The sequence below is a fragment of the Hakea prostrata genome, chromosome 1, assembly GCF_041222555.1.
Source record: "Hakea prostrata isolate BN-2017 chromosome 1, UWA_Hpros_2, whole genome shotgun sequence".
Taxonomy (NCBI): Eukaryota; Viridiplantae; Streptophyta; class Magnoliopsida; order Proteales; family Proteaceae; genus Hakea; species Hakea prostrata.
Genome location: NC_142600.1, coordinates 20,859,439 through 21,081,233, shown reverse-complemented (window position 1 = coordinate 21,081,233; position 221,795 = coordinate 20,859,439). Strand labels below are relative to the sequence as shown.

Sequence of the window (221,795 nt, the reverse complement as noted above, 5' to 3'; positions counted from 1 at the left end):
TAGGTCATTTGGGGACTAAATTTGGTGTCTAGCTTAATTTGATGACAATATATGATAAATTTGAATTATTTCCTATAAATTCTTTGATGTAAATTTTCATTTCTAGTCATATTTAACATGTTACTTTCTGAGGCCTAAATCATTTAGACATAATTGAAAAAAATTACCCATTAACCTTGAAGATTCCATTACAGAATCCCTTCATAATTTAAATTGTTTCCATAAATTTTTTCATTTATATACTCTTCCCTAATCTCATTTGGCATATTGACTTTTGAGGCTTAAAGCATTGGAACATAGTTGGTAAGATTGTTCATTGATTTTGAAGATTTTGCTATAAAATGTCTTCCTAATTTGAATTATTTACAGAAATTATTTTATGTAGATTCTCCTCCCTAATCACATTTGGCACATTGTCTTTTGTAGCTTGAATCATTGGATAGAATTGGCGAGATTATCCATTGACCTTGAAAATTTTGTTATAGAATCGTGAAAGAAATCGCCTAAAAATTGCGAAAGATTGTCAAAATAGAGCAAAAAATCTAGATTTTGACGATATATCTGTCTCTTAGGTGATATATCGCGAAATATCGGTCATATTTCAGCGATTATCGGACCGTTTCAGTTTTAGCCCCTAAAAATCTTTTGCCGAACCAGCCGGAATTCGGCAATAAGTTGTGCCATCAGTATAATTCTGAACAGGAAAAATAAAGAGAACATTAATGAAATGGTCTTGCATGTTTATGCTTGCCACAGATTCTTTAAGATACCTCTAATCTTAACTGGTTTTTTTGAATAAGAACTTCCCCTATTTAAATTGATTATAAAAAAATCAAAATTTTAATTTAGAATGAGCACACGTCACACAACCAGATGTGAGGATTAAAATTTTTTCCAACCGCCATGTAGGTGGAAGATCCAATTACTCCCTTGAAAATGGTGTTAAAAAACAATAAAAATAAAAATAAACAGTTAGAAATTTTAGAGTTTTGGCCGCTCTGATACCAAGATGAGAATTGGAGTTCTTGGGAACGATTGGAGTGGATTCTAAAAATTAATGTGAGAGGAAAAAAATTCTAGAGATCTGGGCATCTGGCTTTATTTGCTTTTGAGAATAAGATTTTTAGGGAATGAATGGATTTCTTAATTATTTACCAATGTTAAGTGGCAAATTAACCCAGCATGCATTGTTATCTTCCATGCACACACACCTAGATTATTAGAGAATGCATGGTTGGATTTCATCGATTCTCTCTACTGTTGTGATCTCCCATGAATGCAGACCTGGATTATTAGAAAATCCATGAATGGATTTCATCGACTCTCTCTACCCTTATGATCTCCCATGCATGCTGATCACCTAGATTATTAGAGAATCCATTGAGATCTCCCATGCAGATCGGCCAAGATAGTCTATATAAGCCATGGCGATCGAATAATGAACATGCATCTTCTTGCTCTTGGCTATCACTTGCTATCATTATTCACCTATCAACATCGAGCTATCACCATACATTAACATGGCAGGGTTCAACTGGAAACCTTCAGGTCTTTTCTTAATGCTTCTCCTTGCAATGCTGCTTGCTCTTCACCTTGGCACCTGCAATGCAAGCAATGCTATTGAAGAGAACAACCCTTATTGGCACTCGAGGAAGATTGGCACCAACGAAGGAGATGCTAAGGCAGTTAACCATCCATGCTACAGCACAAAGTTTTGTACTGGGCAATTATGTTGGTGTTGCATAAATTATAAATATCAAGGTTGTTATCATACATTCCAGGAGTGTGCCGCTAAATGTCCACCAATTTTTCCATCCTCTGCAACTGGGGGAAACCCATCCGGTGAATCACCATAATTGAGAGGATTGGTAATAAAACAATTAGCTTGGCCATAAAATTTCTATATATATATGTAACCAAGACTTTTATTAGTAAATAAAAGATGGTTGATATATAATGTATATGTCATAGCATACGTTTTCTTTTATTTTTGGTATTTATTGTTAACAGGAGATTGATGATAGATAGAGGTGTTGGATACTCACGTACAATTGAGCAAGTTCTAAGCCATCTCCTTCAAATTGAATGAGAAATTGGATGAAGAGATGCTTCTTTCCATGTTGTTTTAATTATGACAAGTTTCGCAACACCCATATATCTAAGGCATGATTCAATACCTTATTTGTAGAGAACCTTTACTCTAATTCTATAATATATTAATGCAGAAGAATCTGTATTTTTCTTATATGATATTAACTTAATGTCAGTTTCTTCTTCTTCTTGTCCAGAAATAAGCGAGTTATTACCTTGAAAAAGTGATATTCTTAAGAACTAAGCACAAAATACTTCTGCTGCTGATGCTGGAACATTAGCAATCACACCTTAGTTTTTCGAAATTGCTTGGATCATACGCATTAACATGAGTTCAGATCCTCATCCCATCGGGGGAGTACAGACTATTCCCCGACGGCTTCCCAACCACACAAATACGTGGGGCCCACAGGTGAAAAACACTTTTTGAACAAAATAAAAAAAAAAATCAAAATTTCACCTATGGGCCCCATGTATTTGTGTGGTTGGGAAGCCGTCGGGGAGCAGTCTGTGTTCCCCCGACGGGGTGAGGATCCGGACTCCATTAACGTCAAGTCGAGATTTCGGACCATCAGATTCAAAATTTCGATCGAAATTAAATATCGATCGTTGAATTTCAATGGTCGAGATCGAAATTTTGATTTGACAGTTCATGCCCAAGACCCAAACAAAGTCCTTAATTTTTTAGTTTCTAGTATAGTATTTGCTGACCCTGACGAGATAAGCTGATTCTATTTTTTTCACTTAAAGTTTATTTATAAAAAAATACAAATTTTGGATTAGAATGGGACCACAGTCCTCAATCACAAGGAATCAAAGAGCAATCAGCTGCTCTTCCAAAAAAACAAAACAACAATTCTACCCAAAAAAAAAGAAGAAAAGAAAAGAAAAAACACAACAACATCTGAAGGAAGACCCATTGCATTCTTATGAAACTCCATTTGAATCGCATTAAGCCACAATATACTGCAACTTGACACCCGATTTTTTTTTCTTACTGCATAGAAGGCCTCGACTCCAATTTTGCTTGATTTCCTGAAAGGAAGAAGAAAGCGGAAGTGGGAGAGAGAGAGACAATGGTAGGACCGCCGAGACCACTTTTTGTGCTGTTTGGTTCTTCCATCGTTCAGTACAGCTACGCTGATGATGGTTGGGGCGCTACTCTTGCTGACATCTATTCTCGTAAAGTATACTCTCTCTTTCTCTGACTTTCGCAGCTGATGATCGCTGGATGTCTCTACTTTGTTGCTTCTTTTCTGTATTTCTATGTCGAGATCATGATGTACTGGACCATGCGAGACGCAGTTCAATTTTAGTGTTGAAGCTATATTATTGGTTGATCACTTATAACGTTTGAAAACTCTTTGCTTTGCTTTGATTTGTGGTGGGTGAGCTTTCACATTCCACATGACTTCTCACAATACATGCCCTTTCTTAGAAAATTGCCGACTCTTTCCAAATTTGAAGAGCGCACCAAACCTTCCGCCGCCTTCGACCCCAACTCATAAACCCAACTGAAAAGGATTTTTCTGGGCAAGGGGCTGGGGCGAGGCTTGCAGTTGAACTATGGTAAAGTTTGGAATGATGAATTTTGAATGAGATATGGGTTTTCTATTTACTGTTGTGAAGATCACTTACTAAAATTTCACCAGGAAGAATGAGCGCCTAATTGAATGTTATTCATATTGAGAACATGTTGAAACAGCATTTTGACAGTGAACATCTCTAAGCTGTTATAAAAGGATAAAATTTGATTGATTCGAATTGTTTTAGATACGAATTTCAATTTGAACAGAGTTTGAGCAGGTCTAGTGTTTATCCTTAACAACATGTGTAAATTAACAGAAGTTTGTCACTTTTTGCCATCATGGTGACATCCTCTGATGTTTTCAAATTTGATTGTTTGAATAAAAGCCCCCATCCAGCAGCTTTTCGCTGGTTATTGGAAGCTTTACACTAATATGTTAATGGTATTCTGAACCATGGTAGGTTAAAGATGAGGTTTTTTTAATGTGTTCTGTTTGGTTTTTTCTGACTGGCGGATATTTGGAGATGCAAGATAAGGGTTTCTTTCTAGAAGATTTTTTATGCTTCTTTTGCTTCTCCTTCCCCCACCCAGCAGTTTGCATAATAGGAAACATAGCTTTGGTGTAAAAGAAGACCAACCCTATGATACAGAATTCAACTACTCTCCAAGGCATAGACATCTGGCACTGGAGTTGGACTCTTGGCTAAGCTAATCATCTTTTAACGTTTCAGATTGAAAGAAAACCAAGTAGTCATGCAGTGGTGTTAATCACTCTTCTAGTCTTAAGAAGGGATCTTGACTCTACCTGCATATTCTAGAGATGTTCGTACATAGAATTTGATTTACATCTCATTTTCTGTGTCAAAATAAGCTTGCACTGCTTTCTCTTTTTGCATTGTTCTTGTTTTTGGAGGTAGCGTCAAATGAGCACTTGTTTGCTAGATAGTGGGGTATTTCATCGGCACTTAAAAATCTCATTGGATTGAACTAGAAATATTCCTTAAGAAGTTGGTTTTCAAAACCCCTGAGATCGAAGCAGTGTTTACTTTGTTGAGTGTTATTTTTAGTTTTGTGGAAGAAGGAAGCAATTGGTCACGTTGAATAATCTGATCCTTCCTGATTGCTGATCACATGATTCATTCCATTGCAACTTACTTTTCTATCTTCATCTGTGCCGTTTACTCTTCTGATATTACATTTTGTTTCTATCTTACCCTTACTGAATTTCCAGGGTTCTTCACGTTTACACCTATTTCTCAACTAACTGCCAGAGTCTGTATTATTCAACTCAACCAAGCCCTGCCTCAAGATATTTTTAGTTTAGCAATTCAAATCCTAACCCCTAATTTCAATCTATCTAGCTCCAAATCTTCTATTAGAGCATGGCTCTTCACACCATTTCTCATTACCTTGACCAATGATCTTTCAAGTCTTCCCTGTGTTTTTAGAGCATGGATCTTCACACACTCCAAATCTTCAATTGCCCTCATTGGGCTTATGGCCTTTGATATCAAAGCATCTCAGTAACTCCCAAACTGTTATGTACTTGATGCTACTAGGCTACAGCAAATACTCCCCCACCACCCCACCCCCACCCCCCTAATTTTTTTTTTTAATCTTCTCTGGTCTTGCAACTCATTGGCCTTTTACATCCTCGTTTCAGCTTGATTACTTCTTTGGACTTATTTCTTGATTTCTTGGTATCTTTTTCTAAAAATGATTGCTAATATGCTGCCTTTGTAATATCATTCACTTAATTTTCAGACATTCTGTGCATTGCCTTCATGCCTACTCCCCACCGCTGTTCCCACCAGTTAACATTCCTCCCGCATTGTAAATTTGTGTAACTTTGATCTAAAGTGTTAAACCCTTCTTCCAATTTCCATTATTTCACTTCTCTATGGATCCTCCTAATATGTCATGCTCTTTGACCACATCACATTCCACATGTAAGCTCCAATTTCATTAATCATTATCCTTAATAGAAATCACCTTATATTTCATAATGCTATCTGTTACTTGATGCATTAAAATCTTCCATGATTCCAAATATTTCTTGTAGCAGGTTTTCATTTCCAAGGCTCACTTAGATCCCTATCCAAAGAACGGCTAATTGTGAACTGACCAAGAGAATTCCTTAGGAAAACTCTAGATTGAAATGCATATAAGATGAAGAATGAATTAAGTGGCTTTTGTGGTGTCAGTTCGGAGCTGGTCCTTAGCCAATGCTTAAAAATTAATTACAGGCAGGTGGGAAGAACTTATCACATCAGCCACTGACTGAATAATACCTTCATCATTGAAATATCTAACACAAGCACCTGCTTCTTTCCTACAGTTCTATTTACATTTCAAAATGACTTGCTTTTACTTGTGCTGTGGTATAGGCAGACATATTGTTGCGAGGATATAGTGGCTGGAATTCGAGGCGTGCTCTCCAGGTTGTCAATCAAGTTTTCCCAAAGGTATGTATCTGTGTATCTTATAATTATTTCATTAATTGGACCAAACATCCATCTCCATCTCGAAGATCACCAACAATGATGTATTGCCAACACAAAGTTGCTCTGATGGTAAGATCAACACCTCTTAGTGAAGAGGTCGTGGGTTCAACTCTCACCAATGTCGTAGATTATGTAATACTCCCATCCCCAATATATATAAATTCGCCTGTTACCCCCCCCCCCCCACACACACACACAAAAAAGAAGAAGAAGAATGATGTATTGGGAATGGTTTGCTATTGATATGATCATATGAGAATAACCCAGAAACAGGCTTCTCTGAACAAAATAGCCTACTGTTATTGGTGTTTCCTCATGGACTTATGTATATGAGATAGACTTTACATGCACTTCATGTCAAAATAACTCAAATGAGTGAAGATAGTTCTTGGAGTAATTAGTTGGACAGTATACTGAGTTACAACCCATGCTACTGATTATCATCTTCTCCATGTGTTTAAGCGCAATTTTTAAGCCTGAACTCAGGATCAAATAACAAAGGGGTTTGGTTCTAGTTAATCCCAGATCTGATTGACCAAAGTGCAGTTCTGAAAAATAATGAAATTACAAAAAAATTAGGAAAACAAATAGAAAAAGGAAAACCCTTTCAATATGCCTGCACACTTTAATTCGAGTTTTTAGCTAGGCAGTTGTGTGCTAGACAGTTCTTGTTGACAACTAGGTCAGTTCAGTTGGAAAACTATGTTTTGAACTTCTAGAAGGTAGATGCAATTCGAAAGATTTTTTGAACTTGGAACTTAAATAAAATTGTATTGTGGATGCTATGGTTTTAGTAGAATTCTTAGGCATCAAAGAGTCAAGTGTAGAGAATGATATATGGAGGTAGTGGGTTGAATTTGGATGGATTCTAATTGTCGATTTGGACTTTGGGAAGGTTTTATTAAGCCAGAGTTTCCAAAAACAAAAAATAACAGAAGAAGGAAACTAGAGATTAGGGCATTAGAAGGTTAGGAACAGAATTAAGGGTCTGGGCAATGCATTTAACTCACCATTGTACTGAATTAGCTCCTCAGCAGCCTGTTGATGGCTCAAACTGATGAGGAATCAATCTGATCCTTGATTCTTGAATATATTATTCTGCCTAGTTGAAAGGGGAATCAAACACCAAGCCTGCTGAAGTTTATCTTACTTAACTTGATCCTGAAGCAAATCAACTTGTTCTTTCAGTCAACTTGATTCTGAAACATATTCTTTAGCTCACTTAACTTGTTTCACTTAACCGTCTAGGAGTTAAATGAAACCAATTTCTTCATTTAACTTGTTTCTGAAGCATATGGACTAGGCCATTTGCTCAGGCTTCAGGTACTCCTTTTATTCACTGCTTGGTTGTGGTTTTTGTTGTAGGATGCTTCTGTACAGCCTTCATTGGTGATAGTTTACTTTGGGGGAAATGATTCAATGGGCCCTCACCCATCTGGCTTGGGACCTCATGTACCGCTTCCAGAATATATCGAAAACATGAGAAAGATTGCAATTTATCTTAAGGTATTCTTTTGCATTATGGCAATGTAACCTGGTCATACCTCTGCAAGCCTGAATTCAAAAAGCAATCTTATGGACATTAGAGAGGAGCTTAATGACTGTCAGATTCTAGTATTCTTCTCATAAAAACTTAATGCATGTGGTGATTTCCTTATTAAATGCCTTGTCTTCTTCTCCATGGCACCTCTTTTTCTTCACCCGGCTACCTAGTGATGCTTATAACATTTATTCTGATTCTGCAATTGTTCTGTTCCCAAACACGCTTTAAGCTTTATATGTAGAATAGCGCTTTTCTCCTTCCTGAATTTGATTTTTATTCCCTTTTTGCTGATCAGAGCCTGTCAGAGAAAACACACATTATTTTTCTTAGTTGTCCCCCCATAAATGAGGAGATGATCCATAACAGACGTTTAAGGTATATTGATTCTCATTTTGCATTTCTTGTTCCTTAATTTTTCTGGAGCATTGATCTGAGTCTGTTCTAGTTTTTCTGAAGCATTAATTTGAGTCCGTTCCTTTTCTGTTTGACCTTAAACCGGTTACAGTGGCATATTTAGCCATTTAGATCGAACAAATGAAGCCTGCCGAAGGTACTCGGAGGCTTGTTTAGAGCTTTGTAGGGAGATCGGTGTGAAGGCTATTGATCTATGGTCTGCAATTCAAAAAAGGGATGACTGGATGACTTCTTGCTTTACGTAAGTTTCTTATCTTATTTATACTAGAGCCTGTATTCTGTCTAACCAGCGTATCGTCTGTCTTATGAGCATCTACACATCAAAGATGATCTGCTGCCATATATATTCCAGGTTAAATACATACAAGGTGATAGTCAATCACCAATTGCTTCTCTAGTGGTTTTATATGCCAAAAATAGACATTGATTCTGTACCCTTCCCTTGGTTAGATTTATCTGATGGAAGGTCTAGGTTGAATCCTGTGATGAGCTTAATCTGCAAAAATATATCTCTATGCTACTAAACTATTCATAAGCCTTATGTTTACCTTAGATTTCCTGATGAACCTCTAATTCCAAAGCAGTCACAATTAAACCCCAAAGGATCCATGTGATCTACAGCAGGTAGAGCATCTCATGAAGCAATCTTACCTAGGTTTGAATCCCCTTGGTATCAACCTTGGGGCCACTCACCTTCTTCACAGCATCTGTCTTTGAATAAGATATTGATCCAATCTGTTAAAAGATAAGCTGGTCCAGCAGTCCAAATGAAACAAAGAAGAAAACCGCATTCATTGACCAAAATATGGAGAAAATTTTAACATTGTGTAAATATTGGGAAAATTTTAGACATATATACGATACTCCAATGCCTTCATATTGCAGAACAAATCTGCACGTCTTACAAAATTTTGGTGGATCTATGAGTTTGGGATCAAACCTATTAGTACTATCCATATCAGAATGTATATGGGTCTCCTACTGGGGTTTAGTGTTCTTGCAGGCAAGGCAAGCACAAGTCTTCTATCTATTCTCTATTGCTGATATTACATGACCTTGTTTGAAGGATTTATCAAGCTGGAAAATTGACCAGTAGGAAAGAGACCCACAGGTTTTTGGTTCACTTATTTTTCCCAGGAAAAAGGTGAAAAGAAGGTGCCAGTGAGGTTGAAAATTTTCTGACACTTGAATTGGATGGATTACAGACTCAAAGACAACCGATCAGTGAACTAGATAGTCTTAGTTGAGATTAGTTAGGCTGTCCTTACTAATGAATATGGGAAATATGCTGATCTTCAAATATTATTTTGCTGAACTATTAACACCAAAGGTCCTTGAAGGATCACTAAAAATCTAATGGATTTAGAAGCACATTTAGCAAGGAATTTAGAGAGATGGAACTGTGATGCTGGGATGTTGGGCTGAAGTGGTTGACCTCTTATTTGGTTGGTCAGTCCTGTGGTTAGAAAGTCATCATGTTGGTTAAGGATGTAGATGATATCCTAGTTGGGACCATCATACCAAGTTCCTATCTAGTTTGGATCATGGAGATCATCATATGGTTGTTTTTCCATAACAATCGGAATCTTTACTTCATTCAATTGACCAATTTAGTTGTGTCGTCATGATTCCATTCAAGTTAAATAGTTCTCTTTTTGGTTTGGGGTTTGGGGGTTGGGGGTGACTGGTTGTGGTTAGATCAAACCTCATATGCTGGATAATTTTAATGTCTATTTCATCATAAAGATGCAAACTCTACTTGATTCTGATAAACTTGTCATTGTAGTCTGAAGAATCTTTCCGATTTGCCTTATATCATGTAACTGTGTGCTATCCTTTTCTTCAGAGATGGCATTCATCTTTCTTTTGAAGGAAGCAAAATAGTTGTGGAAGAAATACTTAAGGTCCTCAAGGAAGCCGAGGGGGAACCATGTTTACACTGGAAGTCTTTGCCAACTGAATTTGCTGAGGACTCACCTTGTGATCCTGTTGCATCTGATGGCAACAATACGATAAACTTATCAGAGTTAGCTATTCATCGGAAGATTCAATGGGATTAAATCCAGGAAATATATTTGCATGAGTGATCTTGAGGAAGCAAAGTCGAAGGAAGAAGGGGGGGGGGGGAATTGCAACCCTTTTTTCTACTGCATTCAAGGCATATAAGAAGAAAAAGTGTACCAGGATTTGGAATTACATTTAAAAATTGTATGTAAATTATTACCATCCTTAGCCGGAGAGGAGTAAGTGATGGGTCATTTGTGGTGCAATATTTTGTGATGACACGAATTTGAATTGACATTCAAGCTACATGCTTCTGTGATATGATTGTGTTGCCAGTAAACAGATATTGCAACATCCAACCAAATTCCAGAGCCATTTTTTGACAATGGGTTTTATATGCATCTTTTGTCATTGGCATGCAAGTTCTTCAGGTTGCCATGTCAAAACCTGAAGAACGCATCAAAGTTACTGAGTAATTACACCTGTACGTTGAGGCTAAATTGAATGGGTCATAGCCCAAAACGATGTCCTGACTAGTGTACCTGCATGACCCCTGGTGTCCTTTAAATTAATGGAACTTCTATAGTCTAAAGGGGTCTCTGATCCCCGGACCACAACTATTTCAAAACTTGTCAAATATTTGCTAAGAAATGTAACTCGATGCATATCCAGTATGTACATATACAAGAACAAACTGATCCATTATCAGACAGGAAAACAAAATTGTTCCTTAAGTCTAAATTACAAAAGTGACTAACTCAGCCAACTCCAGCTGGCCATGCGCATCTCAAATTACAATGTAACCACCACAAGCACCTTTCCATTCATAAGATGAATCAACCGTGGAATAAAAATATATAGAAAAAGGTAGATGAGAGAGAGAAGAAAGAAATGTAGCACTGAAAGCCACAGATGCTACCAACAACAGTGGCACCAGCAGAAGATGCTATTCACTTATTCAGAACCACAGACTGAGACATACTGAAACAATCCCTGGCCTTACACATCCAACCCTGAAAAATACTTCAAGAAGAATCATGGACTTTGAGAACATAGGACTCAGGCAGCTCAATGCTCTTCCAACTTCCAAGCACTAGTTAAGCTGAAAGCTGGAATCTGCCAGTTGGTCTTCTCTTTCTCCAACCCTGCAAAAATTCCAAGACAATAAGTACATCCTAATTCCTGCTGAGAAGAGGATCTTAAGAGTATGTAGTACTTACAACGGCAGCATAATATACTAATGTGAGGCCTGCTAGGACAATAAATGCAATTTGGAATACGTTGTACCTGGAGAACAGAGATGGGGGAGGAAGATGATGTTTAAACCAGTAATAAAAGCATTAACTATCATAAAAGAGTTGGCTCACAGGTCGACTATAACTGACTTGTAGAGGTATTTAATTCCACGAAGAGACTGCAATGTGTGACCAAATATTTCTTGAGCAGCAGTTGCTTGGGCATAGTAACCAAAAGCTGTGGCACAGAACTGAATCACACTGCAATAGGAATAAGATAATGATGGCATTAACATGAGGGAAACCACAAGAGACCTTAATAAAATGGAAATTTATGAATTATCAAGCTATTGGCATATTGTGGGAAAACAGGAAAGAAGGAAAAAAGTCCCAGAAAGCAATATAAAGGAGATCTATTGATGGTGTGGTTACATCCAGACCCATCATACAACAGTCCCTAAAAACTCACAAAAGTAGGCATATCAAGTGGTAATACAGGCTCCAATGCTTCAATACATTGGATCACAGTCTTTAAGTTATAATCTATACAAGGCAACAAAAGATAACAGCTGAAACACAGGTCACAACTGTAAACTGTGCTGGAACCCAGTACAGCATTAAGATTTGGGGCTTTCCACCTGCCAGCATATTTCCTTTTAGAAACTTTATTCCATGTTTTCCTTTTCTTTGTTCTTTCCATTTGCAGTGTGTTTCCATTTACAAACTGCCATTCATGTCTTTATTCTCTCCAGTTTGGTTACAACAGCTTGCTTCACAGACAAGTCCTAATTCAATTTGATAGTCAATAAACTGTATCAATTTCAATATCCTAATGAAAATTAGGATGCAAACAAGGAAGCACCTGATGGAGCAAAGAAGAATTAGTCCCACATTGAACAAGAACGAATTCATTAAAGTCGCACCCCACCTGGAAAAGAAATGGTCAAAGTGAGGGTAACAAATAACTAAATATGCCAACCAATGATAGCAATAAGATATGTAGCAAATGATTGAGAAAGGAGTTTTTACTTCATGGGGTGAATAGTTATGAATACTAATCTCAGACCAAGCATCATTGCCCCAGCAATAACTGCCACTAGAAGGTAGAAGCAGAAGAAGGCAAATGCAGCAGTACCTAGAAGGCCTGGTAATGTACCCAAAATCTATGTTAGGCCAAGATTCTCAATAAAGAATAGCCTGCCAGGTGGGATGCAAAGGCTTCCTCACAACTTACCCCAGACATTGTCCAGCTTGATGAAAACTTCATTAAGGAAAGGAGAGACTGGTGGATCAATTAAGAGATAGATTACAATATGTGCCACCCAAGCCACTGATACAATCAACCTGAAAAGCAACACATACCATAGGCCAAGGTTATACCAAACTTAAAGTCTTGAAGAACAATTCAAGAGAAAACATAGATAAAACTAAATCAGCAGCAAAGACTTCGATAGCTAAATAGTCATTATTCCAGACCATGAAGACTGGAATTTGAAGTTCAGGCCACTACTGCAGAGAGTGCTCACCTCATTACCATCATCAATTACTGCCAAATAAGAGAGACAATATTTGCCTAAGGGTTTCATGTGAACTGAATATGATAAGTTAAGAAGTGCCATATTGGGAAGCTAAGAGCAGCAAAGATGAGGATGTTAAGATCGATGTGAGGAAAACTAGGAAGGATACAGGACTAAGTGAATTAGAGAGGACTTGGCAAAAGCTCCTATCAACGAAAAGCTCTTAAAGAGTCTTTTGAAGTGGTATTGTCCTGATCATGATTTAGGGAGCCAAAAGACCTACAAGCAGTTCTAAAATGACCATAAAAGAAGTTTTGAGTAATAACATACATAGTCTAGGTCTCTCTCTCTTCTTCTTCTTCTTCTTCTTCTTTTTTTTTTAAAATTTGAACCCAAGAAGCTGACCCCATTAAGTTGAGATAAGCCTGAGGTTGTTGTTATTATGGAACTTAAGAACCCTCCAAAATAAAAAATCATTGCCTTCTAGCAGGAGGGAATCAAAACAGCATCTAGCCGGATGTGTTTCTGTGCTTTTTATTCCTTAGGTACAGTAATAGAAATAAAAAATAAAAAAATCTTTGATAATGCCAGTTTATTTCTTAGTTCTTTTTAGAAATCGAAAGATTCGGAACAGAACAGTTGAGAGACAGTGCAACAAATTTACTGCATCAGTCGTCTTTTTCTGAGTACAAACTGGATGCTCAATGAAAAAAAAGGCGCCCAGGCGGCCCCCCTGTGGGGCGGGGGGACTCGGCGCCCCCGCTTTTTCTGAGTACAAACTGGATGCTCAATGATTCTCTAAAAATAGGAACAAGGGATTTATTTTCCTAAGTTTTAAGGCATCAAGGGTCTTAGGTTAGATTAGACCATAGAGAAGGAAATTCTGGGATGGAGGAAGTTTTATTAAGTGGGGAAAAAGACAATACAGCAGAGAAAGGAAATCTGGACCAAAGGTATTCTCTTTGCCCACCCCACAACCCCATAATTTTGTACTTTCACATTTGATTGTGATGAAGGATTCCGAAAAAGCTGGCTAGCAATATGAGATTAGTGTCCAAGACAAAAATCAGGTTTTGCCGTTGGGATTTGTGTCCAAATATTCTCCTGCGGTAAGGCAAAATTTCTTGTCCCTGTTATTAGATATTCCAATTCCCGAGGCTGTCCTTTTGAGATGATGATTGCTCAGCAAGGAGACCATTTGTGTTTGCAGTTTGTTCACATTCTCCATGGAGTTTTGATTGGTTGATTCACACAACTGCATCAATATCTAGTTGCAGCAATGTTCTGCAAATAATGCTGCACTGGGGAGAAGTTGTGTTTACTAACTGTGGAATCTGGAGTATGAATGTTAGTCGGGAGCAATGAATTTCAGTAAATGAATTGTATAACAAGTGTTATGACATGAATAAACTCTACAACCTGTGAACTTGGAATTAGATAGTCATAGTTGTATACTTGTATTTAATTCTAATAAAGTTTCCAATAATTTGCTATCTGATGACTGTGATAGTATGTCTTATATTCTAATCCATATTCCCCAACTGGTTTGAGTGTGGTTCTGCTACTATTCTTCAAATTTAATGCTTCTAGTCAATCGTAATAGATAGTTATTACTAGTACTTTACCCTTTATGTTGTTTTCACTGAAATCGTGTGGAACAAACTGTGTGTTTATTCTGCAATCATATGTGATACTGTGATACTTAGATCTTGTGCTTTTGCTAGAAGTTGATTGCACATTTTGAGTACAATTTCTTTGGTACTGAATAGTAGATTGTGGTGGATAAGTTGGCCTGCTTTTAAGCTTACAGTGCTATTAAAATTGGTGTAACTATTGTGCTTTCACTTGCTTTCAGAGCATTGGGCAGATGCATGGTGTTTCTCTTTTAATTTCAGACTCTTAGAAGGGACTGTAGTTCTGTTTACTACATACATAGCCCATTGCCTCTATTTTAATTCAAAACAGTGATGAAATTAAAATACCCCGTGCAATATTTACACTAGTAGTATGATAATTTTGGAAGGCTGCATAAACTTGATCCTCCCTAGACCAGCAAAATGCAGGAACCTTGTGCACTGGTTTGGCCCTTCTTTTTTTTAATGGCTTGGAAAAAATTGCTACCAGCTCACAACTCGACTAAGAATGCAAAAGTGCCCTCCATTAGCAGTTCTTTCCAGGCAAACCAGGATTTCAACATTGCATTCTGATCTCTCAAATTTGGCACTATTACTCTACAGGAACTGAGAGAAAATATAGATTCCGTTTCCATCTTGCGGAGTACAACAACATTATATAAATTTCTTAACAAAATCCCTCCACCGTCTTTCTTCCTCAAAATTTCTTATGTTAAATAAGAAGATGAGACAAAAGAGAAAAAGGCTAAGAAGGGCTTTTAAAAAATAAGGAAGAAATTCTATTTGTCAGGAGGAAAATTCTCGAACTCTCACCTTTCGGTGAGTGTGCTGAATGGTGGTGGGAACTCTCCAGTGTCAGGCACAGCACTTGTGATGTAGATGGAGCATTGAAGCTGTCCACGGCCACAAGTCCTGGCTTAAAGTGATATCTGAAACACCTCCATACAGATTGAGAACAGTTGAAGTGAGAACAGGTTCAAGAGAGGGGCAGTGAGAGAGTTGAAAGAGGTTGGAGGTCAGAGATTGTAGCTGTGGATATCACTTATCCCTGAACTGTGTGTCATGGACCCGTTAAAGTTAGGCTTGGTAGTTCACCTTTGTGCAAGGGTTTGTCCATCTAGCACTGTTATACTTGTAGACTCACCAACAAGCAGATGGTGAACTCATGGAAGACTTGAATGAAGCTATCGCTGATTCTAATGGGATCCTATGGGCTAACCAAGTGTTCTTTGGCTTTTCTTACTAGCATTTCTCTCTTTTCTGATTCTTGGTTTCTTTTTGTGTGTAGTTGTGTGATTATAGGTGCTACTGGTGATAGTCATGGATGGATTTATTCCAGGTCTAAAAGTGGAAGATTCGGCCCTGTCATTTGTTTCTGCTCTGCTGCTCGTAGTGGGTCTGATTATCTTCACCTTAGCAGATACTCATACTTCTCCAAGTTCAGCATAATCAGCATTATAATAGTGACAGGTGCTTTGGTCATGGATCCTTTATGGGTAATTTCCAGGAAATAATATTTACCATCTACCTCGAAACCACTCAGCTGGTCCATGTTCCCTTCCTAATTGCAGCCTAAATTGTTCTAAAGTTGAAGCAAACTCACCCAGGGGCATTTTGAGAGAGATCTGAAAGAGGGGTCATAAGAGATTTGACAGAGGTTGGAGGTTGCAGAGGTGGAGGTGGTGGTTAGAGCTAGAGGTTGCAGCAATGGAAGTGTGGAACAGAAATGAAGGGTTATACGGCCATTTATGAATTTTTTGCTTCAATTTAACAGATGGGGCTTTACCTAAGCTCCATAACGATCCAGCTGTCCAGGGGAGGTCCATGCAAGTGTGAAAACGCCTGTGGATGTTCAAATACAATAGGAGGCACATGTAGCTTACTCCTTCATTCATACACAGCTTATTTATCCGTTAGGATCTGTGCAGTTCACAATAGAACCAATGGAGTGCATACCTAGTTTTGCCATGGCCCTCAGATAAATGTCTTCAGCCAAGTGTCAAATCTTAGACTCAACTATCCAATATATCATCCCATGTTTTTATATCTATTTGATAATCCAAGTACTGGCATGCACCCCTCCCAGTGCCAGCAATCATGGAGTTGAGACGCTTACTTGCCAGTTGGCCAACTCTTTTTGGGCTGAAACTTCACAAGCTACCAGGGAACCTTAAAGGGTCTCAACTGTCCAAAAATCTCTACTCCATAACCATACTTAACCTCTTCAAATATTTGAACAAGCCCCACGCTCAATCTTTTTTTTCCATTCCAGAGAAATTATGAATTATACAATCAACCATGCGAAGAAACAGTATAAAAATAGCTAGAAATATAACCAGGAAATAGGTGCTTGTCCCAGCTTCATAACCACTTAGAAATAGAACATGAACTTTTCTCTTTATTCTATGATTCTATCCCTTTCCTGAAGTAAAAAAATAAAATAATATATATATGGGATAATTACTGTTGCCCCCTTGTACTCTGATTTTATTACTACTTTATCCCCTTTACTTTTTAAAATTGCTAATCCAACCTTTAACTTTGTCTAAAATTACTAATGCCCCCTTCCGTTAAGCTCGGTTAGTTTACTAATGATGTGGCATCTATATATTTTTTCAAAAACCCAAAAATAACCCTACAATTATCTCTTTACTTATTTACTCTTTTGCAAGTTATAATATTATCCTTATAATATGGAGAAAAATTAACTTTAAATTAAATTTTCTTTTCTAAAAATAAACTACCGAATAAAGAAAAGACTTGATTTTTCTTCTCTAAAAAGAAATCGCCGAATAAAGGAAATATGTGATTAAATAAAACTAAAAATAGAAACTATGATGAAATAGGAATTGAAGTGTTTTATTCTTGTGTGTATTATTCAGAACTTTACAATCAATATATACATAGCTGCTATCTATGAAATAGGAAAGAATATCCTACCTAGAAGATTAGAATAAATGAGAAATCTACCTAGAATAGAAAAATACCTGTAATAGAATATTACAATCTGATCTACTTAGATTAAAGATACTAATAAAATATTATGATATGATTCTAAGATTTTCCACACTCCCCCTCAAGCTGGTGAATAGGCATTCTCCATTCCCAGCTTGGATATGCATTTTTGAAAGGCTGAGCTGCTCAATCCTTTAGTAAGTACATCAGCAAGTTGACTATGTGTAGACACATACGACGTACAAATCCATCCGCTATCCAGCTTCTCTTTGATGAAGTGTCTGTCAATCTCAATGTGCTTGGTTCGGTCATGTTGAACAGGGTTATGTGCTATACTGATTGCTGATTTGTTGTCACAGTAGAGTCTCATTGGTCCATCCCATTCAACCTTTAGGTCTTCTAAGATAATCTTCAACCAAAGATATTCACATATTCCTTAAGCCATTGCACGAAATTCGGCTTCTACACTTGACCGGGCCACAACATTCTGCTTCTTGCTCCTCCATGTCACAAGATTGCCACCAAGAAAGGTGCAATATCCTGTGGTTGACCTTCTATCTACTGCTGACCCTGCATAATCAGCATCAGTGTCTGCTTCTAGTATCATTCCTTTATTCCTTCTAAATAAAAGGCCTCTCCATGGCGTCCCTTTTAAATATTGTAGCACACGGTGAGCTGCAAGCAAGTGAATTTCCTTTGAACTATGCATGAATTGGTTGATTACACTAACTACATATGCTATGTCGGGCCTTGTGTGAGACAAGTAGATTAGTCTTCCTACTAGTCTTTGATACATCTCTCGGTCCACAACAACATCTTCTTCTGCATTCCCAAGTTTACTGTTGGGATCTATTGGAGTGCTTGTTGGTTTACACGCGGCCATTCCCTGTTTCTTTAAGGAGATCAGTGATATACTTTTGTTGAGAGATGAAAATGCCTTGTTGAGAGTGAGCAACTTCAATGCCAATGAGGTATTTTAATCTTCCTAAAGCCTTGATCTCAAATTCCTTAGCCAAGCATTGAGTCAAATTTTGTTTCTCTTTTTCTTCATTTCCTGTCACTATTATGTCATCAACATACACAAGTAGTGCCGTGACTCCCCCTGATGATGAGTGCTTGATGAACAATGTATGGTCTCCTTGACTTTGCTTGTAACCCATACTAATCATGACTTTAGTAAATCTGCCAAACCATGCCTGCGGTGACTGTTTGAGTCCATATAAGGCATTTTTTAACTTGCATACAGTATTAGCAGCTAAATCATTCTCATAACCCGGTGGAACCTCCATGTAAATTTCTTCCTTTAGTTCACCATGCAAGAATGCATTTTTCACATCAAACTGTTGCAAGTCCCAACCATAATTTGCCGCCAAGGATAGTAAGATTCTGACAGTATTCATTTTTGCAACTGGAGCAAATGTTTCAAGGTAGTCAATCCCGTAAGTTTGGGTGTAGCCCTTGGCTACCAACCTTGCTTTGTACCTTTCTAAAGATCCATCTGCTCAATACTTCAATGTATAGACCCATTTGCACCCCACAGGTTTCTTCCCTTTCGTAACCTTACAAGTTCCCGTGTTCCATTGCTTTCTAATGCTTCCATCTCCACATTCATAGCTTGCTTCCACTACTTATTGGATAAAGCCTCAGATAAGTTGTTAGGAATGGCAATGGTGTTAAACTTACCAGAAAGGCTCTATGAGATGGGGAAAAATGTTTAAAGGACAAGAATTGGGCAAGAGGGTACATGGGTTTCGTTGTGCATTCTCTAGTGCCTTTCCTAATGGCAATAGGAAGGTCTAGTTCATTACTATCGTGGGCACATCAAAGGAGGCTACCGGGGCCATCAGATTCGGTTTGTAGTGAAGGATTAGTCATTTGTACCTCACTTCCAGAATTTGGATTGGAGTCTTGAACTTGCACTAATTCTGGAACAAGATTCTTCTTCCTTGAGAACACCTTTCCTTTGCCAAATCTCACATGCTCAATATCAGAAGTAGGCTCTTTCATCAAGGATTCATTTCAAAGTTTGACATATGTTCATGTTGTTCACAGTTTGACACAGGTGAGTCTGACACAAATTTAGGTTGTTCACAGTTTGACTCAGGTGACATAGTGAAGTATTTGGGAGTGAACTCTAAGTCAAGTAAGGAATTCCCATTCTTATCTTCCATTATTGAATGCTCCCCCTGAAGATGAGATGTGGAAAAATAAGACTTATGTTCATGAAAAGTGACATCAATGGAAACATAGAACCTTTTTGAAGGAGGGTGATAGCACTTATAGCCCTTTTGAATGGAGGAATATCCTATAAATAAACATTTGAGTGCTCTAGGATCTAATTTACCCCCATGTGGTCCATGAATATGAACAAATGAGACACACCCAAAAATTCGAGGAACAAGGTTATTTGTCGTTTGTAGGTTTGGGTAGAACTAGGAAAGAACATCCATTGGACTCTTGAATCCTAAGACTCTCGAAGGCAGCCGATTTATGAGATGAGTTGCTGTGAGGACTGCTTCCCCCCAAAATGACTTAGGCACATTGTGTTGGAATAGGGAGGCTCTAGTTACATCAAGAAGGTGGCCATTTTTCCGTTCAGCTACTCCGTTTTGTTGTGGGGTATTAACACACGATGACTCATGTATAATTCCCTCCCTTTGAAAGAATGGAGTTAGAATTTGATTGAAATAGTCTCTAGCATTATCAGATCTAAATCTTTTTATACTAACTCCAAATTGGTTTTTAACCATGGAATGGAAGTTGGGAAGAACACAACTAACGTCGGATTTGTTTTTGAGTAGAAAAATCCATGAGACACGAGTGCAATCATCAATGAATGACACAAACCACCTAGCCCCAGACACATTAGGAACTCTAGAAGGACCCCAAATATCACTATGAATGAGATAAAAGGGGATTGAACTTTTTTTCTTGCTTAAAGGAAGTGGTACACACTTGTGTTTAGCAAGCTCACACACATCACAATGAGACTCATCAACATGTATGCCTTGAAACAAAGAAGGAAACAAAAGACTAATTACCCTAAAGGAAGGATGTCCAAGTCTATGATGATAAAGCCAGATTTTTTCTTTATTGGTTTGAGAAGGACTACCATTAGTAGCATGTGATTGGCTTGGTGCCTCAAGGTAGTAGAGTCCATCCCTTTCTCTAGCATGTCCAATTGTCCTCCCCGAATCCTTGTCCTGAAATACACAATGACTATGGTGAAAGACTACATTACAATGTAAATCTTGCGTGAGTTTCTTCACAGAAACGAGATTTGTAGATAGTCTAGGAACATGTAGGACATTTTTCAAGGTGAGGGAGGAGTTGAACTCAATATTTCCAGTTCCAACCACAGTAGTTAATGAGCCATTAGCAGTAGCTATCTTCCTACTACTTGGACAGGGAGAATATGTGGTGAAAAGATTTGGTGAGTGTGTCATGTGATTAGTTGCACCTGAATCTATGATCCAGGGGCTTGAAAGAGAATTACTAAAGACATTTAATCCAATAGAAAGTGGAAACTCACCTGAATATGCCAAAGAACATGTACTTGGTTTTTTGTTAAGGTTGCTCAAAAGAGTATCACTGATTTTTGGAATCATAGAATTCCACATGCATGCCATAATCATAGAATCTTCTTCGTCCCATGCTTCATATTTTGGATCTCCTGGTTTCAGTCCATCTCCAATCAGGTGGCTCATCTTTCCTTTGCCCTTCAGAATGGTCCAAATGAGTTGAGACCATTTTAAATAATTTCTTCCATCGAGCCTGTAGGCAGATTGAATATTCTGCAATTCTCCATTCTCTCGAGTTTTGATTGTCTGATCAAATGCAGTCCCGGAAGTAACCTCTCTTGGTTCTAACATACTTTTTGTAGGTGCTTAAAAATAGTATGTGAAATAGTAACCAAAGATGCAGTAGAACGACAGACAAGACGAAGAAAGAAAAAAATTTGTTTTTCAGGTAAGGAACAAAAAAAACAGAATAGAGCTGAATAAAGAATGGCGATAAAAGCCAAAGGAAGAATAATCTCTGTGTGGCGGAAACACCAGAGATTAAAGGCAATGAAGGCTTGAAAGATGAACAGCAATCCCAAGATTGGTTGGCTCTATGCCATGATGAAATAGGAATTGAAGTGTTTTATTCTTGTGTGTATTATTCAAAACTTTACAATCAATATATACACAGCTGCTATCTATGAAATAGGAAAGAATATCCTACCTAGAAGATTAGAATAAATGAGAAATCTACCTAGAATAGAAGATTACAATAAATGAGAAATCTACCTAGAATAGAAGATTGCAATAAATGAGTAATCTACCTAGAATAGAAAAATACATGTAATAGAATATTACAATCTGATCTACTTAGATTAAAGATACTAATAAAATATTATGATATGATTCTAAGATTTTCCACAAACTAAAATATTAGGAAATATCAAATGTAATTCAAAGTTGGAAATTGAAAATCTCCTAATATATGCTAACCATTGTACAAAGTGTGTGGTCCCACCAAAGCCAAAATTTATTGTAAAATATAAGATTTTAAGGATATAATTGACATTCAATATAATTTCTAAAAATGAGGTAATGTCATATTTTTTAACTTCTTAATTTTAATGAAGGGCAAAATAGACATTACATATTTGATGTTAACAACCACTTAACATCGTTAGAAGTGAGGGGGGCAACAGTAATTTCATAAAGAAAGAGGTTTGATTAGTAATAAAACCAAAGTACAAGGGGGCAATAGTAATTATCCTATATATATATATATATATATATATATATATATATATATATATATATATATATATAGATATATATATAGAGAGAGAGAGAGAGAGAGAGAGAAATACTAGCTGAATAACATTTATTTGTTTGCCATTAGTCGCAGTGGTACCAATTTGAGTTTATAAACATAGTAGACAATAGATAGAGAAGCACTGAAGTGAATGAACAAACAAAATCATTTTGAGAGTCAAATTTTGAGTCATCAACATAGTAATGAGATCACATGTGTGGGCAGACCACTCACCCTAGAACACCCAATACAAATTTTGCCAGATAGCCAACAACAGTTAAAGCCCAAGTAGTCTCTGCCTGGATAAAAGCAGGTATAAAAATGAGATGCAGAAGAAATACCACCATAACAACATAATCAGGACAGAATATAGCCTGACCTTCTCTCCTTGAGGATACATCTCATCTAAAGCTTTGGCATCTTCTTCCAAAAGAAGCAACTCCTGCAAGGTTACGCCGACATGGAATGAACTCTATATTCAGTCAAGCAAGAAAATCATGCCTCCACTTAAATTACTGACCCCCATCTGAAAAAATTATGCTTCAGCCTCTAAGAAGCATATCACTCAAACTAAGAAATTAAAATTCATAAAGACAATCCACTGCCTAAACCAGAAACCGCAGAACAAGATAAGAATAATAAGTCCAAAGAATAATGTAGGAGGCACATGAGAGAGATTATCATAACATAAGTAACAAAGAAACATGATGCAATCAAATTTAAATATTGTCACCCTAACACAAGAGTAAACACCTTTTCAACTGCCTTTACATTTTTACGCCATTTCCTCCCTTTAGAACCACTTCTCTCCTCTTCATGAAGTGCATCAGCAGCTTTTTTTAATTCTCTTGCTTTTTTCCCCAATTCAGTTGCTTCCTACAGGATATTAATGCCAACCTCCAAAATAAGTTCTCAATGTCAATAAATATCCAAAAACAATTTCAGGCAAGAAAGTAATCTCAAAGGATGCAATCAGAACCTTGATATACTGTGAATGGGTAATAACAGCCTTTGGACGCCGAATAAATGAAAATATAAGCCCCAAAGGTAGGCAAGCAATACCAACACCACCAAATAACTGCAATGAAGATTTTTATTAGTAACAGAGACTATTCTACAAGGTGTAAAACCACCCCCCCCCCCCCCCAAAAAAAAAAAAAAAAAAAAAAAAAAGAAGAAGAAAAATCAAAATCCCAGTAGGGCTATTATAAATGAAAACTGTACGTCAGATATTACATTAGAAGTGTTAAAGGCCAAACGAGGAAAGAACTCAATCAAGAGCAGCACTGTGGCACTGGCCTTGGGAGTCTGAACAGAAATAGGACCTTAAGTCCCATGAAATTAGATTGTTCCCTGGGCCAACCTAATCTGGTTTAAAAGTAACATTCCCTGCTAGTCTGTCACCGCCTGGAGAGCCCTATCCTATTGTCTTCCTACCCCAAACCTTCCTAAACCACTGCCGTATATATGTTCCGCCTTCCTGTATCATTTGTCCTCTGAGTGAGGAGGACATACCCCACCTTTTCATCTCTTGCCCCTTCACCTTGCTTATTTGGTTCATTGCCCTTGCTTCTATCTGGCCACACTCCCATAGAGCCCAGCCCTTCTCCCGCAAGAGCATCTAGTTGAGCTTCACTTTTAGAGCCTCCTCAATTTACTATATCATCGGCAAGCTAGTTTTCATAATCGGATCATAGATGGTAAACCAAATTTCAATCCATTGATCAGATTTGGCAAACCATCTCTAAGGATGTTAGCTCCAAACTGTACCTCCTCCCCCTGTACCTTTCTGTGACTCCTCAAGGAACAGACATATTTATTTTTTGGGTGAATAATATATTAAATAACTGAAAAAGAACAAGAGAGCATATACAAATGGGGGAAAGAAGGGGGGGAGAGACCAGTCAAATAGGAGACTGTGGAGGAGAAGAAAGGCTCCAAGAACTAACAATCAGCCTATTTCTTGGAGAATCAGCAATAGGGGGATGGGGTAGAGAGCGAAGTCTCGTCAAAACATCAAAATAGATGGCATTCCAAATCAAATCTCGGGATCGGGATTTGGAGGTCCATCTTCTCAGATTACGCTCCCACCAAAGATGGTGGATAGTGGCTGCAAAGACAAGCTTACCCACATGGTCACAGATAGCGGCACCGGCAAAGTTTTTCAAGATCCATTTCCATTCAAAGCCAAAAGGACGTCGCGATTTGGGCCAAATAGTGGCAAGGGCTAGGGTCCAAACAGAGCGGGAGAGCAGGCAACCAAAGAAGAGATGGTCCAAGTCCTCTGAACAATTCCAGCAAGTGGCACAATTGGGGCTAACAGGAATGTAGCGGCTAATAAGAAAAGCTTGGGTAGGTAGAGCTAGGTTACGGGCTCTCCAAAGGGTGAGGGAGTGGCGAGGGATGTGGCCTTTAAACCAAACAAGTTGACACTATGGGACCGGGGGTGAGGGGGTTCTAAGGAGATTCCAGGCCGAGGCAGTGGTGAAAGGGTTAGAGGGGGAGTGAAGCCAGGTGATGCGGTCCTCAGTGAAGGAGAGGAGGGGGGGGGGAGGGGGTCCAAACCTGTGTGAGACAAGGGTGAGGGATGGAAGTCCAAGACCCAAAAGAAATAAAGGTGGAGAGGGGGGTGGATTTTGGGATACGAGAGTTGTACACAATTCTGGGGCCAAGAAGAGTGAACAAGATACCCATCGGATGACAAGGGTCAAGCCAGAAATAGGTGGAGACACAAGTAGAAACCTGGATAGAAATTGCGGAGATAGCGCGACTTGGAGAAGCAGGAGGTTCCTCCAGATCCAGGAGGGGTTGGTAGGGAGGGAGACAGTCCAAAGGGAGTCATTCTTAAGAAGGTAGGAATAGACCCAAGAGACCCAAATGGAGTCATGTTTGGAGGCAATCTTCCAAATGAGTTTCATAAGGCACACCATATTCATGTCAGAAATACGACGGATTCCCAGACCTCCTTCAGATTTGGGCAAGCAAATAGCTTTCCAAGGTATGGGATGGAGGAAGCGGGAGATCTCTGCGCCTTCCATTATTGTTACATGAGATTGGATAATTCTCTTTTGTCTCCCTCTTTTTTCAGCGCTTGCAGCTTTTATATACTTATCATTCACCCAGAAAAAAGTTAGATTGGAGCTAGGAAGTCTTAAGTCTAGTTGGTCTCCGATTTTATTGTACTTTTTTTGGGGGTTATAAATAGAAATATTATGCTTTGGAGTCTTCACCATTTTCAGAAGTGGAGCTCCTGGTGAAATCATGCTCTCCTCTCTTTCTTCTTCTTTTCTTCCCTGTTGCTCTTTATAGTTGAGCTGCTACAAGAGCTGACTCATTAGGCATCGTTTGTTTGAAGAATTTGAATTGGGGTGGAAAAAAGTAAACTTTACATGAATCCCAAAGCATGGTTTGTTTGGTTCAATGGGGTGGGAAAGTGGGTAAACAAGGTTCCTTAAATTAAGGAAGCATGTTTGCTGAGTGTTGATATGGCATCCCACTTTTCCCACCCCACCTCATTGAAAAGTCCCACATACTTAGTAGGCCATTGTGGAAAAGTGATGGATATAATAAAAGTGGGACCCATGTTTGCAACTGTTCCACAAAAATCATTTATTTTCCTTTCCTTTCCTATTCCCCCACCCTACTACAAGTGGGTCCCACGTGTTTGTTTTTCCCACCCCATGTTATTTAGCAAACAAACGACGCCTTAGAGAGTGCACTAAAAGGTCTCCATCATGGTTCTCTCCAAATTCTTCCTTCCTTCCTTGTAACTTGTAAGCCACTGCCATGGCTCTTTTGATAATTCTATGTTCTATAGGTTAGGGTACAGTACCCCATTGCTGCTGTTTTTCATCGAAGGCTTTATATCAAGTGAATAAGAAGACTAGGACCTCCGTGCAAGGGTTTGAGGCATCTATAAATCCCTAATTTCAGGTATTTTAGTGCAGAATTGTTGTGAATTTGTGATTCAGTAGGGAATCACTTTGATGGACTATTCTCTGTTTGTTGAGAGTTTCTGTTTCTGGATTCTCTATTTTGGTAGTCCTGGTTCTGGGGAAAATATAGCTATGTAAACTGTTGAGTTATTGCTGCTCATTCTGATTTTTTTATCTGTTTGATTTGATAGATGATTTCTTGGATTCTCTTCTGTTACAGTTACTTTTAAGGAACAATATCTGTGTGGTTGACTGGTGATTTGTGTTTTTTGAAGAATTTTGTAGATTCTTTTTGTGTGTAGGTGATTTTTTCAGTGGGAGAACTGTCATCTAATGATCCTGGCCTATTATGAATGAGGTGATAAAATCTACAGATCTTGGGAAGACCCAATTACTTCTTGGGAAGAAAAGTTGCTCAATCCACACAAAAATAGGTATCTTTTTGTCACAAAGAAGAATGTTATTGATTTGTTGTCTGAAAGAGGGATGTTGGGTCTGAACCTCCAGAGACTCGTATGGACCCAGATTTGAAACTTAAGCCAGATGATGGAGATATTATTTATGACTCAGAGAAGTATCACAGATTGTGGGCAAATTAAACTATCTAATAGTAACTAGACATGCGGGCAAATTAAAATATCTAATAGAAACTAGACCTAACATTGCCTTTCCTTTTAGTGTTATAAGTCATGTCTACTGTCTACTCCTATGGCATCTCATTGGGACGTGAGAATTTAAGGTATCTAAAGAGTGGTACACATAGACGTTGATTGCTATATTCAGATCATGGTCATGTGTGTGAAAGTTTCTCAGATGTTGATTGGGTTATATTCAGATCATGGTCACATGCGTCAAGGAGAGAGTCAACCTCAAGCAACCCGATCGAGGATGTCGGTTGCCCGAACGCAATCCAGAAGAGAAGACACCGCTAAATCCAATGGGGATGGAGCAAGGCAGAACCGCCTTCGGAGGAGGATGGCGGAGGTCGAGCGCAAATTGGAAGATCGGGATCATGATGAAGATCTGGACGTAGTTGATCGGGAACCTTTCTCAGATGAAATCATGAATATGCCTCTTTCTCAAAATTTCATCATGCCAACTTTCACCCCGTTCGAAGGAAAGACAAACCCGAAAGAACATTTTAGTTACTTCAAATCGGTAATGACTGTCCTTGGACGAGAAGATGAATTACTTTGCAGAACATTCCCGGCCTCACTGAAGGGACCAACCATTAAGTGGTTCAGCAGCTTGCAGCCGGGATCCATCCATAACTTCAGGGAACTTGCCCGGAAGTTCATAGCCCGATTCAGAAGCATGATCGGGAGCAAGAAAACGTCTGACAGCCTATTTGCTATAAGGCAAGGACGAAGCGAGTCTATTCGGGATTTCTCGAAGAGCTTTGATGAAGTAGCCATTGAGATCGAGGATCTAGATGACCAAGTCGCATACAACGCACTTTGGAGTGGCATTACTCACCAAAGACTTTTGGAAGTCCTGTTGACGGACAAACCCAAGACATACGAGACACTGTTACGAAAGTGTCAAAAGCAAACTAGCGTTTATGAAGTAATAAATGCTCGGGTGAAAGCTGATAGAGATAGAAGGCCCGATCGGGAAACCGAAAAGAATTCTTCGAACGATCGGAATCAAGGATCAAAGAATAGATAGAAGCGTGACCAAAGACGCGAAAGACACCCCCCTCAATGCCAAACCATCGGAAATTCTGATGAATATTCGGGATAAGAAATCCTTAAAGTGGCCCCGAAAACTACATTCTCTTCCAGAAGATCGGGATGTGACAAAATATTGTCGCTTCCACAAAGATTATGGACATCACACGGACAACTGTCGAATCCTCAAATCAGAGATCGAGAAATTAATCCAAGAAGGCAAACTTGGCCAGTATGTTCGAAGATCTGGAAAGCCTCGGGAAATCTCACCCGAACAAAGAAAAAGGGCCCAATCGTCTAGTCCGAAAGAAGCCACCAAAAAGGCTGACAAAGGAAAAGAAAAGGAGGATCAGGAGGAGACACCGGTCTATGTTATAATGGGTGGCCCGACCGTGGAGTCAAAAAGGAAGGCAAAACAGAAAGCACGGTTCGTGGGAGCTGTACACTTGCCAAAAAAGAGGCAAAATCCAGTATGCATGGAACCCATAACATTCACGGATGATGATTTGAGCGGGATTATGGTGCCTCACGACGATGTGATTATCATTAAAGTAAAGATTGCCAACCAAGAAGTCCACCGGGTCCTGATTGATACAGGCTCATCAGTTGATCTGTTGTCCTATGAGGCTTTCAAAAGACTCAAGATAACTGATGACTTACTCACCCCGTCCGCAACTCCTCTTTATGGCTTTGCAAAATCTTCAGCAATAGTAGAAGGAACAATCCACTTGGATTTAAGGATTAGGACCTCACCTCGGGACACACTTGTACGGGTCAACTTCATGGTTGTAAAAGACCTATCTGCGTATAATGTGATTCTGGGACAACCAACCCTCAATGCACTCGAGGCAGTCGTATCTCCCCGACACATGAAGCTTAAGTTCCCGACGGATGCTGGGGTGGGTGAATGCAACTCGATCAATCCACCTCTCGACAATGTTATGTGAATTATCTAAAGCAAAAACGAAGATCAGAAAGCTCGGGAAGCACCTTGACCATTGAAGTCCGTGACGATCGGGATGAAGAAAATATGCAAAGAGCAAAACCAGTCGAGAAACTAGAGAGAATTCAACTAAGCCAATCTCTACCCGACCGTGGGACATTTATCGGGTCCAAACAATCCGAAGAATTCAAAAGGGAGCTAATCACATTCTTATGTGACAACGCCAACATCTTCGCATGGTCGCAAAACGACATGCCCGGGATAGACAGACGGATAGCAGAGCATAAGCTTTGGATTCAAAAGGATGCTATCCCAGTCATCCAAAGGAGAAGAAATTTTGCAAATGAAAAACATGAGGCCATTAGAGTAGAAACTGAGAAACTTGAAAAATCAAGTTTTATTGAACCGATCGAGTGCCCAACCTGGTTGGCAAATGTTGTAATGGTCAAAAAGGTGAACGGGAAGTGGAGAATGTGTACCGACTACACTGACCTAAACAAGGCTTGCCCGAAGGATTGCTATCCGTTACCCAGGATTGACCTGTTGATTGATGCAATAGCCAAGCATGAAGTTCTCAACTTTATGGACACTTACTCGGGATACAATCAGATCCTAATGAGTTAAGAGGATGAGAAGCATACATCCTTTATGACCGATCGGGAGAGTCACTATCACCGAGTGATGCCATTCGGTTTAAAAAATGCAGGTGCCACGTATCAAAGAGCCGTCAACAAAATATTCCAAGACCAGATCAAGAGGAACATGGAAGTATACATCGATGATATGCTTGTAAAAAGCCTAGCTCGGCCTCAACACTTGCAGACCTAGAAGAAAGGTTTGATGTTTTGAGAACTTATCAGATGCGCCTAAATCCCGAGAAATGTGCCTTTGGGGTTTCCTTCGGGAAATTCCTCGACTTCATGGTTTCTCAGAGAGGAATTGAGGCCAATCCCGAGAACATTCAGGCCTTGATTGAAATGCAACCTCCCAGAACAGTAAAAGAAATTCAATGCTTAACGGGAAGGGTAGCAGCTCTAAATCGGTTCATATCCCGAAGCGGGAGAAAAATGCAATTCTTTTTTCAAAGCATTGAAGGCCACACCAAGCTTGGGAGAAATCACGTGGAAGGAAGAATGTCAGAAGGCATTCGAACAATTAAAAGTGTCACTCGGGACAACGCCCGTTTTAGCTCAACCAGTAACCAGGGAGAGTTTAATTGTCTACCTTGCCATTTCACCAACTGCAATAAGTGTTGTATTGGAAAAAGTAGAGACAACTCAAAACCTGGTCTACTATGTGAGTCACGTGCTCATTGATGTGGAAACAAGATACAGGGACATTGATAAGCAGGCTATGGCACTTTTGGTGGCCTTATGAAAGCTAAGGCCTTACTTTCAAGACTCACCCAATAGTTGTCCCGACCAACTTTCCACTCAAGAAAATCCTTCAAAAACCCGATGTAGCAGGAAGAATGGTCGGGTGGGCAGTGGAGCTGAGTGAGTACCAAATCGAATCCAAACCAAGAACGGCCATAAAAGCCTAGATTTTAGTTGACTTTATTGTGGAAAACAGCTTACCACAAGATAAAGACCACGAGGCAGCAACTGAGACATCAGACCTATGGATTTTACATGTAGATGGCTCAAGTAGTACCTCTGGCTCGGGATCTGGATTGACTCTCCAAAGTCCTGAGGATTTCATAATCAGCTATGCACTAAGATTGAATTTCCCGGCCTCAAATAATGAAGCCGAATACGAGGCGGTTATAGCAAGTTTGAAGGTGGCCCGAGCGCTCAGAGTCCAGGAGCTAGAAGTGAGAAGTGATTCTCACTCGTAATAAATCAGATCAAGGGAGAATACAATGCGAAGGATGAGTGAATGGCAAAGTACTTGGCCTAAGTCGAACAACTTTAAACACTTTCTAATCAGGTAACTTTCCATCAGATACCCAGAAAGGAGAATGAGAAGGTAGATGAACTCTCCCGGCTATCTCTAGCCCATAGTTGTCACGGCGACGAGGCGATGCAAGGCGGTTTTAGCTAGTTGGGGCGATGAGTCGATGAGGCACCCTCTGAGGCACTTTTGAGGCGGTCGAGGCGTTTTAAGTGAAATTTTTACTTTTTAGTGTACATCTCAAACACTAATTCATTATAAACCTATCTTATATATAATAAAAAGACTAATATTAGCCATTTAGCCTACCTCAAGTCATCCAACATACTACAAACCACACATAGTACGTCCTAATTCCTAAATAAATTCTAGCCATTTAGCCTACCTCAAGTCATCCAACATGCTACAAACCACACATAGTAAGTCCTAAATAAATTCCAAGTATCATACTATCATTAACAAGAATCAAGATATGATAAAAAATCTAACAACAAAAGAATTCAGGTGCTGAACTTATGCAAGTAAAGTTTTCATCGGCTGGACCCAAAGTACCAAGTTGCTGAACTACCAACTATCAGAAAAAATCAAACAACAAAAGAAAAACAGAGACACACGTACACCAGATAAGAAAATAATCATTACAATGTATCCAAGCAGATGAAACAGAGATGGAACAAATTCAATGAAGAAGAATCGTTACAAATAAAATAAAATAAAATAAAACACAGAAACACCAAATAGCAGGTTCAGAGTATGCAATCAGGTGCAATTTGCAAGTCACGGACTCACAGAGATGGTGAACAAAGTTACCGATGACATAAGTATATAACATAGCTACATCGCAAAAAAAAAGAAAAGAAAAAAAAAAATTCTGGCGACATACCGTCGCTTGAGATGGTGACCAAAGTTACCGGAAGCCGTTGCAACTTGGTCGCTCACTCACTGCAAGCCTACAACCACAACACAGCAACAGTGAGTCCCACCTCGCACGGTGAACAAAATCGATTTAGGGGGAAAAAAACAGAAGAAAGAGAGTCGCACACTCACGCTCCTGCTCTTGAGGTTGCTGCGCCGGAGGTTGGCCGCTGCAAGCCTGCCACTGATATGATGGAATATTGGTTGATGCAAAAACAAAAATCGAGTCTAGACTCCAGAGATGTTGTCGCTGGCTGTCGCCGGTGACGCTAGTTGTAGCCGGTGATGACGCTGGTTGTCACCGGTGTCATTGATGGTCGGAGTCGGAGACGAAGACAGTAGCAGAGGGAGAGGCAGAGAGAACTCAAAGAAGAGGTAAGGTTAGGGCTCGATTGACTCTCGAATGGATTTCATCTCGTTTTTTTTTTTTTTTTTTTTATAATTTAATGTTACAATAACACCTATATAACCATTCACCCATTAGATTCTTTCCGATTGGAATCTACTTTTCAAATCGTTTTTGGCCTTTGATTTGGAATAAAATAAATTTACAATTTTTAACACCCAATAAGGCGGTCGCCTAGTGGTATATTGCGTCCGAGGCGACGACTCGAAGACGCCTCATAGTCTGAGGCGCCCGCCTTATTGACTTCTCCTGAGGCGGGCTTCGCCTCAAGCCCTATGTTTCCACCAGGATGCCAAGGCGTCGCCTAGGTGACGCCTAGGCAACGCCTTGACAACTATGCTCTAGCCAATTACAAGAATTTGGATTCGGCAGTCTACATTGAAGAATTAAACTGCCCAAGCACACAGGAGCAGGAAACCTTTGAAATCAGTAGTGGGGATCCCGATTGGACAACACCCTTGATTACTTATCTACAGGATAATATGCTCCCGACCGACCTAAGAGAGGCCAAAAGAGTTAAGAATCAAGCTGCTCGATTCACCATCATAGATGAACAATTGTACAGGAGATCCTTCACTGAGCCTCTTCTGAGATGCGTCAGACCTTCCCAAGCCACTTATGCCTTAGCAGAAATCTACGAATTTGTGGCGCACACATGGGTGGAAAGGCTTTGGCACAAAAAATACTGCGTTCGGGGATATACTGGCCAACTATACAAAAGGACGCTCTTGAGTATGTTCGCAAATGTGAACGTCCAGAAGTATGCAACTATCCCAAAAGTAACTACAGTACCACTGACACCCATTTCTAGCCCGACCCCTTTCGCAATGTGGGGAATGGATTTGATCGGGAAGCTACCAAAAGCTTCAAGGAACCGGGAGTATATTGTGGTTGCCATCGATTATTTTACGAAATGGGTCGAGGCGGAACCTCTGGCTTCCATCGCGGAAAAACAAATGGAGAAGTTCTTCGAAGAGAAGATTATCTACAGGTTTGGAATACCTCGGGTCCTCATAACAAATAATGGAAAGCAATATGAAGGATCGGGATTCAAAGCTTTATGTGAAAGGTACCACATCGAACATCGATTTGCTTCCATAGCTTACCCACAAAGCAATGGACAAGTTGAAGTCACAAATAGAATGTTGCTAGACGGGATCAAGAAAAGATTAGAAGATAGTTGGGCACTTTGGGTTGAAGAACTCCCGAGTGTACTATGGTCATACTGAACCACAGCCCGAACCCCCACAGGAGAAACACCTTTTTGCCTTGCATATGGTACTGAAGCTTTGGCTCCCATAGAAGTTTTGGCCGAGTCGTTCCGCTACAACACCTTCAGTGAAAAGCAAAATGACCAGGGTTTAAGGGAAAACCTGGACTTCTTACAGGAAACCCCTCGAGAAAGGGCTCAACATAGCAATCAATCGTACCAGAAAAGGATTGCTCGGTACTACAACTCCCGAGTTAAACACCGAAGGTACCGATTGGGAGATTTGGTGCTAAGGAGAACCGGGGCTTCCGACCCAAGAAATCAAGGAAAGTTAACTTCAACTTGGGAAGGGCCTTATATCATCGACAAAGAAACAAAACCGGGAGCATGCCGACTGAAAGATCCAGTAACTGGAAAGCCGATCGATCGATCATGGAACTCCACTAACCTGAGAAGGTTCTATCAGTAGTTTTGTATTTTTTCCAAAATGAATAAAAGGATTCGGGTCCATCCCGGTCACCTTGCACCTTTCTTAAGGACTTAGCACTTTTTTAAGGCAATAAAAGAATTCGAGTCCATCCCGGTCACCTTGCACCTTTCTTAAGGACTTAGCACTTTTTTAAGGCAATAAAAGGATTCGGGTCCATCCCGGTCACCTTGCACCTTTCTTAAGGACTAACACTTTTTTAAGGCAATAAAAGGATTCGGGTCAACCCCGGTCATCTTGCACCTTTCTTAAAGACTTAGCACTTTTTTAAGGCAATAAAAGGATTCGGGTCAATCCCGATCATCTCGCACCTTTCCTAAGGACAGCACTTTTATAAGGCAATAAAAAGATTCGGGTCCATCCCGGTCATCTTGCACCTTTCCTAAGGACAACACTTTTTTAAGGCAATAAAAAGATTCGGGTCCATCCCGGTCATCTTGCACCTTTCTTAAGGACATGGCACTTTTTTAGGCAATAAAAGGATTCGAGTCCATCCCAATCACCTTACATCTTCATTAAGGACTTAACGTTTGAATAATAAAATACCAAAAGTTAAAGGCACAACAATTCAAAACACTTGGCCAAATTTCATTCAAAATAAAGAGGAGTTACATGGCTCGGGATAAGCTAATTACATGACTCGGGAACAAAGAGTTAGATGACTCGGGAACAAAGAGTTACGTGACTCGGGAACAAAGAGTTACGTGACTCGGGAACAAAGAGTTACATGGCTCAGATATAATTAATTACATGACTTGGGAACGAGGAGTTACATGCCTCGAGACATAAGAACTTCAAGATCACACCGGCAAAAAGATGTTTCATAATGATTGATATACTGAAGCGTCTTTGAACTCTTTGCAGTCACCGAGAGCAAGATTCATGTGCCAATTGAAAGCCATGAACTTACCAACAAGTTGACGGCCGTTTTGAATTGTCACTCGCATTCTGTCCCAGACGGCTCAGTCATCCTTGGCGGAAGGGATTGAGGCTTCAAAAATGAAACAAAGCCCATCTCTTGTTCCCTCCCGCCTCAACAGCAGAGCTAGGTGCAGATACAGATCGTCATGCGAGATGATCCCGAACCGATTTCATAACCACCATCCATCACCAATCACATTCCACATCCCACTTCCTCCCTCGGTCGCCTCGGGTAGGCGGTCATTCCGGCCTTGAGAGCGGGTGAGCCGGGTCGGAAGGAACAAGCAACGGCCAACGACAACTAAGCAAGTCCTTCCGCGAAGAAGTGCCGTCCTAAGCGATAGCTGATCATCTCAAATAAATGGGCTATCTATCTATAAAGAAGCAACTATGAGCCCCTATTTGAGCACGTCAGACGGAATATCTATAAAGAAGCAACGGTGGTCCCTAACGATTCAAGGCGGCTTTACTCCGCCACCGAGTATTCAATAACGTTAGCCATTCGATTCGGTGGGGGGCGCGCATTCGTTTTTCAGTGGGTGAGCCAATAGCGAATAACCTTTTCTCGGCAATTCATCCGGCGACCTTCACTCCCATCCTGCCGCGAGGCAATGCCGGCATTGTATCGTTCCACACTGTGGCAAATCGATACAAGTAGCCTAAAGAGCTTGCTATACAAAGGCATCTCCGGCCGAACGGTTAGGCAAGCCGGAGCGCCCGGGTCAAAATCCCGTTTATCAAAGAAGACGTCGAGAGTGTCCTTAACCATTCCCCTCCTGCTGCCAAAGTGATAGCGGCTGTAGCATCCACCGGAAATGTGTGGAAGAGGGTAAGCTTTCTATATGGATAGGACGTATCAACACCTTTTGCATCTTTTAAAGGATTCATAGTTGTGTTGGGTCCTGAGGGTCCGAAGGAGAAGATCAAAACCGGGCATGTGCCAGGGGTTGATCATCGAAGCCAGGGCAATAAGGATTCATGAATTTTTCTCCGAGGCTTTCTTCGAGATCCGTTTGATTCATTTCCAACTCGAAGAAAGCCTCGGAGAAAACAAAAAGTCAACTAAGCCCTCACTTATTTCGTTTCGGGGATCAAGAAGAGAATCACCCTCACCCCGCCCGCTACAAGCAACTCAAATCAACACGAAAACTCTTTGTTTTGGCATTCATTCCCCTTGCTTTGTGTCAATTCCCTGCCAAGGGCCCCTCTTGCACTCAGGGGAGTAGCCGTGACATTCTCTACCGCCCGCATGCGAGGACCTAGGAACGTCGTTCTGGTTAGGTCTTCGTTTTTGGGTTCCATGGTTCACGAAATACTTGGTCTAGTTCGTGGGAGCGGCTTTCGCACCTTCCCCACTCCTTGTCTCTTCCTTCTTCTTGGCTTAACATAACACCAAGCAAGATATTGTTACACCTTGCCTTGCCTCTATGGGGGCTCGCTCGGTGATTCTCCCGCCCAAGACACTTCGATCCCGCAAACATAGGCTTTCAACCAGAAACTACGGCAGAGTGTGGTCTACGATCACCAGATGAAGAAGGCGCGAAGATAGCAGAGATTGAGGAAGGAAGCATTGCAAGAGTAATCCCTTCTCGCTCCCTTTAATCTTAAAATATATGTGAGAAGGAAGCTACCGAAGGCTTGTTGTGTCCACTTCTTTCCAGCTTCCTTCTGGAATTCGATTTGGCGCCTAGTAAGGAAGAGCTAATCTTTCTACTCTACCTGTTTTATGAAAGAAAGGCTTACCCGCTAATTCATCTGCATAGCGCTTATTCACCATCAGGAAATCAAGTAAATGAACCAAAGTCGAGATTGGAAGGGTCAGGTAAGAGCCAAGGCTGTTAGCATCTTAGTTAAGCCTTAGTCATCTATTCGATGAATGCGGCCGCCGGACTGTTCTTTAATCCATTATTAGATTTGGCGCCCAAACTAAAGGGGGTCACTTTGAGTCTGAAAGGTATGCTACTAGCTTGCAAGCTCTCTCGAGGGAATCACTTTTAGCAAGCTTTGGAGAAGGTTTAGATCCCATCCGTCGCGTTAGAGTTTCTTCTGTCCTATTCAGGCTGATTGGATCACTGAACTTGGTTCACTTCGGCTAGCTACCAGGTTTCGAGACAAGAATCACTTGCTTTCCTGTAAACAACAGGAAAAAAGTCCTCCCCTCGACAAACTACTTGACCAAACCTTCATTTGACACGTTTGTGTCAACAATGGTGTCGGTCGGGGATCCTCCAGTCTCATCTCCATCTTGAGAATCCTCGTCATCCTCGGCCTCATCCTCAGCTTCATCCTCAGTCTCATCCTCAGGCTGCTTCTCAGGAAGAGGATCAATATAGTTCATAGGGTCAAGATACGAGAGGTCAAGAATCTCGGGAAGATCCTTTGGACGGGGAAGACGGAGTTCGTCATACAACTTCGGATCCCGGATTTTCTTCAACTTTTCGGGCTCCGGAAGTAACGTCTGCTCAACGGTGAACCTGAAGGCCTGTCTCAGTCCTTTCTTGAAGGCGGGAGTAGAAAGAGCCAACGTTAAAGCCTTGAACTCTTTAGTCATAAAATACTCCTCCAGCACCTCCCTCCTAGAGTCTCGGGACACACTAGCCCTCAGTTCCTCGACCGTCTTCCTTAGTTCGGCATTCTTCTCCTCCTCCTCACCCAAAAGAGTCTTGGCACTCTCCAAATCGTCAGTAGCCTTCCCGAGTTTCTCTTGAAGTGACCCGACCTTCCCTTTGTATTTCCCTTTTACTCTTGGAAAGGTCGATCTTCTCCTTCTTCGGCTTGGCAACAATTTGATCCCGAGCCGCATTAAGCTCTTTTCTAACTTCAGCAGAGTTATTGTTAGCCTTTTGATGAAGCTGCTCAGCAAGCTTCAACTGCTCTGACTGTTCGCGAGCCCGACTCAGAGCCTCGGCAAAGATATGAGCCGTCCCGGCCAGATACTTGAAGAAAAAGTATTAAACAAATGGCTAAAAAGCGAAAAAATAAACTAAGACGAGAAGAAAGATTACCTGTATCCATCTGCAAAGAATTCCTTATTTGGGAGATTCTTCGAATACTCCCGATCAGAGTGGAGTGTGGCACCCTCAACCCAACGTTCAGCAACGGTCGGATCACCAAAAACCGAGTCAAGCTCGGTTAAATCAGAAATGGTGGAGGGCCCGACAAGAGACTGGAGCTCAAAAATTCGAACCCTTTTGGCCGGGGGAGGACGAGGGATCTCTGTCGGGACCCTTTTTTCTCCTCTAGAAGCAAGAGGGACTTTCCTCTTTGGACTTTTTTCAGTCCCAGCTACAGCAGCAGAGGTTTGGCCTGTGGCCACAGGAGGCTTGGCTGTAACAACCCGTGGGGCAGGAGGCTTAACCAGGGCAGCACCCAAAGCTGAAGGCTTCGGCTTGGAGACAGGTTTTCTTCTCCGGGCATTCTCCACGGACCTGGTTGCCATGGCCAGAAGATCCTCAGTCGGGACATCCATAGATACTGCACAACAAAGGAAATATAATCAGGTCAGAACACAAAGTACAAAGTCATAACCATTGAAACAAAAACTCACCCGGAGAAAAGCCCCACAATTGAAGAACGGGTTCATATTCCATGGAATAACCATAGACTGCACAATCATCTCCCTCAACCTGGTTAATAATCCCGACTTTCTCTTCCTCGCCGGAATCCAGGTCGACAGGAGCATTCAAGAGATCTATGTCATCTTTAGACCTCTCCTGGAACTCTGTGAGAAATGATTCGGGAGAAGGAGGACTAAAGAATAAGAAGAACTCCCTCCATTTTTTGGTTGTGGTCGGGAGAGAATCTTTCTCGATGAAATTACCTTGAAAAGAAAAAGACACCCTTTTTGCTAGGTAAAACTAGCCACGCTGAGTATGAGGGTGTAGAGAATAATAATGGTGGAATAAACCAAAGGTCGGGAAAATACCTAAGGTGTGACAAAAACCGACAAAGCCAATTATAATATGCCAACTATTCGGGCTCAAGTTGGCCGGGCTGATGTCGTAATGATTCAGAAGGTCGATAAAAAGATAATGCAGAGGTAGACGAAGCCCCCCGATAAAGGCATCATAGTACATAGGATAAAATCCCTCCAGGGGACTAGTCACTCTTTTGTTATCCCTTGGGAGGACAACTATATACCCCTCGGGTAAATTGAAGCTGAAGAAATCTTTCCAAGTCATCAGAAGAAAGAGAACAAGAATAAAATTCAGGTCCCGAAGAAGATTGGACATAATCAACATGCCAGGGGGTTAAAGGTTGTGATTTCGCCAAGGCCAAGGCATCCTCATCTAAGGTTCTCTTATCTGGCTTACGAGGAATAGCCCCCCGAAAACCACTAGGACGCTGGAAAGGCGGACGGGGTAGACCCTTCGTTCGGGAAAGAACGACCTGAGAAGTAGCTGAAGTTTCTGGCCTCGAAAAAACTCGAGAGGATAAGGCAGAGGGATCACGGGAAGTAGCCATAGATTCCGGCTTTAGAGCACTCTGGGAAGGAGTGGCAAAATCATCAGGAGTGGCAGAATTAGAAGCAATGGCAGACTCAGAGGCGTCCCGAAGCTTAACACTTGGAACATCCTCAACTGAAGCCCGAGCAACTTGTTCCTGAGCTTCCCGATCCCTACGGCTCATCTCAACTATTTCCTCATATACCCTAAGATCGTCATCAGGAGAACTCTCGCTCAAGTCATGAGTACGCTCATCATCCGAAGACTGCTCATGCAAATCCTTCAGACGGTCCCCAGTCAAATTAACTCCCTTTGTTTGATCACTGTCACCCTCACTCGCATAACCCTCATCCCGACGATGTCTCTTTTCACAATGGACCGAGGACAGGAACACGAGGTTGAAACCTAAAACCTCTCAAACTCGGCCTTGGTTTCTTCAGAGCCATGATCGGGAGAAAAAGAACTTATTGTTTAAAGGTTGAAGGATCTCGAAGCTTAGTCGGGAGCAATTCTTGATCAAGAACAACGAAAACAGTAGATTGAAACAAAGAAAGAAAGGGGTATTTATACTACCGGAAGAGGCATTACTACCATTGTCGGACGGTTATGACGTTTCAAGATCGACGGTTCAAGTAAGAAGACGTTTCGTCTTCCCAAGGTAGCCATAATGACTATAAACTCAGCCATTTGACGTGGCAAAGTTGGGTTGGACATGAACTCTAAGAAAACCGTTAGCGTAACAGCTAGTCACTTCACACGAGAGCATTAAATGCACCCGACGGTGTGACTCCCATACTATCCCACACGACGTAAACAACATCCGAGATAAGGGCTTGTGTGTTACGAGAGTTTCCTACCCACCTGCCACAAGCCCGGGCTAGGCTTAACAGGCAACTTGGTCAGGACATATACTATGAGACGACACACGATTCCCAACCATGGACAGATACATCTCACTGTTAACCTAGCTCTCTCTACATTTCATATGACCTTCCTCAAGGTTTCCATCTTCAGTTTCTTCAGTCATGGATAGCCAGTACTCTCTCAAAAACTTGGCAGGTTATGAAATGATATCGTATGAAGAAGATCCAATCAAAGAAGTAAAGGGAATATTAAATCCACCCAACGGTGTGACTCCCTTACTATCTCGCACAATGTAAACAACATCCGGGATAGGGGGCTTGTGATACGGGAGTTTCCTACTCGACCCGTTCAGACCCGGGCGGGGCTGAACATGTCGTACAGTCGAGATGGTTACCGACCAACTGAATCAAGGCGTGACATACGCTGGACTCATATGGCAACCACCCTTAATATGGAAGGTCAACTCAGCAGCCAATTGAGCGGGACCAACGACGAGGAGGCATAATCCCAGGAGAAACAACAGCCCTCGTTGGGTAAACTTACCAAATACAGAAAAGGTAACACTTACAGTATAAAAGCAAGGACTCGCCCCTCCGGTAAGCATCCAATACGTCATGAACATAATCTTGTGTAGCTTTTGTACGGGATCTTAATATGTTCACTGTCTGACTAAACCATCGGAGGCGGCTGCCCGATACACAAGCCGGCCCGCGTCTAACCTTTCTTGCAGGATTCATGATTCATCGTCCCGAGAACGAGAGGAGGTTTAGTCGGGAGCAGCAATATAACTGTGACATATCAATAGTTGATAGAAGATCTAATACAGGATAGTGCAACTATGTTGGAGGAAATTTAGTGTCTTGGAAATGCAATAGGCAAACTGTGGTTGCTCAATCAAGTGCAAAGACGGAATATCCAGCAATGGCACATGTTACCTGTAACCTGATGTGAATTAGAAAACTACTCAAAGAACTTGAATTGTTGTTGATTCTCCTATGTCATTAAGGTGTGATAACCAAGCAGCTAATCACATAGCATCAACCCCTGTTTCCATGAGCTTTACAAAGCACATTGACGTCTATTGTCATTTTGTTTATGAGAAGCTACTAGAAGGATTAATATCTCCTAGCCATATCTGTACATGAGAGAAACTAGTAAATCTGTTCATCAAGGCATTAGGGGTTGGCTACATTTGAAACAAGCTAGGCATGAGTAATATATATGCTCCAGCTTGAGAAGTAATGTAGTACTGTATTAGAGTAATCAAAACAGTAGCCAATCAAGATCTTTTCACAGAGAATGAATTCCAGATTTCTACATTTAAAGGTTAACTATAGTACAGAATCAGATGTCAAAGAAAACTAAAACCTAAAGTAATATCATGATGGGAACTCTAGGATAACATTATAACAACAAGGACAAAATTGTAATTCAAAGTAGGGGCAAAACTGTACATCAAAATTGAGCTAGGATGAAGTATAAATTACCCAATAGAAATGAGAAAGATACCCTAAAAATCTGATATCAAACTGATGGACAAATCTGATTAGTATCCAATACAAAAGACTAATGACTGAAGTAGACTTGTTAATAGATAAAAAAGAAAAGGAACAAGTTAATAGATAAAAAAAGAAATGGAACAATATGAGAGAAGCGAGACAACAATAAGACAACAAAGTAACACCACGGCTTCACACTGCTAGGTGGTAGATCAAACACCCACCTATCTTGATCAAACACAAGGTTTCTCCATGAAAAAGAATGACTTACAAAAGCACTTATTGATTTCAATTCATGAGTGAGGTGGCCAACTCCTTTACATGAGTCGCTTTATATAGGCGATCTAAGGGCAAAAATATCAAATGCATCAACCAACCATTAGCTAAGAGCCTAAGACCAACCAAGAAGAATATTAACTCAAACCTAACAATGATTCAACTACTGCCCAACTCTCGACAAAAGAAAGCTCATTTGACAATGAAGTTTCTTATTTTTACACTTAATGGCTCTATTTGACTATGAGACATTTCTCAAAAATCTAACTATATTAGATTAGACTTGGTCTTTGGTCTAGCCCATGAAGGCCATAAAAAATGAGCTGATTCTAACCCACTTGACTGATGCTGGCCCATGAAACCCATGGGTTGATTTGGGTCATACCCCTAGGCATTATTAAAGAGTGTCTTCATTTGAGAATATGTCTTCAGCCCTGCATCAAAGAGTGTTAAAGGGCAAAGAAGGAAGAGTTCCATCGAGAATTAGCGCCTCGGCATTGGCCTTGGAGGTTGAATGGAAATATAATTTTGAGTCCTACAAAGTTAGATTAGAACTAAGAAGCCTTAAGTCTAGTTGGTCTCTAATTTTATTATATTCTGAAGGTTATAAATGGAAGTATCATGCGTTGGAGTCTTCACAATTTTCAGAAGTGAAGCTCCTAGTGAAATCGAGCTCTCCTCTCTTCTTTTCTTCTCTGTTTTCCGTTATAGTTGACAAGAACAAAAGCAGAAAGACCTCCTAGTTAATAACCTACTCAATTTCAAGATCGAAAACCATTGGTGTTATTAGCAGGTGAAGTTACTATACACTTTTCCCCAACAAAAAGTTACAAAAAGGAGGGGGAAATTGCCACCGTTGACGTTGAGAAGCATGGTTGTCTAGGGGTGCAAGTTTGGCCCTGGCGGCCCTGACCCGCCCTAAGCCCGCCTTGAGCCCGAATAGGGCTTGGGCTAAAGATTTTGGCCCTAAGGGCGGGTTAGGGCCAAAATATTCTGGCCCTGAACTAGGGCCAAGGGCGGGCCTGGGATTACTCTCTGGCCTGCCCAGCCCATCCCGGCTCATCCCTGATTTTTGGCCCTAACCCAGGCCCTGATTTTGGCCATGATCTTGGCCGCCGCCCCGACCTGCCCCGATTTTGCCCCGACCTGCCCCCGATTTTGGCCCCGATCATAGCCCTGATTTTGGCCCTGATCCTGGCCCTGATCTTGGCCCTGATATTAGCCCTGATCCTGACCCTGATCCTGGCCTTGATTTGAGTCTAAAGACTCTGGACCCTCCACCCACATGGAGAGGAATTAATTGTAATATATATGGGTGGATACTTGACACGTGTCAAATTTTAGAAACATGATCATGTTTTGTAGAAAATTAATAAAAATAAATTATAACCTCATTACCAATGTAATAAGCATCTATTTGATTTTGGCCCTGATCCTGACCCTAATTTTGGCTCTAATCTTAATATTAATTTGACGATGGTCATGTACTACAGTACTAGATTTTTACCCTGATCTTCATACTAACATTGATATGAGTCTTGATTTTGACATTTAGTCACTTTGATCATATTAGACTATTAATTCACTTTTTATATTATTTTAAGGTAATTTTTATTTTTCCAACAAAGTCATTTTTAGTTCAATAAAATATTGATTTTGTTTTTTGACTAAGGCGAGATAATATATTATAAATAATAAAAACTATTACATAAAGAATTAATATCTAACAAATCTATACCCCAACTTCTCATCATGAATATCTAACAAATCTACTGTGATATTTCAAAAAATTTATTAACAACATATAGCTATGTTTGTAACTAAAACATCATTTTTTTTTGAATACTAAATTATTGTCGATTTACTTGTTAACAAGGTTATGAATATGAATTTTTTTGTATTGAATAAAGATATCAATTTATTTAACAGTTGTGAATGAAAACATACCTACCTACGGCTTAAGTTCTTGACTTTGAACATAAAATTTTCATTTATCAGATTCCTTTTGAATTCTGAATCTCTGATGTTTCTAAGTTTACAAAAAGAGTTTGTGTGACATTCTCTATAATTTACTTGACTTTCAATTATGCCTAAATTTAATTACAATTCTTCTCTCTACTTATTTTATTTCATAAATAATTTTAACTCTTTACTGCTGGAGAAAAACCAAAGGAAAAAAAAGAATAAGAGAGAGAGAGAGAGAGAGAGAGAGAGAGAGAGAGAAACTTGAGGGAAAGACAAATTGGAAATTTGGAATGAAGTTTGACCATTGTCTTAGAAGTTAGAAATTAATTGAGAATTGAGATAAATCTTTTTCTTTTTCCCTTCGAGCTTACATATAATAACCATAATTTTCATCGAATAGCAAATAAAAAAACCCTAGAAATTTGGATTTCTCTATTTCTCTAAAATCTAAATGGGTATAAATAGTTAAATACATATTGAATATAAGTTTTGGATTATTTGTTGACATCTTTACTATTTTATTTTCGAGAACTGAGGTTGGAATTTAAGAATTTAATTACTTTAATATGTATTTTAATTACTACCTATCTTACATTTGATATTTACGACCAAAGATATGGCCAATTAAAGCTAGGGACAAGGCCAATTAGGGCCTGGGCCAATCAGAGCCAGGGATAGGGCCAATCAGGGCCAGGGATAGGGCCAATCAGGGATAGGGCCAATTAGGGCCGGGGGCGGGGCCAGTTGGGGCCGGGGCGTGGGCCAATCGGGGCCAATCGGGACGGGGCCAATCGGGGTCGGGGCCAGTCGGGGACAAGGCCAATCGGGGCCGGGGCCAATCGGGGCCGGGGACGGGGGCCAATCGGCCGGGGGCGGGGGCCAATCGGGGCTGATCGGGGCCAACCCATCCCGCCCGGCCCAATTAGGGCCAATTAGGGCGGGAATGGGCTTGGCTTGGCCCTGTAGGGCCAGGTACAGTAATCATTGGCCCTGAACTAGGGCCAGGGCGGGAATGGGCTCAAATTATACCATATAGGGCTGGGCTTGGGATTGCAACCGCCCCCCCCGGCCCGGCGCGGCCCCCTGGTTGTCGGGCCGGCGACCAAAGCGATTGAGGCTCCACCTAGGTGATTAGGTCACAAAGTAGCGTCTAGGCAGCAATAAGGCGATTAAAGCAGTTGGGTCAAAATTTTTCAATACAATTACTTTCTACAATGAGCTAAACAAATATTCAATAGTCACATTCATCCCAAAAATACAAGCATTCAAGAATCATAATTATGAAAAATTATTCAAAAAAAGAACACAAACATAAGTTCATCTCATCAAACTATGGTTGTCAAAGCGTCCACCTAGGCATTTACTGATTCATTGATTCTTGATGTTAAGCATGGCTCATGCTTCACAATATGTTGCCAACGGGCACGGGAGTGTGGGGGCAGCGCCCCTAGAGCGAAAAATAGGTCCTACGTCACTCTGGGCCTTGGAGTTCCTTTGCAATTTGGGCATCAATTAAGCAGTTCAAAACAAGGCAGTTGAAAAACCGCCATGCCGCATAGGCGGACACTTTGACAACCATGTTGAGAAGTGTACAATACTTCTCCTGCTCATAAACTTTAACATGTTTCTACCACAGCCCAAGTGAGCAGGAACCTTTCAAACATAACTCTAAAGACTGCAGATCCATAGTTTCAAATGATAGATATTATGGAATGTCTTTACTGGATCAGTCTACATATGCACCTACGTTCAAAGGTGTAGTATAAATATATAACTATTCAAGACATGAAACCTCATTGTAATAAATTTAAATAGAATTATACAAGAAATGAAGCCACACTCTGATAAATTTAAGTTTAGAAACATACAGAAAAAAGAACTGATCCAATGATGGTGGCGAGAGCAACAACGTATTCTGGAAAAGTGGTACGCATAGTCCAAGTTTTCTCTGATGAAGCACCAGCTGAGAATTCAGAGCACTGCTTTGGGTGGGTTTTTTTTTTCCAGGGGGGGGGATAGGTGGTGTTAGAACTTAGATATCTTCACCATGTGCAAGAAAAATACTAGACCAACTCAAACCTCCCATCCACCAAAGCAACTGGTAATCAAGAGAGAAACACTTTGTGATAGGTATCACTAGTTTCTGCTTTTGTTTACCATCAACAATTGAACATTATCCACAGACACTATTAGAGGTACAACCTCACACTGTCCAACTCAAAATGGAACTAAGTAACCAAAACGAAATTAGAACTAATGCAAAAAGGACAGCGACCTGATGAAAGGATGCACCACCAATACATGGCTGGCTACTAGTGAAATCCCACGAAGTTGGGAAATTAGTCGTTGGTGAAGAAAGATGTCTAACAGTGAAGTCCACCTTTCCAACTAGACCTGTGCTATCAAACAGGAAAAAAAAGGCCAGGTAAGTACAGACATAACTAAATGGAAACTGAAACATAAGACATGCTACTAGAAACAATGTCGAAATATCTTTATAGGTTATAAACACGAAGTTACAACGATACAGGAGTATTCATGTGAAGTTATGTGGTATGATTTGCATTTATTAGCTGTTAGCCCCTGAACTGATATAACCAGAAAGGAAATGCTTACATAAATACTGGCTTGAGCAGTTGAGTTGATTGCATCGCTTTTTATTAGAAGTCGTGCTATGTAAAGGGGTACATGACCAAGTGTACCGTGGGCGTGGGATACGCTTAGTCATGTACGCATGCTGACTGCATTTACTAGCTTACCTCATACCCCTTTGCTTGGCTGACAAGCAATATCATAAATAGGATCCTACTAGGTCAACCAATATTATATCCAGGAAGACTTCCTTTTCAAAAAGTTTCTCAGCACATCCAGGTCTAGATATTGATCGGGATGGAGAGGAAGAAAGCGCCTCTTCGTGCTGTATGTTGAGGACCTGAATCCACCAACATCAATGACATAGGTCACATCCAGTCAAGTAGGAGTCAGTAGGCATAGAAGCAGTAGCAGTAGAAGGAATTCATTTTTGCAGACAATGTTTACTTTATATTTTTCTGTAACCAGTTTAGGTAAGATATTCTAAACTGATCTTTGACGAAATACTATAAAAAAGTGAGAGAGGGGAGTCTTGCATACACAAATCTCTCCTTCCTTCTCTCCACAGTCTCCTACCCATCATCTCTCTCATTCCTCTCTTCTCTTTTCTCTGCTTCTGGGTTTCTAAACTGCTGCACTGTAACAGCTTTTAACTAAAACTTGGAAAGCAGTGGATCATATGTTCCATCCTATTTTCTTATTGAACATATAGTTTTTGGCCAACTTTAGCTGGCTATGTTGATTGTGTTGTTTGAGCCGGAAGATTTGTTATTGTCTTTTCAAATCAAAGTTATTCTTTGTGCAGATCCATACTAACTTCTTTGTTAGGCTATTATTATTTTAAAAAATTATAAAGGAGGCCATCAAAGCAGCAAGCATTGTCCTTAGGGAGGTCTGGATGTGTGAATGGAGTCCCAACCCCACTCCGATAAGACAGTGTGCTGATGCCATCATCATACTTGAGCAGAATCCTGCAATTTTCAAACCACAGACTAGTAGGCAACGAAAGCTCAAGCAAGTGAGGTCAGATCGGAAAGATAAGGTGGGAGATGCAGGGTTAATGTTCCTAGAACATGCTACTGACATATCCTGCTATCAGAATATGCTAGATATTGTAGTTGTAGGGAAGTTTGGGGAGGGAGTGAAAGGCCCACTGCTTATGAGTTGATGAATATGTATTTGCCCCAACAGAGGAAGGAATTAGAGGAGTACATTGAAACCCTCAAGGGTATATGGTCAAATTATTGAATGTTCTGTGCTGTCTTCTTCCATGATGCTGGAATGCCGAGACATAAATCCCTCATGGGAGACCAGTGCTACTGGTGGGAAGGTAGAATGGCCCAGGTGCATCGCTTTAGCCATATCTTTTCTTTTGTTTAATTTTAAATTTCTAGTATCAATTTTGCAAATCTAACTGTACTGATCTTTGGTGTGATTTTATTAGTCAGAAGTCTGAAAAGTGCAGATGATATATATCCTGCTGCATTACATTTCTCCATTACATCCGTGTTTTTTGGTTTCAAGGATACACTACTTTTGTCATCTGTAGCATGCAATCCATACCAACATCTGTCCACCAGATTGTGATGAATGTTTATAGTCCTTTTTGCCGATAGTTCTTCCTGTCCTTAGAAGTATTGGAGTCTTCTGCCTGGAGGATTGGTGAATTCTGTGGTTTTGAAATCTGATTTTAAGCTACTATTTTGATGTGCAACTGATATGGTTTAGCCATTAAAATGAGCTGATGTTAGGCGTAATGTTTTATCCACTGAATAGTGAATCAGTTTCCCTAGTTATGCTGTTCTGTTGCACTGATGTGAAGTAACAGCCGTGTTTGTAATTCTGGAACTAGTTGGCTTTTTCTTTCTTCTGTCGAAAACATTGAGTCCAAATACTATATCTTCAACAAACTTTTGAGTCTTGAAGCTCTAACAATTAACAATACATTGTTGGAGTTTGGTGTTTGGAGTTGTTCAAAATTTTAACATGGGAGATATAAAATTTTAGCAGCTGGTGCTCCTAAAGTTCTGTAGTGGGCAAGATTTGGAACCTAAACTGTGCTAGTTCTTAATCAATCAGTACTTTCCTTAATGACAATGTCCCATGTCTTAGTTATTGGTCAAACAATATGACACGTTAACCATAGTCAGGGCTGTTTGGGCAATTAATCAAACCCCAGGCAGAAAATTTCATAGAACGTTAACAACCTTAATGATGAAGGTTTTCTACACTTGAATTCTTTTTTTTTTTTTTTCTACACTTGAATTCCATCCTAATGCAAGAAGGTTCCTTATCTTCAAAAACAACTATTGATATCTATAATTATTTAAAATTGATTTTATTTCCTCCGGAGGAAAATACAGATTGTATTGTGCTCGGTGGAGACACCAACCAGAACTGTATGGTTCTCGAAGTGCCAAAGCTCACCATGGAGCTTGTCAAAATATTCAAAGTGATCTCTACAGGTATTTTAAGTCAAGCTTGTCAGACCTCTAAAATAGGATAATATACACTCTCGTGCGCTACCAAATATTTATGGCTTCTTTATGCATGATAGAGATAACAACCTTCAGAGAAAAGGGGGCAGAACTAGGTGTAGGAAGGGGAAAATTAAGGTTCTCTAAGCATATAAAATGACGGGAACTTGGGAGGACAGAGATTCAACCACTACATAACATTAATAGCAGATATGACTTGTCCCTGGAAACTCCACATGCCGTAGATCTGCATTCATGTCCTTCAAATGTTTTGCTCGACTCAGAAAATGTCTTGAAGTTATACACAACGTGACATGGCAGCAGCCATAATATCACAACTAATTAAAATTGATTTTGTTATCTTTAATGTCTAAACTATGTGAGGACTACTAATGCATCACTCAGACAGGAATTAACCTGTTCTCTTCATTTCAACGGTATTACTTCAAACATCACAGTTGGCCTCTAAACTGTTAGCAGGTTTTTTCCCTATTTTCTGAACAAATTTTTTTTTTTCTTTTTCATTTTTCTTCAAGCGTTTAAACACATCCAAACAATCGAAAAGGGAAGGGAAAAAAAAATGAAAAGCATCCAACTAACCGTATAAAATGCCAAGCACTAGAGCGCAAACAATGGCTGTTGCCGCTACCCACAGCAATGCACTTTTTATTCGTTTCCCTATGCTCCTGCACACCCACCACCGCCGCCAACAACAACAACAACAAACCATGGTCACTAGGTTCCCGGCTCTGAACAAGAAAACTGGAATGAAAATTCTATAAATACCCACTTGTCCTGGTCGCCTTCGTAGTAGAACATTGCGAAAGGGATAATGAAGAAGACGAGGACGGCATCAACAATGTAGACGATAATCCAAAGTGTCTTCATTGGCAGTGTGAGATTACAGGCACCATTGTAGATAGCGTGTTGACAAGCCGCACGGTTAGCGACATCCGCTGGAAGCATGAGTATAGAAATAGCAGCAACGGAAAGACCCAAAACAACGACGAACTTGGGAAAATAAGCTTGGTTTGCATCGTCAGGGTGCTGGTAGTTGACGAGAAGATAGACATTGAAGATGAAAACAAGAACACAGACTACTATAGCAACGATGACTAAAGCAAGATTAAAATCCCCCATCTCTCAAAGCTCTCCAGATCCAGTCGATCCAACAACCCTCGCCCAACAGGTCGAGGGACAAGGGACTTGAAGTTCCCATTGCTTTTCAGTGCTGTTGATATACAGAGGACAATAATCATCATTGGATTCCTCTTTTTCTACAGATCCTTCTTTACGATCCAAAAAATAAAATCCTTCTTTACCAACGAAGGTAAAATAGTTTTTAAAACGAATTTTTTACAGAACCACGGTTGTTTTTGCCCGACTTTGGATGAATTTACTCGATCAGAGACCAAAATTATGAATCTTCTTCCGATCATGAAATTTCTTAGCTGGACAATTAGGTCAAATTCACTTCCCCTTGATGATGTCATCAATCCCCAGACCATACATTTAGAGAGGAGTTTATTCTTTGGTTAAAGAGATAAGCCTCCTACAGTCCTTCTTGACTCTGTGACTGTAGAAGAGCTAAGATAGTGCTGCCAAGGGGAGTAATTATACAAGATTCCTTGAAACCAGCTTTGCAACTGAGATTTAAAACCTTCCTATGAAAATATTAGATTGTATTTCACACACAGAGCAGGAAATATATTTCTGCCCAAAATAGAATGTTTATGTACTTTAATTTGTGGTCTTTGTACTAGTAATATCACTTTTATATATACTTATGGTACAAAATTTGCATTGTAATACAAGTTACAAAATTGTACAACAAGTAGTGGGAAAGGCGATGGCGTAAGTCATCCAAGATGAACATGATGACTAGGAGAAAAATACGCGACAAATCACAACGGAAGCTCACCATTGTAAACAATTCAACAACTAAACTTTTGGGTGTATCATCCCTTTATCCCTTAGCTTCAATGGGAGCTCGCCACTGTCTACAATAATAATTTTGCTTTTGGGAATGCCCCTCAATCCCTCAGCTTCAATTTTGTGCACTACATCCATCCCATTAATCACCTTACCAAACACAACATGTTTGCCATCCAACCTGTTACAGATAGGGGTAAAAAAGGTAAATCATTTAAATCAATGTATAAAGAAATTAGCTTGAGTTGAGACTATCTTATTGGTCGATCAACCCACATTGGATTTTTCAACCACTAAACAAAGAGTAGATTGGCAAGTGTTTTTTTATATTAGAATTATCTGTGGGATCGATGTTGATCTTACAGTCATTTTCTATAAGCTTCTACTTCATACAAATGAAACAAAGTGAAGCAGTACAGCGAGTGATGGTATACACCTCAGCTTCACATGGGTTTGCCATCTGAATGTAATTGAGCTCAGTGTGTTGTGTGAACTATTATTTTAACCCTAGTAATTACACCCCCATGGTCCCACCTATTACATTTATAATATATACAAAGAATGAATAGCAAAACAAAATACCCAGAGTTAAAAAATGGCAAAGCTGTGATGGTGACCAAAAAGAAAAAGGAAAGCCAAAATAAGACAAGTATTCACCCACTTACCAGCTAGTTGAGACTAGAGTGATGAAGAACTGGGAACCGCTGCTCCTATTTTTACCAGCATTTACCATTGAAAGAATCCCTGCTCCACTGTGCTTCAGTTTGAAGTTCTCATGGGCGAAATCTTCTCCATAGATTGATTCTCCTCCGCTTCCATCTCCATTGGTAAAATCACCACCCAGAATCATACGCCCGGGGTTAATCTTGTGGAATCTACTCCCCTTGAAGTGAAGTTGTTTCCCGCTCTTAATACCAATACCGTACTCCCCTGCAACAAAGAAGAAAAAACTTCTAATACAAGATTCAAGCACAGAACCATCTTGGACTACAAGCACTGAGGAACACACAGCTGGATAGATGGGATACCTGTACAAAGCCCTCGGAAATTCTCTGCTCATCACAGAAAGAATATTTGAAAAGATTAGTTTCTGTTCATGCATTGTATTGCAGTAATTATAATAAGAACCCAAAAAGGATAGCAGCATGTAATCTGTTGTTTTCAGATTTTAGTATTTCAACATATATACATGATCAGACAAACATACCTGCGGTTTCAGGTACTATTTTCCCAAAGAGACCCATGACAATACGACCTGAAATCAGAAAAACCATCATGGCATCCTATCAGCAACTAATTCACCAATCGCATTTAACCAAAAAGAGATAACAAGAAAACAGAAAAACATATATACCAGCAGGCTTTCCATTAATCTCAACATCAAAGTATACATTGTTAGTTATTTCCGCAAAGATTTCATCCTTTGGCTTTGTTCTCGGGAAATAGAGATTATGTAGTCCTAACTCCTGTAGCCAAGTATAGTCAATCCGATGAATCCATTAGTAGAATCTAGTTTAACGGACAGTTCAGGTCAAACCAGGCACAGAGCATTACATGGGAGACAAAAGATTATCAATCTCTAACTAGGATTTCCTTTTTCTTTTCTCTCAAGATAAAGCAAGAACACATCATCAGCCATGACCAAGCTTGGAAGATAGAAGAAATCTTGAAATCATGGGACTCAAACTCGTATCAAATTAAGAGATACTAGAAAGAATAGCAAAAGCGAAACCGTATAGAACCATTTCCTCACCTTATTGAATGTACCATCAGTCACACCTAGTTTGGACAGAATTCCAGCACTTCCTATGTCAATCTGCGATAGAATGAATCCCGATAAAGAAGGGAAAAGAAATCTTGCTGAAGAAAGCAGATAAAGAATCGAATTTAGACTGAGCTTTTTCAAGTTCCAACAGGAAGAACTATGAAGGTTCTTCGTGCGGGAGAGATGAACGGAGACAGAGTTAACTGTTAAATCACATATCTGCTGAAAGTAAAGCCTACTTATCTAATGTGTGATAGAACTGAAAAAGTAAGAAAGCAAAGCAGGGAATGGGAAGGGAAGGGAAGGGAAGAGAACCTCAAGTACAGCTGAGAATCCGAAAATGAGCACAACCCATATAATCAAGAAGACGATCCACTGAGTAATGGAAATGGTTACCATCTTCCCTCCTCTGAGCAACGTGTCGTGTAAACTCCTCACACTCTCGATCAAGTCTTGATATGAAGCAAACGAAAACAAGATCAAACATGAGAGCGTAACGCAGTAAACATCGATTACATCAATTTATCTTATATTACCCCATTAATGTAAACGAGGTCATATCAACCAATGGCCAACCGTACAACTGTACAAACAGAATCAGTTAAAAGAGTCTCCTACTCACTGTCAACTATAATTTCTCATTCATAAAATTTTTCATTCTTTGATAGGCTTTTTCAATAATAATAGAGAACTACTTCTTATTTGATTTAAAATAATAGAGAGAGAGACAACCCATATAAATTATGGAGAAAAACAACAATTCTACGTTGATGTTTACGAGGCCATGTGTTTTTATGGAACCTTTTGGTTCTTTAAGATTAATGGGAAGTTGCAGATAACACCTTATGTGGTTCCATTACAATCTTTTTCTTGTCTCTGAGATCATTTAATTGAGTTTTTCTTTTATTTGGTTGATTCAATCATAAAACAGCCTAATAAATAAAAATTGAGGAGCAAGCTTGGTCACTCTTTGGGATTTTTCTTTTCCGAAATTGCAGTGTAAGCAATTTTTCCTTTGTTCTTCGGGCTTTTCTTTAATTACCTTGTTAATGGCATTTATGAGGAATACAATTACAATCATATATCTCTTGTTTGGAATTTTGTTCTAGTCAATATTTTACCTTTGAACATTCTTATATTTACAGTTTTTGTGAGTGCATGTGTGAACATTCATAGGGTTTCACCACTAAATAATCCCTTAGATCCTTTAAAATAGCTTTATATAAGTAGAGTATGAGCCTTCTTCTCCATCTAAAAGAGATGTGAACTCTTTGTTTTTTTGTTATTGTCAAACCAATCACATAAAGTAGGGGCTCATAGGCCCAAGAGACCATGGGGGTCAGTGCTTTTATCCTTCACTGTATTCACTAGAGTTTGAGTATGAATCGAGTAGAGGATTGCACATTCACTGCACATTAAGGGTGAGACTCCCTCTAAGTACAAACAAATTAATAAAATGAACCGAAGGTAGGACCCCAATGGGTTATCCATGGGCCCCGTACCTAATATATATGTGTTGGAGAGGTGTGAACAGCACAAAGGGGATAGAGGAATTCCAATTCAATCTGAGTTTGAGTTGCCTTCAGATACTCTATCCCCAACTGACCATAGCTCAATGCTCCCACACTCAAATATTTGTGGGTCCACATGGCCCAACCTAACAAGAACAGAGTTGACATAGTGGGGATCCCACACTCATGTGAAGGTGGAGACATGTGGGCAAGAAATCTCAATCTAAGTTTGAGCCATTAGATTGCAAAGCATTTGAACTCAACTACTGGATGCATTGCTTTTGTTTTTTTGGGGTGAAAGATTGTGATTTGGCTTCAGTGCCTCGAAGGATTCACATCCTCTGTAATTCCTTTCCCTACAATTCCCTACAATTCCCTCATAGGATTGTGCCATGTGGCGTTAAGTAATCTAACGGTCACCCAATTCAAACTAAATTTGAATTTTATTTAAACCCACCCAAAATTTTGAATTTTATTTAAACTCTAGTTTGAATTGGGTGACCGTTGGATTACTTAACGTCACATGGCACAATCCTAGGAGGGAATTGTTTTTTAGGTTATGGATTGTTTGGGGTTTTATTCCCAGGGATTTTTTAGGGGGTCCTCCCCCCTTTCCCGGCCCCGTGTTCCGCCCCCCCCTGTCTCCCCCGCGGCCTTCTCCATCTTTGGTCCGGGCCGGGGTGGCCCCTTTTCTCTTTTTTTTTTTTTTCCTCTTTTTTTTTTTTTTTTTTTTTTAATTTTTATTCCATTTTTTTTTTTCTCGCTCGCGGCGCCGGGGCCGCCGCCGCGATGCGCCCCCCTCCCCTGTCGAACCCTCCGCCTTATAGGGAGGGGTACTCGGAGGGTTGTTAATCCCTCGGGCCTCCGGGTTCTCGTCCCCCCGGTCCCTTCCGCCGACTCCTCCGCCCCCCTTTCTCCGCCTCGTCAATTTACCCCCTTTTTTTTCCCGGATTTCGGGGGGGTGCCCCCCTCCTCTCCTCTTCTTCTTTTTTCCTCCCCTCCTTTTTTTTTTTTTTTTTTTTTTTTTATTTTTCATTCTTTTTTTCTTCCTCCGCTGCGGGGGCCGGGTCCCGGTGGGGGAAATTCCCCCCCCATCCTTTTTTGGTTTTTCTCTAACTCCCCCTCTCGATGTCAAGGACTCCTGGTCTGAAACCCATAAAATTTCTATTCTACCAAGCGATCACAAGGCAAGGCCTCACTGCAGTACCAAAAATCAACCAAGCAACCGGCTAGGATTCCTTAGTATTACCTGCTTCACATTCATAACTACTGTTGCTTGTCTAATTTTAACTTTGAACTCAAGCTTTGAATTGTCTAATCTGAAGTGAATTTAATGTTTTCTTTTCCTCTGCAGGCTTGGATATATTACCTGAATGAAGGGTCTGAAATTAATATTTCATACAGCGTGAAATCTGAGAATTCCTCCCCCCTTATCCCTTGTAATTGCCAAAGCTAAGTTTCAAGTAAATCTTATCGATTATTCTTCTTTCTCTGCTCAAACACATTATGTGGTTTGTCTGGTGTGCAAAAGAAGCTACAGATTTGGATAGACAGTGGCTGGTCCATAGCAAGTACAGAAAACGTCTTCTTTTTTTTTTTTTTTTGTTTAAATAAATTCATTCTTGGTAGGAAAACTCTGCTTGGATATGTTTATTTCTACGGGTAATGGTCAGGGATGACGAAGGGCTATGGGCTCTTTGCCTGTTGGTGTATGGTTTTGCAACTTCAGCAATCTTTTCTGCAGAAGAATTCCTTGACGATAGTATGTTATTGGATAATTTTTCCCTTCTTATGGAATCATGATTGCTCCTTTGCTTGAATTTCCAAACTTTTTTGTTACATTCATTTAGTGGTCACGGCAACCCTCGTCACTTCAAAGAGCCAATTTTATTGATGAACCACAAGCCTCTCTTTTTGAGAGAACGAGCACTGAGAAAGGTATTGCATGGCTGTCAATAGAACTAAAAAGTAAGAAGCTTTACTTGGAAAGAGGAACGATAGAAAACAACTGCAACTCAGAATGGTCCAACAGAATAAAGCTAAAAACAGCACAACTCCTGGTAAGTTCATCCTCAGTAACTCTGACAGGGGCTTGATCTCCAACTGAACAAGATCTTCATAGAAGAATATAGGGATGAACTCCTTTGAGGTGAACAGATCTCTACACAGTATTTCTATTTCAAAACATATTTTATCGTGAAATGCACTTGATTTGACAAGAACAAAAGAAATCTAACACTTTTCAAGATGTGGACACAAATGATCCCCAACAAAAGTTACAAAAAGGAGGGGGAAATTGCTCAAATTTATTACAACTACATGTTAGGAATAGCTTTCTTCTATTATATTATGCCAACTAGGCCAAGGGCGGGCCTGCATTACTCTCTGGCCTGCCCAGCCCATCCCGGCTCATCCCTGATTTTTGGCCCTAACCCAGGCCCTGATTTTGGCCATGATCTTGGCCCTGACCCAGGCCCTGATTTTGCCCTGACCCAGACCCTGATTTTGGCCCTGATCATAGCCTTTCCTGATTTTGGCCCTGATCCTGGCCCTGATCTTGGCCCTGATATTAGCCCTGATCCTGACCCTGATCCTGGCCTTGATTTGAGTCTAAAGACTCTGGACCCTCCACCCACATGGAGAGGAATTAATTGTAATACATATGGGTGGATACTACAATGTCAAATTTTCTTTAAAACATGATCATGTTTTGTAGAAAATTAATAAAAATAATTGTTATAACTCATTACCAATGTAATAAGTATCTATTTGATTTTGGCCCTGATCCTGACCCTAATTTTGGCTCTAATCTTAATATTAATTTGAAGATGGTCATGTACTACAGTACTAGATTTTTACCCTGATCTTCATACTAACATTGATATGAGTCTTGATTTTTATTATTTAGCTACTTTAATCATATTAGACTATTAATCAAATTTTTTAGTATTATTTTAAGGTAATTTTTATTTTTCCAACAAAGTCATTTTTAGTTCAATAAAAATATTGATTTTGTTTTTTGACTATGTTTAGATAATATATTATAAATAATAAAACTATTACATAAAGAAATTCACATATCTAACAACGGTACCCCAATCATCATTAATATCCAACAAATTTAGTCGATATTTTTATCAACATATAGCTATGTTTGTAACTAAAACATCATTTTTTTTTTTTGAATGACTAAATTATTGTCATTTACTTGTTAACAAGGTTATGAATATGAATTTTTGTATTGAATAAAGATATCAATTTATTTAACAGGTAGATTGAAAACATACCACCTACGCTTCAGGTTCTTGACTTTGAACATAAAATTTTCACTTATCTTTTTGGATTCCTAATCTACGATGTTTCTAAGTTTAAAAAAGAGTTTGTGTGACATTCTCTAATTTACTTGACTTTCAATTATGCTAAATTTAATTACAATTCTTCTCTCACTTTATTTTATTTCATAAATAATTTTAACTCTTACTGTGGAGAAAAACCAAAGGAAAAAAAGAACAAGAGAGAGAGAGAGAGAGAGAGAGAGAGAGATAGAGGGAGAAACTTGAGGAAGAATGGTGGAAATTTGGGAATGAAGTTTCGACCCATTGTCTTAGAAGTTAGAAATTAATGTAGAATCGAGATAAATCTTTTTTTTTCCCCTTCAAGCTTACATATAATAACCATAATTTTTTCGAATAGCAAATAAAAAACCAGAAACTTCTATTTTTTCTAAAATCTAAATGGGTATAAATAGTTAAATACATATTGAATACAAGTTTTGGATTATTTGTTGACATCTTCTGTATTTATTTTCATTTTAACCTGAGGTTGGAATTTAAGAATTTAATTACTTTAATATGTATTTTAATTACTACCTATCTTCCATTTGATATTTACGACCAAAAAGATATGGCCAATTAAAGCTAGTGACAAGGCCAATTAAGCGTGACAGGGACCCAAAGCCTGATAGGGCCAATCGGGGCGCCAGATAGGGCCAAGGGGTGTATGTCCAATTAGGGCGTGTGACCGTGGCCAATTAGGGCGTTCAGCCGTCGGGGCCAATCGGGGATAAGCGGGCAAACTCGGCCGGATCCATCGGGCATTGCCACCAATCAGCATTGCGCCGTGGCCAGCCAATACCCCCCCCCCCCCCCATCCCCCCCCCCCCCCCCTAGGGGCCAATTAGGGCGGGAATGGGCTTGGGGCTTGGCCCCAGAGGGCCAAAGCATCATTGGCCCCAACTAGGACCTATGAATGTGCAAATTAGGTATACCATATGGGCTTGGGATCAAAAAAAAGCCCCCCCCGCCCAACTCTACGTTCGCCATATTGGTCAAAGAAGGCGACCAAAGCGATGAGGCTCCACCAGGTGATTAGGTCACAAAGTAGGCGTCTCAGCAGCAATAAGGCGATTAAACTTGAAGAGTCAAAATTTTCACCAATTACTTTCTGACAATGAGCTAAACAAATATTCAATAGTCACATTCATCCCAAAAATACAAGCATTCAAGAATCATAATTATGAAAAATTATTCAAAAAAGAACACAAACATAAGTTCATCTCATCAAACTATGGTTGTCCAGACCCACCTGGGCATTCCATTCATTGATTCTTGATGTTAAGCATGGCTATGCTTCAACATGTTGCCAACGAGGCACGGGAGTGTAAGGCCCCCCCCCGTAGGCTTCGAAATAGGTCCTATGCGTCACTCGGGCCTTGGAGTTCCTTTGCAATTTGGGCATCAATTAAAGCGATTCAAAACAAGGGCAGTTGAAAAACGCTTGCATGCTGCATGCAACACTTCACAACCATGTTGAGAAGTACAATACTTCCCCTGCTCTATACTTTAACAATGTTTCTACCACAGCCCAAGTGAGCAGGAACCTTTCAAACATAACTCTAAGACTGCAGATCCATAGTTTCAAATGATAGAGCTATGGAATGTCTTTACTTGGATCAAATCTCCATATACCACGTTCAAAGGGGTGTAGTATAAATATATAACTATTCAAGACATGGAAACCTCATTGTAATAAATTTAAATAGAATTATACAAGAAATGAAGCCACACTCCTGATAAATTTAAGTTTAGAAACATAAGGGAAAAAAGAACTGATCCAATGATGGTGCGAGAAGAGCAACAACGTATTCTGGAAAGGTGGTACGCATAGTCCAAGTTTTCTCTGATGAAGCACCAGCTGAGAATTCAGAGCACTGCTTTGGGTGGGTTTTTTTTTCCAGGGGGGGGATAGGTGGTGTTAGAACTTAGATATCTTCACCATGTGCAAGAAAATACTAGACCAACTCAAACCTCCCATCCACCCAAAGCAAATGGTAATCAAGAGAGAAACACTTTGTGATAGGTATCACTAGTTTCTGCTTTTGTTTACCATCAACAATTGAACATTATCCACAGACACTATTAAAGGTCCACCCTCACACTGTCCAACTCAAAAATGGAACTAAGTAACCAAAACGGAATTAGAACTAATGCAAAATGGACAGCGACCTGATGAAAGGATGCACCACCAATACATGGCTGGCTACTAGTGAAATCCCACGAAGTTGGGAAATTGGTATTCGTTGGTGAAGAAAGATGTCTAACAGTGAAGTCCACCTTTCCAACTAGACCTGTGCTATCAAACAGGAAAAAAAGGCCAGGTAAGTACAGACATAACTAAATGGGAAACTGAAACATAAGACATGCTACTAGAAACAATGTCAAATATCTTTATAGGTTATAAACAATGTTACAACGATACAGGAGTATTCATGTGAAGTTATGTGGTATGATTTGTATTTATTAGCTGTTAGCCCCTGAACTGATATAACCAGAAAGGAAATGCTTACATAAATACTGGCTTGAGCAGTTGAGTTGATTGCACGCTTTTGTTAGAAGTCGTGCTATGTAAAGGGGAACTATGACCAAGTGTACCGTGCGTGGGGGGATACGCTTAGTCATGTACGCATGCTGACTGCATTTACTAGCTTACCTCATACCCCGCTTTGCTTGGATAGCAAGCATATCTATAAATAGGATCCTACTAGGTCAACCAATATTATATCCAGGAAGACTTCCTTTTCAAAAAGTTTCTCAGCACATCCAGGTCTAGATATTGATCGGGATGGAGGGGGAAGAAAGCACCTCTTAATTGCTGTACGTTGAGGACCTGAATCCACCAACATCAATGACATAGGTCACATCCAGTCAAGTAGGAGTCAGTAGGCATAGAAGCAGTAGCAGTAGAAGGAATTCATTTTTGCAGACAATGTTTACTTTATATTTTTCTGTAACCAGTTTAGGTAAGATATTCTAAACTGATCTTTGTCGAAATACTATAAAAAAGTGAGAGAGGGGAGTCTTGCATACACAAATCTCTCCTTCCTTCTCTCCACAGTCTCCTACCCATCATCTCTCTCATTCCTCTCTTCTCTTTCTCTGCTTCTGGGTTTCTAAACTGCTGCACTGTAACAGCTTTTAACTAAAACTTGGAAAGCAGTGGATCATATGTTCCATCCTATTTTCTTATTGAACATATAGTTTTTGGCCAACTTTAGCTGGCTATGTTGATTGTGTTGTTTGAGCCGGAAGATTTGTTATTGTCTTTTCAAATCAAAGTTATTCTTTGTGCAGATCCATACTAACTTCTTTGTTAGGCTATTATTATTTTAAAAAATTATAAAGGGAGGCCATCAAAGCAGCAAGCATTGTCCTTAGGAGGTCTGGATGTGTGAATGGAGTCCCAACCCCACTCCGATAAGACAGTGTGCTGATGCCATCATCATACTTGAGCAGAATCCTGCAATTTTCAAACCACAGACTAGTAGGCAACGAAAGCTCAAGCAAGTGAGGTCAGATCGGAAAGATAAGGTGGGAGATGCAGGGTTAATGTTCCTAGAACATGCTACTGACATATCCTGCTATCAGAATATGCTAGATATTGTAGTTGTAGGGAAGTTTGGGGGAGGGGAGTGAAAGGCCCACTGCTTATGAGTTGATGAATATGTATTTGCCCCAACAGAGGAAGGAATTAGAGGAGTACATTGAAACCCTCAAGGGTATATGGTCAAATTATTGAATGTTCTGTGCTGTCTTCTTCCATGATGCAGGAATGCCGAGACATAAATCCCTCATGGGAGACCAGTGCTACTGGTGGGAAGGTAGAATGGCCCAGGTGCATCGCTTTAGCCATATCTTTTCTTTTGTTTAATTTTAAATTTCTAGTATCAATTTTGCAAATCTAACTGTACTGATCTTTGGTGTGATTTTATTAGTCAGAAGTCTGAAAAGTGCAGATGATATATATCCTGCTGCATTACATTTCTCCATTACATCCGTGTTTTTTGGTTTCAAGGATGTACTACTTTTGTCGTCTGTAGCATGCAATCCATACCAACATCTGTCCACCAGATTGTGATGAATGTTTATAGTCCTTTTTCGATAGTTCTTCCTGTCCTTAGAAAGAAGTATTGGAGTCTTCTGCCTGGAGGATTGGTGAATTCTGTGGTTTTGAAATATGATTTTAAGCTACTATTTTGATGTGCAACTGATATGGTTTAGCCATTAAAATGAGCTGATGTTAGGCGTAATATTTTATCCACTGAATAGTGAATCAGTTTCCCTAGTTATGCTGTTCTGTTGCACTGATGTGAAGTAACAGCCGTGTTTGTAATTCTGGAACTAGTTGGTTTTTTCTTTCTTCTGTCGAAAACATTGAGTCCAACCACTATATCTTCAACAAACTTTTGAGTCTTGAAGCTCTAACAATTAACAATACATTGTTGGAGTTTGGTGTTTGGAGTTGTTCAAAATTTTAACATGGGAGATATAAAATTTTAGCAGCTGGTGCTCCTAAAGTTCTGTAGTGGGCAAGATTTGGAACCTAAACTGTGCTAGTTCTTAATCAATCAGTACTTTCCTTAATGACAATGTCCCATGTCTTAGTTATTGGTCAAACAATATGACACGTTAACCATAGTCAGGGCTGTTTGGGCAATTAATCAAACCCCAGGCAGAAAATTTCAAAGAACGTTAACAACCTTAATGATGAAGGTTTTCTACACTTGACTTCCATCCTAATGCAAGAAGGTTCCTTATCTTCAAAAACAACTATTGATATCTATAATTATTTAAAATTGATTTTATTTCCTCCGGAGGAAAATACAGATTGTATTGTGCTCAGTGGAGACACCAACCAGAACTGTATGGTTCTCAAAGTGCCAAAGCTCACCATGGAGCTTTTCAAAATATTCAAAGTGATCTCTACAGGTATTTTAAGTCAAGCTTGTCAGACCTCTAAAATAGGATAATATACACTCTCGTGCGCTACCAAATATTTATGGCTTCTTTATGCATGATAGAGATAACAACCTTCAGAGAAAAGGGGGCAGAACTAGGTGTAGGAAGGGGAAAATTAAGGTTCTCTAAGCATATAAAATGACGGGAACTTGGGAGGACAGAGATTCAACCACTACATAACATTAATAGCAGATATGACTTGTCCCTGGAAACTCCACATGCCGTAGATCTGCATTCATGTCCTTCAAATGTTTTGCTCGACTCAGAAAATGTCTTGAAGTTATACACAACGTGACATGGCAGCAGCCATAATATCACAACTAATTAAAATTGATTTTGTTATCTTTAATGTCTAAACTATGTGAGGACTACTAATGCATCACTCAGACAGGAATTAACCTGTTCTCTTCATTTCAACGGTATTACTTCAAACATCACAGTTGACCTCTAAACTGTTAGCAGGTTTTTTCCCTATTTTCTGAACATTTCTTTTTCATTTTTTCTTCAAGCGTTTAAACACATCCAAACAATCGAAAAGGGAAGGGGAAAAAAATGAAAAGCATCCAACTAACCGTATAAAATGCCAAGCACTAGAGCGCAAACAATGGCTGTTGCCGCTACCCACAGCAATGCACTTTTTATTCGTTTCCCTATGCTCCTGCACACCCACCGCCGCCGCCAACAATAACAACAACAAACCATGGTCACTAAGTTCCCGGCTCTGAACAAGAAAACTGGAATGAAAATTCTATAAATACCCACTTGTCCTGGTCGCCTTCGTAGTAGAACATTGCGAAAGGGATAATGAAGAAGACGAGGACGGCATCAACAATGTAGACGATAATCCAAAGTGTCTTCATTGGCAGTGTGAGATTACAGGCACCATTGTAGATAGCGTGTTGACAAGCCGCACGGTTAGCGACATCCGCTGGAAGCATGAGTATAGAAATAGCAGCAACGGAAAGACCCAAAACAACGACGAACTTGGGAAAATAAGCTTGGTTTGCATCGTCAGGGTGCTGGTAGTTGACGAGAAGATAGACATTGAAGATGAACACAAGAACACAGACTACTATAGCAACGATGACTAAAGCAAGATTAAAATCCCCCATCTCTCAAAGCTCTCCAGATCCAGTCGATCCAACACCCCTCGCCCAATAGGTCGAGGGACAAGGGACTTGAAGTTCCCATTGCTTTTCAGTGCTGTTGATATACAGAGGACAATAATCATCATTGGATTCCTCTTTTTCTACAGATCCTTCTTTACGATCCAAAAAATAAAATCCTTCTTTACCAACGAAGGTAAAATAGTTTTTAAAACGAATTTTTTACAGAACCACGGTTGTTTTTGCCCGACTTTAGATGAATTTACTCGATTCAGAGACCAAAATTATGAATCTTCTTCCGATCATGAAATTTCTTAGCTGGAAAATTAGGTCAAATTCACTTCCCCTTGATGATGTCATCAATCCCCAGACCATACATTTAGATAGGAGTTTATTCTTTGGTTAAAGAGATAAGCCTCCTACAGTCCTACTTGACTCTGTGACTGTAGAAGAGCTAAGATAGTGCTGCCAAGGGGAGTAATTATACAAGATTCCTTCAAACCAGCTTTGCAACTGAGATTTAAAACCTTCCTATGAAAATATTAGATTGTATTTCACACACAGAGCAGAAAATATATTTCTGCCCAAAATAGAATGTTTATGTACTGTAATTTGTGGTCTTTGTACTAGTAATATCACTTTTATACATAGTTATGGTACAAAATTTGCATTGTAATACAAGTTACAAAATTGTACAACAAGTAGTGGGAAAGGCGATGGCATAAGTCATCCAAGATGAACATGGTGACTAGGAGAAAAATACGCGACAAATCACAACGGAAGCTCACCATTGTAAACAATTCAACAACTAAACTTTTGGGTATATCATCCCTTTATCCCTTAGCTTCAATGGGAGCTCGCCACTGTCTACAATAATAATTTTGCTTTTGGGAATGCCCCTCAATCCCTCAGCTTCAATTTTGTGCACTACATCCATCCCATTAATCACCTTACCAAACACAACATGTTTGCCATCCAACCTGTTACAGATAGGGATAAAAAGGTAAATCATTTAAATCATGTGTAAAGAAATTAGCTTGAGTTGAGACTATCTTATTGGTCGATCAACCCACATTGGATTTTTCAACCCCTAAACAAAGAGTAGATTGGCTAAGTGTTTTTTATATTAGAATTATCTGTGGGATCGATGTTGATCTTACAGCCATTTTCTATAAGCTCTATTTCATACAAATGAAACAAAGTGAAGCAGTACAGCCAGTGATGGCATACACCTCAGCTTCACATGGGTTTGCCTCTGCATGTAATGGAGCTCACAGTGCTGTGTGAACTATTATTTTAACCCTAGTAATTACACCCCCATGGTCCCACCAATTACATTTATAATATATACAAAGAATGAATAGCAAAACAAAATACCCAGAATTAAAAAATGGCAAAGCTGTGATGGTGACCAAAAAGAAAAAGGAAAGCCAAAATAAGACAAGTATTCACCCACTTACCAGCTAGTTGAGACTAGAGTGATGAAGAACTGGGAACCGCTGCTCCTATTTTTACCAGCATTTACCATTGAAAGAATCCCTGCTCCACTGTGCTTCAGTTTGAAGTTCTCATGGGCGAAATCTTCTCCATAGATTGATTCTCCTCCGCTTCCATCTCCATTGGTAAAATCACCACCCAGAATCATACGCCCGGGGTTAATCTTGTGGAATCTACTCCCCTTGAAGTGAAGTTGTTTCCCGCTCTTAATACCAATACCGTACTCCCCTGCAACAAAGAAGAAGAAACTTCTAATACAAGATTCAAGCACAGAAACATCTTGGACTACAAGCACTGAGGAACACACAGCTGGATAGATGGGATACCTGTACAAAGCCCTCGGAAATTCTCTGCTCATCACAGAAAGAATATTTGAAAAGATTAGTTTCTGTTCATGCATTGTATTGCAGTAATTATAATAAGAACCCAAAAAGGATAGCAGCATGTAATCTGTTGTTTTCTGATTTTAGTATTTCAACATATATAGTATATACATGATCAGACAAACATACCTGCGGTTTCAGGTACTATTTTCCCAAAGAGACCCATGACAATACGACCTGAAATCAGAAAAACCATGATGGCATCCTATCAGCAACTAATTCACCAATCGCATTTAACCAAAAAGAGATAACAAGAAAACAGAAAAACATACCAGCAGGCTTTCCATTAATCTCAACATCAAAGTATACATTGTTAGTTATTTCCGCAAAGATTTCATCCTTTGGCTTTGTTCTCGGGAAATAGAGATTATGTAGTCCTAACTCCTGTAGCCAAGTATAGTCAATCCGATGAATCCATTAGTAGAATCTAGTTTAACGGACAGTTCAGGTCAAACCAGGCACAGAGCATTACATGGGAGACAAAAGATTATCAATCTCTAACTAGGATTTCCTTTTTCTTTTCTCTCAAGGTAAAGCAAGAACACATCATCAGCCATGACCAAGCTTGGAAGATAGAAGAAATCTTGAAATCATGGGACTCAAACTTGTATCAAATTAAGAGATACTACAAAGAATAGCAAAAGCGAAACCGTATAGAACCATTTCCTCACCTTATTGAATGTACCATCAGTCACACCTAGTTTGGACAGAATTCCAGCACTTCCTATGTCAATCTGCGATAGAATGAATCCCGATAAAGAAGGGAAAAGAAATCTTGCTGAAGAAAGCAGATAAAGAATCGAATTTAGACTGAGCTTTTTCAAGTTCCAACAGGAAGAACTATGAAGGTTCTTCGTGCGGGAGAGATGAACGGAGACAGAGTTAACTGTTAAATCACATATCTGCTGAAAGTAAAGCCTACTTATCTAATGTGTGATAGAACTGAAAAAGTAAGAAAGCAAAGCAGGGAATGGGAAGGGAAGGGAAGGGAAGAGAACCTCAAGTACAGCTGAGAATCCGAAAATGAGCACAACCCATATAATCAAGAAGACGATCCACTGAGTAATGGAAATGGTTACCATCTTCCCTCCTCTGAGCAACGTGTCGTGTAAACTCCTCACACTCTCGATCAAGTCTTGATATGAAGCAAACGAAAACAAGATCAAACATGAGAGCGTAACGCAGTAAACATCGATTACATCAATTTATCTTATATTACCCCATTAATGTAAACGAGGTCATATCAACCAATGGCCAACCGTACAACTGTACAAACAGAATCAGTTAAAAGAGTCTCCTACTCACTGTCAACTATAATTTCTCATTCATAAAATTTTTCATTCTTTGATAGGCTTTTTCAATAATAATGGAGAACTACTTCTTATTTGATTTAAAATAATAGAGAGAGAGAGACAACCCATATAAATTATGGAGAAAAACAACAATTCTTAACAATTCTACGTTGATGTTTACGTGGCCATGTGTTTTTATGGAACCTTTTGGTTCTTTAAGATTAATGGGAAGTTGCAGATAACACCTTATGTGGTTCCATTACAATCTTTTTCTTGTCTCTGAGATCATTTAATTGAGTTTTTCTTTTATTTGGTTGATTCAATCATAAAACAGCCTAATAAATAAAAATTGAGGAGCAAGCTTGGTCACTCTTTGGGATTTTTCTTTTCCGAAATTGCAGTGTAAGCAATTTTTCCTTTGTTCTTCGGGCTTTTCTTTAATTACCTTGTTAATGGCATTTATGAGGAATACAATTACAATCATATATCTCTTGTTTGGAATTTTGTTCTAGTCAATATTTTACCTTTGAACATTCTTATATTTACAGTTTTTGTGTGCGCATGTGTGAACATTCATAGGGTTTCACCACTAAATAATCCCTTAGATCCTTTAAAATAGCTTTATATGAGTATGAGCCTTCTCCTCCATCTAAAAGAGATGTGAACTCTTTGTTTTTTTGTTATCGTCAAACCAATCACATAAAGTAGGGGCTCATAGGCCCAAGAGACCATGGGGGTCAGTGCTTTTATCCTTCACTGTATTCACTAGAGTTTGAGTATGAATCGAGTAGAGGATTGCACATTCACTGCACATTAAGGGTGAGACTCCCTCTAAGTACAAACAAATTCATAAAATGAACCGAAGGTAGGACCCCAATGGGTTATCCATGGGCCCCGTACCTAATATATATGTTGGAGAGGTGTGAACAGCACAAAAGGGGATAGAGGATTCCAATTCAATCTGAGTTTGAGTTGCCTTCAGATACTCTATCCCCAACTAACCATATCTCAATGCTCCCACACTCAAATATTTGTGGGTCAACATGGCCCAACCTAACAAGGATAGAGTTGACATAGTGGGTATCCCACACTCATGTGAAGGTGGAGACATGTGGGCAAGAAATCTCAATCTAAGTTTGAGCCATTAGATTGCAAAGCATTTGAGCTCAACTACTGGATGCATTGCTTTTGTTTTTTTGGGGTGAAAGATTGTGATTTGGCTTCAGTGCCGCGAAGGATTCACATCCTCTGTAATTCCTTTCCCTACAATTCCCTACAATTCCCTCATAAGATTGTGCCATGTGGCGTTAAGTAATCTAACGGTCACCCAATTCAAACTAAATTTGAATTTTATTTAAACCCACCCAAAATTTTGAATTTTATTTAAACTCTAGTTTGAATTGGGTGACCGTTGGATTACTTAACGCCACATGGCACAATCCTAGGAGGGAATTGTACGGAATTGTAGGGAAAGGAATTACGGAGGATGTGAATCCCCATGGGATTCACAGTGATCATGGGCCTTTACGGTTCCATGAATCTACAACTCGGCCCGAATTACTCCCGACTCGTGCAAGTTAACTCCATCTTTGTGCAGGATATCAAGGTGATGTAGCTGCCTTTTCTCTTCTTCTTATTTCTTACACACTGTGTTTTATTTTTTATTTGTTTTAAATTATAATCCAATATTTTTTTTTCATGCTCTGATGCAGGTGCGGGATGCTGTTGGTGAAAATGCTGGCCCAATCCTGTATGGGTTTTACAAAACTACCCCTCTCGATGTCAAGGACTCCTGGTCTGAAACCCATAAAATTTCTATTCTACCAAGCGATCACAAGGCAAGGCCTCACTGCAGTACCAAAAATCAACCAAGCAACCGGCTGGGATTCCTTAGTATTACCTGCTTCACATTCATAACTACTGTTGCTTGTCTAATTTTAACTTTGAACTCAAGCTTTGAATTGTCTAACGACTCTAACCTGAAGTGAATTTAATGTTTTCTTTTCCTCTGCAGGCTTGGATATATTACCTGAATGAAGGGTCTGAAATTAATATTTCATACAGCGTGAAATCTGAGAATTCCTCCCCCTTATCCCTTGTAATTGCCAAAGCTAAGTTTCAAGTAAATCTTATCGATTATTCTTCTTTCTCTGCTCAAACACATTATGTGGTTTGTCTGGTGTGCAAAAGAAGCTACAGATTTGGATAGACAGTGGCTGGTCCATAGCAAGTACAGAAAACGTCTTCTTTTTTTTTTTTTTTTTTGTTTAAATAAATTCATTCTTGGTAGGAAAACTCTGCTTGGATATGTTTATTTCTACGGGTAATGGTCAGGGATGACGAAGGGCTATGGGCTCTTTGCCTGTTGGTGTATGGTTTTGCAACTTCAGCAATCTTTTCTGCAGAAGAATTCCTTGACAATAGTATGTTATTGGATAATTTTTCCCTTCTTATGGAATCATGATTGCTCCTTTGCTTGAATTTCCAAACTTTTTTGTTACATTCATTTAGTGGTCACGGCAACCCTCGTCACTTCAAAACCAATTTTATTGATGAACCACAAGCCTTCTTTTGAAGAACGAGCATGAGAAAGGTATTGCATGGCTGTCAATAGAACTAAAAGTAAACTTTACTTGGAAAGAGGAACGATAGAAAACAACTGCAACTCAGAATGGTCCAACAGAATAAAGCTAAAAACAGCACAACTTCTGGTAAATTCATCCTCCAGTAACTCTGACAGGGCTTGATCTCCAACTGAACAAGATCTTCATAGAAGAATATAGGGATGAACTCCTTTAAAGGTGAACAGATCTCTACAGTATTCTATTTCCTGTGGAATTATGGCCAGTGACAGAAGAATTGTCCTAATAGAAAATATTTTTTCCTCCCCAAAATAGAATCTCTATATGCTTGAATTCGTCGTCTCTGTAATATCACTTTTATACATGGTACATAATTTGCATTGTAATACAAGTTACAAAATTGTACAAAAAGCAGCAGGAAAGACAATGGTGCAAATCTCTAAGATGAGCATAGTGATTAGGAGAAAGATATGTGACAATCACATGGAAGCTCACCATTGTCAACAATAACAACTAAACTTTTGGGCGTGCCATCCCCTTATCCTTTAGCGTCAATGGGAGCTCGCCACTCTCCACAATTACAATTTTGCTTTTGGGAATGCCAGTCCATCTCCCCTCAGCTTCAATTTTGTGTACTACATCCATCCCATAAATCACCTTACCAAATACAACATGTTTGCCATCCAACCTGTTACAGATAGGGGTAAAAAGGCAGGTAATCATTTAAATCATGTATAAAGATATTAGCTCGAGTTGAAACTATCTTATTGGTCGATCAACATACAGTGGATTTTTCAACCCCTAAACAAAGAGTAGATTGGCAAAGTGTTTTTCATATAAGAATTATCTATGGGCTTGTAGATCTTACACTCATTTTCTATAAGCTCTACTTCATACAAATGAAACAAAGTGAAGCAGTACAGCCAGTGATGGTATACACCAGAGCTTCACATGGGTTTGCCACTGCATGTAATTGAGCTCACAGTGTTGTGTGAACTATTATTTTAATCCCAGGAATTACACCCCCATGATCCCACCTATTACATTTGTCATATACAAAGAAAGAATAGCAAAACAAAAGACCCAGAGTTTAAAAATGGCAAAGCTGCGATGGTGACCAAAAGGTAAAAAGAAAGCCAAAATAAGACAAGTATTCACCCACTTACCAGCTAGTTGAGACTAGAGTGATGAAGAACTGGGAACCGCTGGTATTTTTACCAGCATTTGCCATTGAAAGCATCCCTGCTCCACTGTGCTTCACTTTGAAGTTCTCATCAGCGAAATATTCTCCATAGATTGATTCTCCACCGCTTCCATCTCCATCGGTAAAATCACCACCTATAATCATAACCTTGGGGTAAATCTTGTGGAATATACTCCCCTTGAAGTGAAGATGTTTCCCGCTCTTAATAGCAATACCGTACTCCCCTGCAACAAAGAAGAAAAAACTTCTAATTCAAGATTCAAGCACACAAACATCTTGGCCTACAAGCACTGAGGAACACACAGCTGGATAGATGGGATACCTGTACAAAGACCTCGGAAATTCTCTGCCCATCACAGAATGAATATTTGAAAAGATTAGTTTCTGTTCATGCATTGTATTGCAGTAATTATAATAAGAGCCTAAAAAGGATAGAACCATGTAATCTGTTGTTTCCAGATTTTAGTATTTCAACATATATACATGATCAGACAAACATACCTGCGGTTTTAGGTACTATTTTCCCAAAGAGGCCCATGACAATACGACCTGAAATCAGAAAAACCATGATGGCATTCTATCAGCAACTAATTCACCAATCGCATTTAACCAAAAAGATATTATAGATCTGTTGACAACATGTTATACAACAAGAAAACAGGAAAACTTACCAGCAGGCTTTCCATTAATCTCAACATCAAAGTATACATTGTTAGTTATTTCCGCAAAGATTTTATCCTTTGGCTTTGTTCTCGGGAAATAGAGATCATGTAGTCCTAACTCCTGTAGCCAAGTATAGTCAATCCGATGAATCCATTAGTAGAATCTAGTTTAACGGACAGTTCAGGTCAAACCAGGCACAAAGCTTTACATGGGAGACAAAAGATTATCAATCTCTAACTAGGATTTCCTTTTTCTTTTCTCTCAAGATAAAGCAAGAACACATCATCAGCCATGACCAAGCTTGGAAGATAGAAGAAATCTTGAAATCATGGGACTCAAACTTGTATCAAATTAAGAGATACTAGAAAGAATAGCAAAAGCGAAACCGTATAGAACCATTTCCTCACCTGATTGAATGTACCATCAGTCACACCTAGTTTGGACAGAATTCCAGCACTTTCGTTTTCAATCTGCGATAGAATGAATCCCGATAAAGAAGGGAAAAGAAATCTTGCTGAAGAAAGCAGATAAAGAATCGAATTTAGACTGAGCTTTTTCAAATTCCAACAGGAAGAACTATGAAGGTTCTTCGTGCGGGAGACATGAACGGAGACAGAGTTAACTTTTAAATCACCTATCTGCTGAAAAAGAAAGAAAGCAAAGCAGGGAATGGGAAGAGAACCTCAAGTATAGTTAAGAATCCGGAAATGAGCAGAAGCCCTATGATCATCCACTGAGTAGCGGTTATCATCTTCCCTCCTCTGAGCAACTTGTCGTGTAAACTCCTCACACTCTCGATCGAGTCTTGATATGAAGCCAACGAAAACAAGATCAAACATGAGAGCGTAACGCAGTAAACATGGAGTACATCAACTGATCTTATATTACCCCATAAGTGTAAACGAGATCATATCAAGCAATGGCCAACCGTCCAACTGTACAAACAGAATCAGTTAAAGGAGTCTCCTACTCACTGTCAACTATAATTTTTCATTCTTAAAATTTCTCATTCTTTGATAGGCTTTTCAAGTACTTCTTATTTGAATTAAAATAATAGAGAGAAAGACAACGCATATAAATTATGTAGAAAAACAACAATCCTACGTTAATGTTTACGTGGCCATGTGTTTTTATGGAACCTTTTGGTTCTTTAAGATTCATGGGAAGTTCCAGATAATACCTTATTTGGTTCCAGTAGAATCTTTTTCTTGTCTCTGAGATCATTTAATTGAGTTTTTCTTTTATTTGATTGATTTAATTGTAAAACAGCCTACTAAATAAAAAATGAGGAGCAAGCTTGGTCACCCTTTGGGATTTTTCTTTCTCCAAATTGCAGGGAAAGCAATTTATCCTTTGTTATTGGGGCTTTTCTTCGATTACCTTGTTAATGGCATCTATATATAAAGAATTACGGTCACTCTTTTGAGTTTGGTTTTGTTCAATATTTTACCTCTGTACCTTCTTATATTACAGGGTTTTTTTTTCCGTGTGTGTGTGAACATTCATATGTTTCACCACTAAATAATCCCTTAAATCCTTAGAAATAGCTTTTATATAAGTAGAGTATGAACCTTCACTTCCATCTAAAAGAGAATTAAACTCTTTGTTTTTTGTCATTGTCAAACCAATCACATCAAGTAGGGGCTCATGGACGTAAGACGATAGATGTTCGTGTTTTTTTCCTTCACCAACCCACCAGAGTTTTGAGTATGGATCGAGTAGAGGATTTCACCTTCACCACACATTAAGGTGAGACCCCCTCTAAGTATGGACGAAGTCATAAAATGAACCGAAGGTAGGACGCCAATAGGTTATCCATGGGCTCCATCCCTAATATATGTTGGAGAGGTGTGAATAGAGCACAAAGGGGGTAGAGGACTTAAACTTCAAATGATTGTGGGGCCACATTGCAGTGAAAGCAATTTTTCCTTTGTTATTGGGGCTTTTCTTTGATTACCTTGTTAATGGCATTTATGAGGAGTACAATTACAGTCATATATCTCTTGTTTCGAGTTTGGTTCTGGTCAGTATTATACCTTTGTACATTCTAATATTTACCGTAGTAGTAGTTTTTTTTTTTTTTGGTGTGTGTGTGTCAACATTCTTGAGGTTTCACCATTAAATAATCTCTTAGATCCTTAGAAATAAGTTTTATATAAGTAGAGTATGAACCTTCGCCTCCATCTAAAAGAGATGTAAATTGTTTTTTGTTATCGTCAAACCAAACAAAAAAATGATAGAAAATGTGTAAACTCTTTATGCGTGATAAAGATGACAACCTTCAGAGAAAAAGGGGCAGAACTAGGTGTAGGAAGGGGAAAATTAAGGTTCTCTGAACATAAAAAAAGACGGGAACTTGGGAGGACTGAGATTCAACCGCTACATAATATTAATAGCAGATATGACTCGTCCCTGGAAACTCCACATGCCGTAGATTTGCATTTGATGTCCTCCAAATGTTTTGCTCGATTCATAAAATGTCTTGAAGTTACACACAACATGACATGGCAGCAGCCATAATATCACAACTAATTAAAATTGATTTTGTTATCTTTAATGTCCAAACTATGTGAGACTACTAAAGCATTGACTCAGACAGGAATTAACTTGTTCTCTTCGTTTCAACAATGTTAGTTCAAACATCACAGTTAGCCTCTAAAACTGCGATTTTGCTTGAGTATTTGCTTTAAACAGTCAAGCCAACTGTCCAATCTTGCCAGGCAAGATTGTGACTGTTGGCTTGTTTTTAATATTAGAATAATCCAAATGACTGTAAAGCAATTGGTTTACCTCATCAGTCCACCGAGAACGATCGGTTTAGCGGCTTGATTCAAAAACACAAAACCATTGAAAAAACATAGGATACGATTTGTTGCATCTAAACCTTCTTCAAGAGCCGGATACTTTGATAACCACCTTAAGACTTCTACAGCCGAATAGGAATAGCTGAGATGCCTGCACTCACAAAGAAAACAAGAACGGGCCAGCCAAGTTTTGGTCAAGGAACCGCCTCCGACGCCCAAGTTAGTCTAGGCAACAATAGAAGACCTTGAGAGAGTTCTCAAGGCGTAGTGAATAATCATAAGATGAATCTCGTACCTTTCTCTGTGTTGGATAAATGTTTATATAGAGGATACCTAGAGGCGACGTCTCCTTGTATTTCACCTATTCTGTTGAAGAGTGGGCGAGAGATCTAAGGAAGCACACTCCCTTCTTTGTCGGACCTAGTAGAGCCATTATTCGCTTATCCATCTCCCCAAGTCTGAGAACGGATACGTTGAGTAGTTATCTGTAACTGACCCTTTTGACTTGGTCGTCTTCAACGTCACTCTTGGTACTGAAGGTCTTCTTATCTTCCGTACTCTTCTCAAACACGGCTCCTGAAGGGATAACGCACCTACTCGAGTGGGTATGTGCTCTCTCCTCAAAACGGCTTCCTGGGTCTCTCGAGGAAAGGGAACACACTTACCCGAGTGGGGGGTTTGTCTCTCCCGAGGGGCTTCTCTGAACCTCTTGAGGGAGGGAGACACATCTACCCGAGTGGGTGTGGGTGTCTGTCCTGAGGGGCCCCTCGGGCTATATGTTCTCCACAACACGATTCAAAAACCCTATAAAGCAATACATACGTTTTCAAGAACTACCATACGATTACAAAACACAAGACCGCTCTCTCTGTCTCATTTCGCTCATTTCAAATTTGAAGAGTAGATGTAACAACCCCCGTATTTCTAACCCAAGATCCGTATTGCAAGTCTAAGAACCCGAAGGTCTAGTCGGGTAAGTTTGTGGAGTGTCCGGATAGAAGTCCATGATCCATACCCTGAACCCATGGATCTGGATCCCTTGTCTGAAGAGCCTGCCTTGCTTGGTAGTTGGACTTCTGGAAGTCAAGTGATGTCTGGAGATGTCCGGAATGAAGGTAAGATCTCCCCCATCTCTTCTTTAGGGATAGGTTGTACTTGGATATCAACCCTCTAGCAAAAGCACCCTTGTATGGCAAATTACATGGGGGCGGTTGCTAGTGGCGGTTCGATCAGACCGCCTGTCTGTTTTTGGGGTTTTGCCCTATTTTGCCCCCTGACTTCTATAAAAGGTAACCCTCGTCCAACTTACGAATATTTTATTCGTGGTTACCGTTTTTGGAGGTTAGACGGCTGCGGAGAAGTGCCGAAAGTGAATCTGAAGTGCTGGTAGTGATCTGGAGATCAATCCTTCCCTTTTTCTAGTGTTCTAAAGTGAGGTAATGGATTCACCCTTCATCCTTTATCTCCTTTGTCTTTCAATTTCGTGTTAACCCATCCCCTCATCATGGTGGTTACCCTTTTGATCGATTGTGACTCTCTTTTCAATCTACTTGAGGTGATTCATCCGAAAACGAAACCCTGCTTTCATGAAAAGGATAATCCAATCAAGGGGAGAGTTCTGGGTTATCCAATGATGGTAATTGTTAGGATTCCTTCACCCTTTGGCTATAGGAGTGTTAGATTCGAGATATAGGCCATGATCACTCGAAATCCGGATTGAAAACGGATGATCAGAAGCTTGAGTTTAGGATTGAAACTCTCTGTTTTTGGGGCGGTCACTAGTGGCGGTCGCTCAACATAAGTGACCGGCCCAAGCGACCGGCTAGTAAATAGTGACCAAATGACTTTTGGTTTTGATCCACCTTGATTCAATTAACTTATACATTATTGTAACCCTGTGTTTAGGTATTCTCTGTTTGAAGAGAAAGTCTTGTAATAGTTTGCGGATCTCTTTTTACGGACAATTTACTTATATACAGGTAAGGACATTCAATCCTATCTTTATGAATAGACTTAAACATGCTAGTCCAATGTCTGTTAGCATTAGTCTTTCTTTATATATACTGTTGTAGTCATGTCTTATATATTAATCTTGTTATATTACTGTTGTTTATCTTGTTTACATATATACTTTGTTGGTTATGAATGTGATATACTGATGATGCATAGTATGAGGTTCTGATGGATGAGGTATTCCTTTAGGATATCTTAGCTTGAGATATCGAAGGGCTGTGGAATGGGACACATGCCTACTGATGTTTCCAGCACTGTCATGACTGTTGGATGACATTCTTAAGTAGAGTCTAGAATTGCATGGCTAGGTACCCCACATGTTACTACCCTTTCGGTAGGGGGATTGAAACCGAATGACCCATGATGACAGTGATGTGACGTTGGTCCACTGTTAGTCATATAAATGGTAGGGTTGCATATGTTAGGGTTGGGCTCATGGACGTCCAAGGAACGGACCGAGAGTCGTGAGGAGTCATGAGAGCTTCTGCCCCAATAATATGTGGATGACCATAGGGTTAAGGAGTGGAGTCCAACAAAGGTAGTTAGTCCGTGAGGATTCTCATTCCTAGGTTGCGAAGGATACTGAACCGAGTTGGTTGGTGCCATAGGGGATGTATCTGGACTTCATGTAGACATGTTACCTGTATGACCTTGCATTGGATTAGAAACCCCGACATGTGCCAGTACTCATTACCAATGGTTGTGGTGAGAGAGTGTTGACTTAACCCTAGCCATGGTTTGAGAGCCAGTGTGGACCTTCCATTTTGCCCAGGTTCCCTACAGAGGTAACCAGTCCTTGCCGGATCAGAGTGAATAGACTTACCCAGAGGAGGGCTGGTGTATATTCTAAAGCATGTCAGCTAATAGAGACTTGCATAGTTAGAATCTTAGAATCATTCATACTTTGCACTCATTCATATCATTTATGCATTTATGCTTTGTTGGATAATTGATGGGATGTAATTGTTCTTACTGAGTTCTCCAGAACTCACTCCTTTATTTTGTATATGTTATTAGCCTACACAGATGGAGGAATTATGCCGGAAGATAGACTGGTTTCCTATGAAGGAACCTTCCCGTATGAAGAGGATGTGGCACAGGCAGTGGGAAATGAAGATAGCTTGTGCGGGAGCTCCTGCAAGTGCATGGAGTGCGCTTATCGCTCCTATTGATGGACAGAGACGGAAAGTGGCTAGACAGTTCGCTTAGCGAATGGAGAAGAACTGGAGGATGCCCTTTTTAGAGATTCATGAAAAACACTATTTAGCCTTAGAAAAGGAAACTGGGAAGAAACTGATATAATTCTTTTGATTGCTTCCGCTGAACTCATATTTGTTTTATTCATTATTCTTTCATTTATTATTGTTATTGGAGTATTTGGACTCCTGTAATTCCTTTAATTCATTTATTGAACTATTATTGCTCTTGATTATCTTTATTTGTATTTAATATTGTTGATAGACTAAAACCGTGGATCCTGTGACGGATCACTCCCACGGGTTGTTGGGCGGGTAACCGAGACCGGCGGGTGGGGTGTGACAATAGAGGCTCTGAACTTCAGAAGAAGAAGAAAAAGGTTGAAGAATCGTGATCAATTGAAGAAGAAGGTTGAAGAATCGTGATCGATTGAAGAAGAAGCTTGAAGAATCGTGAGCTGATGTAGAAGAAGCTTGAAGAATCGTGATCAATTCAAGGATTGATTGCTCTCATTTTGATTATTTCAGATATGAAGCAAAATCGATTTTGGGGAAGAAGAAGCTCTGAAGCGCAGAAGAAGAAGAAGAAGAAGAAGAAGAAGATGTAATATTGCACGCTGAAGAAGAAGAAGAAGCTCGATTTTAATGTTCAGGTAACATTTGATGAAAAACACTTTATTGAGTTATTTGAGGGTAGCTGATGCTCATCCATGATCATCTCCAATGCTTTTGATGAATTGCAAGGTTGTCCAATATTAATTTCTATTGAATGTTTTTCTTCTGTGGTATGATATCACCTCGTTGAGATTAAGATTCTTTTTACCATTACAGTGTATATCACAATATATAATGTGATTCTATCCTACATGACTGAAATTTTGTGGCCCTTCAGCTGTCAACTCTAGAAGAATGTTTAATTGCTTGTCATAGTTCTTTATGCCCTTCAACAGTGATTCTACTGGCTTGCTTGGCTGTACCCCTTTTTTCCCAACTTTATCCCCCACCCCTTGTTTTCCCTTGCTTTCTTTGTATTCATCCATGTAGTTTATTGCATTGAGTTTGGATTAGACTGAGCTTGTTCTTTGTTGTTTGGAGAAAAATATTGAAGTAATATGTATGTACATTTGTTGCATATATCCTACTCATTATTGGGAACAACTCCATAAGTAAGTTATGTAGCATGTTTTTTCCTCCATCGGGAAAGGTTGAGATCTCAACAGGAACTTATTTCCTGCATTAACCTTTTGGCCATCTTGGCAGCATCTCTGTTTCTTGGGACCACCACATTTTAATTTTCTTTTGCTGCAAATTCAGAGTATAATTAGGTTTCATTGTTCTTCGTCTTAATTAAAGAATGAATAGGGTTGATATCATATCTTAGAAGGGCAAGGATATTCAATTGTTGTAAGTATGAAGTGTAAAAGTTTCTCTTATTTTATTTAATGGGGTCTTTTTGATTGGATACCTTTCCTTTGTGGTTAAATGCAAGTGTTTGATTATGTTCAGTATACATTGTTGATTCATTGAAGAATTTCCAATATACAACAATTAGAAGATGTGTTAAAAAATAGAATTTGAGACCTCCGCAAAAATGAACCTTGCTTATTGGTTCCATTCTGCTTTGTTTGTTATGCAATAACCTTTCATTCTTTCTGGGTTGTTGTTAGAAGAAGCATTGGAAGGTTTTAATTTGGTTTTCGTTTTGTTCATCTGTTTTCCTGCACTTTTAGATTATGGGTATTTTCGGTTATTCATTTCTCATACTCCTATTATGACAATTGTTTGTGTGGGATCTTGGTCAGCATTAGGCTTTTTTGCCAGAATGATTCAAGATGGATGGATTATTCACTTTTCTATGTAGAAGTTACAAAAAGTCTGAAATTTACCCTCATTATATCGATTCAATACGTAGTCAGTAGCAATGAAAGCAAAATTGAAGATTTGTCATCTAAAACACAGGCACTTTCTCCGATGAACCTTTGGCTACAATGTACAATTTGTAAAAGGAACAAACAACATAACCAACATGTGATAATTTAGTTGGGGATAAAGTAATGGTTCTGTTATCAATATCGTTATGTAATCAAAGGTATAATTTTTAGACCAATTTGATTCAAGAACCAATAAAATGCATTGAGCATTTTTTTTTTAAAAGGGTAAAAAGACTTCAACTAAGGGACAATTGAGAAAACAAGACTTCGGCCCCACAAGTGGTGGCCATCCAATTTAGGTGGATTCCCAAATTTTACATGTAGGTGCAGCAATGATCCAATCTTTGTAGTAATAACAACCCAAACATCACCCAGGTGGTAGTTATAACTGTCTCAGCTGAGTCAGTCTAGGCTTGCAAGTACTGGAAACCAAAATTTCCCCCTGTAAATATTTCTGACCCAAAAATCACCATGTCATTCTCCCCACCTGTCAATCAATAAAATAATGTTATAGGTAGTTAGGTACTAAGAAGGGTATGTTTATTGATGCCACAAGATTGAAGGGTACCTTTAGGGATCAAATAGAAGGAATCCTAGATGTCGAGTTCTTGAGACCAATGCTTATTCCCAAAAAAAATAAAAATCTTGGGACCAACTAGTTGATGGTAATGAAACTAGATTGGAATGTAGGAGGAGGTTATGGAGCAGGTTCGTAGAAGTTAGGGAGGAATCTCATGGTTAGACTGAGAGATATCCTGAGTTCTTGAATTGGTTTCTTGAAATTGGATGTCAAGTGGGAGTGCGACTAATGGGTTTTAGTGAAGGGAATTGGCTGCAAGTTGGATGAAGACAAATGGTGATGGAAAGTGTTTCCAGGGGTTTGACAGGGCCTAGGGTTACTTCTCCAAACACTAGGACCTCTTTTTCAAACTAGGGGTATTTTGGTAATTTTTCCAATTTCATGGTGTTCTTGGTGTCCCATTGAATATCACGATGTGCACCACATTCTTTGGCCCCACCTCCTCCACCACCATCTCCTGCAGAAGCCCATAAATGTACATGTGGTCTCTTCCCTACCTGGATGCATCCACAGATCCTAAGAAGATGATCCTCTTATCACAATACATTAAAAAGTTGATGACAAACTTTTTAGTCGGATCGGCCATCCATCACACATTATTCTAACTCTATACATCTCCTAGAAGGGTCTCATCCCTGCAATGTAAGCCTTTAGTTCCTCCTTTTGCTATGTGAGATACTTGTTCATCACCTCATGAGTTGTGGGGACAGGGTAACCAAGACTTGCCTCTGCGATCGTGTCAGTCATGGACTAATAATAAAGTTCCCATGCTGTGTTGGCTGGATAATGTAGTAGAGCATCCATTTATCCACTGCTTCCTTCACATTTTCCTTCATGTTCTTCCATGCTCTTGAGATCTTGGGCTGCTTTGCCTCCTTCTTGAAACATATGGATTCTGCTCTAGTATCGGATCTTGTCACCATGGAAAATCTGTTGAGGAAGGAGTACCCTTCTAACTTTCTGACCTCCTGAACATGCCAAATACACCACTTGATGCATATGGTTCAGCTTCTACAACTCTAGAGGGACCAGCTCTAAGATCACAAAAATCAGATTTTGGAGCACATGATGGCCAAACAGAGGTTGTGGAGCACATAATCTCTCACTTAGGTGCCCATTCTGTTTCACGCTATGGCAAAACAACAAAACTTCGTGAAATTTCACACTATGGTTGGAAGCAACCTTATACAATTGTGAGAAGAAGAATTTTGAACGCCTTCTTCCGATCATGAAATTTCTTAGCTAGGAAGCTAGGTCTAATTCACTTCCCCCTTGATGGTGTAACAATCCCCAGACCATACATTTAGAGAGGGTTTTATTTTCTTTGGCTAAAGAGATAAGCCTCCTACTTGACTCTTTGACTGTAGATTCGTAGAAGAGCTAAGATAGTGCTGCCCTCAAGGGGAGGTAATTATACAAGATTCCTAGAAACGAGCCTTGCAACTGAGATTTAAAATCTTGCTATGAAAATATTACATTGTATTTTACAGACAAAGCAGAAAATATTTTTCTCCCCAAAATAGAATGTCTATGTACTTGAATTTGTGGTCTCTATACTAGTAATATCACTTTTGTACATGGTACAAAATTTGCATTGTAATACAAGTTACAAAATTGTACAAAAAGCAGCGGGAAAGACATTGGTGTAAGTCATCTAAGATGAGCATAGTGATTAGGAGAAACATATGTGGCAATCACAATGGAAGCTAACCATTGTCAACAATAACAACTAAACTTTTGGGTGTGCCATCCCCTTATCCCTTAGCGTCAATGGGAGCTCGCCACTCTCCACAATTACAATTTTGCTTTTGGGAATGCCAGTCCACCTCCCCTCAGCTTCAATTTTGTGCACCACATCCATCCCATAAATCACCTTACCAAATACAACATGTTTGCCATCCAACCTGTTACAGATTGGGGGTAAAAAGGCAGATAAAAAGGTAAATCATTTAAATCATGTATAAAGAAATTTGCTTGAGTTGAAACTATCTTATTGGTCGATCAACACACTGGATTTTTCAACCCCTAAACAAAGAGTAGTAGATTGGCAAGTGTTTTTCATATAAGAATTATCTATGGGCTGTAGATCTTACACTCATTTTCTATAAGCTCTACTTCATACAAATGAAAAAAAGTGAAGCAGTACAGCCAGTGATGGTATACACCAGAGCTTCACATGGGTTTGCCACTGCATGTAATTGAGCTCACAGTGTTGTGTGAACTATTATTTTAATCCCAGGAATTACACCCCCATGATCCCACCTATTACATTTGTTATATACAAAGAAAGAATAGCAAAACAAATGACCCAGAGTATAAAAACGGCAAAGCTGCGATGGTGACCAAAAGGTAAAAAGAAAGCCAAAATAAGACAAGTATTCACCCACTTACCAGCTAGTTGAGGCTAGAGTGATGAAGAACTTGGAACCGCTGGTATTTTTACCAGCATTTGCCATTGAAAGCATCCCTGCTCCACTGTGCTTCACTTTGAAGTTCTCATCAGCGAAATATTCTCCATAGATTGATTCTCCACCGCTTCCATCTCCATCGGTAAAATCACCACCCTGAATCATAACCTTGGGGTAAATCTTGTGGAATATACTCCCCTTGAAGTGAAGATGTTTCCCGCTCTTGATACTAACACCGTACTCCCCTGCAACAAAGAAGAAAAAACTTCTAATACAAGATTCAAGCACAGAAACATCTTGGACTACAAGCACTGATCAGGAACACACAGCTGGATAGATGGGATACCTGTACAAAGCCCTCGGAAATTCTCTGCCCATCACAGAAAGAATATTTGAAAAGATTAGTTTCTGTTCATGCATTGTATTGCAGTAATTATAATAAGAACCTAAAAAGGATAGCACCATGTAATCTGTTGTTTTCAGATTTTAGTAGTATTTCAACATATATACATGATCAGATCGACAAACATACCTGCGGTTTTAGGTACTATTTTCCCAAAGAGGCCCATGACAATACGACCTGAAATCAGAAAAACCATGATGGCATTCTATCAGCAACTAATTCACCAATCGCATTTAACCAAAAAGATATTATAGATCTGTTGACAACATGTTATATAACAAGAAAACAGGAAAACTTACCAGCAGGCTTTCCATTAATCTCAACATCAAAGTATACATTGTTAGTTATTTTCGCAAAGATTTCATCCTTTGGCTTTGTTCTCGGGAAATAGAGATCATGTAGTACTAACTCCTGTAGCCAAGTATAGTCAATCCGATGAATCCATTAGTAGAATCTAGTTTAACGGACAGTTCATGTCAAACCAGGCAACAGAGCATTACATGGGAGACGAAAGATTATCAATCTTTAACTAGGATTTCCTTTTTCTTTTCTCTCAAGATAAAGCAAGAACACATCATCAGCCATGACCAAGCATGGAGGACAGAAGAAATCTTGAAATCATGGGACTCAAACTTGTATCAAATTAAGATACACTAGAAAGAAAAGCAAAAGCGAAACCGTATAGAACCATTTCCTCACCTTGTTGGATGTACCATCAGTCGCATCTGGTGTGGACAGAATTCCAGCACTTCCTATTTCAATCTGCGATAGAATGAATCCCGATAAAGAAGAAGGGAAAATAAATCTTGCAGAAGAAAGCAGATAAAGAATCGAGTTTCGACTGAGCTTTTTCAAATTCCAACAGGAAGAACTATGAAGGTTCTTCGTGCGGGAGAGATGAACGGAGACAAATGTTAACTGTTAAATCACATATCTGCTGAAAGTAAAGCCTACTTATCTAATGTGTGATAGAACTGAAAAAAGAAAGCAAAGCAAAGCAGGGAATGGGAAGGGAAGGGAAGAGAACCTTAAGTACAGTTAAGTATCCGGAAAGGAGCAGAAGAAAGTAAATTATGACGACGATATACTGATTAAAGGTTACCATCTTCCCTCCTCTGAGCAACGCGTCGTGTAAACTCCTCACACTCTCGATCGAGTCTTGATATGAAGCCAACGAAAACAAGATCAAACATGGAGTACATGCACATCAACTGATCTTATATTACCCCATAAATGTAAACGAGATCATATCAAGTGGGACCACTTGCTCAATCAATGGCCAACCATACAACTGTACAAACAGAATCAGTTACAAGAGTCTCCTTCATTCCTAAAATTTCTCATTCTTTGATAGGCTTTTTCAAGTACTTCTTATTTGATTTAAAATAATACAGGGAAAGACAACCCATATAGATTATGGAGAAAAACAACAATTCTTAACAATTCTACGTTGATGTTTACGTGGCCAATGTGTTTTTATGGAACCTTCTTAAGATTCATGGGAAATTCCAGATAATACCTTATTTGGTTCCAGTAGAATCTTTTTCTTGTCTCTGAGATCATTTAATTGAGTTTTTCTTTTATTTGATTAATTTAATCGTAAAACAGCCTAATAAATAAAAAATGAGGAGCAATCTTGGTCACTCTTTGGGATTTTTCTTTCTCCAAATTGCGGTGAAAGCAAATTTTCCTTTGTTATTGGGGCTTTTCTTTGATTGCCTAGTTAATGGCATCTATACAGAATAGAATTCCATCGACTCTTGTTTCAAGTTTGGTTTCGGTCAATATTTACAGTTTTTCTTTTCGTGTGTGTGTGAACATTCATATGGTTTCAACAGTAAATAATCCCTTAAATCCTTAGAAGTAGCTTTTATATAAGTAGAGTATGAACCTTCCCTTCCATCTAAAAAGAGATTTAAACTCTTTGTTTTTTGTCATTGTCAAACCAATCACATAAAGTAGGGGCTCATAGACGTAAGACGCTAGGGGTTCATGCTTTTTTCCTTCACCATACCCACTAGAGTTTGAGTATGGATCGAGTAAAGGATTGTACATTCATTACACATAAAGGGTGACACCTTCTCTAAGTACAGACGAAGTCATAAAATGAACAGAAGGTAGGACTCCAATGGATCATCCAAGAGCCCTGTCCCTAATATATCTTGGAGAAGTATGAATAGAGCACAAAGGGGATAGAGGATTTTAACTCAATTTGCGTTTGAGTTGCGTTATATCCCCTACCCTCAACTGACCATGCCTCAATGCTCCCACACTCAAATGATTGTGGGGACATGGGGGCAGAAAATCTTAATCCAAGTTTGAGCCATTAGATTGCAAAGCATTTGAGCTCAACCAGTAGATTGCATTGCTTTTATTACCTGAATGAAGGGTCACATTAATAGCACTTACAGGTAATATTTCCGAAAGATTGCATTGCTTTACGTGTTAGCGCAGGAACCACGCCAACAACGGGTCGACTTCCCCGGTCCGAGTCTTCCGATTCCCGAATTTTGAAACCCAGAGTCGATCGAGAGTGAGCAGGGTGACGCAGATTGCAGAGCGCCACCAAACAGAAACAGATGCAGTGGGCCAAGAGCGACGGAAGGCCAACTACCATTCCGAGGAAGAAGAAGGGAGCCATGACTGCTTGGTATTGAGGAAGAAAAATGGGGAAGTCGTGAGTCGTGAGTCGTGACTGCTTGGTGCGCCTCATCTTGTCTCCATTTCCCACAACCTTGCACCTCCTCAATGGCCACGCATCTTCAACTCCCAAATTCCCATGGTTATTCTTATCCAGGGTTTTGGCAAGCTTTGTTTAAGCTTCTGCTCTGGTTAACCTCTTCTGTTTCTCTCTTTCCCTCTTCTCGTTCTCCTCCTCGGTCACCTTTCTATCTGGGTTTATCAGGATGGAAGAACAAGAAGTTGCCCTACCTGTATCTTATTATTCTTCTTCTACCCCCGTCAATGAAGAATCTCGTGGCTCTGCTCCCTCTTCATCATCTCCTTCTTCCTCTGAGCCCGTGCGGCAAGAAGTGAATCGTAATGATCAAGAGCAGCTGCCGGAGTTGCAGCAGCAGCGAACTAGTGTCTCTTATCGAGTGAACATCTCGATATCCGAGGTGACGTCGACCGAGATGAGGGACGAAGCTTGGTCCTTCCTGATGGTGCTCCTCACTTTCTGGTTCTTCTGTAAGCCTTTCTCTCTATCTTTGGTTTCTGTCCTGATGATTGTTCTTTTGTTTTAATTTTCAATATCTGCTTCTTTTTTTCTTTACCTTTTTTCTATTTTTTTATTATTGACTTTTGTTGGGATTTTGTACCTAAGTTTAACTGGTTTTACTGATTTCAAATGTTTATCACCAGCAGCATCCATGACTGTGATCATGGGCTTTTACGGTTCCATGAATCTACAACTCGGCCCGAATTATTCCCGACTCGTGCAAGTTAACTCCATCTTTGTGCTGGATATCAAGGTGATGTAGTTGCCATTTCTCTTCTTCTTATTTCTTACACACTGTGTTTAAATTTTTATTTGTTTTAAATTATAATCCAATTTTTGACATGCTCTGTTGCAGGTGCGGGATGCTATTGGTGAAAATGCTGGCCTAATCCTGTATGGGTTTTACAAAGCTCCCCCTCTCGATGTCAAGGCCTCCTGGTCTGAAACCCATAAAATTTCTATTCTACCAAGCGATCACAAGGCAAGGCCTCACTGCAGTACCAAATATCAACCAAGCAACCGGCTGGGATTCCTTTAGCATTACCTGCTTCACATTCATAACTATTGTTGCTTGTCTAATTTTAACTTTGAACTCAAGTTTTGAATTGTCTAACCTGAAGTGAATTTAATGTTTTCTTTTCCTCTGCAGGTGTGGATATATTACCTGAATGAAGGGTCTGAAATTCATATTTCATACAGCGTGAAATCTGAGAGTTCCTCCCCCTTATCCCTTGTAATTGCCCAAGGTAAGTTTCAAGCAAATCTTATCGATTATTCTTCTTTTCTCTGCTCAAACACATTATGTCGTTTGTCTGGTGTGCAAAAGAAGCTACAGATTTGGGTAGACACAGTGGCTGGTCCATAGCAAGTACAGAAAACGTCTTTTTTTTTTTTAAATAAATTCATTCTTGGTAGGAAAACTCTGCTTGGATATGTTTATTTCTACGGGTAATGGTCAGGGATGACAAAGGGCTATGGGCTCTTTGCCTGTTGGTGTATGCTTTTGCAACTTCAGCAATCTTTTCTTCCTTGACAATAGTATGTTATTGGATAATTTTTCCCTTCTTATGGAATCATGATTGCTCCTTTGCTTGAATTTCCAAACTTTTTTGTTACATTCATTTAGTGGTCACGGCGCCCCTCTTCACTTCAAAACCAATTTTACTGATGAACCACAAGCCTTCTTTTGAAGAATGAGCATGAGAAAGGCATTGCATGGCTGTCAATAGAACTAAAAGTAAACTTTACTTGGAAAGAGGAACGATAGAAAACAAATGCAACCCAGAATGGTCCAACAGAATAAAGCTAAAAACAGCACTAATTTTGGTAAATTCATCCTCCAGTAAGTCTGACAGAGCTTTGTCTCCAACTGAAAGAAGATCTTCATAGAAGAATATAGGGATGTGAACTTCTTTAAAGGTGAACAGATCTCCACAGTATTCTATTTCCTGAGGAATAATTATGGCCAGTGACAGAAGAATTGTCCTAATTTGTAGTTGGTCAGGTTAATGCAGGATAAAAGGAACTTAACTCCAGCTGTAACCTGTAAGTGATAAACCAGGCCTTGATCTAGAACCTGGACAGATTGGAACCAGCCAATGGATGAATCATATAGGACCGATTCAAACCAGCATTGAAGACAGCTGGCCCAACTAGTAGATGGTATTGCTCCGCAATTTTGACCACCCAACTTTGACTGCTGCAATAAGACAAAACAAGAAGAAAGGAGGGCAAAACACCATTCATGTGAATAGTGTGACAACCCCATATTTGGCTTAGGGTAAATATCAAATTGCTGCTAACCCTATTAAATAGCTGTGTCAGGTTGATATATAGTCTTATATGAACGTGAGGTTTGCATCACACTGCGCCAGTGGTCCAAGTGGTCTGTTTTGTCCTTACTGTATACCAAATGTCATCAGAGACAACCGATGAATGAGCGAAGTACTTGAATCATCAACCCTCTTAAAAGTGCAAGGGGCATTGGTAAGTCAAAAAGGTAATAATCTCGTTGTCAATACTAATGAATGAGGTTGAGAAGTAGAAGGTCGCCATTGCACCAAAATTAGTATTCAAGCGGGCTTGTATGAAGTCAAGAATTTGTTTCATGTTAACAGAAGCTTTTCTAGTTGGTTTGCTGTTGCACCAAGGCTAGTGTTCAAATGTATTAGGCTTGTATGAAGTTCAGAATCTATTTCATAGTAATAGAATCTTCTCCACAATCCAGATCTTCCTAATGTCCTTCAACATGAGTTCGATACAATGGGCTGCATAGGGTGTCTGAAAGATATTTTAATCTATAAATTGCATCATCATCTCACCAGCCTTTTTAAAGTTAGAGTAGGTGTATATCACGATTTGCGCCACATTCTTCGGCCCCACCTCCACCACCTCTTCCAAAAGCCCATAAATGTACCTGTGGTCTCTCCCCTGCCTAGATGCATCCACAGATCTTAAGAAGATGGTCCTCTTATCACAATAAACCAAAAAGTTGATGACGGACTTTTTAGTCAGACTGGCCATCCACCACACAGTATGCTGACTCCATACGTCTCCTAGAAGGGTCTCATCCCTACAATGTAAGCCTTTAGTTCCTCCTCCTGCTATGTGAGATACTTGTTCATCACTTCATGAGTGGTGGGGCCAGGGTAACCAAGACTTGCCTTTGTGATCATTTCAATCATGGACTAATAATAAGGCTCCCATGCTGTGTTGGCTGGTTAATGTAGCAGAGCATCCATTTAGCCACTGCTTCCTTCACCTTTCCCTTCATGTTCTTCCATGCTCCTGAGATCTTGGGCTGCTTTGCCTCCTTCCTAAAACATCTGGATTCTGCTCTAGTATCGGATCTTGTCGCCGTGGAAAATCTGTTGAGGAAGAAGGAGTACCCTTCTGACTTTGTGACCTCCTGAACATGCCAAATACACCACTTGACCTAGATGGTTCAGCTTCTACAGCTCTAGAGGGACCAGCTCTAAGATCACCAAAATCAGATTCTAGAGCACATTATTGCCAAACAGAAGCTGTGGAGCACATAATCTCTCACTTTGGTACCCATTCTGTTTCACGCAATGGCAAAACAATGAAATGTCACGAAATTTCATACTACGGTTGGAAGCAACCTTATACAGTTGTGAGAAGAAGAATTTTGTAACCCTGATTTACCCCCCCTCCCTCCCTGGTGTCAACTTGGGAACACCATACCATTATCTTGTTTTGAGTCAAATAGGAAGCTTAGGTAAGTTATACTTCTGTTCTATGTCTTATTTTCTGTTTCACCATACATACAAGGGGCTAGACCTTACCCACGATTTGGAATAATGTACTAGAGTTGCTTTGTTTTTGAAAGCAACTTGTGTGCTCTCTTTCCCCCAATATTTCTCTTTCCTTTCTCTCCCTCTCTCCCCTCTTTATTCTATTATTTTCCATCATGAGCAGATCTGCAACTTGTGTGCTCTCTCTCCCCCAATATTTCTCTTTCCTTTCTCTGTGTGTGTGTGTGTTGCTTGCTCTCCTTCTTATTCTATTCTTTTCCAACATGAGCAGATCCTCCATTATCTGATCTGCAACCACTTGGTATTAAATCCAAACCTGGCCTTAGTTACCATGTATGGATCCTACTGTAAATTTTTGCCATCTGTCAGCAACTTTAACTTGTACAAGAGAACTTGAAAATGGTTCATGCAAATCCTGAAGAAGCTTATTTACAATGCAAAGAATTCAAAAACCAATTGTTGACCATATGATTATATTGTTAATGTAACCCAGGGTTTGGGTTAGATTTCCAGGATCTTCTTAGATAGGAACCTACACTAATTAGGGCCTGAATGGTAGCAGAATTTTAGGGTTTCAGGATCTGGGACCTTTCAACCAAGTGCAGGAACTTCTGATTCTGTTCTGGTTCCCTATTTACTGCCAACTGAAAACTGAATGGGGCGGGAGGGGTTCCTACAGGTCTGAAACAGCAAGGGGAGGGGTTACTAGGGCTTGAGGGGGTGAAAGGATGGTGCTACTGTTATGCGCAGAAGCTGGGAGGAGCTGGGGTAGGGGTGCGATGGCTTAGGGGAGGTGGGAAAGGGGTGGAAACACTTCTGTACTTGTGAACTGTAAAAGCTTGCTGGACTGTGCTTGCATGCTTGAAGGAGAAAAAGAAGAAAGCTAAAATTGCAGAAAACTATCTTAAACCCAGCTGCAGGTCACCCATCTCGAGATCCCACAACTTCTCTCAAGTCCATTCTTCAAATCATAACTTTATTCATTAAATCAATCTGAAAAGTACAACCATTGACTAGGCTATTTATAGCCTTCAAAAGCCAAACTGACTCAACTAAGGATTCCCCAACTAATAGGGATCCAACTACCTCATACCTTGGCTTTAAGTTAACAAATACTTAATAAAGACTATTAATTTCAGAAAAAACCAACTCTAATAGATGAAGTCCTTTAAGATAAGGAGTTAAGGACCTTATCCCAACCAACTAACAACCTTGTCATAACCAACCAATCAACTAACTAACTTCATCTAAAACTCTTAAATATCTCACAATTGGCTGACCAAAATAAAAATATAAAAAAATAAAAAAGAGTAGATCCCTGACCCTGGGATCGAGGGGAGTAAAAATAGATCCATATCCATGCCTAAAAGGGGCTGGAAAATGACCAAAATACCCCTGGGGTAGTTTGGCCAGCTTTAGGAAGCTTCTTGGGTCTGGATTTTTGGGCCCAATTTCTTTTTTTTTTTTTGGGGGGGGGGTTCCAACCCAGGTTGCATCAATTGTATTTTCATCAATAACTGATTTCAGCTTTGTAGCAATGGGCAGAAGAGCAAGAAGACAAGTACCTGACAATTATATGGTTAGTTTAAGTGTTTTTATTTCTAATGAGCTCAATTATAAGGCCCAAATTGTAGGTCCAAGGGGGTTGAGATTAGCATTTTAATTAGTAGATTTTTATTAGTAGTGGGGCTAAAAGCTAGTAGTTAGGAAGTAATGTTCTTAGATAAAGTTTATCCTATTTGTTGAACTTGGTACAATATGACTCCTCTCAGTCCCCCACAATGACTAGAGCATTGTGTGCTGGACCCAAAGTGGCTAGAACGGTGTGCAGTAGATGTGCCTTTTTATTTTTAAAGGTTGTGGAAGATACCATTCATTTTTAACTAGCTTATGACTCTTCCATGTATGGAAGGATTTCTCTATCTATTTAAGTTTGTTATTGCTTTTATTGTTTAACTTAATTATTTTGAGTCAAGTAGGAAGCTAGTGTGTGTTAGGGTTCTTTTTGTACTTATTTTTTATATATACATGTTAAGAGGCCTGATGCAACCCTGAAATTTAGGATCTAGTTTTCAGGATCTTCTAAATAGGTCCAAAACCAAATTAGGGTTTTGGGGGGGGGGGTAAACTAGGGTTTCAGCTAGGGTTTAGGATGGTTGTATGGCTGCTGGTTCTGCAGATCTGAACTACTGTTACTGCTAGATTAGTAGTTTAGAAGAGAGGGGCTAGGCTTTGAAGGTTTTAGGGTTTTCTGAAAATCCAGAATATTCAGCAGCTCCTCTTGAAGAGATGAAGTGCAGAAAATTCTAGGTTGGGGTAAAATAGGGAGGAGACAATTGTCTTAGGGTTTCTACTCTAGGATTAGGTGAGACTCTAGGAAAGGTGTTTTGGGTCTAGAGCGGCTGAGGAGGTAGGGTTTATGAAGATGGATAGTTGCGGCTATCACAAAAACAGGGAGGAAAGGGGCTGAAGTTTGAGTTTTGCAGAGTGGGATAACCTGCTGTATCACACGAAGGCAGAGGGGATGAAGGAGAAGGGCCACATCAGCATATGGTGGCCTAGGTTTGGGCTGTAGTGGGGAAGGCAAGGGAAGGATTTGTGATGGGGCTCCTAAGGTCTGAAAGTGAGGGGATGGGTCTGTGAAGCCTGCAGGGGGAGGGAGGGAGAGAGAGAGAGAGAGGGAGGGAGGGGGAGAGAGAGAGAGAGAGAGAGAGAGTGAGAGAGAGAGTGAGTGGTTTCTTATTTGGGTTTGGGAATGGGGTTTCTTATTTACTTGTGATTGAAGACCTGCAGAAATTCTGTGTTGAATGCTTGAATCAGTGAATGAAGCTGTGAAGAACCCCTGGAGGAGTGGGTGCCTCAACTTCTTCCTTTGTCACTCTAACCTCGACCTCAGTATCCGCTAAGTGTGCATTCTCTGTATTTGTTAGTGCTCTATCTGCAAGAGCTAGAACCTCCACCTGGTTGTCCACGATTTAGGCTTCCTGGTCTCCTTGGGACTCCTCTAGAATTACTTTGGAAATCAGGAGCAGTGTCACTGTATTGGTGGGTAACTCACCGTAACTCCTGTGGGCTATCCACGTGTTCTTCACTATTAGAAAAGTCTTTTAGCTCTGCTTCTAGAGTATCGGTGGGTAACTCACCGTAACTCCTGTGGGCTATCCACGTGTTCTTCACTATTAGAAAAGTCTTTTGGCTCTGCTTCTAGAGGAGGACAATGTACTTCTTCTACAGGAGTTGGCTGGAAGCTTTGGGAGACTGTCTCCCCTTCTTTGAGAACACTGATTGGCTAGGGAGTCTTGTGTGTGGTGACTAGTATTGTTGATCCTCCAACTTTTGGCCAAGTTTGCAAGCCTGAAATTTAGCCTAATTGCTTGAGTGAGTGTCTCTTGCTGGACTTTCAGAATTTTCCCTAGCCATTGGCTTATCTCTCGCTCATCCATAATGGTGCTTACGGCTGGTACCACTGAATACTGATAACCCTAAAATTATGGATAGATTTTCTGGATCTTCTGAAATATGTCCAACACCAAATTAGGGTTTGGGGAGTAAACTAGGGTTTTGGCTAGGGTTTAGGATGGTTGTAGGGCTGCTGGTTCTGCAGATCTGAACTATTGTTGCTGCTAGATTAGTAGATTAAAAGCTGTTTAGAAGAGAAGCGGCTGGGGTTTGAAGATTTTAGGGTTTTATGAAAATCCAGAAAATTCAGCAACTCCTCTTAAAGAGGTGAAGTGCAGAAAATTCCAGGTTAGTGTAAAATAGGTTGGAGAAGACAATTGTCGTAGGGTTTCTACTCTAGGGTTAGGTGCGACTCCAGGAAAGGTGTTCTGGGTTTAGGGGGGCTGAGGAGGTGGGGTTTATGAAGATGGATGGCTGCAGCTATTGCAGAAACAGGGAGGAAAGGGTCTGAAGTTTGAGTTCTGCAGGTGGGATAACCTGCTGTATCGCAGGGAGGCAGGGGAGTGAAGGAGCAGGGCCACAGCAGCTTGAGGTTGCCTAGGTTTGGGCTGTTGCTAAAGGGGAAGGCAGGGGAAGGATTTGCAATGGGGTTAGGGCTGCTTCTAAGGTCTGAAAGTGAGGATATGGGTCTGTGAAGGCTGTGGAGGTTTCTTACTTAACTTGTTACTGAAGCCTTGCAGACATTCTTTGTTGAGTGCTTAATCAGTGAATGAAGCTTTGAAGGTTAAAGAATAGATCACAAAAACCCAGCTGTAGGGTGTGCGCTTGAATCAGTGAATGAAGCTTTGAAGGTTAAAGAATAGATCACACAAACCCAGCTGTAGGGTGTCCCTCAGGATCCCATGACTTCTCAAGTCAATTTCTCAAACTCTGGTTTCATTCAATTAATCAAAATTGCCAATTACAAGACAGACTCAGGCCATTTTATAGCCACCCAACTCTAAATAGACTCAAACTCTTTCCTAATTTGAGACAACTCAAAATAGGACTCTTTTAAAGGATATAGCTTGACTCTTAAGTAAACTGACACTACCATATTTGGACTTTAAGACCAACTCAAACTCCTTAAGATAAAGTTTCCTTGAAATTAGGAATCTTTTCCTAACTGACTAACAACTCCAATTAATAAGGAATTGGACTCAAGGTGGGCCTCCTTTATAGTTTAGGATACTACCACCTTACATGGACTCTTAATTAAAATACTTGCTATTTTAAACAAATAGGGACTCAACTAACCAACTTGGACCAAGTCAAACTCAGTTAACTAATTACTACTTAATACTGAAACTCTTAATAACTCACAATTTACTCTTCAAACTAAAAAAAATTAAGTTAGAACCTTGACCCTGGGATTGTGGGGAGTAAAATAAAACCCATATTGGGGCCCAAAAGGGGGCTTGGAAAATGACCAAAATACCCCTAGGGTATTTAGCCAGCTTTAGGGGCACCTTTTGGGTCTTATTTTTTGCCCAATTTTGGGAGGCCCAACCCAGGATACATCAAGGCTAGACCTCACCCATGATTTAAACTATGAAATAGAGGTGTTTTGTTTTTGAAGGCAAGTTGTGTGCACTCTCTTCTCCCTCCCTCATGATTTTCCTTTCCTTCTTTTTTTTCCCCCTCCTCTTGCTTTCTCTTTCTCTTCACTCTTTATTCTCTTCTTTCCCACCACAATCAAGCCTTCATCATCTGATTTGGCATCATCTCCAGTTAATGCATTTGGTTGAAATATCAATTGGCCTACATGAGAATCAAGTCACTTCAAAAGCGGCTCATAAATTTTGCTTTAAAGGATGAAGCCAACTTCTCAAACTGCTTTGTTGACATTTGTTTTATCAAAAAATAATCTCCAAGCCACCTATGTTGTTACCATTACAGTCGTATTCTTCCATGTTGAAGGGAACATATATCTATCTATATTCAAATCCTGATGTACTTTAAAATAGTGTAGTAATAATATTGCATTGTGGGGCCATTGTATCCATGTACTTCAAGCAGTTCAACCCTTTTGCCCCTATACAACTAGATTGCAATAATATTTGGAGGGGGCCTACTTTTTCCCTTTTCAATAATTATCACATTTATATTCTATTAATCATATACTTTCTTTTACAGTCTTACTTTTAATGTGAACATGCAGGTAAAGAAAGCCTAGTTGAATGGATTGCAGATCCCTCATATCCTAATACGACCTTGTCATGGAACATAATCCATGGTAAGATATATGTTGAAGTACACACACCGGAACAATGGGCTGTTTACTATTCACATGAACAGTATTATGCCAATGATGCTTGTTTCCTGTTTAGATATGCTACTCTACTTTCTATTTCTAACGTAGGAATCTTGCTACACAAGTTTTGGGAGTTTCCATGAAGCATAGTTTTTATTTATTGTTAGTTACTAATTTCAGAACTTTCACTTTTCAGTACTTTCTATTTTGGACAGATTTTAGGAATAAGAAGACTAGAAAATTTCGTCCATAAGTTGTGTTCTTTATTTCCTTTTTTAGAGGGCAAGATGGCTTGCTTCTCAAGTTGTAATTTAGACTTGATATCTATAAATAAGAGGCTGTGATTCCTATCATCACTTCTTCTTTCTTCTTCTCTTCTCTTCTTTTTTTCTTTTTCTCACTTCTTGTTATTGCACTGTTTTGCTTGATTAAAGTTACTTTCTAACAATATAAATTTAGAAACTTGATTTCCATGATCCCCATGCCATTACTATTTAATGGTAAAGCTGTTCTGATGTTGCCAAAATATCTTATCAGGAAATGGTGTGATCCAACAGAAAATTTTCAAATCTGCTGATTACTATGTGGCAGTTGGAAACCTGAATTCTGAGGTGGTTAAGGTAATTGCTAAGCATTTACCATAAATGTGGAATTTCTAGATTTGAGAAATGTCCCAGCATTAAAACGTTGAAAATTTCACTTACACCTAAGATCCAGTTTTTGTTCTTGAACTGTGAGGTTGACTTAAAGTTTCTAAAATAGCCTCGCTGGAAACAGTGGAAACGCTGCATACATTTGACCCCCTTCAGATCTTGCTAAACGCGGGAACCTTGTGCACTAGGTATGGACTTTTTGTAACGACTCATTCATGAGACACCTGGATCATGATTTTGATAATGATGATGCCCAACTCTGTAGCTTACTTCCTGCTCCTCCATTTTACCCACCAAATATGTCATTTTCAACTTGGTGACACCGTCCACAAGCTTCTTGACACCACAGGGGCAAGGAAGGGTCATAATGTACGGAACCTTAGCCTTGCTTTAGCAAGGAAGCTATTCCCAAATCCAACCTTTGGCCACTTGGTTACAATGGAACAACTTTTACCGGTGTACCAAGGCCTACTATCTGTCATTTTCAACGTAAATGCTTTAGTTTTATTTTATTGCCCTCTAGGTGCATTACTATTGTTCCATGTTCAACGTCTTACAATATTGATTGATACGGGCCTTGCACTGCAGGTGCAGTTGAACCTCAGACTACAGGCTGTGCTCTACAATACAACGGAAGCATATTACAAGTGTTCTATTTCTCGCAGTCCGTGTAGTTTGGCGCTGTCCTTTCTGGGTACAAATGTTGCTGTTTTAACTTCTCCTGACTCTGTACAGGTGACGCTCATTTTTTTTTTTGCCAATTGTAATATTTAGTCATTTTGTTCCAACCGGTAGGCTGACTCTTCAGCTCTGAACATTAGAAATCTCAAAAGTTAGGTTTCCCTACTGCAGTTTCCAAATGGTTGATAACATATTCCTCACAGCTGACCAGATGGAAAAAACTAGGAAAGGATCTATCTTTGGGCTATTCATTTTTTTGTCAGGCAGGTTAAACTGGTTATATGATGAGTTAGATTTGGCGGGCTATAAGCAAGTATAAACCTATGTATGGTAAGTTTTACTACCTCACTGCATTAGCATGCTTTGTTGCAGGAGCATGCTTTTAGATTACAGCCACGTCTCTTCTTCTTTTCTTTTCTTATTTGGATATATTGCACATGGTGCTAGAACCTTGTTCGGAGATGCTTTTGCTATATTGACCCAGATTTGGATGCTCGAGCAGAATTTGTAGCATTTGAAAAAGTTGGAGGATAAATTGAGGGTTAAAAATAGTATCTAGAAGACAAGGTAAGTCAAGGGGTTAGCCAGTCCACATTGGACTACTAGGAAGTGTGATTTGACAAGGGATTTTTTCTCAGGTTTGCTTATTCTGTAGTCTGACTAAGATTCAGATAATGGTCAAGAGTTAGACATGTCTTTTTGATTATGATGAGATTCATAACAAAACCAATGTATTTCTGCTTTAAAGTCTCTCATGGATTGGTTCCATCTGGTAGATCTCTGCAGTATGACCTATCAACTGGTGGTTTCTGATCTCTTTTAGGTCTATTTCCAATGAATAGGAAAATTTGTAGGCTTTACCCTTCTGATTTGAATATCCTTTTGTGGGAAGATGGTAATAGAACAACATTGTTGTCTGTGAATTAGCTCCAAATGATTAGATTACACCAGAGGGACTGATGTCGATGTTCAATATAAAATTCCTATGGGTGTTAATATGTATTTAAATCTAATGGTTTGAATATTCTTTTTGGGAACTCAGAGCACTAACGTGTTATCCTCGTCATAGATAAATTTTCACTAATATATGTGCAATTCTGTTGGTCACTTAGGCTACTGATGAGAACTGGTACACCAAGATGTCCTATGGACCAAGATGGATGACGTATTTTGTTGGCTCAGGTACTTCCTTTATTTATTCCCCCCCCCCCCCCCTCTTTTCTTCTGTTCTTTTCGTGTTTTTTTTTTTTTTTTTGGATGAATAATAAATTAAATTACTGAAAGCAAACAAGAGAGCATGTACAAAGGGGGAAAAGAGGGGGGGGGGGGAGAAACCAGTCAAGCAGGAGAGTGGAAAAGAGATGATAGACTCCAAGAACTAACATCTCCAAGAACTAACAATCATTTTTATTTTATTTTTTTCGTGTTTTATATTTGGGCATGATAGAAGTTTCCAATCCCTGTACCTCACTACTTGTGGAGTAAGCTAGATGTCTTCCAACTCTTTTTTATTACGAAGGATTTATCTCTTCACATTTTACTTTTCTTGCGTGTAGCTGGAATGACAATACTGATCCTACTTGCCTATAAGATCTGTAACAAGTTCCAATCCATATCTGAAGATGGAACCCAATTTCAACCACGGGATGTGGCTGAGAGAGCCCCATTGCTTTCACAGAAAGATGACGTTTCAAGTTTGGGTTCTTCTTATGATTCTGTGTCAAACGATGAGGCAGACCTTGAAGAGTGGCTCGTTGCAAGTACACTCGACTCGAAACCTCAAAAAGATGGGGAAAACAGCAACTGTCCAGATCAACTTTGTGGAATTTGCTTTGATTCGCCGAGGGATTGCTTCTTCCTTCCATGTGGCCATTGTGCTGCATGTTTCACATGTGGAACCAGGTGATTACAGTATAATGCACTCTTATCCTCACTCCTTTTGGAAGTGAATGGGTTTGGGATAAATGACATCCGATGAGTAACCTTGCAGGATTCTGGAGGAAGCTGGCACGTGTCCAATTTGTCGCAGGAAAATGAAGAAGGCGAGGAAGATAATCACAATCTAACAGGTGTACAAAGTTAGAGCTCTTTGGTAGTAACTGCCATCAACCAGTTGGTAATTGGGAGACCCAGTCTTTCATTTCGTGTATATACTTGATGAACTTCTAATCAGAAGGTGATTACTATCAGTAGCTTTGATGTAACATGCATTTCCCTTGTATCTGTGGATTTCTCTTGTTTCTGCTGAATCAGCATGATATTGAAGAAAGCATGCTCTGATTCAATGTTGTCTACTTCATCAAGGGAAGGGTTGAGCCATGGTACGTTCAGGGTTGGACTGCCAACTTGTATTTATGTATTTAGGAATTTGATTTGATGCATTAGAGCTAGCGATTGTTTATACTGAACTGTGCCACTAATGTATTCCACATGTTTTTCCCATAGTATGGAATGTCATTCTCCTTCTTCTTCTTCTTCTTCTTCTTCTCTCTCTCTCTCTCTCTTTCTTTTCTTCATGGGTTAATAAAGAAATTCCATTAAAATCGTTTCTGTTATGTTATATATTTCCATATTTTCCTGATCTAAGTATAGGACTTGACAGTCTCTCTGGTCTCTGCAAAGCATAGTCAATGGTAGGTATGTGTGTGTACACATAAATTTGGTAGAGAATTTGGTAAGGTCAATGATATGTATACTGAAGTCCTAATGTCTCTTGCATGAATAATGTCTTTTTTGAGGTTTGCTGTGTTCAAGTTTGGTCTACCACAAAACCATTTGGTCGTGGAGGGTGAGGAGATAAATTTAAGCCGTACAAGAGGCATCGATCTGACACCTCAAACGCGTAGCTCTTCCTGGCTCACTATTTTGTTTTGATAAACTAACAAAATTTATGAAGGAAAACTAAGATCTTCAGGCTTCAGCATTAATGGTAGGCATCGACCATAAACTTTCAGGCTTTAAAAATGCCAATCGTTGAGTAGATGACTCAGTATTGACTCCTTCATCACTGTTCTATGTTGCTCCAACTAAATTGTCAGAAAGATGTAATAGAATAATATTTATATAACAATAATAATGATAAATAGTTTGCACTTTGCACGGCTCTTACATATAATTTTGGAAATGGATAATCGGGCTTTTGACGGCATTTTTAACTTCATGAATTCATTCCTTTATACAAGATATTTTTTTTATCTTACCATCATCTTCTTTGAATGTCAATTTCATCATATCTTTCGTGAAGTTAATTTCGTTGCTAATGTTCTTGCCAAAATGGCCGTTAAATCATCGAACAAGTTCTTTTATATTAATTCACCTCCTCCACTCATTTTTGGGGTTTTACTTTATGAAAATTTGAGATGTAAGATACCAAAAGGATTAGTTATTACTAAATAAATTTTGTTCCTGACCCAAAAAAGAAGAAAAAAAAAAAACCTCTTAATAACAAATAAAAATGAAAACAAATCAAGACGATATCGGATATGGTTTAAACAGTAACACAATAGCCATTTCAACAATGATCAACATCCTTTTACAGGGGGAAATGAGTATTATGGCAAAAGCTGCATTTTTCAACACTTGGGTTTGTGTGCTGGTGAGTAAGGTCGAATATAGCACATACAGAGAAAGTTAGTAGATTTATACATGATGCGGGAAAAAAAACATTTAAAAACTATCTAATGGATCAGGTTCCCATCTTTCGTTGTTTTGGAGGTTCTAATCATGACATTCAAGGTTATGGTGATTCAAATCATTCAAGAGATAGTCGATATAATTAAGAAGCACCACTAAGTGCATTTTGTATTGTAGATGGTAATGTAATTAATTGGATTTAAACCTACGTAAGGCAACTTGCAGGTGTGCATGCATGAAAACATCCTCCATTTTTCTTTTTTCTTTTTTCTTTTTGGGGTGGGGGAGTAAAAACATGAAAACATCAATATGTCCATTTATGTGTAGGCATACTGCACTGGATCTTTCAAGGTTCTTTTCTTCTTCTTCTTCTTCTATTATTTATATCATCAGCTAGAGCAATTGAGCAAACGATGGTTTCAAGGTTTGTTTTCCCATATCATGATCAATATCTAAGAGAACGTTTGCTATGCGCTTTGATGGTGTGTGGAGGAATCTTTATGCTAAACCAATATCCGGTATCTTAAAAAGATACCATTCTAACAGAACTATGCTCATAATAAGAAAAAGAATTAAAGGAAAGAAAAAAAAAAAAAAGGAGAAATTTTAGAGGAAAATTGATATTCTCTGAATGTGTGAATCTTTTCCTCTTAAAAATGTTTACATACAATCATGCATGTGTATAGTTTGTATTAAATATTATTCGATGAGTATAAAATTAATATAGTTCCGAAATGATCATAACACCCTCACATAACACCCCCACCCATTATTTGATTAGTCGACAAGCAATCCCCCAGTGCATGAATCCAGTCATGCATTTTTATAGTTTGTATGAGTATAAATACACATCACAATACCCATCAGCTGTTATATAATCATCTCTTTTTTTTCTTTTTTTTGGGGGGAGGGGTAAAAAAATTATATGTATGATCACTGTTTTGTCTTACTTTGTCACATAGTTAAAACTCAGAGAATATCTTAATTTTTATATGCTTGTTAGTGTCCTTACGTTGCATACGGTTTGGTAAGAAGAGAATCTCAGAGGAAGGCATGAACCTTATTGCCTGGCTCCCCGTACATATCATATCATATATCATATATATTAGTGTTCATATATCATATATTAGTGCTGCTAGCTCTCTCTCCTTGCTTATTCGTTGTCCAGTATTCCCAACTCCAAATTAAGCTTATAGATGGGTAGAGGGCGTGCTCCCTGTTGTGAAAAGGCAGGATTGAAGAAGGGTCCATGGACTCCTGCAGAGGATTTGAGACTCATTGCCTACATTCAGAAGCATGGCCATGGCAATTGGCGTGCTCTCCCCAGACTTGCAGGTATCCCTCTCTCTCTGAGATGAAGCTTTTCAGTTCATCAAGTATCAGAACCTGTTGTTCCCATTGATGATATGTAACTCTTCTTTAATATTACAGGATTGCTGCGTTGTGGAAAGAGTTGTCGACTGAGATGGATTAATTATCTTCGACCAGACCTCAAGAGGGGGAATTTCACCAAGGAAGAAGAGGAAACTATAATTAAATTACACAAACTTCTTGGAAACAAGTAAAATTCCTTCCATGCATGGTTTCATTTGTTCAGTTCAGTAGAGGAGTTTAGTAATTTTTTTCTTGTGGCAGATTCTAATTGTAGGATGTAATGGTGTGCTTCGCAGGTGGTCAAAGATAGCCTCTCATTTGCCAGGGAGAACTGATAATGAGATTAAGAATGTGTGGAATACACACTTAAAGAAGAGACTACCTTTGGAAGGAGAAGACCCTCCTGGAAATGAACACAAACAAGTGTCTATGACTCTCACTACCTCCTCATCATATTCTTCCCTTTCTTCTATGTCAAATGATCATAACTTGCCTGGTTCTGAGAACCCATCTGAGGAATTGGAGAAGAATCATGACTCCCCAGATGATGATGAAGCAACAAAGAAACTGCCCAGACCTCCTTCTTCATCATCATCATCATCATCATCATCATCATCATCTTGTAGTTCATCTATTTTAGACTCAAAACAAGTTGATGGGTTCAATCAAGGTCTCCCAGATCAGATACTTGAAATACCATATGAAGTTGACTTAGACTTATGGGACATGTTAGAAGATGATACCTGCTTTTCTACATCCAGTGCCGAAAGAAAGTTAGATGCAAACCTAAAGGATTCCGAAAGTATGAGTTGGGTAGCAAAGTTAGAAAATGAACTTGGACTTCAGGAAACAATTTGTGATGCAGTTGAGCCATTTGGCTCTAATTTTCCCTCTGAAGAGTTGGTGGTGAAGGAAGAAAGCGATCCAGTTGTAACCTATTTTCAGAGGTGGCCATCTTCACCTCTGAATTTTTATCTGTAAATAGAGGTCAAAAACACACAGCTAGCTAGGTTTTTCTAAGAGTTTCCAAACTAGTCAATCAAATTGGCTGATTAGCTAACAAACACATCAGTTTGTAACAGTTATAAATCTCATTAGGTCTCTATCAAGAATGGGTGACTGGAACTGGGTTTGACTCAGCTTCAAAGTCCCATGGCTGATAGCATGCAGTGGAAAAAAGTGAAGAGGGAAGAATATAAGGTACTTGCTAGAAAACTTCCATTTTCTATTTGTTCGTATCATGAGTGCCTTCTTACTTGCTTTCTTGTTCTCCATATTTCATTTTGTGAAGAAGAATGGGCTGGAATTTTTTTTTTTTTTTAATTCTTTTCTGCAAATCAGCAATGACTTGGTTTTGTAGTCATGCTTGCATTGTAATCCTCTAGTTAATTGGCTTGAATTTCTACTTCAAGTTGGTTTCAAATGTAATTTTATTTCTCTAAAATTTCCACCTGCCTCTTATTATAAAATGAAAATGAAAAAAAAAAATCGCAGCCCAAATTATTTAGTGAGAAGTAACTATAAATACTTAGGCGTGAAAAACATCAGCTTTTTGGATTTTTGTGTGGACCATTCCTGTTTTATAACACTTGTCTGGTGTTCGTGCAGTGGTTTCAATTAATGAATTAGGTTTACTTTTAAATTTAAATATTTTTTAATAATTATAATTACATACATTTAAAGTAAATTCACAAAAGAAGGCTCACAATCCAAGAAACGATTCAAATCGAACTAAACCCTAGCCCAACTATCTTGCTTCCTTCCTTCCATCAGTGAACATTAATTAAAAGATCTTGTTGTCCAATGCAAAAATATCAACCCAAAGATCATGCCTACGAGAACCCATTTCTTCTTTTCCAAAGACGGTGTTCATCTTTTCTGTAAAACCTTCAAATATGCATCCAGCTAACGAAATTCCTCAAAATGCAATTTTATCTACAAAGAAAACGATTAACAAAAACCAGGTTTATAAGAAAAGATTTGACAAGTAGTAACAGTAGGAGAGTAAACGAAAGTTAGAGGATGAAACCTCTAGCCCTGATGGTGCTCATCACCATCAGCTTCTTTTTTTTTTCTTATTTTTGCAAGGGGTTCTTGTCTAACTTTTTGAAAAATCTAGTTTTGAGGGTAAAATACAAGGGTGATCGTTCGTCACCTGGAGAAGAAGTACCTTGAGGTTCACTAAGGAATATGTTGAATTTTTTTCCAAATCAATATGAACAATATCCACGCAGGCATAAACAAAAATTCTAATTTTTTCTCCTATTAAAACTCGTATGCTTTCAACTTGTAATAGCAAATCATCTTGGTGCTATTGTGCAAGAATTCAGTTATCATGAATCCCTCCAAGGATTTCGAAATGCAACATATTTTATGCCAATTCTCTCTTACCCTTCCTCTGAAAGCAATAAGAGGATGCAATCGCAGGCATGTCTTCTTCAAATATGATCAGCTGCTCAAGTGGAACTCTATATGCGACATGGTTCAATTTGGTATACTAACTACAATACTTTTCTATCAAAACACAAAATTAAACAAACACAAATGCAGACTTCAATGAGCATTTAAAAATTAAAGATCAAAGGCTACTTTATTCAGTTTGTATAATATTATGTCTTGTCATGAATGGTCACCTTCATTTGTATATATATACATTTCTTATAGGTAACTAGACATATATTTTGGAGCTGATGCATACTTCACTTAAATCATACATTATTTAGTGTTAAATTTCCAATCATAACCAAATAATTTATCTCCTTTGTCATTTAACACTTCCCACTTGAACCATGCCAGCAACTAGCTACATTATCAAGTCAACTAACTTTGATTCAATATTTTAATTTCTTGTTGCTCTCACCAGGAGTATTGTTTTTGTTGATGCAAAAGCTTATAATATGTCTCACATCAATATCAAGTTAAATCAAATGATAATTATAATAATTGAAGTCTCCGATAAGTGTAATTTGATTTCAAGGACACTCTAATATATGTAGTAAAAGATGTGACAACTTACTAGTTTATAAAATTGGCAAACGGCCTCTTTTATGTTAGAATCATTAAGTCTAAACACAAGAACACCTTTCTATTATTAAATAAGAGAGTTTAGGTGGCCGTTCCCTATGTATTTAAATCCGGATACATTTTAGCTTCTCTTTATCATATTGTGAAGTTGTTTAATATAATATTATTAAATGAATCTCAAAAATGATTCGAAAATAACATAACACTTATGTATTTATCAAAAGAATATTAGGAATGGCCATAAGGCAAGATGTATGTATTCATGACATTTGAAATTATAACCATTGGTTTTATTAGATCAAATCATAGCTGTTGAATTTTTTTTCCACATAATTTATGGATATTGATTACTTCCTCCATTTTTTTGTTAATCGACTTCAAACTTACCTTTTCTCCTACCTTTTCTCCTGCCATTTCTTCTCTACCTTCTCTCTTCTTTTCCCTCTTGTTATCATGCCGTTAGAGGGCTCCTTCGTTCTCTCCTTCCACATTATGTTCTTCACTCGAATAAGTTACCTATTAGGTTTTTATTTAAAATAATAATAATAATAATATATACCTTTATTTTTCCATTTTTGTGATCCTAGTTCTAGTCATTTTTTGTTTCTCCTTGTTTGGATTTTCTTGAAGATCAAAGATGGAGAATATGGATTTTTTTTTTTTTTTTTTTGGTAGAAATGATTTTTATTGAATGATGGGACAAAGCCCAAGGAATACAAATAACACCTTATGCAACCATGGGGAGGAAAGGGGTCACTCAATCCGAGATAACACAATGAGAGCCTTCCTGACAAGGGGTGGGCAAACCCATTATATGCCCTAGATTTAAAAGAGAAAACACACTTTTCAAACTCCTCCATGAGTAACCCAATATCAAAAAAAAAAAAATTGCGCTTTCCCACCCCCTTCCCCCCCCCCCCCAAATGTTTTTTTCATATAGCGGATGTCCGCATTAGACACAAGCGGTTAAAATTTTTTTTTTTTTTTTATTTTTTTAATATTTTTTTTTAAAAAAAAAAAAACACCAAACAAGATACTTGTAATTGAATTTGGAGGGGGGAGGATAGGTCATTAAGGATGTTGACTAAGTTTTCACAATTTGACACAATAGATATTTCCTAAAAACCTTGGTGTTGACACTCGATCATAGTAGCACGAATTGAAAGCGCTTCACCAACCAACGGCTCACCAAAGTGCAAAGGTTCCGAGACTAGATCAAAAATCCATCAAACCATGGATTGAGGCTTAGCCATTTTGTCTTACACACAGATGATGAACTTCAGAGAAAGGTCAATTGTAATGTTCTAAATTCTTAGTTTTTGTGTTTTTTTTTTATATTTTTAAAACCCAAACATTTCAAATCATGTATATCTAATTTTTATTTTTTTATAAAGCAATGCTTTGACACAGCTTTGAGCCTACAAAAAAATGCTTCTCTCAAAAATGTGAAAGGTCATTCTTGTTGTTTCAACATAAAAAAATAAACTCTTATTTTAAATTACTAAAAATTCTAAGTTTATTTTTTATTTTATTTTTTAATATAGCCATACATGACCTTAAAATCGAACCAAACTGACCCATTATAGCCCAAACCAGCCTGAACCGAAGCTTAATGGGCTGAACAACCTCAGCCCGTGTGTGGCCCGCTATCCCGAATCTGAACCAGCTCATTAAACCCGTTATAAATAAATAAAATAAAATAAATTTAAATATAAAAGACAGGAAAACCCCCAAGTATCCATTTGTTTTCATTAATTGTTTTGCTTTGGAATATGCAAACAACAAGTCTGTCAAAGCCTTAGCCATTTAGAAGATGGGCTTAATAAATATTTAGTAAGTATATTATCATTTGAAAATCTTTTAATGTTTTATTTTCATCCATTTTTACAAGTGTAGGAGAATAAGCAGAGACAACCTACTAAAATTCATCAAGATGCTAGCTTTCTTTTTTATATTAGTTCTATAATTTTTACTTCTTTAAAAAAAAAAATTTTGAGTCTTGAACACCCAACACAAAAGACTTGGAAAGAACTTAATGCTTATATGCATTCACATGCTTTTGATAAATTCCACACATCAACAAGGTACTCAAAACATACTGCTAGTAAACCCGAACCCAAACCTAATTCTAAACCGTTAGCCCAAACCGTTAGTCAGCACGAAACCAAATCGCACCGGCCTGAAACCGTTATTTTTTTAATAAACCGTGTTTGGGCTGAATGTTTTTCAGCCCAAAACCGGCATAACCCGAACGGTTGACACCCATTATTTTTTTTGTTAAAGAAATGCTCTTTTTTTTTTTGTTTCTTCTTTTCTTCTATATAATCAAAATGCATGGGCGGAGCTCCCATTTCTTAATTTTTTTTCCCTTTATATAATTGGATTTGGGCCTCTTTCTATTTTTTGGTCTTTTAGCCCTCTTCCCCTTTGAAATATCAGCACTCTCCCATTACCTCCGGGCCTCCCCCACCTCCCAAAAAATAAAATGTTGAATCCTAGCTCCACGCTTCCATACAATATTTAAATACCCTAAGATAGTGAAATTAATTAAAATGTCTAGAAATTCAAAAAAAAAATTCTCTTACATATAAAAACATAATAGAAACATTACCATAGAACTTCTTATAAGTTAGAGAATATTGCCTAATCTCTCTCAAATCAATGGAAATGTATTTAAATGATTCTCTTAAAGGATAAGCATTTAAATTCAAATTCAAATCGACCATAACTAACTCTATCCTCGATTGATCTTATCTCCAACTATCAATAAGAGTTTGAGTTATAGTTAAAATATCAACAAGTTGTAGAATTTGATTGTAATTCAAATAATATTGATATACATCTCTTACTCACAAATTTGAGTGTAGAAGAATTCTCTTTCAAACCAAATTCTCTCACAAATTTTTTCGGTTGATTTTATATATTATTTATTTATTTATTTGCTCTCCCACTCACTCACACTGAGTCACAAGCTAAAAATAGATTTAAAAGGCTGGAGATAAGATCTTGATTTACAAAAGAAGAAAAAAAAAAAAAAAAGACAGATCTTTACAGGCTTTTTCAGCTGAAGCATTCAAATCTCTTCATATTTATCTTTCCCCATTATCGTTATCGAATCTCGCAAGCGTTATTCTCTCTCTCTTTTCTCTGACTCTGTCTCTGTCTCTATCAATTAGTTAGGGTTTCTGAGTACTTATCATATTCCCCCGTCTGTGAGGCTCTTTCCTTCCTCATAAAGTCCTCGGATATGGCCGGAACCGCTGTGGTAACAGTGTACGGCAACGGAGCCATGACAGAAGCCAAGAAATCGCCTTACTCTGTTAAGGTCGGCCTTGCACAGATGCTCCGAGGCGGTGTAATCATGGACGTGGTGAACGTAGAGCAAGCCCGCATCGCCGAAGAGGCCGGGGCTTGTGCGGTTATGGCCTTGGAGCGCGTTCCTGCTGATATTCGAGCCCAAGGTGGCGTCGCTCGGATGAGCGATCCTGGTCTCATCAAGGAGATCAAGCAGGCTGTTACCATCCCCGTCATGGCCAAGGCTCGAATTGGGCATTTCGTTGAAGCCCAGATCCTTGAAGCCATTGGCGTCGATTATGCTGATGAGAGCGAGGTGCTCACCGTTGCCGACGAAGATAATCACATCAACAAGCATAACTTCAGGGTTCCCTTTGTCTGCGGTTGTCGCAACCTTGGCGAAGCTCTTCGTAGGATTCGTGAAGGCGCTGCCATGATTCGCACTAAGGGAGAGGCTGGTACAGGCAATATTATTGAAGCAGTGAGACATGTGAGGTCGGTGATGGGCGCCATCAGGGTCCTGCGTAACATGGATGACGACGAGGTCTTTGCCTTCGCCAAAAATATTTCTGCTCCCTATGATCTTGTCATGCAGACTAAGCAGTTGGGTCGACTCCCTGTGGTCCATTTCGCTGCAGGTGGGGTGGCTACGCCCGCCGATGCTGCTCTGATGATGCAATTGGGTTGCGACGGTGTCTTTGTTGGCTCTGGTGTATTCAAGAGTGGTGACCCTGCCCGTCGAGCTCGAGCGATTGTTCAGGCTGTGGCCCATTACACTGATCCTGAAATTCTTGCCGAGGTGAGCTGTGGGTTGGGTGAGGCCATGGTTGGATTGAATCTCAAGGATGAGAAGGTTGAGAGGTTCGCCGCACGGTCGGAGTAGATGATGGAGGAGGATAAGAGGGTTTGGTGTAGTTGGTCTACTAAACAATGGACGTGTTGATCATCGATGGATCTCTTTTTATTCGTCTGCTGTCCTGCTACTTTCGGGAACTCTTGGTGGGGATTTGCTATTGTTTTTTGCCCTTTTCGCATGCTTTAGTTAGACTATATGATTGATTTCTTCTTTGTTACTGAAGAATTTTTGTTGATCAGAAGTTTATTTCCTGTCCTGTTTAGCATAAATGCATGATTCAACTGTAGAGAAAAAAGAAATATATCTTGGCGTATGGATGTGGTAGAATGGATTGGCTTAATGGTGTGTGGTGAGGTTTTCCTTAATGAAAGGATCTATTTACCCTATGAATTTTTATATTGCAGTGTCCAAAACCATTAGGACTCACTGAAAAATCAGTATGTGAACCATATAGCTTTTCCGTTAGTTTTCTCTAACACAAACTGTAGTTGACTGAAGGATGAAACAGATCACTGGGCAGCCATAGCATATTGCTTTCATGGGGAGTATGTTGTAGCATCCACTAAGAACAATCTATGAGATTGACCATGAGTGGATTGGTTGATGTGTTGTTACAAGAGAGCCTTCTTCTGGAACTGAGCAGGATGGGTGATTACTGACAATATATATCCTCGGGTATAGAATAGAAACTCCACCATCACCTGAAGTTTTTATACCTTTGAGGTTGTGATTTTGAAATTACTTTTCATTGTAATGAGTAATATGGAATCCATATAGCAAAAATAATCACCCAAATGCCAGTGAGGCAATCTGTTCTCTATTTTGGCCATTGCATGTTTCTGAAAATGCAGAGCAGGGAGGCCATGGGGCTTGCTCAAATTGAAAACTACAGACCCTGAGCTATGGTGGTTCTCTGGATGCATTGCATTTGTGCTTTCTACCTAGGAGCTGGTCATTGTGTTTGGTAGACTTATCCATCGAATTCTCTATGCCTAAATTATTCGAGTCACTTGGAATGTTGTTGGTCTAATTCTGTTTTTGCCTTTTCTGGGTCAGCGTTTTGATATTCTCCAGGCCCTCTTTTGTATGGTATGATTAGTGGGTGATAGCTGAAAATGTTTTTTGAAGATCTGTTAGAGGAACTGATTTATTGAAACTGAAAAAGTAACTCTTCATAATCCATTTTCTCTTTTCATTAAAAAGCCTAATTTTAGGATCTTGGGAAGATTTTCCATTTACATTGGTGGATGGTTTGAGTTTTGCATTTCTTTATAGAGTTGATGCTGACTTGTTTATACATAGCAGCTTTCTTCTTCTAGGCTTGCTTATCGGGGATGTGCTCAGCATCTGCCATATCACACATGAAGATGATGACTCTGGATTTTGTTGTTTGTGAAATACCGGGTATTAAAGTATCTGATCTTCTTCTGTATGGCTACATCTCCCTTGGGGCTGTACATAATCTACTGATCTATATACAAATGAGAGGATAGGCTATAGGCAAAAACCAATCCACCCAAACTGCTAGTTTGTTTGTGGATTAGATGGAGATTATGGTTGTCGCCTGGCCCTTTTGGGTTTGATGCTGCCAGTGCAGATCGCTTTTGTCGCAGAACCAAGCAAGCAGAGGTTTTAGAAATCAGAACTGCAAAATTGAGCACGATTGCTCGGTGGTAGAGGGGGCATCAGGAAGGGTTATACTGGGTAGAAGACCCGGATTCATGGTTGGAGCATGGTAAGTAGGTATTATTTGATTCCAAGGGATTAGCTCAGTTGGTAAGACTATCACCTCAGTATGAGGTTTAGAGTTAAGGTTACCATTTTAGGATTAGTTGAGGTGTGCTTAAGCTGCTGCCGGTGAATGCGGAATGGCTATTGTGAGAAGGTGGGTAAGAGCCTGTGAGTTCAAGTTGCAACGGGATATGGTTGAAGTGCACCCGCATTGGCTTCAGGAGAAGTTGTGCTCTTTGGGCTTGAGCTTTCTTATTCTTTGGATATTCTCTAAGAATTCGTAGAACAAATGAAAAAAAAATCCTCTACTGTGCACATAGATAGATGTTAAATAATGGGTAATTTTCATATTTAAAAGGTCATCACCTGACATGGAAACCCTATTGAGATCTAAGTACAGTATTCAACTACAATCTATTCAGTAGCGAAAAGCCAAATTGAAAGAGAACAGAGATAAAAGAAAAGAGAAGGAAAGTGAGTTTTGTATGTGGAATCGAAGTCATAGAGCAAAAGAAATCTGATATTGGTGATTTGGTTTGTTGGCTGTTCACTTGGTTACTAATCTGGGTTTTACTTTGTGCGTTAGCAGGAATGGATGGCTTCCTGTTGTGGGTTTCATCATTCATTCTCTCATTCCTCAACCACAAGGACAGATGCAGTAGTTGGAGAATATCAATTATTGAGAAATCACAATTTGCGCTTTGCAAATAGTCCTCTCGTTGCTCCTTCTTCCTTGTCACCACAAAGAAATCCTCTGTCAAGGGCATTTTCTGAGTCCTTGGCTGCACAAAAATTGATAAACAAACCTTGGAGACTAATCGTTATATTCTATTACAGCTGATAGGATGACTTAATCTCTTAATCTTGATGGGTATTCTTTTGTTTTTCTTTTCTTGATGGATTGTAGTTCTCATTTAGTTGTTTCTGATTTTTCTTTTCTGGGTTGTGGACCACAGATGAGAGGCCAGGTTAGAGCTACCACCCTGGTGGTCGCTGCTGAGTGTGCTTCGAGCTTTAATAAAGGAGTTCCTACTCCAAACAAGATAGAGTAAGGGCTGAGACAAAAATCATGAAGAGTAACTAAGAATAAGAGTATAAGACTAGTGTAGAAAAGTAGATGAGGTCTTTAAAGCATCTTATTGTACAGAAGGGTATAATGGTCTTCAAAAATATATATACCTCAAACATTTCTAATGGAAATACTTTTTTTTTGTGCGAAAAGAAAAACTACCATTAGGTAAGGTTGTTGCAGTTACATCCATCATGGTCCATAGTTTCCACATAAAATAGTCCTATGTATTGTCTAGTTAAGCTGAGAAGCCATAATTTTACTAAGTTCTACTTAAATTACATGTTTTTAGTTTGGTGGTTATAGGTAAAATTTTTGCCAAACATAGGGAATAAAGAGGGGGATAAATTTGGATCTATTTTCCCCTATAACATTCATTCCATCATGTATTTATCACACCAAAGTTGTTGTATTTGGATTTGTTTCAGATTTGCTGACTGTGTTGCTTTCCAAATTGCTTGTAGTTGATCTTCCGTCCTTTGAGTTTTGTTCCTTTAATGATTTCTTGAATTTTTCCTTCCCATAGCACTCCCAGGCTCCACCCTTTCTCCTTCCAGTCCATCAGATAAGCCTGCACACATAACGGAATTACTTATTAAAGGTGAAGTGGATGTCAACATGTCACTATTTAAAGGCTTTAGTTCTGGATAAATTTCTTTCGGTTCTGGGGGTGCTGGAACAATTTGCTCAAAAAAAATGTACATTATTTGAGTAGAGAGACTTTTTTTATTTTTTTCTTTGTGAAACGCATTTTTAATGAATGATTACTCATAAAAGTATGTTTTAAACTTGGCATAATGGCGATTGAATATCTGCCCTTTAGGTGGTAGGACACCATGAAAAGGAGATTGTGCAAAACTATGTGTATTATAGGTATCTCGAATTAATCATAAATAACTAAAAAAGAATGATAAAAGATGATGTTGCTTAAGATTCAAAATAGAATGGATGAAGTAAAAAAAAAAAATTAGGGCTTGGTTACAGAGTCCGGAGATTTCAAACTAGATTTGGTTAATAAAAATTAGATGTTTGGTTGTGGAAGATAAGTGATTCTTCCAAAAACTATTTGACGTGTGATTTTGTGTGGCATGTTAGCTTTTTTGAATCTCGGTTCACCCCTTCCCCCGCCCCTTTGGGGGCCGCTGTCGTTTTCCCCGGGTTCGCCGGTTTGCGCGCCCGCCCTAAGGTTTTGTTATTGATATCTGTTGCCTCTTGCAAACGAAGAAGTAGAGCTTCATTTCTAGGGAGTTGCATGGGAGGCTCACAGTAATAGCTTTTGCGGTCGGATGAAGAAAGAGAAGGTGATGTAAATTAAATTTAAGACAATAAAATGAGGGCCAAGGGGTTTACTTGCACCCTATGGCCCTACCAGCAACCCTAGTAAATCTGTCCAAGTATAGGGGTATGTTGGTATTTTTCCATTATCATGGTGTCTAGGCCTAGGTCCATGAAGTCCAATTTGTTAACTGGACCTTAGATCTATTTTCTTATTTGAGTCAATAATTTGCGAGTTACTGGAGGGTCCTTGTTTATGTTGAATTCCTAGTTGGTGAAGGAGTCCAATACATTCGGCCTATTTTTTACAAAGAAGCAATATATATTAGAATTTGAATTGGAAGTCTTATGGAGTAAGTTTGGAAGGCTCTTTGTGCAAGTTAAAGTCCTAACAATTAGTAGTTTAAAGTTTTGATTGGTTTTTCAACTTTGTGAACGTATAATTTTTTTTGGAGGCTATAGGTAAAGGTTTGAAGCCGAATGACCTATAATAATATTGATGTAATTCTATTTTATCCTTCAATGGTAGCTAGTCCGTGCGGAGACTCAGTGATCCACTGTTGACCATCCAATGATAGGGTTGCATATGTTAAGATTGGACTAATGGGTGTCAAATAAGCGGCTTGGGAGTTGTGAGAGGACATGAAAGCATCCGCCTCAACAATATATGGATGACCATAGGATTAAGGAATGTAGTCCAACAGAGGTAATCAATATATGAGGATTTTCATTCCTAGGTGAAGAATGATACTGAACCGAGTTGGTTGGTGCTATAATGGAGGTATCTGGACCATATGTAGTGTGTTATCATAGGACATTGCATTGGGTTAAAATCCTTGACAAGCGCCAATACTCATGACAATGGATGTGATAAGAGAGTGTGGACCTAAACCTTGGCCATGGTTGATTAACGAGGACTGTACCCCTTTGCTCGAGATCCCAATAGAGGTAGCTAGTCCTTGAGGAATCATAATGGCAAAACCTACCCAAAGTAGGGCTGGTGTTATCTTTTAAAGCATGTCTACTTTATTTGAGACTTGCATGGTTAGTTATTAGATGCATCTATACTATTATATATCTATCTTTTCATTATTATTGAAGCTATGTTTATAATGTTGATGTGCATATGAGATTGTTGCCTTATTGAGTTCGCCGAAATCTAGAATGCTCTTACAATGATAACTCTAGGATAACATCTTAAAAAAAAATGACAGATTTGTACTTCAAGGTAAGGTAGTAATCGAAATAGAATATTAAGAACCAGATGGGTTTATTGCTAGATGGAGGAATGAGGGAATGATATTATGACAGAAATGAGAGAACAATAAGGACAACAAAATAACACATGATCTTTATACCACAAGGTGGATCGATTGGATCGAACACCAACGTACCTTGATCAAACACAAGGCCGCTTCTCCATAGAGAAGAAAAGCTAACATAATAACTTTGATTTCAAATGATGAGTATGTGTTTCACAGTTTCACCCTCTTATACAATCTAGCCATTCTAAAGAGTCATAAACATTAATTGCACCATCCAACTATTAGCTAACACCTAGCTATTAATAACTCAACTACTATCAAACTCTTGATAAAGGAAAACCCATTTTGATAGAAGTTCTTTATTTTCAAACTATAGGTTATTTTATTTACTTTGATGAAAATTCCAAAGACTTAAACTTGGGCTTAGGTTTAGCCCATTGAGGTCATAACATGTGGATTGACTTTAACCCCATTAGAATAGCCCTAGCTCATTTGATTTGGGTCATATCCTTAGAGACCTTTGATGGGTTTGGCCCATTGTGTTTTCTTTTTCTTGTATGTATGTGTCTTCACTTTTGCATCAACTCTCCATGGCTTGAAAATATTCTTATTCGATGAATGGATGGATGACATGGAACGCTCATACAGATCCCATGTTGGATTCTCCTAGTTTCCTTTTCTGACCAAGGTGGGTTGGGCCACTGGCCCTCCTTTGTTTGACTCCGGTCAGCCCGCACAGCTCCACCCGGTTGGACTGATTTACCAATTTGGATGTAACAACTTCTTTTTCTCAATAATGGTTTTTCTTCTATCAAATTCTAGTTGCTTAAAACATGGTTCGATTTATTTTAAAGAAAACCCAATTTTCTTTTTCACTTGAGTCGATTATATGTGCACATGGTTTTTAAGTAGTCACGATTTAATAAAATTCACATGGTATGCATCCAATGATGGATATCACACGCAACACCAGATCCGATGCACCACCTAAGCAAAATCCTAGTTTGGCTCAAATAGTAAAGAATAAAAAAGAGAAATTAATAATTACTAATTAGTTTTTATGCATTTTGCTTAAATTACATTTTGTACTTTACCATACCCTCTCCCAACTTTTCATATCGTAACCCCACTCATTTTGTAATAGTCGATCGTGTCCCCTTCCTCAATATTCAATTATTCATGAATGGTCAAATGTTCTTGGGATGGATTCAAATCTTTTATTTTTATTTTTATGAAAGCATATTGGATTAATAGAGAGAAAATCTGCGAAGAATATTACAACCTAAAGGTCTAGCAGTAAAAAAATACAATACAAAATTGGGAGAAAAGTGCAAGACATCATCTTCAGTTAATGCAGCCTCCTTAGCTAGGGTATCTGTTACAAAATTTGATTCTCGGGTCGTGCTTCAGTGCTGCACATTAAATGCGCAGCACGGTGAAGTGCATGGTCGAGATCGAAATCTCGACCGAAATTTCGATCTCGATCGTCCGTCTCCCTGTCGATACAGACGGTCGAGATTTCGATCTCGACCGTGCGCTGCACATGCTGCGCAGCATGCAAGTCACACTATTCTCTAAATACATGTTGGAACTGAACTGAAGTAGATGCAACCAACCTGTGGATATCATTTAGAATGTGATAGAGTTTCAAAGGGGTTGGTGCTAAGTGACTTACCTTGAAGTAATGTGATTAAGGCTTGATTATCCCTGGCGATTTGGATATGTGAGATATTAACTCTAATACTCCACTGTAGCCCTCTTTTGACAGACAATGCTTCTATAGTGAAAGAATCCTGATCTCCACAACCTTGACCAAAAGCAAAGAGAAACTAACCATAATCATCTCTAGCTATTCCAACAAAACCAAATAGGTCTTGTTCTTTGAAGGAGGAGCCATCAACATTCAGTTTAATGTAGGGCTGATCCGGTAGCTGCCAGTGTATTTGTCTTAAGTGAAGGCCTGTGGTGTGGTACCCCAGTGCTATCTTTAAAAAGGACATCCAACCATTCTCTCCTTATATGCTTAATGACCTGTATAGTAGTTGAAGTCCCTACACCAACATCAATTATGAGGTATGAACTTTCCATATGTGCCACAAATCAATCAACCTATATAAAGAGGAACGGTTTTCAGTTGTAATGAATGAAAAAACTGTCGCACGCTTGCACCACAATTTGCAAATTGAATGTTCAGAGATGTCGGTAAAGACAATTGTAACTAGATCTCCAGGCATATGATATGGACACTCTCAAATCTCACTCTCAACATAAAAATTATTATTTAATTTTATATATTTTACTTAAATTATACTTTTATAGTTGACCAAAGATTGTGGTCTATCTAGAATAGTCGGTTGCTTTGTAGTCTAGTGGGGACCATTGCTCTTTGAATTAAAGACTAAAATTAATTTCTTTCTAAACAAGTGGTATGAGGATTTGCAATTTTGCGAGAAGACTTGTGCAGCACTGTGGGATGGTCGAAATCCGAGATTTTGATATCGACAGTTTATTTTATGAAAATACATATTTTAAAAATAGACGATCGACATCGAAATCTCGGGATCTCGACCATTTGTTGCAGGTGCTGCATATTAATTGTGCGGTTTTCAATAAATTTGACATAGAACACGTCAGGTATTCCTTGCTCGAAGCGGATAACAACGCCCAAGCAATTTCACAATTTCGCACAAGGGCACGTCGGCTATTCCCTGCTCCAAGCGGATAACGAAAAAGACTTGTTTTTCTTTTTTTTCTCTGGTAAAACGTTTTACGTTGTAACGAAAGAGACAATCCATCCCCGGCTTCATAAAGACTATTTGTACCAAAAAAAAAATAGAAAGAGAAAATCCACCATTCCGCGATTAACACACGCAATGGCGCAGTGCACACGCGTACGCGCTATTTTGAAATCTAGTTTGTTAAATGATGGACGAATCCCACGGTGCCAAACTTGCCGGTTTACACCTAATCCAATCTGACGATTGAGATCCTTTCGTACTTAGTGCTTCTTTACGTCATTTTTTTATTGAATTGAACCGTAAAACTATAAAATGATAAGTTGATCAGACTCTGAAACAGAGAGGAAGCGGCCCCAGAACAATAGAAAAGAAAGGAGCAAGGAATTAATAGATGAAACAGATATGTCGACAGTGGGGTAACGAAACCTGAAAAGCTGATTTCGGATCAAAATGGCTCCTACTATTAATGGAATGCAGAGAAGAAGAGAGCTGAGCTGGTTTGTTTGCATCTGATTGTTCTTGAATTTTCGTATATGTAACAGGAGAATCGAAGGAGAAGAGGGATACAGAGATCAGTATAGGAGATGGGGACCTATAAAACGTTATTCGGTTTTACAAGGAAGTTCAAGATCGGCGAGTCTGAGCCTCCGGCGGATGTGATAGAAACCTTCAATACTTACTCCGAACGGGGTAATTATGTTACAGCCGAGCTTCTTCATCGTTTCTTGGTTGAGGTTCAGGGCGAGACCGATGCGACCATCGCAGATGCGGAACGTATCATTCAGCAAGTTGTTCAACAACGACACCACATCACTAAATTCGCCAGGCATACGCTCACTCTAGAAGATTTCTTTTATTTTATCTTCTCTGATGATCTCAATGCCCCCCTTAAAAATGAGGTACTGCTTTTGTTTTTTATTATCTTTTTCTTCCATGTGACTCTTTCAACTTCTCTGATGATCTGAATGTTTTGATGTGTGTTGGTAAATACTGAGAGATTTTGTCCTACTGCCTCTGCTGTGGAGTACATTGTTGTTTTATTCTTAACGAACTTCTGTGTTTTCAGGTTCTGTACATTGTTGTTTTATTCCTAACGAACATCTGTGTTTTCAGGTTCATCATGATATGACTCTTCCGTTGTCCCACTATTTCATATATACAGGCCACAATTCTTATCTGACTGGGAACCAACTTAGTAGTGATTGCAGCGTCGTCCCAATCGCAAACGCACTTAAGAGAGGTGTACGAGTTATTGAACTGGATATATGGCCAAATTCTTCAAAAGACGATGTGCATGTTCTTCATGGAAGGTATTGAATTACATCAAAGAGAATCCAAATTTAGAAATAACAATAGTTCTCTTCTCAATTTGTTCCTTTGTGTGGTTCTGATATATATATTTTTTTCTGGTGAATGTTTGGTTCTGGTATTGTTTCCTCATAAGTTTATATTTTTTTGTTTTTTTGTCACTTTTATTTGGTGAATGTGCGGTTTTGTTTATGCTTTTCTCCGTATCTTCGACATTCTGAGTGGAAATAAAAATAAATTGAAACGTTGACTTTTGGAAAGGAAAGATTTGTCATTTCTGTTGCAAAGTAGAGATTTTTATTATCCTTAAACAAAAATTACTGCCAATTTCCCCCCAAAAGACTCCACCCCTGCTCAATATTCCTAAAGGTAGGTCAGCGAATATGTAACATAATATGGAAGCCCAAGAAACTTTCGTCTCCTTTTCTATCATGACCACCCACAAAGTGGCTTCAGCATGATTGCTTCTTGATGTCAATGAATATTGTTTCAGATGCTGTCCTAAACATGCATTTGCTTGACAGAAGACAAACCGTTTTATGGTAGAATACTATCTTTAACTGATGTCCAAAGGGAATCTGGATTTCGGTGGAAAAAGTTTTATGGATCCTTATAGGAAACCCGTGCATTAGAAGGCACTGAACATTAACTTGGCTGAGAAAACTATTGGACAGTCTCAAAGTCTCCTTTCCGGCTAAGGATTCTGCCTTCCAGATTTGAAGCACCTGAACCATCTGATTTAATCTCCCAATGATTGAGATTAAGACAAAGCAAAGGGAACCCCGTTTAGTGCATCTTCCTGAACAAAATAAGCAACAGGAGCTTCTTTGTTTTGGGTTATTCCAAGATTTGAGGAAAAATGTCACCCAGAGGAATATCAAGACATGATTTGTTCTTCCACATTGCATTTTGCCACGATCTCCTACCTCTAATTACTGACTTGTTTCAAGGCATTGTTAGTTTCTGTGGTGCTTCTCTATAAGTTAGTAATATGCAACTCCTCAAATCTTCCATACTTCGTTTACATGCCAATTCTCCATATTTCTGCGCTTTGTACGCAATGTGATCATCCTTTTCACAAAAGGATAGTTTAGTATGAGTGATATCATTCTATAAGTCCCCCTTGTTTTCCATGGCAGTCCAAAACTCATCCATAGATGGAAACGTTGATTCCCTTTAAAAATCCCAATCAAGAGAGTAAGAACATGAATAGGTATATTGGCTGGTATTGCTCTGATCAAAATTTTCTTGTCCCCTTTTGGATGGGGTACTATTGTTTCCATGCTGTCCCCCCCCCCCTGACTCTGGTTCTCTTGATGATCAAGCTCATTATGCGTTACTATTGTTATATTTCTCTAAAGAAAGTGTGAAATCCTCTCATACATGGCAGGGCAAGGAGAACCTCTCGTCGGTGTCTCTTGGCTTGTAGATCAGCACTTGGGATCCCAACTTTGATCATGAAACCACTTTATGCACCAACCCAAATCACAACTCAAATTTCTTAGCTGACAGTGTGATGGCCCATAGTTTGGTGACTGTTGAACCATCCGCCCCAAAAGCTTAAGCTACTAAGTGGGGAATTGCAATGGTATATGAAGTGGTCCTAGGACCCATCATCAAGAATGAGAAGACATTAAACATTAAGATGTTTAGATGGGAAGCTGACTGTGTGGGTCCTTGCAGGAGTATTAGTGACCGTGAGATGAATTTGGTATTTGGTTGTTTCTAGGGAAGAAATAGTCATTAATTGGACGTCAGGATGGGGGGGGGGGAGAGGAGATGGTTGGGTAGGGGAAGATGAAGAGGAACGAGCAGGTAAGGTGGCTGGAGGAGGGGGGCTGGTGTGGTTTTCATGGAAAATATCCAACGAGGTGAAGAGGGCAGCGCCAGTTGTGGTGGACGATAAGCTGGGGCAGACACTGGTAAAAATTGGAGATTAGGGCTGCTGGTGGATAAAGATAAAGGGATCACCGTAGCCATGGGAAAGAGGTTTCATCATCCACTGGATGACTTCAAAAGATCTGCTCATTAGTAGGGGCAAAACATGTATATGCTTTGTGTTGAGAGCCATACCACCGAACATAACTTAGGATCCGTTTTCCTTTTTCTTGTAGCATCATAAAAATGGGTACCAGGGAAACCCCCCCCCCCAAAAAAAAAAAATTTAAATAAATAAATAACCCTTAAAGGATTATAATCAGGTTTCCTTTTGATATCTTCTAGATATGGATTGAATTGCCTGGAACTTTGGTGGGAGTTGGTTTTTATCATCCACAGAATGAATGTGAGACAACAATTCTTGATATTGGTGCCTTAAAAGCCATCAAAGGGTGGCTTCTCATCAATTTGTTTAGAGCCTCTATGACTAACCTGAAGAAGGGGGACAATGGATAATCTTGTGAAGTCACCTTCAGTTCTTCTAAAACTTAGCTTTAGATTTTCAACATAGCTGCAAGTTTCCCCTTCTGTTGGCACAAACTCTTCTCCTCCCTATCATACACTGGAGGATGTCCCGATTGACATTATTTTTACCCTTCTATTTCATATAACTACAGGAATCCCCTCTTGGCTTATAATCATTGAGAGCATTTGTAATAAGAAACTCATCAGCCCCGTTCTACAAAAGTGAAAGCCCCTTAGTAAGGAGATTCCCCCTGTCAAACATAACCCTATGCTATAAGTATGAAATGCTTCCAGAAGGATTATGTATTGTCATTCAAGCTCATAACTAATTGTCCTCTATCTCCATTTAATCTTTGGGATTAAAGAGATGATCTTGATCATGCTCTAGAAACCCAAGCACTTATTTTTGAAGAAGTTTTTCTAGACATATACCTGATCTTTGCAATGTGTCCAACTTTGAATCACACAGGTGGCTTGTTTTATGTAGTGATGTGAATCCGAGCAGAAGGGTTTGTTTCTAAGGAGATTTTTTGCTGCAAAAAGAATTTTGACCTGTTGTCAATAGTATAGCTAGAACCTTGGTAAAGACTGCGACCCGTAGCCTTCAATCTAGTTGACAAGAACCTTGATATCAATTGTAGGACGCCGCACTCATTCTCAGTGTTTGGGTAATCAGTCAATCAAATGCCCAAAGAACAGTCTTGATAAGTTAGAATAGTCCTTAAAAAGAACCAAAGAGGAAATAAAGCCTCACATGCAGAAAATTTCCTGTCTCCTTACATGGATTTGCTTATCAGCCTTATCTTATATTAGGATGGATCTTAACACAAAAAGTAAGTGCTAAATGGGAAACTTAAAAGAGGAAACACAGAAAAGAAAATGGTACTTCTCTTTCCTAGACAAGGAAACATAAGAAAAAAGGAAACTAATTGTACAGATGGTAGAACCCTTTTCCTAGACAAGGAACGCAAACAAAAAGGACACAAATGGTAATGATTGAATCAGTCTCCATTTGGAATGTAATAGATTCCCTTGATTGTCTTGACCAATCAAGTTGATGATCTTCTTGATTGCTTCTTCTTCCAGCCTTGGATGATGAGACTCATCCCAAACCTCACGAATTAAGGTGGTGAGACCTTCCATAAATTGTTTGGCTCGAGCCCTTGTTATTGGTCCAGCTGGTAGGCTAACTTGTCCTAGCTCCTTCTCCTCTCTTCATCATGGCCTTGGCCAAAATCTCATCATGTAGACTGTATATTATTCAACATGTTGCTGCATTTTTGTATTTTCATAATAAAAAGCAACATAATCATCATATGAATGATCAGAACTTCAGGAGATTAACTGTATGTAGCCTCCAGACTGCCTTGTGGTGAAGGTTGGTGATCTGAGGTCCTATTCATGAAGCAGGCTTGTCTTAGCTAGATATTAATCAAGCACTATTTAAAGTTGGACTTAGCTGTCAACTCAGCTTCTTCCTGAACACTTTTGGCACTATCTCTGAAAGAAAAAGAAAGCTTGTAAAGAGTGTTGAGAACAATTCCATTGGATGTATGAAGCATTGGCTTTTTGTGCTGACTGAATATACAGAATTTTCAGTGGGTTGCTTTTGTTCGACTCTGTTCTGTTGAGCAGTCTGGTACTTCTTAACTGCAGGACCCTGACTACTCCTGTGTCACTCATTCAATGCCTGAGGTCCATTAAAGAGCATGCCTTTTCTACATCACAATACCCTGTCATTATTACACTTGAAGACCACCTTACTCCAGATCTTCAGGCTAAAGTAGCTGAGGTGAGGTTTCATTTTTCTGTGTCATTCTAAGTAAATCCTTGTGAACAGCTTTCTCTTGACCTCAAATTTATTTATTGTCTAGATGGTCACCGAAACATTTGGTGAAATGCTGTTCTACCCTGAGTCAGATTGTTTGGTGGGATTACCCTCACCTGAAGCACTAAAACGTCGGATTATTCTTTCAACCAAACCACCAAAAAAGTACCTTGAGCCCAAGAGTGACCAGGACAAAGAAATTAACCTACAAGATGTGAAAGATTCACCAGATGAAGAAAACTCAGAGGGAAAGAAGCAGTCAGACCAGATGGCTGAAGCTGAATCTGATGATGACAAGGTGTGGCACTGTAAACATATCTTTCATCATTTTTTCTTTATTTTGCATAATAACTGCTGACTTTTATGGCCTGCATTTTTCAAAATTTGCACTCCTTGATTGCAGAGCGACGATGATCCTCAAGATGACGAAGATATGGATGACAGTTCCCGTTATCCACGCCAGTTTGGAGCACCTCAATATAAGCATCTAATTACTATTCCTGCTGGGAAACCTAAAGGGGACTTGGAATTGGCACTGAAAGTGGACCCTGATAAAGTTAGGCGTCTTAGTTTGAATGAACAAGCACTTGAAAAAGCTACTCTATCTCATGGGACTAAGATTGTAAGGTAATTCTTATCCTACTTGTGTGTTATCTTACTTGCCAAAAGCTTTTGTTCTTTTCTGCAATTTTATGTTTCTCCAACTTGTTTGATCATAATGCTAGGCATCTATATTTATAGGTTCACCCAGGAAAATATTCTGAGGATATACCCGAAAGGTACACGTGTTACCTCCTCAAATTACAAGCCAATGATAGGATGGATGCATGGAGCTCAAATGGTTGCATTTAATATGCAGGTTAGGATTAAATCCTAGTATCCAAATTGAAATCTATGCTTTGTCATTGTTTTTTTCCCATTTTGTTCAAGTTCAATGCCAACTGTCTTCATTTCAACCAAGTATGGATAGTTATGCTTCATTTCATTGGAAATATAGTTGAAATCTGGTTTTTTGTGTGCACATTTGCAGTTGGTGTTTTTAGTTGATGTAAGTTAAAATTTCTAAGTTATCTGTTAAAAAGTTGTTTCTTCTGGCTTCTGATTTGTTCAGACTGTAATTAGGACGGTATGATGTAAAATATTTTATGATTGTGGGATTTGATGGCACTGAAAAATCCACTTTGCTTCCTTCAAGGTTATATTAGGAACTTTGACATTTTAGAGTTATAAATATTTGGTATTTTCCTTTTCTTTTTTTTTTTTTGGTGTACTTTCATGTAGAAGCTTACTCTCTTTTCTTTCTGATTGGCCAACTGTGTTCATTGTTGAAATAAAGGAAATGGTACTTTTACGACGGACATGTGGGAAGAGATCGTAGAGGCTATGGAGGCATATGTGGAGGTTATGATTTAGGAGAGAGGAATGATCTCTAGATTTCGTTGTGTCTTATGATTTTCCATCTTAACTTTGAAGTGAGATAGGAATTTAGTTACTTACAAAAATGGGCATTATATTAAGGATGTGTATTTGGGTAGAGCCTGAACAGTTAGATAGGTAGCCATGGATATTTGCCTTAATATGCAGAATCATAAGATAAGGGAGCCTATTTGCCCTCATTTAAGGTGATGGAGCTTAAAGGACTCCCCTTGTATTTATTTACTGATAAAGTTGTCAAAAAAGGAAACCAAGAATTTTAGGGAGATACTAATATGATGTGGAATGAGATGATAACTTGTATTAATATTGTTTCTGAAGAGGTCCTAGGTGAAGCAAAAGGAAATCATCACTCCCCTAGGTAGCTTGGTGGTGTAATGATGAGGTTCAGGCAGCCATTCTAAGAAAACTAGTTTTAAGACATGGCAAAGAACTGAGGTAGGGGGTCAAAAAAATATATAAATCTGTAAAAAAATGAAGTGAGTCTGTATGACCTTGAATAGAGCTGATTGTAGAGTAAGGATCCATGTGACTGACCCTATTTATTTGTGATAAAGGCTATGCTGCCGTTGTTTCTTCTGTTTCCATGCAACACAGCCTCACCCGGATATAAAACGAAAATCTATTTTTATATATAAAACGAAAATCTATTTATATTTTGGCTATTCTTTCTTAAATTACATTTTACTAAAAAATTTCCCATCTACAGGTTTTACCTGGAAAGAAAGAATCTTTTAGGGGTTTTTTATTTTTCTATGCATTGATACAAAACTGCAACTCAAGGCTGGCCTTGGATAATTTATCTGAGATCTTGAACTGGACAGAACATTTTTTGAGTCTCCTAAAGTAGAAAAAGGTATTTGGTGGCCCACCTCCGGAAGGGTACAGGCCACTCATTTTCTGTTTCCACATGTGAAAAGTGATTTGGTAACTCTTGCTGGTACCCCTCTTGTCTACATAATATGATTAGTTGTCATTGTTGATGCTTTGATCAATTGTTGAACCACTTAAAATGTTTTTTTATTTTTTATTTTTATGAATGCCACTTAAAATGTTAATCCTTCAACCACATGCAGTTCTAGTTAGCTATGGTTGCCTGTAGTTTATACCAGTCTACATCGACATGCCAATTTTGAACCACGTTCTACTCTCTCTCTTTAACACACACACAAAATTGCATGTCATTCTGCTTCAACAGAAGAGATTCTCCTTTCATTGAAAATAGTCGTGCTGCAAAGTTTTATTTTTATCTGTGATGATTATGTGCCAAGGCCTGTATCTGGGAATTGTTTGTTGTATGATTATGTGTCAAGGTCAATATATGAGATTTCCTCTGATACAGGGATATGGAAAATCACTCTGGTTGATGCATGGTATGTTCAGATCCAATGGAGGGTGTGGCTATGTTAAAAAGCCTGATTTTCTGACTAGGGTTGGCCCTCATAATGACATTTTCAATCCTAAAGCAACATTGGCAGTTAAGAAAACTTTGAAGGTGAGTTAATTGTGTTGTGATTTAGTGTACTATTAATTCACTTGTTGAAGAGCCTATGGTTGGAGGATCTCTAATGTTGCTGGACAGGTGAGAGTCTACCTGGGGGATGGATGGCGTTCAGATTTCAGTCAGACACATTTCGATGCGTACTCCCCTCCAGACTTCTATACAAGGGTAAAGGCTATTAACTTTAAAACAAACTGTACAGTCTAATTAATTCTATGATTATTCCAGGATTTTTCCATTTTATTTAATTAGATATTATAGACAGCATAACTTTCTGTTAATCTCTCGGTAGATTGGTAAGGCCCCACATTAAGGTAGTTGAATGCTTTGTTGTCTGCTACTGATGGGTTGTAATGGTGTCAAGATATTGCTCAAGTTCATATCGCAAATAAATAACATTCGGGTATTGTTTTGTGGATCAATGTGGGTATAACAAGCCACAAACCTGGCAGTCTGGGAGACAGTCAACTTATCGACAGTCTTAAAGTCTTCAATATAATAAGGATTAAGGGGCCAGAAAGGGAATAGTGGACTAGAGTGGTTATTTGTAATTGTATATTAATTAGCTTGATGCAGACTGAGTATTTAGCTGGATGTAGTTCCTTCTCCTGGGGATCCTCGTCAACCAATTCTGTAGCCTGATGAGTTGGCTTCAGATGGACCAGAACTGGGCCCAGTCATGCCAAACCCGGAGGTCTTCTAGAAGGGTTAGAAAGAGGTCAAAACACTTTTCACGTGAACAATGTACAGCCCTTTTTCAGCCTTTGTGGAATACTATTAGAAAATTTTGTGGATGCCCAAGACCAGATCATGAGAAGGCTTTTAGAAGAACCGAACCTATGAGTTGGGGATTTAGGATATTATTTATTTCTATTTTTTATTGAATGCTAATTGCAAGGTGATACCGGGGGAAAGCTTAACTGCACAACATAGACTTGTGGTCTTGGATATGTGCTTAGTCCCAAGAACACATAAAGGGTCCAAGGTAAACTATCCCAGAATAAGATGGTGGAATTTGAAAGGAGAGTACTCTAAATCCTTCCTTAATGAAGTAGTCAAACAAGGAAAATGAGATTTTAAAGGGGATACCAATGCAATGTGAAATGAGATGGCTGTGTATTAAGAAGGTGGCTAAAGATGTTCTAGGTGAATCAAAAGGAAAGATCCATTCTTATAGAGAGACGTGGTGGTGGGATAGTGAGGTTTAATTTGCCATTAAGAATAAAAAAGCTAGTTTTAAGACATGGCAAAGAACTAAGGATGTTGAGGATCTTCAAAGGTATAGGTTGGATAGAAATGAAGCTAAGAAAATTGTGGGAAAAGCAAGGGAAAGGAAGTATGAAGAGTTATACAATAAGTTGGGCACAAAGGAAGGGGAAAAATCTATTTATAAGATAGCTAAGATGAGGGATAGGAAGAGTAGAGATCTTGACCATGTTAGATGTATTAAAAATGGAGATGATAAAGTATTAGTTTGTGAGGAGGATATTAAGAAAAGATGGGAAACCTATTTCTCTAGTTTACTAAATGAGCATTATTCAAGCACTTATGTTTCGGACGATTGCACTTTTCACCAAGGCACTAGTGTCTGAACCTATATACGTAGAATTTCGATGTCCAAAGTAAAAGAAGCTTTAAGGAGGATGAAACTCGGCAAGACACAAGGTCCTGATGAAATCCCAATTGAAGTATGGAAGAGCTTAGGAACCCATGGACTAGTTTGGTTGACTAAGTTGTTTAATAAGATTATTAGCACAGGGAAAATGCCAGATGATTGGAGGAGAAGTGTTGTGGTTCCAATTTACAAAAATAAAGGAGATATTCAAAGTTGTAATAACTATAGAGGCATTAAATTGATGAGCCATACGATGAAATTATGGGAGGGAATAATTGAAACCCGTTTGAGACACTTAACTACAGTTACGGAGAACCAATTTGGGTTTATGACGGGAAGATCTACAACGGAGGATATTTACTTAATTTGGAGACTTATGGAAAGGTATAGAGAATGTAGGAAAGACCTTCATATTGTATTTATTGACCTAGAAAAAGCTTATGATAGAGTCCCTAGAGCGTTAATTTGGCAAGTACTAGAGAAAAGAAATGTTGCAAGTAAATATGGAGATAGAGTTAAGGATATGTATGATGGTTCGGTGACTAGTGTTAGAATAGTGGGGGGACAAAGTAATGAATTCCCGATAACAGTTGGGCTACATCAAGGGTCAACTTTAAGCCCATATCTATTTGCACTGGTAATGGACGAATTAACCAAAGACATTCAAGATGAGGTCCCCTGGTGTATGCTTTTTGCGGATGATATTGTGTTGATTGATGAGACCCAAGTGGGGATTAATACCAAATTAGAATCATGGAGAGTAGCTTTGGAATCAAAAGGCTTTAAACTTAGTAGATCTAAGATAGAATATCTAGTTTGTAACTTTAGTCATGATCGGGCAGATGATGAGGTGGTGATACTTGACGATAAAGAGATTCCTCATAGTGATTGTTTTAGGTTCCTAGGTTCAATCATAAGTAAAAGAGGTGATTTAGAGGATGAGGTTTTCCAAATAATTAAAATAGGGTGGATGAAGTGGAGAGGTGCGTCCGGGGTCTTATGTGATCGGCGTATTCCATTAAAGCTTAAAGGAAGATTTTATAGGACCGTTGTTTGACCAGCTATGATGTACGGTGCAGAGTGTTGGGCTATTAAAAAGAAATCATATAGATAAACTCAGTGTAGCAGAAATGAGGATGCTAAGATGGATGAATGGCAAAACTAGGACGGATAAGATAAGAAACGATCATATTAGAGTTGGTCTGGGAGTTGCTCCCATAAGTGATAAGCTTAGAGAAAGTCGTTTGAGGTGGCACGGCAACGTTCAACGGAGACCTATAAATGCTCCTGTTCGGAGAAGTGATATAATCCATATTGAAGGAACTAGAAGAGCTAGAGGTTAGACCTAAGATAACCTTAGAAGAAGTGGTGAGAAAGGATATGTATAGCTTAGGCCTTGTATCTAGCATGGCCTCGAACAGAATTGATTGGAGGGCAAGAATCCATGTAGCCGACCCCATTTAGTTGGGACAAGGCTTATTGTTGTTGTTGTATTGAATGCTAATTACTATTAGTTAGTATCTATTTTTAGCATTGAGAACCAGTTCTATTCTCAGCAAACTTACTTTATATTGTTAGGATTAGTAGTAGAGAAGAAAATCCCAACCATAACCCACCCAAGATTTCAGATGTTAATATTGAAGCTTTGCTCTGAGTTTCCTATTGTCTTATCCATGGTTGTGTAATAAGAAGGGTTGAACCTTGTTAAAACTGCTGAACACCTAGGGCTGAAAAAGCCTTGCTGAGAGGGCTAAATCTGCTTATCCCTTAACTTTCTTCTCTTGTCTCAAATATGATGAAGCTGCTCCAAAACTGCTGTTGCTGTTGAGAGTATCAAACTGAAGATACATCATCCCCAACCCACTGTTGTAAGCCTGCTCCTCCTCCTCCTTTCTAACCATGTCTGTGAGTTTAACATTCTTAGTTGATTGGATCCTGCTTCCCTTCATCTCACAAACCCTGTTGGCTTTGTTAGCCTTCCACTCCATCAGTCCATCTCATCTGCACCTTCATTAAATTGAGCTAATCCGTTGGCTGGCTTGCTCTGTAGTACAAGCTTTCTATGTTCTAGAACTCGTTTCGGTTTTGGCGACCATCCTCATATCTCCTGTTTCAACCATTTGATTCATGTAGTAGTAGTTCACCAAAACGCAAGCTTCATTCAAACCAAGGCTGGATGGCTGATCATACTTTGGGTGGCTGGTTTAGTTCAGTTCCTAAGTTACTAATTCCCGTCCTTGTTTTAATTTACTGTCTTGTGAGTTATTTGGGGCTAAGTTACTTCTAATCTTAGCCTTACATTGTTTCCCTTGTAGATATTTTCTTTAGTTCTATGCTATGATGCATCAAACATTGTATGCTGCATAATGACTTTGCAATGAAGTGCGTTTTTTATCAATCCAAAAAAAAAAAAAAAATGGATAAGAAGTAGAAATGTAACTGGACTTAGGGCATCCTATACATGGATGTGCTTGTATGTTCTCCACTTACAGCCCTTACTGATCTTGGTACAATTGGTGAGTACTATTATGTAATGACAGTATTGGGATCCATTGTTGGGTGGTTTGCACTAGGAGACTTAACTGGGATAATAGTGCAATTTTTTTTATCACCCAACCCCCAACAAAATATTTATTGAATGATAAAAAATAATTCAGAGGTTCAAAACCTCTAATATGTAATAGGGTAAGTACTATTCTGTGTGGGAGTGTGGTCTGTACCAGAACTCTCATGCGTCTCTCACCTCAGAACAATGGGGCAGAGGTGTCTTTTCATATGAGGAGGACAGAGATAGACTCATGGGGAGTGCTGGTGAGGCCACAATCCTGGACCATTTGTGTAACATTAATCGAACAGTAATCTTCCATACCTGCTGATTGTTTACACACCTTGATTCTAATGAGCTTGTTACTCTTGGCGAGTTCTTGGGCTGTTTGGGTATGGTTCTGTTCAGGCTATACTTTGTTCACTCATAGATTTGTTAATTGATAAATATGCTCATGGGTTGGTGGTTAAATGATGAGTTTCCATATATGCCTGCTTCACGATTTATGAAGTACCCAAATTTCTTCGGATGGCCCCAACCTGCTTGAGTACATTTGTTAAGTCTCCAGCCTAAATGGAATCACTAGCAAGTAGACGGACATTGAAAAATCTTTGAAAAAGTGACCCATTTCAGCTTAACCATATCTCAGCAATTGGGGTTAAAAACCACTGGAAAGGCGGTATTTAGCAAATCACAGACAATTGAATCAGGTTGAAATGCCAAGAAATTTTTAGAATTGACAAATCTTTTGGCCACGATATTGAAGAATCCAGAAGGCCAGGATCAACTTCTATCTAAGCTATCCCCACTGATAATACCACTGTACAATATGGGAAGCATTTACATTTTTGCTTGGATGAAAATATGTAATATTGACATTATAGTAATTGTGGAATTCATTGTGCAATGTACTGTTCTTCGACAAATCATTGGTTGTGTAGCGTTTGAACGTAAGTCAATGAAAACCCTGCATACTAACTGAACTCAATATTTGGCAGGTCGGCATAGCTGGAGTTCCTGCAGATTCTAAAATGGAGGAAACCAAGGTAATAGATGATACCTGGAATCCTGTTTGGAACGAAGAATTTACTTTCCCACTGACAGTTCCGGAGCTGGCTTTGCTCCGAATTGAAGTGTACGAGCATGACAAGCACGAAAAGGATGACTTTGGTGGACAGACATGTTTGCCTATTTCAGAGTTGAAGACAGGGATCCGTGCAGTTCCACTATCTGACCGCAAGGGTGAGAAGTTCAAGTCGGTGAAGCTTCTTGTGAGGTTTGGATTCGTGTGAAGACTTTCTCTCCTTCCCTTCCTGTCGTGTTAGGTTGGTTCTCGGTGCATTCTTGTAAAATAACACCAAGTCTTCTTGTAATATAAGTTGAGGTCTCCTTGTAACATAAGATCTTGATGTCTGGAAATCGATGCAAGAAACCTTGGATTTACGAAATGAAAATTAGAAAGTTTATCGGTTTAAGAGCTTTCTAAATATTAATGTTAAGTCTATCGGTTTAAGTGAATAGCACCAAATTTAACTTCTGAAGTATTTTGTTTCAGTATCATTTTAGCATTTATTTGCTAGTGGATAAAGCAGATTCACTTAATCATAGCTCTTGCCTGATTGCCCTTGTTTGCCAAGATTTTAATGAATTTTACATCTAACATACACCCAAAGATTTGGAGTAACCACCCTTAGGATTGAATACACTCACGAGGTCCTAGGACTGAATACTTCCTAAACAAGCACATTTCTAGGGTTTGCAAGAATGGACTAATGTAGCCAAAATTGACCCTTGACTTGAACTATAAATCTAGGGGCTTAAAGGGGGTTCTCTGTCAGAAAAGATAAAAAAAAGAGGCATATCAAAATAGACATAACAAACGCCATTCACAGTTCACTGCAAAAAAATTTTGAAATAATGTAGAAAAAGTTGGCATATCTTTTTTTCTTTTGGGTCGGAGGCCACAGATCATCGCTACAAAAAATCTTGAAATGATGTAGAAAAAGTCGGCGCATCTTTTCTTCCTTTGGGTCAGAGGCCACAGATCACTGAAAGCCACTTCAGCAAATACTGCAACTGAAAATGAAAAAAGAATAATAAATAACTTATCCAACTCTGCAATTCCAACAAGATAATGTCAGAAACAAATCAAGCGCAGGCCACTGAATTTTAATCAAAGTGGAATAGATTTATTTATAGACATCGTCATCATCTTGAGAGAGAGACAATGTAGATGAGTTGTTTGATCCTGTCTGTCCGTTTGTTCACCTCTGATGTCATAGTGTCAGATGCGACCGTCACAGACTCACAGGGTCCCATTCCTACGACTTCGAGAACAACAGGATGGTAGGTGGCTTTTGACATGTTGCTTTTAATAATCGTTTTCACTATTGTATGCGATATTGCCAATTATTGGCCGATGAAGAAGAAACAAGTGTCTTAACGTGGTCCTCACCTGAGAGCTGAGACCCAATCCGACCTTGTCTTTGTATGCGCTTCCATTCTGCAACAGAACGGCACTGCTGCTCCACTCTCAGCTGCTGTGCCTGCTGTACTTGCATACTACGATTCACTCTCTCTCTCTCTCTCTCTCTCTGGCATATGAAAGATGTCGAAGCAGACTTATAGGATCTGCCTCTGCTTCCGGCGAAGGTACAGAATCAGAGTAGCCGAAGCTCCTGCGGAGATCAAGTCCCTCTTCGAACGTTACTCTGAGAATGGTACAATGAGCGCTGATCATCTGCAAAGATTCCTCGTGGAGGTTCAGGGAGAAGGTGAGGCCACCAAGGAGAACGCTCAAGCCATAATCGACACCATGAAAGAATTTAAGCACCTCAACATCTTCCACCGTAAAGGCCTCGATCTCGAAGCTTTCTTCCGCTATCTCTTTGGAGACCTTAATCCACCACTCTCGCCTTCCCTTGGGGTACTATTACTCTCTCTCTCTCTCTCTCCTCCCTACGTAAATAACTTAGAGATGTCTGCTTTATAAAGTATTATTCAAAGCGACTGGGAATCTTGGATCCTCTAATGAAAGGATCTAAGCCACTCCAACCATCCATTTTCTTTTCTTGGCTTGGATAGGAGATTCATTTTTCCCTTTTCGTTTCTTACTCCAACCATTCAATACTCGATAAGGCTAATTTAAGGTTATAGTGGTCGGTGAAAAGGCACTACAGATAGCGGCCACTGACCCAGGTTCGGCACGTTTCACGGTGCGTACGGCTCCCTTTTTAGTTCAGTCCTATGTTGGATCACCTCATATATTTGATCTGTACTTCTTTATCACGTTCTGTTTACTTTTGTGGTTGGTGGGGTTTGTTTTTTGATTCTTTTCCTTTTGGACAATCGTTTCATTTTTCCCCGATGGGGCGGCCATGCACCCTTAGTTAGTGGTCGGTGGGCCCTGCGCCGGAAGGCCTCGGGGTTTCAAGAAGCTCAAGCACTACTTGATTGGTGCACCAAACTTATAAAGTCTCATATCCAAGAAGCCATGCAATGATCTCCTCCTTGCTTGAGACCATACATGTTTGATTCGCCCAAAATTTTTCTTCCATATCTTAGGAATGTTGGTCCATTGGTAGAGGTGTCACTGTTGGTAGCAAACATAAATATGTTCATCCAGTCCAACTTGCTCGCGTCTTGATTACATCCTCAGGGAATGCTTGTCGTCGAACCCATGACCTCTTATGATCTAATCACCCTACCAACCTTGCATTGACACCCGAAGTAAATATTGTATTGTATTGAATTAGAAATTATTTTATTAAAAATCATATTACCATTTTTTAAAACCATTTGATATTGTATGGTTTTATACGGTTGGTTTTCAGTTTTGGTATCATATTAACACCCTTAATTTCGAGCCTTATGGTCGGATGAGAGCATCAAAGGACTGGTGTATGGGCTAATTAGACAATGCCATGTGGTCACATTTTGTAGAATAGGGGGGGGGGGGGGGGGGGGGGGGGGGGGGGGGGGGGGGGGGGGGGGGGGGGGGGGGGGGCCCCCCCCCGGCGGAAAAAAAAAAAAAAAACCATCCCAACCAAAAAAAAAAAAAAAAAAGAGACCAAAAAAAAAAAAAAAAAAAAAACATTTTGTAGAATATTCCGATTCTATGCATCTCATTGAACTAGACATTCAAAATTGGTATTAGATTTTTCCTATTGGTGCTTTGAGCATGTATTTATCCCTATGATTCCATGAGAACTTGGGCATGTGTGCACTTCCATTGAGATCCCAGGAGCATATGGATGGTTGAACTTGAAATGGGTGTAACTTCCTCATTCGAGCTTGGATTCGAGTGATTCAAGTTGCAGGTTTTCCAGCAAGGAGAGCTCCATCCTCTAAGAGAGAAAACAAAAAATTTATTTTGAAAATTGCAGATTTCTTGAGTTGAAGCACCTTAGTCTTTGTGAAATGCATCAAATATTGTTACTGTCCGTTAAAAGATACTTTTGGAAGCATTGAAAATTAATGCCCTGGTGAGGCTTATAATAAAATAAGAAATATGCAATGTATATAGGATAAGGCTTCTTTGAAGAAGAAGAGAGAGAGGGTTTTTGATGATGCCCCTAAACACTTGAAATATTAGTTGAAGATTCTTGTGACACCTGGAGATCTCAGCGAAGTCTATCAGAGGAGGCTACATGGGGTAATCCCTAAACTCAGGAGTCCTTATCATGTTCATAGCTTGGAGCGAATGGATTTGATTGAGCTTTGCATGCATGTAAAGGGCAGGCTTTTGTATACATACTGTTTGTTTTGCATGCAGTCTATTTGATTGTAGGCATCTTGCTTTGGTTTATAACGTTATAATTCAATTAAGTGGATGCTTAATTAAAAGTGGGGTAGGTGCCCAAGCTTGAGTGGGTGCTTAGGTGAAAGCAGGTATTGCATCACTTGCATTGTAAGTGAAGTTGAATATGCTTCATATATTGAGTAAATACAAAACCTTGGGTGGGGTCATATATTGAATAAATACAATACCTTGGGTGGGGTATTGCTCTGGGGTTCAACTTCAGTGCTGCACATTTAATGCACAACAGTTGTGATTTCAATCTTGACTGTCTATTTTGGTTTTCACCACCTGCGAAATGCATAATCAAGATTTGATCTCAATTACCAGCGATAGCAGGTGCTATGCATTAAATGTGCAACACTGAAGTTCACTCCATTACTCTATGGATGTAGGCAAGTTATTGGACCACATATATCTTGTGCTCTATTTGTATATTTGCATTGGAAAGCTCAATGACTGGATGTTGTAAGGAAGTTTGTGGCAAATTTGTCAATTTATGTAGACATTTCCATATGATATCCAAATTGTGACTATCAAGTTTTATCCCCATATCTTGTGTCCCAATTCGAATGACCACAAAATCACAAATATTGGGATCTGTGATAGAAACAAAGTAATCAGGTTTGAGTTTGAACCAAAAGGGTGTATACATTTAGTAGAGCCTTGGAGTCTGGCTGAAACGTGTAAGCTTGCGTGCATGCACTGTAGGTACAAGTGTTTGTGCAAACCAATTCAATGATTAGATTGAAGATCCTGATTCATCCCCCTCTCAATGTCAACTTGGGAACAATAGGGAAGGATCAGTTTGTGCATGCACACACCAGACTCAAAGAAAGTGAGCATCAATAGGTTAGTTGATGCTTCCATGGAAAACAGAGTTCCACATGTCCCATATATAAAAGAAAAACATGTAACATAAAACACCCAAAACAACCATTTATGAGACTCAAAATCCAAATCCTTAATAGAATGAACAGCCCAAGAGACATAGAGCAAAAGAATGTAAGAAAGAGGCATTGGAAAGAGAAGCCAAGCCTAGCTCCTACTGCAAAGCCCTAGCTGCTAGTTTAGTAGAAAAAAACTCAAGACTGAGACAATCAACATATTTGCTGATAATTATTATTACAAGTCCCTGCCCTATAAATGAAATTATGTGGAGCAGAAGGAACAGCGAAATGAATGTAAGAATCAGTCCAGAGTTTCTCTGGAGCAATCTGCAACAAAGAGGCATTGGAATCTATGCCAAAAAAGCATGATAAAGAATGGTTGTTAAGCCCAATGACAGAAACCTCAATATCTGGAGTGGTTGCTTTGATTTTTTGTTATGAGCCTCTCTTCCCCTGCTTCTATATATTTCCTTTCCCCTTCTCCCTCTCCTCTTCTCTTCTCTCTTTCTTCTTGTCAAACAGAAAAAGAAAGGTTATTAATCAAAGTTATCCAAGGATCAAACCAAAAGGAAATAGAATTACCTATCCCTAAAACTTATTTGATTAATTTACATTTGTAAGAGTGCAGTTATTCTATTTTCCCGTCCTTTTCTTGCTGCAATTATTGGAAAGTATCTATTTGTATGTGTGCAGAAAGGGCTGAAATCTAAAAATGATCTGTATTTATGGGAAATCTGAAAGCATAATGATGTTAAAATTTTGTGAAAACAAATTCTAACTGCTTCTTATAGTTAGTGCCAAATGAACGAATTCACACACGAATGGCCAAATATTTAAGTATAGCTAAATTCTTGAAGGAAATAATAAAAAAAAAAGAAATATCTCTGAGAGAACTAAATATTTGGATGTAGTACCCATGGGACCCATGAATCAAAAAAATCATGGGTAAGAAATAACTCTGCCCTGCTTTAAATATTTTCATCTCTTTTCCTTTCTTAATATTTGCGATCAACTTCACTAGTCAATGCTATTATGTCCTAGACTTTTGGAGCTTGTGATTAACACTTAAAAGTCATGCTTATGGTAGGTAACCATGCATAACCTCAATGCACTAAACAACTTTTATTTATATGTGAAATGTAGATTTACTAGTTAAAGGAAATGGCTTTAACAAGGGTCTTCTGGCTTTTTTGTTGCTGACAGTATTCTATTGCAGGTGCATCATGATATGACGGCTCCGATATCTCATTATTTTATATATACAGGGCATAATTCCTATGTAACTGGGAATCAGTTTAGCAGCAGTTCTAGTGATGTTCCTATTATCAATGCACTAAATAGAGGTGTAAGGGTAATTGAGCTGGATATGTGGCCAAACTCCAAAAAGGATAACATTGATGTTCGTCATGGAAGGTAAGGATTCAATCTGGAGCCCAATCTCTCTCTGAGCTACTCTTCTGAACTAAAGCTTTTTAAGTTCAGTTGGATAGTTTTCCATTCTGTTTCAGCAAATAAATCTTCCTTCTACACTTTTAAGCTTCAGCTGTTACTGTCTCCTTTGCATCTGCATTTGAAACAAGCTATCTAAGCATTTATATCAAACTTAAAACAACATCACCTTTTATGTCTGAAAGATCAATGTCAGTAGACCATCTCACTTATTTGCATATTATTTAACAAGTCTTTCAAACAAAGCTACTCTAATTTCAGAAACAGTCTCTCCATGAAGCAGGGGTAAGGCTGTGGACATTATGATCCTCTCCAGACACCCCAGTACTGGTGCGAACTTGTGCATTGGGCATGCTCTTTTTTATAGTACATACACCTGCAACCTTGACAGGTCAATACCCATTCAGAGATCAGTTAGAATTTAACCAACAGAATTTTGAAAAGGTATCTCTCTTTTGGTGTCTATGCTGGACTCAAACAATTGATTCATGGTCAGAAGGGAGGTCTGTTTGATACACAGAACTGCTCAGCAAGTGCACACAGATGGCTGTTTGTCCCTCTTTCTTCTCCCGTAGAGAGCATGATGTCGAACAGTATGGCATAATTTTTCAAGATGATGCATTAAATAGGTCAATGGTGTGAGAATTTTCTCCATGCGATTCTTACTAATTACTGAAGCGTTCATCTCTTATAAATTCAGTTTAACAATCTCTGCTTTTTTGCAGAACTACTGTTTACTCATTTTTGAATATTTTGTATTGTTTTCTCTTTGTTTATGTTTATAAACTGTTCTATGCATACAGGACTCTGACACCTCCTGTTGAACTCATCACATGTTTGATGTCTATCAAGAAGCATGCATTTTCCGCATCTTCACATCCAGTTGTATTAACTCTAGAAGATCACCTTACTCCAGATCTTCAAGCAAAAGTAGCTGAGGTAAAAGCTGTTGTTATCTGTGGATCACGGTTGAATCATGATCTTCAGTTACTATCATATGGCTGAATATAAATTAACATATTATTTTCCTTCCTTGTAGATGGTCAAAGAAACATTTGGCGATTTGTTGTATATGTCTGGGCCAGAACGGCTGAGAGAATTCCCTTCACCAGCATCACTGATGAAACGACTTATTATTTCTACAAAACCACCAAAAGAATACCTCGAAAGTAAGATTGTGAAGGAAAAAGAAAATGAATCGCAGAAGGGGAAGGATAAAGCTGAAGAAGATGTTTGGGGGAAGGATGTTCTGGACCTGAAATCTCCTCTTGAAGCTATTGATAAGGTGTTTGGAGAAACAGAGTTTGTTTTATTGCTATGCTGATTCACTTAATAGGTTTCCAGTACATGCCTGCAGGATGAGACAGACGATGGAGAAGAGCATATGGATGGAGGAGATCTTGACGACGAAGATACCAAGTCGCAGCAAATTGCAGCACCTGAGTATTTAGTGCCTGGCTAAGCGTGGACCCAAATGAAGTTAGACGTCTTAGCTTGAGTGAACAAGAATTTGAGAAGGCAACCAAAACTCATGGAGCTGAGATCATCAGGTAAAAATTTCTGCAAGACTGATTTTCAGTTAGATTTTTTCTGTGTGCTCATGCTCCTGCGGTTCAAAATTTCCCAGTAACTCATGCAACTGTGATTGCTAGGCAAAATTTTGCCACACCTATTTTCAGTTAGATCTAGTTTGCATTTTCATGTTTGCGACAGTGAAAAGAAACTGTGTATGAGTATTTTGAACAATAAGACACCACAATTGTGGATACTGTCCGAGGATATTATGAAATAGCTAACAGATTTCTAATGTTCTACCAGAACCACAGTTGGTTGGTGGTGTTCTGCAGGTCCAGGGATCCCAAAGATTAGCAATTGACCCAATTACTTCTGATTGTTATGTCCAACACATTCTTTTTGATTGTTAAGATAACCATTGCTAATGGTTCATGGATGTGAGTCATCATACACACGGTTACCATCTTCTGATCTAGTACACTAGGTGGAACTTCTTCAGGTCAATGTTGCCATCTCCTTGCATGCATGTGCAGTGTACTATTATGCTGTTGTTACCTCATGGTCTACCCTTACCAGTTTGCTACATTGGGTCTTGGACTCTTGGTTTTGTTTGATTTTCATTGCAAATCATTGTCAAACTGATATGGATGCAGTTTTTATGCTTATGCAACTTAAGCATTGCAGTGATTGGCCTGTTCTAGGTTCACCCAGCGGAATCTGCTTAGAATATACCCGAAGATTTTACGTGTTGATTCATCAAATTACAATCCACTAATTGGGTGGATGTATGGGGCTCAAATGGTGGCTCTTAATATGCAGGTTGGATTTTCTTAACTCACATAATCTTCACCATGATCTTTTGTTGCTATTGCATAAATGATTTCAAAATCTCCTTATCCCAGCAGTTCTTTTTTAGTTTGATTCTCCAATCTCAAGATGATACAAAATTATCCTTTTTCTACTATTTTTAGTTCTACTTTTGATGCGATGCTATTGATATTGGTATGCAAACTCCTAAGGTTCATTCCTGGCTAATCTCCTGAGATAATGTTATGCTTATATATTGGGAACCACTAAATGTATGAAGTGTTCCAAATGGTATTGCATAATATAATTTCCTGTGTCAGTTGTTTTTGCTTTCAAGTTCATTTCTGCTTGTCAAATTAATCTTCACTTTTTTTCTTTGTACTGACTAATTTTCTTTTCACACTTATCACAATTCAAGATTATATTACTGCCAATGATCAGTTTCATTGTATCTTGACATTGCCACACCAAAAAAATGAGGGACACACTCAGTGTTTAGGAGTTTAATGAGAATCAGAAACATCTAATCAAGCTTCGGAATTCCAATAAAATATTCTCAGTTCCTGGGCCTCAAAATGAAAATTACACGGGAGCTATAAAGAATACAGTATTTTGTTGAAATAAGCTATAAATGAAATTTATTGAAATTCAGTCAAAGTGGTTGAAATGCTACATTTCTTCACAGAAAAATACTGAACTTCGAGTCAAAATTGCTAGCCTCCTTCATATTTGTTCAAAACTAACGAACTTTTGTAATTCAAACTTCTGGGATAGATTGAGAGGAGATTTGCGGATTTTTGCAGATTCTTAGATTAAATCTTCCAGAAAGAGTTAAAAGTCTGTAAAACTGTTGCGTTGGCTTAATTTGACAAATGTTTGAAGGCTTACATGAGAATTACATCCTACCATAAAACTTTGTTTAAGTTCTGCATACTACCCCCGTAAAAAAATAAAAATAAAAATTACACTGGGCTGGTAAGTTGAGTTTCAATAAACCCCCTCCAAGAAAGGAAAAAAAAGGGAAATGGACATCAATCTCCTGGATTGAAATAAGAGGATCTTTGTTTATTCTTCATCTTTATTACTTTCAGCCAGGATAAATGGTTGTGTTTCTTTATAATTTAGCCCATGTGTGCTTACAAATATGTGGGTTTTCCATGACAGGGATACGGCAGGTCACTCTGGTTGATGCATGGAATGTTTAGAGCCAATGGAGGGTGTGGTTATGTGAAAAAACCAGATTTTCTATTGAAAGCTGATCCAGATCACAAGATCTTTGATCCTAAAGTACGATTGCCAATTAAAAAAACCTTGAAGGTCAGGAAACTTGCTTGAGCATTTGATTTTGTTCCTTTATATTCTTCATCTGAACTGACCTGATTTAAGGGTTGTTGCCCAACAGGTTAAAGTGTACATGGGAGAAGGATGGAATTTGGATTTTCATCGTACACATTTTGATATATATTCACCTCCAGACTTCTATACCAAGGTAAGACCATGTTAAGCGGTTTTGGCTAAAAACTTGACGATAGTGCAAACACTATCACCATCATGCCTGTTCTTTTCTTTCTTCATGACCTCCCATCTAGTATTTGAAATGTATATTTCTTATAACACCAAAACCCCCTTACACTCACCCCAACTGAGAGAGAGAGAGGGAGGAGGGAAAGAAAAAAAAAACACCAAACATACCGTTATCCATTCTAACTTACATTATGATCTTATTCTTTGGGTCCTTTAAACAGGATTAGGTTTTCATCATTGTCCTGTATCCTGTGCTCTGATCCTTTTCTCAATCTTCACCACAAATTTCTCACTTTGCTTTCTCGTTTTCATTACCAAGTTAGTATTTGGCGGTGACAGGGTTTTATGTATTTCTTGATTTATTTATCTAATGTTTACATGGTTCTGATCTTGGTTGCTGAGTTATTTGTTTGGTTTCATCAGTAAGTTTTTAGTGACATATTCTAAGCTGGATCATTACTGGCAGAGACAATACTTTTCTTCCAGGAAGGAGGCTAGGCATTATTAGCAGTGGTTTTGAAAGTAATTGATCCTTAAAGAAGGCTTTGGTGGTGGATCTACTTAGTTTGTTTTCCATCATGTACTCCCATTCTATGTTTCAGCTTGTGCATGTTATAAAGTACTATCATTGCCCTATGTCTTTGGCATCCCTGAGAGGACAGCAGCCAAGTGCTGTCACATGATTAGGCCTTGTCTACGATTATGAGTGCTAACTCAAAGCATGCTTTATCTCTAGAAGAAAAGGGACTGTAACATTCTTTGACATTTTGGCAATTTGTTCTGCCCAGTATTGGGTTTGAGAGAAACTCAAACCATTTCTCAATTGTACCATGGCAGCACAGCCTGCAAAGGTAATATACGGCAAATGATTTGGATGCATCCCCTATCTGTAGGGTTTCAAATAAGATATATTTTGTGCCCAAGATAAAATGAAAGTCTTGACTGATTACTCCATCACATTCCTTAACGTTGTCAGAAAACCTCCGGTAAAAGGTAAGTGACTGTAAATGCCTGAGATAAGCTCAATCTTCTTGACTAGAAAACAATATCATGTGCTATATACTAATACTATGGTGGTTCCCTCAAGTAGTTAAAGTTTTCACTTGAAAGAACTGTCAACCTAGCTTCGTCTTTGAAGATAAACATGGAAGACAATAGGTGGCTAATCATCTGACTGCAGGTTGGAATTGGTGGGGTCCCAGCCGATACAAGAATGGAGCAAACAAGAAAAGTTCAGGACGACTGGACACCAATATGGGATGAAGAGTTTGAATTCCCATTGACTGTTCCAGAGCTAGCTTTGCTACGGATTGAAGTTCATGAGTATGACATGTCTGAGAAAGATGACTTTGGGGGCCAGACATGTTTGCCTGTGTCAGAATTGAGGACAGGGATCCGAGCAGTCCCGCTTCATGATAGCATGGGGAAGACGTACAACAATGTAAAGCTTCTTATGCGTTTTGACTTTGCTTGAGATCTATCTAATGTTTCTAGTGGCTGGGTATCTCGCTTGATGATCTCATGACCATGCTATTGCTGTGTGTGTATTGTACATTCATCATAAAGTTCCCTGTTTGCACTATTACTTAGCAGGTGTTATGTTAATAAAAGAATTTCGTTGTCATTCTAGCTATTAAGTTGGATGCTCTAAAGACCTGTGAGGATTATTATGGAGCCATACTAGAGGCATTTTTTTGACTGCTAAAGATTTAACACTATGTGGTCTGATCTTATGGTCATTTGATTCCTCTATATCATACTCTATAAAAATGGCAGCCGTTGTTTTGCTTCTGTTTACCTTTTCCTTTTCAAGGCATGAGCAGCCCTCGATGGTCTAATGAAGATATTAGGACCCAAAGAACATCCTTGCCTAATGCCCATTAAGTTAGCCAGGTGGAGCTAGAAACCTCCCATCTATGTTTTGCAGATGAAACATTTCTTTTTCGTCTTATTAGTATTGATGATGTTTTTATAGTTAAATCCATTTTAAACCATTTTATTATTTATCTATAGCAGGAAATAAACTTATAATAAACATGGGACTGGTTGGTCAAAATGTCTCTATTGAGATTAGGAATCATTGTGTAGTTTGATGGGTGTCAAAGGGACGTCTATTAATTTCCTCTACTTAGGCATTAAACTTCTTAATCTTTGATCTAACAAGGAACTTGAGTGTCAAGGGTTCAACATAAATAGCCTGCTTGGAAAGCCAATCAACATAAATACAGATTCACTTAATGCTGTCTACAGTCCCCCCCCCCCCCCCCCCCAACAAAAAAAACACCCTGTTGTTTGTACTGAATGTCTAGTTTGTTTTCGATTCCCTTTGAGTGTCTGTTCAAAGTTTGACTCTATTCTAATTTTTAGGATGGAGGTTAGTGGGAAGAAGGTTTATCTTATTCCTTGGGAAAACATGTGTCATCCCCATAGTTGAACTCTAAAGAAGGAAGCGATTGTTTCAAACCCCTCTCCGAAATGAAGACCAAAGCACAGCAAGGAATTTTTCTGGGGTGGGCAAGGTTTGGCATCTCTGATCAATGTGTCATCATAATGCTATATTGATGATCAAGTCAGCTTGGCATCTTTCAACAAAGTGATAAGGTTAGGGCTTTGTCCTAAGAGCTAAATACTTCCCCTTAGGTATCAGCTGATACCCAGTTCCCCAGGCATGGTTACTGGAGTTGGAACAGTATTACTGTCATCCCCAATTTGAAGAAATTTATGTGTGTAGTGCCATTGGTAGAGACCAATATTGAACTAGCCCCTTGACCTCTTCAGTGGATTCACCCCTATCTCATGCAATAGGAAGAATGTGCATAGTTTTGTATTTTTATTGGGATCTCAATCGATTGTTATTCTTATTTACAGTTTGTTTCCTAGTTCTATTTCTTTGGCTATTACTAGAATGACTCTGTTAAGTATGCATGATACTGATTCACTTGTCTACCTATTGTTACACTAAATTTTATCAACAAGACTTGTTGCCTTAAGAACTATCGGTGAGGGTGGCACATGAAACAATATGCAGCTAGTTTGCTACAAGTCAAGGCGTTTCTTTAGGAAACTGTGAATTCAAAGTTAACAAATTTCAGGAGATTGTTTTTCTAATGGGTTACCTACAAAGTGTTGTGGGAAAAAAAAAAAAAACTTGCATGAGGATTTGTTATGTTATACTTGTAAACAAGAGATTGAGTCTAATTGACATTATTTCTGGCATGCTATTTTACCAAAAGAATTTGGGTTTCGGAGGTGTTGTCCATATAGAAGTTTGGTCTAAGAATTCTCAATTTGGTAAATTCAGATCTCTTTTCACTAATGTCTCATTCTGGTACTTTATTTGTGACCAACACAGAATAAAGCTACACTTTGAAATCTCTCACCCAAATCTGTAGTTGTTCTTATGAATTTGGTCTATTTGATCTTATTGATACTTCCTCTTCTACACAATCTGATCTTACCTTTGTTTCAGGTTTCTATCTGGGACATTCCCTCCAATACACCAAATGGGGATTGTTCAAATTTAACATTTTTTTTTTTTTTTTTGGTGTTGGGCTGGGGGCTTAATCCTTTTGATTGGAAGGCAGTTGGGTTTCTCTCACTTGTATTCGGGAATAAATTTTGGTGGTGTAAGAGACAGGGTAGAGAAAAAGGCAAGGGGATTGCTCCGGGGCCTCCAAGGAGCAATATAATTAAAGAGTTTTCGGGGTGAAGTTAACATAAGTGCGGACTTCTTGGCTGGCTTCCTTCGGGTCAGCCATGAAGTTCATTTTTACCTGAAGGACTCCCAATGGAACTCTCCAACCTAAAGTGGAGTGATGCCAATGGGAATTGGGAAGAATTACTTCAGACTTTACAGTGTGATGTAAATCCCATATAATTTATCATATAAAGCAGCTACCTTTTCCAAAAATAAAAATCTCGGAGTGAAAAAAAGCAAGAGATTGAATTCTGCTTTCACCTTATTTGGTTCTTCTTGGTGTCACCGTACATTGAGCTTTTCAGCCCTCTCTGCTCCGTGACCTCCGTCATACTTGTTATAGCTCAACCGACGAAACTGCCTTCTCCTTCTCTTCCTCTTTGGCCTATCCTCTTGCAAAACGAGCCCCTTTTTCCTTCCTCACCCTTTCTTTATCTTATTTCCAGAATTCATCTTGGATGTGAATGTCTTTTGCACCCATTGCTTAGTAGAGGCCTTTTAACTATCAATACTGACTTCAGAACGTAGATAATTTTCTTAACAAACAAATAGGAAGCTACGGATCTGCTTCGGATATGAGCAGGCTTATATAAGCTTTGGCTAAGGTTTACGTACCATTTGAAATTGAACCAGCTTCCAACATTACCAAAACCATGACCTTGCTTAAATCATCTTCACCTTAAAAGGCTTCCATGGTGCACTCCTCAGTATCTTGACCATTTCAATCCCAACGACGTCCCTAATTTCTTCAACCATTTAGTTGCGCAGTACGAATGCGAAACTTCGAGCTCGCAACACATCTCTCTGCTTTCAGAAAACATTTTTAAGAAGTCCATGAAGACAAAAAGAGTTGCAAAGAAATGAACAACAAAAAAAAGAGCAGGGCAGGGGAACGGAGTTGTCGAACGGGTCCCGCCTAGTTTTGTGTAAAGTGAATCGACGGTTCTAAATTCTCCTCATGTTTCTTGAATGCCGAAACTGCCCTTAGCTTCCACAGAACCGTTAACTATTCGGCCGGTCGCGTGAATTACAAATATAATTTTCGGCGGGGAGCTCCTCTCTCTCTATCGTATGAAATTAATTTGTACAGACAAAGCAATTCCTTGATGGCGTCGACGAAGCAACGCGTGTTGCCGGAGCCACCATCGTCGGACTCCGATGCTGATTCTGACAACAGTGTCAAGGGTGCCGACGAGATCAGTCACACCGATCTCTCGGATACTATCTTCAAATCCTATCTCCAGATCACCGGTCGTTCTTCGGCTGATCTCTCCAAGATCCAAGCATTTCTCAACTCTTCTCGCTCCGGAGCACTCTCCTGTCTAATCTGCCTCGAGAGAATCAAGCTTTCGCATCCCACATGGTCATGCAGCTCTGGCTGTTTCGCCGTCTTTCACCTCATCTGCATCCAAAGCTGGGCTCGTCAAGCTTCCGATCTCGCAGCGGAACGTGCCCTCACTCGTCTCTCTCGTGAACACTTCCCTTTAGCTGCAGCCAATGCCTTTGAATCCTCTCTTTGGAATTGCCCTAAATGCAGGGTAGAGTACACTAAATCCCAAATTCCCAAAGCATATTTTTGTTTCTGTGGTAAATTAGAGAATCCCCCTTGCGATCCTTGGATCCTGCCGCATTCGTGCGGTGAGGTATGTGGTAGGCCTCTCAAGTACAATTGCGGCCATGAATGCTTACTGTTGTGTCACCCGGGTCCTTGCCCTTCGTGTCCGAAACTCGTAAAGAGCCGTTGCTTTTGCGGGGCTGTCGAAGATGTTCGGCGATGTGGATTCAAGAATTTTTCGTGTGGTGGCATATGCTCGAACAATCTCGATTGTGGGATTCACAGGTGCTCTGAGGTTTGCCATGAGGGTTCGTGCCCTCCTTGTCGGGCGAGAGGGATCTATCTATGCAGGTGTGGGAAGACGGAGGAGGAGAGGGAGTGCTTCCAGAGAAATTTTAGGTGTGGGAATCCTTGTGAGAAGTTGCTAGGGTGTGGGAAGCATTTCTGTAGTGAGGGATGTCACTCGGGTCCTTGTGGAGCATGCCCTCTCCAGGGGAAGAGAACGTGTCCCTGTGGGAAGAAAGTTTACGAAGGGATGGCTTGTGATGTTGCAGCTCCAACGTGCGGTTCAACCTGCGGTAAGATGCTGGGCTGTGGTCATCATAGATGTCCTGAGAGGTGTCACCGCGGCCCCTGCCTTGAGACATGCAGATCGGTTACCATTAAATCTTGCCGGTGCGGGAGCTTGAAGAAAGAGGTGTGGATTGACATTTTCTTTCTCTTAGTCATGTTATTTATGTTGGGAATATGGTCTGTTTCGGTTTAAAATGCACGACATTAGACTGAATCTAGTTTAGGTACCCTGCTATCAAGATTTGGCTTGTGAAAGGAAATGTCAGAGAGTACGGGATTGTGGGCGCCATGCTTGCAGGCGTCGTTGCTGTGATGGGGACTGCCCACCTTGTTCAGAGGTTTATGTCTTGATTTTCTCAAGGTTCATCTTTTGATAATGTGTTCGAAGCACATTGAAATGAACCTAAGATTTCAAATTTTCAGATTTGTGGCAGGAAGCTGCGATGCAACAACCATAAGTGCCCTTCTCCATGCCATAGGTACTTTTCACCAGTCTATTTTGCTTTTACGTGGTTCCATATATGAATCAAGGTTCCTTTTTGGTCTTGCATTAGCATTAGCTTCCAATCATCCATGAATTTGAGTTCTGTGTAGCCTTTAATTTTTTATTTTTTTTAACTGACTTCATTGATAAGATTCAATCCACCCAGCTAGTGACTCTTAAAATTTCTCCTTTATGCTGTTTTTGGTTGGAAATAGATTGATAGAAAAGAAAAGAAAAGAAAATGGGGTCTTGAATAGTGAAAAGAAAAGAATAGACAGACAAATTATCTTGATGCGTGGTTGTAAATGGAAAAGAAAATATCAGTTTTATTTTTATTCACAAAAAGTTGTACAACCATGACAACGTTTGTTCTATGAACCTCTTTTTCTTTTCCCTCCATCTCTTGACGACTAACATAGCCTCTCTAAACCGAAGTATATAATACAGAACGAAAAAACTGGAAAAAGAAAACAAGAATTCATGCATTTTTCACCCATAACTATCATATGATAACATTCAATTTTATGCATTTTAATCATCTTGGATCTTGAACTTTAAAGTTTGACGAACCTTCATTTTGCCATTTCCTATTGACGTCCATGCTCTACAGCACAAGGCACAGTGTATGTCTGTATGAGGGTACTTGGTGGAGGGATTTTATGCTTTGTTTATATAAATTCACGGTCAATTGCCCTCATTCATTGCTGTAATGCTTCTCCTTTATGGATCTTTGGAAATGACCTGTAAGGTTCTTTTAGAGACAAACCTACCAAATTTTATATTCTTGATTGATCCCCAATTCCCCATAATAGGCATCATCTCTTGATGATCCTGATATTCTATAATGGTAGAGCCTGCTTCTTAAAAGCCTGTGGTTTATAACTAGTTTCCAGTGCTTGGGATACTTCTGAATTTCATCAATATTCTTGTTTATAATTCTTTCCTTCCTAAACCTGGGTCCTTTATGTTAGAGTTTCACATATAGCTGATTCAGGTCCAAAGGCCTATATCCACATTTGGAAGCCCAAGTGAAGCCCTAGGCTTGCTGCCTAGCAGCATTTCGACTTATTGAGTAATTTTTTTTTTCAGACCATCTTCTTTCTGTCTTTTTTTTTTGTTTTTTCAGCAGCGTTAGCAGTTTCAGTTAGGCAGTGGCGTGCAAATACTGCTGACTTAAGTTAGGGACATATCTGTCCTTTCAAGTCCTTTATTCAGTTACATTTCATTTTCTGTTTATCAAGTCATGCAAACTGCCCATGATTAGTCTGGTTAGTCTTATGGGTAGTCCTAATTGAGTCCTAAGGTTAAAGTCCTATGTGCAGTCAATTTTGAGTCACAGTTCCAATAGGACTTAATGTGCAAAGCTATGTATACCCGCTGACTGATGGGAAGAATACAGACTCAATATTTTTATATATAGCTCCATTTTTGCTACCTTTGTATTGTGGGAATTGATGATCAAATTACCAATTAGTGTCTAGCCTTATGACTAACAACCCAGTGATATTTCCTAGGATTCATTTTGAAAAATATCGTTGAAGCAGCTGTGTCTGAGAATTCAACCTCATTGGACCACTCCATCTCCACCACATCGAAGACAAGGCCTCTTGATGTGAACCAGGATCTATTTTTTAATCGATTGAGGAAAAGCCCTAGATCTAGGTCCACCCCAGGATCCCTTCAAGAGAATCAGCAGTCCTCTAGGGTTTACTTTAGAACACCCTATGGTTGAAGGAAATTGGCTACTTAAAGGGTTCTAGGGTTGGGAAAGGGTAGGATTAGGTTCAGCTAGGAACCAAGTCTGAAACCTTGCTGTAATTTTAGTTTCAGAACTGAATTCAAGTCTAGGATCTTGAAAAATTAGGGTTTCTAGGGTTGGGGTTAGGGTCAAGTGTCTATTGGGGTTGAGTGGAGTTAATTCTAGAAGGGCGTAGAGTTTGGATGAATGGTTGAAGAGAATTAGGAATTTGTAATTTTAGAGTTTCTGGTGGAGAAGATGAATTGCAGAATTTTCTAGGATTTAGGTTAGTCAGATTGAGGGAAGATCACCAGGGACAGGGGAATGATGATCCTAACGTTTGGGGCAGATCTACTGGTTAGATTCTTGTAGATCTGACCTTGAATTTTAGGTCTAAGAAAAAGTTCAAAAATTCCAGAAAAAATTCTGGAAAATGAAAAAAGGATATGGGTAAGTGAAGGAATGCCGCCACAAAGTTTAGGGGGAAGGGGAGGGATGATTCTCATGGGGGAAGGAAGCTTGCAGATTTGGAGAGATGAGAGAGGAAGGGTAGGCTCGGAGTGGGAGCTGTCTTGTACTTGGAGAGGAAGAAGGAAGCTGGAATTTCAAAATTCTGCAGAAATTCTTTATTCAATGGCTGCTGCAAGTCTCCCCTCCATAGGAACCCACGAGTTCCCACTCTTGCTCCTTCAATCTCAGCTTTATTTCATTAGTCATAATCTGCCTTTTACAATCTAGAGAGGCTTATTTATAGCTTTTAAGAAGGAATTCACAATACGACTCAACTTTAGAAAAGAAATAAACTAGGATCTAACTTGCAAGACAAACTAAAACTCCTACTTGACTAAAGACTCTTACTCACACAAGGAATCTTCATATCTCACTTTAGAAGAGTCCAACTAGAATTCTAAGAGTAGATATGGGATCCTTGTAAGAAGTATGACAAAACTAGAGAGGCTGGGAGAGTGGTGCTTATTCAATTTGTCCTCCAATCTTCTTATCTTTATTGGAGGATAGGAAAGCTTTTTATCCTTTGCTGGGAGAGTGGTGCTTATTCAATCTGTCCTCCAATCTTCTTATCTTTATTGGAATGGTATCTTTTCTATTCCCAAATCCATTATCCAGTCCATGGAGTCACTCGTCTGTGCTTTCCTTTGGAAAGGTTAAGAAGCCTCTAGATTCCTTCATTCCATCTCTTGGGCCGCGGTTTGCCGAACCAAATTTAAGGGTGGCCTGGGTATCCGTCGCATTCTTGACGTTAACTTGGCCTGCCTCCTTAAGCTCATTTGGAAAATTGCCTCCAAGCACGACTCTATTTGGGTTTCTTGGGTCTATTCTTACCTTCTCAAACATTACTCCATTTGGACAGTTTCTTGCCCCTTTAATCCTTCCTGGATCTAAAAGAAGATCCTCCTCCTTCACCCCCGTGCCCTCTCCGCCATCTCTATCCAAATCTCGCATGGATCCTCCACCCTTTTCTAGCTAAACCACTGGCATCTGTTGGGCATTCTCTTCACCCTTACTGTCTATGAGACCCGCATCCCCAAATCAATCACCCTTGACATCTTCCTCCCCAATGGAACTTGGCCCCCTCTCCCCCACCCTAGCCTTACACATGTTTGAAATGCTCTCCCCCCACCCATAACCTGTCCCCGAGATACTACCAGTTGGTCCCCATTGCCCTCCAAATCCTTCACCACATCCCTTGCCTGGAACCTTCTCCGCTCCCCTCATCCCCCAACCCCCTGGTCTCATTTAGTTTGGTTCAAAGGTCACATTCCCTGTCACACCCTCACCCTTTGGAGAGCCCTCAACCATGCTTTCCCTATCCAATCATTCCTCATTAGCCGCCATATCCCTGTCAACCTTAGCTGCACCCTATGTTGGAGTGGTTCAGAGGACATTGACAATCTTTTTTTCACCTACCCTTTTTCCCGTCCCCTTTGGGACAGAGCCCTTGCTTCCATTTGGCCCCGCTCGAGATGCTCACATGGGTTTGCTCATGATTGGACTTGGATCTTGAGAAACTTGTCGGCCCCTCTATTTGCGACTGCCTAGGCAATCCATGAAACTTGCCCTCCGCCAGTGTTTTGCTGCCGGTCCCAAGCCCGGGTAAAGGAGGAGGGTTGGTGCGTCAGGTCGGCAGCCGGCACCGGAAAAAATCTAGCCAAACCTTTTTTCATGGATTCGACCTTATATGATAAAAGCTATGCTAGGGCGTTCCCCGACAAAAGAAGCGATGCGCTACACTATGGCCCGGGTGTAGTGATAAGTGGGCAAGGGTTAGCTAGGGCGTCCCCTGTAAGCGACGCGTCGCATCGGCGCCCGGATGCGGTGATAAGTAGGCAAGGGTTCCCGCGCCGTGGACGAGTGTGGGTAAAGAAGCTAGTCCATAAGCGTATGATTAGATTGGCATCTTGGAACATAGGATCTCTAACTGATAAGAGCTTAGAATTGATAGATGTTATGAGGAGAAGAAGGATTAATGTAGCTTGCATTCAAGAGACTAGATGGAGGGGTAAAAAAGCCAAAGAGTTGGATGACTTTAAACTTTGGTATACTGGGGATAAAACAAATAAAAATGGAGTGGGTATAATAGTGGATAAAGATTTAAAAAATGATGTGGTGGATGTTATAAAAGTGGGTGATAGGATTATTGCTATCAAGCTTGTAATGGAGAAAGAGTTCGTAAATATAATTTGTGCATATGCACCTCAAGTAGGACTAGATGAAAGTCTAAAGTTAGAATTTTGGGAAAATATGGGTGGGTTACTGCAAGGAATTCGTCAAGGAGAAAAGATTATCATAGGAGGTGATTTAAATGGACATATTGGAAAAGATCAAAGAGGATATGAGAGTGTTCATGGAGGTTATGGTTTTGGAGAAAGGAATGACGATGGGATTTCAATTTTGGATTTTGCTACTGCTTTTGATCTATCTATTATAAATACTTACTTCAAAAAGAGAGATGAGCATTTAATTACTTTCAAAAGTGGACAGCATAGAAGCCAAATAGATTTCTTCCTAACTAGAAGGACTGATAGATTGTTGTGCAAGGATTGCAAGGTGATATCGGGGGAAAGCTTAACTCCACAACATAGACTTGTGGTCTTGGATATGTGCTTAGTCCCAAGAACACATAAAAGGTCCAAGGTAAACTATCCTAGAATAAGATGGTGGAATTTGAAAGGAGAGTTACTCTAAATCCTTCGTTAATGAAGTAGTCAAACAAGGAAAATGGGATTTTAAAGGGGATACCAACGCAATGTGGAATGAGATGGCTATGTGTATTAAGAAGGTGGCTAAAGATGTTCTAGGTGAATCAAAAGGAAAGATCCATTCTTATAGAGAGACGTGGTGGTGGGATAGTGAGGTTCAAGTTGCCATTAAGAATAAAAAAGCTAGTTTTAAAACATGGCAAATAACTAAGGATGTTGAGGATCTTCAAAGGTATAGGTTAGATAGAAATGAAGCTAAGAAAATTGCGGGAAAAGCAAGGGAAAGGAAGTATGAAGAGTTATACAATAAGTTGGGCACAAAGGAAGGGGAAAAATCTATTTATAAGATAGCTAAGATGAGGGATAGGAAGAGTAGAGATCTTGACCATGTTAGATGTATTAAAAATGGAGATGGTAAAGTATTAGTTTGTGAGGAGGATATTAAGAAAAGATGGGAAACCTATTTCTCTAGTTTACTAAATGAGCATTCTTCAAGCACTTATGTTTCGGACGATTACACTTTTCACCAAGGCACTGGTGTCCGAACTTATATACGTAGAATTTCGATGTCCGAAGTAAAAGAAGCTTTAAGGAGGATGAAACTCGGCAAGACACAAGGTCCTGATGAAATCCCAATTGAAGTATGGAAGAGCTTAGGAACCCATGGACTAGTTTGGTTGACTAAGTTGTTTAATAAGATTATGAGCACAGGGAAAATGCCAGATGATTGGAGGAGAAGTGTTGTGGTTCCAATTTACAAAAATAAAGGAGATATTCAAAGTTGTAATAACTATAGAGGCATTAAATTGATGAGCCATACGATGAAATTATGGGAGAGAATAATTGAAACCCGGTTGAGACACTTAACTATAGTTACGGAGAACCAATTTGGGTTTATGCCGGGAAGATCTACAACCGAGGCTATTTATTTAATTAGGAGACTTATGGAAAGGTATAGAGAATGTAGGAAAGACCTTCATATGGTATTTATTGACCTAGAAAAAGCTTATGACAGAGTCCCTAGAGCGTTAATTTGGCAAGTACTAGAGAAAAGAAGTGTTGCAAGTAAATATGTAGATATAGTTAAGGATATGTATGATGGTTCGGTGACTAGTGTTAGAACAATGGGGGGACAAAGTAATGAATTCCCGATAACAGTTGGGCTACATCAAGGGTCAACTTTAAGCCCATATCTATTTGCACTGGTAATGGATGAATTAACCAAAGACATTCAAGATGAGGTCCCCTGGTGTATGCTTTTTGCGGATGATATTGTGTTGATTGATGAGACCCAAGTGGGGATTAATACCAAATTAGAATCATGGAGAGTAGCTTTGGAATCAAAAGGCTTTAAACTTAGTAGATCGAAGACGAATATCTAGTTTGTAACTTTAGTCATGATCGGGCAGATGATGAAGTGGTGATACTTGACGATAAAGAGATTCCTCAGAGTGATTGTTTAGGTACCTAGGTTCAAACATAAGTAAAAGAGGTGATTTAGAAGATGAGGTTTCCCAAAGAATTAAAATAGGGTGGATGAAGTGGAGAGGTGCATCCGGGGTCTTATGTGATCGGCGTATTTCATTAAAGCTTAAAGGAAGATTTTATAGGACCGTTGTCCGACCAGCTATGATGTACGGTGCAGAGTGTTGGGCTGTTAAAAAGAATCATATAGATAAACTCAGTGTAGCAGAAATGAGGATGCTAAGATGGATGAGTGGCAAAACTAGGATGGATAAGATAAGAAACGATCATATTAGAGTTGGTCTGGGAGTTGCTCCCATAAGTGATAAGCTTAGAGAAAGTCGTTTGAGGTGGCACGGCCACGTTCAACGGAGAAGTGATATAATCCATATTGAAGGAACTAGAAGAGCTAGGGGTAGACCTAAGATAACCTTAGGAGAAGTGGTGAGAAAGGATATGTATAGCTTAGGCCTTGTATCTAGCATGGCCTTGAACAGAACCGATTGGAGGGCAAGAATCCATGTAGCCGACCCCATTTAGTTGGGAAAAGGCTTATTGTTGTTGTTGTAGGCAAGCTTGTCTTTGGTGCCTCCATCCATCACATCTGATGGGAGCACAACCTTAGAAGATGGACTCCAAAATCTTGATCCTTAGACCTGATTTGGAAAGCCATCTACTTTGATGTATCTTCTAGATTGCTATCTCTTCCCCACCCCTCTGGTTGCGACAACCCCATAAATAGGTTAATTGTTAGTTTCTGGGGCCTCAGCTGCTCTTTCATCCCCCATTGAGCTTGTGCTCCCCCCCCCCCCATTCGGCTCCTTGGTTTCTTGGTTTCTCCTCTTGTTGTTTGTTGGCTGTCTTTAATAAATTATTTATTCATCCCCCCCCAAAAAAAAAAAAAAAAACTAGAGAGGCTTATTATAGCCTTTAAAAAGGAATTCACAATACGACTCAACTTTAGAAAAGAAATAAAACTAGGATCTAACTTGCAAGACAAGCTAAAACTCCTGCATGACTAAAGACTCTTACTCACACAAGGAACCTTCATACCTCACTTTAGAAGAGTCCAAATAGAATTCTAAGAATAGATATGGGACCCTTGCAAGAAGTAGGACAAAACTAGAGGACTCCTTCAAAACTTAGGAATTCTAACCTAGCAAGGACTCTACAATAACTTAATAAATTTGACTCAAATTCAAAAACAAAAGTAGATCTAGGGTACCATAAACATACTGGACCGAAATAACCTTAATTGGACTTAACTGGAAAAATAGCAAAGTTACCAAAATACCCTTTTGATGTAACCACAATTCTGGGGTAGGGGCAAATTGGTATTTTTCCTAGATTGTGGCTGCCCAGGGATTTCCAGCACTGTAGTAAGGGTTTCCTAGGGTTTTAAAGGGGTTTATTAGCCCTTAGAAACCAACCCCAGATCTGAATTCCAGTTGTAATTGAAATACAGACTTGAAGTTTCAATTCCTAAGCAACTAGGACTGGGATGAGGTTTTGGTTGGGGCTGGGAAAGGGGTTAGGCTTCTGGTTCTGCTTAACAAACTGAATTTTATTAAATCCTCTCAACCAGAAGAAATCTAATTGATAGGAGAACAACAAAGTCTGAATTCTTTAGTTCTAGAAAATCTCAGAAATTCTGCAACTTCTTAGTGAAGAAGATGAAGTGCAGGTTTTTCAAAAATGTAGAACTAGAGCTTGTTGGATCCAACAGAGGTTAGGGATGTGTTCTAAGGGTAGAGGCGACTCAAAAGGAAGGAGAAGGAGGTCTAATAGGGCTGGGTATAGTGGTTTCCCAGTTGAGTTAGGATTCAGAAGTCGTGGGGAGGAGGGGAAAGGAGGGGTTTCGGTTGCTAGGGTAAGGCGCTGGCACAGCAGGGGAATGAAGGGAAGGGGAAGGGAAGACTTGCGATGGGATGGGGTTGGTTTCCAGGCCATACAAGAAGGGGAAGGGGGCTGAGATGGTGCGGTAGCAAGGGGAGGGGTGGAGGAAACCTACAGACAGAGGAGGGAGGGTTGGCGATGATGGGGAGGGGCTGTACTCACTTGGGGAAGGTGAGATGAGACTGGACTATGTGCTGGAATGCTTTGATGATCACTTGAAGCTGCTGTAGTTGAAGAAAATGATGATGAACAGAAGAATATCAAACACAAACACTCTACCAAGACCCACCCAATGAAGGAGACCCTGGTCGACTGGTCCTTACTCAACAATTCAATTAATCATCAAAAACCTAAAATAAATTACAATGATGAGGTCTTTTATAGCCTGAAACAAGGGACTTTGACCGACTCTGAAATTCCCTTAACTGGTGGGAACCTCCTACTTATCATATTGGATTCCTGTCTAATCTAAAAGAGAATCAAATTACTATGCAATCTCAGCCCTTGGATCTCACATCTCACTAGTCTACCTTAAGTTATCTAATTAAGTAAATGCTAATTAAATAACTTAAGACCTAAGCAAAGACTTGACTTGGACTCTTTCAAACATGACTTCAACTTACAATAAAGGACTCGAGACAACTCCAAATCAAACTCAAATTATCAAACTGGACTCAACTAAAAATCTGGAATATTCTAATAATAAGTTCAGAAATAAAATAATAGAAAATATGGACCAAAATGCCCTTCATAAAGGGTTTGGCCAGCACTATTAGGGCTTCTTGGATCCATCCAGGGGTACCTCTTAGGTTTTCTGACAGCGGGGGTCCCTGTGTTCACATCACCATTACTTGGAGTCTTGGACAAAATTGCTTGGGTTGCTGGTAGGGCCACAAGGTACTGGTAAACCCCCGGTGCCCTCTTTGGGTGGTCTTGGATATGGTTTACATCACCTTTCCATCAAGGTAAGCTTGAGGCCAGCAACCCTTCTCTTAAAATAGGCTGTCCAAGAAGAACCAGCCCAAAAAATGCATAACACCCACTGAAACATACCACCAAAATCTGGTAGTCAAGGAGATTTCAGCCAAAATCTCCGTAGCTTGGGGGTCAACCCCACCGAGATACCAAGACGAAACGAGATTTCAAACATTCACATACTAAATGATGAAACAAATAAGATAGATCAAGAGGCTCATACAAGAACAACACATTACATCCTAGGTGAAGGAGGCCTGTAAAGGGAAACTGTAACCCTTGAGCTCTTAAATGTTTCAAACTTTAAGTAAGGTCACAAAGGTTGAAGAACAATCTCCACTTATTGCATAGTATTCTGTATTCGTGAATGTCATCCGTGAGTTTGTGACTACTTTTAGTTAGCCTCAGAAGGGTGAGAGTCCAACCAAGGTATGTCATCACTGACTCCAAGGCCAAAATAGATGCATCAGATTGGGTTTGGTTGGTATGTATGGGAAGCATTTTGGGGTGTGGTCTCAAAGGTGTTGTAGTAGTGTGAGCGATGGAGATGCTAGGGTGCATGGGTTCAACTGTTTTCAGATCAAACAGCTTGGGCTAAGCTTTACTGGCCAATAGGAGGTTTCTTTATATGGGGTTAAAATGAAGTAGCATTTAGAGATGTATTTGGATTCAGAATTGGCTGAAACTTGGAATAAGAGGGGATTTATGCTCTCCAAGTTTGCAAGGATTTGGATGGCTGGTTTTGTAATTATGAAGTTCCTTGATTTTAGGTCAAGAATTTAGGGTCTTATTGAGATTTCATGCTTTCTATCAAGCTAAGGTTTGGATCAAGTACTATTGAGGTTGTGGGGTTGAAGTGTATGGAGTTAAAGATGAGTTGGATGGGTGGTTTAGGAGATCTAGGGCTTCTTGCAAAGGGAGGGATAAGGCAGCCAAGGGGTTTAATGCTCAATACAGAAATCAAATACCCATGGTTTTTTTGGGGTGAGACCACATATCCATGGTTAGTTTGATTAAAAACAACCCACGATGGTTGCTTGGATTTGCACTCAGGCTTGGTTTATGGTGTCATCACCTAGTGTATTTCACATATCTAAACATGCTTGAAGTATATGTTGACATAAATTTACATTTCAATGTATATTTGTTCATCAGTATGCAGTACATCTATCATATACTTCTTTACAACATTGATGTAAGAAAATTGATTTTCTAGATACAACTATTAAAAAATCATGTATATTGCCAAAAAAAAAAAAAAATTTGACACCGTGAATTTGTAGAATTGGCCCACAGTGTTCTCTCTCTCTCTCTATATAAATATTTTTATACACACACACATATATAATCTTCATCATCATTGAATTACTGTTGAACGCAAAATTTCCAAAATAGTAGTTCAAAGAAATGAAGGTCACCTCAAAACTGAAGAAAACACTTTAATCCTGGTATTAGGAGCTTCAGGTCACTGTTTCCACGTGTTTGCCAATGTTTTTTTACAAATACCCTTTATTCAAATTACCTTGTTGTCGAAATCAAGATTTCTATGAGATTTGGTATTTGTCCTTTTTTTTAATCTAGATATAGATAAGCGGCATAAGCCCCTTGAGATACCGAAATCTCAAGACAAGGATTGAAATTTTGGGATTTCATGAATTTTCAGTTGAGATTTTGTTAAAAATGATTTTGACCCCTCGTCTCAGCTGCCCCCGGGGGGGGAGAGGGGGGGAGGGTTGAGATATCTAAAGTTCCCAAGATTTCCTGAGATTTCATTCCATGATTATGATAGGAATGAGATTAAGGAGTTCATATGGTCATTTTCTACACAGGGTTAAGGACACCACAATAAGGATGAGCCATATGATTTTTATTGAAGGAGCTAAAAGAGTTAGGGTAGAAAGACTATAAGAGAATTCGTGAGGAATGGACATGCGTAGTCTAGGTTTTGTTCCTAATTTGACCTAGATAGAGCTTATTTGAGGACAAGGATCCATGTAGCAGACCCCATTTGGTTGCTGGGCTGTGATTCTTTCCTTCTTGATGTAATCCCAGATCAGGGGCCAGTCTTCGAGATCCTCATTTAGAGAATCAGTAGTGATTAGGGCTAAAAAATCTGCTGTTTTAGGTCTGATCTCAGTCAAATTTTAATAGACAACCCTGCAGTTAGGGGTCCTTAGCTCATTAGCTGAATTAGGGTTTGAAAATTCTGTTTTGAGTTTCTGATGTGGACAGCAGTTGTTTTCACTCAGTTATGGTCTGTGACTAAGAGCATTTGAATTCCAAACCTTGGATCTTGGGTTAGGGAAGGTCTAGGGCTAGGTGAGAAGGTTGTTTAGGGTTTGGCCAGGCTTTTGGGGGGCTGAAATAAGAAGATGTAATTCTGTAGGCTTTAAGAATTTTAGGGTTTTGTAATTCCTAGGGTTTCTAGAGTAGGGCTTGGGTCAGGGCTGGGATCGAAGGTAGAGAGGGGGTAGGAGAAGGTTATCCTTAGAGGGTCTGAGTTTTGGGTAAAAAGTTAGGGAGATGGAAATTTGAATGAGTTAGGGTTTCTAATGTTTAGAAGGAAGAAGATGAAAGGTTTTTAGTAAACGTGTGATCCTAAGGAGAGGGTAGTGGGGAGGAAGGGTAGGTGAATGAGGGTTTAATGATGGGCTGGCGCCGCTGCTGCTACATGGAACATGGGAAGGGGAAGGAGTGTTGCGCAAGGGTTTGGGAAGGGAACTAGGGTTGGGTGATGGGTAGGGGGCAGACTGACTTGATGGGAGATGAGAACCCTGGAGTGCTTGAATAAATCCCTGAAGATCCAAGGCTGCCACAAGCTTGAAGATGGAAGGAAGACCAGAATTCTGGAATTTGAAGAAAACTATGAACAATATCAGCCATGGGTTCCCACTGCTTAAGTCTTCCTTCAATTCTATTCTTTATTCATTCAAAAACTGTCTTACTTACATGGGGGTGGCTCTAGTTATGGCCTTACCATTGAAAGAAATCATACTCGAACGCAACAAATGAAAGACTACTTGAAAAGGCAACTAGAAAAGGAATTCTTTTTAAGAACTCCTGGAAAAATCAAACCAAAGAATTCCTAACTTAAGAAGGACCCCGACTTGACATAGGGTTCTAGCTTAGCAACCAAGATAAAGGAGGACTTCTACTGGACTTGGGATTCCCACTCTACTGGGGACTCTCACATATATCTTCCTAGGATGAGTCAATTACAAAATAAGAGTAGATCTGGAATCCTTGTAGGAAGTGGGTTGCAACTAAGGAGATCCCTCTCTAATTGGGCCTCCTAATCAGATTGCCAACTCTTCAGTAACTTGACCAAAACAAAACCAAACTCAAACTCAAAAATGAAAGTAGATGTAGAATCCTAAAAGCATTTTGCATCTAACTAGCCCAACCAGGGCTCCAAAGAGAGTTTAAATGACCAAAATACCCCTGGTTAGATTCAGCCTTCTGTAGGGCTGCAGAGAAGAATGGCAGGTCCTCCCTGGTTACATCACTTCTACTTTCATCTTTCAATTTGTCCACCTATTTCCTATTGTACCTTTCTTCTCCCTTCAACGTCCCCCTTTTATAAGATGGGATAAGGCTGAAAGTTTTTGGCTGTTGTAAACTATAATGATTTGTAAAATTTATTTATTTGTTTTCCTTGGTTGGCATTTCTTGCAGGGGTGCGTGTGCTCCTTGTCCAGTAATGATCACTATTTCATGTTTTTGTGGGGAGACACATTTTGAGGTGAGTTTATGATAGTTGCTTATTTTGGTCATTGTTGCCACATGTGCCAGCTAGGTCTATCTTTCTGTTTTGGGGGCATCATTTGGGGTTTATACTTTTTATTATGTTCTACTTCCCACACCCTGGAAAAAAAAAGGGTTTATATGGTGTCGAGTTATTGGAAGTTTCTCAGTATGTTTCTATTGTAACTGTGGTAATTATCTTTGCAAGGTTCTCAATATAAAGTTAGGTGGCGTTGGTTATGCAGAAATAATGTTGTTTCTTTTTGTTGATAAGAAATAAAGTTGTTATGTACGATTTCTTACTCGACATATCTTGAATGGAAACTTTTAACTTTATGTATGGTCCTCATGTTCCTCTGCCCTTTGTAAGTTCTATCAAATAATGGGAAAGAAATTATGTTGGAGTCACGTATGCTGATAGCTTTGTTGGCTAATTCATAACTGTTCTAAAATCAACCTGTCCTCAACAACTCCCCCCCACCCACCAAAAAAGAAAGAAAAAGAAAGTCATCAGTCTTTTGAGAGAGAGAGAGAGAGAGAGAGAGAGAGAGAGAGAGAGAGAGAGAGAGAGAGAGAGAGAGAGCTTCTTATTACGGATGATTATGCCATGCCACTTCTTTGAGGGGAATGACTTGGCTAATAATTATTGTGATGTACTTATTTGTTTTCTTAGGGAAGATCATGTATGTAGTGCAAAGAAGTGCAATCATGGTCATCAAGGCGAGGCTGGGCAATAGAGGACAACGAAACCAAGGAGACACCAAGTCGCCTTGACCCAAAAATGGGCTTAGGCACCTACGTGGTTGCTTTGACAACCGTGAGTGCAATTCTTGTTGAAATTGTCGTGAAAAGTTGATTTTTACTCGTCATTTTTTCCACTATAGAAGTCTAAGGATGTAGAGGATCTACAAAGGTATAACTTTGCTAGAAATGAAGCAAAAAAAATTGTGGGAAAAGCAATGGAGAAGAAGTACGAAGATTTATATAATGAGCTAGGAATAAAGGAAGGGGAAAAATCTATTTATAAAATAGCTAAAACAAGGGACAAGAAGAATAGAGATCTAGACCATGTTAGATGTATTAAAAATGAAGATAATAAAGATTTAGTACGTAATGAGGACAACAAGAAGAGATGGGAAGCCTATTTCTCTAGTTTGCTAAATGAACATAATTCAATTATCTGTGATTTGGATGACACCATTCGCCATGGCACCAATTTTTGAACATATATACGGAGAATTTTGATGCCCAAAGCAAAGAAGCTCTAAGGAGGATGAAAGAAGGCAAGGCACAAGGTCCCGATGAAATCCCAATAGAAGTCTGGAAGAGCTTAAGAGCTTATGGTTTAACTTGGCAAACCAAGTTGTTTAATAAGATATTGAGCGCAAGGAAAATGCCAGATGAATGTAGGAGAAGCATTGTGGTTCCAATTTATAAAAACAAAGGAGATATTCAATGTTGTAATAACTATATAGGCATTAACCTAATTAATAATGCTACGAAATTATGGTAGAGAGTAACTTAAACCCATTTGAGACAAATAACCACAATTACGGATAACCAATTTGACTTTATTCCAGGAAGATCTACAATGGAAGCTATTTACCTTATTAGGAGCCTTATGGAAAGGTATAGAGAATATAGGAAAGATCTTCATATGGTTTTTATTGACCGCTTATGAAAGAGTCCCTTGAGCGTTAATTTGGTAAATACTAGAGAAAAGAAATGTTGCAAGTAAATATGTTGACATAGTTAAGAATTTGTATAATGGTTCAGTGACAATTGTAAGAACTGTGGGACGACGAGGTGGTGAATTCCCAATTACGGTCGGACTACATCAAGGATCCACTTTAAGCTCGTATTTATTTGCACTTATACTTGATGAATTAGCCAAAAACATTCAAGATGAGGCTCCTTGGTGTATGCTTTTTGTGGATGATATTGTGTTGATAGATGAGACACAAATAGGAACAACTTTGGAATCAAAGGGCTTTAAACTAAATAGAATATTTAGTTTGTAACTTTAGTCTTGATCAGGTGGACAATAAGGTGATGAAATTTGATGAGGAGATTCCTCAAAGCGATTGTTTTAGGTATCTTGGTTCAATCATAATTGAAAAATGTGATATAGAGGATGATGTTTCTCTTAGAACTAAAATAGGGTGGATGAAGTGGAGAGGTGTGTTCAGGGTCTTGTGTGATCGACATATTTTTGTAAAGCTTAAAGGAAGATTCTATAGGACCATTGTATGATCAGCTAGATGTATGGCGCAAAGTGTTGGGCTGTTAAGAAGCATCATATAGACAAACTCTGATTAGCTGAAATCAAGATGCTAACATGGATGAGTAGCAAAACTAGGAAGGATAAGATAATGAATGATCATATCAAAAGAAGTCCAGGAGTAACTCTAATAAATGATAAGCTTCTGCAAAGTCGTTTGAGGTGGCACAATCATGTTCAATGAAGGCCTATAAATGCCCCTATACGGAAAAGTGATCTAATCTAGATTGAAGAAATTAGAAGAGCTGGGGGAAGACCTAAGATGACTTTAGGAGTGCTGATAAAGGATATGCATAGCTTAGGTCTTATATCTAGTATGACCCTAAACACAGGTGATTGGAAGGCATGACCCCCATTTAGTTGGGACAAGGCTTCTTGTTGTTGTATAAGTCATTTAATGGCTAACTACTTGTTTGTGTTGTTGAAGTTTGCCGGGCAGGACCCAAACTTGTTGCTCCATTTTCTGTAACATCTCTTTCTAAAAGGTGAAGAATCACGAGTGTGCATGAAGATGGAAACTTGGAACCTATACTGAACCCAGTTGGATGTACTAACCACATCATAAAATCAACACATGGTCCTCCCGACTGAGGATACAGGGCTTACTGTTGTCACTATGATCCAGGTGTATAACTATGATGAGTAAATTAAATTTATGAAGCAAAACTTCTGCTGACAGCTACGCAAACAAACTGAAAAACCAAAGTGACGTAAACCCAGGTTTAGGGTTGGGGTTTTTGTGAAATTTTCCCTAAAACTAAGGCCTGCCCAGAGTTTTCCAGCAAAGAAAACTAATATTCTAGGATGTTTACGGTGGGTCTTGGGGTTCTCAAGGGTTTGATAGGGGTCTAGGAAGGTTTGGTCAGATTTAGGGTGAAAGGGAAAGGGTTTTAGAACTGCAAACCTTGCCGTAATGCTGATTCCAGATCTGATTTTTAATGGAAGGGTTTAAAAATAGGGTTTTAGGGTTTCAGCTAGGATGGGGAATAGAACTGTTATTGCTGTTTTGTAATTTCAGATTTATTTCTAATGGGTTTAGAGTGTTGGTGAGGGTTTAGGTCTAGAGGCTGAAGATGAATTGCAGAAATTTAAGGAAGAAGATGGAAGTGCAGAGATTTTAGAAGTCTTAGGGTTTTAGGTTTTAGATGGAATTAAGGGTAGGGATGGGGTCAGGAGTGATATGTGATCCAAATAGGAGGGAAAGGGGAGGCAAGGGGGTGGGTTAAGGTACTTAACAGGGGAGGGATACTTCTGCTGCCGCAGAGGAAGAAGAAACAAAGAGAGAGAGCACAGAGAGAGTTGAAGAGATGGGGGGGGGGGCTGCTAGGGCTTGCACACCAGCCGGGGGGTAGAGGGAGCCTGGGGAAGGGTTAGGGTGTCATAGGGATGAGGGGAGGGGGCTTGAATGCCTACAGGGGGTGGGGGAAGCTGCTGCCATGTCACGGCAGCAAGGGGAGCTAGGGTTGCACAGGATCAGGGTAGGGGCTGTGGCTAAAGGGGGGGGGTGCCTTGCATGGTTAGTGAAAAGAGGAGAAGGTGCTGGAGTTGGTTTACTTGATTACTTGAAGAACACTTCCTGAAAATTCTGAATATGCTGAATATTGAAGAAGAACTTTACTAAAATCTGCCGAGGCCCACTCAACAGGAACCGCGGTCCACAAACTCAATAACTTTCATTCAATAACCGGACTTTCCCCCTACAAAGGAAGAATTAGCTTTAATTTATAGCCTACTAAAAAGAACTAGACACTAAGTGGGATTCCTTTACATATTAGAATCCCACCACATTATCTTGACCATTGAAATAAATTCTAAACATCCAAAGGTCCCTAATGGACAAATGTTGAAAAGAAAAGTTTTAATTAACTTAAACTCTAAGAAGCACATGCTTAATTTCTGTTTTTTTGTAAAACTCTAATTGTCACATGTGCTATAGAGTTCAAAAGAACTAAGGACTTAATAACTTACTCAACCACTAACTCAAACAAGAACCTTTAACCAACTTGGACTCTAGAAATTAAACTGGAATTACATTCTAGTAAATAATTAGGGTAGAAAATGTGCAAAATACCCCTCCTAGAGGGTTTGGCCAGCCTAAGGAGGCTTCGTAGACCATTTTGTGGCCCCACTTCAGATTTCAGTTAGGGACTCAGGGGTCCAAATCATGTTCACATTGCGAACTAGGCAAACGAAGACTATAAGTTCATGAGTAATGAGCAAGGTTCAAAGTATCGGTATCGAGTATCGTATCGGTCAAGTGATTTTAAGAGACGTATTGTCCTGTATCGAGTATTATATCGCTCTGGCTAATGTATTTTAGTGTAATTTAATAGAGAGATGTATCGAGATATATCATATCGGTTGGGTCAAATATAGATACGTATCGGCTAGTATCGTATGGTATCGTGGGATACTTTAAACCTTGGTAATGAGGACTCTCTGAACCAATAGTCCATTCCCCCAAACCCTAAGTTCCTCTATCTTAGCCTCCCAACCCCATGCAAGCCTTTCCCCTTTCCTCTAGAACCCTACAGTGGTAAACCCTCCCCTCCCTTTTACCACCCTAACTCCCCACTCCTTTTTCTTCTTCTTTCTCTTCTTTCTCTTCTTCTTCTTCTTCTACTACTACTACTTGCAGCAGCCTAGAAATTCAGAATTTTCCTAAAACCCTAACTCCTTGGATCTCCCAAACACCTTGGTCATACCCTATCCCCTTTTGGTGTCAAATTCCCCCTCCCATTCCCTTCCTTCAGTCCTCTACTTCAGCCCTAACCCTTCACCTAAACCCTCTTAAATCTTATTTTACTGTTTCTCTTAAAACCCTAGAAACCCTAATCTTATTTTCATGGGTAATTTTCATTTGGACCCTCTGAGATTTGATTCAAGTCATTTTTAACCCAAAAAAATTGACAACTTGCATCTGCTTGCCCTGTGGTTTTCGAAAAAACCATTTCCAAGAATCCGCAGTTTCTCCTCATTATTTGTTTCTCCTCTCCCACTGCCCACAACTATTCCACTAAAACCCAACTCTCATTCAGTTACTAAGGATCAGATTGGATCGAATTACGTTAGGAAGCTAGATTTTAACTTGTTATTATCAGCTGTTAACCTTTCGATGAATCTGAGAATCAAACTAGAGCATCATTTCTTGTTTGTATCAATGTCCAGAAGCAGGTCCCCACTCGGAAACCGAGAAGACAACGAAGAAGAAGGCGTAAAGCTAGTTTCAAAAACCCATATGTGCTCTGTCCGATGAAGATGCCAAAGAGGAAGAAGAAAAAATCTATGTCCTTCCTCTCTCGCTGTTTTTTTACTCCATCTTGTGTTGATCTGAGACGTAAACTAAAAATTTAGTGATGTGTCATATATATAGGAAAAAAATTGTATTGGACCCATAGTAGCGAAGCCCGCCTCATTTGCTTTTCATCGGTTTTCACTTGGGCTAATTTTCATAAATCTAAAAACTCACAAGGTAAGTAAATGTAATATTTCAAAATTTTAAGTGTTAATATGAAGAAAATAAATAAAAAAGATGTAAGGGTATTTTTGTCCTAAAATTGACTATTTGTCCTTAAATGGTTTTTCCTGAAACTACAGGGAAAGAAGATGCAAGTTATCAATTTTTTGGGTTAAAAATTACTTGAATCAAACCTCAGGGGGTCCAGATGAAAATTACCCTATTTTCATTCATATTTCACAAACCACTCATCCCACCCCTGTTCTACTTTAGGATTATCCTTTCCCCTACCCTATCGTCAATCCCCACCCTAACCTTAGTTTCTCCCTTAGAAACCCTAGAAGTTCATGAACCTAATTTTTTAACCCCTGGAACCCTCAAACTGTACCTAAACTTTAAAACAACAAATTTCAGATTTCGTTCTATCAAAACCCTAACCCTAAGCCTACTGACTGAACCCCCCCTATAACCCTTCCCCCTCAACCCTAAACCTCTAGAGAACCTAACCGGACGGTTTAGAAGGCAAATCTCTCTAAGTGCAGGTTGGTTAGCCCTGAAACAACTGCTGACTGCCCTAGAAGACCTGATAGCAAGGGGGTTTAAAGCCTTAAAGTATTGCTGAATCCACCCTAAAGATCCGGAAGACTAGCTTAATTTGGGGGTGACATCAACATTTAGATGGATGAGTCATGAGTTTATAAACTACTGAGGACAGATGAAGGAATTGCCATGATAGAGCCTGTAGGAGAGTAGCATTGGTTGAAAATAATATATGAGAAAGTTGTCTGAGGTGGTATTGCCATATTCTTTGTCTTTGGTGAACAAGTTACCAGTAGCAAAGCCCCAAAAAGGGGAAAAGAAGGGTTTGGGGGATGTGAGGGGGGAGGGGCAGCAAATGAACTCCCTGGAGGCAAAAACAAAGAACTAAGACCCAGGTAACAATCTTTTCCCTGTGGAATCAAAATTAGGGGGTGAAGCAACAACTGAAGCCAAGAGGTAACATCAAAACTAATGGCTCTCCAAAATCAAGTCAGTCCTAGAGATGGAGGTCCATCTGCTAAGGTTGCATTTCCACCAAGTAAGTGAAATTGCTGCCCCAAATACCAGCTTGCCAGCAAGATCATGAATAGATTTACCAGATGGGTTGGAGAGTGGCCAAGAAAACAAAATGTTGGTCCTAAGGTATGTGCATATTCAATGGGGCCTTCAGACTCTAGTCCGGTGGAGTAACTTGACTTGATTCAGATTTATGGAACTTAACAGCTAAGGGCATGCCTAAAATGAACCTAGGAGAAGTGGAGTTTACATTTTGTGTCTAGTAGGATATTGGATAGAGCTAAGGGCAAGGATTTTGTGTGGACGCCAGTTAGCTTGTGCAAGACTAATTTGTTGTTGTTGTGTTGTGTTACTTTCTATTTTACCAAGGTTGTCAAAGTGTCCACCTAGGCGGCCGCCTTGTCGCCTTGGCCCATTTTTGGGTAAAGGCGAACTGGTGTCGCCTTTTGCCTTGATTTTTGTTGCCCTCTATCGCTTAGCATTGCCTTGTCGCCTTGACAACCATGTTTTTTACCCTTTTAAAATGTTTTTTCTTTGCAAGGATCATGTGGCTGAGTAGTAGTTGCTTTTTCATTTGTCTTCTGGATTTGTTGGAAGAAAGATCTGTCTTGAGAATTGGTGCAAATATCTATGGTCCTGCTTTACAGCATTATGTGTTTCGGAACTTGCCATAACATGTCATATTTTATTTTAATTCTTAGATGTGTTCATGATGAATATGGAATTTTCCCCCTCTTGAAACTGCGCAGTCACAACTTGTGCATCGAGTATTTCTGAATAGTATTTGTGAACTATGATTTGGCATCCGTAATGCAGGTTCTTTGATAAAAGGGCATTTTTTTTCAAATGCAATTGCTTTTTCATACAAATTTATAGTATAAATTGATGCATTCTCACTTCATCGACAATATTTTCATTTCACTTTTCCTTGAGTTAATTGTGCCTTGCTTTGAAATTTTTTTTTTTTTAATAAATTATCTTGAAATTATTTCATTTGCATTAGTTCAACATAACCATACTTCATGTAGCATTTATGCACAAACATTCATTCCTTGCTAGGTTCCATGTGGGACTGAAGTTGAAAAACCTCCTAGATGTCCAAAGCCATGCTCGATATCTCCTTTGTGCAGGCATAGATCAAATTGCAAGGTAATTGTACTTTTTGTTGATAAGTAATGATTAATTATTTGAAAAGGAATATGAAGACATGATGGATTAGAGTCCTCAAAGAGGGAAATTGTAGATGAAATGTTTGTTCATGTGCATACTTGTGTCAGTATCCAATATGCATGCAAAAGCAAAAACAACCTTTACGGTTTTTACTTTTTAGAGAGATGCTAAATGCGAGAACCTTATGCATTGGGTACAGCTTTTTTTTTTATAGACGGTTAATAATGTGATGCTTTTGAGGTTTGTATTCAGTTCTCCTTTTGATTCTTTGTTTACACATGCTACTAGGTTAGCAATTTTATTTGTTCCTGATCTGTTCTATTAACTGCTTGATTATCTTTTATATCTGAGCTTCTCTTGAATCTAGAATCTGATAGGATTTTTAATATTTTATTGATTCATATTATTGTTTTTGTTTTGCTGATGATGTCAGCCTATGAAATTGTTTTATATTGAAGAAATCAGTCGGTGAATAAGAGGTGCGAGCGTCGGCTGAATGGTTGGTATCGAAACAGCCTCTCAGCAAAAATTGCTGGGTGAGGGTGCATAGGAAAATTACACCAACTCCCCCCCCCCGGCCTGCGGACTCTGTTTGTGTAGAAGCCTCTAGCACCAGCTTGGCGCTTCTTAAATCATTCCATGAAATCATGAAGAACCCACTTCAATTGATAGGATAGGTTTCCTAATAGTAAACAAATACCAATGCACAAGTAGGACTAATGGGCAAGAATGTACTGGCAGTATAGCAACATAAAGCCCTTACCCACGGCAATAACAGAGGTTGGGGTGATGTATCCAGCCTCCAGTCAGCCCCCTCAGCCCCAAAAGAGCCTAGAAGAGGCCCAAGCCCATTCAGCAAAGGGCCCAATCCAGGGGAACCCAAATCTGGCCTAGGGGTAAAATTGTTGTTTGCACCCCTTGGTTCGATTCCACATTAAGCAGGATCAAGTCCAGCTTAATTTTGAAGTTGAAATCTGCTTTAATTTCCTGTTTTAGAGTCCTAATTTAGGTAGTTTGTTTCTTTTTTGGTTTGAGGTTCCAGATAGGCAACAGTCTTGTTGGGTTGTTTTAAATTAGGAAAGGAGTCATTTCCTTTCAAGGAGTCTTATGTTGAGTTGTTTTCAATTAGAAAAGAGTTGTTTCCTTTAAGGAAACTTATTTGGAGTTGTTAATTTAGGAAAGAGTAGTTGAGTCTAGTTGGGTATTGAGTGGCTATAAATAGCCTTGTCCTCTTATGTATTTTGGCAGTCTTGATTATTGAATAAATCAGAGTTTAAAAATTGGCATGTAGAAGTTGTGGGAATCCTGAAGGACAACCTGTGGCTGGGTTTGTGAGTTGTTTCTTCAAAGCTCAAGGCTTCCTTGACTGCTTCTAACATTCAATCACAGGATTTTCTGCAAAGATCTTCATTCTCAAGTGAGTAAGAGACCCCATCCCAAACCCTAACCCTCTCTCTCTCTCTCCCCGCAGCCTTCTTTGCCCCTCCCTTCAGTTACAGACCTTGAAACCCATCACAAATCATCCCCCTCCCTTTCCCTTAGTTCCAGCCTACCCCTAGACCACCCACAAGCTGCTGTGACCCATCCCCTCCATCCCCTTCCTCCCCGTGAAACAACAGGTTTCCCCTCCCTGCAGAATTTAAACCCCAGCCCCTTTCCTTCCCCTTTTCACTCTCTTTGGTTGCCCTTACCAAGAGACTGTAGTCCTAATTCCAATTTCCCAAAAGCAGCCCTATTTCTGAAGTTAGAAATTTCCTGCACTTAATCTTCTTCAAGTGAAGTTGCAGAATTTTTTTGAATTGTCAAAAAACCCTAAAGCATTCATACCCCAGCCCCCTCACCTCTGGACAGCATCTGAATTACTAATTTAGCATTAACAGTAGTTCAGTCGTACAGAGCCAGCAACCCTCACCCCATCCTAAACCCTAGCCAACCCTGAAAACCCTAATTGAGTGCTGGACCCATTCCAGAAGATGCTGGATATCTAACCCTAGAATCCAGGGTTACATCGTTCAAACCTGAAACAAAGTCAACAGCAGCATTGCGATAATAGTGATATACTCCCAAAGTATTGACATGAATCACATGATCCAATGGTTGGACTGGCAACCATAGCAGGTGTTCTTTCCTTTTCTCTTTTCTTTTCTTTTATTTTTTCTATTCTTTCTTTCTTTCTTTTTTGCTCTTCTTTTCTTTCTGTTTGAGATCTGCCACAAGGCATAGAGGGGAGGAAAAGAGAGTCTGTGATTGCTGGAATATGTAGGGAGGGAAAGAGAGGGGAGGGGGCAGGGGAGTGGTTCAGTTTGTCATGGGGGTGAGGGGGGGGGGGCTGCTTAGGCTGCAATGGGGTAGGGAGGTAAGGGAAGGGGTGGGTTGCTGTACTTACTTGATTCTTGACTGCTATAGCCATTAATGGTTCCCAGAATTTGTGAATGCTTTAGAGAATTGGAAGACTTGGAGTAGCTTGAAGAAGGATGTTGCATATTGACAAGAACTTGCTAGAAATCTGCTGATGCCCCCTTAAACAGAAACCCCGGTCCTCGACTCAATAACTTTTTAATTCAATAATCAGATTTAAATAATAGGTTTATTTATAGCTTACTAAAGACTCTTAACACTATGTGGGTTCCTTTAGAGACAAGGATGAAGGATCCCACCACATAATCTGGACTTGAATTGGAATCTAAACAACTAAAGACACATGCTGAAAATAAAAGACTAATTAACTTAAGATTCTATCTAAAGAAGTTTACTTGAAAGAAAAAAATCCCCAAGGACACTCAACCACCAAACAATTTCTAATTAAAAGTAAACTCCTAAAAGATGAGAACCCTCTTTTTACAAGAGTCTATCATATCCACAACCTAGCCAATACAAAAGCAACTCCAATTAAGAAGTAAGAACTGTCTCAAACTTTACAAATTGAGCCGGAAATAATTCCAGCAATAAAAGAGGGCTGAAAATGCCCTAAATACCCCAACTAGGGTGTTCAGCCAGCTCAATGGTGCTTCTTGGAGCGGTCTAGTGGGCCCCACTTAGGCCTTTGGGGGGGGGGTTCCATGTTTACATCAAATCCAAATAGAATCCCTTTGTCAAGCCCAAGCAAGAGTCTTGATGTAAGGCTATAAATAAGCCCACTCATCTGTAACAAATCAAAATTGATGAAATTAATAAAAGGACTGAGTTTGGAGACAGAGTGCGTTGTGGGATCCAAGAAGGGTCCCCACGACTTGAAGTTTTATAACTTTCTACAATTTCCAGCTTCGTTTCTCCTTCAAACTTGTGGCAGCTTTTGAAGACCATCAAATCCAGTAGTTGATCACTTCCAGGCCATCCTTAATCAAGTCCAATATCCAACCCCTTCCTTATCCTAATTCCCTTCCCATTCCCTTGTGCAGACCTCCCTCCCCCTCTGTCTACCTTGCGGCAGCAGTAGGTCCATCCGGACTCTACAACCCTAGTATCCCCCTTCTCCCTTGATCCAATTCCTCCCCCCTCTACCCTAGAACTGCACCACTCCCCTCCACCCAGACCTTCCTTCCAACAACAACACATCCCCTATCCCTCATTAATTTAGAAAAACATGCAATTTCATCTTCTTCAAGCAAACCCTAGAACACCCTAATTCATTCAAATCCCTGTATCTCCATAACCTTTCAACCAACATCCAAACCATTTTAGGATAACCTTCTCCCATTCCCTCCCTACCTTCGACCTTAACCCTAACCCTATCCCTATCCTAGATACCCTAGAAAATACGAACCCTACTTTTAGGAACCCTAACATTGAGGAGCAGTTCTGCTATTAAGAATTATGTTAAAACAGAATTGTTTCTTTAATTTTGAGACCCACTCCTAGGCTGGCCAAACCCTAAAACCTTCCCCCACTTAACCCTAGACCTTCCTATTCATATCTCCAAGGTTTGGAAGTCAAACCAGCCTTAGCCACAAGAGTATTTGGTTTATTGTTAGCTGCTGTCCATTGTGTTTTGACTAGAACAGCAGGGTTTTAAACCCTAAATTGCCTGCTGATTCTTAGAAAAGATCCTATCACTGTCACTCTATTCCTGGGTTACATCACTTCTGTTGAAGTCTTCGCTGTTAATGCTGGCTTACTAGCCATCGATGCCTATTGTGGGTTCGAATCTGTAGCTTCTGTTCAAGTCATTAGTTGGGGAAGATATTTAAGGTGACCATATTCTAACTAAGTCTTGTCTGAAGGCACTTCCACAGGGAGATTAGGAAGAGTAATACACTGTCAAAGTTTGGACACAATCTAATGGTTGGATTCGCAAGCAAAGCAGGCCTACATTGTTTGGTAGCTTGCTGTCAAATTTATAAGCATGTAACTCAAACTGTTGGGGAGGATTCTGGAAAATCAATAGCAATGGTAGGTCTCAGTAACAACATGATCCCCCTTAACAATCCTCCCCAACTGATGACTTGAACAAAAGTTACAGATTAAAGCCCAAAATAGGAACTAATGGCTAAACAATAAGCCTGCAGTGACTGCGGATTGACACCACAGTTGGAGCCAGATTCCTATCCAGGGAAGGGGCCTTTAGTATCTAAAACTTCAGAAAATCAACCACGAGTTGACTGCGGTCATGGTTCGAGAACTAGTCAAAACTGTAATTACTTTGTAGTTTCACCTTTTAGGCCCATAACTTACAATTCACAATATTTTCTGAAACCTTCATCCATCTCCTTTTGATGGTCATATATACTCCAATTAAGCTTTCAACAAAAAGGTTCCACTCTGCTAGAATCCAGTCCATAGTCTTAGTGACTTCTAATCCATCAAGTAATCATATGGATTCTTCAGTGCTCAATAGGCCCGGACTACCCAAAGAGAATCCAATAAATTTCAGCCTTCCCATGCCTTTGGGGTAAGGATGCTGCAATTTGGTATGATATATTGGGTGTGGTTGTCGGTGCGATTGAAGGCCTGCAATCTTGATAAAGAAATTTAACTTGGGTGCCTCTGATATCATGAGTTGCTTCCCTTGAGCTACTTAGGTGCTCATTGTGTGACTACTTGAACCTCTGAAAACTAATCGTGCCAAAAAGTTGACGATGTACATGCTTCTAAGACTCCAAAGCACCAGATTGTTCCAGAGGAACTTCATTTTTCTACTTGAGTTGAGGTCAATAACAAATCAGTTTGTGTTATTTAATGCTATTTGATGTAGTATACAAGGATGGAGAGGGGGGGAAGAGCAAAGAGTTGTGATGGTTGTTCTGACTCTTATTATAAAGCCTAGGTGAACTAACTGTGAGAGTTTTAACAAATTTTCTTGTGTGCATTTGAAGACGGATAAATAGTTGCATCATCATTTACACTTAGCCAAAAAAAAAAAGTGTCTAGTTTCCTATGTTTGGAAGTGCAAAAGTAAATTCAGAACTTATGCTGTATGTGCTTTAAACAGTCTCATCACTTGATAAGGTCTATGTTTCCACCTTAGGGTTCAAGTCTGCATATCTGCAAGTGTGGTGTACAGGTTCATTTCAGAATCATGGCATGAAAATGCTAGTGGGACAAAATTATAATTGTACCTTTTTGGATGTTACTTTTAACAAATGCTTTGTGGAACAAGGCAGATCTGACCACAGGGCTTGGTTTGGCATGATCACTGTCATTTAGCACTAGAAGTGCCAACAGTCGGCAGGTTTCGGTCTTCTTACTCTCTGGACAATAAAAATTTCAAACTGATTATTTTGGTTGAATCTACCATTATCCTCTCTGAAACCTGAGCTTCCTTCTAGTGGTTTTGTGATTTTGTTTGTGTTTGACTCTTCTATCAACGTGATTATAAATTTACAAAATATCATGATGTTTAATGCATAATTTATTGCACACCTTAATGAAAGAAACTCTACCAAATTACCTTTGTTTCCTTTTTCAGCCACATAAATGCCATTATGGACCGTGCCCTCCATGTCGGCTTCTGTGTGAGGAAGAATATCCATGCGGCCATAATTGTAAATTAAGGTTTGGATTGTTGCAAGATTTCCAGCTCATGAATGCCATTCAATGTGCTTGGAGCAGAATTTTATACAGGTGGTGTTACATGGCTTTAATCCAGTAGCTCTCTCTGTGTTCAGGTGCCATGGTCCTAAACCTGCTTCCAACCCAGAATTCACATTAAAACCAAAGAAAAAGAAGTCAAATCAGCAGACTGGAAGCTCCCCTGGGTCACCATGCCCTCCTTGTCCAGAACTCCTATGGAGGCCCTGCCTTGGCCAACACATTGGACAAGAGAAGATGGTTTGCGTTCCTGCAACCTTTCTAGAAAAGCAATCTGGTTCTTTCTTTTGTTTTTGGTTTTTTATTTTTTGGGAGAGGGGACTGTTTCGTGGGACTGGGAGAGAGCTTATTTTCAGAGATTTATTTCAGTTCACTTACTTCCAAAATTAATCTCAGTTGACTTGCAAGTATATTATTGTTTTTTTTTTTCTTTTTCCCTTTCAGATGGTCTGCTCCAATAGAACAATATTTTCCTGTCAAAACTTGTGTGGGAACGTTCTCCACTGTGGCAATCATTATTGCACTAAGACTTGCCATGCTCTGAAGGGCGAACCAATATCTGGTCTGAATGAAAGGGGTGAATCCTGTGAGGAGTGTGATCTTCCTTGTCAAAAGGTTTGATTATATTATTTTATTGATCCTGGCAACGTTTCTGTTGACCCAGCCCCCCAGCCCCTCATGTGATCTCTCTTTCCTCAATATTCTGTTAACCCTCCACCCCTTAACACATAGTTTTTTGTTTCTTTTCTGGTTAGTTCTTACTTTTTGCCATCACCTGGACTGGGATATATTGAGGAATAACTTGAACTTGATACCATTGTTGTTGGACTATATGGAAGTACTATCTTCTGAAATTTGTTAGTTGCAGTTGTAATTTATATTTCTTCTTTCAGGAAAGGAAGCCTGCATGCCCACATCCATGCCCGCTACCATGTCATGTTGGTGATTGTCCCTCTTGTAAAGCACTTATTAAACGATCATGTCACTGTGGTTCCATGGTCCATGTTTTTGAGTGCACATATTATAATAGCTTGTCTCAAAAGGAACAAATGACCATCCGTTCATGTGGTGGGCCCTGCCATAGGTAAGTCATCAATTTTTCTTCTTATATCTGGTACTGCTGATAATCTGGGTGAGCCTTATCGGGGCTTGGGAAGTAATATATCCCATGGTCAGTATAGAACAACATTGGTGTCTTAACGCTCCCTCGTATTACTTGAGGTGCTCTCAGAAGCTGGAATTTCTTTTACTCCATGTTCTGCAAATTATGTTATACGTAACACTGACACAACTAAGGAAAAATGAGGGTTCCCTCTGCATAGACCAAACCAGAAACCTGCATGAAGGTGATCATACAATATCTGCTTGTTTTGTAACCCTGACTAATTCATAATCCAAATGTTTTATATAACAGTAATTGTCAAAATGTGATCCCATCTGGCACTCTGATGATGATCTCTGAAGAAGCCAGAAGGGAACCTAAAATTTGTAAATTTGCTAGAGGCTTTTGAGGGAGCCTTGTGAAAGAGCTTCAGCAAGATTCCCTTTTCAGAAGTTTCAGATCTTGAACAACCTGCAGTACTATGTGGGAGAAGAAGGAAATGAGTGAAGAACCAAAGAATGAAGAGAAAACTAAGCTGCCAATTGGAATAGAATAGCTAAACACCAAATTTGTGGCTGTAGGTAGTAACACCAATACAACAGAAGGGTCAAAAATATACCCATAATTTAAATGACATACAACTAAGACCCTAAGGATTCAAGTTATTCTAGAATTGTCTCCTTTAGCACTTTAGCTCTCCCCTCAAATTAGACCATGAATACCACTCGTGCCCAGCTTGGAACAACCATGGGGAAATACTGATGTAGGTCCCAAGACCTACACCATGCGAAATCTCAAGAACCGGGGAAACCCCTAGGCTTGCTGTGCAACAGTAGGTTAAAACTATTTGATTCTAAGTCTTTTCTTCTCAGATATGTAATTGTCAATTGCGCAGTGGTACTATGGTAATTCTGCCCAGTTTTTATGTCAAGGAGAGAAAGGTAATTTATAGTTTTGTCATTCCTTTATATATGTCTTTCAAATTCAAATTTATTCTTTTATTCCTCTCAAAGCCTGCCAAGATCAGGCTTGTGGAGTCAGTATAGGTTTAATAAGCTTCTGTCCTAGTAGCAGTCGTATTTCAAGTCCTATAGGACTTCAATTGTAAGGTTACAAACAACCCCCTACTTGACGGGTGGAGGTACAGGCTAAAAGTCTAAATGTTTGATATTTCTCTCAGCTTTGTTACAACTCTCTGAGTGTTTATTGATCTTAGTTTTGCTATCAGTTTTAGCTTTGGTAAGGTACCTTTGTAGTGGGTGTGCTTGAAGGGTTCTTGGCGAATACAAGACAGTCAAGGGATCAACATTATTCCAAAGCCATACCTACACAATCACATCCTCACATGTCTACGTCTCATGTGCGGCCACTGCTGTTGCATCCTTCGATTCCTGACTCGGACAATCATCTTTGAGATACTTGGATTTTCCTTGAGCATGGATAAGTGCATACATGGCTTTCGCCCATAGGAAGTAATTTTCAGCACCTTTTAATTTGACGCTGTTCACTTGAAACGAAACATCTTTGGTTAAGAGTTTCGCTGCTTCAGCCATGGCCACCACACAAAAAACACTACACATCACCAAAAAATCTATGTACGGGTTACAATAATAGAAGAGTGTTCAAGCTCTTTTCGTCATCATGTGGATTACTACACACTACCGCAGCATAGGCACAGCTGCCACAACACAGGAAACACGAGAGTTATCAGTAGGATGAACTAGCAAGTTCTTCACGCCTAGTGATGAAGCCGCTCTGGTACCATGTGACTAGTATAGGTTACCAGGTGTGAAAACCTTGCTGGAAAAGGGGTGAGAGAGATGAGAGGAGAAAGGGAAAGAGGAACAGTGGTGGCTCAATGAGAGTTCATACCTCCTATTCACACTAGTCTTTATATAGTTACATACCCTGGTAGAGTTTCCCAATATGTGAGAGCCTCTACCTTCGTAATCAAATTAGACTCCAACTATTGAGCAATAAATAAAAAAAAAAAAAACAAATCTGGATGCCAACTTTGTGCTGATCACTGTTGACTTGGTCACCACTCCACACCGAAAGACCATGTTAGCCTCGCCTGTAGAATCTACAAACTGGTAACAGTGACTGTTGACACCATAGAATAGCATATTGTAGATGAGAACTTTTTCCTCTTTTTTTTTTTTTTTTTTTTAACTCAAGATCTGTTACCATTACTTGAAAAAATGTATCTGTTTTACCAATTTAGCTGTGCACTCATTACATAGCTCTAGGATCATAACTTGTAAAAATGTGTCTGCTCTTGACCTCTGTACATGTGTTTGATTTATAAAGTTCTCGTTCTCATCAAAAAGATCTGTTACCATGGTTAAAAGTAAGCTCCTCAATGCATTTCTCTGTTAGTGCATTGGCCTGACAGCTATGTCAGTTCAAAAGCTTCTATACTCAAAGTTGTTTGATATGTCAAATCCATTCCTCCACAACTTAAGCACATCAAATTCTCGTCAAATTACCAATCTTCCGGTCCTTAAAACTGACATTTTTTCAGAAGAAGCAATAATAATTTATTGATATGAAATGAAGAGATATTGCATACTCTAAAAATGGGTTGACAATCACTTTAGACACCACAGAAAAACATATTCTAGCTAAGAACAGAAAGTAGCATTTTCCCCTTCTTTTAACCTAAGGTCTCTTTCTATGGTTAAGAGTAAGTTCCTCCATGCCCTTTCTGCATATGTTGGTTTCGTAGTTACGGCACTTTGAAGGCTTCTATATCTGAAAAGAGAATGATCTGCAAACCTTTAGAATTTCTAGTGTAATAGGGTCCCCAAACAGGTCTGGCATATAGTTATAACTGTTTATATTTGTGGCAATCTGTTTTGACAGATTTCCCTGTTGCTTGTGAAAGGTAAAACCTTAACAATGGTTATCCTTCTGAATATGCAGGAAGCTACCAAATTGCACGCATCTTTGCCCAGAGACTTGTCATCCTGGTCAATGCCCATCACCTGATAAGTGCTGTAAAAAGGTAATAACTCCATCGAACTTATTTTGTACTAACATTTATTAACTTGACCCACAATTTCTGATAGGCTGGTAATGGGATTAGGTTTATTCACTCGTCTTGTTATAACTTTTGTGTGAGTGAATAATTCTAATTTGGTGTATCAGTATTTCCAGTTTACATAGGTTGCAGTTCCTGCCAATGACAGGATTATATTTGGAAGAAATATGATGTTTATGAAATTATAGAACGTGTTATGGATTTTCATGGACTAACAGTGTTATAGTTCATCCCTCCTTTCTCAGTTTCTTGTTTTGTTTTCCTTTCAGATACAAGAGTGACTTATCGACCCTTAACTTGCTGTCCACCATTAAACCTGCAATTATTCCCTAGAATAGTCAGTAAAACCTCCATTAAAGGATCTTGAACTGAAAGCTGCAACTCACAATTTCGTGGTCTTTTCAGTCTCACATTTCGTGGGCCCATCAACCCTTAGGTTGTCACCATCCCCTACAAGTAGCAGCCCATCCATTGTCTATCCCCTCAACCTTTTGACCTTAAATGTCTACTTTGACTCAACTACCTCCTAAAACTTAGGACTTCCATACTTCACCAAACTTAAATCAATACTTTCTTTTGCTTTATCAAGCAACCCCTTAGCACCACATAGCCATTAGAACCCTAGGAATCCCTAAGAGGCCCCTACAGCCCTTGTTTGAAATTCCCTTTCTTGATTCTGTTTGTTAATTTCCTATCAATTTTGCACTTGTTTGATCACCTCAATCCAAGGTTACACCATTGGGGGGTGTTCTTATGTACGTAGCCTTACCACGCTTTGCAAAGAGGCTGTTCTAATTTGTGTAACAATCTGACTTTATGAATAATTCAATATCATTGATCCATAACAATGCCAGAAATCTGAACTAGGAAAATCTTTCATGAGATTGAAATTTTAGGAAGTCGAATACAGTTAGGATTCTTGACATCAATTGAATGAATACAGTTTTGTTAGCTGTTAAAAAAAATTGGTGGGGGGATATATTGGGGATTCAGAAACTGGACTACAAGGACCAAGGATTAACTGAACATAATTTAACTTGTTGAATTGTATCTAATTTGAACAGACAGAAGCTGAGAGAGGGAAAAACTACCATTTGCAATGTTTAGAAATTTAATATTCTGACTGGATTTGAGATTAAAAAGAAGATAGATAACCAGCAATCCAACTGTTTGAGATCAACAGTCTACTGGATCCCTTGCTGAATAGCCATTACCCACTAGCAATACTCAAGGTTCAGAATCTTGGTTTTGAGGCCTGTTTTTGGCCAGCCAGACACCGTGATCTGGCCAAGATCTCAGGAGACCCGGCCGAAGCCAGGGAATTTCTCCAGCAAATCGGTATATTTTGACTCTATTTGCAGACCCATTAGCCTAAGCTTTGTTATTAGCTTTCGTTGCCGTAAAAACTCTCTCTCCTCTTTCGAATCCCTCATGATAATCTTTGTCGCCCAAGAACCTGCAAATTTCCAATTTGGGCAGGCAAAAAACGAAAGTCTTTCTGATGTACCCATCTGGACCAATGAGAATAAGTTTCACGAAGAGTTCAGGGTGGCAGATGGAGCCAAGGATTCCAATCATGGGGGAGATGGAATGGCCAACGTAGTCGCACCTTTCAATGTGGAAGGCATCAAGGATGTTGAGTAAGTCTTCGATGTCAGGCTTGAGAGACGAGGTCGTACAGTACGATTTTGTAGTATAGGGCTGAAAATGGGGAACAATGCTTCTCGATACTGACTGGTCTGTGCCAAAGCCATGTGTTGGAGTCTTGGCTTCTGTCGAAACCACCGAACTTTGCATATCTCATTGAAAGAAAGACAGTTTATCACTTAAAAGATACTGTTTTGACCAACTCGGCTTGAGTTAATCCATTTCTGTCAAAATTTTGACCCACTTGAACCAAGTGCGGTGACTCATTTTTTCCCCCACAAGTTTTGTCTCGGTTCTGCTGGAAACCAAGATTCCAGCGAAATTTGTGCATGTTTCAACTGAAATCTTTTCCATGGCAATACATGAATGCACAGGTGCATGAAGTCTAATGTCCAGCCTGAAACGGGCTTTTTTTATTCCCTAAGTCATGGGTAGGCATAGGCTACCAACCCTTATCTTCTCTATATGGGATATTCAGACCATTTGTCAAAAAATGGCCATATTAAAAAAAATGACGGTAATGAAACCTGATTTGTTACTAACCAGCAATTAGTTGAGTCCTGGACTGATTTAACCACATTATTAATAAAAAAAAGTAACAATTGAAAGAAAACCCAAGAGAAAGGGTGTCTCCTCCCGGCGAAAAACTGTGGGTAGCTGTCCTAAACAGACCAAGGAACTATATATTCTGAGGCTGTTCCTATAGAGTCCTTGTACAGCCAAACTATAACCACTTAAATAACAAATAAAATGAAGACATTAAGATTCTGAACAAGACCATACATGATTTCTGGGTTCAAGGAGAACCAGAACTCCAATCCGCAGAGCAAGTTGTGGACCAGAAACTGGACCAATTGGTCCTAGTTGAACCCAGAGTATTCTTACACTTCTTCTCTGCCCATTACTGTGATTGCTGAAATTCTGATTCAATATTTTTTATTGGTCTAAGGTTTTCCATGTGACCTACTGTTCTATCTAGGAAGCCTCACAATATTGTGCTACATCAAAGGGTGATTTGGTAATGCTGACTTGTAGATTATCTAGATAGGCCAGTTGTCAAATTTGTGATGATAAGTCATAACTTGATCATTTGCTTTCATGTTGCATTTTCCTCGTAGTTCCTGCCTTTGTTTTTTAGTTTACTTTCTGCAACTTATCATTAATGGATTTTCAGATTCTATTCCATTACATGGCCAAACTCCTTTGGGTCTAAATTTTACCTGCAGATACACGACCGTGTTTTTTACTTTGATTTGGGCCCCATCCTATTTGCTATGTGGCAGAATGTATTAATCCATGCAGGGAGGTTTGCTTGGGCTTTTACCATCTGTTGATAGATAAAATAAGTTCTGTCAATCTTATGAAACTATTTTTAATTTTATTGCTCTGACCACCTTCAAGGTCAAAGTTCAATATTCCAATTTTCACTATATCGCTTTCTTCCAAAAATTTAAATGATTAAACATCCTAAACTCTTTCACCTTATCTTTCAGCTTGGCCTATGAGGATTCTGGGCCAGGCTTGCCTTGACTAATCATAGAAAATCAGTTTACTAAAAAAATAAAGGAAATGCAGCACATCAGTAGATCTCTCACAATGAAGAAATTTTGATCAACAGATTCATCCGTGCCCATTCTGCATCAAATGGATGCTTTCATAGATTCAGTTCCCTAGAAGGTGGGGGCTTTGCTCCTTTTTGTTTATTTTTTTTATTCTTATTACTATTAAGTCATTTAGGATCTTGTCTGAGTGTCAATGCAACTACCATAAACAAATCTTGAAAATGTTGATATGGATGTTCTTTTTAGGGAAATGCACTGATTTTGGTTAAACGAATTGAGATGTGTTTGGGCAAGTGTTGTAATTTGAAAAGAAATATGGCTGCTTTTATCTGTGAGAGAAAAAGGAGATGGATGTAGTTAAAGAATGTGCTTAAGAAGTTAGAACTGTGCCAGAAATTGCTACAGTTTTGTCTCATCTTAATTGCATTTACTATACTGTTTTGCAAGGTTACCGTTCGTTGTGCATGTCAAAACCTGAAAAAGGAGTGGCTATGTCAAGATCTTCAATCTGCTTATCGCAAAAAAGGTCTTGATCCAAATGATATCCCAAAAAACCGGTTTGGGCTTGGACTTCTTCCTTGTGGTCCACAGTGCACTAGTAAATTAAAGGCTATTGAACCAGACTTACAGATCTGTAAAACTAAAGTTCCAGAGGTAAAAAATTTTTGGCAGCTGGAGTGTACTCTTAATTTCGTATTGCTCCATTACTCTAATGGGTCTTTTAGCTTATTGCTTCTGTGCTGTAACTTACCTCCAGACTCCGATGCATGCCACATTTTGATTTACATTTCTAAATACAGCATTTTTGTCTGATGGATAACAACTTTGATTGTCAACATTCCACAGGGAGGTCCATGTCAAAATCAAACTTTCTAGATAGCTTCCTTGAGCAAAATATATTGCTAATAGTATCTACCATCACCCTGGATTATTTTTGTAGCATGTAGTAACTATTTAATAGGTTCCTGTTCTGAAGTAAACGACTAGAAATGTAGCAATTTAAGGAGGCTCCATGAGTGAAGGCTTTATTACCAGTAGAATAGACTGATTGAATGCCCCCAGAAACCTATACCTTGTACATGACTCTATGGGAGATAAGACTACTGTTCTGTGATAGGACCCTCTCAAACTTGAATCTGAGTCCTATCAATGACTTACTGACAACAATGGATGACTACAGATTCAATACAAACAGCAACAACATATAACTCTGTTCTTTCAATATCTCTGATAAACTTCAATAACAGAAACAAATAACACCAGAAACCTATGAATTCAGAACAGCAAAACAACAGAATAAAATTGGAGATATAGTCAATTACATCAAGCTTCCCTGATTGGATATGGCTGCTGAATACAGACTGATTCTACTACTGATAAACACTTCTGAAATTAAGATAAAACCAATTATAACTCTGATAAGCTAGAACAGCCGATGGCTAGCTAATCCCCCCAGAGGTCTTCCCTCTCCCACAAGCACTTGCTTGTAGCATTTCTCCTATCTAGTTCCTTCCCCTCTCTTCAGCCTCCATAACAAAACTCTGACAAACTGTTATGCTCCTATCCAATGTTCCTCTGCCACCTGGACTGTCATTTCTGCTCCTCTGCCCATGGCAGAGTGGTGGTTGCTGTCCAATAAGGGATTGCCATTTGTCCTCTCCCTTTCCCTTGTTGCGAGTGTTGCTGTATTCTCACCTGCACCAGCTGCTGCTGCTGCTGTCTTCCCCTGCTTCTTCTACGTTTTTACACCTTGGTTATTAGGGGCTTAACATTCTGAGAAGAGATGAAGGTGCAGATATGTTCTGGGAAAATTTTGGGCTTTGAAGACCCTTCTATTCTCTCTTTGTCAACAAACCCCAACCCTCCGCATATGGTACTGGGACACACAAACGCACATACACATATACCTTTTTGACTCAAAAAGTCCCATTAATTTCAATTAGCCTGGCATAGCTGTATGAGATGCTAACCATAATCATCATAGATAAGTTTGATGCTTTTATTATCCTTTTCAAGAATAGTGGTACCAATTAATTCCAGGAGAACAAAGTTTCCAAGTTGGAGAGGTGGTCACATGGTCAAACTTGCTAGTGAATTAGAATATATAATTGTGACGCTTTCAACAACTTCTCTAGCTACCTTTTGGTCTCAATATCTGTTGTGCAGATACTTGGAATCTGGTAAGACTTTGGATGAAACTGGCGGGACAATAAAGGGGTTAGTTCACAAGACTTAGATTGTGAAAGGTCACCTTGATTCTAGCTTCTGAGAAATATATTTTTGAACAACATAGAAATCAGGAAACCAGTCCCTACATGAGCAGAGAAAGAAGAAAGAGGGAGAGGAGGAGAAAGCACAATGGAAAGGAACCCTAGAGCGCATGTTAGGATTCTGCAACCTCATACTTCTTTATAAATGTAAAATTACAAATAGGGTGTATAATCTTATGACAACTATTCCCATTCAATAACTAGGACTCAACATAAAACTCCACAGTACATTGTTTCACAATTTCATTCTAATCAATCTTCTAAAGCTTGTGTCCTTTGCCAAGGTATGTCACAGACACAGTCTGGTTGTCGAGACCAGAAATGGACTTCCAATGGCATATGAAGAAAATAGAAGAAGACTTCCAATTTGCTGGGAAGCAGGATATTGCAAATTCTGGGACTTGATAATCAGGAAACCAGTCCCTACTAGCTTAACATTTCTTTCCGGAGATGGAAGGATAATCAGAAATTTAGTGGCTTGATACCCATAGTTGTCAAGGTGCTACCTAGGCAATGCTTTTGCTTGCAGGGAGACTGGTAACGCCTCACGTACTTGAGCAAATATGAATGCTGTGAGGCATTCAGATGGAATCCACTGTCGTACATTCATGTATGTGAAGAATCCCTACATTTGCTTATTGGCATGATTCAAAACTTCTCCAATTTTCAGCCATGTTTTGGGGTTTTGACCTGATTGAAACAGAACACATGGCCGAAGTCTTTTGTACACAGTTTTGAAGGGGCTATTTGTAAAAATCGTGTTTAAGAGCACCATTTCAATGCAATTTTGACAGATCGAGACCGACACTGCAGTGGGCCGATCTACAAATTCAGTGGTGTCAAAATGTTTTTTTCAGCTAAGTGTATTATTTTATTTTTGTATTTAACAAATCTATTTTTCAAATGAAAATTTTTAAAAATATATGTGATATACAACTTGTATGTGATGGAATAAATATATGTTGAACTTCATGGGCCAATCTATGGTCTCACCAAGTCGAAATAGGAAAATATATGGTTTTGAAATATAGAAATTACAAAAAATAGGGGAAAATACTTGTCATGGTTTTGAAAATTATGGAAAAGTGTGAAATGGATTCTATATGTTTTTCAAGTGCTACCTATGTGGTTTCATGCTTGACTTTGCTAGTTCATATTCCGATTTGCTTTAGGCAATCAATTTTATTGCTGGAAATTTTCTAAAATGATTGATTTTATATTTGAAAAACAAATATATGGGCAAGGGGAAAATTACTAAAAGGTAGAACATTGTTTTCTTTCTGTGAAAGAACTTTTTCAATGACTGCAAGCGTTTTATGTATGCAATAGTGATAATGTCAGACTGTATGTGGTTATTGTCATAGAGGCAAGAGGAGGGGAGTTCATATGAGCGGGATGATCAAAGCCAAAGATCATCTAGGGATTCTGGTACGCAAGGTGGAGGTGACATTACATGGTAGTAAGTTACACCTATTGATGAGAATAAGAGAAAAACTGAATGCAATTTCTATCACCAGAAGTTTTTGGGAGGTGGAGCCACTAGACAAAAGCAACATCTAGCTAGCACTTCTAGAGATGTGGTAGCACGCCACATAGTTTCCGTTGATGCAACACTGGTAGTGAAGGATTACATGAAGGGAGGGAACAAGAGGAAGGCAAACAAAGAGAGAGTCAGAGTTGCACTAGAGGTAGGGAGGCCTTCATTCGGAGCTAGGGATGGTGGTGGTGGTGATGATGATGATGATCCTATAATTAAATCTAGTGATGAGAGATAGATGTAACTGCTAGGGACGTGCGTTGGGTGATGAGACAAAGCAAGGCATCATTGGTACCATAGAAGAAAATTTGACCGAAATTCCAATTATTTCGAAAAAGTTACAGATTTCGACTAAAATTTCGGAGATTTCGACCATTTCGAAAGTTTCAACTGAAATTTCGACCATTTCAACATTCCAACTTGTTTTTCCTCATTTTTTGTTGATTTGTATCCCATTTTCACTTAATTTCCACAACCCATTTGCCTTCAAGCACCTCTTTTGCTCATCTTTTGCCTCCAAGCACCTCCTAAGCCACAACAGCTACAAAGGAACTCCGGCAACAATAAAATGTGAAGCATGAGCCATACCCAACAGTTCCAAACTTCCCCTTTTTTATTTTTGTTTTGTTCATGCCTTAAATAATCTTGTGTTGGCTTGAAATTAATATATGTTTAGCCTAGGACTATGATCTTTGTGTTTTGTTAAACTTATTTTTTTATTATTTGCTACCATTTTTTCATTTTCTGATTTTAATAATTGTCCGTTGATTAGCCTACTTCTCTCCGAGGTCTTTATTCTTTTCTTATTATTCTTACTATGCGCCTTGTTTTGACTGTATTGCACTATGTATCATTTGAAAACCCTAGAAATACCTGGCCTTTGATTTGAACCTCATTTCAAATGGAGGAATTACAAGAATATTTCAAAATAGATAGATCTCAGCAGGAGCCCTTGAACCTAGCCCCATCTCGTGGGATATTGGTTCAAATCCAATTCTAAGATGGGAGATTTGATTCATTCTGAATGAATTTAATTTAGTAGGACTATGATCTATGATTGTGTTTTGTTTAACTTTTTTTCTTTTTATTTGCTACCATTTTTTCATTTTCTGATTTTAAAAATTATTTTCTAAAATTATGTATTTTTATTTTATGTATATATGATATATAGGCTTCAACTTAATATATGTGAGGCACCATCACTTGATCTAGTTGGTCATTTTATTTTGTTGACTTGTTGTATATGTAACTATCTACCAAACAATTCATATATGTTGATTCTATGCCTGTATGTAATACAGTTTGTACTTGTCGAAATCAGTCATTTGTTAGTATACTTGAATGATAAATTTTCAATGGTTTTTTTTTTGGGCAAAATGCTAGTTCCATTGTGTTTATTATGCTTTAAATAGGTAAGAGGCAATAAATCAGATGAAATAGATGTCGTATAAGGCCCGAAACCTAAGGTCGAAATTTAAAAAAAAAATCACATGTTTCGACCAAAATTTCGGCCTTTTCTTGGGTCGAAATCTTGGTTTCGACTGAAATTTTTTCCTTGATTAGTACAAGAGTAGGAGAGGGACAAGGGTAATGTAAGAGTCGGTACCTCTAGAGCTGTAGGTGTTGGACCATCTGTGTTTGGTGGTCTACTAAGGAGATCACAGAGTCAAAGAGCTCCACCTTCATCAATGCCAACACCAGAAGATCCTATTCTTGAGTAGGACCCAGAGGTGTTCAAAAAGGAGGCAAAGCATCCCAAGATCAAAGGGGCGTATTAAAGAATTTATTGCAAAGTGGATTCTCTTCAACACCATCCCAGCTAACAACGCACAAGGCTTCTATTACCAAACAATGATTGACACTATTGCACGGGCCAGTCCAGGTTACCATGGCCCCACCCCTTATGAGATCATAAGTGTGTATCTACCACAGCAAAGTGCAAAGATTGATGACTACATTGCAAGGATGGGACCCTTCTAGGAGAGTTATGGGGTAACTATGATGTGTGATGGATGAAATGGCCCGATGAGAAAGTCCATGAAGTTTATGGTATTTTGTGATGGGCAGTCAGTCTTTTAGAGATAAATGGTGCCTCTAAAGAGGTGAAGGATCACAAATTCACAATATATCTATAGGCTCTCAAAGGATGTGGTAGAAGAGGTGGTGGTGAAGAATGTTGTGCAAATTGTCACAGATATTTGTAAGAAACATCAAGAAGGCGTGGAATCGATGATGAGTAACACCAAATACAGCTTTTTTTGGATACTGTGTGCTGCCCACTGCATTGATATCATACCAAAGGATATTGGAAAGATCAAGATTGTGCAGTGTGTAGTTGAGAAGGCAAGGCAGGTCTCCAATTGCAAATACTCCTTTAACATGTTGAGAGAGAAATGCGATGGAGATATAGTTCGACTAGGAATCACCAGCTCTGCGACAAATTACATTGCTTTGTAGAGTACTGAGAGCTCCTTTGTGTGGTTTCCATTACATTCAGAATGGTGGGGGATGTTTTTAATATAATGGATTTGTTTCAGATTTATTTCTTGGAATTAATAAAAGTGCCTTTTTCCTTTATTCTATATTAGGAATGTCTGTATTATTTTAGTCCCACATCAGAAACCAATGATTTAGAACTTGGGTTAATTAATAGGTGCTGCCTATTAACCTTAAAGTATGATAATATGACACATTGATGTACGGTGGTGTACATGCAAGGACAGTTTACCATCCGAACACACATGCACAGCATGGCTGCAGGTTGTTTTAAGCTCTTTTGGCGCACGCACTTAGCACTTAGCATGCTTGCATCGCTATGAGCAAGATCTTACTGGGCCACTTGTTTTGATCAACAGTCGATCAAGATAATGGAGGTAGAACCATCGGATTCTGAGAAGATCCAATGGTTAGAATTTACTCAATTAATCTAACCATTATAAGGATGGATCCTAATCTATATGATTATTTCAATTTGGACCATTGGATTGTGTGGCTGAACAATCCAACTATTCAGATCTGTTTGTGTACGGATGTGCCTATACAGAAAGGTATCTATATATATAGAGTCATGGCTATACTGAAAAAGTACCTCTTTGCTAATGAATATTCCCCCCGGTTTACAAAACGAGTTACTAAATTTCTCATAAACACTCTATGGTTCAGGATTGTCAATGCAGAACAAAACCTGAAAAACAACTAGTGTTGGGCTTCCTTGTATCCTAAGAGACTAGTCGTTGTAACCTTTTGCACATAGTGGGGTGGGGGGGGGGGGGGCATTAAGTCTTAAGGAAAGTGACAATGTAACGCACCCAAGGTGCAAAATACCGGCGAATTTCGCCGTTTTGCCCCTTGGAGAAACTAGCGAAACAGAGAAATTCGCCGATATTTCGTTGTGTTTAAATAGGACTCTGACCCCCAATTTTGGGGGGTATTTTATGTCATTATTTGCCAAAATTAGATATCTTAGCTTAATTTGAAGCCAATAAACATACTAGGAATGCTATTTAGGCCCAAACATCACCTAAACTGATGTTCTTGATCGGCACTTACCCACTAGGTGTTTGACTACCAAATTCCATCGTTTGGTGGGATTTCTGGCCACTTTTAGTTTCCTAGTTAGATTTGGGTTTCTAAGTTTAAGTCGTTTAGCTTTGTTCTTCGCACACACTACATCAATGTCGAAGGTTGAAGCAAAATAGAGCAAGAATGCTAAAAATAGGAGAGAAAAGCCTTGGAAAACAAAGAAAATTTGAGCAGAAATTCACTTAAAAATATAGCGAGAAATCGATAAATCAGCGATGTATCGCCAATTCGGCAATAAATTGGCAATTTATTGATAATATTGTTTTTGCCCCCTATTTCAATTCGCTACCTTCCAAACCGGGTGAATTTTGCCAAGTTTCGGCTGAAATTTGCCGAAACTTCCTACCATGAACCCGCCTAAGAGTGCCCATTGTGCTGTTTTTGAGTTCCCTTTCTCACACATTTGAGGCCCCTTATTTTTATAAAGGACTGTGCTATCTCCATATTCCCTCTCATTTGCTTTTTTGAGTCCTTAAAAAACATTCAGAAAGCCTTTCTTTATTGTCGTATATTGGTACTACGGCTACTTGATGTTAGAACTTAAATATGAAAATCTAATTGTGTTGTTTCATCCTTAGGTCAAGGAAGTGAGCAGTGAAAATCATGGACCAAAACGTCGAAAGAGGCGCGGACAGATTCAAGAAAGCAGGGAAATTTCAAAGCTGCAGGTTTGCCTTATTATATCCCGTATGGTAGAAGTTTGTCATTGATGTTGTGCTCTTTGTTTTTCCTATTAATAATGGAGGTATCTTTCTGAACAGGCAATTAGAGCAATCGTGTGGAAATGCGTTGTTTTTATCTCCATTATAGTTTGCATTTTAGGAGCCTCATATTATGGTTACAAGGGCCTTCTCTGGCTCTCTGATTGGATGAATGAGGTCGAGAAACAAAGACAAAGAAAAAGATTTCCCAGAATGTGAAAGCATCTTCAGCGTTGGTACATTTGTTGAGTCACAAGTAGTGAGTTGTGTTGAAATAACATAGTTGCAGCATGGGTCAAAAGTTAATTGTTGGATCCTATTACCTTCGGTAAGTACAGCCCCTGTAAAGTGATTGTTTACCATTATCATAATGAAATAAGCCAAGTGATTTTTTTGCAATAACCTGTGGTGCATTCATAATTGAGAGTTTTGTAATTTTATAATGTGAATGATGTCTGTTTTTAGCAGCTACCCTGTTGATGTCATTTTGCTAGCACGTAGGGGCCAAGGTCTTAAGTGGTTTCATTGTCCTTGAACATGGAAATAGAAAATTGTAATATGCTTTCTTATCCTCAACATTTGGCTTGGTTGATACCATGTGTTGGGTGACCTTGGATTCTTGTGCCATGACCATACCTTGATTCTTAGACGAGCAACCGAAAAGGACCATCGTGGAAAAGAGGAAAAGAAATTCTTCATCAAAGACCATTGACAGGTCAAGAGTGGGGAATCTATTGTTTGTGTATCGTGTAGGTTTACGTATCTCTTTATCCTACTGAGTCTGAGTCATTGATGTCGATTACAGGTCCATCGACATGGCAGATTCATCAGATTGGAGTAGAGTGTGATTAGACGACCCAGTCCGATGATGAAGTTAAATTTTCACGCTTTCCTGGTCTAAGTTGACATCTGGTATCTAACTTGGTCAACCATATACTTGCCTGGTCCAAGTTGACGTCTAGGAATCTAACTTCGCCATCCATTGTGCTTTTTAAAAAGGCAATGGACTTGGTCTAAGACTATCCAAGCCACCACGGTATGTGATTTCAACCAGTTCCAGTATCCATGGGAAGAGAGCAGCCTAACGCAATAATCAAGATTCTAAATGTTTTATGGATGTGCAATGAATTTGATTTCATACTTGGGCATAATTTGTTTTTAAGCTAGCCACTTGGCATGGCATGTTTTCATCTGACCGAGTAGTTGGTAGGCTGGTTCATGGTCCTTCCGTTGGGTGTGTATCAAAGCAAATATCGTTCATTGAACACGTATATTGGTATTGCACTTGCACATCACGCCATTGGGTCAACAAATTCAGCTCTTGACGCCGTGTTGGTGGCCCACCGGCTGACACGGTCACACTGACGCGGGCTGTCTGGTTAATATTTGATGTTATATTGTGGAACAGGGAAGCAGCGTGAGGACCGAGGAGGCGATAAGATCAACAGCCATTATTTGATTTAAAATTTGGATATGGCCGGCAACCATGGTAAATGCAATCTTATGTTTCAACTCCCTCATGTGATTCTTTTCTCTCAAGCAGGGAATTGGAGGGACCTTGCTTGTGTTAATGCGCAGGACGCTAGATCGTCGGTCGTCAATTTTGACCGAAATCTCATCTTAATCTCGATCGTTGAAGATCAACGATTGAGATGGAGAGATCTCGATCAAAATTTCAATTAAATTCCGATCCAACGGTCCACTGAACATTTGTATTCATTTAATACACGGAAGCAAAATGCAAATCGGACTTAGGGGTTTTACCAAAAAAAAAAAAAAATTAAACACTTGGGGGTACTGGTACATGTGGTCCCAAGGTTCGTTTGGCGAATTGGGATACAATCATACAAGTATCAACACCTCCGAAAATTCCCTCTCCTTTCCAATAGACCAATGTACGGTTTCATTTTTCGCAAGTAAACAAACGGAACTTTGTTTGCCATGATCACTACCTGCTCCTTTGAAAATAGAAGAGGAAAAAAAGGTCTGAAAGCGACCATAAAAATCAATAGGATTGAGTAATTCAAAGACTGAGTCGGAAAGAAAAAAAAAAAAGACTGAGTCGAAAAAATGGATTGATATATACAGTTTTCAAATTACGCAACTGCTTCTGCAACTTGGTGGAAGTTGCATAAAGTCTCCGCATTTGCTAGAAAGCTAATGAACTCAAACTTGAAGGCTTCAAAAAGCATTGGGAGTAAGAACCCATTAATCAATGTATAATCCAGAGTGCCTGTTGGCAGGAACATACTCCCATGAGAAGGAAGCTGAGGTGAAACCTTTTCCTTCTCTGTGTTTTCCTTTACAATTGGAACGTCGAGTATAACGTTAAGAATCTAAGAACTAATCAAAAAATAATTTTTTAAAAAAAATGTAAATGGGTAACTATTCCAGTGTAATATCATCATCAGTATGAACCTTGGAATATCTTTGGCTTTCAGTGGGAGCAATGGAGATTGTTGTACTAGAATATCTTTCACGGCCGTCATCGCAGAGAGAGAATGCTCTCTCCAAATTAGCAACAATGTCAGTCATGGATGGCCTTTCTTTTCCCTCCAAGTTCACACAAGGCACCGCCGTGAATGCCACCAGCTCCACCGCCTCTGCCTCGTGCGCTTCAGGCGGCCCAACCCTAGGGTCCAACACCGATTCCAGCTCTCCGGCCAAAATTTTTGGCACTGCATAATCTACTACGCTCGTTCCTTCTCCTTCTGATTTAAATATAGCTCTCTTCCCGGTCAATATTTCGAGTAACACCACTCCAAGCCCATAAACATCACTCTTCGATGTTAAGACATTAAGTCCGTAATACTCAGGATCCATGTACCCCACTGTCCCAGCTGCTTTCATGGACAAGTATTCCTCCCCTGAAGATTCCGGCCCCATTAGTGATAAGCCAAAATCTGATACCCTCGCTGTCCAATTCTCGTCAAGCAATATGTTTGAAGATTTGATGTCCCTATGAATTATGGGTGGAACAGCATAGGTGTGAAGATATTCGATTCCCCTCGCTGCATCTAATAAGATTTTGATCCTCATTTTCCAGGAATTCACTACACTACTGCTCTTCTCAACATTGTTCTTGGAATGGAGGTGATCAAAGAGTGCCCCATTTTTCATGTAATCGTATACCAGAAGCTTCTCATCTTTCTCGTCGCAGAAACCCACTAGCCTCACCAGATGTTTATGGTGAAGCCGAGACAGGAATGCTATCTCAGAGTCGAACGCGATTTCTTTCTCTTGAAATTTCTTTTTCTTGGTACCTGACTCTCCCTTTTTAATGGCGACTGTTCTCCCGTCATCGAGTTTGCCCTTGTAAACACTCCCAAAGCTTCCACCCCCGATCTTGTTTTCTGAAGAGAAATCGTTGGTGGCCGCTGCTAGCTCTGCTAGGCTGAATTGCTCAGCCCGATCAGCATGCTTCGACGAAGTCCCACTCCTCTGTCGCCTCATTGCTCGTGAGCCCTGGCGCCTAATGGTAGAAGACCTTGACATTGTGCGACTGAAGATATCACCACTTACATTGCCCCCGGAATCAGCACCAGCATTGCCTCCAGTGATAGTAGGCTGCACAGAATTATGTATCTTCTTGCGTTTGCAACAGCAAGCTCCAGTCCAGAATAAGTACACAATGGTACAGACACCAGAGAAACACCCAATTGATCCCACAATCATAAAAGCCAATAAACCCCTATCTCTGGCCTTTGATGAAGGCGATTTTGATGCTGATGGAGAAGGAGATAATGCCGGGGGAGGTGGGGGTGGCGGTGGCGATTGTGCTCGGTAACAATCCAGACGACAGAGAGTCGCAGAACCAGAGCAAAATGTGGCGGAATCAGGATATTCACCGCAGCTACAATTACTAACGGTACAAGAACCTGGAAGAATCTGCGGCAGAGGTAGACTAGCATTCATAGACATACCAGGTCCCCAGCAAATCACCGAAAGATTTCTGCTTTCCAATCCACAAGTGAAATCCGAACCAGCGGAAATCAACTGGAATGAAACACCATTTGTGATGTTACTGGAAAATCGACCTCCGCCTCCCCAACAAACCACTGAATCATCCGAGGTTCGAGTAGCACAGCTATGGTTGAACCCCAACGCGAGGTCTGCAAACTCAAATGACGAATTTTCGGGAACTTCGAGCTGCCCAGAATCGTTTCTTCCTTTGCAGACGAGAAACCCATTAACATTCAGACCACAGGCATGCGATGCACCAGCGACCAAGCTGTTCATGGAGACGTTCCCAAACTGATTCTGAATCTCTTGAGCAGTTGTATTGTTAGTACCCCAACATCGTACTCTCCTATTGCTACTCAGAATCCCACAAGAAAACCCTACCCCTGACGTAATGGACCGAAACTTCAGATCCGTCGATGCTGAAGGGAAATTATTCTCAACCCCTCTCCAACACATAGCGACTTGGGTCTCAACCGCCACAGCACAGACCTGATCATCCCCAACTGTTACATCCCTCAATCTAACGCTACTGTTATAATAAACCCTTTTGGGTTCAAAACTCGTATTAGAGAAACTAGTATCCCAACAAAGCATGATAGATCCATCCCAAGTGAGTCCACAGAAGAAATTCCGTCCACCGGAGATGACTTCGAAAGATACATTAGGAAGGATAGAAATCGTCTGACCTCCTCTGTAGCATTCGATTCTCTGGGAAGAGTTGCCTGAGAGGATTCCACAAACAGTACCAGATTCGTAGCTGACGGTAAGAGTTGAGGCTGAACCGAGGCCATCTGACGGCGAAGGAAAGACAAAAGCAATGAAAAATACGACCACAATTACACAGGAAGGTATTGTCTTCATCTGATTGAGTGGTTTCTAATGCCTACCTCTGCTTCTTTTTTTCTTCTTCATTGGAGGATACGGAGCACAAGGATTGAAAGACAAAGGTAGAATAGAACCCAACTGTAAGAAAGAAAGTTTTGGGCTTGCTTTCTCTAGTTGTAGTTCTTCTCCTTCCTCTTCTCTTTCTTTGGTCAACGTTTTGAGTAGAAAAATGTGTCTTTTCACTTTTCAGACAATGGAAACATGGAATTTTAGGCGTCGGGAAAGGAAAATGAAGAAAATAGCAGCAGGTGAAAGTGAAACGCGTTGCAAATAAAGATTTAGAAAGTCATTGTTTAAGCAGTTTCGTACTCCCTGCAGCAGCTACCCACATCCATCGAAAAAGCTTCGATCCTGCGCATTTCATCGAGTCGAAATTTCGACCGTAGGATTTGAAATTTCGGTTGAGATCGAATGCCACCGCCCAAAGTGAATGGCTTGATGGTCCTGCACATTTATTGCGCAGGACCCAAGCAAGGTTCCACATCCACTAGACCTTAGGCGAACTGGTTGACGAATTCTTTGTCACGTTTTATTCCTTTTCTACCTATCTTACATTCTTACCTCTTTTTCCAAGGTTAAAAATTCAAACTAATACCTACTAGATGGTCAAAGTTAAGTTATAGATCAATCCAATCCAGCAGCCAAAAGGCTACTTCCACAAAGTTTTGCTAGTTTATATATAATTAGTGGTTTAACTTCAGTGCTGTGCATTGCAGCACTATACTACTAATAGTCAAAATCAAAATTTCGACTGTCTATCTCACTTTCAACTATTTACGAGACGAACGGTCAAGATCAAATCAATCTCAACCGTTTGTGGCAGTTACTATGCATTTAATGTATAGCATTCTCAAAATTTTGATCTCGACTGTTAGTAGCTGATAGTCTCGGCCTATATTCAATGCATCATTCTTGAAAATATGGTGATTCAATAATTGGAACTTGACAGCCAATAATCTCAAATTTAAAATATTTGGCGATAGAGTCAACTGCCAACTCAGACCACTAGTTGAGGTATCAGTATCACACAGTTGCATGTGGAAATATATTGTAAAGAGCTTGTTGAGATGATTTTAGAGCTAAATAATGCAACACCTGTTGAAGCTGAAATGATTGTTAAGGATATTCTTAATTTCTTATCCTCTGTTCTAACTTTGAAAGTAATTCTTTCAGTTTTGCTCCAAGAGAAGTGAATATGATCGCTGATATTTTGTCCTAAAAGGTCGTGTCTCATGTGTGACAGAACAGACACATTCCATTCCTTGGCTTCACCTGTTATGGGAATATTTTGTACACCCTTCTTTTGAGCAGTAAACTATCATTCTACCAAAAAGAAAGTTCTACCACGTGGTCAATATATTTGCTGAGATGATGTATCTGTAATGCATGTAGGGACGCACGATTACCACAATGCGCCCGGACTTCAATTCCCAACATTAAATGCGCAGCATGTGAAGCTCAACCCTACCACATGAGCATAGACTGATAGAAGTAGAAATGTCCGATCACCCACTGTATCAAGAAAAATCACATCCAATGGTACCACTAAAATTGGAGAATTTACATATTATTGTTCAGGTCAAATGGTTTGATGCATACGGATCCTAACTTGGTTCAGATGAATTTTGCTTGGGAGGAGCGATGTTCGAAGTATTAGTCTATGTTGATTCATAACTCTGATGGGATCTTTTATCCACAAGGATTGATGACTAGCTCCCCTCATATCATTTCATCATATGTTTAGAAGGAGACCCTATCTTTAATCTACTTTGTTAGTGTTAGAGGTGTTATTTCTTTTAAATATATGGTTGAGAGGTGTGAGAGATGCCCAATAACTATGCTCTTCCCTTTTATCACATATTCAGGAGTCTCACATGTAGTCCACCTTGTTAGTGTTTAGAAATACCATTCCTAAATGTTAGAAGAGTATAAGAGAAGCACAATTTTCTATCCTCTTAGATACAGAATCTATACTCTAAACAAGCTAATTTGAACACCTTAGTTTTAGTAACGAAGAAAACAATTCTAACAAAATAGAACCCAAGATTAGGTGTCATAAATATCAATTTATCAAAAGCTGTTCATGTACACGAATAGATGCAAGACTACTCAACTAGACTAATTAAATAAGCATGTTGTTTGTGTGATATGATGATAAAAATTAAAAAAATCAGTTGAGAAACTTAAATAATAATAAAAACAGAAGAAAAATAAAAGAAACACGAGAGGAATTTTTTTTTACATATTTTAACTGTATAGATATTATTTTTTTTTAGTAAGATATAAAGAATTGAGGATGCAGCTGTATGAATCTTGGATAAGAAAAATAAAAGAAACAGGAGAGGAATTTTTCTTATATATATTTTAACTGTATAAATATTAGTTTTTTTAAGTAAGATATATAAAGAATTGAAGATGAAGCTGTATGGATCTTGGATAGCAAACTACAATGAGAATAGAGCAATTTTATTTTATTTTATTTTTTTTTTTGGTACAAATAAACAGGGTTAAGTAATTTCGGAAAAGAAAATTAATCAAGCATGCAAATCTTATCTGCCAATAATTATCGTGCATTTGCATGTGTAACCTTATATATATATATAATTTAATTATAATTTGAATATTTGAATTTGACATTTTAACAAAAATTTGAACTTTTCTTGATCTGATCGGTTGGAGATAAAATTGGGATTGATGATAGAGTTGGTTAAGGTGAATTTGAATTTTTATTTTTTTAATTGAATTTGAGAGAGTGAATTAGAATGACAAGTGGATTTAGTGGGTGATAAATATGCCATAGATTTCAGCTATTAATTTCCAAAGCCTGAACAGCCGCTTTGGGTCTCTCTTCAGATCTCTTCAGATTTCTGATGACGGAGAACATGAGTTTTGGGTTTTTAGAAGGGTATTTTGTTTTTTTTTTTTTGTCCTGATCATCATGTTGGTTCCGGCTGTGAAGGTTTTGCGACTTGGGCTTCGCAGCTTTTGGAATTCATCTGCTGTATCCAAGAACAGGACAAGTTTAAGTAAATCCAGGGATGCTAAAACAAGGGAGCTATCTTCAGAATCTGAATCAGGAGAAGGGGGAGTTTCTGTAGGAGAAGACATATTGGCATGAAAAAGATTACTCGAGACTGAAAGGGGTCGTCTCAATGCTGCTCATCTGGAGCTGGAGAAAGAGAGGGAAGCAGCAGCAACTGCAGCAGGCGAAACAATGGTTGTGATCCAGCGTCTTCAGAAGAGCTGGTGAAAGAGAGGGAAGCAATGGTTATGATCCAGCGTCTTCAGAATGAGCTGGAGAAAGAGAATAAGCTGGAGAAAGAGAGGGAAGCAATGGTTATGTTCCAGCGTCTTCAGAATGAGGTGGAGGAAGGGAGGGAAGCATTGGTTATGATCCAGCGTCTTCAGAATGGGCTGGAGAAAGAGAGGGAAGCAGCAGATTCTGCAAGAGGCGAAGCAATGGTTATGATCCAGCGTCTTCAGAATGAGCTGGAGAAAGAGAGGGAAGCAGCAGGCAAAGCAATGGTTATGATCCAGAGTCTTCAGAATTCAATAGAAATTGAGGCCATCCAGTCTCCAATGATCGCTGAACAAAAGCAGCTTTGTTACCAGGAAATAATCCAACTTCTACAGGAAGGTCAAATTGATCATATTGATCATCAGCCTTTGTTTGCTGACAGTTCTTTTTCTGCGGTCGAAGATGGTATCACTGATGCTTTTGGTACTTCCTTTGAAATGGATTCTTCACTTTTGTAACTTTTGTTTTGAAATGCTTTTGCAAATTCTCTTAGGTCTGTTGGTTGCATGAATTCAAAGATTTTAAATGTCTAGATTCATGAATCTAAGAATTATACCTGTTTGGTTGTAAAAATCTCTAGATTCATGCAATCTAGAGATTCACATTTTTACACTAAAAACGTGAATCTGTAGATTTATGAGTTAGGGGTGAAATCCAGAGATTTCAAAAAAAGCTACACATTTACACATTCATAAAAATCATGTCAGTTTTTTACGATGAATTCACAGATTTCATTCCACAACCAAACATTTAATTTTATAAATTATGACTCCACAGATTTGAAATCTATAGATTTGAAATCTCTAGATATTTAAAATCTCCAGATCAAATAGTTTTTTATGATGAATCCACAAATTTCATTCCACAACCAAACATTTAATTTTATAAATTATGACTCCACACATTTGAAATCTATAGATTTGAAATCTCTAGATATTTAAAATCTCCACACTCATGTAACCAAACAGGGCTTCTTGCCTGTTGATGATGAGGGAAGGATAAGTAGCTTGGTCCGCTTAAGCAAAGTTCCGGTATCGAATCATTAGGAGACTCATTCACCACAGCCTGGTAAATCCCCACTCACCACGGCCAGGTGTGCGACCGGGTCGGATTAGTCAGGGCAAAGCCTTGAATGGACTCATATTCTTTTTGATCCACTATCATGACAGCTTTCTCCACAATATGGGTGTACAATATGGGTGTTACCACAACAATTGAGTCTCTGTTTTTATAGGCTATATACCACGTGCATTTGCGTGTAACCTTACTAGTTATTATAAAAGTACAAACTCAAGAAAAAGATTACTTATTAAATTAAATACCCTCTACCATTAACCAAGTGCTCTTGCATGTCATGAGTTTGGTCATTTCTTAATATAAATCCTTCCATATACATTATTATAACATTAGCAATATGGATAATTATTATTATTTTTCCATATATAGGGAAGCCTTGTATTGACTAGTAGGGTTGTTATATTTTTCCTGATAGCAATTATTATTTGAAATAATTTATTATTTTGTCGAACATGGTAGTATGATTGTTATATTTTGAGAAAATTACATTATTATCGACCCTTAGGTTTTTCTTTACAAAATTAACCACTCGCCTCCCCTTCCTCATCATCATCCTATCCCTTGAAGTGAGCATCCTTCATCTTCTTTATGCAATACAAACCCAAGGAAACCCAGCTATTCCATTTGTTCTTTTTCTTTGTCCCTGCAGTCTCACCTCTTCATCTTCTAGTTTCAATCTAAATTTTGAAATGATGATCGGAAACAGCTTGGGAGAAATACTATTGAAGGTATTTTTGCACTCGTCCAGGTGCTTGTCTACATCAGCTTCACCAAATCATCCTCTACCTTCTCCAAGAATAATTAGTTTCAGACATGCTTGCATTGTCAGCATGGATTTTTTGGTTGCTTTGCGTGCTTCTAACTTACATGTCGATGTTGAACCTTCACCTTCGTCAAGGGGATCATAGCCTCAGCTACCAACAAAATCCGAGGAAGAATGTTTTGAGTGGGAATAACAATTTTAAACAATCATAGCTATAATTTTTTAATTTAGAGTTGTAACTAACCATTCTAAGAAGACGACAGTGGCTAAATGGGGTGGTTTGTTGAGGAAGTGAGGGAGTGAGGAAGATAGAACGACTTATCCAGAAAAAGAAAAAAAAAGGTGGGGTTTCTTGGGCAAACAAGAGGAGGGTGGTCGTCATCTCTAATGTTGGTGGTGCCGGAGGATTCTAGGGCTGATGGAACAGTAAGATTAGTTTTAAAGCTAAAAATGTTTATAGAGAATATTTTAGCTAGTTTTGTAAACATAAAGTTTATTTTAGTAAGTTTTGTTGATGGAAATATTGAATAGTTAATTTTATAAAGAAAATTTTAAAATTTTTCCTTCATATTTTCCCAGACAGAATTAGTATCCTATCTAAAATACATGAAAGTTGTATATTTTAATCTTTCAAACATCATAGTGAAATTAACCCATGTATATATCTCGAAAGAAAGGTCCTTACCTTTGTATGATGCTACAACCTAACAAAAAAAAACTATTGCTAGAAGAAAAGAGGAACAAAATCATGAGAAAATACCGTAAGGAATCCAATAGATGTACCCCAAATAAATCACCATTGAGGGAAAGAAAAAGAAAAGTTGGAAAAGTGGCCTATCATAAAATCGTATGGAAGAACACGAGACAAAACATGATGAAACCCCTAACATATAGATCATCAAAAGATAAATGGAAAAAGCATAGCCCAACATTGGACTTTTCAATTCATGCTCCCAATCTAATTTCAATTATAAAAAAAGAATAGTTTTTCAAAACTATATCAGATATGCCATTTCACCTCAAAAATCTTATCAAGAATGGCTTATAGCCACGCAATCCACAGCAGTAACCAACCATAGACAAGAGAAATATGATGATCAGCACAGAAGGGATAACAGGAACAACCACTGCCTCTGTTTCTTGATGGGTGCGAAAATTAGTAAAAAATCATCCTTCTCTCACTTCTCCACGGCCTGCAACAGTATAAGTAACTGAAGGAAGTAGTAAGACACACCCCCTATTGTGGCATATTGCAATTTGCCACTCCCTTCAACTGCCGGAAAATCATCATCTCCTGCACGGTTGAACCCTCCGGCAAGCCATCCCAAGTTCTGATATCCTCCTTCATGTAATCTTGTGACTGCCATCATTGACCTAAAGCAACATATATATGGATCTTGGCATCGATCTGAAAAAAACTAATATTGACAGTACTGTTAATATACACCGCAAAGCATTCAATAATGACTCACCTTAGCCCTTCTCCACAGGCTACAAGAAGCTTACTCTTCTTGTCAGGAACTGCTACCTCGACCTGCCGGAGAAATTCAGAGTTCAAGGTTGTAAGATATTGGCCAGTCCACAACCCAATGTAGCCGAAGTGAACCCATTTCTTTAGGAGGGTGAGGGGACTACTGTCCATGTCTTCTACAAAAAGTGGAACATGTAATGAACCAGACACCGATGCTTTTTCTCTTTCCCACACTGGTCTGATATCAAGGAGTGTCCAACCATCGGAATCAATGACTGCAGTAGCCTTCTTCGGCGATATAGTTCTGACAGTGCCGGACTGGATGAGTTCCCGGGCATTACTGGAAATTGCCTTCGCCTGTACCCTAAGAACCCGAGTGAATAAGAAGGGTTTTGTGTTGATGACTGGATTTTTCTCCTCGTGCTTCAAATTGGAGAAGCAAAGCCTCCCCATGCGAATTGCCATCTCTCTCTCTCTCTCTCTCTTATCCAAAGCTGATTGAACCAGTGAAGTTCACACTTCTAAACATACTATCTTTGTTTATTTTGCTATGTCACTCCACAGTCCCTACCTTCCAATGACCACTCGGTGTTTTAAGACCCTTAATCGGGTCTGAAACAATAGGAATCGGGAGACCAAGAAAATCAGAATATTCATTTATTCCCATACGGCTTCTCGGTTTCACTGATTTCGAAATCCCAGCATCACCCGTCCCCCCTCCTCTTAGATTTGTCGTCATCCTGCTGTTCCAAACATGTACATAGCCTTATAACCTACTATAACAGTAGCTAAATATGTTTATTTGATGATGACATGTTATGGATCAAGGTGCGAAAAGTCGCTCTAAATGTGAGTGTCGGTGGCCGGCAAAACCACTGAAATCCCGAAAATGTAGGCGAAATATCGCCGACATTTAAAAGGGTTAAAAGTTAAAACTTAAAAGGAGTTCGTTCTTCATTATTCGTTGGAGATGATTTTTGCACAGAGAGAGAGATACCTGGAGATGATTTTTGCAGAGAGAGAGAGAGAGAGAGAGAGAGAGAGAGAGAGAGAGAGAGAGAGAGAGAGAGAGAGAGAGAGAGAGAGAGAGAGAGAGAGAGAGAGAGAGAGATGGCAATGAACATACCTGAGAATGCGCTTCCTGCCGATCTACTTCCAAATGCGTACAAAGTTAATTGAGGTGAGTCAGACAAAACCCATGCCTTGAAATATTATAGAGAATAAAGGCTTAAATCAGATTTTCCTCATTTCAGAAAGAAGGCAATAAACAATACCTTGGGGTTTTCACAGCCAAAAGAAGGACCGATGCTCTAGTCATGTTTCTAAAGCATAGAACAACTCGCTGGAAAATGCAAGTAACGGCAATTCTTGTTGACAGCGATATTAGCTGATTTGTTGACGAATTTTCGGTGACTTTTGGTATATTTCGTTTCAAAGGTTGGTTTCGTGTCGGTCTTGAGTGACACATCGAATTTTCATTGACATTTAACGGTATGTCGACAACATATTGTTCATTGTTATGGATAATGTTATATGTATTTAATTTATTACATTATGTGATATTGACCAACATTGTTTCATGATGCATATAGGTTTTGTAAATCATGTGACCGTTGTCAAAAGACAAGAAACATAGGACATAGTGATCAATTACCCCTTATCCCTATACTTGTTTGATAAATTTTTTATGTTTAGGGTATAGATTTCATGGACCCTTTTCCTAATTTTTTTGGTAATTTTTATATAATTCTTGTTGTGGATTATGTCTCCAAATGGGTGGAGGCTAAAGCTATCCGAACTAATGATTCTAAAGTGTTTGTGGATTTGTCAAGTCTCATATTTTTGTCAAATTTGGCACACCAAAGGCAATGATTAGTGATAGAGGCACTCATTTATGCAATAACGTGATTGAAGCATTCTTCCACAAGTATAATGTCACTCATCGTGTTTCCACTGCATACCATTCACAAACGAGTGGACAAGCTAAGGTGTCAAACCATGAAGTCAAGTCAATTCTTGAGAAAACGGCAAATCCAAATAAAAAAGATTGGAGTATAAGACTTAATGATGCATTGTGGGCCTACCGGACAGCCTACAGAACTCCCATAGGTATGTCCCCTTACCGCTTAGTGTTTGGGAAAGCTTGTCATCTTTCTCTAGAGATGGAGCATATAGCATTTTGGGTTGTAAAACAATGCAATATGGAGATGGATAAAGTTGGAGAGCAACGAAAGCTTAAGTAACAAGAGTTAGAAATTCGCAACGATGCCTATGAGAGTTCAAGGGTTTACAAAGATAAAACAAAGGCTTTCCATGATCAGCAATTGCGAGTTAAGAATTTTACAATTGGTCAAAAAGTTTTGCTCTACCAATCTAGATTGAAATTGTTTCTAAGAAAACTGCATTCTAGATGGTTAGGACCTTTTGTAGTTGTTAATGTCTTCTCTCATAGTGCAGTTGAAATCCAAAGTTTTGACACTAATAAAATATTCTAAGTTAATGGTCATCGGTTAAAACCTTTTTATGAAGGTTTTCAAGTGCATAATGTTGAAATTGAGCTTGGTATTCCAGACTACATGGAATGAAAATGCACTATGTATAGCCAAATACGTTAAAATAAGGCGCTATTGGGAGGCAACCCAATTTTCTTTATTTTATTATTTTCCTCTTTTTGAGTGATTTTATTAATTACTTGTTATTGTTTTATATTGTTAGAAATCTTTTTTTTTTCTTCTGAAGACCAGATTGTTTTAAACTCAATGTCTTCCATTTGATTACTTAGCTTCAGTCCACTGTTCGATATATTAGGGGAATATTCCTAGATTCTTTTATTTTCATGACAACGGAGACATTATTAAATTTAAGTGTGAAGGAGGGGATCATATTTATACTTTTTGTGGGTAAAATTTTCTGAATATTTTTTTAATGATGTTTCATTTTCTATGAGTTCATGGAATGCATGACTAATACTTACAGGTTGAATTCAATTTTGATAAATCATGATCAATTAAACTCTTTGAAATCACATGTTGATGAAATATTTCTTTAATTTCTGATTTAGAGGAAAAGATGCTAAAGGTTCATATACACAAATCATTTTTGTGAGTTTGAGCCTAAGAGCAAATATCATTGGTTTTGCTTTGATTTTCTTGGTTGTGTGATAATCTTTTATGGTTGGATACTTCTAGAACTTGTTTAGTTTTGCATATTGAAGCCACATAATTGGATTAAATGCATACAAATGACAAGGGCACCTAGGATTCACCACTTTTTAGCTTTCTTTTGATAGCATATCCTTGATTATTGTCTCTAGGAATCCATTTTGAGCCTAGACCTTTTCTTTTGATGCACCACTATATAAACCTCATTAACTTTTTTTGTTCTTTTCACTCTATTGAACTCAAATCAAAGGATAGTTGAGTTATTGATATGAAATGTCAATTAACGGTGAGAAAGAAGGGCAAGTAATGCCAAACTTAATGCACCTTTTATTTAAAGTGCATTGACAAAAAAAAAAAAAAAAGAAAGAGGAAAGAATCATTTACTCCAAAAAAAAAAATGGTGAAGAGGAGAAAAGAATCAATTGGTCGAAAAAAAAAATGAAAATAATCAGTTGCTTGGGAAATAATGTCATTGAGCTAAATATTTCATTTTTCCAGTGCATACTGTTTTGCCTTTTTGCTTTATGGCTTCCATAAGTTTTTGAGAACCTGATAAAAATTGATTATGACATATTATTGTGATTCAACTCATTCCTTTGGTTTTGTTCTGCACCAGTGTCTCTATTTTCTTTCATACCCTACTTAAAGCTTCATTACAACCTATTAAAGACCTTTGGATGTATGTGTTTGATTCAATACTTAGTGGTGGAAGTTAGTGGTGGAGGTGTGATTTATTGCAAGCATATGGTAAATTATCCTTCTGTCATTGATTTGAGTGATTTTGTTACCCTTAAACACATGAGTATATAGAGTGAATCCAAATGAGAGAGTATTAGATCTTGATGCATCTTGAATCTAATGATTTATTGAAACTAGTTGTTCATTCATGTCGATTGATGAAGTTTAGTTGAAATTGTTGAGTCTTAGTTGAAATTTAATCTATTTTTGAAATTACAGAAAAGAAGAATTTTTTAAATAATGCTACAAGCAATGATTTAAGTGTGGGGAATATGATAGGTCACTTAATCGCATTAATATTATACCAAATCTTTGTATTTTAATGAGACTAACTGGTTGTTTTATTTGGATTTATATTACATAGACATATTAGAGCGTTTGAATATCAAGTCTAGAAGTCAAATGTTACATCCTTTTGCAATAGTCTACACAAGGTTGTGTGATTTTGGAGAAATCCTTGATAAAGCGACAATAAAATCCTGCATGTCCCAAAAAAGAACAAATCTCCCGTACAGTTACAGGGTAAGAGAAGGATTTTATAATATCAATTTTTTACTTATCAACCTCTATACCTTTTGTAGAAACAATATGTCTAAGAATAAGTCCTTGATCTGCCAAAAAGTGACATTTTTCATAATTTAGAACAAGATTAGCTTCTATACATCTTTGCAGCACTTATGTTAGATTAGTGAGACATATATCAAAAGAATCACTATAGATTGTAAAAATCATCCATAAACACTTCTATGATGTTCTCAACATACTCAGAAAAAATACTAAACATACATCACTAGAATGTAACAGGCGCATTGCAAAGTCCAAATGGCATCCGTCGGTAAGCAAAAGTACCAAAAGGAAATGTGAATGTGGTTTTCTCTTGATCCCCTGGTGCAACCGGAACTTGATGAAAACCTAAAAGACATCCAAACAACAATAATGAGATTTATCCACTAAACGTTCAAGCATTTGATCAATAAATGGGAGAGGAAAATGATCATTCCTAGTCGATGCATTCAATTTACGATAATCTATACAAACTCTCCATCCGTTTTGGATTCGGGTGGGCACCAACTCACCATTCTCATTTTGAATCACAATGATGCCAGTTTTCTTTGAAACTACCTGAACTAGACTTACCCATTTTCTATATGAGATTGGATAGATCATACTTGCATCAAGGAGTTTTAGAATTTCCTTTTTCACTACCTCCATCATAGGTGGATTCAAACGAAGTTGAGGGAAGGGTTGTAATTTTCTTCAAGCAGAATTTTGTGCATACTTGTTGAGGGACTTAAACCTTTTATGTCCGCTATGGTCCATCCCATATCCTCCTTATGTTTTTTAAGCACTCTAAGTCTCTCTTCTTCTAATGCATTAAGTTTACTTGAAATAATTATTGGGAGACTTTTATTATCACTCAGGAATACACATTTTAAATGATCTAGTAATGTTTTGAGTTTCAACTTGGGGGTTTGCACAATAAAAGGGAAAAGTTTTGTGTTAGAAATAGGAAGATTAGCAAAAGAAACATCAACCCTCACAGGTCTAAGTGACTCTAATTCAAAAACAATGTTTTGCAATTCTTCCTCTATTACAAACTCTTCTTTTACAATCTGCACTTCTTCAAGAGTTAAACCATTACTAAGTGTAATTTTTAACTTATCTTCATTACAAAAATTAAATGTTTTTTGAGCTAGAGTGTCAATGGCATCAAAAGCATAAACAACATATACATCATTAGGATATTTCATGGAAGCATAGATATTATACTTAATGATCTCGCCATCAAACTCCATTGTTAATGTATCATTATGCACATTGATTTTAGTTCTAGCGGTTTTCAAGAAAGGTCTCCCTAATAAAATCAAACTTGAGTTAAGAGAATAGTCTTCCTCCATATCAGCACATAAAAATCTGCAGGAAAAACTAATCCATTTACTTGAACTAAAACATCTTCTAACACCCTTCAGGATAAACATTTGATCTATCAACCAATTGAATTATTACATCAGTATTTTTCAAAGGTCCAACATTCAAAGATTTAAAAACTGATAAAGACATAACATTAGTAGAAGCACCCAAATCACACAATGCTTTCTCAACTTTCACATTACGTATCTTATAAGGAATAACAAACATCCCTGGATCCTTGCACTTTGATGGTAATTTCTTTTGTAACACAGCTGAGACATTCTCCCCTACACTTATTTTCTCATTGCCTTGCAACTTTCTCTTATTAGTACATAATTCCTTAGGAAGTTTTGCATAGCGAAGAATTTGTTTGATAGCATCAATTAAAGGAATATTTACCTCAACTTTGCGAAATGTCCCAAGAATTTCTTTTTCCTCTTTGAATTTTTTTTATTGAAAAATTCTTGTTGGAAAAGGAGGGAGTGTTAACTTCGGGCTTACATGTTGTACAGGAGGTGTTACTTCTTTTTCTTTCTCCTCTCTTAAATTTGAATGATGAGCAACGAGTCCTTCTAACTCTTTGGCACTTCTCAATACCATTGCACTCACATTTTTCTTTGGATTGATAATTGTTTGTGAGGGCAATTTTCCTTGATTCTCAAGCTTACTTACTGAAGATGCGAGTTGATTGATTTGATTCTCCAAGTTTTGAATTCTTGCTCTTGTATCCTATTGGAGTTGATGAGAACTAAGACCAATGGGTTCAACTAATTATTCAATACACTTACCTTGCTTAGGAGCTTGTTGATATTATTGATCAAACTGTCTAGGCTGATATTGTTGTTGGAAATTGTTAACTCTAGACCCTTAACTCAGATTTGAGTGATCCTTCCATCCTGGATTGTATGTGTTTGAGTATGGCCGGATTATATCTTCTTTGTGGTGGCCCTAGGAATCCTCCAATAACATTGGCATGTTCACGAGTCTCATCTTGAAGTGTTGGGCATGTATCTGAAGAATGATTTGTTTTGAATAAAAGACCACAAGCCTTCACTTGTTGGATATTTCCTACAACTAATTTTCCACAAGAGAAGTTAGATTATCCAAACGTTGGTCAATGGAAGAGACACTTACCTCATTAACTTTTATTGGTAGATCATCCCGTCTAGTCCCAAATTGTTGAGTGTTAGCAACCATATTAGAGATTAAATTTCTTGCCTTAGTAGGAGTTTTATGTACCAAAGCACCTCCACTAATAGCATCAATCATATTTATATCCATGTTAGATAGCCCTTCATGTAAATATTGAATTAGAAGTTGGTCAGATATTTGATGATGGGGACAACTAGCACACAATTGCTAGAATCTTTCCCAATACTCATGAAGAGTTTCTCCATGATATTGTCGAATCCCACCTATATTTTTCCTTATAGTGGCAGCTCGCGAGGCACGGAAAAACTTTTCAAGAAACTATTTTTTTCATCTCAATCCAGATGGTTATTGAACAAAAAAAGAAAGTAGTACAACCAATCTTTAGCCTTTTCAGACAAAGAAAATGAAAAGGCTCGTAACTTGATTTGTTCATCAGTTACACCATATGACATCATTGTGGAGCACACCACATGGAACTCCTTGAGATGTTTATGAGGATTTTCACCTGCAAGACCATGGAAAGTGGGGAGTAAATGAATCAAACCATATTTTTAATTCGAAAGCAACCTCAATATTTGAATATTCAATGCGTAGTGGTTGTTGGTTCAAATCTGGCATGGCTAAATCTTTTAAGGTCCTTTCATTAATATTATTAGCATCCACGGTTTCTTCTTCAAGCTCAAATAATCCAATTAAATCAATACTAGGAGATGAAGAAAATGATACTCCCTGAAAATGTTGTTTGGTTTCTTTCCTCAATCTACGGGTTGTTTTCTCAATCTCAGGATCAAATTAAAGTTTGCATGTACGAGTGGATCGAGGCATAAAAAAACAACTAAGAGATTGAGAAAGAAATAAATAAATAAAGCAAAAGGAATAAATCTAAAAGAACCAATCCCAGGCAACGGCGCCAAAATTTGATGGTGTCGAATCCACCAAAGATAATCCTTCTATCAACTGAATTTGTAATAGCAGTGAGTAGGGTCAAATCTGAAGAGATTGATGAAGATTTATTCCTTGATAGAAATTGGGGGTTTTGAATCAAGAGACTAAATAGTGAATAAAACAAATAAACGGATGCAGTAGTTAACATGAAAATCAGAATAATAAAAACTTTCAATCAAGATTTAATTTCAATATTGATTCTCTCAATTGATCATTGATTTAAAAAACAAAAACTTTAATTTCGGGTAGATTGGTTATGGTCATTGAGGATCATTTTCTAATAACCAATTTTTCCCTACTTTCTTTATAACATTTGGATCATTCCTGTGAGATTGATCTATCATTCATCATCCAGAACGTCATACTAGAGGTTGTGGAGCATCCGGGAGTACGGAACCTTTGCTTCGAACGTCTACTTACACTCATCTTCCAGCATTTTGGGGTGAGACTGGAGGATACCGAGATGCAGACACGAGATCTGGGCTATGACATGGGGACGAGGACCGTCCATCAGATGCAGCTTAGCCAGGCCAAGAGGTCAGAGGGTGAGGATGATGATGACTCAAATGAGGAGGATGACGAGTCCGATGGTGGTGACGAGGGTGCTGGTCCGAATATAGATGACTAGGCAGGAGATGACACCGAGATGCATGAGGCATATCCGGGCCATCATGAGATCCCCACATCATCACATTTTGAGATTAGAGGTCCATCACTCACAGTTCCAGAGACTTCGGAGCTGTGCACAGATGCGCTCTATAGCTTCCATCCTAGAGAGGATAGAGTCGATGCAGGAGAGGATGGAGTCACAATGGACTCAGGTTGTAGAGGATGTTAGAGTATTGAGAGAACAGAGACAGTAGTTTAGATAGATTGTACTAGGATTTCCTTTTATGTTTTTATCATATGTAACTCATTATAGAACTTTCCTAGAATTAATGAAGTTCACTTTTGTTTCACTGTCTTCTTTGGGTAGGTCTCAAATCTAGGAGCCCCTATCGTCTTACGTCTATGAGCCCCTACTTAATGTGATTGGTTTGACAATGACAAAAAACAAAGAGTTTAAATCTCTTTTAAATGGAAGCGAAGGTTCATACTCTACTTATATAAAAGCTATTTCTAAGGATCTAAGGGATTATTTAGTGTTGAAACCATATGAATGTTCACACACACACACGAAAAGAAAAACCTGTAAATATTGATCGAAACCAAACTTGAAACAAGAATCAATATTGGAATTCTATACAGATGCCATTAACTAGGTAATCAAAGAAAAGCCCCAATAACAAAGGAAAAATTGCTTTCACCGCAATTTGTAGAAGAAAAAAATCCCAAAGAGTGACCAAGATTGCTCCTCATTTTTTATTTATTAGGCTGTTTTACGAATAAATTAATCAAATAAAAGAAAAACTCAATTAAATGATCTCAGAGACAAGAAAAAGATTCTACTGTAACCAAATAAGGTACTATCTGGAACTTCCCATGAATCTTACAGAACCAGAAGGTTCCATAAAAACACATTGGCCACGTAAACATCAACGTAGAATTGTTAAGAATTGTTGTTTTTCTCCATAATCTATATGGGTTGTCTTTCCCTGTATTATTTTAAATCAAATAAGAAGTACTTGAAAAAGCCTATCAAAGAATGAGAAATTCTAGGAACGAAGGAGACTCTTTTAACTGATTCTGTTTGTACAGTTGTATGGTTGGCCATTGATTGAGCAAGTGGTCCCACTTGATATGATCTCGTTTACATTTATGGGGTAATATAAGATCAGTTGATGTACATGTACTCCATGTTTGATCTTGTTTTCGTTGGCTTCATATCAAGACTCGATCGAGAGTGTGAGGAGTTTACACGACGCGTTGCTTAGAGGAGGGAAGATGGCGGTAACCATTACTGACTGTATCAGCGTCATGATTTACAATATTCTGCTCCTTTCCGTATTCTTAACTGTACTTCAGGTTCTCTTCCCTTCCCTTCCCATTCCCTGCTTTGCTTTGCTTTGCTTTCTTTTTTCAGTTCTATCACAAATTAGATAAGTAGGCTTTACTTTCAGCAGATATGTGATTTAACAGTTAACTCTTGTCTCCGTTCATCTCTCCCGCACGAAGAACCTTCATAGTTCTTCCTGTTGGAATTTGAAAAAGCTCAGTCGAAATTCGATTCTTTATCTGCTTTCTTCTGCAAGATTTCTTTTCCCTTCTTCTTTATCGGGATTCATTCTATCGCAGACGGAAAGGAAAACTGCTAGACTTCTGTCCACACCATATGCGACTGATGGTACATTCAATAAGGTGAGGAAATGGTTCTACACGGTTTCGCTTTTGCTATTCTTTCTAGTGTATCTTAATTTGATACAAGTTTGAGTCCCATGATTTCAAGATTTCTTCTGTCCTCCAAGTTTGGTCATGGTTGATGATGTGTTCTTGCTTTATCTTGAGAGAAAAGAAAAAGGAAATCCTAGTTAAAGATTGATAATCTTTCGTCTCCCATGTAATGCTCTGTTGCCTGGTTTGACATGAACTGTCAGTTAAACTAGATTCTACTAATGGATTTATCGTATTGGCTATACTTTGGCTACAAAAAAGGCGAAGAATGAAAACTTAGAGGAAATAAAGGATGAAATCTTTGCGAAACTAAAGGTTGAAAGCTTACCGGGAATGACTCACAAAGTATACTTCGATGTTGAGATTAATGGAAAGCCTGCTGGTATGTTTTTCTGTTTTCTTGTTATATAACATGTTGTCAACAGATCTATAATCTCTTTTGGTTCAATGCGATTGGTGAATTAGTTGCTGATAGGATGCCATGCATCATGGTTTTTTCTGATTTCAGGTCGTATTGTCATGGCCCTCTTTGGGAAAATAGTACCTAAAACCGCAGGTATGTTTGTGTGATCATGTATATATGTTGAAATACTACTAAAATCTGAAAACAACAGATTACATGGTGCTATCCTTTTTAGGTTCTTATTATAATTACTGCAATACAATGCATGAACAGAAACTAATCTTTTCAAATATTCTTTCTGTGATGGGCAGAGAATTTCCGAGGGCTTTGTACAGGTATCCCATCTATCCAGCTGTGTGTTCCTGATCAGTGCTTGTAGTCCAAGATGTTTCTGTGCTTGAATCTTGTATTAGAAGTTTTTTCTTCTTTGTTGCAGGGGAGTACGGTGTTAGTATCAAGAGCGGGAAACATCTTCACTTCAAGGGGAGTATATTCCACAAGATTTACCCCAAGGTTATGATTCAGGGTGGTGATTTTACCGATGGAGATGGAAGCGGTGGAGAATCAATCTATGGAAAATATTTCGCTGATGAGAACTTCGAAGTGAAGCACAGTGGAGAAGGGATTCTTTCAATGGCAAATGCTGGTAAAAATACCAGCGGTTCCCAGTTCTTCATCACTATAATCCCAACTAGCTGGTAAGTGGGTGATACTTGTCTTATTTTGGCTTTCTTTTTACCTTTTGGTCACCATCGCAGCTTTGCCATTTTTAAACTCTGGGTCTTTTGTTTTGCTATTCTTTCTTTGTATATGACAAATGTAATAGGTGGGATCATGGGGGTGTAATTCCTGGGATTAAAATAATAGTTCACACAACACTGTGAGGTCAATTACATGCAGTGGCAAACCCATGTGAAGCTCTGGTGTATACCATCACTGGCTGTACTGCTTCACTTTGTTTCATTTGTATGAAGTAGAGCTTATAGAAAATGAGTGTAAGATCTACAGCCCATAGATAATTCTAATATGAAAAACACTTGCCAATCTACTCTTTGTTTAGGGGTTGAAAAATCCACTATGTGTTGATCGACCAATAAGATACTTTCAACTCAAGCTAATTTCTTTATACATGATTTAAATGATTTACCTTTTTATCTGTAACAGGTTCGATGGCAAACATGTTGCATTTGGTAGGGTGATTAATGGGATGGATGTAGTGCACAAAATTGAAGCTGAGGGGACATGGAATGGCATTCCCAAAAGCAAAATTGTTATTGTGGACAGTGGCGAGCTCCCATTGATGTGAAGGGATGAGTGGATGGCACGCCCAAAAGTTTAGTTGTTATTGTTGACAATGGTTAGCTTCCATTGTGATTGCCGCATATCTTTCTCCCAATCACTATGCTCATCTTAGATGACTTACACCATTGTCTTTCCTGCTGCTTTTTGTACAATTTTGTAACTTGTATTACAATGCAAATTTTGTACCATATATAAAAGTGATATTACTAGTATAGAGACCACAAATTCAAGTACATAGACATTCTATTTTGGGGAGAAAAATATTTTCTGCTTTGTGTGTAAAATACAATGTAATATTTTCATAGCAAGATTTTAAATCTCAGTTGCAAGGCTGGTTTCTAGGAATCTTGTATAATTACCTCCCCTTGAGGGCAGCACTATCTTAGCTCTTCTACGAATCTACAGTCAAAGAGTCAAGTAGGAGGCTTATCTCTTTAGCCAAAGAAAATAAAACCCTCTCTAAATGTATGGTTTGGGGATTGTTACACCATCAAGGAGGAAGTGAATTAGACCTAGTTTCCTAGCTAAGAAATTTCATGATCGGAAGAAGGTTCAAAATTCTTCGTCTCACAATTGTATAAGGTTGCTTCCAACCATGGTGTGAAATTTCACGAAGTTTCGTTGTTTTGCCATAGCGTGAAACAGAATGGGCACCAAAGTGAGAGATTATGTGCTCCACAGCCTCTGTTTGGCGATCATGTGCTCCAAAATCTGGTTTTTGTGATCTTAGAGCTGGTCCCTCTAGAGTTGTAGAAGCTGAACCATTTGCATCAAGTGGTGTATTTGGCATGTTCAGGAGGTCAAAAAGTTAGAAGGGTACTCCTTCCTCAACAGATTTTCCATGGTGACAAGATCCGATACTAGAGCAGAATCCATATGTTTCAAGAAGGAGGCAAAGCAGCCCAAGATCTCAGGAGCATGGAAGAACATGAAGGGAAAGGTGAAGGAAGCAATGGATAAATGGATGCTCTACTACATTATCCAGCCAACACAGCATGGGAACTTTATTATTAGTCCATGACTGACACGATCGCAGAGGCAAGTCTTGGTTACCCTGTCCCCACAACTCATGAGGTGATGAACAAGTATCTCACATAGCAGAAGGAGGAACTAAAGGCTTACATTGCAGGGATGAGACCCTTCTAGGAGATGTATAGAGTCAGCATAATGTGTGATGGATGGCCGATCCGACTAAAAAGTCTGTCATCAACTTTTTAATGTATTGTGATAAGAGGATCATCTTCTTAAGATCTGTGGATGCATCCAGGCAGGGAAGAGACCACATGTACATTTATGGGCTTCTGCAGGAGGTGGTGGAGGAAGTGGGGCCGAAGAATGTGGTGTACATTGTGATATTCAATGGGACACCAAGAACACCACGAAATTGGAAAAATTACCAAAAGACCCCTAGTTTGAAAAAGAGGTCCTAGTGTTTGGAGAAGTAACCCTAGGCCCTGTCAAACCCTTGGAAACACTTTCCATAACCATTTGTCTTCATCCAACTTGCAGCCAATTCCCTTCACTAAAACCCATTAGTCGCACTCCCACTTGACATCCAATTTCAAGAAACCAATTCAAGAACTCAGGATATCTCTCAGTCTAACCATGAGATTCCTTCCTAATTTCTACGGACCTGCTCCATAACCTCCTCCTACATTCCAATCTAGTTTCATTACCATCAACCAGTTGGTCACAAGATTTTTTTTTTTTTTTTTTTGGAATAAACATTGGTCTCAAGAACTCGACACCTAGGATTCCTTCTATTTGATCCCTAAAGGTACCCTTCAATCTTGTGGCATCAATAAACATACCCTTCTTAGTACCTAACTACCTATAACATTATTTTATTGATTGACAGGTGGGGAGAATGACATGGTGATTTTTGGGTCAGAAATATTTACAGGGGGAAAATTTGGTTTCCAGTACTTGCAAGCCTAGACTGACTCAGCTGAGACAGTTATAACTACCACCTGGGTGATGTTTGGGTTGTTATTACTACAAAGATTGGGTCATTGCTGCACCTACATGTAAAATTTGGGAATCCACCTAAATTGGATGGCCCCCATTTGTGGGGCCGAAGTCTTGTTTTCTCAATTGTCCCTTAGTTGAAGTTTTTTTACCCTTTCAAAAAAAAAAAGGCTCAATGCATTTTATTGGTTCTTGAATCAAATTGGTCTAAAAATTAAACCTTTGATTACATAACGATATCGATAACAGGACCATTACTTTAACCCCAACTAAATTATCACATGTTGATTATGTTGTTTGTTCCTTTTACAAATTGTACATTGTAGCCAAAGGTTCATCGGAGAAAGTGCCTGTGTTTTAGATGACAAATCTTCAATTTTGCTTTCATTGCTACTGACTACGTATTGAATCGATATAATGAGGGTAAATTTCAGACTTTTTGTAACTTCTACATAGAAAAGTGAATAATCCATCCATCTTGAATCATTCTGGCAAAAAAGCCTAATGTTGACCAAGATCCCACACAAACAATTGTCATAACAGAAGTATGAGAAATGAATAACCGAAATACCCATAATCAAAAAGTGGAGGAAAACAGATGAACAAAATGAAAACCGAATTAAAACCTTCCAATGCTTCTTATAACAACAACCCAGAAAGAATGAAAGGTTATTGCATAACAAACAAAGCAGAATGGAACCAGTAAGCAAGGTTCATTTTTGTGGAGGTCTCGAATTCTATTTTTTAACACATCTTCTAATTGTTGTATATTGGAAATTCTTCAACGAATCATCAATGTATACTGAACATAATCAAACACTTGCATTTAACCACAAAGGAAAGGTATCCAATCAAAAAGACCCCAATAAAGAAAACAACAACAAAAAAAAAATTAAAGAAACTTTTACATTTCATACTTACAACAATTGAATATCCTTGCCCTTCTAAGATATGATATCAACCCTATTCATTCTTTAATTAAGACGAAGAACAATGAAACCTAATTATACTTTGCAGCAAAAGAAAATTAGAATGTGGTGGTCCCCAAAAACAGAGATGCAAAGTTGACTTATGTCACATCCACCCAGCCGGTACCCCATTTGGAATACCCGGGAATGTGATCCACAGTCCAAGGATCAAGATTCGTAAGTCCATGCCTCCCACATACACAATGACATAATCATGAACAATGATAATCAAGGTAAAAACAACTAATACTAAGTATCATGAATAAGGTAAGATTAAATAAATCAGAGTGCGGAAGACAGATAATATCAAAGTGTGAACATAGTCATAAAAGTGAGAGAAGGTATGATAACCACCCTCTCAGAGCAGCGGAAAAGAAGTGTGATAAAGTTAATTACATGTCCAAGTATTTAAAGATAATACAAAAAGTTAATTACAGGCCCAAATGCTCCATAAATACACCAGGGAAATGGGGCACTAAGCTAGGGTTTCCTCTACTCTAATAATAGTCTCCTCAATGGTACGGATGAAGTAAACCCAACTTTGCCGCTCCCGCACAATCGTGGGGCTAACCCTGGTGCGAATAGTAATCCTCCTCGGCACCAACACTCGGATCTTTACAGACGCCACTACCCGAAGTGTAGTATGCGGAATCATAGTCCGTCTCGAAGGGGGTGCCATCATAGTCTTCGGTACCTGTAGGATAATCTAAAAACATTTGTACAAAAGGAATGAGTTCGAAGAACTCAACAAGGTAGTTATTCCATAATTAGAAATCATACACATACAGAACATACATAATGCAATGTGATATGGAACATATGATGCAGTATGATTCTAACTCTATGAATGTTAGTCTCTAGGGTAGACATGCTTTAAGTCATAGCACCATACTTCTTTGGGTGGTCAGTCACTCCCCCTCAATCATACAAGATATCTTGGGTCTGCCAGGGAAGTTCGGTAAAGTCATCTCAAAAACCATGGTAAGGGAATAGGTCACCGCTCTCTCACATCACTGTTTGGTATAAGTACTGGCGCATGTCACAGTAAAGCCTAGCCCAATGCAAGTCATCTACTCAGTCGGTCAAGTCATATCCAGATACGTCCATTCCTCGCCCCCGGCAATCCTTTTCGGTATCCTTCACACTAGAGTCAGCGAAATCCCGGATTTCGGACTCACCAACCCTATTGGTTATCCACAAATAGTAAACGGGAAGCTCTCACGTCCTCTCACGGATTGGTTACCGATCTTGAGCGCCCGTGAGCCCAAGTCTAGCCATTTGCAACCCTACCAATAAATGGCCCCTTTCGGGTATCCGTAGTATGGTTTATGTCCCCTACCGGATTGGTTACCGGCCTAGAGCGCCCATCCAACCATACACTACCACAGGTTGTTCGGTCTCAATGCCCTTCCGATTCGGGTCTGACACGACAAGGATAAACCTAGCCAACCAACTAGACAGTCCTATGTATGTCATCCAATAACCCGGGAGAGTGTCGATAGGCACCATCGGAGAACATCCCATACTATTCCCTCCGATGTCTAAGGACAGAAGTGTCAATAGAACACTCCCCAATCCCAAGTTGTACGTAAACAATCACATATTCAAGTTCATCATCTTTCATGCATCCAATACATCTTATCATAAAAGCTAAATCATGATATTGAAATGAATCATCATAGACATAAATAAGTAAACAAGAATAGTAATGTAACATGACAAGAGTATGAAGATTTCAACACTACTGTTCTAACACATATATAACAGTCTTATAAAGATTTAAAAGTAATCAAGAGATTCTATTCATAAACAAGAACATAAATCATAAGTTGGTGGTCTATATGTTTATGGAGATAACCATCCTTACCTTGGGTTGAATTGATGATGAATTGAGAATACCAAGAAATAGTCCAAAATAATTGTTAAGGCCCTAAACAAACATCAATAATAAGTTAGAGAAGAAATTGGGAAGATTGGATATTAATTGGATCAAAACTAGCCAAGGTTGCTGTCAACAACAACTTTGGTCGATGTTTTTGGTCGATGGTATCGACCAAAAATCTCTTCGGGACAAAATAGTGGATTTTGGGGGTTTTCATCCGAAATTGGTTTTCCGGTGTTCGGATCAATCTGAAACTTGGAGGAATACTTAACAACATTAATAGGACACTATAAGTCAAGAAATTTACCCAATCCAATGGTCCAAACAAAAGCCCCAAATTGAGCTAACAAGTTCAAGTGACAAACATCATGGCATGAGTTGGGATTGATTGCATTGACATGGAAATGGCATGTAGTAGCTAGGGGAACTAATAGAATTTTGATTGGAATCATATAGTAGTGATAAACATGAACATAGCATACCCTACAACTCAGTTTGGTGCAAAATGGCATGATGTTAATAGAAAAATTAAGGGATTACATATGCTAGGCATGAGATGGAGGCATAGCATCAATGGATGGCTAAGAAGATCATAGGTTAATCATGTGTAGACACTTGGAGTGGTGGTTGCAAGGTTGCAGCACCATTTCCAATGTCTCACCAGCAAGATAGGAATAGAAAAGAATAGAAAATGGTAGGATAGAGAGTGGAATGGTGATTCATACCTTGGTGTGGAAGATGTAGACAAGAATCAATAGTAAACAATGAGTTTTTGATGAGGTGCCCTTCACATTAGCCAAGGAGTTGCTTTGGGAAGCATTCCCCACGATTTCAGGTGAGAAAATGATTGCAATAGGGCTCAAGGCTCGAAGTTATAATAAATAGAATAGGAATATTCCATGGAATCATTAACTTGGCAGACTGGGAAACTTTGGTCGATGGTTTTGGTCGATGGCATCGACCAGAAGGATCGACCAAAATGTTTCTCAGCAAAAAAACAGGTTTAATTCAACAACTTCAAGTAGGGATTTGAAAGGCTATACAAGGTGAATTTTTGTGAGGTTTTCTTCCACAATTCAATCAAGAAGTCTAGTTTCGGGGAATACCTTCGGATAATGCATAGGAGGTCATTAGGTACATCAACTAAATTAATCTTCTCCGATGCGCAAACTTTCCTTAAACACTAACAATGCATTTAAACAAGGGGTATCATCATCAATGTCCATAGGCTCAGTCTCCGAATCATGATCATCAATCAGAATGGTCTATAAGTCTTTTCTACCACCGCTTCGGGTCTTCGGACCTAAATACAACAGTGGATCCGGGTTAGGGTCAGGGTTAGAATAGGGCTGGATATGACAACTTCAGCTCCCATCATCAGATCACCAGATTGGAACCACCCTTTTGAAATCATGTGTAATGCAAGTAACTATGCAATAGGAGCTGTTCTTGGACAAAAAATTGGAAAAGATTCTCATGTCATTTATTATGCTTTAAGAACTCTTGACAGTGCACAATGCAATTATTCAACAACGGAAAAAGAACTTTTAGCTATTATATTTGCTTTAGAAAAATTGTGTTCCTATTTATTGGGTACTAAAATTGTTATTTACTATGATCATGCAGCTTTAAAATATTTGTTTTTGAAGAAAGAAGCGAAGCCGAGGCTGATCCGTTGGATACTCTTGTTACAAGAATTTGATGACTTCTACTTAACATAGACTGACTCAAGTAACAAAACCAAAACAGAACTAGACTCCTAATAAATTTCTAAATGTAACTAGACCCACCTAGGCTCGAAATTGCCTGCCCAAAATGACAGAAGTGCCCCTATTGTTGAACCATGCTCCCATGCTGCTTGGCAGTGCCATGGGTTGCTCCCTAGACCACTGTCCTACATCACATTAGGATGGGCTTAGTTTATAGGCCCACAGAGTAGTGATAAAGTTAGAACATGGGATAAGAAGGTAACTTAAGGGTTTCAGTTAAATTAGAATAATAGCTAGATATAATTCTGTTTTTAGTTTATAGATCAAGTAAATTCATCCAAAGTTGGGCAAAAACAACCGTGGTTCTGTTAAAAATTTGTTTTGAAAACTATTATACCCTAGTTGTAAAGAAGAATTTTTATTTTTTGAACGTAAAGAAGGATCTATAGAAAAAGAGAATCCAATGATGATTATTGTCCTCTGTATATCAATGATGGGTGTCATCCACCAAAGATCCTTCTCTCAACTGAATTTGTAATAGCAGTGAGTATGGTCGAATCCGCAGAAATGATGAAGATTTATTCATTGATAAAAATTGGGGGGTTTTGAATCAATAAACTAAATAATGAATAAAACAAATAAACGAATGCAATAGTTAACAAAAAAATCAGCATAATAAAAGCTTTCAATCAAGATTTAATTTCAATATTGATTCTGTCAATTGATCATTGATTTAAAAAATAAAAACTTTAATTTCGGGTAGATTGGTTATGGTCATTGAATATCAGCTGCATCAAATATGAAAGACCCAATCCCTAGTCAATAAACCCGGAAAAGCCTTGTTTGTTTAAACTAGTACATATATCTTATAGCAAACTCTCTAAGGCATTGATTGCCAATTCGAGAATGCTATTTGTCACTTATTTGAGAATAATAAATAACTATTCTAATTGATTAAGTATTGAATTAATCATCAAACAATAGGCCTATTGTCTAAGGTTTAATCCAATAACATAATAAACATGAAAAATGTATAAATACCTGAGAACTAAAGAAAACTAATTACCCAAAGTCTCACAATTGTCGAAAATCAAACTTCTATTAGTCTTGATCGAAAAAATAGAATTAGCTAGACATGAGAAGAAGAATAAAGAAATGAAAATAGAAAACAACATGCCCTTTCTTCCTCAGAACTGTGGCTTCCTCTTATTGTAGCGTGTGATGCTCAATCTCCAAAAATGCCTTCCTTCTTAGGGGTTTTTTTGTCAATTCTGCATCCTTTCCAATTTTGTCATTTCCATTGTTCTATTTAACAATGCAATTCTTCCCAATTCAGTTGTTTCCTTTCTTTCTCCTTGCCCATTTGATTGTTTCCATTCTTTTTCCTTGTCTATTTGATTGTTTCCATTATCCTTCTTGCCAATGCAGTGGTTTCTAATTTAGTCACTTTCCAATTCAACTTCTTCCTTAGACGTCTGATCACAAGAGAGAACGAAATCTTTGTTTGTTGAATTAAGACATTTTGTGAAAATCCTCCTAATTTGGACAAAATAAAATCTCTAGCTTTGGTCATAATCAAATCATCCATCTTAATTTGGGCTAGTTCTTTGATTTGATTTAAAAATGTGGCGGTGTGGTTTTAAACCAACTTTTCTAACCATTCTTTTTGGACCAAAATATCCACCATAAGCATATGAATGACAAAATTATAAGGATGATATTTATTGTTGATTGACACATCTGCGAATAACTAAATCTGAACAATGGTTCCAAAGGTAGGGATCATCCCACACATAATATTTGGCATCACTTTTTATTTTATCTTTTTGAGCTCTAGATACGTCCTTAGGTAGAGTTTTAGTGACTAAATAGTTAACTATATTTGTCTGCCAAGGAACCTCATTAAGAAAAAAGAGATGCTCATCTGGGAAGTTGTCTTGTAGTGGAGATGAGTCTTTACTTGAAATCAATCTATTCAAGTGGTTGGCAACTAAATTTTCAGCACCTTTCTTGTCAAGTATTTCTTGGTGAGACTATGATTGAGGATTATCCTTGTTGGGTATTCCTAGCTTGAGATATCATGGACTGTGATATGGGGCATTGTTCTTTGATGCTCCTAGCACCATTATGATTGTTGGTTTACATACTTAGGAGGTCTAAACTCCATGGTTAGGTACCCTCACATACTACCACCTTTTTGGTGGGGTATTGAAGCCGAATGACTTGTGATAACGGTGACGTGAATCTGTTTCATCCAACAATGGTAGCCAGACCGTGAGGAGATTCAGTGGTCAATTGTTGATCATGCAATAGTAAGGTTGCATATGTTAGGGTTGGGCTCATGGGCACCCAATAGGCGGCCTGGGAGTCGTGAGGGGACATGAGAGCATCCACCCCAACAATTTGTGGATGATAATAAGGTTAGAGAATGGAGTCCAACAAAGGTTATCAATTCGTGAGGATTATCATTCCTAAGTAGAGAGGGATACTGGACCGAGTTGGTTAGTGCCATAGGGAAGGTATCTGGACCACATGTAGTATGTTACCGTAGGATCTTACATTGGGTTATTATCCCCGACATTTACCAATACTCATGCCAATGGTTGTGATGAGAGAGTGTGGATCTAAACCTGAGCCAATGTTGATTGATGAGGATCGTACCCCCTTGCCAGGGATCCCAACAGAGGTAGGCAGTCCGTGAGGGATCAGAGTGACGAGACCTACTCAGAGGAGGGCTAGTGTTATATCTTAAAGCATATCTCCCATATTAGAGACTTGCATGGTTAGCTGTTAGATGCATCCATACTGTTGCTTATCACCTTTTCATTTTTACTCATAATGTATTTGCGATGTCGATGTGTACATGTGATTGTTGCCTTACTGAGTTTGTCAGAACTCATTTTTGTGGATTGTCTCTATTTTACTTCAAATGACTATACAAAAGCGGGAGAAGTTCTGTATGTATGGGAGAACTCCAATGAAGACACTGTGGAGACGTCAATGAGAATTGGTGTTGCAAAACATGAAGTCTCCTGCAGGTGCATGGAGTGCTCTTATGGCACCTATTGACAGAAAGAGGATTCAAGTGGTTCATCATTTGGATAGGTCGATGAGAGAGGGGGTGTGAATCGGCTGTGTCAAATCGATTGAAATCAGGAATAGTGTAATCAGAACCAAGCTTTTTGACGATCTCACTGTCCGATTCTTGAATTTATAACTATGTCCTAATCCTAGATTAGCATTTTTTTTTGGTTTTTTTTTTTTGTGTGGGGGGGGGGGGAGTAGAAGCCAGATTAGCAGCTTGATTTCATACTTGACATCTCTGCCCATCAAAGAGGGATCAAGGTTTTAGAGATAGAAAAGGCCTCACAAGATCTTTAGGTCTGTGCTATT

The 221,795-nt window shown here is 39.0% G+C and overlaps 14 protein-coding genes and 1 pseudogene across 20 annotated transcripts; 8 read left to right on the top strand and 7 right to left on the bottom strand.

Moving 5' to 3' along the window:
• The first annotated feature begins 2,950 nt into the window (after nt 1-2,950).
• Nucleotides 2,951-10,454, top strand: LOC149028211 (GDSL esterase/lipase WDL1-like). 2 transcript variants are annotated; one of them, XM_089169273.1, is made up of 6 exons: nt 2,951-3,278; nt 6,007-6,084; nt 7,489-7,629; nt 7,962-8,041; nt 8,172-8,321; nt 9,927-10,454. In XM_089169273.1, the coding sequence occupies exons 1-6, from the start codon at nt 3,168-3,170 to the stop codon at nt 10,138-10,140; spliced, it is 774 nt and encodes a 257-aa protein (XP_089025399.1). In that variant the 5' UTR covers nt 2,951-3,167; the 3' UTR covers nt 10,141-10,454. The 2 variants fall into 2 exon arrangements, with proteins under 2 accessions (XP_089025399.1, XP_089025407.1); XM_089169281.1 differs by having other exon boundaries at nt 3,186-3,660; nt 9,927-10,453.
• Nucleotides 10,455-10,557: 103 nt separating this feature from the next.
• LOC149028210 (LMBR1-like membrane protein) lies at nt 10,558-50,106 on the bottom strand. 3 transcript variants are annotated; one of them, XM_089169245.1, is made up of 14 exons: nt 49,526-50,106; nt 49,336-49,421; nt 45,942-46,060; nt 45,535-45,645; nt 23,217-23,315; nt 22,991-23,113; nt 22,617-22,679; nt 22,472-22,536; nt 12,554-12,663; nt 12,349-12,463; nt 12,182-12,247; nt 11,470-11,580; nt 11,305-11,371; nt 10,558-11,229 (listed from the first exon to the last, which is right to left on the bottom strand). In XM_089169245.1, the coding sequence occupies exons 1-14, from the start codon at nt 49,873-49,875 to the stop codon at nt 11,182-11,184; spliced, it is 1,533 nt and encodes a 510-aa protein (XP_089025371.1). In that variant the 5' UTR covers nt 49,876-50,106; the 3' UTR covers nt 10,558-11,181. The 3 variants fall into 3 exon arrangements, with proteins under 3 accessions (XP_089025371.1, XP_089025378.1, XP_089025386.1); XM_089169252.1 differs by lacking the exons at nt 12,349-12,463; nt 12,554-12,663 and having other exon boundaries at nt 49,526-50,103; XM_089169260.1 differs by lacking the exons at nt 12,182-12,247; nt 12,349-12,463; nt 12,554-12,663 and having other exon boundaries at nt 49,526-50,102.
• A 570-nt stretch (nt 50,107-50,676) lies between these two features.
• LOC149028209 (uncharacterized) lies at nt 50,677-63,754 on the bottom strand. Its single transcript, XM_089148854.1, has 11 exons — nt 63,000-63,754; nt 62,810-62,895; nt 59,448-59,569; nt 59,052-59,152; nt 58,768-58,843; nt 52,421-52,483; nt 52,022-52,133; nt 51,875-51,922; nt 51,696-51,719; nt 51,333-51,597; nt 50,677-50,848 (listed from the first exon to the last, which is right to left on the bottom strand). The coding sequence occupies exons 1-11, from the start codon at nt 63,347-63,349 to the stop codon at nt 50,677-50,679; spliced, it is 1,419 nt and encodes a 472-aa protein (XP_089004980.1). The 5' UTR covers nt 63,350-63,754.
• Nucleotides 63,755-64,151: 397 nt separating this feature from the next.
• On the bottom strand, nt 64,152-66,393 carry LOC149028208 (peptidyl-prolyl cis-trans isomerase CYP19-4-like). Its single transcript, XM_089148731.1, has 7 exons — nt 66,231-66,393; nt 65,895-66,001; nt 65,496-65,607; nt 65,353-65,400; nt 65,167-65,190; nt 64,804-65,068; nt 64,152-64,323 (listed from the first exon to the last, which is right to left on the bottom strand). Exons 1-7 carry the CDS (start codon nt 66,391-66,393, stop codon nt 64,152-64,154), a joined length of 891 nt encoding a protein of 296 aa, XP_089004857.1.
• Nucleotides 66,394-69,610: 3,217 nt separating this feature from the next.
• On the bottom strand, nt 69,611-78,017 carry LOC149028207 (peptidyl-prolyl cis-trans isomerase CYP19-4-like). The gene is made up of 7 exons (XM_089148620.1): nt 77,844-78,017; nt 71,372-71,605; nt 70,973-71,084; nt 70,803-70,850; nt 70,624-70,647; nt 70,264-70,525; nt 69,611-69,785 (listed from the first exon to the last, which is right to left on the bottom strand). The coding sequence occupies exons 1-7, from the start codon at nt 78,015-78,017 to the stop codon at nt 69,611-69,613; spliced, it is 1,029 nt and encodes a 342-aa protein (XP_089004746.1).
• Nucleotides 78,018-81,217: 3,200 nt separating this feature from the next.
• Nucleotides 81,218-84,940, bottom strand: LOC149028206 (peptidyl-prolyl cis-trans isomerase CYP19-4-like). Its single transcript, XM_089148506.1, has 7 exons — nt 84,914-84,940; nt 82,999-83,061; nt 82,599-82,710; nt 82,429-82,476; nt 82,243-82,266; nt 81,880-82,141; nt 81,218-81,392 (listed from the first exon to the last, which is right to left on the bottom strand). Exons 1-7 carry the CDS (start codon nt 84,938-84,940, stop codon nt 81,218-81,220), a joined length of 711 nt encoding a protein of 236 aa, XP_089004632.1.
• LOC149028205 (E3 ubiquitin-protein ligase APD2-like) lies at nt 84,865-98,325 on the top strand. 2 transcript variants are annotated; one of them, XM_089169227.1, is made up of 10 exons: nt 84,865-85,488; nt 85,663-85,772; nt 85,875-86,000; nt 86,169-86,265; nt 94,394-94,468; nt 95,024-95,106; nt 95,728-95,874; nt 96,933-97,002; nt 97,377-97,722; nt 97,811-98,325. In XM_089169227.1, exons 1-10 carry the CDS (start codon nt 85,206-85,208, stop codon nt 97,884-97,886), a joined length of 1,413 nt encoding a protein of 470 aa, XP_089025353.1. In that variant the 5' UTR covers nt 84,865-85,205; the 3' UTR covers nt 97,887-98,325. The 2 variants fall into 2 exon arrangements, with proteins under 2 accessions (XP_089025353.1, XP_089025360.1); XM_089169234.1 differs by having other exon boundaries at nt 84,866-85,488; nt 85,666-85,772; nt 97,811-98,324.
• A 2,275-nt stretch (nt 98,326-100,600) lies between these two features.
• LOC149028204 (transcription factor MYB58-like) lies at nt 100,601-102,363 on the top strand. Its single transcript, XM_089147920.1, has 3 exons — nt 100,601-100,788; nt 100,885-101,014; nt 101,124-102,363. Exons 1-3 carry the CDS (start codon nt 100,650-100,652, stop codon nt 101,806-101,808), a joined length of 954 nt encoding a protein of 317 aa, XP_089004046.1. The 5' UTR covers nt 100,601-100,649; the 3' UTR covers nt 101,809-102,363.
• Nucleotides 102,364-106,890: 4,527 nt separating this feature from the next.
• Nucleotides 106,891-108,270, top strand: LOC149028203 (pyridoxal 5'-phosphate synthase subunit PDX1.3-like). The gene has a single exon (XM_089169218.1). The coding sequence runs from the start codon at nt 107,099-107,101 to the stop codon at nt 108,026-108,028; it is 930 nt and encodes a 309-aa protein (XP_089025344.1). The 5' UTR covers nt 106,891-107,098; the 3' UTR covers nt 108,029-108,270.
• An 8,135-nt stretch (nt 108,271-116,405) lies between these two features.
• Nucleotides 116,406-130,243, top strand: LOC149028202 (phosphoinositide phospholipase C 2-like). Its single transcript, XM_089169210.1, has 9 exons — nt 116,406-116,978; nt 117,193-117,389; nt 121,447-121,582; nt 121,665-121,916; nt 122,022-122,245; nt 122,360-122,477; nt 124,395-124,547; nt 124,635-124,721; nt 129,712-130,243. The coding sequence occupies exons 1-9, from the start codon at nt 116,664-116,666 to the stop codon at nt 130,003-130,005; spliced, it is 1,776 nt and encodes a 591-aa protein (XP_089025336.1). The 5' UTR covers nt 116,406-116,663; the 3' UTR covers nt 130,006-130,243.
• Nucleotides 130,244-131,132: 889 nt separating this feature from the next.
• Nucleotides 131,133-141,865, top strand: LOC149028201 (phosphoinositide phospholipase C 2-like; annotated as a pseudogene). Its single transcript, XR_016175644.1, has 9 exons — nt 131,133-131,639; nt 135,618-135,814; nt 136,654-136,789; nt 136,890-137,135; nt 137,208-137,400; nt 138,067-138,184; nt 139,337-139,489; nt 139,575-139,661; nt 140,877-141,865. The product of XR_016175644.1 is annotated as a phosphoinositide phospholipase C 2-like (transcript).
• A 2,551-nt stretch (nt 141,866-144,416) lies between these two features.
• NFXL2 (NF-X1-type zinc finger protein NFXL2) lies at nt 144,417-189,679 on the top strand. The gene is made up of 13 exons (XM_089169192.1): nt 144,417-145,645; nt 145,746-145,859; nt 145,945-146,000; nt 158,972-159,038; nt 166,894-166,983; nt 172,910-172,995; nt 173,109-173,271; nt 173,476-173,646; nt 173,925-174,115; nt 177,059-177,140; nt 180,833-181,039; nt 188,353-188,442; nt 188,536-189,679. Exons 1-13 carry the CDS (start codon nt 144,500-144,502, stop codon nt 188,692-188,694), a joined length of 2,622 nt encoding a protein of 873 aa, XP_089025318.1. The 5' UTR covers nt 144,417-144,499; the 3' UTR covers nt 188,695-189,679.
• A 1,163-nt stretch (nt 189,680-190,842) lies between these two features.
• LOC149028199 (putative serine/threonine-protein kinase-like protein CCR3) lies at nt 190,843-193,547 on the bottom strand. The gene has a single exon (XM_089169182.1). It carries the CDS (start codon nt 193,297-193,299, stop codon nt 190,861-190,863), a length of 2,439 nt encoding a protein of 812 aa, XP_089025308.1. The 5' UTR covers nt 193,300-193,547; the 3' UTR covers nt 190,843-190,860.
• Nucleotides 193,548-199,234: 5,687 nt separating this feature from the next.
• LOC149028198 (Rhodanese/Cell cycle control phosphatase superfamily protein) lies at nt 199,235-200,525 on the bottom strand. 2 transcript variants are annotated; one of them, XM_089147907.1, is made up of 2 exons: nt 199,968-200,525; nt 199,235-199,869 (listed from the first exon to the last, which is right to left on the bottom strand). In XM_089147907.1, exons 1-2 carry the CDS (start codon nt 200,395-200,397, stop codon nt 199,640-199,642), a joined length of 660 nt encoding a protein of 219 aa, XP_089004033.1. In that variant the 5' UTR covers nt 200,398-200,525; the 3' UTR covers nt 199,235-199,639. The 2 variants fall into 2 exon arrangements, with proteins under 2 accessions (XP_089004033.1, XP_089004026.1); XM_089147900.1 differs by having other exon boundaries at nt 199,237-199,835; nt 199,934-200,522.
• Nucleotides 200,526-210,503: 9,978 nt separating this feature from the next.
• On the top strand, nt 210,504-211,879 carry LOC149028197 (peptidyl-prolyl cis-trans isomerase CYP19-4-like). Its single transcript, XM_089147890.1, has 5 exons — nt 210,504-210,552; nt 210,679-210,726; nt 210,885-210,908; nt 211,010-211,271; nt 211,738-211,879. The coding sequence occupies exons 1-5, from the start codon at nt 210,504-210,506 to the stop codon at nt 211,877-211,879; spliced, it is 525 nt and encodes a 174-aa protein (XP_089004016.1).
• The last annotated feature ends 9,916 nt before the right edge of the window (nt 211,880-221,795 follow it).

Excerpts from the sequence above, each read along its gene's own strand:
- LOC149028211 (XM_089169273.1), top strand. The coding sequence starts at position 3,168 with ATGGTAGGACCGCCGAGACCACTTTTTGTGCTGTTTGGTTCTTCCATC. Across the intron at positions 3,279-6,006 it reads CTGACATCTATTCTCGTAAA|GCAGACATATTGTTGCGAGG; the intron begins GTATACTCTCTC and ends GCTGTGGTATAG. Across the intron at positions 6,085-7,488 it reads TCAATCAAGTTTTCCCAAAG|GATGCTTCTGTACAGCCTTC; the intron begins GTATGTATCTGT and ends TTTTTGTTGTAG.
- LOC149028210 (XM_089169245.1), bottom strand. The coding sequence starts at position 49,875 with ATGGGGGATTTTAATCTTGCTTTAGTCATCGTTGCTATAGTAGTCTGT. Across the intron at positions 45,646-45,941 it reads GTGGTGCATCCTTTCATCAG|TGCTCTGAATTCTCAGCTGG; the intron begins GTCGCTGTCCTT and ends CACCCAAAGCAG. Across the intron at positions 22,537-22,616 it reads TGTATCCTCAAGGAGAGAAG|GCAGAGACTACTTGGGCTTT; the intron begins GTCAGGCTATAT and ends GCTTTTATCCAG.
- LOC149028209 (XM_089148854.1), bottom strand. The coding sequence starts at position 63,349 with ATGGGGGATTTTAATCTTGCTTTAGTCATCGTTGCTATAGTAGTCTGT. Across the intron at positions 59,153-59,447 it reads GTGGTGCATCCTTTCATCAG|TGCTCTGAATTCTCAGCTGG; the intron begins GTCGCTGTCCAT and ends CACCCAAAGCAG. Across the intron at positions 51,720-51,874 it reads AATAGTACCTGAAACCGCAG|AGAATTTCCGAGGGCTTTGT; the intron begins GTATGTTTGTCT and ends TGTGATGAGCAG.
- LOC149028208 (XM_089148731.1), bottom strand. The coding sequence starts at position 66,393 with ATGTTTGATCTTGTTTTCGTTTGCTTCATATCAAGACTTGATCGAGAG. Across the intron at positions 66,002-66,230 it reads TCATTTTCGGATTCTCAGCT|CAAGATTTCTTTTCCCTTCT; the intron begins GTACTTGAGGTT and ends TGCTTTCTTCAG. Across the intron at positions 65,069-65,166 it reads TTTCCGAGGGCTTTGTACAG|GGGAGTACGGTATTGGTATT; the intron begins GTATCCCATCTA and ends TCTTTGTTGCAG.
- LOC149028207 (XM_089148620.1), bottom strand. The coding sequence starts at position 78,017 with ATGGATGAATACAAAGAAAGCAAGGGAAAACAAGGGGTGGGGGATAAA. Across the intron at positions 70,648-70,802 it reads AATAGTACCTAAAACCGCAG|AGAATTTCCGAGGTCTTTGT; the intron begins GTATGTTTGTCT and ends TGTGATGGGCAG. Across the intron at positions 69,786-70,263 it reads ACTCTAGTCTCAACTAGCTG|GTTGGATGGCAAACATGTTG; the intron begins GTAAGTGGGTGA and ends TATCTGTAACAG.
- LOC149028206 (XM_089148506.1), bottom strand. The coding sequence starts at position 84,940 with ATGGCTCCCTTCTTCTTCCTCGGAATG. Across the intron at positions 83,062-84,913 it reads CCTTCTTCTTCCTCGGAATG|ATTGAAATAGGAAGTGCTGG; the intron begins GTAGTTGGCCTT and ends ATTCTATCGCAG. Across the intron at positions 82,142-82,242 it reads TTTCCGAGGGCTTTGTACAG|GGGAGTACGGTGTTAGTATC; the intron begins GTATCCCATCTA and ends TCTTTGTTGCAG.
- LOC149028205 (XM_089169227.1), top strand. The coding sequence starts at position 85,206 with ATGGAAGAACAAGAAGTTGCCCTACCTGTATCTTATTATTCTTCTTCT. Across the intron at positions 85,489-85,662 it reads CCTCACTTTCTGGTTCTTCT|CAGCATCCATGACTGTGATC; the intron begins GTAAGCCTTTCT and ends GTTTATCACCAG. Across the intron at positions 85,773-85,874 it reads TCTTTGTGCTGGATATCAAG|GTGCGGGATGCTATTGGTGA; the intron begins GTGATGTAGTTG and ends GCTCTGTTGCAG.
- LOC149028204 (XM_089147920.1), top strand. The coding sequence starts at position 100,650 with ATGGGTAGAGGGCGTGCTCCCTGTTGTGAAAAGGCAGGATTGAAGAAG. Across the intron at positions 100,789-100,884 it reads TGCTCTCCCCAGACTTGCAG|GATTGCTGCGTTGTGGAAAG; the intron begins GTATCCCTCTCT and ends TTAATATTACAG. Across the intron at positions 101,015-101,123 it reads CACAAACTTCTTGGAAACAA|GTGGTCAAAGATAGCCTCTC; the intron begins GTAAAATTCCTT and ends TGTGCTTCGCAG.
- LOC149028203 (XM_089169218.1), top strand. The coding sequence starts at position 107,099 with ATGGCCGGAACCGCTGTGGTAACAGTGTACGGCAACGGAGCCATGACA.
- LOC149028202 (XM_089169210.1), top strand. The coding sequence starts at position 116,664 with ATGGGGACCTATAAAACGTTATTCGGTTTTACAAGGAAGTTCAAGATC. Across the intron at positions 116,979-117,192 it reads ATGCCCCCCTTAAAAATGAG|GTTCATCATGATATGACTCT; the intron begins GTACTGCTTTTG and ends CTGTGTTTTCAG. Across the intron at positions 124,548-124,634 it reads CAGTTAAGAAAACTTTGAAG|GTGAGAGTCTACCTGGGGGA; the intron begins GTGAGTTAATTG and ends GTTGCTGGACAG.
- NFXL2 (XM_089169192.1), top strand. The coding sequence starts at position 144,500 with ATGGCGTCGACGAAGCAACGCGTGTTGCCGGAGCCACCATCGTCGGAC. Across the intron at positions 146,001-158,971 it reads TGCCCTTCTCCATGCCATAG|GGGTGCGTGTGCTCCTTGTC; the intron begins GTACTTTTCACC and ends CATTTCTTGCAG. Across the intron at positions 166,984-172,909 it reads GGCATAGATCAAATTGCAAG|CCACATAAATGCCATTATGG; the intron begins GTAATTGTACTT and ends TTCCTTTTTCAG.
- LOC149028199 (XM_089169182.1), bottom strand. The coding sequence starts at position 193,299 with ATGAAGACAATACCTTCCTGTGTAATTGTGGTCGTATTTTTCATTGCT.
- LOC149028198 (XM_089147907.1), bottom strand. The coding sequence starts at position 200,397 with ATGGCAATTCGCATGGGGAGGCTTTGCTTCTCCAATTTGAAGCACGAG. Across the intron at positions 199,870-199,967 it reads AGCAGTTCCTGACAAGAAGA|ATCGATGCCAAGATCCATAT; the intron begins GTAAGCTTCTTG and ends AGTTTTTTTCAG.
- LOC149028197 (XM_089147890.1), top strand. The coding sequence starts at position 210,504 with ATGACTCACAAAGTATACTTCGATGTTGAGATTAATGGAAAGCCTGCT. Across the intron at positions 210,909-211,009 it reads TTTCCGAGGGCTTTGTACAG|GGGAGTACGGTGTTAGTATC; the intron begins GTATCCCATCTA and ends TCTTTGTTGCAG. Across the intron at positions 211,272-211,737 it reads ACTATAATCCCAACTAGCTG|GTTCGATGGCAAACATGTTG; the intron begins GTAAGTGGGTGA and ends TATCTGTAACAG.